This window comes from Rhinopithecus roxellana, chromosome 4 (assembly GCF_007565055.1).
Source record: "Rhinopithecus roxellana isolate Shanxi Qingling chromosome 4, ASM756505v1, whole genome shotgun sequence".
NCBI lineage: Eukaryota > Metazoa > Chordata > Mammalia > Primates > Cercopithecidae > Rhinopithecus > Rhinopithecus roxellana.
This window is the reverse complement of record NC_044552.1, coordinates 29,535,896-29,769,892: the sequence shown is the minus strand read 5'-3', so window position 1 is coordinate 29,769,892 and position 233,997 is coordinate 29,535,896. Positions and strand designations below refer to the sequence as shown.

The following is a 233,997-nucleotide window of genomic DNA, read 5'->3' as shown; positions in this document are numbered from 1 at the left end:
TAAAGATTAAACAAAGGCTTGCCAGACACTCCAGCAATTGCACTCTGTGTGTGTGTGTGTATTTATATGTGTGTGTGTATACATGTATGTGTATTTATATGTGTGTATTTGTGTGTGTGTGTATGTGTACAGTGATCCCTCGGTATCTACAGGGGATTGGTTCTGGAAAGCTCCATGGATACCAAAATCTGAGGATACTCAACTTTCTTACATAAAATGGTGTGAGATTTGCATATAATCTATGCACATCCTCCTGTATACTTTATTTTCTATTGTATTTACTTATTTTTTGAGACAGGTTCTCACAGTCTCCCAGGCTGGGATGCAGTGGTGTGATCACGGCTCACTGCAGCCTTAACCTCCGGGACTTCAGCAGTCCTCCCAGCTCAGCCTCCTAAGTAGCTGGGACCACAAGCATGCACCACTACACCTGGCTAATGTTATTTTTTGTAGAAATGGAAGTCTCACTATGTTGCCCAGGCTGGGCTTCTGTATACTTTAAGTCATTTCTAGATCACTTATAATACCTAATACAATGTAAATGTTATGTAAATAGATGTTATACTGTATTTTTAAATTTTGTATTTTTTTAATTGTTATATTGTTATTTTTTATTATTGTTGTTGCTGTTGTTTGGAATATTTTTTATCCCAGTTGGTTGAATCCATGGATGTGGAACCCATAGATATGGAGGACCAACTATATTTATTATTTAGATCAAGATATATTTCAATATATAAATTTAAAAATCTTTTCTGAAATAAAAGAAGATTGACTCTTCTTTTCAAGGAAAGGAACTTACCATGAGCCAGGGAAAATTGATTCAAATATATCCTAGTAAAACTAATGGACTAGGGATCTTTTCTTGCTACCGGAATAAATAGTGTGAAAAATATGGTTGTTGAAGAGACAAAGTATCTGTCAAAAGGAATTGTCCTTTTGATAAATTTCAGTTTTGTAAGAGATTATATATATTTTGTATATATATTTTGCATTATTTGTATATATGTATATTTTATATATATGTGTGTGTGTTTATATATATGTGTGTATATATATATTTGACTCTTTAGATCCATGGGTTCATCTAATTACCTCTGCTTCTATTTAACATTGTACTGGGCTGTTTTGAAGTGATGTTCAGAGAATACAATCAGGACAGTGCAGAAGTTCTGCTCTGTAGAGGAGTTGTAGGAGTGGACGTTGAAGAGCCTCAAGTCACCTTCTCAACCCTCCTACCAATATAGCTTCTCCCTGACTGGTTGAGATGAAGACTTAACCTGAAGATTGGTTTCTTGTTACTGATTTTCTAGTGCCCAGGTTATATGGTGTGGCTGTATCCCCACCCAAATCTCATCTTGGATTGTAGTTACCATAGTCCTTATATGTCGTGGGAAGGACCTGGTGGGAAGTAATTGAATCATGGGGGTGGTTTCTCCCATGCTATTCTTGTGATAGTATGTTCTCATGAGATCTTATGGTTTTATAAGGAGCTTCCCCCTTCACTCACCTCTCATTCTTCTCCTTCCTGCCACCATGTGAAGAAGGACATATTTGCTTCCCCTTCCACCATGATTGTAAGTTTCCTGAGGCCTCCCCAGTCATGCTGAACTGTGAGTCAATTAAACCTCTCCTTTATAAATTACCCAGTCTCAGGTATGTCTTTATTAGCAGCATGAGAACAGACTAATACACCAGAGCTCTCTTAGTGTTTGTTCTTCCCCATCACACCCTTCACATCTTTCTCTCTCTGTCCTGTCTTTCTCACACACACACATACACACATACATACACACACACATACACACACCCTTTACTGTGATACTGTGGCTTCTGTCCTTCCCCAGTATTCATTATTGGACAGAGGAGCTAGGGGATATGAGTTCACAGACCAAACTAAGGTATCTGAGTAAAGCAACCACTTCAAAAAAAAAAAATTATGGCCAGATGACAGATACCATCAGGAGATGCATTAGAACAGATGAACCAAGGGTTTAGAATAAGCATAATAAATATATTAAAGTATGTAAGTGAGGATATTAGTAACATGATAATAATGAAATCAATACATTGTATATGTACAATTCTGGGTTTCAGGGTTTTACTTTTAGCACGTTAGATATGACATTCCATTGTCTTTTGGCCTTCAATATTTCTGATGATAAGTTAGCTCATTTGTCTACTCATGGTTCCCTGTATGTAGTATATGCTGTTTTTCTTGGTCATTTTCCAGATTTTCTGTTTTTTAGTAGGTTGATTATGATGTGTTCAAGAGTAGCTTTCTTTCTATTTGTCAAGTTGTGTTGGGCTTCTTGGATCTGTAAGCTTATATTTATCATCAGACTTGTGAAATTTTTGGCCATTATTTCTCCAAATAATTTACTTCTCCAAATTTTTCTAGGCCGGGCGCGGTGGCTCAAGCCTGTAATCCCAGCACTTTGGGAGGCCGAGACGGGCGGATCACGAGGTCAGGAGATCGAGACCATCCTGGCTAACACGGTGAAACCCCGTCTCTACTAAAAATACAAAAAACTAGCCGGGCGAGGTGGCGGACGCCTGTAGTCCCAGCTACTCGGGAGTCTGAGGCAGGAGAATGGCGTAAACCCAGGAGGCGGAGCTTGCAGTGAGCTGAGATCCGGCCACTGCACTCCAGTCCGGGCGACAGAGCAAGACTCCGCCTCAAAAAAAAAAAAAAAAGGATAGGAACAGGTAGGGCTGGTGTGGACAAAGGCAAGCAGACTCCTAGGCAGGCAGAGATGGGTGCCAATTAATTAGGCAGAAACAATGGAAAGGTCTCAGAGAGAGAAGCAAAGAAACCCATATCCCATCCCACCTATTTTTAAAAATTGATGCCTAGGCTGAACACATCAGAAGTAGTCAGTGGGCAACACTGGTTTAAAAAAAGAAAGGAGGGAAGAAGGAAGGGAGAGGGGTGGGGGAGGAGAAAGAGAGGGAGAGAATTTCCATTTATAAAAATTACTCTTATTTAAAACAGCTTTTTGGAATGTTAGCAGGATTTCACAATGCAGACATCTCAGTTTGAGACAGCTTGATTGATTTCCTGATTTCCAGGAAAACGGAGCTATCATCTTGTTCCTGCTTCGTTGTTTACTGGCATAAATAATGCAGTTCTTACAAAATGTGAAATGGCTGCTGAAGAAGTGAAATTTAATTCTTTTTGACATATTGTTCCAAATCCCCTCAAAAATGAAGAAACCAGTGGAGAAACTTTCTTCCTCCCTTCACAAAAAAAGAATGTGAAGAATTCTGGAAGATTTTGTTCCTTTGGGAGTTTGTACGTGAACTAAAGGCTCTGAACCAGTCTGTTGGACCACAGAGTCAGATGGGAATAAGCACAGTTCACCTCCGTAGTTTCGTGTTATACCTGCACAACCCAACCAAAAACTGGAGGGCAGCAGCCATGTTTTGTAGGTCCCATATTCCCAAGAGCATTAACATCATCCACAAGTGTTTTTGAGTACCCACTGATACAACCACAACAATGGTAAAAATAGCTAATATTTACTGTGCACTCTGTGTATGCACTTTACCCTCACTAGTCCTATGAGCTAAGCTCTTCCAAGATTCCATCTTGGAGAAGGAAAATAAGGCTCAGAGGAGGAAAACAGCCTGCTCCAAAATGCATAGTGTGACAAGCAGGCTTACATGCCCAGTTATTTGATTAAACAGTCTAGATGTTGCTGCAAAGAAATTTTGTAAATGGAATTAGCATTTACAATCAGTTGATTGTAAGCAAAGCAGATTACCCTCCCTGCTGAGGGTGGGCCTCAACCTATCAGGAGAAGGCCTCAAGAGCAAAGAGAGAGGTTTCTAGGAAAAGGAATTCTGACTTAAGACTACAACGTAGAGATCTTGCCTGAGTTTCCAGTCTGCCTGGCCTGCGCTATGAATTTCAGATTCAAGATTGCAACATCAACTCTTACCTGAATTGCTAGCCAGCTGGTCTGTCCTACAAACTTCAGACTTGCTAATCCCTGGCAATCTTGTCAGCCAATTCCTAAAAATAAATAAGGATGGGTGGATGGATGGATGGATGGATAGATAGATAGATAGATAGATAGATAGATAGATAGATACAGATATAGATAGATGATAAATATAGATGATATAGATAGATGATATATATATAGGTGGATATAGATTGATGATAGAGATTTTTGCAGGTTCTGCATATGTCCTGTTGGTTCTGTTTCTCTGGAGAACCCTGACTATACACATGGCTAGTAAGTAGCAAAGCCAGGATGCAACCCCGGGTCTTTTTGAATGCAAAGCTGAGGCTCTTAACTCCACACTCTGCAGACCTTGCCCAAAAGGCTGCATATACCAGGGTTGTAGTATAAACAAGAGCTGCTGTAACCCAGCTGTGTTCCTACTGTGGGAACTAACACAGCCAGGCAGGGTATGGTACCTGGTGCTGTAAGCAAGAGGGGGCTATTTTTGGCTTTTGAGCAAGGGGATGTGTCTCAGCAGCATTAAGGAAGAAGAATCTGGCAGCAGAACAGATAAGGAAGAGCCTAGAGGGAGGAAATCATTGTGTATTATTAATCTTATAATAGAACAGGTGCGCAGGGCCCTAAAGTGGCCAACACAGAATAGCTGGGAGGAGCATTATCACGGAGGGGCCCCTAGATGTGGGATGAACAGGGAAACAAGGCAGAGGCAGGGAGGAGCCAGCAAGGTGGCCCTGCTAAATGGCCAAGAGACAGAGGGCATCGTGGGCCAGAGTGGGGGACTCTGATGGGAGAGCTGGTCTAGGGAGGTTAGTTTAGGAAGGTTAAGTGGGAAGAGATGGGGTGGCTCGGTGGGAGGATTCCACAGAAAGCCTCCGGAGTCAGATCCAGGCTCTAGAGAGAAGACCAGGCTGGAGGGCCAGTACGGCTGGGAAGAAAGGAAAGCCACAGGGTAAGGACTTTGCTCTGTGAGCTAGGTCAAAGGCAGCAGGAAGCTGGCCCGGTGACCAGACTGGGGAGATAGAGTTGGAAGGCACTGGGGGGTGGGAGACAGTCACACCGCTGAGGCAGATGGGCTCCCTGTAGAGGAGGGTGGCAGGCATGGTGGAGAGGCGTGGGACCCAGGACTGCAAGATTTGTTGATCAGAGGCTGCTATAGAACATGACAGAGTCCTTGTGGACAAAGGGTAGATGCCGAAGGCAGATGTCAGGGTGTTTGCTAGGGAGTCGTGGTGAGAAAACAGGTGACAAACACAGACTCCTCTTTGAAGACAGTTTGTCAAGAAGGTAAAGAACCCAGGTGGGAATAAGGTAGTAGACCCATTGAGGAGGGATTTAACATGGACACAAGGTGAGTGGGAAAAACTGCTACTGAGAAGGAGGAAGTGGAGATGTCAGGAAGATGGGGTAATTGAGGAGGGAAGAGGATGTGGTAGAGAAAATAATAAAAATAACAGTTAATGCTTGGCAAGCACTTCCTTTGTGCCAGGCACTGTTCTGAGTACATTCCTTATCTTTATTTCTTTAGTGTTACTGTCCCCATTTTACAGATGGAGAAACTGAGGCCCCAGATCACAGGGCTGGTGAGAATAATATGTCGTATGTCTCCAGAGCTAACAGTTAACTACTATAGTGTGCCACACAAGGAGAGAGCAGCATTAGAGAGGGGTGCCACTTCCTCTGATGGAGGATAAAAAAGAAAGATTGCCAGTCTGGGCAACATAGTAAGACCCTGTCTCTACAAAAAATAAAAATAAAAAAATTAGCGAGGTATGGTGGCACGTGCCTGTAGTCCTAGCTACTTGGGAGGCTGAGGTGGGAGGATTGCTTGAGCCCAAGAGTTTGAGGCTGCAGTGGGCTATGGTTGTGCCACTGCACTCCAGCCTGGGCAACAGAGTGAGACCCTGTGTCTGAAAAAGAAACAAATAAGATAAAAGCAAAGGCTGAACTAAACTCAAATTTCTAAAGGCATTGCCCTATCCTGCTGGGCTGGAGGAAATCCAACTGTAACCTTTACTGGGGTTCTTCCTTGGAACTTTAGAAAACTTCTGCATTTTATGGACCCCACAATCTGGAGAAAGCCCCCGTGCGTATGAGTCTGTATTGAAACCACTGAGATGCTGTGCCAGTTAAGAATGTATGGGCCATACATACAAGAAACCTGCCTGATAGCGGCTTAAGCTAAAAAAGTAATTTAGTTATTTCACATAGCAAGAGGTCTAGAGGCAGGCAGTCCTCAGAGTGGTTTCATAGTTCCCTGATGTATCCAAGCATTTAGGATCTTTCTATCCTTGCATTCCATTGTCCTCAGTTTGTGGGCCTTTGCCTTTTACCCTAGGCTTGCTATCTCATGGTCACACCATGGCTGCCAGAGCTGCAGAGCTCACAAAACCATCTTCAGGGCAGGTAGCAGGTACAGACCACCTGTATCTCCTTCCCAGACTTCTCCCAAGTTCTCTTGGGCAGGACTGAGTCCTAAATCAATCCCTAGCAAAGGGAAAATCAGCACACTTGGTTTAGGGTTTTCATGGGTCACCCTCTGGAGCTGGAGGAAAGGCCCACCTTCCCGAGCAAGCTGCATCTAGAATAAAATGTGGGTTCTTTAAGGAACATGGGAGAATGGCTGTTGGGTGGGTAACCAACACTTCTGTCTCAGAAGACCACTGACCCAGTCCACGGGACTCTTTGGGGTCCATGGTCTGCTGCCCCAGGCCACACTCTGGAGACAGAAATTTCAGCCAAAACCAGGAGCCCTGGGCTTAGGGTCCAGCCTCCCCAGGCACACCCAGCAGCTCCTTCCTGGGTTTTGTCAGGGTGTTGTGGGGAGCTGGCACCATCCCAAATGCATATGGGTACTCATGGGCTTCTTTCTACCTCCTTCTGGTCAGGAGAAACCTCCTATCTAAGCCACAGTGCTTCTCAACCACACTTCCCTTCCTCATCCCCTACCTCGTCCCATCCCGGGGTCCTGGCCAAATCTTCTCAATAGTGAGACCTTTGGGAACACAGAGAGGAATGTCTTATGGCAGCTCCTTCTCTTGGCCAGTTAACACAAACCTGTCCCAAGGCGTGGCTACCTTTGTGCCTGTGGTGGCCGGGGGCTCAGGGGCAGTAACACGGAGCAAAAAACACACATTCATCTCCACCGTGCCCATACCACACTGGCAGCAGGAAGAATGGTGCAGTGGTAAATTGGAGATCTGAGCCCTGGCCCTACTCTGGGCTTAAGTGTCTTCATCAGTAAAATTGTTTAGAGGGACCATGGTGGGGCAGGAATGGAAGAGTTCCACCCATTCTGCAAACTAGATATAGAGGCCTCCACCAATTCCCTAACACAGGGGTCCCCAATCCCCAGGCGGGGGCCGATACCTGTCTGTGGCCCGTTAGGGACGAGCTGCACAGCAGGAGATGAGCTGCAGGTGAGCATTACAGCCTGAGCTGTGCCTTCTGCCAGATCAGTGGCGGCACAAGATTCTCATAGGAGCACAAACCCTATTGTGAACTGCGCATGCGAGGGATCCAGGTTGCACGTTCCTTATGAGAATCTAATGCCTGATGATCTGAAGTGGAACAGTTTCACCCAAAACCATTCCCCACCACCTCCCATCCTTGGAAAAATTGTCTTCCATGAAACCAGTCCCTGGAGCCGAAAAGGTTGGGGACTGCTGCCCTAGCAAAATGCCCCAGTCACGTCCATTTCTACCTGGATGGTGAGGTTGGGCGGTCCAGAGGAGTGGGCCCTGATGAGTGTGTGGGCGTCCAGGTGCAGTGCTGGAAGTTTCCAACCTGGCTCCATGATCATAGAGAGTGGGGCTGGGGGGCTTGTTAGGAATTCACAGAGGATACCTAAAGCCTCATTTCAGTAGCTGGAACAGCCTCATTCCAATAGCTCATAACTGGGGTCCATGAACTATAGAATTCAGGGGTCTGTGCACTTGGATTGGAATAGAATACAACTTTATTTTCAGTCATTTCTATTTCCTGGGTTATGAACAAAGGGAGCAAAGTGCAGTTGTATCAGCAGCGCCAATAGAAACCACAGTTTTTCATATCCCTTTACAGTTTGCCACAGGTATCTTAAAATACTGTTTACACTCATCTCTACTTCAATTTACCATTGTTTAATAGGCCCACCCCTAGATCTTGTTATTCAATATGTTAATAAAGAAACCTATGCACATAGTACCATGTTACACATTTTAAAAATATTTTGACAACTGTATATAAATATAACTAGCTTACTTTGTAATCCTACATATTTTATGTGTACGAAAATATTATTCTGAAATTAGCCAGGCATAGTGGTGCATGCCTATAGTCCCAGCTACTTGGGAGGCTGAGGTGGGAGGATCACCTGAACCCAGGGAGGTCGAGGCTGCAGTGAGCCATGATTGCACCACTGCACTCCAGCCTGGGCAATGGAGTGAGACCCCCATCTCAAAAGAAAAGAAAAGAAAATATGATTTTGAGAAGCGATCAAAGGCACAAAAAATGGCCAAAGGCCCCTGACTGAGTGTCATCCACCCAGAGTGAGGGCCGCCGTCCAGCTAAGCCGGGACCCTGCAGGAGGAACCAAAGCAGAAGAATCCCTGGCACCACCCTTGCTCCGGGATATACCCCTGGGTGCTCAACGAATAAGTGAGAACAACTTGCTGCCATCTTCAGTTTGATGGAATGGCCTTAGGCCTCTGCTGCCCATTGTGAAATCACCGGCCTCTTACCTAAAAGCTCAGGAGGATTTAGGGAGAATGCAGATAGAGCACCTGAGTTCACTGTGTAATGAAGGAAGGGAAGCCTCCCAGCATTAGATCTTAGGGAATTGTTTCAACCAAATTTAAGGATGCAAAAGCCAAGAGTTGGGAGGAGAGGCAGGGAGAGATTCCTCCCTCCTCACCTGTGGCTGCAGCACTGCTTGGGGGCATGGAAAAACAGTTTTCCACACCCTAGCAGACAGCAAAAGCTATTTCAATGTGCCAAGTGAAAGTTGAGCCATGCCCTCATCCAAACTAGCCTCCAGCCTCACGCAGGCAGCTCGGGGCACCTGTGCGCACTGGGCTCACCCTTACGGAGCTGTTCCTCCATCAGGCAGCTCTGGGCACCGGTGTATACTGGGCTTGCCCTTACAGGGGCTGTTCCTCCATTTCTGTCTCCCCTTGTGCTGCCCCTCACTGGGAGCAGCACCACCCCAATCCACGCCAGGCAAGCCCGGCCCTGGGACACCGCTGCTCTCTGTTCTCATGGATGACTCAGGCCCCAGCAAAAATACTCTTTGTTCCTCAAAAGAGGGAATGGAGGGCACACTTGCTGTTAGGAAATGTCCCCCACCTTGCAGTCTGGCTTCCTGATCTCTCTGTTAAGATATTTTAAGCCACCCCATCAGCCACAGAACGAAGCCCATCCACCAAGAGTACTTGAGCCCAAATCTCCCCCACCCCCACCATGCCAGCTCCTCTGCCCGCAGATAGCAGGAGAATAGACTTGTTTCCTATCACACAGGCCATGTGCTCACTGGGCAAGACCCAAACCCATGCAGCCCCCACTCCCTTTACCCCCCACCCCCTCCACCCCCCACCTTGCGCTGCTGAGCACCTCCACCGCCTTTTGAAGAAACTTCACAGGTCTGAGAAAATTCTGTGGGAGGGGGCTGAGGTTTAATTCCGGAGTGGGGACAGCCTAGGGGCACACCAAGGGATGATGGGGATGGGTGCAGTCTGGAAGTCTGAGAGAATAGAGATTCTCAAAGGTACAGCCCAGGGCCGCCCACTTCTGCTTCCTGCTGTGCTCTCTGCCACCTTCCATATGACATTGGCCTGGTCGGGGCAAAGAAGTGACCGACAGGCCCCTGGGGACATCATTCAGTCATCATTCATTCATTCATGCACAGATATTTGCTCACAGTGGGCAACGGGAAGGGCAGGCCAAACCGCACACTGTAAATGCTGCCCACAGAGGGGGCCTGCAGCCCAGGGGGGATGATGGAGAACAGCTGCCTGGAGTGAGGCCTAAGGCAAAGCCTTGAAGGCCAAGGAGAATGGAGGGCCTTCTACCCACGGGCACTAAAAGAAGGCCAAGCCTACTTGGGGAGAGGCAGTATCGGGACCTGTGCACTGGGCTGCACTGGGCAAAAAAGGCTATGAGTGTCATGCTGTTGGGAGAAAATGGGTCCTGTGGTTAAGTAAATTTGGGAAGTTCTGGATTAAATGAGTTGAACAGTTCTCTGTACTGCAGCACTTGTCAGGACTTTTAACCTGTGAATGATGCAGAATGAACCTTATGGTGGATCCCAGGACTGGTGTCCCACACTGACATAAGGACCAGGGGAGGCAGTGGGAGCTGATGAGATTCAAAACACAAGGGGTTTTGAATGCCAGGCCAAGAAGGCTGGACTTTTTCCTTGGGGCAGTGAGGATTCTCAGAAGGAGACTTAGAGGGATCTAGACTCAGGGAACCTGGGGCAGTTTAGTAACCAGCGAGGCCAGGGCTATGGCAAGACTAGCCAGTCCCAGTCAAGGACTCCCCAACTCCTTGACAGCAGGGCCTTTCTGTGGGAGAGAAAACAGAGACCATGGACACAGTCAGCAGTAAGGGTCTCAGAGAGACCGGCGAGAAGACGGAAGGCTGGGCAATCCTGAATCCAAGCTGGGCGCAGTGGTCAAGCCTACTTGGATTCCAATCCTGACTCCACCACTTCCCAGCTGTGGGTATCTGACCCAATGTCTCTGTGGCCTCAGGGTATTTGTTTTTTGTGTTTTGAGATGGAGTCTCACTCTTGTCACCCAGGCTGGAGTGACAAGGTTGCAGAAAATACAGAGGTTCCCATGTACTTCCTCCCCTTCTCTCTCCCCAGTTTTCCTGATGAGTAACATCTTGCATTAGTGTGGCACAATTGTTAGGACAATTTATGAACCAATACTGGCACATTATTATTAACTGAAGTCCACAGTTTACTTGAGGGTTCACTCTGTGTTATCCAGTCCTACAGATTGTAACAAATGCACAACATGTATCCACCATTACAGTATCATACAGAAGAGTTTCAAGGCCTTAAAAATGCTGTGTGGGCCTGTAGGGTGGCTCATGCCTATAATCCCAGCACTCTGGGAGGCCAAAATGGGAGAATCACTTGAATCCAGAAGTTCAAGACCAGCCTGGGCAACATAGAGAAACCCTGCCTATACAAAAAAGAAAAAAATGTTTTAATTAGCCACCTGTAGTCCTGGTGCACCTGGATGGCATATACCTGTAGTCCCAGCTACTTAGGAGGCTGAGGTGGGAGGATGGCTTGAGCCCAAGAGGTTGAGGTTGCAGTAAGCTGTAAATGTGCCACTGCACTCCAGCCTGGGGGACAGAGCCAGACCCTGTCTCAAACAAGCAAACAAACAAAAAGCTGTCTGAGCCTCAGTTTTAACACCTGTAAGATGAGTGTGAAGCTCCATCTGAAGCCCCCCAGTCTTCTACTGTAGGTTGATTTAGGCCTTCCAACAAATCAAATATGACTGAAATCCACTAAATGTCTGATGTCCATCAGAATCACTAGGCTTGGGTCAGGGCGAGAGGTCCTCATTCAAATGCACATTCTAAGGTCTCAACTCCAGACCTGCTGTCACAAGCCCTGGGATGGGGCCCAGGAATCTGCATTTTAACAATTCCCCTGGTGCACAAGGAAATTTGAGACCCACTGTGCCCCTGATAGCTTGTGCACATGGAAATTCGTTTCTCAGATAAAAACAGAGAGGTTCTAGCCACTGTCAGGTCAAAGCTCTGGAGAGCTGTGCCATCTCCCAAAGAGAGCAGAACGGTTTGCCATCAAGCCAGGCAAGAGCCCATTTCTGCCTGTGCAGCTCGCAGTATCCAAGCCTGCTGTTGTTTCATATCTTGATTGCTTATCACTCACCCAAAATAACCTGAATGCAATAGCACCAGCTGCAGCTCTCTCCGCAACTCCCTTAATTTAGCAGCCAAACACATTTGGTTTCTTCACAGAGCACAAGGCCTCAGCACAGGGCCCAGGAAGGGGCCCCTCCCTCCCAGCTATCTGTAGTGAGTTGAATAATTTCCCCCCTGGAATTCATGTCCACTTGGAACCTAAGAATATGACTTTATTTGGAAATAGAGTATTTGCAGGTGTAATTAATAAGGATCAAGATAAGATCATACAGGATTAGGATGGGCCCTAAATCCAATGACTGTTGTTAAAAGAGGAGAGAACAGAAGAGACAGAGACTGGAGTGATGCAGCAATAAGCCGGGGAATGCCACGGACTGCCCACTGCCACCACAAGCAAAAAGAGCCAAGGAAGGATTCTTACCCAGAGCCTTCAAAGGGACCACAGCCCTGCCAACATCTCCATCCCAGATTTCCAGCCTCCAGAACTGTGAGGGAATCAAGTTCTGCTGTTTCAAGCTACCCAATGTGTGGTAATTCGTTAGAGCATCCCTAGGAAACCAATGCAGCATCACTGCCATAGGCCCCTGGCCTGGCTCAGCGCCCTCTCAGCCCCACTCCAGTGGGAGGGAAAGGTCCCCACCTGCAGGCAGTTCTCCAGATGGGCAGTTTAACATGGCCCGTTAGGATCAGAGCTAGTTTCTCCCAACCAACATCTTTGAATTCTGCATCTACTAGGCCCATTTCCCACATAAGGAGAAGGACCCTTCTGTCCTCTGCTTGAAAGGCTGTATTCCAAGAAGGGCTGAGTTTGGTAGTGACAAATAAATACTGGTCCTTGGGCAGTGTCTGGCCAGCGGTGCCATGTGAGATGAGTCCCTACAGCTTCATGCCACTCCGGCGCCGCGAGTCCTTCCGGGCAATGGGGCTGAAGTTCACGATCTCCTTGTAGATGTGCTCTGAGAAAGGCAGCATGGTTTAAGGTGGGTAAAGAGGTGCTGAGATGAGAAAGTCCACTCCCTTCAGAGACAGCGTGGAGAGCGAAGTCAGCTCAAGGAGAAAGAAGCACCTAGGAGACAATGCCAACCAAGAAGGAGGGGGCAGGAGCCTTAGGTGGCAGGTAGGGCTGGCAGAGGCCAGGCACAAAGATGGAGGAAGCAAGGAAGAGAGGCTGCAGGTGGAGGCAAGGAAGCCCGAGGCCCCAGCTCTTACGCTTCCATTCATCCACTGTGAGTTTCTCGTGTTCTAAGGAATCATCAAATGGCTGTTGGGCCTCCGTCTCTTCCTCAGGGTCCCGGAAGGGTTCAAAGAAGGGATGGGTGAGGGCCTGCGCGGCTGTCAGGCGCTTGTCCACATCTAGCTCCAGCATCTTCTCCAGCAGGTCCACGGCTGCAGGGGCAGAGCCATGAGCCTCACACCGGGGTGGAAGAGCCCGCCCTTGGGGATGCACTGAGAGGCCCCTGGGGAGTGGGCTATGAGACTCACCCTGGGGGCTGGCCCGTGGGAAGAGCTGAGTGAAATCCTTCTTGGGGGTCTGTGGCAGGGACTGGATGTAGGATTTGGCCTGGAAGACAGAAAAGCATCAAAGCCCTTAGGGCTCTGGTCTCAGCATGTAGAGCAGGGATTTCAGAAAAGCCTCAGAGCAGGGCTGAAGGCTCAGGTCAGGGTCCACGGTGAGATGAAGACAAGAGCGCTTGCCAGGGTAGGAGGATGCTGTGGGAAGGTGCAGGTGAGCCTTCTTCCACAAAGGCCTCCAGCCCACTGGGCCCACGTCAGTCAAGCACACTCCCAGGCCAGGCTAGGTCCCATTTACCACCCACCGCTTTGTCGTTCAGCTTCTGCACAAACTCTGTGCCTGGCACCCCGGTCACTTTCAGGATCTGGGTCAGCTGGTCCAGGTCTTGGTGGCAGGTTAAGGCTTAGCGTTGGTCTCCTGGTGGGTCTGAGACTGCCCTTCCCACAACCCCACCATCACTTCACCTGGGCACCATGGCAACTGACTGTCCAGGCGGCAGCCCTGCCTACCCACCTCCTGCTCTCAGGAGGAGGCCCATTCTTCAGGGCTCAGGGCTCTGGCGAGCTTTCCAACATGCCAGGCTGAGGGGGTTCCCTACCGGACAAATACATGGGGACTTCTCAGCCTTCATCCCAGTCACTCTTTTCTGTTTCCTCGTCTTCTCACCAAAGGCCTGTCCTGCACCCACAGTCCCTCAGTTAATGTGTGCAGTGCCAAAATGTATTTTCCACATGGTGGTAGAATTATAGGTGACCCATTTTTCATCATTTTGCTTATCTATCTATCTATTTTTTTTTGAGACAAGGTCTCACTCTGTCACCCAGGCTGGAGTGCAGTGGCATAATCTGGGCTCACTGCAACCTCCACCTCCTGGATTCAAGCAGTTCTCCTGCCTCAGCCTCCCGAGTAGCTGGGATTACAGGTGTGCACAACCACACCCAGCTAATTTTTGTATCTTTTGATAGTGATGGGGTTTGACCACGTCGGCCAGGCTGGTCTTGAACTCCTAACCTCAGGTGATCTGCCCGCCTTGGCCTCCCAAAGTGCTGAGATTATAGGCGTGAGCTGCCACACCCACCCGACATTTTGGGGGTTTTTTTGAGTTAAGGTCTCCCTCTGTCACCCAGGCTGGAGTGCAGTAACACAATCACAGTTCACTGCAGCCTCAACCTCCCAGGCTCAACCAACCCTCCCACCTCAGCCTCCCAAGTAGCTGGGACTACAGGTACATGCCACCATGTCTGGCTAATTTTTTTTATTTCTGTCACCCAGGCTGGAGTGTAGTGGCACGATCTCAGCTCACTGCAAGCTCCGCTTCCTGGATTCACGCCATTCTCCTGCCTCAGCCTCTGGAGTAGCTGGGACTACAGGCACCTGCCACCACATCTGGCTAATTTTTTGTATTTTTAGTAGAGATGGGATTTCACCGTGTTAGCCTGGATGGTCTCGATCTCCTGACCTGGTAATCTGCCCGCCTCAGCCTCCCAGAGTGCTGAGATTACAAGTGTGAGCCACCGCACCCAGCCCATGTCTGGCTAATTTAAAAAAATTTTTTAGAGATGGGGGTCTCACTATATTGCCACCTCCAGTCTCAAACTCCTGGGCTCAAACGATCCTCCCACCTCAGCCTCCCAAAGTGCTGGGATTACAGGCGTGAACCACCGCATCCAGCCTTATCTGCATTTACAAATTATTTTACTCTCACATTAAGAAAAAAAGACAGTTGTTTAAATAAAGTGTCTGTTGAAGGAAGGAATCCCTAGATGGAATTTGGCTTTTCCAGCAAAGGATACAATCTTTCCCCTTGAACAGAGTTTTCCCTGTCAGCATCTCTGCCATGATACAGCCCACAGACCAGATGTCCACTGCAGAGGGAGGGGAAGTGTCACCTGGACTGTCTGGGGCCTGGCAGTCAATCAGCACCAAGTGACCAGATGGCCCCAGGACTGCCCTCTCAGGCGCTGACCACTGACCTGTCTGGTTGTAGTGCATCCAGCTGAGGATCACCTCGGGGGCCCGGTACCAGCGGGTCACCACATAGCCAGTCATCTCGGCATTTGCGTGCCGCGCCAGCCCAAAATCCAGGATCTATGGCTCAGGGGATAAATGGAAAAGGAACTTGCTGAGAGGAGGAGGCTCTGGGAGCGGCTTCCAGGGGCTTCCCTGGGGAGGGCCCATCCCGCCTCTGGGCTGAGCTTGCAGCCCACTCACCTTCAGTTCACAGTCCTCATTCACAGCTAGGTTGCCTGGCTTCAGGTCCTGGGGAGAGGACAGGGAGTGCATGCTAGGCTGAGGCAGAAATGGAGCTTGTCCTAGCTCCACCACCACCCAGGGGTGTGACCTCAGCCAGGCCCCTTTCCCTTCTGGGCCTCAGTTTCCTCATGTGTAAAATGAGGGTTGGACTAGGTGTTCTCTCGGGGCCCATCCAGCTCTAAAATATTCCTGATTCTTGAAGCCTGAAACACTCAGCTCAGGGCTCACTTTGTCCGCAGCAATTCCCCATGAAGTCCCCTGGGACACAGCGACTCTTTGGAGCAGGCCTTCCTGGGCCGTGGCTGGGTCTGAAAACTCCATATTCTGGGCTCCTGGGAAGTGTCCTCTCCCTCCACCTTTCCCACTCCTTGATTACCAAAGAACCCCACACCCAGGGATGGGACAGGGGCCTCTGAGGACCATGGCAGAGAAAGCACTCACCCTGTGCACGACCCCAGCTGAGTGGATGTACTGTGTGGGAGAGAGAGAAGGGTGAGTCCATGGCCCAGTTTCCACACCAGGCACTTCAGGCTGGCTCAGAAACCTCCTCCGACCTGTAACAGTGTGCTCTCTCCAGCCTCCCCCAAACCTCAGGTCTCGACAGCAAGGCATCCCTTCTGCCAGCTTCCAACTCCCCACCCACCTTAAGACCTTTGAGCATCTGATACACCAGGTACTGGATCTTCTCCTCACTGAACTCCATCCCCATGATCTTCTGCAAATCTGTCTGCATGAAGGGCATCACCAGGTAGCTGGAAGGCATGAGGGCTTCTTGGAACAGTGCTGGGTCCCACCCAGCCCCAGGTCTGTGCTCAGAGGAGGGGCCTCAGGGCAGAACAGGGGTCATAGAGACACCCTCCAGTGTGCAAAAACCAACACCACCTCAGTCAGCCAGATCACCACACAGGCCTCTGGGCTCCTGGCTCCCAGCCTTCCTGTGGCAGGCTGCCCAACTGGCAGAGCTCAGAGTAAGCGCTGCAGTTGGAGCGTGCTCAGGAAAGCCACATGGAACTGTGTTCCCGCTCTTCAAAGGTACTCTCTCCTTGCCCTCCTCCACACCCCAGGGAAAGCCACAGCTAGGAGTTAGAAACATCTGCCAGTATTTCCTTTGGCTTCTGTCCAAATATTTTATCCCTCAGAGGGTCATGCCCAGCTGAGATGGCTCCACAAACAAATAATATGTCCACCTTTCCAAGAAGAAAACAATACAACAGTTTCCAGGAGGGTGGAAGGGGGAGATGGGGAGGCTACTGCAGCCTCTTAGGGAATTGCACAACAGGATAAGGCCAGCAAAATGTAACTGTTGTAGCAACAGCAAAGTCCGGGACAAAGACAAAAAATAATAAAAATTATAAAATAGGCCAGGGGGCATAGCTCATACCTCCAATCCCAGTGCTTTGGGAGACGGAGGCTGGACGATCGCTTGAGGCAAAGAGTTTGAGACCAGCCTGAGCAACATAGGGACCCCATCTTTTCTTTCTTTCCCTCCCTCCCTCCCTCCCTCCCTCCCTCCCTCCCTTCCTTCCTTCCTTCCTTCCTTCCTTCCTTCCGTCCTTCCTTCTTTCCCTCCCTCCCTCCCTCCCTCCCTCCTTCCTTCCTTCCTTCCTTCCTTCTTCCCTCCCTCCCTCCCTCCCTCTCTCTCTCTTTCTTTCTGATGGAGTCTCGCTCTGTCGCCCAGGCTAGAGTGCAGTGGTACAATCTCGGCTCACTGCAACCTCTGCCTCCCAGGTTCAAGCGATTCTCCTGCCTCAGCTTCCTTGAGTAGCTACAACTACAGGTGCGCGCCAGAATGCCCAGCTAACTTTTGTATTCTTAGTAGAGACGAGGTTTTGTCATGTTGGCCAGTCTAGTCTCGAACTCCTGACCTCAGGTGATCCGCCTGCCTTGGCTTCCCGAAGTGCTGGGATTCCAGGCGTGAGCCACCGCACCTGGCCTGGACTCCATCTTTCAGAAAAAAAAAAAAAAAAAAAAGCCAGGTGTGGTGGCATGCACCTTTAGTCTCAGCTACTCAAGAGGCTGAGGTGGGAGGATCACCTGAGGCCAGGATTTCGAGATCAGGATGAGTAACATAGTGAGACACCATCTCTATAAAAATTTAAAAACAAAACAAAACAAAAAGCTGAACATGGTGGCATGCATCTGTAGTCCCACCTACTTGGGGGTCTGAGGCGGGAGGATGGCTTGAGCCTACAGGTTGGAGGCTGCAGTGAACTGTGTTTGTGCTACTGCACTCCAGTCTGGGCAGCACAGCCCTATCTCTAGAATATAATTTAAAAATTTTTTAAAATAAATATTACCTTAAAAATTATAATATATATATATATATATTTGAAAGGACATGCTGGAGGCATCTCCAGGAGACTCTGGATTTTGGCAGCCCTCTCCTGCCTGACCACACATCTCCCTTGGGGCCCTTTCCATGCCCAGTCCCCTCCTGTCTTTCCCCTCCACTCGGGCACTGGTTTTTTTCATCTTGGCGACAAACTTCCTGGAGCCTCTCTGTGCTAGAACCACATTCCCTTGACTTTGCTCCTTCAACTGACCACCCCTTCTCCCTCTCTCAGCACCAAACTTCTAGAAAGGGCGGTCCACACTCCCGGATTCCACTGCCTTAATTCCCAGTCTTGAGATAACCTGGTTTCTGCTTCCCTCCTACTGCCAGACCGCTCAGCTCAAGATCACCAGTGAACACCCGACAAACACACCATGACTCCCTTTTCTTCTGACCTAACTTTTCACCAAGTCTGAAACTCCCGGCCAGGCGCGGTGCCTCACGCCTGTAATCCCAGCACTTTGGGAGGCCGAGGCGGGAGGATCACGAGGTCAGGAGATCGAGACCATCCTGGCTAACACGGTGAAACCCCATCTCTATTAAAAATACAAAAAATTAGCTGGGCGTGGTGGCGGGCGCCTGTAGTCCCAGCTACTCGTAGTCCCAGCTACTCGGGAGGCTGAGGCAGGAGAATGGCATGAACCTGGGAGGCAGAGCTTGCAGTGAGCCGAGATGGCGCCACTGCACTCCAGCCTGGGCGACAGAGCCCTAGACTCCGTCTCAAAAAAAAAAAAAGAGAGAAAGAAACTCCCTCTCAATTCTTTGCTGACTCTCCTCTGCCTCCGATCAGGCCCTCTCAGCTTCTTCCATCTGCTCATCCTCTCGGATCTTCTCTTTCATGTTGATATCTGAATCAATACTGTCTTACCGCATTCTATAACTACCTGTTCCCAGGTGTCAGCTATAATCCATTGGTGATTATTCCAGCACAAATCCACATCCCTAGCCCAGACTTTCTTCTGCTGAGGTTCATATTTATTTGCAACTGTGATTAAACATTGGAATGTTCACAGTCTCTTTAAAAGTAAAGTGTCCAAAATGGAGTTCATTATCTTTCCCCCAAGATCTGCTCTTCCTCCACCTTGTATTCCAAGCAGGAACCTGCATGTCCCCCCACCTCTGCCACCTCACTTAGCCACTGCACCCCAACAGACGGAACATTGTGTTGGCCCTGCCTCCCAAATGGGGCCTCAAGTCTGCTCTTGGCATCCCATCACCTCTACTTTAGATTGTTAACACTGGCCTTCAGGCTCTCCCCTCTGCCCCAGAGCTGCTTCCTACTCCTTTCTTGGTGCTGCCAGAGTGCATCCCCCAAATCCCATCTGAACATACCACCTCCCTGCTCAAATCCCCAGGTCTTGAGGCTGCCTGTAGGATCAATCCAGATTCAGCTTGACCAAGCCAGCTGCTGGCCTCCACGCACCACACTGACTTCTCCATCTTGTCCAAATAGTCCAGTCTCATTCAGACACTGCACAGGCAAAGCTATACATTTTGCAGCTATATGTTCTGGTTCTCTGCCATTCTGTGAAACACCCCCATCAGCCAGAGGCAGCCAAGGCTTCTTAATCCTTGCTTCATGCTAGAAAGAGTTCCAAGGTCCAGACTCACATCTGTGTCCCCAGGAAAGGTGAGTTGGTGCTAACCCTGTGAGGACTGGCAGATGTGTCTTCATGGTGTTAAAGCTGGGTAAAAAGCAAAGCAGCTGTGCAGACCTCCCCCTGCCAGGCAAGCACCCCACAAAGTCCTTCCTGCCTCTTTCTGCCTGCCTTTGGCTAAAAGCATCTTTCCAGAGAGAATCACACCTGACAGGCAAAGGCATAGGACTGCCAGGGAAGGAGTTTCTCCCCGCCACACCCAGAATAGAAACCCTGGACCCTCCCCCACCTTGCTCCCCAGCAGCATGTAAGGCCTGCAAATGCCCCAGAACCCAGTGCAGCCCAACTCACAAGTCATGGAAGTTGCGCAGGGAGGAGGCTGGGGTGAAGACATCCAGGAGCCCAATGACCTGGGGAAAAAGTCACCTGTGAGGGCTAGACAGATATTACCTTCTCCTCCCACCTCCTCCTGGGCCCTGGCCATGCACAGGGCCATCTACCCTTTCCTAATACACCACCTGCAGCAGGAGGCATGTCTCCAACCTTCTTGGAAGCAGTAAAAAGGGCAGAGGGCTAGAGGAATCCCCTGGATTTGGAGGGAGTTTGCAATAAATCATGACAGAGAGTCAGGCTGAGGAGAAGGGAAGGTGGGGAGAAGAATGAGGTGTGCTCATTACTTTCAAGTCTGGTGTTCAGGGCAAGCAATGCAAACCCACTCTCAACTCACCTAGGCAGCAGGAAAGCATAAAGGGAGGGTGGAAGGGAAAAAGGAGGGAACAGGGAAGGAGCTTTCCAGCCAGCAAATGCCCTGCCCTGACCTTGGGTCTCCAGCCACATCCATCCTTGCCTGCCACAGGGCTGGTTCAGAGCCAAGGACAAGATCACCCTGGCTGGAGGAAAAGGGGAGGGGTTTGCTGGAGAAGGATGGGCTTAAAATGTACATAACATTTTGAAATGTCTGCCCTCCAATCTAGGTATCCCGCAGCAAAGCCTGCCTGCCAGGTCCTGAGCTGGGCCCCTGGTTTTCCTGGCTGCTTCGATCAGACAAGCCAATCTGATGGTCAAGTGCTTAGACCCTGAGCCTCGCTGCCCAGATTGAAACCCCAGCTCTGCTACTGACTAACCATCTAACCTGTGAGACTTGATGTGCTTTAGTTTCCCTGTCTGTGACACGGGGCAATAGTACTCATATATCATGAGGACTAGACAAGTTAGTGTATGCAGAGCTCTTAGAACACAGGAAGTGATCGATATGTGTATATTGTTGTTATCAGGGTCACGTGGACACAACACTAACTGGGATTCTAGTCCCAGCTAGCCACAAGTTCTCAGACATGGAACCAATTACAAAGTTCCCCTGTGCCAATTTCCTCTGTAGGATGAGACACTCTGTACCTCACAAAGTGTGTTCTGCCAAAAATACCCTTTGACCTCTTCCTGGAAAGTGGGCAGGGCAGGTCCCAGCACCCCCTCCTTTCAACAGTGAGGTGAGAGGCACCATTAGGGGAGCAGGGAGGAGACTGTCCCGAGCTCTCCACACCGGGAGGCCCTGCGTCGCCTGCGTGCGACTCCCCAGGGCAGCCCCCGCCCCATTCCCCGGGGCAGCCACCGCCTACGTTCTCATGCTGCATGTGCTTCAGCAGCAGCAGCTCCCGGTAGGCGCGCTTGGCGAAGATCTCGGACTGAAAGGGCCGGCTCAGCTTCTTGATGGCCACCTTCTCCCCTGACCGCTGGTCGATGGCCGAGCTGTCGGGCACAGGCAGGTCAGCAGGCGAGGCTCTCCTCGTGGGCCCTATCTCCCAGATCGCCCTGACCCCTCCCACTGGGCAGCTGGCTGAGAGGGGACGATGCCCACCACCTAGAATATGGGGGAGCCGCGGGACGCAGGGCAGGGAATGGGAAGTCAGGCAGGAGCTGAGAGAGAGGCACAGCGCCAGGGGCAGCAATCGTCTCATTGCGACGGGATCCACGGCAGGGAAGGAGTCTCACTCTCTCTGCGACTTGGCGAGCCACCTCCCCCTCTTGGGGCCTCGGTGTACTCGTCTGTAACAGTGAGGATCTGCCCGATGGACTCCAGGATCTTGCAAGGGCACAGTCCTGGAGAACCAGGCCCAGTCCCAACTCGACCCACAGAGACCTCACTCAGCCACCCGGTGAGAAAAGGGAGATGGCGGCTGAGTGGCCCCGGGGAGGGCGCTGCGCCTTGAGGTCCGCCGTCAAGGTGGCGCTGGCGAGGGGCCAGCCCAGGGCGGGCTGGGAGGAAAGGGGAGCGCACGGCGCCCGCCCCACCACCCGCCGCTCCCCCCCTGCCTGCCAGCGGCCCGGGGGTCTCACCACACGGCGCCATAGGCCCCGCTGCCGACGTGCGTCGGAGACACGTAGGTCTTGGGCAGCTCCCAGGCGGTCTTGTTGACGTCCTGCTTGTAGAATCCCTTTTTCCGGATGAGGCTCATCCCGGGCACCCGATCTCGGCGGCCCCGGCGTGGCGGCTGCGTTCGCGGCCCAACGGGCTCCCAGCGCCCCGGCCCCCGCTGCGCCCGCCCCGCGCCGCCCGCTCCTCCCCCGCGCGAGGGCGGGGGCCCCGGGCCGCGACGCTCCCACCTGTCGGCTCGCCCAGGTGCGCCGGGGCCGCCACGCCCGGGCCTGCCCAGCCCTGCGCTCCCGCGCTTCCGCCCGGCCCGACGGAACCCCTGCTGCAGGTGCGGCCCAGGCACGGGGTCGGGGCTGCCCTGCGGGACCCCGGTGCCTCCCGACCGAGCGCGGGCCAGCGGTGGCGCTGGTGGGTCCAAGCAGGAGGCAGGAGCCGGGAGGCAGCGCTTCCCAGCTCCCTCCAGCCCTGGTCTCCGTAGGAAGAGCTCCTCGTGACTGTGAAGACACAGGAAAGCAAAACAAAACCCCACAACCTCTTAATTATGGAAAATGTCAAACATGCAGGAAAGAAGTGAACAGAGTAAGCCAGCGCTTCTCACACTCGAGTGTGCTCAGGAATCCCCTGGGCATTTTATTTGATTAAAATACAGATCCTGACTCAGTAGGTCTGCGGTGGAGCCGAGAGTCTGCATTTCTAGCCAGCTCCCAGATCTGAGGCTTCTGGACCATATCTGATAGGAGGTTCAATGAACCCCCGTGACCCCGATTCCTCAGCAACCGCAACTCATAATCAATTTTATTTCATCTACATTCCTCTCCCACCATCGTTTTGAAGCAAAACCCAGGCGTCATATCATTTTATTCATAAATATTTTTGTATCTCTAAAAGGTAAGGATTTTAAAAACTACATATACACAATACTTTTTTTTTTTGAGACGGAGTCTCGGTCTGTCGGAGTACAGTGGCCTGATCTTGGTTCACTGCAACCTCCGCCTCCTGGGTTCAAGGAATTATCTGCCTCCACCTCCCGAGTAGCTAGGATTACAGGTGCCTGCCACCACGCCCGGCTAATTTTTGTATTTTTAGTAGAGATGGGGAGTTTCACCATCTTGGCCAGGCTGGTCTTGAACTCCTGACCTCGTGATCCACTCGCCTCGGCCTCCGAAAGTGCTGGGATTACAGGTGTGAGGCACCGCGCCTGGCCCACAATACATTCTTTTTGTTTTGTTTTGTTTTGTTTTGTTTTTTGTTTGTTTGTTTGTTTTTGAGACGGAGTCTCGCTCTGTCGCCCAGGCTGGAGTGCAGTGGCCAGATCTCAGCTCACTGCAAGCTCCGCCTCCCGGGTTTATGCCATTCTCCTGCCTCAGCCTCCCGAGTAGCTGGGACTACAGGCGCCCGCCACCTCGCCCGGCTAGTTTTTTGTATTTTTTTTTTTTAGTAGAGACGGGGTTTCACCGTGTTAGCCAGGATGGTCTCGATCTCCTGACCTCGTGATCCGCCCGTCTCGGCCTCCCAAAGTGCTGGGATTACAGGCTTGAGCCACCGCGCCCGGCCCACAATACATTCTTAAACCTAAAATTAACAGCACTAATTCTTTTTTTTTTTTTTTTTTTTTTTTTTTTTTTTTTTTTTGTCACACTGCTCTACATCTTCCTATTTTTCTTTCATCTTTTCTTTCCCGGTTTTTCCTTTCTCCTCTTGGCCTCTTAAGATCAGCTCACTCTAGAACCAGTTGACTCCAACAATCCCCTTCAAATTGCGAGTTGCCCTTTCCCAATCTCAACAGCACTAATTCTATAATACCAAATATGCATGCAGGTTCAAATGTGCAGAATTTTTGTTTGTTTGTTTTTGAGATGGAATCTTATTCTATCACCCAGACTGGAGTGCAGTGGCGCCATCTCAGCTCACTGCAACCTCCGCCTCTCGGGTTCAAGCAATTCTCTTGCTTCAGCCTCCTGAGTAGCTGGGACTACAGGTGTGCACCACCACTCATGGCTAATTTGTGCATTTTTAGTAGAGATGGGGTTTCACCATGTTGGCCAGGCAGGTCTTCAATTCCCGACCTCAGGTGATCTGCCCACTTCAGCCTCCCAAAGTGTTTGGATCACAGGCGTGAGCCACTGCACCTGGCCCAATGTGCAGCTTTGAAGACAGTTTCTGTGGGCTTCCTAAGGCCCTATGAGGACAATGACAAATTGAGGCCCTTGCCACCTGTCTGGTGGCCTGTGCAGCCTGATGGAGATTCTATACTCAAACCACAAAGGCCTCTGAGGAGCAAGGTGGGGAGGTGGGGGGAGGAAATGGCTGCAAGGGCTCTGGATGCCCAGCCTGACTTGTCCACCCCTCTCTGGCCCAGGCATGGGGCTGTGGAAGGGGCGGGGACCACTTGCTTCACTTTGTGGAAAAGAGAAAAGGTGTACTGAACAAGGAAAGAAACTTGCTAGGGGCTTACAGCAAGCCGGGGGTCCACACTAGGGAGTCTGCAGCCCCCAAACTCTGTGCCCCAAACCCTCCCGGGCAGTCCTGCAGCCTCAGGCACCACTTGGAAGACCATTCTGAAGTGAGGGTGGGGTGCCGGCATCACACAATAACGCCCGCCATTATTTCAGTCAGGCAATCTGTCTTTTTCATTTCTGGCATATGGCAATATATCAGCAAATGTGTGGAGAATGAATGGAGGAGTCAGCCCATTAGATGTAAAAGAGTCATTTAATAAACACTTGTGTTTGCCATGTGCCAGTGATTAAGTGTTTTATATAACTCACTTAGTCCTGGTAAGAGGCCTATGAGTCAGTACTATGATTACCCTCATTTTAGAGATGAGAAACCCGAGGTACAGAGAGGCTAAGTAATTTGCCTAAGGTAACACAGCTGGTAAGGGCAGAGCCTGGTTCTAGAGTCCCTGCTCTTGGTCACGAGGCTATGCAGTGGCCTAGAATTAAGAGAAATGCTCCTCAAAGGAAATGGCCTTGCCTACATCATAAGGACATGTCTACTGATCCAACCGGGTCTCCCTAGCCCATCCTGCCCTGGGGTATCTGATATGTTCCCCAGCCTTTTCCCTCCTCCACCCCCTACTCTGACCCTGAGATCCCATGGGAGCCTAAGGAACGGGGTTGCTTGCCTGGGAGTGCTGCAGGAGTTTTGGACCTTTGGGATCGGTGGCACCAGTGCAAGGTACCTTGATTCTGAAGTTGGGGTAGGGTCCTGGAAGCCAGATTTTAGGCCGGACGCAAGCAAAAGAGAGTAAGTAAGCTCAGAGATTCAGGTTTTCTTCTCATTTGAGGATCCAGTAAGGAAAGGGGCTAGGATGTGGCACCAGGTCAGGATGGTGCCGCACGTCTTAAACACCTGAGCGGGGCAGAGTTGGGGAAGGTGGGGATACCAAAGACATGCTCATTGCCCAAGTGGGTGCGACCTTCTGAGGGCACGAGTGGCCACTCTGGCTGTGGCTCCGGATGCTCTTGAGCAAGGGTGAGGAAGTGACTCAGGCCTCCGACTGCTCACACTGACCCCCACTCTGGACCTGACTGGCCCTGTGTTACTCAGCAGCCGTGCAGCCTGGGAGGGAGCCCTTGGAGGATCCAGTTGGGGGAGTCATGAAAGGGACGGGAGGAGGAGAGGGTGACTCAGGTCATCCTCGATACCCTGCCTCTCCAGCCTGAGGCTCTCTTCTTTTGAGTTCCAAGGGCCCTTTGCTCTTCTCCTCCCCAGACACCAACCCAAGGTTGTCCTGTTGGCTTGTGCCCTATAAGCATGGAGGCAGGGGTTCAGGAAACCAGCTTTGGAATGAGACCTGAATGTACATCCCTTCTCTGTCATTACCTGCTGTGTGACCTTGGGCAAAGTTTGGTCCTCTCTCTGAGCTTCGGTGTCCTCCTTGTGAAATGGGGATAATACTAAAGTATGACAAGCATGTTGAAAGAGCCTTAGAATTGTATCATTTCAAGTATATTCCTCACAATAACCCAATGAGGTAGGAACTTTCAACGCCTCCAACCAGAGATCACCAGAAACACACGTGTAGGGGAACAAGCTGAGCTGATGACTCCTTGCAACAAGGGAGAGTGTGCACCATGGGGGTCATGGGCGCCCCAGGAAGGGGGCGTTACGAATGTTTGGAGTTGTGTTAGGTGATTGGGAAGGGGTTAAGGAAGTGAGGCTTTGTTCTGGGTTGATGCTGTCAGGAAATGGAGGTAACACTGTGATTGGGAGTCTTAACACATCTTGCCTAGAAGGAAAGCAGACTAGGGCCAGGCTGAAGCTACAGCTGGTAAACCAGCAGCCTCCACTCAGCTTAGCTCTACAGGGGGATTTGGGTCATTTCTGTGGTTTGACAATATTCATGTTTTGTCTGTGTTCAGATATGATTATGGAGTAGTTTCACTTTTGTGTTAGTCTGCCCTGTTCACGGATGGCCTTGTTCGATGCTGATGTCTGTGAAATTGTCTGTGCTCAGCATAGCAAGACCGAATTGCACCAAGCTTGACAGCTCTGAGTAACCAAGTCCTGGCTAATAGGACCAGGCAGCTTCCAGATATCAGGGCTGCTTTGGTCTGTTCCAATATAATTATTCCCCTGGTACAGATGGAGAGACTGAGGCCAGAGAGGTTAAGTAATTTGCCCAAGGTCACACATAACTAAGAAAGTGATGAATATGATCTTCATATCTGGCATCTGGCTCCTAACTGCACATTTAACTGCCAACTAGAATGCCTGGTGCCCAGCAAGTGCCTGAGAAGTGGCTGCTGTTGTTGCATTGTCTTCCTAGTTAGCCTGTGAGCTTCTGGAGGCAGAGACATGGTATGGGAATTGATGACTGGCTTCATAGAGATTGAGACAAAAGCCCCACATAACTATGAGGCTGTCATGTCCCCTGTCCTGGCCACCCAGACCCCATCTTGCCCCAGGAGCACAGCAGCCACCCTCTGTGCCCCAAATAGCAGGACCAGCATGAACCTCCTCACCATAATGAGGATGGGCCAGCACGGACATCCTCACCACGAGACCTCCACAGAAAAGAAAAAGCATGACACATCTGGGGTCCTATGGGGGTAGGACAGGCCAGGGAGCCCTGGAGCTCTGGCCCCCGCTCTAGAGATTCCCATGCTCTTTTGGGGCTGTCAAAACTCCATGAAACAAGCAAAATTGCAAGGAGGCAGGGAGCTGCAGAAGAAAGACTGCAGATGGGGGCTGCTCTGTGGGGTGGTAAGCTGTGTGATCTTAGACAAGTTACTTAGCTCCTCTAAGCCTCAGTTTTCTCATTTGTAAAACGAGAGTGGGTGATAAGACCCATGTCACAGGGCTGTTGTGAAGACTAAAAGAGATGACTAGAAAAGTGTCCAATTCAGTGCCTCGCACACAGTAGGTTTCTCGCCAGAGGCTCCTTCCCCAGTGGACTGTGTCAGCTCTGCCCGGGTACTCCAGCTGCCCAACCCCAGCTCCTGCCCTTTGGCTGTCCAGTCCCTGCCCCAGAAATGGTCCCCTCGGTGAGAGTCGGCTCCAACTCACATCCAACTCCTCTATTAAGTTTTTTGCCAGATACTCAGCCCAAGGATTCATTGACCCATTCGTTCAACATTTATTTGTTGGCTGGGCATGGTAGCGCATGGCTATAATCCCAGCACTTTGGGAGGCTGGGGTGGGAGGATCACTTGAGAACAGGAGTTTGAGACCAGCCTGGACAACATGGTGAAACCCCGTTTCTACTACTACTACTACTACTACTACTACTACTACTACTACTACTACTACTACTAAAAATTGGCCAAGCGTGGTGGCACATGCCTGTGGTCCCAGCTACTCGGGAGGCTGGGGTGGGAGGATTGCTTGAGCCTGGGAGGTTAAGGCTGCAGTGAGCTGCACTCCAGCCTGGGCAACAGAGGGAGACCTTGTCTCAATAAACAAATGATTTAAAATGCTGGTATTTAATACTTTCATATGGGTCAACTAAATGTAATGGCAGGTGGTATTAAGTGCAATGAAGAAAATCAGGCAGAGTAAGGATCTAAAAGACTAGTGAGTACTGTTTGATTAGGGGAAGGTCTGTCTGCGGAGGCAACATCTGAGCAACCATTGAATGGGTCTGGGAGTGAGCCCAGTGGATATCTGGGGAAAGAGCAGGTGTCTGCCTTCCAAACCCCTCAGGGGACACTTGACCCTGCAGACCAGGCACCCAGCCTCATTCCTCCTGCCCATTACTTCCTACTCCAGCAGCCCCTGGTAAGTCCCTCAGGGGAATAGCTTAGAGCGCCTGGGACACCTTACTGACCTCCGGAAACTTTTTTTTTTTTGAGACAGAGTCTTGCTCTGTTGCTCAGGCTGGAGTGCAGTGGCACGATCTCGGCTCCCTGCAACCTCCGCCTCCCAGGTTTAAGCGATTATCCTGCCTCATCCTCCTGAGCAGCTGGGATTACAGGCATGGCCAGCTAATTTTTGTATTTTTAGTAGAAATGGCGGTTTCACCGTGTTGGCCAGGCTGGTCTCGAACTCCTGACCTCAGGTGATCTGACCGCCTCGGCCTCCCAAAGTGCTGGGATTACAGGCATGAGCCACCAAGCCCAGCCAGCCTCTGGAAACTTGATGGGGTGCTGGGCTTCTCCTATGAGGCCATCTCCCCAACCTTGTGTCCCCATTACCTCTTCCTCTTCTCAAGGGCAAGGGCTGGTCAGCAGACTTAGGGCTCGAGCAGAACATCCATCCCAGCAGCAAAAGATAAAGTGCCATCAGCCAGGTGCGGTGGCTCACGCTTGTAATTCCAGCACTTTGGGAGGCCGAGGAGGGCAGATCAGCTGAGGTCAGGAGTTCAAGACCAGACTGGCCAACAAGTTGAAACCTTATCTCTACTAAAAATACAAAAATTAGCCGGCATGGTGGTTTTTGCTTGTAATCCCAGGTACTTGGGAGGCTGAAGCAGGAGAATCACTTGAACCCAGGACACAGAGGCTGCAGTGATCGTGCCACTGCACCCCAGCCTGGGCAACAAGAGTGAAACTCCATCTCAAAAAGAAAGAACGGAAGGAAGAAAGAGGCAGGCAGGCAGGCAGGCAGGCAGGAAGGAAGGAAGGAAGGAAGGAAGAAAAAGGAAGGAAGGAAGGAAAGGAGGGAGGGAGGGAGGGAGGGAGGGAAGACAAGAAAGAAAAGGCACACTCCCCCACACCTCCTGCACCTCCTCCTCTCTCCCCGCCCTCAGCTTTAGCACCCCCTGGTGGAAGACGGGGGTGGGGACAGCTCTGTGAATCGGGCATCTCAGCCAGTCTTCTGGGTTCCGGATGACAGGCTTCTCCTCTTCACACCTCCCTTCCCACACCGTCCGGTCCACACTCCCCTTTCCACTCCACCCCAAACGCCTGCCTCCCTGCACCCAGCCCACAGGTCAGCCCCCTCCACTCCACCCTACAAAGATGCGGCTGGGGGAAGGTCTGGTGCCCAGGCCTCCGCTCCGTTTGATCTCGACCTTGTCCTTGGTAGCATTCAGCATATTAATTAATCTGCATTGTCTCCAGTGACATGTCCCTCTCCACCACTGCACAGTGACTCTGTAAGGGCGAGGGCAGTATTCTGGCCACTGCTGAGCCCCCTGGCACTGTGCCTGGCCCATTGTAGCTGCTCAGTAAATACTTAGTGACTGAACGAACCAAGGAGTTTTGTGTCTCTTCTGGGTACTACTGACAGGAGGAAGATGCGACTTGAAGACCCAAATGGTGGGACCAAGTAAGCAGTAGTAGGGGAATACGCTTGGCTAGCCTACCATGGGGTGGGTATCCAGGATGTGTGGTCACTGTTCAGTCTGATACAATCTGTCCTAGGATGTTTCTGACTTTGCTGTGTTCTTCCCTTGCTCCCTGAGGCAAGCCCTAGAGGCCTCATCCTTGTGGGGCTCCCAAGGTCCTAGCATGAGGCTGGACCTTCGTATGGTGGTGAAAGAACCAGAGTGTACAACCTGAATCTGAAGTCTCTTCTCTTGCCATGAATTTGCACCAAACGTCCACTCCAAAGCAGGTTCCTCCCTGCGGACAGCCCTCCTCACCACTCCCGCTGAAGCTCTGCATGAGCCAGATCCTCTCCCTATGGAATTGTCCGCCCCTCCTTCCTTCCTCTTTCCCTCCCTCCCTCTCTCCCTCACTTCCTTCTTTCCAAGCTTAACTCTAAACTCAGGTCTACAAAGAGGTGTTCCCGAGTGAACTCTAGATCCGCTCACCCCACTAACCCTGTGCATATCCCCCTCTCCCCATGACCCCCATCGCACACCACCTGCTTCCCCCCCACAGGCTTCGCGACGTCCACATTCTGGAAGCGTGCTTGTACTCCTGTGAGCCGGTGGAGAGGCAGCCGAGTTCTGGGAGACAGGGCTGAGTCCAAATCTCATGCCTCCATTTGTGGCTACAGGTGAGCGCATGTCTCTGAGCTTCCTCATCAGTAAGATGGGAGAATGTCACTTGCATAGCCAGGGACACCAGGAGGGTTTACTGAAGCAACACATGCCAGGTTGCAGCACTGTGAGTGGTGCTCCCTCTGGTCCTTCAGGACTGCTCATGTGTCACCTCCTGAGGTCTCCCCGACCTCCTCATTACAAGCCATGCTCACCTGCCTTACCTGGCCTCATGTCCTTCAAGCCTGTGTACCTGTTCATTGTCTGCCCCCCTCTAATAGAATGTTATGAGGTTGGCGAGGGTAGGGGCTTTGTCTATTTTGTTCATCACTGAATTCCGAGTACCTGGAAGAGTGCCTGGCAGCCGCTGACTGGCTGAATGGCAGAGAGCAGCAGGGCCTTATCTCCAGCAGCCTTGTTATCGCTGCATCTCTGTCTGTGTGCAGCTGATATGCAGGCCCAACTCGCCTTCGTGCCTGGGGCAGTCTCTGCTCTACTGACCTGACAAACCGCAGTAATGGGGTCAGGTCCTGCCTGGACTTCTGTGTGCGGCCTGCCTCAGGCGGGGGAGGCTGTGCACCCTGGAGGCCACCTCCACAACCTGCCTGTCGCGGGCAGAGGCCACAGGGTCTCCCTGCTCCACCCCTTCTAAGTAAACTATCCAATGTCAGGACACATAGATCCTCCCCAGAAGCCCTATGGACCCTGGTCAGGGGCAGATGACCCCAAACAAGACTAGCAGGGCTACCTGCCATGGCAGAGGTTCGGGCTCTGATTCCAGCTCTGTCTCTAATTTGCTGTGTGACCTTAGGTAAGTCAGACTGCCTCTCTGGATACATTCATTTTCTTTTATATGCATGTAATAAACATGGAAAGAGCACTAATTACTTGCCAAAAGTTGTTATGAGTTTTACATACATGTACCTTAATCCTCCTAAGGACTCTATGAGATGGGTTAACAGTACCCCCCATTTTATGTATAACAATGAGGCACAGAGAGGTGGAGTGACTTGCCCAAGGGACACACAGCTAGTAAGTACTAGAGCTGGGAGTGAAGCCCAGGGAGTCTTGCCCAGGGTCAGTGCTGGTAGCCACTATGCTTAGCTGTGCTGGATGATGCTTGTGAAGAGCCAATCTTTCCTAAGAAATAAAATTAAGTAGAAAGAACATTGCGAGACCCTGTCTCTAAAAAAGTAAGAGTCGCAGTGAGAGAGCTCCAGCACACCACTGTCACTGTCAGCCCGAGCACAGCTGTGGTGACAGGGATGAGCAAGGGGCTGTGGAGGGGAAGCCACCAGCGTGCCCCTGATCCTGGTGACCACACTTCCCTGACAAATAGCTTCTCCCTGCTTCTCAGGCCTGGTCTTCACTCCCTCACACTTGCCCAGGGCTGCCCTTCCTAAGCCAGGGGGCATCCGGATCCAGCTTTGGTCACCTGGAAAGAGGGTGCTCCAGGTGGGCAGCTTGAGGGCAGCACAGCTCCTGTGTGACAGGCAGCCAGTGGCAGCCCAGCTGTGATTAAGCTTCCTGTTTCAGAGCAGCCTTGCCTCCCCGTAACGCCCCACCCCTGGTAGCTCTCAGTGGCCTCCAGGATAAAGTTTAAACTGCTTAGTCAGTTGGACAAGGCTTGCCCCCATCTGGACGGGCCCTGCCTTTCTTGCTCATCAGATCCTCCAAGATGTCTGTGCCCAGGCAACCTCCATTCTAGCCATCCGCAAGCGCACCTTCCTCATCCCCATCACGTCTTTGCTTGAGCTGTCTGTGACCTGTCTGGAATGCCATTCCTCTGCTTTGCCAAGGACTGGGGGGAATCCTTGTTCACAACCTGCTCAGCAGCTCTTCCTGGGCTGGCTTTGCCAGGCCACTCTCACCAGCGCCCATAGACTTGGAATTCTTAGTTAACTTTCAAACAAACCTAAATTGTAAGTTCTTGAGGACATGAGTGTCTTATTTTTCTCTATCCTCCTTACCTACTTGGTGATTAAGGTAAAGCCTTAATCCATTCAACCAAATTTTGCCAGGCACCTCTCAAGATATTGAGAATACACGGACAAATGTCACAGTTCCTGAGCTCAAGAAGCTCCTATCCTAGTGAGGGAGGCAACAGGAAACAGTAACAACACTTGTTGGCAGGTGGGAGTGTAAACTGGGGCAAGCTTTTAGGAGAACCATTTGGCAATGCTGCCACAGTGTCAAAATGTGCACCTTGTTAATCCTGGTAATCCCATAGCCATCAATTCAGTGAAAACAGGAAACAGCCGAGGGACACACACTTGTCACCGCACTGCTCATCTGTATCAATAAAGAGAAGTTTCCAGCATCACGGGGGCGGCGGGGTGGGGGGAGAGGAAAAGGAAACACTGCTTGGGTAAGTTGTCTCGGATTCGGAGAGTATGTTTTGGATGGCCTGCCTTAACAAATACAGAGTAAGTGCTGAGGCTGAAATTCACTTGGCCGGTGGTGGTGGCAGGAGGAGTGAAGGTCCTTGTCAAGGCAGAATGCTGAGCTGTTTCACACACATGCCATATTCACTTCTGATATTTTAGAAATAGAACATCATAGATACTCATCATCATGATGAAAATGGTGACAAAAACATATAGTTCTTACTATGAGCCACACACTGTTCCAAGTGCTCTATGTTGGTTAACGAATTTAACCCTCACCACAATCCTGTGAAGAAGGCACTATTACCAATATCATCCCATTTTACAGATGTGACAACTGAGGCCCGGAATGATTAAGCAACCTGCGGAGGTTATACATTGTCAGTGGTGGAACCGGCATTAGAACCTAAGCTGTCTGGCTCTTGACAGCTGAAGCCCTTTCATGCCCCTCTCTGATTCCATGCCCCCTCCCTCCCTAGAGGTGACCCTTCTACAAGTTGGTGTTTATTATTCTTACTGTCTGCTTTTAGTTTTACTGTGTATGTATGCATCTGTAAACCATGTCAGATAGATCGTTTTGCAGCCTCCTTTTTCACTTAAGGATGCTGGTGAGATCTGCCAAGATGTTGAGTCATCTCTCAGTTTCTCAACCTCGGCACTGCTGACACGTTTTTGCTGGATAATTCCTTGCTGTGGGGGCCGTCCTGTGCATTGCAAAATGTTTAGCAGCATCCCTGGCCTCTGCCCACTATTACTCACCATCCTCACCTCCAAGTGTGACAACTAAAAATGTTTCCACACATTGCCTATTGTTCCTGGGACAGAGACAAAATCAGGGGTCTGGGGTGGTGGGGGGTAATGATTCTAGTTCATTTGTCTTCACTGCTGTTTAATATTTCATTGTAGGAATACATGCTGCAGTGTATTTCCTATTCCCCGATTGATGGAGTTTGAGCTTTGTTCCCATTTCTTTCTGCTATTACAAATGATGTTGAGTGAAGTCTCTGTACTCTGTTCCTTGTGGACATAAGAGAAAGCTTCTAGAAAGTTCTAGAATAATCACCTAGAACTGCAGCTATGTACAGCTTCTGCCCTTACTGAATCCTGCCAAATGGACACCAATGTATGAAAGCTCTACAGTTTTTGTATGAGCAAATTCATTTGCCTTTTCCTGCACGATTTCTAGGTTTTGGGACATGCTTTGAAAGCCTTTCTCCATTTAAATCTTTGATCTGTCTGGAAATGATTGTGGCTGAAGGAGGAAAGTGGCTATCCAGCTGTTTCAACATCATTTGACACAGATCACTGAATAATAATGAGTTTTAAAAGCAATGTATTTTTCCAGAGTTAGGAAAATTTCTAGGAGTTACACCAATCTGTCAACACCTATTGTTTCCAGGTAGTGGGATAATAGATATTACCTACCTACATTTAAACATTTTCAACAATAAATATGTTTTGTGTCATGAAAGAATAATAGTTAGACAAAGTAATGTGGTAAGTGCTTTGACCCTAGTATGATCAGCACAAGTTACATAAACACTTGCGGGGGCACCTGACTCAACTGCAGGCTGGGGACAGGACTGGTTGAGTGGGGGCTGTTTCCTCACCGTGAAGCAGGGTGGGGCTTGTTGAGGGCACAGCAGCCACTTGGCTGTGCCTCCAGATAGGGACACTCCCCACCACAAGCACTACATCAGCAACCATGATCAGAGAGTCATTGCCTGTCTCACTGGGCAGAGCTGTGAGTGGCTGAGTTTCATCAGGACAATCAGCTCTGTCACACTTGAGTAATGGTCCAGGGGAAATGGGTCTTCGTGTAATGGCAGTGGATGGTGACCTCACACCTCACACTGGAAACACACAGTGGAGCCAGCTGATGAGGTCGAGGTAACCCAAGAGGACATGCAGCCCTGGACACCACGAGAAATTCTATTGTCTGTCAGTTGAGTGCCAGGGAGGTGGATCAAAGGTGCACCAGCCCAGAAATGGCCTCCACCAACAGGTGCTTAGAGGTTCTGTTCTAGGGTTGCCAGCGAGATGGTACGGTCATTGTTTACCACTGCCTTCTCCCATGAAAGCAACGAACAACTCCATGGGGACAGGAATTTGACTTTTATTCTTTCCCATATTCCCAGTGCCTGACAGATGTAAGGTACCTAATAGAAATTTGTAGAATGGCTGAATGAGGGTGCAAGAAACCATAATGCCTTCCAATTCTTTCTTTTTCCTTGCTATTTTCATTTTAAAGTGGCAGATGGATGGGAACACAGTAGGAATTATCTAGATTATGGCCATCAGCCACTTCCAATAAACTTTTGGTTCTTGTTCTAATTCATTAAATTGTTGTGCATCCAACTTAAATTACACAGCAAGACATAACAAGGAGAATCAGAAGCCAATTCTTCTAACACGTGTCTCTTTTTAAACAAGGAAATTCCACACAGCACCATTTCTTAGGCAAGGCAGATAACCCATACATATTTCGTTTCTTTCTTTAGATGATCTTTGCTTCTAAAGACTATTGATTGTAAAAACAGGAAGCAAAAGACAAGGTGATCTGCAAGGGATTAAAAGCTGATAGTCATTTACTGACTCGGTCAATAAGGACTGAATGCCTCCTGTGTGCCAGGTACCAAGCTAGGTGACAGGGACACCATAGTGAACAAGACATGATCTGTCCTCGATGACATGCAGCCTTAAGCCAGTATTTAGCATTTTCTGTTATGCTCAGGGCTTTTCATATCTTAACTCATTTAGTCCTCACAACCCTACAAGACAGACTCTGAGAGATTAAGTAATTTGCCCAAGATCATACCAATAGGAGACAGCAGGGCTGCGATTCGAACAGCCCCACTCTCTACTGTTGGTACAATCCTGGGCAAATTACTTAGTCCCATCAAAGGTTCCAGAGCCTGTATCCGTAACCTTTATATGTTTTTCCTTTTTGAGCAGATGGTACAAACAGCAAGCAATGATAAAGCAGTGTGATCAGTGCCACCACTGATCATTCCAGAAGATTAAGTGTGCACGCAGATGACACACCTAATCCAAGCTTGGGAATGGTCAGGGATTTACAGAGGGAGTGATGTCAAGGCTGAACAGAAGAACGAATACATTAGCTCAGAGGAATGAGGAGGAGGAGAGGGTTCTAGAGAGGGACTATCATGCACAAAGACCAGGAGAGAGCAAGAGCACACAATGACCTTGTCCCATTACAGCAGTGCTATAGAGGACAGCCAGAGGAAGCGTGTTAATCTTCTAGGACATACAAAGCGAGTGCTGGCTTAAGACCTTTTGGCTGAAAGAGGGAAAAGGTAGTTCCTCTTCAGAGGACTGGAGGTGCATTGCTATCCCAGCTGAGAAGCGAAGGCAAGGGGGCTGGGACTAGGGAGAGAGACCCAGTGTGTGCTGAACGAGATAAGGCACCAAGTGCCTGGCTGTGGCTGCCAGGGACTCCTCCCCAATTTGGCCAGCAGCAGCCAGAGAGTCCTTATGGAAATTATGCTGAATTAATTTTTTTTTTTATTTTTTTCAAAAAACCAAAAGAGGTGTGTCTAACACCAATGCTATAAAACTCTTTGGAACCAGGAGTCTTTCAATGTTGATACCAGGATAGTCTGTTGAATCTAGCCTCAGTTGTAACATGACTGAGAAAGAGACATTACTTGTATAGAATATGCAAGAATGTAAATTGCCTAACATATAGTAACAGTTCATTAAAATAACTACTTTTTAGTAGGGAGGTAAGGAAAGTAGGGGGAAGGAGGTGAAAGAAGGAAGGAAGACAATAGGGAGCCAGGTCTGTCCTGCATTGTGGAGGTTTCACTTCTTAGGACTCCAGGTGTCCCAGGGTCATTTGGTCTGTCAGCAGTTCTCAGCGGATGCACTGAAATCTCTTGGGCCATTTTGGCTATCATACTGATCAGGAGTATTACTGCTATTTGAGCGTGCAAGGGCCACTGTGCAGAGTGGGATTCTTAACAATAATTGCTTCACATGACAAACATCCTGCTGGACATTCATGAAGGTGGAAAAAACTATTTATGGTTATCTGAGCCTAGACTGTAACTTGGTTTTACATATAAAACAAATACTTTTCTGCATATTAATATACTTAAATTTCCCAGGATCACAACTGCATAAATCAAAAAGTTCTCCAGGCTGGGCAACAGACTGAGACTCTGTCCAAAAAAAAAAAAATCTAATTTTTTTTAAAAAAATTTCCCAAGAGTTGCTTACCAATTTCAGAAAAATCATGACTGACGGCAGTCAGCCATGGTATTTGAGTTGCCAAGACAACACAACTGTATCAGTATGCCTTTGGAGCTGTCATATTCAAGGTGATTCTATGTATAGGTACAAGCATCTAACTACTTTATTGTATCTTTTATGTAGTTATGCTTGAGTTTTTTTTTTTTTTTTTTTTTTTTTTTTTTTTTTTTTTTTTGAGACAGGGTCTCACTCTGTCACCCAGGCTGGAGTGCAGTGGAATGATCATGGCTCACTGCAGCCTCAACCTCCAAGGCTTAAGCAATCTTCCTGCCTCAGCCTCCTCAGTAGCTGGGACTACAGGTGTGTGCCACCATGCCCAGATAACTTTTTATTTTTTCATTATTTATTTATTTATTTTTGAGACAGAGTCTCACCCTATTGCCCAGGCTGGAGTGCAGTGGCATGATCTCGGCTTACTGCAACCTCTGCCTCCCAGGTTCAAGCAATTTTCCTGCCTCAGCCTCCTGAGTAGCTGGGACCCAGGCCTGCGCCACCACAGCTAACTAATTTTTCTATTTTGTACTAATTTTGTATTTTTAGTAGAGATAGGGTTTCACCATGTTAGCCAGGCTGGCGAGTGATTCACTTGCCTCAGCCTCCCAAAGTGCTGTGATTACAGGTGTGAGCCACTGTGCCCCGCCCCAGTTAACTTTTTAAAAATTTTCTGTAGAGCCGGGTTTCACCATGTTGGCCAGGCTCGTCCTGAACAACTGACCTCAAGTGATCTGCCCGCCTCAGCCTCCCAAAGTGCTGGGATTACAGGTGCGAGCCACCATGCCTAGCCAGCACTTATATATGGAAATGTATTAGTATTTTTCCTTTGTCATTTATATTAGATCATTATATTTTCCTTTTTTTTTTTTTTTTTTGAGACCAAGTCTCGCTCTGTCGCCCAGGCTGGTGTGCAGTGGCACAATCTCAGCTCACTGCAAGCTCTGCCTCCCGGGTTCACGCCATTCTCCTGCCTCAGCCTCCCAAGTAGCTGGGACTACAGGCACCCTCCACCGTGCTTGGCTAATTTTTTTTGTATTTTTTAGTAGATACGGGGTTTCACTGTGTTAGCCAGGATGGTCTCGACCTCCTGACTTTGTGATTCGCCCGCCTTGGCCTCCCAGAGTGCAGGGATTACAGGCATGAGCTACCGTGCCCAGCCGATCATTATATTTCCTTTGAAATTGTGTGAATTATCTATGAATCTCACCTCAGGATTATAAAAGAGGTATTATGAAATATTAGTTATGCAAAGGGTAATGGATCTGGTAAGAGTTCAGAACCACTGGTTTTTGTTAAGAATCCAGGCTGGGTCTGTGGTTTTACATCTTCTTAATTTTTGCTGCAACTGACAATCAAATGGTGGTGGCATAATTTTTATTTTTAGTTGCAAAACTGAAGGTTACTTCCTTAACTTATAATAACTTCTAAACAAAGCACTTAATTGAACTACTCAAATAGGTCTGCAATATAACATTATCCCACTGGCTATGAGTACTTAGACCACAGCCTATGGCTTCAATAATGGGTTTTCCAGAAACTGCCTCAGGACCGTTTGTCCTCAGGAGCTCTCTTCCCAGTTGGCTTCAGAGGCACGAACTGTTCCCAGATGCAGAAGGCTGCAAACTCCCCCTAACAAGACAGCCTCGATGTCCAATGTCAACTTGTGAGATGCAGACTAACCAGTATCTTAGGTGTCCACAACAGGCACATTGAGGTTTGTTATTTCATTACTGGTCTAAGAAAATCTTGTAGTCATACCCCCAGTTTAATTACCAGATTTTCTGTCTGTGGATAATGGCAAAGAGGTTCTGAACAAAGGATAACTTAATTTACTCAACATCTACATCTACTGTTTTTTTTTTTTTTTTTTTAAAGAAATGACCTTAATTCAGTACCAAACATATTTTCTTCTAAGCTACCATCTTCCTTTTCCCCTAAAAATATTTTGAGTCTAAAAAGGCCTTTCCAATTTGTACTTTCCCTCCAAGATGCCAAGCTACTTTTTTTTTTTAAACGGCATTCCACTCTTGTCGCCCAGGCTGGAGTGCCGTGGTGTGATCTCGGCTCACTGCAACCCCCACCTCGCAGGTTCAAGCAATTCTCCTGCCTCAGCCTCCTGAGTAGCTGGGATTACAGGCGCCTACCACCGAGCCTGGCTAATTTTTTGTATTTTTAGTAGAGACAGGGTTTCGTCATGTTGACCAGGCTGGTTTTGAATTCCTGATCTCAGGTGATTCACCCACCTCGGCCTCCCAAAGTGCGGGGATTACAGGCGTGAGCCACCGTGCCCGGTTACCAAACTACTTCTTTAAGTTACAACAGGCTACTGGGTGTTAACTTTTTTTTTTTTTTTTTTTTTTCAAGAAAAGAGGCTTTGGTGTTCTGCAAGACTAGGAGGGATGAAGTGTTAGATTCGTGGTTTTCAACCAGGGATGATTTTGTTACCCAGAGGCCATTTGGCAACAACATCTGGAGACATCTGGCTATCCCAACTGGGGGAAGGGAGCATGTGTGCTACCGGCATTAGTGAGTAGAGGCCAGGGGTGCTGCCTAACACCCTACACTGCACAGAACAGCTTCCACAACAAATACTTATCTGGTCTGAGATGTCAATAGTGCCAACATTGAAAAATCCTGCTTCAGGTTCTTAAAATACACCCTTCTACTGAAGAAGAAACCACCAAATCCTCCTAGCTGGGTGGAGAATCCCGCTACAAAGTACTGGTGCAGCTTTGCTTGCCAGAGGCCTAACAGCTGGGTACAATTTCTTTCCAGCAACTGTTCTCCTGCCTTGGAAGGCTCTACCCTGGCAAAACTGAAATTTGAGAATGGTTCTCCAGGTCACAGACTTTAAACCTTTCTCATTAAGAAACAATAGAAAAAGTTTCTTCTGATCACAAACAAAACCCTCAGTGTAAAAAAAGGCATACATTACAAAAATAGCATAAAAAGTAAAGGCCATTGGCCAGGCGCGGTGGCTTATGCCTATAATCCCAGCACTTTGGGAGGCCGAGACGGGCAGATCACGAAGTCAGGAGATCGAAGTCATCCTGGCTAACACAGTGAAACCCCGTCTCTACTAAAAATACAAAAAATTAGCTGGGCGAGGTGGCGGGCGCCTGTAGTCCCACCTACTCGGGAGGCTGAGACAGGAGAATAGCGTGAACCCGGGAGGCGGAGCTTGCAGTGAGCCAAGATCGCGCCACTGCACTCCAGCCTGGGCGATGAGCAAGACTCCATCTCAAAAAAAAAAAAAAAAAAATTAAAGGCCACAATCCCACCACCTAGAGATGGTTGCTAACAGTTCAATGTATATTCATTTCCTAGCCATGCATTATCTATCAACAAAAAAGGGGGCCAGGGTACTATAGTTTGCCACTGACTTTTTCTCCTTGCTGGATGGTATTCTACTGCACAGACGACCATCTTATTCAATCAAGTCCTTATTCATAGATATGTGGGTTACTTCCAGTATTTTGCTGTACAAAGAATGTGACACTGAAAACATTCTACTCTGTGCACTTAAGACCTTTTTTTGTTGAGACAGGGTCTCACTATGTCACCCAGGTTGGAGTGCAGTGGCACAACTATGGCTTACTGCAGGCTTGAACTCCTGGGCTCAAATCCTCCCACCTCAGCCTCCCAAGCAGCTGGGACTAACAATGCATGCGCCACCACACCCGGTAATCAAAACAAAATTTTTGTAGAGTCGAGTCCCCAGCTATGTTGCTCAGGCTAAAGGCTTCTGAGAAGTGTAAATGCTAAGTTCAAAGGGCATGTACATTATTAAAACATATCTGCATGATAAATAAAAGGGGGTCTTTATTATTTGCATATTCATTAACCAAGTCCTTGCAGCTACCAAATTGTATATAGAAGTGAAAGTCATCCCCATGTGAAAACATTCATTAACGAGCTATTTATAAAAAGTTAGTTTCTCTTTGCTTCCTAAGTACCTGAAGCCAAAGTATTTATCCTGCCCACTGTATTCTGGTCTTTTGTTAGTCTCTATGGTTATATTGTAAGCATATGACAAATGACACAAATAGAATGCAACTTAATTGCAATAATCACAAATCTTGCGAATGGTGGTGGATTTGATGAATAATGCTAGAAAACTGCTCAAACCTTAAGCAAAAGCCCTAAAAGTGTGGGTGACAGACTCAGACCAGTTAACAATAAAAGGAAAGTTGAGGAGGTGATCACTGATACTTATAAAAAAGAATGTGAATATCAAAATATCAAGAGACTCTGAAAACTGAAGCCATCAAATATTTTTGCAAAACTTCCTTCTATGATCATGTTGCAAAAACCAAGTAAGATTATTGTAAGATACAAAATCAGTTTCACTTCAAAAACAACTTAATTTCCTTCTTTATTTGTCAGAATTAATGTATCTTTAAACTTATGAACATGCTTTTATCATTATGTTCCATTTTCATGATTAAAGTTCCATTCAGGCTTCCCCTACCCCCAGTGTCCACCACATTCTATGACATTTTGGTCCCCATTTTAAGTGGTTTCACTTCAGGGGCGCTTTTTCTGGTGTCAACTCTCCTTGGGCTAAGCATGCCCTCTTCTCAAAAGCCTAGGAGGAAGGCTGCTCTCATGTCTGGTATGTGAATGCAAAATACTCCCTACAACTGTCTGATTCTTACAGGAGCTAAAGGACTCCATGTAATAACCGGGGCCCTTTTCTCTCACCTCCTTACAAAGTCACTGGGGATGGAAAGGAGACTATGCTTGGTCTGCCTTCTATCACTGCCTTCATTCCCCGCTGCCAGCCAGGGCCCAGACAAAAACCCAGCTCTCAATATCCTCACAGGCTGAGCCCCACTGTCCACCCTGGGACACCTGCTGGGTGTCATTCCAAGGACACCAAGAAAGGAAGCACATCAGTAAAGTCCCTGAGAAATCAGCTCTGAGACCCAGTGGCTCTTTCATCCCGTGATGCAATTCAGTCATTCTGAAGAGTATTTTCAAGGACCATAGCCAGCTAAGAAAAACAGTCATAAAATACATTTGCCTAAAAGCTTACAAACAATGTACATATATATACACAAACCCAACCTTCTCTCTGGCAGTTTTATAATAAAAATATATGGCTTATAGTCTCGAATGTCAAAGATGAAGAAAACTTGAGCTTCACTGTATAGATGAGAAAACTGTAGCCCTGGGCCAAGGGTCAGCAGCCTTCTCTAAAGGGGCAGATGGTAAATGGTTGACATTTTGGAGGTCCTATAGTTTCTGCTGCAACTATTTGCCTCTGTCACTGTAGCACAAAAGCAGCCACAGACAATACATAAACAGATGAACATGGTTCTATTCTCATAAAACTTTATTTATGGATACTGGAATTTAAGTTTTACATTACTTTTTACCTGCTAAAAAACTACTACTTCTTTTTGTTTTTCTTTCCCAACCATTTAAAAATGTAAAAGCCATTCTTAGCAGACTACACCAAACGGTTGGTGGGCCAGATTTGGCCTTCAGGCCACAGTCTGCTGAGCCCTGTCATTTTGGCCACTCTTACCCTCAAGTGTAGATAAGACAGGCCCCAGTGCTTAATACCTCGTCATTTGCTCCTTGCTTTACCCATCCACAGCAAAGACCCGGATACTCTTCACCAAAAAATGTACAACTAAGGAGCTTTATCAACATTTTCCAAATGTTAGGAGTAATATTAAGATCTGTCAGACAAGTATGCCAGGTCACAGTTTAAAGGATATTGATATAATGCCATATTGTGCATTAAATAAAAACAAGAGGAAAATATAATAAACTTGAGAAACTCACTGAATTTGAAAAATAGGCTTTATTTTAACCAGTGGTATTGTCTGACATCCTATATGGCATAACTGATTACAGCCAAGTTCATGGATACAAATAAAATAGCAATTTCCCTCATTCTCTCTTTTGTTTTCTGTTCAGAGAAATCAGGAGATGGGAGCATTATGCTCAGAAACCGAAGAGCTCTTTCGAGAGCTCCAGCTTAAGAGTCCAGGCTTCCGGAGCATGCAGCCTCCTAACACGTATGTGGTCACATGTGCAAAGACCTTTATTACAAAATATTCAGAGCAGTATTTCTGTAGGAAATCACACTAGCATTTACAACCAAAACATGGCTGATAAAATTCATCTTGCTGTGGATGGTGAGGATTTGAACTGCAATAAAGGAGATGAGGCCTTTACGTTCACTCTCCTTGAAAGGGGGAGAGTCCCGGCTGAGAGGGAATCAACATCAGTCTGTCTCCTTCCTTCTTGCTCCAGTTGACTCGGGGGTCCACCCAGTCCCTCTGGAGCATGTTTATCGCTGCGCTGATTGAGAAATGGAAACACCTTGGCCCAAATACAAGATTCTGTCACACAGCCAACACTGGAAGTGACTTTATACTTTCTTATTACACAAAAGGCTTAAATATATGAGTCCTCATGTAGAACAAAATGCCTGAAATTCAGCAAATTATGAAAACAACTCTTCTCCACCCCTGAGGATATTTTATCTTTATAAAGTTGAAAATACAAAATATTAAAATAATTTGCCCTTTCTCCCCATCAAAAGGAATCACATTCTCAAAGGATTCCTGCAATATACAAAATTCTGAAACAAAATTTATTTCTCCCCAAACCAAGAAGTCAATGATAAGCTGCCAAGAAGACCCTTTTCCATAGAGGAGTGGAAAAGACACCTTGTTACTGTTTTATTTTAAAGTAATCATATTTAGAGAAAGACAGCAGTTTTCTGGCCTTATGGGCTTTACTTTTTTACTTTGATTTTCAGCATTTCTTAGCATTAGTTATTGGGAGTGAAGAGAATAACTTGTTTCTGAAGTTTGGGATATTTCTGGGAAAAGCCCTGATCTTCTCCCATGATAACTCCTCAAAAATAGTTGGTTGAAAACAGATGGCATGAATGAAAATGCTATACATCCATCTGTTCCTCTTTTCATGATTTTCACATCAAAAGCACCTGAAGTATCAATTGTGTTCAACACAGAATAGCACTAGGGGCTGAAGAGAGGATGATGTCACTTGCCATAATATCAGCTGAGGTGACATGGGATCTAAACTACCCAAGAAGTCTTCACTGGCAAACCTGCCTGACACCAGGGCCTCCTGAAGAGAGCAGGACAAGCAGCTGTGCATGCTCAAATAGCAAGACATGCAAACACATCCTCACTCTGCTAGAAATAGAGTACACAGGAAGTACATGACATCAAGAACCTGCTTCTGACTACTGGGGCAGATATTCAAGAAACCTCTGCACCAAAGGTGAAGGGTAAGCAGAGAAATGGCAACACCTGGGGGTGAGGGAGAGAGAGAGACGCACATATACGCATGCACTCACATGCACACATGACCGCCTCTGAAGGCTACCTGGTTACTCCGGGCCCACAAGCAGCCGTCCAACAACCCTCTCGACTTGCCCGGCTCAGAACTTCAGCAGCTGCAGTCTTTTAACTATCTACACTTTCTTCTCTCCTTTTAAGGCACAAACATATTTACAGTTTCAAATACACCTGTCAAGATCTGAGAACCATACGAAGCAAGTTAATCACAGGCTAGTGCACAGAAGCCGGCTGGTCCTTTTTGGCTGTACGCATCACTAAGGGACAGCGTCGGGTCTGAAGCAACCAGAAGGTGTGGGCCTTCTCTTGTGCCACTGTGGGATGTTGTCAAGTCTATGCCCTACCGTCAAGGTGGGGGTCACAGGAGAAGCCAAAATGGCAAAAGTATGACCAGGATTGGGGACAATTCATATTTTTTTACTTTGCATTGAACATATTCCTAAAAAGACAGAAGCTTGCCTGCCTGAGCCGACTCTCAGAAAGAAGAGCAAGGTGGAGGCTGCCCCGGAGCATCCACAACCTCATGTAAAGTCACTGTGATCATAGTTTGTTCATATTGTCTTACCTTCCCACAAAGACAGACACACACATGCACACACACTAACACGCACACACACCCCCTTCCACCATGGAGGAAATCTCTGCAACAAGAGGCACTTGAATGATATTTGGAGAGTTCCCATGAAAAGGCCTTCCCCTCACAGTGAAGTGGGATCGACAGAACAGAAACCAGGTGCTCAGGACTCCATCTCTTCTTGGTCGAGGGGCGGTGGCACAAAGCTGACGACTTCATCATAGGTCAGGCCTAGACATCGGGAAGGAAAAGTAAGACGTGAGAGTTTAGGCTGTTCTCTTTGCTGGCGAGCACTCTGACTTCACTCAAGATCCTTCCTCCCTGTCCAGGTAGTGGTATGATGGGCTACCTCACAGCTTGTATGTAATATCCTAATGGAGCACGTTATCACACAGAAGTTCAAGGGACATAGAAAAGAACCTTTTTTTTCTTCATGTTTTTCATTGCTGAGTGCCTCTTAAGCTCTCTATGGAAGTGCTCAAGAATGAAAGAGCACTCTCACAAGCTACGGCAACAGATGGTCTTGGCTCTTTGGATTTCACTGGAGTTCTGAACTTGTGTTTTATGGAAAGAATATGGGACTGGACACAGGATACACGGGTTCCATTCCTGGCTATGTCCCTAACTAGTTCTAAGAACTGATAAGACATAGATTCTCTTTGCCCCAGTTCTACTAATTGTAAAACTGTAAAAATATCCTATTCTTTACTTAGCTCAGAGAGATGTTGTAAATGCAATGACTCTCAAAACCTCAAATCTCCATGCAAAGCTCCTGTATGTGAGGGGCTGTGCATAAAATCAGACCAGACGTAAGTATCTCTAAGGTCCAGAGCGTATCACTGTCTACAACACTTTCCACCAGAGAACATATTCATTCTGCATTACAGACCTCAACTACAAGCTTTAGCAAGTTGGTTATGACCATTCAGTTTTTATTTTTCCCACCGCTTTTGGTTAGTGGTACAAGATGTTAATCCTACCCTTAGGACTTACTTTTCCACTCATCTATAAGGAGGTCCCTGCTTTCAAAGGACTGATCATAAGGATCGGCCACTGGTTCATCATCAGGATCGTGGTACTGAGCAAAGTAGGCATGTGCAAGGGCTTGGGCTGCTGTAATTCTCTTATCTGAGTCCAATACAAGCATCTTCTCCAGCAAGTCGACAGCTATCAGTACCATAGACAGGAAGGAAAATAGTTTTTAACATGTTACAAAAAAGTATGCCTTATTAAGCAAACAGTTTTGACCCTTCATATCCAAACAAAGAATTCTCCTCCAAAAATACCTACTCTAGGATATATTGGCCCTTTTCTCCTTTACGCATGTGTATCTGTATTTTGTATGTTTAAAATTTTTTATTTTATTTTTGATTCGGGGGTACACATGCACATTTGTCACATGGGTCTCACTGATGGGGACTGGGCTTCCAGTGTGCCCAATAACCAAATAGTGAACATTGTACCCAACAGGTTATTTCTCAACCCTCACCCTCCTCCTGTATTTTGTATTTTTAAAGAACATGTTACTAAAGAAGAATTTTTTTAAATGACTAGGATTGTGTTTGAACAGGCTTTTGTGGAATGTCAATGTCAAACTGCTACCAGTGTAGTCAAACTGTATAAAAACAAAAGTCTACCGCTACAGTAATCTAGAATAGGTAGGCAGGACTGTATTTTGTGTGTTTGTTGTTGTTGTTGTTTTTTGTCCCCCTTCGCTGTTTATTTACTAACATAAGACAAATAAATATTCATCAAACAGATCTTCAAACAGTGAATAAACTGGGGGTTTTACATGGTGATGGGGGTGAGACATGGTATTAAAATCAAAGGGAATTTTATTTTAAAAAATTTCACTATGAAAAAGTTCAAATATACAGAAACAGAAAAGTAAAAACAAGGATAAAGTGAACACTCATATGCCCAGCATACAGATTCAACAATGAACATTTTTGTATGGATTTATATGTTTTTCTGAACTGTTTTAAAATAAAATTATAGACATGATACTTTACCCTCCCCAAATATTTCAACACAAAGACACCTTGCTATATAATCATAATACTGTTATCATCTCTGACAAATAATTTCTAAATATCATCTAAAATCCAGTTCATGTTAAAATTTCTCCAATTATTCCAACGTTATCTTTTAGAACTAGTTTGTTCAAACCAGGATTCAATTAGGGGCCATGCACTGCAACTGACTGGATTTCTTTAGTCTCCCTTAGTCTAGAATAATCTCCTTACTTCTAAGCCCTGTTCTTTCCCGATTTTGATCTGAAGAGACCCTCTGGTTGTCCTGAGAATGACCGTTTCTCGGGATGTGTCTGATTTTGCTTCTTTTGCTGTCATGTGTCTACACCCTGCTTTCCACTATCCCCTGTACTTCCCAAAAACCAGAAGTTAGGTCAAAAATTATGGTAAGAATCAGGTTAAACATTTTCAGCAAAAATACAGGTGATGCCATGCACGTGATAGTGCATTAAGGCCATCTGTCCCACTGCTAATGAGCTAAAATTGATCACTGGGTTAAGATGTTTTCCCTTTGACGAAAGCAAGTAATCTGTGGGATATTTCGGTACCAAATAAATATCTGTTCCTTTCACTTATGGCTTTTTGCATTCACTGGGTTTCCTTTCCAAAAGCAATTATTTCTTTCATAAGGGGTTACAAAATGGTGATTTGTCTAACTCTATATTTCAAATGAGTATTTTTGTCTTTCAGCATGGCAGCACTTGGGAGGATAAATACTGCCATATAACCAGTTACCACTGTGGTGAAATAGGCTTTTGAGACTTTGCAAATTACTTCTTAAATGTGGAGTGGGTGGGGGTGAATAGTGAAGAGGACAGCTTCCTATGGAGATCGACTGCTGTGTATACTAGAGGCTGTAAAACACCCCTGTCCTACAGCTTGAATTCCAGAGTAATCCACTGGAGAAATATGGGCTTCAGGGGGATACAGAAACAAAGTGAATATTCATGTGTCAATTCAAGTTCATTAGTTTACACTTTAAAGTACAGTACTAGGTGAATGCCTGGATTATATATACATATATTCTTCTGATGGTCTTCTCTTCTTAGAAAAAGAAACCTTATCAGCTGTTGATTTTACAATTGAACACAGATTATATGACAAGTCTCTATTACCCCTAGGGTAAAAACTACCATGTTCTTATAATCAATAAGGTCAAGGGTAAGAAAAAGATTCCTCAAAGATATTATTAGCTGGGCATGGTGTTATGCGCCTGTAGTCTCAGCTACTTGGGATAGGGAAGAGGAAAGATCACTTAAATGCAAGAGCTCGAGGTTTTAGTGAACCATGACTGTGCCACTATACTCCAACCTGGGTGACAGAGTGAGATGCTATCTCTTAAAAAAAAAAAAAAATCTTGACAGATAAATATACACACTAACATCAAGGGGTAATTTAAGTTTTAATTCATGTTTTGGGAATAGCAGTGAAACAAAGTCAGTGGCTGACGAAACAGAGCTGTTAATATTTATATTGCTGGCATGTTCCTGCTCAGTTAATATGCTGGGCATGAGCTTGTGACAGTAACACTGTACTCCATCTGCCCGGCAAGGGGAACCTCTATATGACATCACTGTTTGGCAATGGGCTGTAAGGCACGTTTAAATGCTGAGAAGTACAGTGCTGAGCACCAGATGGACCAAAGCCTCCTTTCAACTCATTAGCAAAGTAGTATCTAGTTCTTTTGGCGGTTTCAACGTCATGATTTCAAAGAATGGGAAGACCTATCAGGAGCTATGTGACATAAATAAGCTGCTGGAACACAAATATCTCCCCTCTCCCACTAAAAAATGAATTAACAAATCTTTCTGAGTCCATTAAGAGGGTGTCAGTGAGTACTGCCTGCCCTGTCTAAAACTTAGGGCTTAGGGCTGTTCTGGACAAATTCAGAACAGAATGACAGACAAGAAAGAACACAACGGGCCGGGCGCGGTGGCTCAAGCCTCTAATCCCAGCACTTTGGGAGGCCAAGGCGGGCAGATCACAAGGTCAGGAGATTGAGACCATCCTGACTAACACGGTGAAACCTAGTCTCTACTAAAGATAGAAAAAATTAGCCAGGCGTGGTGGCACACACTTGCTGTCGCAGCTACTCGGGAGGCTGGGGCAGAAGAATCACTTGAACCCAGGAGGCGGAGCTTGTAATGAGCCAAGATCGTGCCACTGCACTGCAGCCTGGGCGACAGAGCTAGACTCTGTCTCAAAAAAAAAAAAAAAAAAAGAAAGAACACAACATCTTTTCCCAACATCCTGTAGTACTTAAGGCTCAAAGAGAGCTTCTCACAGACCCTTGAACTAGATAATACAGCTCAAATAAATCATACAAAGTCAATTAGAGCATGCCAGGGCAGATGCAAACCTAAACCAATCTCAGTAGAATCGTACCTATCCCTGATGAGACTGTGGATTCATCCTTGGACAGGAGAGCAACCCAGCTGAGATATGACATACTCTCCATCTCCAAGGCTGACACAAACTCATCCACAACTGCCCAATACTTCAAAGAGCATGAGCATCTCTGCTATTGTAAGAATTATCACAGCAACACTAAAATTCCTCTCCATAACCACTATGGATGAAGTACTTAAAATGGTAAAATCACCAAGCCTTCACCCCAGCTTCTAAAGAGGTCAGCATGGCTGTCGGCCCTCAAAAAGATAAAACTAAACCTGAAGCATAGCTGCCAAGACCCTTAAGAAGACACATGACCCACACAGATGCAAAGAAATGCAGTGAGATTTTAAAACATACCACACAATACAATCTTAAGAAAAGTGAGAAGGCGGATTATACTCGTTATCATAGCATAGCTCCCTTCCCTATTGTAGGGAGGTCCTGGTCTGATCTTTCTGTGTCTACCATTAAACAGCACTGTCCACTGCCCTCTTCTAGAGTCAGGGAATGAGGCTCAGGCAAAGCAGCTTTTAGGGACCATCTGAATCACACATCAGTCCTCCCCTTCAAAGAACATAGTCAGCCAGGCATGGTGGCTCACATCTGAATCCCAGCACTTTTGGAAGTTGAGGTGGGCAGATTGCATGAGCCCAGGAGACAAAGATTAGTAGATGGTGAGACCCTGTCTCTACAAATAATTCTTTAAAAAATTAGCCAGGCATGGGGATGCATGCCTGTAGTCCTAGCTATGTGGGAGGCTGAGGCAGGAGGATCATTGGAGCCCAGGAGTTCAAGCTTGCAGTGAGCCATGATTGTGCCACTGTACTCTAGCCTGGGTAACAGACTGAGACCCTGACACTACCAAAAAAAATAACAACAATAATAATAATAAAGCAATTCCTTTTTTAGCCAAGGCAACACATATCTTCAGCTGCCACCATCACTTCCCTCTGCCAAGGATCTTGAAGGCATATGAAGTCATTTCTTTAAGTTTAGGTAGCAAATAAGCTCCACAAAGAGGAGAGGATGGTTACACCTCTGAGGGGCAGAGAAAGAATAAGGGAGGGGAAAAGTTCATGAGTGTGGAAGATGACAGGATCTGTAGCAACGGCAGCTACCAATAGAGCAGAGCACCCTGCAGGGAGTTCCTGGGTGGGTCCTCTAAACACCCACCTGCACTTCAGTGGTTTCTGTCCTCCACTCAGGGACACCATGAATCCACAGCAGTTGTGAACAAGCTACAGCTTTCTTCTGTATCTGCTTCTTCCTGCCTCTCCAATCTTTTCTCTCAACATTCCTGTTACTTTCTCTCCTTTCTCCACTGTACCTGCCCATTCTCCCAACCCCAAGGTCTGTGATCATTTAAACATATAAGCATCTTATATAATTAAAAAAAAAAATCTGACAACACAAATAGATAATAAAAGCCATATTTATCACCTTCCAAGATTCAACTAATGGTACTTTATTTGGTCAAAAGGAGAAATTCTTCAAATCTCCAATTTATATCATAACCAATTCAATATCCATGAGGTGAGGATATGGTCAACTTACCCAGGGGATTGGCACCAATAAATACATTCGCAAAGTTCATCTTCGGCATCTGAGTCAAAGACTGAATATAGTTTCTTGCCTGAAAAAACAAGGGTTTTCAGAATTACTTTGTTCAATAATGTTACTTCTCTCAAAGAAAGAATCTTGGTCCTGCTAAGGAACGAGTGTTAACTGACAAAGTCCACTAACTCCAATGTTTATAACTGTCTTTGATAAAACTTCTCCCTTACTGCCATCCTAACTTCCTAGTTACGATCATCACCTTCTTTATTCCTGCTGTCGCTCACAGTTGCATTTCAAGTGAACGAGAATACTCATCAAATTCTCTTTCATCAGCTTTCTGATCACAGGATGAGAAGTTTAAAAACTGAGGCCGAGATATGTAAGAAGTAGCCCTTTCTGAGACAGCCTTCTCAAACAGCTAAAATTGGTAGAAGGGTTGGTATTCCCAAAGTAAGTCTTGGACCAGCAGTCTTTTGATTGTGCTGACTTCAGTAGGTGCTCTTAGCACATCAAAGGACATCAATATTAAACCTTGCTAACAAAGTAACACTGGTAACAAAAAAGTTAATATAAACTTAATATAATAGTCCTACCTCACAGGTTTGGAGTGAAGATTAGAGATAACAAACCTAGTACTTTCTTAACACAGTACTTGGTTCCAAGTGAGAGTTCAAGAAACATTATCTGCTATCCCACTATCACCTTCAGAGAAAAGCAAAGTCTGCTGTCTATCTTAACCACCTTTTAAAAATTTGTTTTAATACAATCCAACAGTAAAGGTATGTATGTATATTTACGTTTACACACACACACACACACAAGGTTATAAAAAGTTCTGGTTGCCCAGGCATGGTGACTCACGCCTGTAATCCCAGCACTTTGGGAGGCCAAGAGGGCGGATCACTTGAGCCCAGGACTTTGAGACCAGCCTGGGTAACATGGTGAAAACTTGTCTCCAAAAATACAAAAAATTAGCCAGGCATGGTGATGCATGCCTGTGGTCCCAGCTACTTGGGAGGCTGAGGTAAGAGGATCACTTGAGCAGGGAGATGGAGCCCAGGAAGCTTGAGCCCAGGAGGTGGAGGTTCCAGTGAGCTAAGATTGTGCCACCGCACTCCAGCTGGGGTGACAGAGTGAGATCCTGTCTTAAAACAAAACAAAAACAAACAAAAAATCTGGTTGCTTGGGCAAGTTCACCTTATTTATTAAAAAATTTTTTTAGAGACACAGTCTCTGTTCTGTTGCCTAGGCTGGAGGTCACTGGCACAATCACAGCTCACGATAGCCTCAAACTTCTGACTCAAGCAACCCTCCTGCCTCAGCTTCCCAAGGAGCTGAGACTGCAGGCGTGTGCTATCATGCCCTAATTTTTAAATTTTTTTGTAGACCTGCAGTATTGCTGTGTTGCCCAGGATGGTCTCAAACTCCTGGGCTCAATTGATCCTACCATCTCAGCTTCCAAAGTGCTGAGAATTGCCAGGTACATGCCACCACACCCAGCCTTCACCTTCTTAATGATTGCATGTGGAGTCAGGAGGAAAGGTCTGCTCTGAAAAGCAATTGAGAATCTTTCTGATTTGAAAAGAAAGTTTTAGGAATTGAATATATAAATGGCTGTAATCCCTTTCTACTTGAACATGTAAATAAAAAGATGAAGGGAAAACAGGTAAGAGACAATTATCTCATTCAGAGAACAGTCATCCCTTTAATAAAAATAAATCAACAGACGACCTGAATATAGCCGAAGTAGAAACAAAGTTGCTGGGAGGGGCCCTCTGTGATGCCAACCCGGTTCCCCAAAATATTAAGGGTATCTTAGAAAGACAGAAGTGCCCCAATCACCTCTGATAATAAAACAAGAGTTAGACTAAGTAGTTAAGAATAAAGAAGGTACCTAACTGTACCAAAGTGTTTGTATTTACTCTATATTATTTGTGTATTTTCTTTTAAATATAGTATGTATTAGTACTGGATATTTGTTTTGTTTTGTTTTTAAATAAAGAATTCTCTTTTGGTCATTAAAAAAGGGGATGAATTGGAAAGCATGCTAATGGACTTCAGTTAACTACCCTTCTGATAAAGGTCACGATAGTAGCACACCCTAGCTACAGGCATAGCACCTAGAAAGAAACCACCTCACAGCACTAAATTCACAAAACCAAATATAAAAATAACAATTTTCCATTTACAAGCTTACTAATTATATCCCCAGTCTCACAAGACTGGATGACATTTTATCCCAAAAGTCAACATCTTGCAATAGCACATAGGCAGGCCTCAAGGCACATGCAAGCATCTAGTGATTGTTAAAAACTGTTGGTTATACAGTGGCAATAAAATGAGAACGTGGCTTCTCAGTGCGACATCCCTATACAGTCTCTTTGTTCTCACCTCATGGCTTGGCATCCTGTTAATGAGATAAGCGGGGGGTGTTCCCGTCAGACGCATAATCTGCTGAAGCTGGTTAATATCTTAGATGCCTAGTCAAGGGCATTGTTAAACATACAGTGCAAAAAATAATTTTCAACTCAAGTTTTTAAAAAGGTCAAAAAGCCACCCCTACACAAACAAAAAAACCTACCCCCCATTCACCCTACCCGAGGACCCAAGGCTACATGTTAAAGCTTCTGTGAATGACATGAGTCACTTCTGTGAATGACATAAGTCGCTTCTGTGAATGACATGAGTCGCTTCTGTGAATGACATGAGTAACTAGGCATGTAGTCAGTGACTGGCCATGCAGATAAGAAAAATTACTTTTCTTTGATTTTAGCATCATCTTTACTGTTAAATATTTTAGGTTCCCTGGAAACAGACTGCCCCTTGATCCAGGATGCCAGCCAGAGAACTGTTTTCAAGTACTGACGGCCAAAACCTGTTTGTGGGAGAAATATAGATGATTCTAAAATTTTTGACTCAAACTTTGAACAAAACAAAATATCCAACATATCCGTTCAAGGAAGAGACTAAACTTTCGCGGCACAGGTTCTCCAAGGCACCATCCCTCCGAATTAAGGCACACGTGGGCATCTGGGTTAATAAGCAACGCCACATTTCAAAGACATTAGTTAGTGGTACATTTAAAATACTTGCCACAAACACAAAATGGTAAATGAAGAAAGAGGAGACAGGGAGAAGGTTAGAGGCTAATGGCAAAGGCAAAACAGAAGTCACAGGCTGCTGACAGTGTTAAAGCATGCCACATGATTTCCTCCACAAGTCTCTTCAACAAGCGAACAGACTAACCTCACTTAACAAACAGGTGGAGGGAAGTCTGCAAAATACTCTGCAAGTATCTGACAAGGGCAGAACTATGAGATTTTCTATATGTATAGGCACGTATGTAAGCTGTACTACAACTTCTCTCTTTTAACTGTTCCATCAATGTTAATACAACTCGCATTGTACAACTTTACATTCTAAAGAATGTACAACTTTACATTCTAAAATGTAAGAACTCTTTATCATGTTCCTACTAAGAGAAGAAGTGAGATTTTAAAAATCTTCAGTGTAATTCAATAAACCCCTTTTCTAGTCCTGTTCTTGTTAACTACTAATTCCTTCATTCAGGTGAAGCGTCATCTTCAATAAGCACCATGGCCAAGCAATTTTACTTCTTTGTGGCTTTCCCAAATAATTTTTCTACTTTAGCCCATCCTCTGAACTGAACTCCCTAGTGGTCAGATGACTTAGCAGTAATCTGTTTAAGGCTGGCCACGGGGAGAGAGCTCGAGCCATGCGCTCCACATTGCCTTTCACGCTCCCTAAGCCCAAAGACAGGCCAGTAAATTCCAAAAGAGGTATTAATTACACTTTGATTTGTGGTCCTTTTAAGAAACGTACCAGATCCACACCAGATGATGGAATTCTTTATTTTGTTAGGAGTTTAGGAAACAGAATTTAGAGTTACCTTTAACAAATCACATAACAAATGACACTTTTCATGCCAAGGGAAGTAACAAAAAGGGGCCACAAAGTAAACCAGCAATAGCAATATACCAGTTGGGTCTTAAAATGTAAAAATCCTCCACTTCTCCTTCCTTTCTGTGAACAATACCTGGCCTGCGCATTTTCTGTCTTTGTCTCCTTTAGTCAAAGAGGTTATTGTTTTATATCCCCTTTCTGTCAAGAGGTTAGAAAGATTCTATTTCTGGAGGAAAATATGAATGGGTCAGGTCTTTGCTTTTTTTTAATCTAATTTAATTAATTAGTTTATTTATTTTTAAAGACAAGGTCTTGCTCTGTCACCCAGGCTGGAGTGCAGTGCACGATCACCACTTCCTGCAGCCTCAAACTCCTGGCCTCAAGTGACCCTCCTGCCTCAGTCTCCCAAAGTGTTTTCAGGACAAATGTGAGCCACTGTGCCCAGTCTGCTTTTGCTTTCTTAATATGATTTTCTTGTTCTTTCACTGATTATTACAAATACTGGGACATTAACCAAATGAATTCTCTTTCCTTGGCCTCCATCACAACCCATTTATACCTTTTCCTATGGCTCATCCTAATAGGTTCTCAATCCATTACTGCATTCTCTTACTCAGCGTTCAATTTCTTCATAATTATTGGCATTGCTACTTCACTACTTTTCAGGAGAATGAAAACAGCTGTTGGCTTTCTATTTTCTGCATTCCTTCACTAATGTCTTTTTTCTTTAATTTTTAAAATTTTTTAAATCTCTGAACAATTTTACTCACCTGGCCTTATTTTTCCATTATGTTACCATATGATAACCAGGTACTTGGTCCGTGTCGTGAACATGAAATTAATCTTGTCTACCCCTTAGGATGTTTAAACTACTTTTATCCACTTGCCCCAATTATGTAGGAAAAAACAAACAAAAAAAAACTTTCTTATTTTTACACTCAATATAATATTATTTGAGTTAAGTTCTGTATTCTGGTACTCAATTTCAGTAGAGCTGTTGAAATATATAATATGCCTCATTTCACAGAGGGACCTCCACTGTTAGGCTGTGCACCTAGTGTTTCTTTCTTAAAAATAAGTGATGGATTAATGAGAGATAAATACTATTGACTATTTTACCCAGACTTTGGTTTGAATTCCTTGTGACTAATAGCACATATCTATAGGGCAGATGGTTGGGATCGAACAGAAGACTAAGAAAGGGCTGCTAGGAATCACTCTCAGGAAGGAAATGAATTTGCATGGTCTCATTAGCACTATTTATTAATTGAGCTCCTTCCCAGCCCTCCCTCTGCCCTTAGGGCCTCTTACTGTAAGACAGTGTTTCTAAGAAAAAACATAAAAAAAAAAAAAAGTACTGTCCTTTCTAAGCATCGTCTGATATCTTTGATTCACTCTAATCCAGCTTCTATATACCATAAAGGGGGAAAAAATACCTCTTTAGGTTGACATTGTGGTAACACTGACAATGACTTCCAAAATAGTGTGTAATCACATGCGATTATAGTTTGGATCATGTTATCCAGCATCTGGGATCTGTACTCAGCTCTGCCACGTGACTCAGTGCATGACGTGGAAAAGTCACTGCCTTTCTGGGCCTTTGCTTCTTTATCTTAAGTAAGTAAATGAAACAAAATTCAGAGTGGAGGTTCAGAAATACATCTAAGATATTTGGCATCCTTTCAAGAAATGTACTGGATACATACCAGATGATGGTATTCTTTATTTTGTCAGGAAGGTGAATGAACGGTTCCAACTCACCTACTTATGCCTGCCTCAAGCTACCCAGCAGTCTTCTCAACTAGGCAAAGGTCCCCTTCAGTCATAAATGTTGGGAGGAGAATCCAGGAAGGCATAACTGGAGCTTGGCTCCATAGCTCATTTTTTCTTTTGTTCAACTGCCTGGCAGCAGATTGAGGGAAAAAGGAAAAAAAAACTGGGCTTTCATGTCTTCTCTCATGCCTCTGGCCCAAGAAAATGACCAAGAGCAGGAAATCATAGCAAAAGTAAGCCAGAGTCACATTCCCATGGCTTCTGTCTAAGTCCCTGCTTAGAAGCAAGAAAGCACTAGCTCCAAACTCTGTCTCGGGTTATTTAACTTATAATTACAAGGCAATAGGAGGAAATTTATAACCACATTCCTGTGGATCTGAGGTATCAACAGTGGAGTTGTTTCTTCTGAGTGGGGTCTAGGGACTGGGTAGAAAGGTCCCTCTGTTGGGAACGAACATTTTACATAGAATATATGAGTATCTATTCTAAAACAATAAAAAATAACTTATGGGAAGGGGCAACAGTGTGCAGACAATGTACATTTTATTCTTTTAGTGATTAAGTTGGACTAAATACATGGTGAAGCTCATGCGCTGAGAACAAACACCAGAAACAGTGAAAAGAGCTCTAGAGCATACGTGAAACTTCTGAGAAAGATGAAAGTCAGAGCTTGAGGACAGAGACACACATTTTGCATTAATCTCTTGGAATGAATTAGAATCTCAAATCTCATTGCTTTACTGGGATACTATTGCCTAATAGAGGCTCCCATGATCTTAGTGTGTACCCAGATAGAGAATAAAACACACTTGTGCATGCAAGCAGGCACACATGCGTGCACGCACACACACACTCACACTATCTAATACCTCACTCATCCTGGAAGTCAGCACACAAAGGGTATGTGTGCTTATAAACACACCCAGGTCAAAGTACAGATTGGTAGAAGGCAAGTGGCAGAGGCTCCCAACAGGGCAGATAATTACAAAGCATCAACTCACAGACTCTGAGGAGATTTTCTTCAAAAGCTCAGCCCCTGGGGTTCCAACGAGTCTTAAAATGAGCTTCAACTGATCAATATCTAATGGTGGACCATAAAGGAAAATGTTGGGACGAAATAAAAATGAAAAACAAACAATGACAAACAAACAAAACAAAAACAAACAAACAAAACACCCCGAGAACAAAAATGAAACACCCCAAACCTAGCCAACACGGTGAATCCCTCTAGGTCAAGGTTCCCGCAGGATGATCACTTCACGTAGGACACGCTCCTCCTGTACAAAGATTCAAAATGCTACCACACACGTATCCACTTTATATTCATTTCGTGCATCTGTCAACAGCATGTATCAGTAAAGTGAGGCAACGTTAGGTGGTTCTTAGCTGCCAAAGACAGCAGGTGAAAACACAAGAGCTTCACTCAGTTTACACTGCCCTCTTCATCTGCCATCAAAGTGTCAGTAATCAGTCCAGGAAAAGAGCACTGGTAATTAGAGGGCCACAGATAAGGAAAAAAGCAACAGAGCACAGGAGCTAGGGATGTACAAGTCTATTTATGAATATTCTCCTAAATGTGACCTAAAGAGTTTGTGATATGACAGTGGAAGGCCTGTGAGACCCCAAAGCCTGATCACTGGAGCACACCCTCTGGGAAGCCTCGCCTCTCACACTGGCTACAGTAGGCAGAGCACGATGAGGGAGAGTCGCCAGCAGAGGGCGCTCTCCCACCGCATGTTCCTTCAGGAGCGCCATGAGAACGCAAACACAGGCAGTTTCAACCTTATAAAATGCAAATGAACAATGCTTAACAAATTCCACACATCCCAAAGGCTCTAAATAATAGGCCACAGTGCTAAAACTTTTACCCTGGTAGGCCGGGCGCGGTGGCTCAAGCCTGTAATCCCAGCACTTTGGGAGGCCGAGACGGGCGGATCACAAGGTCAGGAGATCGAGACCATCCTGGCTAACACGGTGAAACCCCGTCTCTACTAAAAGATACAAAAAACTAGCCGGGCGAGGTGGCGGGCGCCTGTAGTCCTAGCTACTCTGGAGGCTGAGGCAGGAGAATGGCGTAAACCCGGGAGGCGGAACTTGCAGTGAGCTGAGATCCGGCCACTGCACTCCAGCCTGGGCGACAGAGCGAGACTCCGTCTCAAAAAAAAAAAAAAAAAAAAAAAAAAACTTTTATCCTGGTAGCCAACACTTCAATGTATACTCAGAATGTATGTGCATGTGTTAACCAGAAGACAAAAATTTCCATTTGTTCTCATTGCTTTTTGTCTTACCTAAAACGGAAGTTAAAAAGAGGGGGGGAAATACTATAAAATAGCTTTTAATATTTTCTCTGAAAATGTGAACAGTTTATCCACGTTTATACTGACTGACATTCCACGGAGGGAGAAGGGGAGGATGACTGTCTTCTGACCCATCAGGTTTTTCACATGACTAAATCCTCTTGGCCTCAGGTCTCCGCTTCAACTTCACCTCCTCAGGGAGGCCTCCCCTCAACACTCTATATACATAACACCCTCCCCCCCAATTCCTTCTCAGCATCATGCTTGATAACATCATAGTGCTTATCACAGTCTAGAATTACTTTGTTTGCTTACTGTCTACCCCCTGTACTGGTCTACAGCTCTGTGAGGACAGGGGCCACTCTGCCTCTTCACCATTTATCCTCAGCCTAACATCTGGTACATGACGGGTAGTCAAAATATTTGAGGAAAAGGTACAGCAGGATGAAAGAAATTTTTGCTTATGGTTATACATATAAAGGCAACATAGCAACACTTAAAAACAGCAGTCTCTATAAGCCACAGGTGCCTATGTTACAGGAATAACTTATGCAGTAATTTGACATCTTGTCTTTTACTTTCTTTTAGATATGAAATCAGCTTCAATGGAAGAAAATTCTAGGCTGGAGTCAGCAAACCCCAATCTCTTCCTGTTTTATATATAAAGTTTTATTAGAACACAGCCATGTCCATTCATTTATGTACAGTCTATAGGTGTTTCCAATTACAACAAGCACAGTTACCATATGGTTCCCAAGCCTAAAATATTAACGACCTGGCCCTTTCAGAAAAGGTGTGCCAAACCCCATCCTAAACCCAAACAACTTGTGTTCTTTAGCAAGCAAAACAAACTAGAAACAAGTCCACTCACGTAAGTTATTTCTAAATTAAGAATAACAGGGAATTCTGTCATCTGCAAATGGTAAAAATCAGTGTGTTATAAAGGTTAAGATTTAAATACTGGCTTCTCAGTTCAAGATGTTGAGAAGACAAAAATTTTGAAGCATATGTTCATAGGACAGAGCAGGAGTGGGGGTGGGATGGATACTGTCTTGCTCTAAAATAATCAGATTAATTATATTACAATAGAAATCTGTAAAAAAAAATTCTTGCTGCTCTAAAATGACTCAATTTACAAAAATTTAGTTCCCTCACATTAACACTCTTCAGGAATATATTTAACTGGGTAGCCACCACAAGATAAAGTAAATCATGGCCGGGGGCGGTGGCTCAAGCCTGTAATCCCAGCACTTTGGGAGGCCGAGACGGGCGGATCATGAGGTCAGGAGATCGAGACCATGCTGGCTAACATGATGAAACCCCGTCTCTACTAAAAAATACAAAAAATTAGCCGGGCAAGGTGGCGGGCACCTGTAGTCCCAGCTACTCGGGAGGCTGAGGCAGAAGAATGGCGTGAACCTGGGAGGCGGAACTTGCAATGAGCTGAGATCTGGCCACTGCACTCCAGCCTGGGCGACAGAGCGAGACTTCGTCTCAAAAAAAAAAAAAATAAAATAAAATAAAGTGAGTATATTTAAAAAAAAAAAAAAAAAGTAAATCATATATGGGAAAAATCTCAACGACTTCATATCTCAAACAGGTGGCTTTACAATATATGCATCAAAAGTAATCTCTAAAATGAAGCTTTTGATATTGGTATTCTTAAGAGACTTCTGACTACTTAGAGTGAGAGTCAATTTTTATACTCTCTCTAAGGAAGACAGGCTCTCTGAGCTATGAATTTCTCAACTACCTGAACTTCACCCCAACCTACCTGAAGAATATGTAATTTCCATTAGTCACAGTGGCTCATTACATCAATGAGCTGAGAAACCCTCTCTCTCCCACCTCTGCTGGCATGAAACAATATCAGGCCTGAAGAATCAAGCCCCAATTCCTCAGCCTCACATTCACAGCCGTCTGTGATTTGGCATCAAGCTTCTCTTCTGACTCTGGCTCAAACTACTATTCTTTAATGCACTCAATGCTTCAACTCACACCAGATATTCCAGGCACTTCTAAGCTTCCAAGTACTTATTTATGTAACTCATAAACCCGAACACCTCCCCTCCTCCCATCCTTCCAAGCCTTTCCTATTCCAAGAACTCTGCCATGAAGTCTTCTTGGATATATTGAGGTGGAATTAATTCTCTACTTTTTTTTCAATAGCTTATCTATTATTCTAGTGTATTTATCACTCCATCTTATTTTATAATCAGGGACAAACAGTTGTTCAAGTAACTCTTGTAACTCTCTTTCCACTGAGTCTGATCATTCTGGTTTTAAGGACAGGTACCATCCTGTCCCCAGCACCTTCCACAGAGCAGCTTGATAAATACTGGTTGACTTGAAAAGATGAGCCATGGCACATCCTTTCAGCACCTCGGTAGGCACCGGTGTCTCCAGCCGTGGCACTGGCACCTGCTGACACTGCTGCCTCCAGTAGTTCTTTCATTCTCTTCCCTGTGTCACCCCTACACCTTGGAGGTAAACTTCTCTCCTGAGGGCTGTAAAGACTAGTTTGAAAAGGGAGAGCCAAGAACCAACTGAATCTTCTCAGAATGGAAACACTGTATTATTTTGGAGCAGTTAATTTCAGAAGGAAAATGGGTCAAGCTTGAAAAAACAATGTAGGTGGCTCCTACTGGTAAAACTGGAACTTGGGACTCAGTGAAACGTACAACCAGGAAAGAACAGACTGGTGATGATGTAGCGATCATCCCTGTGCTGCAGAGAACGCTTCACTAAGAGTGTATCATTCTGGTGAAACAGTCCTGATGGCCAACGGGTGGCTACTGCATAGAGTTCCCTGCAGGTCTCATAGATTATGGTGAAATCCCAGGAGCAGCTGCTCTTCGGGAGCTTGAAGAAACTGGCTACTAGGGGGACACTGCCGAAAGTTCTCCAGTGGTCTGTATGGACCCAAGTTTGTCAAACTGTACCACACACATTGTGACAGTAATCATTAACAGAGATGATATAGAAAATCTAAGGCCCAAGCCAAAGCCAGGGGATGGAGAATTTGTGGAAGTCATTTCGTTACCCAAGAATGACCTGCTCCAGAGACTCGATGCTCTCGTAGCTGAAGAACATCTTACAGTGGATGCTAGAGTCTACTCCTAGGCTCTAGTGCTGAAACATGCAAATGTGAAGCCATTTGAAGTGCCCATCCTGAAATGTGAAGGCCAAAGACAGCACTGGCTATTTTTGTAAACGAGACTACCAGGCCTTCTTCACAAAGACTTGTATTCAACTTAGTTTAATGTAGATTTGAATTAGCTTTTTCGTAAAATAAAAGCAGCACAAAATGCAAAATGCAAAAAAAAAAAAAAAAAAAAGAAAAGAAAAGAAAAGATGAGCCATATATTATGCTTTTCAACTCAGTCCTACCCCACCGCCTTGCCCTCAAAACACAGAATGACTATACTCCATGGAAAAATACACAATGTAAAATAAAAACCTTAGTAGCTAAAAGCATTTGCATGAAGGAAGTTAAAACATGCAAACCTCAGAAGAAATCACCATGGGTTCTTCAAAAGTTGGCAAATCCACTGAAATACAGGCCAGTCTTCCAACAGTACCAGCTACTATAAGGCCACTATGATTTGTCCAGGCAGTTAAGACCAGGAGCTTCACGTAGCCATATTAGCGGAGTAAAGCAAAACTTACCACATCATGACAATCAGTATTTCCACAGTGAGTCATCCTTTGTAATAGGTTTAGCCCTTTTTCTCTTAGGTAGAAAATATTTTTACTATTAGTTTAAAATGTGTTTTAACTGTAATGATCACAACGTCAAAATTTAAATCATAAATCTCCTGAATCCTTCTAAAACAAATGAAGAAAAGAACAACTTAAGCCTAAGATTACTCTTTAGATCAAGTCATCTTTAACAGAAGCAACAGTCAGAATGAACAGGTAAAGAAAAAAAAAAAAAAACTAAGTATAACAGGATATTTCTAGGCAAAGTAAAAGAGGGATATTCTAGTCGGTTCTAAGTGCTCCAGGCAACTCCTAAAAAACCTCCACAGACCAGAAAGTTGAAGATGAATAAAAGGACCAGTTGCAGGACCTACCTGCCATGAGCAGCAATTTTCAACGAAATAAATCCACATGGGGCAAAATGGAGCACTAACCTTTGGAAAGGTAGGAAACTTTCCTAGTGACAGACAGGATAGACGTGAGTAAGACTTAGCCTAGCTCCTTATCTTCCAGGTTGTCAAAACAGTCGTTTTCACTGTAACACAAAGAAAATGTCTTAAGGTACCCTTGGTTTATGGACAAATCTGAGGATTCTACCTTTTTCTGAGAAAATGTATTCTCAAGTCAGAGAGGAAAGGGCAAATAATCTAATAAAATATTTTTCTTCTTCAGCGTTTATTAGGACACTTGCTTTTAGTGTTTAAAGTGAAACTGCTTTTTAAAAATGACAGAACATCCAGGCTGGCCAACATGGCAAAACCCTGTCTCTACTAAAAATACAAAAATTAACAGGGCATGATGACGTGCGCCTGTAATCCCAGATACTCGGGAGGCTGAGGCAGGGAGAATCACTTGAACCCAGGAAGTGGAGGTTGCAGGGAGCCAAGACTGCGCCATTGCACTCCAGCCTGGGCGACAGAGGGAGACTCTGTCTCCAAAAAAAAAAAAAAAGAGAGAGACAGACAGAATCTTTGGCAGGGTGCAGTGGCCACACCTGTAATCCCAACACTTTGGCAGGCCAAGGCAGGCAAATCACTTGAGGTCTGGAGTTCTAGACCAGCCTGGCCAACATGATGAAACCCAATCTCTACTAAAAACACAAAAAATTAGCTGGGCGTGGTGGTGTGCGCCTGTAGTCCCAGGTACTTGGGAGGTTGAGGCAGGAGAATTGTTTGAACCCAGGAGGTGGAGGTTGCAGTGAGCCGAGATTGTGCCACTGCACTCCAGCTTGGGCGACCGAGCGAGACTCCATCTCAGAAAAAAAAAAAAAAAAAAGAATATTTGAAATCAATGACTGAAAGTGATGGGCAGATGTGAGAGAAGGGTCTCCAGAAACTTTAGCTCTACTGCCAGTGTTTTAACTCACAAGCAGGACAGTATGAACAGAGGTGTTCATTATATTATTATTTGTCTACTAGTATGTCTGAAATATTTCAAAACATGTTTGCAAAAGAAATGAAAAAAAACAGAAGCAGCAAATTTAATACACTAAGAAAATTCCTATAGACCAGGGCAGCAACTGATGGCAAGTGGATTTTAACTCAGCTCCATTAACCCATAAGAGCACCATTTCTGTTAAAATTAAAGAAGGTTTTACACATAAAGGAAGTTCACTTGATTATGTAGAAAAGGAAAACAGCAGCAAGCCAAGGCTGTGATCTCTGGTAGAAAACCAGTATTTGATGAATAACAGGGCTATGAAGCTTTCTCTCTTCCTTAAGCTGCAGAGTGTTAAGTGTTGATAACAGAATTTTCTAAGTGGCTCATTCATTTCAAGATCTATGGTATTTGAAGTAAGTTAGTACTATACCTGAAGAGACATTCTGTATCCTCCCTCCTTTCTAGTACAAAGTTCTGTCAGCTGTGTCCACTTGAGATCCCTAGTCAACTAGGCTTTTAAGAAAGGGCTTCATTCTTTAAAAAATACTACTACTATTATTAGGCCAGATGGAAGGGGTTCTGCAATGTCACAAACAAGAATTTCTAATCCGATAACACATAACTGGCTTTAAGACAAAAATGAGTATTTCTTATATTTTTTAAAAAATTAAATTAAAATTCTGAGATACATATGCAGCATGTGCAGGTTACATAGGTAAATATGTGGCATGGTAGTTTGCTCCACCTGTCAATCCATCACCTAGGTGTTAAGCCCCGCACGCATTAGCTATTTATCCTGATGTGCTCCCTCCACCTGACCCCTACTCCACCCCACCCCACCAACAGGCCCCAGTGTGTGGTGTTCTCCTCCATGTGTCCATGTGTTCTCATTGTTCAGCTCCCACTTGTGAGAACATGCAGTGTTTGCCTTTTTGAGGAAAATGGCTTCAAGCTCCATCAGTGTCCCTGCAAAGGGCACAATCTCATTCCTTTTTATGGCTGTATAGTATTCCATGGTGTATATGTACCACATTTTTTTATCCAGTCCATCACTGATGGGCATTTGGGTTGATTCCATGTCTTTGCTATTGTGAATACTGTTGCAGTCAATGTACACATGCATGTATCTTTGTAACAGAATGATTTATATTCCTTTGGGTATACACCCAGTAATGGGATTGCTGGGTTAAATGTTATTTCTGATTCTAGGTCTTTGAGGATTTCACCACAGTGTCTTCCACAATGGTTGAAGTAATTTTCATTCCCACCAACAGTGTAAATGTTCCTATTTCTCCATAGTCTCACCAGCATCTGTTGTTTCTTGACTTTTTAATAATCACCATTCTGACTGGCATGAGATAGTATTTCATTGTGGTTTCCATTTGCATTTCTCTAATGGTCAGTGATGTTGAGCTTTTTTTCAGGGTTGTTGGCTGCATAAATGTCTTCTTTTGAGAAGTGTCTGTTCATGTCCTTTGCCAACTTTTTTTTTTTTTTTTTTTGAGACAGAGTCTTGCTCTGTCACCTAGGCTGGAACACAGTGGTGTGATCTCGGCTCACTGCAAGCTCCGCCTCCCGGGTTCATGCCATGTCCCAGCCTCCTGAGTAGCTGGGACTACAGGCGCGCACCACGCCTGGCAAATTTTTTGCATTTTTAGTAGAGATGGGATTTCACTGTTAGCCAGGATGGTCTTGATCTTCTGACCTCGTGATCCCTGCCTTGGCCTCCCAAAGTGCTGGGATTAAAGGCATGAGCCACCATGCCTGGCCCTTTGCCAACTTTTTAATGGGTTTTTTTTTTCTTGTAAGTTTGTTTAAGTTCCTTGTAGATTCTGGGTATCAGACTTTGGTCAGATGGATAGATCACAAAAATTGTCTCCCATTCTGTAGGTTGTCTGTCCACTCATGACAGTTTCTTTTGCTGTGCAGAAGACCATTTGTCAGTTTTTGCTTTTGTTGCCATTGCTTTTGATGTTTTCATCATGAAATTTTTGCCCATGACTATGTCCTTAATGATATTGCCTAGATTTTCTTCTAGGGTTTTTATAGTTTTGGGTTCTACATTTAAGTCTTTAATTCATCTTGAGTTAATTTTTGCATAAGGTGGATGGAAGGTGTCCAGTTTCAATTTTCTGCATATGGCTAGCCAGTTCTCCCAGCACCATTTATGAAATGGGGTATCCTTTCCCCATTGCTTGTTTTTGTCAGCTTTATTGAAGATCAGATGGTTGCAGATGTGCAGTTTTATTTCTGAGATCTCTATTCTGTTCCATTGGTCGGTCTGTTTTTGTACTAGTACCATGCTGTCTTGGTTACTGTAGCCTTGTAGTATAGTTTAAAGTCGGGTAGTGTGATGCCTCCACATTTGTTCTTTTTGCTTAGGACTGTTTGGGCTACATGGCCTCTTTTTTGGTTCCATATGAATTTTAAAGTGTTTTTCTAATTCTGTGAAGAATGTCAATGGTAGTTTAATGGGAACAGCATTGAATCTATAAATTACTTTGGGCAACATGGCCATTTTCATGACACTGATTCTTCCTATCCATGAGCACGGAATGTTGTTCCATTTGTTTGTGTCCTCTCTGATTTCCTTCAGCAGTGGTTTGTAGTTCTCCTTGAAGAGGTCCTTCACTTCCCTTGTTATTAATAGCTATAGTCCTGCGTATGTTATTCTCTTTTAGCAGTTGTGAATAAGAGTTCATTCATGATTTGGCTCTCTGCTTGTCTACTGTTGGTGTACAGGAATAGTTGTGATTTTTGCACTTTGATTTTGTATCCTGAGACTTTGCTGAAGTTCCTTATCAGCTTAAGAATCTTTTGGTCTGAGACAACAAGGTTTTTTAGATATAGGATCATGTCACCTGCAAACAGAGTTTGACTTCCTCTCTTCCCATTTGAACACCCACCCTTCCTTCCTTCCTTTCTTCCTTCCTTCCTTCCCTCCCTCCTTCCCTCCCCTCCCTCTCTCTCTCTCTCTCTCTCTCTCTCTCTCTCTCTCTCTCTCTCTCTCCTTTCTTTCTTTCTTTCACCTGATTGCCCTGGCCAGAATTTCCAACACTATGTTGAATAGGAGTGGGGAGAGAGGGCATCCTTGTGCCAGTTTTGAAGGGGAATGCTTCCAGCTTTTGCCTATTCAGTAAGATACTGGCTGTGGGTTTGTCTTAAATGACAATTGAGGTATGTTCCATTAATACGTAGTTTACTGAGAGTTTTTAACATGAAGAGATGTTGAATTTTATTAAAGGCCTTTTCTGCATCCATTGAGATAATCACATGGTTTTGTCTTTAGTTCTGTTTATGTGATGAATTATGGTTATCGATTTACCTATGTTAAAACAACCTTGCATCCCAGGGATGAAGCCGACTTGATTGTGGTGGATGGATAAGCTTTTGACGTGCTGCTGGATTCGGTTTGCCAGTATTTTACTGAGGATTTTTGCATCAATGTTCATCAGGGATATTGCCCTGAAGTTTTCTTTTTCTGCTGTATCTCTGGCAGGCTCTGGTATTGAGATAACACTGGCCTCATAAAATGAGTCACAGGCGAGTCCCTCCTTTTTGTATGTTTGGAATAGTTTCAGAAGAAATGTACCAGCTCTTCTTTGTACCTGTGGTAGAATTTGGCTGTAAATCTGTCTGGTCCTGGGCTTTTCTTGCTTGGTAGGTTATTTATTACTGCCTCAATTTGAGAATTTGTTATTGGTAGATTCAACGTTTTCTTGGTTCGGTCTTGGGAGATCACATGTGTCCAGGAATTTATCCATTTCTTCTAGATTTTCTAGTTTATTTGCATAGAGGTGTTTATAGTATTCTCTGATGGTTGTTCATATTTCTGTGGGGTCAGTGGCGATATCCCCTTTATCATCTTTATTGTGTCTATTTGATTCTTCCTTCTTTTCATTATTCTAGCTGGAAGTCTTATTTTATTTTCAAAAGAACAGCTCCTGGAGTCACTGATTTTTTTGGAAGGGTTTTTTGTGTCTCTGTCTCCTTCAGTTCCCCTCTGATCTTGGTTATTTCTTATCCTCTGCTAGCTTTGGGGTTTGTTTGCTCTTGGTTCTCTAGTTCTTTTAGCTGTGATGTTAGGGTATCAATTTGAGATCTTTTTACTTTCTGATGTGGGCATTTAGTGCTATAAACTTCCCTTTTTTAAATTATACTTTAAGTTCTAGGATACATGTGCACAACGTGCAGGTTTGTTACATATATATACATGTGCCATGTTGGTGTGCTGCACCCATTAACTCACCATTTACATTAGGTGTATCTCCTAATGCTATCCCTCTTTTTTTTTTGAGACAGAGTCTCACTCTGCCACCCAGGCTAGAGTACAGTGGCGCAATCTCAGCTTGCTGCAAGCTCCGCCTCCTGGGTTCAGGCCATTCTCCTGCCTCAGCCTCATGAGCAGCTGAGACTACAGGCGCCTGCCACCACGCCCGGCTAATTTTGTTTTTTGTATTTTTAGTAGAGATGGGGGTTTCACCGTGTTAGCCAGGATGGTCTCGATCTCCTGACCTTGTGATCCACCCGCCTCAGCCTCCCAAAGTGCTGGGATTACAGGCGTAAGCCATCGCACCCAGCCCTGCTATCCCTCTTAACACTGCTTTAGTTGTGTCCTAGAGATTCTGGTATGTTGTCTCTTTGTTCTCATTGGTTTCAAAGAACTTCTTGATTTCCGCCTTAATTTCATTATTTATCCAAGAGTCATTCAGGAGCAGATTGTCCAATTTCCATGTAATTGTGTGGTTTTGAGTGGGTTTCTTAATCTTGAGTTATAATTTGATTGTGCTGTGGTCTGAGAGGCTGTTTGTTGTATTTTCAGTTCTTTTGCAGTTACTGAGGAGTGTTTTACTTCCAATTATGTGATCAATTTCAGCCTAAGTTCAATGTGCTGCCGAGAAGAATGCATATTCTGTTGTTTCTGGATGGAGAGTTCTGTAGATATCTATCAGGTCCAGAGTTCAAGTGGAGTTCAAGTCCTGAATATCCCTGTTAATTTTCTGTCTCGATGATCTATCTAATATTGACAGTGGGGTATTAAAGTCTCATACTCTTATTGTATGAGAGTCTAAATCTCTTTGTAGATCTCTAAGAACTTGGTTTATAAATCTGGGTGCTCCTGTATTGGGTGCATATATATTTAGGATAGCTTTTCTTGTTGAATTGAACTCTTTACCACTATGTAATGCCCTTCTTTGTCTTTTTTGATGTTTGCTGGTTCAAAGTCTGTTTTGTCAGAAAATAGGATTGCAACTCCTGCTTTTATCTGCTTTCCATTTGCTTGGTGAATTTTCCTCCATCCCTTTATTTTGAGCCTTTTGTATGTCTCTGCGTTAGATGGGTCTCTTGAATACAACAGCATACTGATGGGTCATGACTCGTTATCCAGCTTGCCATTCTGTTTTTTTTTTAATTGGGGCATTTAGTCCATTTACATTTAAGGTTAAAATTTTTTATGTGTGAATTTGATCCCATCATCATGATGCTAGCTGGTTATTTTGCAGACTTGTTAAGGTAGTTGCTTCATAGTGTCATCGGTCAAAGAAACAGTGTGTTTTTGTAGTGGCCAGTAAAGTTTTCCTTTCCATATTTAGTGCTTCCTTCAGGAGCTCTTGCAAGGCAGGCCTGGTGGTGATGAATTCCCTCAGCATTTGCTCGTCTAAAAAGGATTTTATTTCTCCTTCGACCATGAAGCTTAGTTTGGCCAGATATGAAATTCTGGGTTGGAAATTCTTTTCTTTAAGAATGTTGAATACTGGTCCCCAATCTCTTCTGGCTTGTAGGGTTTTTGCTGAGGTCCACTGTTAGTCTGATGGGCTTCCCTTTGTAGGTGACCTAGCCTTTCTCTCTGGCTGCCCTTAGTATTTTTTCCTCCATTTCAACCTTGGAGAATCTGATGATTATATGTCTTGGGGTTGATCTTCTCATGGGGTAACTTACTGGGGTTCTCTAGGGATTTCCTGATTTGAATGTTGGCCTGTCTTGCTAGGTTGGGGAAGTTCTCCTGGATGATATCCTGAAGTGTGTTTTCCAATTTGGTTGCATTCTCCCCAACTCTTCCAGGTAACCCTATTATTCTCAGGTTCAGTCTTTTTACATAATCCCATAGTTCTCAGAGGTTTTGTTCATTCCCTTTCCTTTTTCTCTAATCTTGTCAGCAAGATAGTCTTCAAGCTCTGAAATTCTTTCCTCCACTTGGTCTATTTGGCTATTGATACCTGTGGTTGCATTATGAAGTTCTGATGTTGTGTTCTTCAGTTCCATCATTTATGTTCCTTTCTAAACTGGTTATTCTGGTTAACAGCTCCTGCAATGTTTTATTATGGTGCTTAGCTTCTTTGTATTGGGTTAGAACATGCTCTTTTAGCTCAGTGAAGTTCATTATTATCCACCTTCTGAAGAACTGAATTTTGTCAATTCATCCATCTCAGCCTCAGCCCATATCTGTGCCCTTGCCAGAGAGGGGCAATCATTTGGAGGAAAAGAAACACTCTGGCGTTTTGAGTTTCAGTGTTTTTTCACTGATTCTTTCTCATCTTCATGAGTTTATCTAGCTTTGATCATTGAGGCTGCTAATCTTTAGAGGGGTTCTGGTGGGGACCTTTTTGTTGATGTTGTTGCTTTCCATTTGTTTTGCTTTTAATAGTCAGGCCCCTCTTCCATAGGGCTGCTGCAATTTGCTGGGGGTCCACTCCAGACTCTATTTGCCTGGGTCCCTCCTGTACCTGGAGGTGTCACCAGTGGAGACTGCAGAACAGCAAAGATGGCTGCCCGTTCCCTCCTCTGGGAGCTCCGTCCCAGAGGGGCAACAACCTGACGCCAGTGGGCACGCTCTTGTATAAGGTGTTTGGCGACCCCTGTTGGAGGGGTCTCATCCATTCAAGAGGCACGGGCCCACTTAACCAAGCACTCTGGCTGCCCCTTGGTGGAGGGGGTGTGCTATGCTGGAGGGAATCCCAGTCATCCAGATTGCTTGGATTCCTCGGAGCCAGAAAGGGGAAAGACTAAGTCTGCTGATCTGTAGAGACCATGGCCACCCCTCCCACCAGGGGCTCCATCCCAGGGAGATTAGAATTCTGTCTGTAAACCCCTGGCTGGAGTTGCTGAAATTCTTGCAGAGAGGCCCCACCCCGTGAAGGAGTATGAGTCAGGGTTCAGCCTAAAGAGTCAGTCTGGCCATGACCTGCCACCGCCACTGTAGGGTCTGCACTGTGGGAAATTCCTTCTGGGTTCCAATCGCCCAGTCTCTCCAGCACCAGCAGGTGAAAATGGCAAACTGGAGCTACAGTGATGACAGCAACCCCTCCCCCAAGCAACTCAGTAGTCTTACGTAGTCTCCAGTCAAGAGGCCACCAAGAATTTACACGGCTCTGTGCTTGGGACCCAAGGCCCTGGTGGCATGTGCTCATGAGGGGGATCTCCTGATTCACAGGTTGCACAGATCCTTGGAAAAAGCATGATTTCCTGGGCAGGGTAGCACAATCACTCACCACCTCCCTTGGCTGGGGGTAGGAGTTCCCCTTGCCCTTTGCAGCTCCCAGGTGGGCTGTCGCTCCACCTGCTTTTCCTCACTCTCCATGGGTCATGCCAACCACCTAGTCACTCCCATTGAGAGAATCTAAAGACCTCAGCTGCTGGTGCAGGATTCACTCACCGTTTTCGTTCTTCTTGTTGGGAGCCTCTGATTGCAGTATTTCTTGTATCTTTAAAGGAAATCCGGAATTACTAACAACCAGTACCAAAATAATCTTTCAAGAAGGAGACTAATTATAAAATCCAAGAAAAAGTAGAACAGGAAGACAACTTGAAGAGATCTAAAAATGCATAAACCATTACCACTAGCCATGTGTAATTAAGTTTAAACGTAATCTAAATAAAATTTTAATGACATTTAAAATTCAGATAAAAATACTCAGAAGACTTTGAACAGAAGGTGATAGGATCTGGATGTTTTGTACCCTCCAAATATGTTGAAATGTGATCCCAAATGTTGGAGGTGGGCCTGATTGAAGGTGCTAGGGTCTTGGATCCCTCATGAATGGCGTGGTGCCCTCCTCACATTAATGAGTGAGTTATCATTCTATTAGTTCACGCAAATGCTGGTTGTTTAAAGGAGTCTGGTATCTTTCTTGCTCCTTCCTTTGACATGTGACATGCCTATTCCCCCACCACAACTGAAAGCTTCCTGAGGTCCTGACCAAAAGCAGATGATGGCACTATGCTTCTTTTACAGCTGTGCAACTGTGAGCCAAATAAACCTCTTTTCTTGATAAATTACCTAGTCTCAAGTATTCTTTTATAGCAATGTGAAATGGACTACCAAAGAAGAGAACTTCCCCAACATGATAAAGGGCATTTATGAGAAACCAATAGCTAATATCATACTCAACGGGAAGAGACTGACAGCTTTCCCCCTAAGACAGGAACAAGACAAGGATGCCTACTTTCACTGCTGCTATTCAGCATTGTAGTGGAAGTTCTAGACAGAGCCATTACATTAGATAAGAGAAAGAATTAAAAGCATCTAAATTAGAAAGGAAGAAATAAAACTATCTCTGTTTGCAGATGACATGACCCTATATATAAAAAATTCCAAAGAATCTAGAAGAAAGCTGCAGAGCTAATAAATAAATTGAGCAAATTTGCAGGGTGTACGATCAACAATCAAAAATTAATTTTGTTTCTATATACCAACAAGGAACACATCAAAGAAATTCCATTTATAATCACAGCAAAAAGAATAAAATACCTAGAAAAAAATTTAACCAAGGTGAAAGACTTTACAACTGAAAACTATAAAACACTACTGAAACAAAATTAAAGACTTAAATAAATGGAAAGAGATGTGTTCATGAACAGGATGACTTAATAGTGGTTAAGATGTCAATATCACTTAAAGTGATCTAAAAATTTCACACAATCCCTATCAAAATTCTAAAGCCTTTTTTTTTTTTGCAGAAATAGAAATGCCAATTGTTAAATTTATATGGAATTACAAGGGACCCATAATAGTCAAAGCAATCTTGAAAAAGAAGAACAAAGCTGGAAGACTCACACATCCTGATTTCAAAGCTTACTATAAAGCTACAGTGATCAAAATAGTGTGGTACTGCCATAAGGATAGACATACAAACCAACAGAATAGAATTGACAGTACAGACTTAAACCCACACATGTATTGCTAATTATATATACCAAATTTCTAAGAAACAGGTAAAAGGTGAATGAAACCAAAAACAAAGGAGAAATCCTAGGGTACCACGTTGACTCGATGGGGGAAGTAATAGTTGCTTTATGGTGCTAGAATAACTGGACTTCCAGATGCAAAAGAATGAAGTTGGGCCCCTACCTCACATCATCTATAAAAATTCAAAATGGATCAAAGACCCAAGTATAAGAGCTAAACCCTATTATATTCCTAGTAGTTATAAAACTCTTAGTAGAAAACATAGGGGCAAATTCTTCATGACCTTGAATTTGGCAATATAGTCTACAACATGACATCAAAAAAGCATAAGCAATGAAAGAAAAAAAAATTGGAACTTTATCAAAATTAAAAATGTTTCATGTACCAAACGACATTGTCAAGAAAGTGAAAAAACAACCCGCAAAATACATGAAAATACTTGCAGATCATGTATCTGATAAGGGTCCAAGATATATAAAGAACTACCACTCAACAACAAAAAGACAAACAACCCAATTAAGAATAGACAAAAGATTTGAATAGACATTTCTCCAAAGAAGATATACAAATGGCCAATAAGCAGATGTAAAGATGCTCAAAATCGTTAGTCATGAGAGAAACGCAAATCAAAACCACAACGAGATACTACTTTGTAACTACTAGGATGGCTATAAAAAAAAAAAAAAAAGGACAAGTATGGAGATACGGGAATCCTCATACATTGCTGGTGGGCATTTAAAATGGTGCAGCCACTATGGAAGAGTTTGGTGCTCTTCAGAAAGTTAAACATATGACGCAACAATTCTACTCCTAGGTGCATAACCAAAAGAATCAAAAGCAGGGACTCAAACAGATGCTTGTATGACAATGTTCACTGCAGCATTATTCACAATAGCCAAAGGTAAAAACAACCCAACTGTCTACCAACAGATGAACAGGTTAACAAAATGTGGGATATATTAAATACTTACAATGGAATAGTATTCTGATACATGATACATCATGGAAGCACCATGAAAACATTATACTAAGTGAAATAATCCAGACACAAAAGGACAAATATACTATAATATGATTCTACTTCTATGAAATATCTAGAATAAGCAAATTCACAGAGAGAACAGAGGTTACCAGCGAGGAGAATGGGAAGTTACTGTTTCATGGGCTGAGTGTTTCCATCTGTGGTGATGAAAAAATTCTGGAAATAGATAGTAGTCGTGATTGTAAATCATGAATGTAATTAATGCCACTAAATTGTATACTTAAAATGGTTAAAATGGGGCCAGGCGCAGTGGTTCACGCCTGTAATCCAGCAATTTGGGAGGCCAAGGTGGGCGGATCACTTGAGGCCAGGAGTTTGAGACCAGCCTGGCCAACACGGTGAAACCCCGTCTCTACTAAAGATACAAAAATTAGCCAGGCATAGTTGTACACACCTGTAATCCCAACTATTTGGTAGGCTGAGGCAGGAGAATCGCTTGAGCCTGGGAGGCAGAGGTTGTAGTGAGCCAAGATCATGCCACCACACTCCAGCCTGGGCAACAGAGCAAGACTGTCTCAAAAAAACAAAAAAGGTTAAAATGGTAAATTTTATGTTATATATATTTAACCACAAAAATATTTTCAATTCAATTTCCAAGTTAAACTAGCTACATTTCTTTTTTTCTTCTCCACAACAATGTTACTGCTCATCACTAGCTGCATTTCAATTACTTAATAACTAGCCATAGGCAGCTGGTGCCTACAACCACCACATTGGATAGTACAGATATAAAACATTTGCAATACCACAAAAGTTCTAGTACCTAGTTCTTACTTACAAGCCAAAATCACCAATTCCAAATGCAAAATGATCAATAAATAAGGAAAACAGGGAGAAAACTGGACACTCAAACAATGAGTACCTTCCAGAACAAGCTTTTCCAACCCAGGGCCTGCGGGCTGCGTGTGGCCCAGGATGGCTTTGGATGCAGCCCATCACAAATTTGTAAACTTTCTGAAAACATTATGAGTTTCTTTTTGCAATTTTTTTTAAGCTCATCGGCTATCATTAGTGCATTTTATGTGTGGCCCATGTGGCCCAGGGAAGCCAGAAGATTGGACACCCCTGCTCTAGAGGTGCATTTAAAAATCATAAATAAGTGGCAGTTGCATGTCTTTCAGGCTGAAGGAAGAGGGTATGAGGCCAATACATTCTCCAAAGGTTTTGAAAAGAGGAGTTCTACAAATTAGAAGAAGAGCAAAGAACAGAATATTAGAAAAGAAATTGTGGCCTACGTGACCAGTAGCTTTGGATTATATTCTCTGGGTCTTGGTTTCCTCATCTATTAAACAGGCGATTCAACTAGATGTTTTCTAATTAACTTTCTGATCTCATTGGTGCTTTTTTAAAAAAATGAATAAAGATTACTAACATCTTCAAGATCAGCCAAGATTAAATTAAAATTCAACTGGGTTAAACTCTAGTTGTACTCAACACTAGCTGCAAACTAGAAGACTGTGCTTTGACCCACGACAACAAAATGGAGTCTTTAGGGTGGTGCCAAGGCATCTAGAGTTGTTAAAAGCTCTGCAAAGTGATTTTGACACACTATGAGGGTTAAGAACCACTATGCTGGAACACAAGTGACTGTATAGTTCAGGCAGGAAAAGATAATGGGAAACATTTTCCTCTTGTCTTCTTGTCAGGCAATCGAAGCTGTATATACACAGATGGCAACTTACAAGAGAAAGGTTAAGTATATTACAAATAAAAATCCTTTGAATTCGACTTTTACAATCCAGGAGAGAACATCTGTCTGAAAAAGAGCCAAGTAGAATAGAAACAATAAATAACTAAAACCAAAATTTTGAAATGAATTCTCATGTATTAAAAAATGAATCCCCTATTAATAAGTTGAAACACTAGGTTGTTTATCTAAAGTTCACAGAAGAAAAAGACGTAAGCACAAAGAGAAGATTTCCTACGGGCAGAAAGTTAGCATTTAAAAGGGTCAGGGAATAGACAGGTGTCTGTGAGACCGGACCACAAAGGTGCAAGACCCACATTGCTTTGAAAACTTTTTAACATTAGTCTGCCAAGAAGAGCCATCCTTTTCTACCTATCACAGAATTAAAAACAAAACAAAACATTAATGATTCACAGGTAGATAATAAAGTGGGAGGGTGAAGGGGTAATCTGTTTTGCAAGGTCCTTACTGAAGATGATGGCTAACATTTACTGGCAGGCTCGTCTCAGTACTTTCCAGTTACTATCTGGCTGAATTCTTATGACAATCTTGTGAGTATGTATGATTATTATCATTTTACGGTTAAGGAAACTGAGAGACATAGAGGTTAGAAAACTTGCTCAAAGTTACACAGCAAGAAATAAAAGAGCTAAGATCTAAACCCAAGAAGTCTGGCTCCAGAGCATGTGCTTAACCTGTATGTTATACTGTTTTTCCCTCTCTGCCACCCTGTATGTCTACACTGGCATGGAGGTCTGTGACTGACTGAATGGTAGCTGGAGATTCAGACACAAGAAGAGGAAGGGGAGTGGCGAACAGAGAATAGCATCAGGACAGCAGCTACTCCAGAGGACAAACCAAGGATGGGACTCTGAGATATGTACCTGAGGAAAGGGGGAAGTATAAATTTTCCCTAATTCTCTTACCTTGGACTGTAATATATATATACCAAATTTCTGAGAAACAGATATAAGGTGAATGAAACAAAGGACAAAGGAGAAATACTAGGTATTCAACTAACTTAAAATCCAGAGGTAGGGAGTAATAAGGTAAGCTATGTACAGGGAGACTGCATTCTGTATCAATCCTAATATTCAGAGAAAGAAACAGCTTTACCTGAGAAATAGAGGATTTTTCAGTTCATAATGCAAGTACATTCTCTCTAGCAGAAGACAGTTAGAACGCATGGGCAGATATCACAAACATCACAGCCATTATAGAAGTACATCCCAAACTGTAAGCAAGTGAACTGACATTCTGGTTTATAAACTCAATGAGTTTATTTAGGTAAGGGACTAAAACGACTTTTAGATCTCTAGGCATAATAGATCAGAGGTAACTGTAGCATGTCTAATAGCCCAACCAAAACTAACTGAAGGCTAGTTAATTCTATAGAAAAAAAAAAAAAAATCCCTAAAACTAATTCTAGACATATATTTTAACATTCTTTCTCACCTAAACATCTTCCATAAGTAGAACTGATAAGAGTTCCAACAAATCACATTTCTCATGACATTATTACTAAACAATGAAACAAGCATACTACAGATAGGAAAGGAGCTAAAATAAAGGGGCTATAATAAACCATAAACTAGACAGTAAGTCTTGGAGTAAATTAGGGTTTGGCTGCAATCTGGGAAAAAGTTGTGCTGGAAAAACAAAAGTACATTACATGGTAACCTTTTCACTTCTTGCTTTTACTCTTTGTTGTCAAACAACAAACCTAACAAGTAAGCAGTATATCATTGCAGGTACCAAACATAGTCTTTTTAATACACAAAACAAACATACTAGCAAGATGTCCTTCATTTAGAAACAGGTATCTTGTGCTCATTAAGTGTTTATACAAGTAGACTAAACCTGTCACTGGGATCTGGAGTTTCTCATGAGTATGCTCAGGTCTCAGAACTGCTGTGGGATGATTAATAAGGGATTGCTGCAAAAAGAAGACAGATTTGATGGGTTTTTCAACTTATGAGGAATTTTTCCAACTCACAAAAGTAAACTGAAGCCTCTTTCTTGGCAAGGCAAGCTACTCAGTAAGAAGAAAAACTTCATAATGCATTATCTAGACTATAAAAGCAAAAAACTGAGAGCCTTCCCTAGAGATAAGTAAAAGGAGTATACATCCATGGACATTGGAATACAGATAAGAAACAAGAATCCAAAACTTTTTAAAGGATACGGTCTGTGCCAGGAAACAATGTTCTTCCAGTCAACAGCTCGGCCATTATGCATCCCACTGACCAAATATCAACTGGCAAAATTAAAGAGAAATAAAAGTACATGCAACGTCACTGTTACTATTCTTGGCAACAATGGCAACAAATGAAACCGTAACTAGGGGTGAAATATTCAAATTACTATTTAAGACATCTGAGGCTCAACAATCATAGTCATTTTTACAGAAATAAATAGCTTACTAAGATCACCTGACTAATGGGCTATTCCAAGGTACGGTAAGTCAAAACATACTTAAGAGAAATAAGCTGTTTAAAAAGGGGCAAGTTTCATATTAGCAGAATGGTAGATTCTTCCAAGTAACATTGAGGGGTTAAAATTATGGACTCATTGTCTTTAGGTATAAGTACTCAGAGAATATATTCAAAATCTAAATAAATAAAAACCCAATTGCTAAATCACAAGATTTAAAGGCTGTGTATAAAACCCCACTTCCCCATCTGAGGAAGCGAAATATTTTTACTTGTAGGCTTTAAAAGGATCATTGAGGGAAGAAAAGATATTTCTTCCCACTCCCACCATCTCTACTTCTGAGAATCCCAAATGCATTCAACATGGAATTAAATAAGGCCCTAAATAACCAAGGCAAGTAATACCTGTCTGGTTGTAATGCATCCAGTTCAGCATGATCTCAGGAGCCCTGTACCACCTAGTGGCCACGTAGCCTGTCATTTCATCATCTGTGTGCCGAGCCAGTCCAAAATCCAGAATCTAAAGGGCAGAAGGGGAACAGACAAACTGCTAAGATTGAGAAACAGGCAGGGGAAACAAACAAACAAACAAACTTCTGCCGCCTTATTAAAAAGGAGAACAAAATAGCACTTTCATAAAGAGATTTCCTGGTCCATGCTTAGAATGTATGGGAAATACACAGCAAGAACTTAAACTGACATTACAAAAAGCAAAACAAAATGTCACTCCTAGGTATTTAATCAAGTGCAATGAGAACTTACGTCCATACAGAGGTTTGGACATAAATATTCACAGTTGTTTTACATAGCCTCAAACTCAAGCAAATGTCCATCAGCAGGTGGACAGATTTAAAAATTCTGATATGTTCATAAAACAAAATACTATTACCAATAAAAAGGAAGAAACCACTGACACACACATAACCGAATCATTACACAAAGCAAAGGTCAGACACACAAAAATACACACTATATGATTCCATTTACATGAAACTCCAGAAAAGATAACCCTAATCTATAGTGTTAGAAGCAGATGCATAGTTGCCTGGAGCCAGAATTAGGGGTGGAGGGGTAGGGATTGACTAGACTAGGAAGGGACACAATAAACTTTTTCTTTTTCTTTTCTTTTTTTTTTTTTTGAGACAGGAGTCTCACTCTGTCACCCAGTCTGGGGTGCAGTGGCACAATTTCAGCTCACTGCAAGCTCTGCCTTCCTGGGTTCATGCCATTCTCCTGCCTCAGCCTCCTGAGTAGCTGGGACTCCATGCCACCACGCCAAGCTAAATTTTTATATTTTTAGCGGAGATGAGGTTTCACCGTGTTGGCCAAGATGGTCTCTATCTCCTGACCTCGTGATTGCCTCGGCCTCCCAAAGTGCTGGGATTACACGCATGAACCACTGTGCCTGGCCATAAACTTTTTAAAGTAATCCAAATGTTCTTGGCTGGGAGCAGTGGCTCACACCTGTAATCCCAGCACTCTCAGAGGCCGAAGCAAGTGGATCATGAGGTCAGGAGATCGACACCATCCTAGCCAACATAGTGAAATCCCATCTCCACTAAAAATACAAAAATTAGCCAGGTGTGATGGCATGCACCTGTAATCCCCACCATCCTAGCCAACATGGTGAAATCCCATCTCCACTAAAAATACAAAAATTAGCCAGGCGTGATGGCATGCACCTGTAATCCCAACTACTCAGGAGGCTGAGGCAGGAGAATTGTTTGAACCCAGGAGGCAGAGGGTGCAGTGTGCCAAGATCGCACCACTACACTCTAGACCGCAACAGAGCAAGACTGCATCTCAAAAAAAAAAAAGAAAAAAAAAGAAATGTTCTTTATCATAAATGTGATAGTTAAGTGGATACATAATTTTGCCAAAATGAAAATGGTGCGTTCTAATGTATGGAAATTATTTTTTTTTAAGTTAAAAAAAAAGAAATAGAACAAAACAAGTTCTAGAGCTGCTTGCTCTTTAGAAATAATTAATTCACTTATCTTTTATTTGAATTATTTCGAGTGAGTGGGTTTCTGTCATTTCTCCTCTTAGAAATGTATTTAATCTAGTTATCACTTCTTTGAGATCGCTTACTTGATATTTGACTATTATCTTCCTTTATTATGAATATATTAAATTTATAATTTAACTTTATGTTAAAATAAAAACAAGTGATGCCACTTTCAGTGTCACTTAGCTTACTCAGAAATGGTTTAAATTTCAAAGTCTGGTAATAAAAATAATATGAATTTCGGATAGTCATGGCTCATAAATCTACTCCCTATGAAAAGTTTGCCTGCTTAGTCAAACATACAATCTCAAAGTAAAGCAAACAATGAATACTGTCTCTTCATTTTACCTTCAGCTCACAGTCTTCATTCACAGCTAGATTACTAGGTTTTAGGTCCTAGGAAGCAAATACAAGGAAGACAGGATCAACTTCATGATGCATGATCAATTTTCCCCCTACACGTAATAATGAGGATCCAGACATAAAAGACTTCATCCAGCTATCAAAACACAATCTCCATCCTACAGTCAATATCTAGTCCAAGTTAGCTTTACATAGAACAAAACTACACAACTTCTTTCTTTAATCAGCCTAAACCTAGAGTAAAGTTGCAATCAATCAACATTTCAATGGCTAAAATAAGTTTAGATTAGGATCTTGGCTAAATGCCATTCTTCCACTCTCACCCCACTTCCCCAAAACAATGTAATCAGTCATAATACACACCCTGTGAATGATGTCAGCTGAATGTATATACTGCAAAAAAGAAAAAAAGTCAGTTACCTCCAACCTTCTATTGTCACATTATATAACACATTTGCTGCACATTTTCATGAATCAGTAAGAACTGCTAGTGTTAACAGTAAGATTAGAAATCAGCGTAAGTAACTCTCAGTATTGTATACATTTACCATAACTATAATTTCCACAGCCATTGACTCCACTCAGTTGAGCTTTTTATCTATTTTCTGGTTGGCACTCTGGAGCTCAATAAGGACTCAAAGCAGCTAAATATCAAAGACGGTTTGATTTTAAAACACTGTTTACCTGCCCCTCCAACAAATAAATTAGTCTTTCTTGAGGATTTTTTGAAAATCTCAACATTAGACTGACCAGATATTAGATCACATCAATAAATTATTGTTTAGATGTAAGAATGAAGAGTCCTCATCTTTCAGATGTGCATACTGAAGTATCTATGGGTGGTATCATATAATGTCTAGACTTGCTTTAAAATAATCCAGGGCTTGGGAAATACAAAAGAAGCATGATTGGCCATATGTCGGTAACTGTTGTCACTGAGTGAACATGGTAGTTTATTGTACTATGACCTTTACTTGTGATTGTATGTGTTTGAATTTTCCGTAAGAAAAGGTGTTTACTTGTTTAAGCCCTAAAAGGAGGGGAGAAAGGCAGAATTCATTTTTAAAAATTATTACTTATATTATCTGTACCTTTAGACCTCGGAGAATTTGGTAGATAAGGAACTGAACATGGTCATCTGTAAGCTTCTGACATTTCACAATGTTGTTCAGATCTGCCCCCATGAGATGGGTCACCAGATACCTAGAAATTAGTGAAAAGTTACATAACAATCTAGAACCCCTAAGAAAGCTCTTATCTTCACAAGACTTTTATAAGTTTTCTGTTTTTTTTGTTTTTGTTTTTGTTTTTTTTTTGAGACGGAGTCTCACTCTGTTGCTAGACTGGAGTGCAATGGTGCAATCTCGGCTCACTGCACTCCACCTCCATCCCAGGTTCAAGCAATTCTCCTGCCTCAGCCTCCCGAGTAGCTGGAACTCCAGGTGCCCGCCAACACGCCCAGCTAATTTTTGTATTTTTAGTGGAGACAAGGTTTCACTGTGTTGGCCAAGATGATCTCGATCTCCTGACCTCATGATCCACCCACCTCAGCCTCCCAAAGTGCTGGGATTACAGGCATGAGCTACTGCACCCGGCCCGACTTTTCTAAGTTTTTAAAGGAAGGCCACCCTTCCCTTAAAATGGTAGCTGTACCACGATGACAGCTAAAAGTTAAAAACTACTCGTTTTTTGGGGGAAGGGGCACCTCATTACCTCATTTTCAACATCGCTATTCTTTTATTTTTCTTTTTTTAGAGACAGGGTCATGCTCTGTCATGCAGTAGAGCAAATCATAGTAACTCACTGCAACCTCAAATTCCTGGGCTCAAGCAATCCTCCTACTTCAGCCTCCTGAGTAGCTAGGACTAAAGGTGTGCACCACCACGTACAGCTAATTTTTTGAAATTTTTCTGTAGAGATGGGGTCTCACTATGTTGCTCAGGCTGGGCTCTTAACTCTTGGTCTCAGGTGATCCTCCCAATTCAGCCTCCCAACATTACTATTCTAACTTTAACTACCTGCCATCTATTCTAAACATTTACATACTTATTCCTACTTGACATATCTTTTTTCAGGTTATTTCAAGAGAAAAGAAAACAGGCCAAGCTTTGTGGCTCACACCTATAATCTTAACACTCTGGGAGGCTGAGGCAGGAGTTTGAGATCAGCCTGGGCAACATAGGGAAACCCCATCTCTACAAAAAATAAAAAATAAATAAAAAAATAAAAAAGCAAAGGTAGGGATTAGAAAGATACATGTGTCAGTATCAGTTTTCTTAAAAATATTATTCTTGCATGACAAATATACAGTATAACTTAGTGCATGGCTATAATTAAGTATCTTGTAGTTTTAAATCCACCAGTACATTTTCACCTTATTATAAGCCTTCCATGTTATAGGTTCTAAAATAGGAGTATTTTTTGATTTTCAAACTATATTTTTTTTTCAGGAACGACTAGTGAAAGGATTTTGTTCATTGACAATATTCCTGCATTTACCTTAAAAGAAGGAGGAACATGTTTTATCTGGAGGCAAGATGAGGCATTCCAGAATTTCTCCTCACAGGTGTGGTGCTGATTATTAATCCCATCTTTATGTGATAAGATTAGGGAATGATTACATTCAAGTCTAACAGGTTCACCACACATTCTAGACACAATGTCTTAAGCCACTCATTACTGTATTACGCAGTTATGGAAACATAAAAAGTAGATCGGTACTAAAAAGGCTGAATTTTTTTTTTTTTCCTGAGACAGAGTCTTGCTCTGTCGCCCAGGCTGGAGTGCAGTGGCACAATCTCGGCTCACTGCAATCTCCACCTCCCAGGATCAAGCGATTCTCATGCCTCAGCCTCCCGAGCAGCTGGGATTACAGGTACGCACCACTGTGAGTGGCTAATTTTTTTGTATTTTTAGTAGAGGCAGGGTTTCACCATGTTGGCCAGGCTGGTCTCGAACTCCTGACCTCAAGTGATCCACCCACCACAGCCTCCCAAAGTGCTGGGATTAGAGGCGTGAGCTACTGTGCCCAGCTAAGAGACTGAATTTTTAAAAATATGTGTAAGTTTTATTTACTGTCTAAGATTCATTCCTATTCCTAAGGTTGGGTAATAATATATATCACCTGAGCTATAAAGAATGCTGATTTCATTTCATTTCTATTTTCATTTTTTATGAATTTTGGAGGGAATAAAGCAGGTCAGTAATTTAGATCTATTATTAATGTATTATAAGAATAAACGTGTGTGTGTGACCTCTCCATATACCTACACACACAACTCCAAGAGGAATGGAATTTTTTTTCTCTATCATAATTTCCCTGTAGGGCTGCCATGGTTAGTTCTCAATTTCATGGAGATCAACAGGACCTAATCTAGTTGTAAACTTAAGATTTTAGCATTTCATATTTTTAAAACTTACATGTTTATATTGCCTTGAGGAAAGAGTAGACTCTAAATGTAATTTAATAAGTAAATGAGATTGAAACGTTTTAAGAAATGTTCCAATCTCGCCGGGCGCGGTGGCTCAAGCCTGTAATCCCAGCACTTTGGGAGGCCGAGACGGGCGGATCATGAGGTCAGGAGATCGAGACCATCCTGGCTAACACCGTGAAACCCCGTCTCTACTAAAAATACAAAAACTAGCCGGGCGAGGTGGCGGCGCCTGTGGTCCCAGCTCCTCGGGAGGCTGAGGCAGGAGAATGGCGTGAACCCGGGAGGCGAAGCTTGCAGTGAGCTGAGATCCAGCCACTGCACTGTAGTCCGGGCCACATAGCGAGACTCCGCCTCAAAAAAAAAAAAAAAAAAAAAAAAAGAAATGTTCCAATCTCAACATAACATAACCAAAGATACTAACTAGCACTTATTCTGTGCCCAGCACTGCAGTAAGCAGTTTATTATGTCCATGTCTCATATACGCCTCCCAATAACTCTGTGAGATAATGTCTCACAGAGTTAGTGTTCCCATTTCACTGACAAGGAAACAGAGACAGAACAAGGATAAGCCATCTACTGAAGGTCAAAAAGAGTCGTAATGTCAGGAGTTGAATCTAAAACTAACTGACCCCACAGACCATGATCTTAATCACAGCACATATTCTACCAACAATTCTTTCAGCTGATACAAAATGTACATCAAGGGAATGACCTTTTTAAAAAGGTCATAATAACTAGTGAAGCAATATGTCTGAATAATTTCCTTAATAATTCTCAATACTGTATTTACTATCAAAGTTAATCTTAACTAATAAAGAAGGCTGGCAAGAACATAGCAATATTCTGTCCTAATCACAGTTACTTATTTTTTAACCCTAAATTGATGCATAAGCTGAGGAAGACAGAATCCAATTTCAGTCTTATAAGACTACTTTGCACATAATTATATTTTTTGACATTGGAAAATAAGAGGGTTATTCTTTCAACTTTTCTAAATAATTTTATGGAGAAGGGACAAACATAACTTATCTTTAAATAAAACCTAAAAGTCCTAGCTAATATGCCTGAGCTAGTTCACAAAGGTTAGGCACAATTACTCATGAAATCATAGCAACTTCAAGTACAACTATTGTGCTTAAATGGTTATCAGTGACTTAAGAAATCTTAGGCAGCCAGAGGACCACTGACTGCATGGCCTGAGAGAGAGACAGTGTGCTTTTACTTAGAACATTTTACCATGATGTAATTTCTCTCAAACCCTTTCCCCCTCAGGGACCACATCCATTTTATCACCAAAATTTAGAGCAAGGGTGAGACTGCCAAAACATTATGTAAGTTTGTAAGATTAAACACTCTATATAGTAATAACTACCAAGCATTACTACTAAGCTACAATGAAATAAACTGAAAGGCATTATTTATGGCAGAAGTGTCTTACAGGAACTTACATAATCACTATACTTGTTTCCAGGAGGCCCAAAGACCAATCCATGACCACCAACTGTTACATTCTAACTCCCATATAGAAAGATTTTCAAAATAAGTCTTGCAACAGAGGACAAAAGCGAGCATCATACAAAGTTGCTGACTGTTTATGGAAGACGCACCAACTTCTAAAAATAATGAACAGGATGGGGGGCAAGGAATATAGATGAGCACATTTTAAGTAAGTACATTCCAAAAGAGGCATTAATGGAGAGTCACATAATTTCTACAGTATTTGTTTCTGGAAAGCATAGTCAATTATGTTTTAAAGACATGCCTAGGCCGGGCGCGGTGGCTCAAGCCTGTAATCCCAGCACTTTGGGAGGCCGAGGCGGGCGGATCACGAGGTCAGGAGATCGAGACCATCCTGGCTAACATGGTGAAACCCCGTCTCTACTAAAAAAATACAAAAAACTAGCCGGGCGAGGTGGCGGGCGCCTATAGTCCCAGCTACTGGGGAGGCTGAGGCAGGAGAATGGCGTAAACCCGGGAGGCGGAGCTTGCAGTGAGCTGAGATCTGGCCACTGCACTCCAGCCTGGGCGACAGAGCGAGACTCCGTCTCAAAAAAAAAAAAAAAAAAAAAAAAAAAAGACATGCCTAATATTGTCAATGTATATAACACCTAAAGTAAATTAAGGAAGGTCAGACTTGAGTATGGTTGGAAAGCTATCTAGTTCTCACATCTTTACAAAGGAATTAAGTAAGTTGGACTTTATTAGGCTAAAAGCTGAAAACAGAACTTCATGGACTGATACAAATCTTGTTTTTCACTTTCCTTGTGAAGTCGGTCTTCTTTAAATTTAATCAAAGTATAGAGATCACAAATCACATTTCTCAAAGTGACTCCTGTGAGTAAAATGTACTGTGACAGCAAGAAGGAAGAACTCTGTCATAAATGCTTTTCAGTACTCTAGACAGCACCCCATTCTACAGCTTCATTTATACTTCTTGGATAATATCCAATTGTTAAGACCAGTACCACCATCCCTGCCCTCTTTCTCCCCACTCCCCACTTTTTAAAGCACAGAACAATCAGAAAGAACCTATGTAGAGGCCGGGCGTGGTGGCTCACGCCTGTAATCTCAGCACTTTGGGAGGCTAAGGCGGGCAGATCACAAGGTCAGGAGATTGAGACCATCCTGGCTAACAAGGTGAAACCCTGTCTCTACTAAAAATACAAAAAAATTAGACAGGCGTGGTGGCAGGCGCCTGTAGTCCTAGCTACTCGGGAGGCTGAGGCAGGAGAATGGTGTGAACCCGGGAGGTGGAGCTTGCAGTGAGCTGAGATCATGCCACTTCACTCCAGCCTGGGTGACAGAGTGAGACTCTGTCTCAAAAAAAAATAAAATAAAAACAACAAAAAAGAAAGAACCTTTGTAGGAAAAACTCTTCTATATCTGTATCTATAGACTGGCATCTCTTACCACTATCAGTCCTATTCAAAGAAATTATCAAAAGGAAAAAAAAAAAATTATTCCATATTTAAACAGAGTGCTTACAACAATCACAGGGATTGACAATTTGTAAGCACAACCTTCTGCAACTCACCTAGTGATCCCTGGGACTTACTGCAGTCTATTCTCAACACAGGGGAAGAGTGATTCTTTAGAAATAAAAATCAGATCAGGGCATTCCTTTCCTCAAAAGGCTCCCTATTTTACTGAGAGTAAAACACAAAATTCCTTTCAATGGCAGAGAAAGCCCTACCTAATCCAGTACACTGCCCCCAATTATGTCTCTCATTATTTCATAGTCTACATCTCTCTCCCTTGCTCTTAGCTCCACATTGGCCTCCTTGCTCCAGTTCCAATATATCATGCAGTCTGCCTCAGGACCTTAGCACTGACTGCCTCTTCTGCCTGGAATGCTCTTTCCCTAGATATCCCCAGGTCTAATTACTCTGCTTCTTCACATTTTTGCTCAAAATTCATCTCAATAAGGCCTATCCTTACTCCATTTAAAATTCCATCTTCCCCCCATCCTTGTACTCCTAATTCCCCTTTCCTGTTCTACCTTTTCTTTTTAGTTATAGCATTATTGTCTGCTAACAGACTATGTAATTTCCTTTATTATATGCTCACTGTTGTTTATTGTTATCTACTTGTACAATGCTCATGGAGGGCAGAGTTATTTTTTGTTCCCTGTAGTATCTAAAGTACCAAGAACAGTGTCGGATAGATAGTAGGCACTCAATTACCACTGAACGACTCAGGACAACTCATACAGCACTACTAGTAAGACAAGACAAGGGCTCATTTTATTGAAATATGTGTGCCAAAGGTCTTATCTGTTAAGCAGACCAGACTGTTCTAATTTAGGGGTAAAAGAACCATTCAGCAGCCAAGTAGGCAGCTTAGTGGGCTTATTTCACAACAAATTATTCTCACTTGAAGCAAAGATTACTAAAAGATGCCCTCTACATTACCTGCATCAATGAAACTAGACTCAATATTTTAACATACAGTCTACATTACAGGATGAAAACAAAAAAGCTAGTCAAAGGAGAGAGCACTGAGCATGCTTTCAGACAACCAAATCCTCAACCAGTTATAAACAGTGACAGCGCAGTCATTCATTCATTCTGTCACTCCATCCATCAACAAATATGTATTTCTGGGCCCTGGGGATGCAGCAGTGGGAAAGGCATTTAGATGAAAGGAAGGCATATATGAATACATAATCATAATAAAAGGACATATGGTGCTGGAGAACACACAGGAGAGGGTCCCAGCGCAGACTTAGGAAGGAGTGAATTAGAGAGAGATTGCTGAAGGACTCAAACTCTAAGCTAGGCCTTGAAGCTTCTTTACCTTTTAAAACTAGCTAATCTGAGAAAAAAGTGGCATCTTACTGATCATGTCAAGCAAAAACTGAATGATATTTTCTTAAGAGATATGTAACTTATTTAGATTTCCAACGTGAGTTTGTAAAAACATCTACAAGGAGTTTCACCACCCACCATCTCCATTTCAGCAGACATCTCTGATAAAAAAAATAAATTGTAAACACAAATGTTAATAGTTAACTCATTAATCTTTTTCCTAGACCACTTCTCTTCCTGTGTTCACTAACTTGAGCACTTAGCCTAGTTTCAAGCAACTAGGCTAGGTATTTCTTTCAGCATTATTTCCAAAAATACCACGTTTAGTAGCTAAATTAGGAAATAACCTATAAGTCCAAGCAACCGGGCTAGGTATTTCTTTTGGCATTATTTCCAAAAAGATCATGTTTATTAGCTAAATTAGGAATAACCCTAAACATACACATATGCGCACACACACACCCAGAATTCATTAATGCACAATTTTCATCCAAGTACAAAAGAAGAATCAATAGTTACTTTCATTTAATACTCTCCATTCCATACAAATCTCTTTTCTGTATACTTTACATATTTCCTTCATTCTCCGTCTGGAATAAATTTCAGCTTCCACATCCTATCCCTGTTTGCTTCTTCAGACAGTTATTACTTTCTTTAGAGGCTTTTCTCCACTAAGCTTCTCTAATATTCTGAGTTCATGCAGCACCCTGTAAGTTGTCTAGACATTACAGATTTGACTCACCCCTTCAGTTATTTTAGGTAAGCATTTCTTAATAAGAAATGCCTCATTTCTTTAATAAGATCATAGCAATTGGAAAATGAGACAGGCCCTTAGTTTCAGCATCTTACATAGAACTTAACACAGTATTTACTCAATAAGGGGGAGCAGACTTTCAAATAATAATCATAGCCTTAGATCAGAAAAATGTGATGAGAAATAGGTTTAGAGCCAAAAGACCAGGGAGAGATGCAATTTTGTATGTGATATTATACAATTAAGTTCATCTCTCTCAACCTCAGTTCCCTCATCTGAAAATTAAGAGATAATATCATCTATTTCACAGGGTTGTTGTGTCAAATGAGATTATGTGAAAGCCCTTTGTACCCTACAAGATGTTACTGAAAAAAAGAAAGCTGGTGTTACAGAATTGCTCACCCACGTTTTGTCAGTTTCACTCACAAGCATAAGACTCTGTTTTTAAAGAAAGGACATAGTTGTAATGTTGGCAAGAAGTCAAACCAAAAGAAATGCAAGTCACATATTCACAACGAGAAGCATCATTACAAAAATTTTAGTTCCCAGAAAAGTCTTAAATCCATTTCAGATTTTCAACTAGTATGCTCATCCAAAATATTTCCTAATGTGTTAAGGATCCAGAAGAAAACTGCCTCTGGTAAAATGATATCTTTTTATCACACACTATGGAATGTGTTTGTGTGGGGAGGCAGGGGGAGAGAGTTGTAACTATGTCATCCCACATAAAAATAAAACCTTTCATCCTTTTTCCAATCCCATTTCCAGTTCCCAGTACCCTTTGATCTCTTCTCTAAAGCAACCACCTCAATGAGGCTTAGCTTATAAAGCCCCAAAGATCTAGTCCCTCCCCATTCCAGCTTCATCTTTTGCCATATACACCTCTACTCCCACCAAACACAAACACACACACACACACACACACACACACACACACACACACACACACACCTCTTCTGCCCTCAGCTCCCTCTCTTAGCCCTTTAGCCCTGGATGAACTTGCACTTTCCCCACCTTTCCAACTCTCCTTCATCCCTTAAGCCCTCTATGTATACGTCTTTTTTGCAGAGGCTTTCCTGAAGACACTCCATGTCTGGCTTAGGTGGCCATACTATGCAGTCCTTTAGCACTCTATGCCTGCCCTATAATGGCAATTCTTGTGTTCACCTGTTTAACAAACAATAGAGTGCATGTTACTGTTCTAAGTGCTAATGATTCAGCAATGACGAAAACAAACTCCATGCTCCAACAGAACTTACAAACAGAGGGAGAAGACAGACAATAACAAAATTTGCTAAGAACAAAGCAGGGTAAGGGGTAAACAGTGACAGCAGGGGTACTATTTCAGTTAGAGTGGTAACAAAAGTAGAACTTCTAATGAGAAGACCCTTGGGTAGAGTCCTGAAGGAAAGGAGACAGTCATGTAGGTATGTGGGGAAACAGTTTCATGGCAATAACAGAAACTGGTGCAAAGGTCTTATTGCAAATGTGGTTGTCTGTACTCAACCAAAGAACAAGAGGCCAGAGTGACTGGGGTGGAGACAGAGTGGAAAGAGGACTAGGTAAGGTTAGATTAGAGAGTACACAGGAGACCAACTCATGTAGGACATTTTAGATCTTACCATATGGTATTTTGTTTGATCGTTTACACTGTTCTTCTCTCCCGTTAAGAGCCTCAACTCTTATTTATTGCTGTATTCCTCAGAGACTATTACTGTGCCTAGCATAAGGTATTCAAATATTTACTGAACATCATCAGGTTAAAATGTAAATCTAGAAATTTCCTTTACCAATTCAGTGTTTTCAGCAACTTTTACATTGAAATAAAAAGCTAAACGTATTAGTTGAGCAATCATTGTCAGTAGGTGGAAGAAGTGATCTCTCCTCATTGGTTTTCACTAAAACAAGGGCTGCTGATTAGCCTTGTTGTAGGTCTTCTGCTCTACCACGGTAGAATCCAAAACCCCACTTCCATTTCCCTCTTGAAGAATGAAGCAGAGATAAGGAATTCAGTGTAAGAAAACTGGGATGGGAACTTGTAAAATAAAGGAAAAAGTATCAGAAGACTAATTTCCACTTATGACAATTCAGTTTCCATGAAATTTGAGGAAATAGTTCCCAGGAGGAATTAAAAAATTCTTCACTGCCTACTATGCTTGTGCAAAGAACCACTACAGTTAAGAAAAGGCGGGGGCATGGTGGCTTATATCTGTAATCCCAGCATTTTGGAAGACCAAGGTGGGAGGACTGGTTGAGTCAAGGAGTTCAAGAACAACCAAGGCAACATGTTTACAAAAAAATAAAAATAGCTGAGTCTAGTGGTGTGAGCCTGTAGACCCACCTACAAAAGGAACACACACACACACACACACACACACACACACACACAGAAAAGGCAATACTGTAATAATACTAAATTACAGCTTGCTCTGGTGTTAGGTTCAAATATTGGCTATTTAAGATTTTTGCATTTCTACTGGTAACATTTGCTGCATACACAGGAATATATATGCATGTAGTCGCTTGCCAAACATTACTATCAAGAAGCCAACAGAGAGGCCCAAATGATTTCCAATCATTTAAGAGATCTAGATGTACTGTATCTTTACAAAATGTTGCCATCTGTACAACCACATCCTATGGCGGTCAAGAGCAACTCAGTATATCCATCTTTTAGCACTACACATTTTCCAAAAATAATCTCCATCTGTTAGATTCAGTAACTGTATATTGTCCCTAATGTTCAAAATGCACTACCTATTGTTCCTTTCTCAAAGGTATAGTCTTCATTTGTAAGAATTAAAATTTAAAACATAGCAAAAATCTGAAGTAGTCATGTACCACAAAACAATGTTTCAGTCAACAGTGGACCACGTATATTACTCTGTCACCCAGGATGGAATGCAGTGGTGCAATCATAGTTCAATAAAACCGCCGCCTCTGGGCTTAAGTGATCCTCCCACCTCAGACTACCCAGTAGCTGGACTACAGGCATGCACCACCATGCTCGGTTAATTTTTTAAATTTTTTTGTAGAGAAGGGGTTTCCCTATGTTGCTCAGGCTGGTCTCCAGCTCTTGAGCTCAAGTGATGTGCCCACCTTGGCTTCCCAAAGTGCTGGGATTACAGGAGTGAGCCACTAAGCCTGGCCTATAGTACTGTATTTTTACTGTATGTTTTCTATGCTTAGTTATGTTTAGATACATAAATACATAGCATCTTGTTACAGTTACCTATGGCATCCAGTACAGTAACATGCTGTGCAGGTTTGTAGCGTAGGAGCAACAAGATAAACCATATAGACTAGGTGTGCAGATTATACCATCTAGGTTTGTGGAAGTACACTCCATGATGTCTGCACAATGACAAAATCACCTAATGACATATTCCTCAGAACACATCCCAGTCATTAACTGATGCATGGCTGTATATAAATTAAAAGTGCTAACCGAAACATAAAGGCACAAACACATGTACCACATGATTAAAAGTCAACTGTAGGCCAGGCGCGGTGGCTCACACCTATAATCCCAGCATTTTGGGAGGCTGAGGTGGGCAGATCACTTGAGGTCAAGAGTTCATGACCAGTCTGGCCATTACGGTGAAATTTCATCTCTACTAAAAATACAAAAATTAGCTAGGCGTGGTGGTGTGTACCTGTAATCCCAGCTACTTGTGAGGCTGAGGTAGGAGAATCACTTGAACCTGGGAGGCAGAGGTTGCAGCGAGCTAAGATTGTGCCACTGCACTCCAGCCTGGGTGACAGAGAGAGACTGCCTCAAAAAAAAAAAAAGAAAAGGAAAGAAAAGAAAAAAATCAACTGTAAATCTGAAAGTAACTAGAGATTTTGCTCATTAGCATTTAAAAATTTGTGTTCAAATTATAGCCTGCTCTAAACAGGCAGCTTGTAGAACCACTCTAGCCTAAATTATGTCTGGTTTGGCCAGAAGTGTAGGTTTTTGTTTACTTGTTTTGTTTGAATGTGAATTTGAATACTTTTAGGAGGTGCAGATGTATTTTGCCACAGACCCCACCACTCCCAATTGTGTAACACTGAACCTCATTTATGTTATTTGTGTGACCCCAAATAACTTTAGAAAATACTGAAACCGCCAGGAGTGGTGGCTCATGTCTGGAATCCCAGCACTTTGAGTGGCCTAAGAGGGCAATCACCTGAGCTCAGGAGTTCGAGACCAGCCTAGGCAACATAGCGAAACCCCATCTCTACCAAAAATACAAAAATTAGCTGGACATGGTGGCCAACGCCTATAGTCCCAGCTACTTGGGGTACTGAGATGGGAGGATTGCATGAGTCTGGGAGGCAGAAGTGGCAGTGAGTCGAGATCTCGCCACTGCACTCCAACCCGGGTGACAACAGGGCAAGACCCTGTCTCAAAAAAAAAAGAAAACACTGAAATAACTATTGTCCTGAACTACAGTGATTTTTTCCGTGATATGAACGTCACAAAAAAAGTAAACAATGGAATATTTTTCTAAGGGGAAACAAATTCATTCTATTTTCAGAGAATTTCTGTAATTTGAAACACCTCAGAGGTCAACGACCTCAATTCTCATCATTTTACAGGGAAATGACCGGGCCTACAATGGTAAAGTGACTTGTCCAAGGTCACATAGCCAATTGGTAGCTTGGATACAAAACTGCTTTGAATTTGTTTCCCGCAACCAGACACTTTCATCAAAAGGAAGGGTGACTGTTTCTGATTATTCTGAGCCTGTGCCAACACTCTGCTCAGTGTTCTGCACTCAGTAGTAGGTATTCAACAAGTAGTAATGAGATTTGCTTCCAAGAGGTAAACTCAATTATTGTTTATAAAGAACAGAATCCAGCTAGAGTTAAGTAGAAAAAACAGATTCCTGCTCATCAGCCATAGTATTTGTTGAATGAATTAATAAATGAATGAATGGTTGAATGAATGAATGAATGAATGAATGAATGAATGAATGAAACTTTAGTTCAAAGGTAGACTTGTAGTTGCTGGGTCCTTATACGGATAAAGGATCCAAACAAAGGCAAAACTATCAGTAACACTTAACCTTTTAAAAAGATACTGGTTTTAATTAAGCTCTTTTCACATAGGAAAAATACATTCTCAATACAGTTCCAGACTGTCCAATTAGGCCAAAGTACAGCATTTTGCACTTTGCACAAGTCAGCAAATCATCATTTCCTTTGTTATATAAATCCATCCTTAGTGGACCTAAAATTTTGAGATCTAACAGCTCAGATCTAACTCAGATGTTTTCCAAAGTCATTCACTAACACATGACTTCAGTATTTCTTCCACATTTAGCGTAACTATTTTTTAAAAAACCATCATTCTGCAACATTCCCTTTTCCAACTACAGCATACAGTCGGGCTCAACAAACTGTAATATACATGCCCTTGGGCAACATCCAGTAATCTCTGGAAGCCTCCATATTCTTGTACCAAGCAAGGCTGCGAGAAGAACAATTTTTCTTAGTTATTGGTTATTTTTTTCCTTTGTTTCTTAAATTTTCATTAGCAGGATCAAGGTTAATGTGGCCAAGGAGATCTTGTAGGTAGACCAAATTCTCCTCTCTCAACTTCCACTCTCAGCCATACACTGTTCCAACTAAATTCAAATGGTGGAGAAATGTTTTTGTCACCTTTCCTCCTTCCCTTTCCATTTCATCTTCTTTATTTCTTTCTCCCTTTCCTTAGACAGAACATACAAGTTCAAACAAATCCCCTTTGTGTTCTGTGGGAAAGGAGTAAATGGTGTTTGCGATCAGTCCAGGATAAGAATGGGAGAAACTGAAACCAGGATAAGGGTGAAGAGAAACTGGTTAGGTTCAGCACCGGAATCAATGAGGGAATGGAGGTTAAGGGGGAGAAGTCATGATCTTCAATTCTATTTTGGCTTTCGTAACAGTAACCCTTTCCATTTAGGAATGCCAAAATTTCAATGGGACCAAAAGTATAACTGCGTTTAAGGTTTTTTTCTCTTTTATGGTATAGTGTATCTGTGAACTGGGGGCAGGGAGAGCTGTGTCAACTCAGATACTAGAAAAGCTATTATAGTAGAGAGCTCACACATACATGGGAACAGTTGCTGGAATCTGTCTTATGCTCACCACTGTGCAACCTGGACATGTGAAGGCACTAATGACACATGTGGCAACCCCTGCCAATGGGGTCAGGAGCCAGTGGATTAATGATCCCTATCTGAGGCGCATTATGTATAGCTTCATAGATCTTGGCAGTTTTCAGCCCAGTTGTCCACAGTGGTGACCATATCAACATATCCTCATAGAAGCTTTCTCTCCTTCCCTGTTTCGTTTTCCCTAGCCCCCACTACTGGTTCCTGAGAATCCCAGGCTCCGCTTTCTAGGGGGATCCCAGGTTAAAACAACAGAGGTGGTTACAAAGCTGGGAGAAGCCTTTCTCAACATATAGAGTCTGCCCCTTATCCCAGTGTAGCAATCTAATACTTCAAGGATCAGTATGTAGTTCTAGTATCACCTCCCACATGCATGGGCGATAAAACAGGAGGGAGTTTATATGACTGGGGCTCCATTACATTTCTTGAAGAGCATTTAAAAAGCTGGGACCAGCCAGGCATGGTAGCATGTGCCTGCAGTCCCAGCTCCTCAGGAGGCTGAGGTGGGAGGAACATTACAGACATTACAGCCCAGGAGCTTGAGTTCAGCCTGGGCAATATCACAAGACCCCGTGTCTTTTAAAACAACAACAACAACAAAAACTAAACCTGGGATAAACACTTTGAAAAGAAAAAATCCATAGTCAAAACTCTCTACTCCTTTCCCCATGGAACTTTTGTAAGAATTCAAGACTGACTCTTCAATGGGGTACAATGTGCCTGAAATGATGCAAATACTAACACACCCCACCCATAACATATATCTTCTGGTATCCACCCCTACACCCAAAAAGAGTTGCATGACAGGAATAATTTTTTGAAGTCTGTATGTTGCTAAATGGTTCAGGAATAGAAATGGGCTACTAGTCTTCATTCTGTAGACCAGGAAGGCAAATGCAAAAGATTTACTCACACATCATTGAATTCCTCCAGAGACCTTGCAGGTGTAAAAACGTCCAACAGACCAATAACCTGTAAGAAAATATAAAAATTAAACAGTAAATAAATATTAAACTCAGTATAGTACCCATCAGGTCTTAATCTTCTTTTCTTTTTTTTTTTTTTTTTTAAGAGTCAGGGTCTAGGCCGGGAGCAGTGGCTCACGCCTGTAATCCCAGCACTTTGGGAGGCTGAGGCGGGTGAATCACCTGAAGTCAGGAGTTCAAGACCAGTCCGGCCAACATGATGAAACCCTGTCTCTACTAAAAATACAAACATTAGCCAGGCATGGTGGTGGGCGCCTGTAATCCCAGCTACTCAGGAGGCTGAGGCAGGAGAACTGCTTAAACCTGGGAGGCAGAGGTTGCAGTGAGCTGAGATTGTGTCACTGCACTCCACCCCGGGTGACAAAGCGAGACTCCGTCTCAAAAAAAAAAAAAAAAAAAGACTCAAGATCTCACTCTTGACATGCAAGCTAAAGTACAGTGACACCACCACAGTTCATGGTAGCTCAAGTAATCCTCCTGTCTCAGCTTCCCAAGTAGCTGGGACTATAAGCACATGCCACCACCATGCCTAGCTAATTTTTCTTTTTTTGTACAGATGTGTCTCACTAGATTGCCCAGGCTGGTCTGGAACTTTTGGCCTCAAGTGATCCTCCCACTTCAGCATCCCAAAGTGCTGGGATTACAGCAGTGAGCCACCATGGCCAGCCAGGACTCAATCATTTTAATAGGAACTAATTCAAAACCAGCTACCTCAGTTCCATAACATCACGTCACACCCTTAGTAACTCCAACTAATTTTCTACCCAAATTATGCTTTTGTTTTCTATTTGTTAACATCAATTCTCGTATTAACCCACTTTACCATTAAAAATCTTCATCTCTTTAGAATTTAATCATATGTAGTCAGTAGTTTACCAGAAGGCAAAAAGATTTAGGGTACCTGCGTTACGTATGTACTAATGGTCTAATGAATTAATCCAACAGGAAAAAAAGGTCACATGTCCATGGTTGTTACCATAATATTGTTTTTAAAAAATGTATTCCACGAAAAATTTCCATCTTAACTGTATAGCCTTCAAAACTGACATATTTATAGCCTCAAAATATTCTCAGTATATTCTTGGTATTATTCTCACAAAGTCTTAATGTATCGGGTATTTAAACCAGACAATTTAAAAATGAAAAAAAAAAAGTCTATCTTTACACAGGAATAAAGCAAAGAGCTACTTAATACTCAATCACCCAAGGTCTTTGAAAAGTTTTTCTGATCATGAATTCATCCACATACAGCACCTCCATCCCCCACCTCCCATTTATTTTCCTTAAAACCTAGGCCATGGCCGGGCGCGGTGGCTCAAGCCTGTAATCCCAGCACTTTGGGAGGCCGAGACGGGCGGATCACGAGGTCAGGAGATCGAGACCATCCTGGCTAACACGGTGAAACCCCATCTCTACTAAAAAAGACAAAAAACTAGCCGGGCGAGGTGGCGGGCGCCTGTAGTCCCAGCTACTGGGAGGCTGAGGCAGGAGAATGGCATAAACCCGGGAGGCGGAGCTTGCAGTGAGCTGAGAACCGGCCACTGCACTCCAGCCCGGGCGACAGAGCGAGACTCCGTCTCAAAAAAAAAAAAAAAAAAAAAAAAAAACCAGGCCATTCGTTTCTACACAGTTAGGCATTGACAAGACAAATAAGAAATATTATAATTCATTCGTAATACGCCCAGCCATATTTGAGCGTATCTGGATATGAAGCAAGACTGTGGCCTCACTAGCACACTGTTCTAACCTGCCAACTTAAACACAGAGCTCTAGAAGTAAGATATGTTAACACTCAAAACATTATCATGAAAAAGATCTTCTAATTAGGATGTTACTCCACTCATCCAAACATCAGGCTTTTTTTTTTTTTTTTTTTTTTTTTTGAGACACAGTTTTGCTCCTGTTGCCCAGGCTGGAGTACATGGCACAATCTCAGCCCACTGCAACCTCTGCCTCCCAGGTATAAGGGATTCTTCTGCCTCAGCCTCCCGAGTGCACCAATATGCCTGACTCCAAATATCAGACTTTTTAAAAGCAACTTCAGTTTTACAGTCTGAACCTGAAAAGGAGGTGGTGGGACACATACTTGGAATTTAAGAATAGGTTTCAAGTCCTTGAAAATTGTTCCAAAGGAAATAGAGTCACTTTCAGATCTCTACCCAGACAATAGTATACAAGAAAATCAAAATTACCCATAATTGTACCACCCATTATAACTATCATTAACATTTTGAGATATATTTCCTTTGATTTTCTGATGTACATAAATTAAATTGGGGTTATACCATGCACAGTTTTATATCCTGCCTTTTTACTTAATATTTAAACATTTGTATACAGCATATCTATCATTTGTGTATACCATAACTTAACCAATTTCCTATCTTCAGACATTTAAGGAATACTGCAAGAAAAATATATGTATTTTGCACATCTCATATTTTCTTCCAGGAAATAAATTTCAAGAAACAGAATTACAGAATCAAAGGACACCAATATATTTAAGGATCTTAATATTGCCAAATTGTCCTCCATAGAGGTAAGGCCAACTTACATGCCCCCACCAATAGAGTACCTGTGACCTCATTCATAATAGTGCTTTAAATTTAAGTCAAATCCATTTTCTTTTACCTTTTCCACCTAAACCATAATTGTTTCCCTTGAGTTTGGTACACTCCTGGCTTAAGACCTCTGGTCTTTTAATCATTCTCCCTTACACCCACTTCTACTTAAGGTAACTGAGGTCCAGAAGCTAACTTTATTCACCTGTTCCAATATTTTCTAATCAAAGATTCTTGTTATTTGAGATGCCCATCTCCTCAATATAATAGAAAAGTTGACAACTATTTACATTGTTTTACATTGTTTCCATTGTGATTGTGAAAATCATCCTATGGAAATTAAATCATTAGAGATCTGATTTACACAGCAAGAGTTACCTCAAAGACAAAAAAAAGTCAAAACTATTTTCAAATAAAAACTCCAATTTCAAACTGAAAACATAACAGACGTTTTGGAACCAAACAGCTATAAGTTTGAACCCCAGTATCAGTCTGTGATTTCTTGGATCCAAGAGCTTATAATTTCTTCATTCCAAAAACCTTGGCACTTGGAACGGAGCCTGGCATTCAGCAGGAGCTAAAATGAATGGCTGTTATGTAAATAATAATTGGCAAATACATTTGGTATCTTCTTTTGAGTCCCATTTTCCTCATATGAAAAACACGAGGACATCATTGCTTATTTTCACAGTCCTGACAGCAAGACTGAGCAGATAATGTATCTGACGGTGGCTAGGACAAAGGACTGACCCACTGTGGATCATCAAAATAAGTGGTGACCACAGCCCACACAGCTGAATAGAGAATTACAAAATACAATATACCTAAGCAAACTATCTGAAGCAGTTACTTCCATTAACAGAATTTGAGACATAAAGCTCAACTATTCAAATGATTAAAAAGCATGACTGCAAGAAGAAAAACAAAGTAACCTGAAAAAAAAACAGAGAAAAGCCAACTAGTAAATACCTTAGCAAATTTTAATTTCTAAAAAGGGCAAGATTTATAATATTTAATGTATTTAACATAAGCACACCAAAAATAACAATTTTGAGATTAAAACTACTCATGTTAAATCAAAGTACTTAAATTTTTGATGGGTTTTCACAAAATACCCCTCCCTCCATTAATCATATTTATGAAATATTAATCATAAGAAAAATACTGTAAAACAAAAAATTCTCAGCATTAAAACAGATCTGGAAAATATTTTAGGAATCTATTCATTTCTCATTTTTTTTTTTTTTAAATATAATAATAGAGACTGGGTTTTGCCATGTTGCCCAGGCTGGTCTCAAACTTCTGGGTTCAAGCAATCCACCCACCTTCGCCTCCCAAAGTGCCAGGATTACAGGCATGAGCCACTGCACCCGGCCATTTCTCATTTCTTAAATGGAAATTTCCTTCTAAATCAAGTCATATTTTAGTCTATTTCCTTAACTCCTTCTGCTGTTACATGACTTCAGTCACCTCAAAGTAATCCAGGAATAAAATTTTTAGAAAAGACATTTATAATACAAATAAGCAGCAAATATCTTTAATGATTATCCCATCATGGTCCAAAGCGTGGCAAATATAAGTCATATTTTTTATCAAATTAGCACACATCCAAAAAAAATACTTTAAAACTCAGTATCCAAAGACCATATTTAGCATATTTAACAACAGCACATCAAAACAATCTCTTGGTCTACAATGGTAAGGTTAAATCTAAGGTTCCCAAATAAAATTTACAAAAGAATTTCTTTGATCATTTTTAAATTCTAAAATGTACAGATCTCTGGAACCGTATGTGGGCCATTTCTGCAGTGTCTGCCCAGACAGCAAAACGATGCAGCTGGCAGGCTGCCTCCCTTTAATCTTTCCTTAGAACAGGTGTTAATGAGATCAAGATCAGAAGTTCAATCAGGAATGGTCCAACTAACTTTGTTCAGAGAGAAACTCTCACAGTCACAGAGGACATCCCCTAGCTTCAGTCACTCACCCAATAAATGTTTATTTATTATTCATGATCACTAACAGAAGAGACAACTCAAGATGAACTACCGATTGTGGGTCAGAGGCATTTTTGTGTAAAAGATCACATGTGCCCTCTGGCACCTGAAAATTGTATTTGTTACCAACACTTAAAATGTTCACAAGTTTTAAGCTCCTGTTGCTGCTGCCTATGGGAGGTTTGGCCGCTATAAAAATTGGATGGTGACCCAAAACAGTAATTTTTTAAAAAAGAAGAGGAAGGCAAACGAGACAAATTTCTCTGAAAACCCTCAATTAAACTTACTGGAAGTTTTGGTTCTTTATTGGGTAAAATTACTTTTACATTGTAAGCACCTAACAAATGTTTTTAAAATAGGCTAAAATGTAGGAATTTTTCTACATTGAGTCTTTTGGCTCCAAACATTTGCCAATGGAATACAGAACTATGAGACATTCAGCCATGTGTCTTATTTTGTTTAAATAACAAATCACTGATATCTAGGTGACCATCTACCGCTAGTAAGCAAGACACTTATAAAACAATGTATGGAAATTAAAATCCTATTTTTCTAATACCATGATCCCTAAACACTGGCTTAACATATTTAGGAAGAAAAGCAAAACAATCAAGTGTAGCACTGATAATCTCTTAAACTAGATGTTCTTAAATTAGCATAGCCACATCAATAGGATCCTAGGGGCTCCCAAAGGTGCTCTGGGGTTCCATAAATGTTTGGTTTGCATTTAATTTTCAAAATATCCTTTATACTTGCAAAGCTGTGACACTATTTCTGTCACATATAATAATGTGTAATGAAAAACAGCATACACACTCAAGTGTGTTAAAAATCAAATGCAAACACATCCCTTAAAGCTGCCAGGCCACCTTGATTTTATGCAGACCTAGGAATAAAGTTTCTGCTGCCAGCTTTTTCCGCATATCTCAACTTCCTGTAAACATGTCACTGATTAGGAAGGCTGCAGCTCCACACTGAACATTCTTAAAACTCAGGTTTGCACACAGCTACTTATGTAAAATTATATTCAGGAATAGAAGTTGTCTGTAGAAATAGGATTTCCTCAATACTATACAATCAAAATAAAATGTGAAAATAAAAAGCAGCTGTGATTATAATGGGCATCCATAATCCAATTACAAATTTAAGTCTTAATGTTCTCAATTTAGAAGAAATTTGCACTAATGAAACAAGCGTATGCTAATGAAGAATCACTTATTTGTGACTTTTTTCTCGCTATGAAGAAGTTAAATTACTAAAACAGTCTAAATAGTCAAATAATAAATTCACAGATTTTGAATTTTCTTCTACACAGTAACAAGCAGTACAGCCAAAGGACTTTGAAATCTCTATGGCCATTGCTTCCACGATGCTAGAAACTTCACAGTACCCTTTATACAGCAGTCACAGAAATTCATAACTTGATTTTGAAGTTCAGTAAAATGTCTTCAGTCAACTGTCTTTTTACTTTCAGTTAATATTCCGATTATATCCACTTATTTACCGTATTGGAATTTGTAAGCATCTTGGCAGAATAGCAATGTCCTCGAATTACCAAATTGGTAAAAAATAAAAAGTTATATTTAACTTAAACAATGCCTCTGACATATTTATTAAAATAACTGAATCTGGAAAAAAAGAAAAATTATTAACATATAAAATAATAGCCCACTTTGATAGGACTTTCAGTGAGCCTAAGGCACTCTTCCTCAGATTTTTCCACTTAAAAATATTAAGGCTATATTATGAGAATACGGGAGTCTGTGGCTATTTTGTGTTTTGATAGCCACAGACTCCCACATTCTCATAATATAGCCTTAGGAAAACCAGACAAAGAATACACAACCTTTTAATATTTTCTCCTAAAAGTTCTCGTGAATTTTGTGTTATATTTCATAATATATCCTTTTATTTAAAAAAAATTTTTTTTTTTTTTTTTTTTTGAGACGGAGTCTCGCTCTGTCGCCCAAGCTGGAGTGCAGTGGCCAGATCTCAGCTCACTGCAAGCTCCGCCTCCCGGGTTCACGCCATTCTCCTGCCTCAGCCTCCCGAGTAGCTGGGACTACAGGCGCCCGCCACCTCGCCTGGCTAGTTTTTTTTTGTCTTTTTTAGTAGAGACGGGGTTTCACCGTGTTAGCCAGGATGGTCTCGATCTCCTGACCTTGTGATCCGCCCGCCTCGGCCTCCCAAAGTGCTGGGATTACAGGCATGAGCCACCGCGCCCGGCCTATTTTAAAATTTTAAAGAGTTCCTTCCCCCTCTAAAAACCTTTGAGTAAAACTAGAACTCCAGGAAGATGCATCACTTTCATTCCAAGTCTTTGACCTGACATAACCAAGTGGCCACTAACACCCCAGGACAAGAAGCAGGGACCAACATTGGATGCACTCCAATGCATTTCCATCTGCAGTAATTAAAACATTTTCCCCAGCCTATTCAAGATCAAAATTTATTCTTCCTTGAATGAATTAACTTACATTTTCATGTTTCATATGTTTAAGTAACCGCAGTTCTCTGTAGGTTCTTTTGGCATGAATGATGGACTGAAATGGTCTGGAGAGCTTCTTCACTGCCACACGTAACCCTGTTTTTGTGTCAAAAGCAGCACTAAGGAGAAAAAAGGGAAAGAAACCCACCATTAAAAAAGCGTTCTAAACACCATTTTGGGGTATTTATACGGCTATTTCCAAATTAAAGGGTCTATAACAAAATACAAAAAAAAGCATAAAGATAAAAAGCAAAATGACCTATTATCCCACCATCCAAATAAAGCTTGTTATTATTTTTGGTGTTTTCTCCTTGTCTTTTCTATGTATCTAGATCAGGAGCCAGCAAATTTTTTTCTTTGAAGGGCCAGATAGTAATATTTTCAACTTTGCAAACCCTAAGACCTCTGTCACAACTACTCAACTCTGCTTGTAGGAGGAAAGCAGCCAGAAAATAAGTTTAAAAATGGGTGTGGCTGTGTTCTAATAAAATTTACAAAAACTGGCAGCTGCCCTGATCTAGATGAGCCAACAGATTAATAAACAGAGTTGAATTCTGTCTTCCCTGCCTAGGCCTCACTGTCGTCACCTTGCCACATATGCTGCCTGATTAGAGTCAAGGCCCAGGAAACCGTGTTTTCAGGACAATAAATTGCCACAAATATTTCTGGAGCACCTACAAAGTACTTGGCACCTTCAAGGAATGGAGGAAGAGCAAAAGAGAATAATAAAATAATTTCAAATAGTGATGAAAATACTATGACTAAATAAAAGGGTAATGGGATAAAGAGTGACAGAGAGCCAGGGAGTTATGCCACTTTAGCTAGGATGGCTGAGGAATCACATCTGACCTGAGAAGGAAACAATGTAATGATTAAATACCCTATATAAATATATAAGAAAAAGAGCTTCAAGCAGAAGAAATAATAATATTAATGTTTATTGAGTCTTTACCCACACATGCAAGAAATTATTCTAAGCCCTTTACATTAATTTGTCTCAATTCAGCTTTTGTAATTCCCCGAATCCCCTATGAAAAAATACTATTATCATTCCCCGACTTACAAATAAGCAACTGAAGCACAGAGAGGTTAAGTACCTTGATTATGCTCACAAAGCTTAAAAGTGGCAGAGCAGGGAGTCTGGATCCAGAGCTTATGCTACTGACCACTTGACTCTGCTATCTCTCAGAAGAGCAAGTGCAAACAAATGAAAAAAGAAACAGAGGTAGGAAAACTATGGCATGCTGGAGTGAGTGACAGAAAGACAGAAGGGCTGTGTGGGTGGAGCACAGGGTGCAAGGGGAGAGTGGGAAGGGATGATATAAGAGATGCAGGCAGTGGCTAGATCATGGAGGACATCTACAGCAAAAATGAGATGTGTATTTTAATTATTTTTAGAAATCATCGCCGGGCACGGTGGCTCACGCCTGTAATCCCAGCACCTTGGGAGGCCGAGGCGGGTGGATCACAAGGTCAGGAGTTCGAGACCAGTCTGACCAACATGGTAAAATCCCGTTTCTACTAAAAATACAAAATTAACCGGGCGCAGTGGTGGGTGCCTGTAATCCCAGCTACTCGGGAGGCTGAGGCAAGAAAATCGCTTGATCCCAAGAGGCAGAGGTTGCAGTGAGCTGAGATTGCGCCATTGCACTAGCCTGGCAACAAGAGTGAAACTCTGTCTCAAAAAAATATATAATAGTAATAACAGAAATTATCTGGGCCAGTTCCATTATGCCTCATCCTCCAGTTTCTCTCGGTCTCTAATATGTATTTAAGACTTTCTGGTCATCTACTATCACCAAACTCTCTGCCTGCCAAACTTGCTTTTACAACTCTGTACCTACTCCAGTTCTCTTCCTTTCACTCCCAAACTTTTATGCCATGCCCTCAATCTTCAAATCCCAAGTTGTGATAAACTCCTATAAATCTGCAACCTCTTTTCTGAACCTTCCCTCCATCTCTGTGAAACTAGGCCATTTCTAGAAGACACTGCCTCTCTTATAGCCCTGCCATTAGAAAGCATTCTCTAATAGCCCAGATACCTCCTGGCTAGCAGGTGGGTAGGAGTCTTCCTTGGCAGCCATTACCACTTCAGGACCATTACTTTCCATTTGTTCTATAAAATACCTCCTGCTCACAACCCTGATAAACCTATCCCTCTCTGCTGCTGGTATCCACTGACCTGAAATTTTCCATCATTCATTGAAAAGTTAGTGTCTATCCAGAAGATCTCTCTACACTCCCAACTTCTGTCATCACTCTTGGCAACTTCAACATCCAGGTGAATGGCACACCCAACATCCTGTTTCCTGATCTCTCTAGGAAACTCCACCACACCCAGTCATCTTCACAGTCACACTCTAGACCTTTATTCCTACCAAAAACTGCCCCACCTACAAAATTTTGAATGCCAGCAGCATTTGCTTTTCATCACAAACCTAGTTACTTCTAGTTTACTTGTACCCTGAATACAACAATTTGTTAACCTCGTCATTGCTTGTTTCTATCCTTCAGCCCTCTTCTGTCTTCATTTCCCTTCCTGTTCCATATTATAATCACTTCTCTCTCTCTCTCTCTCTCTCTCTCTCTCTCTCTCTCTCTCTCTCCCCCCTCTCCCCTCTCCCCTCTCCCCTCTCCCCCCTCTCTCTCTCTATCATGTACTCACCTGGATAAAGTCTAACCACTTAATTCTCCATGACTGAATCCAAGGAACTAACTGAGGTTGAACAAAAAAGACTGTAGAATCAGATTTTCATTCTTAGTTTCTGACCTTAATCTCAAAGAGGCTCTCAGTAAAGCCATTTTCTTCTAGTAAGTTCATTTTCCTACTCGAAAATGATCATTTGACATGTTCTCTCTCAAATCTCCAACTCACCTTCTTCCCTCAAGAGTTGCCCTTATCTTCACTGAGAAAACAGAAACCATCAAGAGGGGAGCTCCATTTGCTTATCCTCAAATCTATAAACCCATCGTCTCCAGCTTCCCTCTTGCTATAACTAAGAATATGCCCTTTCTTATCAAAATTCAAGACCACAATATATGCTTTGGAGCCACCCCCCTCATCTTCTCAAGGATTTCCCTTCTTCATTCCTCTTCTCCCTTGCATCATCAGTGTCTCCCTATCTACTGGACCATTCTCATCAGCAGAAAGGCACTCTACTTGTTTGCCACCTTCAACCAACAAACAAAAGACTTCCCTTGACAGTTCTCCATCACAGTTAAAATTCTCCAAAAAAATCACCTACACCAGAGGTTCCCAGATCAGCAGCATCAGTTTCACCTGGGAGTTTATAGGAAATGAAAATTCTCAGGTACCACTCCAGAGTTACGGAATGAGAAACTTTGAACTAGGTCTAATAATCTGTATTTTATCAAGCCCTCCACATTAGTCTGATACATATTACAGTTTGAGAACCACTAATCTATACTTTGCTACTCAAAGTGTGCTCCATTGCTCCATGGACCAGTAGCATTGGCATTATCTGGGAGCTCATTAGAAAATGCAGGATCTCTGCAGACAACAGGAAAGGAGAAAGGAAAAGGAAAATGAAAAGGAAAAGGAAAGGACAGGACATCTTGGGCCCTAAAATAGAATTTACATTTTGACAAGATTTCCAGGTGATTGATATACCTCTTAAGATGTGAGAAGCACACATCTACACAACTGACTCATTTCCATTCCATTCTTTCCTCAATCCATTCAACTTAAACTGCTCTTCTCAAGGTCACTAATGACCTCTGCTACCAAATCCACTTTTCTAAGATTAGTAATTGACATAGTCACCACTTTCTCTAAATACTGTCCATCCTGGAGTCTTTATCAACACTTCTATTGGTTTTCTATGACCCCTCTGGCAGCTCCATCTCTGTCTCCACTGCATGAGCTTCTTCTACTCAAACTCTCTATGTTGGAGTTCTTCAGGACATGGTACTGGCCCCTCTTCTCTCTCCCACATTCTCTTTCTAGATAATCTCATCTATGTCCATGACTTTAAATTAAATGCCATCCATATATTGAAAACTCCCAAATTTATGTCTCTCACTGAAATCTCTTCTCTGTGTCCTGACGTCTCCACGAGAAAGACACATAAGCACCTGAAACGCAGCAAGTACAAAACACCCAGAACTATTCTTCTCCATGTCTCTGTTATCTAGTAAATGGACTGTTCATCCAGTTGCTTGAGCTAGATATTTGATTGTCATCCTTGATTTCTCCCTTTCCTCAGTCCCCATTCAAATCTATTGCCAAGTCTCATGGTTTTCACCTCCAAAATACATCTCAAAGTCAACTGCTCTTCATTTCACCACTATCATATTAGTCCATGTCACCAGCCTGCCGGTCCTTCTAATATGCTCTCCAAATGCATCCAATACAGTCTTTTAAAAATACAAATTATGCCAGGCACAATGGCTCAAGCCTATAAACCTAGCACTTTGGGAGGCCAGGGTAGGAGGACTGTTTGAGCCCAGAAGTTTGAGATCAGCCTGAGCAACACAGCAAGACCCTGTATCTACAAAAAATAAAAAATTGGTTGAGTGCGGTGGCTCACGCCTGTAATCCCAGCACTTTGGGAGGCCAAGGCGGGTGGATCACTTGAGGTCAGGAGTTTGAGACCAGCTTGGCCAATATGGTGAAACCCATTTCTACTAAAAAAAATACAAAATTCAGTGGGGCGTGGGGGCACACACTTGTAACCCCAGCTACTTGGGAGGCTGAGGCGGGAGGATCGCTTGAACCCAGGAGGTGGAGGTTGCACTGAGCTGAGATTGCATCACTGCACTCAAGCCTGAGCAACAAAGTGAGACTCTGTCTCAAAAAAAAAATTATAAATAAATTAAAAATCACTCAGGCAGCCAGACGCAGTGGCTCACGCCTGTAATCCCAGCACTTTGGGAGGCCGTGGTTATGAGTTTGAGACCAGCCTGGCCAACATGTTTGTGAAACCCCGTCTCCACTGAAAATATACATTAAAAAAAATTAGCTGGGTGTGGTGGCAGGAGCCTGCAATCCCAGCTACTCAGGAGGCTGAGGCAGAAGAATTGCTTGAACCAGGGAGGCGGAGGTTGCAGTGAGCTGAGATCACGCCATTGCACTCCAGCCTGGGCAACAAGAGCGAAACTCCGTCTCAAAAAAAAAAAAAAAATTAGGCATGGGCCACCATGCCCAGCTACTTGGGAGGCTGAGGCAGGAGGACTGCTTGAGCCCAGGAGGGTTGAGGCTGCTATGTGCCATGATGGCACCACTGCACTCTAGCCTGGAAGATACAGTGCGACTGTCTCAAAACGAAAAATAAAAAATATCAATAAAAGTATAAATTAGATCACACCGCTCCCCTCCTTCAAACCATTCAAGAAATCTCCTTGGCATACAGAGTAAAACACAAATTTCTCATGATGGCCTACAAAGCCCAGGTGATCTGGCCACCACTGATTATTCTACCTGCTCCTGTGCTACTCTTTCCCTCTTTCTCAGCCACTGTGTTCTCCTAGCTCCTTTCAGTTCTTTTAACTATTCAGACAGGCTGCTCCTGGTTCCTAGGACTTTCTTCTCCTCCGCCCCCATCCCACTCCATAGCTAAATCCTTATCCTTCAAGTATTGGTTTAAATAGTCACCTGCTCAGGAACCTGTCAGGGACCTCTAAGAAGCAATTACTCTGTTACAACGCCCTCACTGACTCCTTCCTTATCCCATATAAAGGAGGGTGGTGGTTCTCTTCTTTCCCACTCCCACTGCTCCTACAGACCCATAAATTAGTACCTTCTTCTCTCTCAAAAGTAGCAAGTAAATGCATACTCATCTCTAAACCCAGTTCTCTAAACTAGCTCTGGTGAGACTGGAAAAATGGCCATTGCCCCTGTGGGACCCAACTTCTTCAACTTCCCACCTCAGAGTTTGCCTGCCACCTGCAAGTTGAGCACTTTCTTCTCTCCTCCACTGGTAAGTCTGCTGGGGAGCAAGGAACAGCAGCAGTTTTCTAGCTGATCTGACTGATTAAGTGTGCAAGTTCAATTAACTGGGGAAGAAAGAAGCCCACTTAAGTTGCCTGTCCAAGCCACTCTGCATGCCAGCTTTACTAATAAAGTAAATATTTTTATCTCTATTTGACTCCTGAATCTATTCAGCAAAAGGCAGGCTAGAATTAATCAGTACCCTACAGACCCTAACAATCACAATTTATTATTACATGTTTATAATACTCCAACAGAGTGATTAAATAAGAGCCAAGACTTTGGAATTAGACTATCTGGATTTTAATTCCAGTTCTGTCACTTAATAGCTATATAATCTTGAGGATGTTAATTAAATTTTTTCATGAAATGAGAATTATGTTTATATTTCATCTGTAGGATATTTGTTAGAATTAAATGTGATAACTTTTATAGTGGGTTTGGCAAGGAGCTTGGTCCATGGCAAAGCTGGAATACTCCTCTCAATCACATTTGTAAAAGTAGAGCTACAAGTAAAACCTTGTTTTCATGAACAGTATTATAAAATGAAATTATCTTTATGATAAATAGGTTCTCCAAACTAAAATTCAGGACATACTGTTTAACAAGTTTTTTCCCCAATTGTGAATTTACATGAAGCCTTCCAAAGTTATCAAATTAATTCACATCTTATAAAACCATTGGTATAGTAAAAAATAGCTGAAAGAAACATAAACATTGGAAGCAGTTATTACAATATTAGGATGTCATTGTCACTCATCTACTGCTGTGAATCCAGTACATAACACACAAGGATAATCATTAAATAAACTTCAATGTTTTGTTACACATTCATACTTGCCTCCCCTTGTGTCACACACACATAGAAAATCTGGGTTACTAGATTCTTCATATATCCTAATAAAATTGTTTAACTTCTAAACTTATTGATGTATACCTTCCTTTATTCACAATGGATTTAAAGCAGACTGGAATTATATATATAAAACCTGACAAAATGCTAAGAGATTAAGGGAAAATAAGAAAGTCTGGACAGGTGAGGTTAGCATATATCATGAGGTCCTTTCTTTCTTTTGAGATGGAGTCTTGCTCTGTCACCCAGGCTGGAGTGCAGTGGCATGATCTCGGCTCATTGCAAATTCCGACTCCCCGGTTCACGCCATTCTCCTGCCTCAGCCTCCCCAGCAGCTGGGACTACAGGCGCCCGCTACCACACCCGGTTAATTTTTTTGTATTTTTAGTGGAGATGGGGTTTCACCATGTTAGCCAGGATGGTCTCAATCTCCTGACCTCATGATTCGCCTGCCTCAGCCTCCCAAAGTGCTGGGATTACAGGCATGAGCCCGCAAGTTCCAAATGAAAATAGAATGATAAGATATTTCTTGCTAGGTGCGGTGGCTCACACCTGTAATCCTAGCACTTTGGAAGTCTGAGGCAGGAAGACAGCTTGAGCTCAGGAGTTCAAGACCAGCCTGGGCAACTTCATGAGGTAGTGAGACCTCGTGTTTAAAAAAAAAAGAAAAAAACATTAGGCAGGCATGGCGGCACACACCTGTAGTCTCAGCTACTTTGGGTGGCTGAAGTAGGAAGATCGCTTGAACTCAGGAGTTCAAGGCTTCAGTGAGCCATTGATTGTGTAACTGCACTTCTGCCTGGGTGACAGAGCAAAACCCTGTCCCCCAACCCAGAAAAAAAAAAAAAAAAAAAAAGATATTTCTTCATTGTACCTTTAAAAGCTGATTGGTTATGATCTCAAGGAACTAAGAAATCTAGCTGAGGAGTCAAAATGAACAGAGGGACACATAAATACACTTACCAGACTTTTACAAAGCAATACAATTATTTCCTCTAATCCATTCTTTACACTCCAGCAAGACCAATTTAAAACAATTTTACTCAACAGTTCACAACTCAAGAAACTCCAACAGCTCTCTACTACCTAAAGAACCATTTGTAGACTTTTTAGAAAAGTAACTGCCTAAATCCCACTCCAGATCTCATTCTTAATTTCTGGAGGTATGTTTAAAAGTTCCACAAGTGAGTCTGAAGCACAACAAGAATGAGAACCACAACTGGGTTCACCCTACCTGAGATGTTCCTCCTGTCAGGACAGTCCTTTTCATATCCATTCTCTTGGTTTATGTTTTCTCTTGTCTGAAAATGTTTCCTTTTCTTCTCTCCAAATATCCATCTTTTTAAATAATCTTCAAATCCTTCCTCCTCCATGAAACCATACTGACCACTATAACTCACAATGTCTCCACTTCTCTGTACACATCAATACCTTCATACATATATACACAATTTATTAATATTTTAGGTCTATTTCTTTTACACATTGGTGGGCATTTAACACTGTCTGATGGACGACTGGCAAATTTCCTTCACTACAGTAAATCTAACACGTAAGCATCAATATTTATACCCACATATTTCAAACTTTCAAAATACGTTGCATTAATACCTAGAGTTATTGAAAACTTCAGGTAAACTGGTTCATTCCTGATTGGAATTTTTATAACTACTGTCAATCATCAGTGCTAATGATGATATCCACTTCACCTATCTAAACTGAATGAACCATTCAAGTTTGTAACATCAATCCCATTCCAAGAGAAGTTAGTGCTACATCTCTGGTATCTTCAACAAGTGTGTAGGAAAGTAATCCAGGGAAAGCATGAAACATTACATCTCAATAGATTGAGAATCCAAAGGGTCAGACATTCTTGAGAATAGGTTTGAAAGTACAAATTTGGAAGTATAGTATATGAACAAGACCATTGTTGAGACTATGAGATAATGAATTCAAAAAGCATATGCACAGAAAGAGAAAAGAAAATTTAAGAATGGATCATGGAGCAGAAAGAAAAGAGGCAGGAAAAACTGACCAATGGATGAAATAGGAGAATTAGAGAAACACATGGAAAAATCTGAATACCAGAGTACTTTAAGGGGGTGTTAAAAAAAAAAAAAAAAGAGCACATTAAATGTTAAGATGTATACATTATGACACTAAAGTTAGTTACCGCCTCACAGCCTTAAAGTAATTAAAGCAGTAGCAATGATAATTCAGGAAAATGCATTGTATCTTCTAAGGTACCAGAATATATAATGTGCCCAAATAACATTCTAAATCACGGAAGGCTGATCTTCCTGAGTTCCTGCTACCTCAGAGCCGTAAGATCTTCAAAATTTCAATCTGTTATTACCTAATATTTTTAAAACTAAGCAATCCTTCCCAGATGCAAGAGCCTTCAAAAACGTACAGAAAATTAATTCACAATGGGTCACAATGGACTAGCTCTCTTTGTGGACTTCTAAACAGCATTTCATTTCTAGGAGTTTGAAAATGCTAAATACTGAAAGACAAGAGAGGAAGGACACAGAATACCAGAAGAGACACTACGGCAAATGCTGCCTACCTACCAACTGGGACTTCATGCTAACTTCCTTTCCAGAAAAAATTCAAAACACCCGAAGCTGGGGCCATGACAATGACAAAACACAACTGTTCATGAAAATTGGGTCTCCCTCACTAATAGTTGTTTCTCAAACGTGCCAGTGATACACCTGGCCTCTTGCAAACATGCTTGTGCAAGTTCTCCCATCCATTAAGCTTATCGGGTTATAACTAGGACCTGGACCATTAGAAATGCTGCTACTCTCCTAGAAATAATAAAAATCATGTTTAGAGAGGCCCAATTTATAATGCAAAAAGCATAGCATTTCTATCTTTTTGCAGGTGGAAGGTTCATATTATCCCATCTAGTTTTTATTCAGAACCAACCAATCCAAATATATAGGGTTATACAAGTGATTCTCAACTAAAGGTGATTTTGCCCTCCCTACCCCTCAAGAGATATGTGGCAATGTCTAGATGTTTTTGGTTGTCACAACTGGGAACTGCTATTAGTATATAGTGAGTAGGAGACAGGGACACTGCTAAACATATTACAATGCACAAGTCCGTACCCCACAACAAAACATTATCCCACCTAAAATGTCAATAGGTTGAATTACTCTGGGTTATACAGGTTGAGTATCCCTAACTTGAAATCCAAAACCTAAAATGCTTCAAAATCCAAAACTTTTTGGGCATCAACATGATGCTCAAGAGAAATATGCATTGGAGCATTTCAGATTTTGGATATTTTGAAAAAAGATGCTCAACTGGGAAGTATAATACAAATATTCCAAAATCCAAAATCCAAAACATTTGTGATCCCAAGCATTTTGGATAAGGAACACTGAACCTGTACTATATTTGGGAATGCAAAAACAGCTTAACAGGTGTTCATAGTACTTACTGTCTGTTCTCTTAATTTGCTAACTTTTTTCTGTTTGCTCTAGCATCAGTATCATTTAATATTGAGATTGCTCATTTCACAACAGATCATTCAAAGCATAAGGCACTCAGAACACTAAACTAGGAATCAGAAAATGAGGCAAGCCAAACTTAATGTCAAATGAGGGAATGACATAAGAAGTATATCAGTATAAGAAGCCAGTATCAACATTTCACTTCAACTTAATACTATGCTCATTAGGGCATAATAGTTTATTACACTGAATGAGGAAGACAACTAATATTTTCACCAACATTTGGTAGCCTGGAGAAGAAAACATAAATAGAAACTATTTATTTAAAAGCCTAAGTTCCAGAAGGTTCATGCCAGCTAAAGCCCTAAATAAAAGATTTGACAGGAGAGAAAAAAAGAAATAGCTATTGGAGATATTAAAAATAAAGCAATTATTTCTGAGAATCAAGTTATACCTACTACAGGGATGAGGAAATACAAGAAAGATGAGTTAAATATACACTTGCATAAGCCAGACATCTCAACCGTGTGTCAGACAAAAGTAAGGGTATGATTAGGGCCACATGTTGTAGGTGAGAAGACTGTCACAGCCAGAGACATTACCCCAAGTGCAAGTATAGGGATGGGTTAAGGAACTAAAGGACTCTTACCCTCACAGTCCCTTTTTCCTCCTAAAACATCCTCCCTGAGCCCTTGGCAGATGAAAAGATGTTGTTTTGACTTCTTGTGAACACATGCTGATGTCATCATTTCTACATCTGAATCATCAGATGGAAAGGCTTATCTGACACAGATTTCCAATATATACCTTTGCATAAAATTACCTTAGATGTAAAAAGTGACCAGTATGTCAGTCTTAATCCATTTTGTGTTGCTATAATAGAGTATCACAGATTGGGTAATTTATAAAGAAAATAAACTTATTTCTCACAGTCCATGAGGTGGGGAAGTCCAGTATCAAGGTGCTGGCATCTAGTTAGGGCCTTCTTGCTGTGTAATCCAGTAGTGGAAGGCAAGAGGGTGACAGAAGACAAGAGACGGTGAGAGAGAGCAAGAGGGGACTGAACCTGCTTTAATAACAAAGCCACTCTAGTGATAACTAACTCACTTCCTTGATCATGACATTAATCCAGTCAGGAGGGTAGAGCCCTCATGACCCGATCACTTCTTAGGCCCCACTCCCCAACACTGTTGCATTGGGGATTAACTTTCTAACATATGAACTTTGGGGAATACATTCAAACCACAGCAGTCACTCAATTTGAGACATAGAAAAATCTAAAAAGATCTTAAGAGAAGAATTAGCAATACAAAGGTAGATTTCAAATGTCAACTTAAGCAGGAAGAATGCAGAAAATAAAAGCTACAAAGGACTCCTAAAGCCATCTCTGAGGAAACATAAATATGTCTCCTCTGGACTGATACTTTTTTTTTTTTTTTGAGACTAAGTCTTGCTCTGTCACCCAGGCAGGAGCGCGGGGGTGCAATCTGGACTCACTGCAACCTCCGCCTCCCGGGTTCAAGCGATTCTCATGCCTCAGTCTCCCAAATAGCTGGGATTACAGGCACACACCACCACGCCCAGCTAATTTTTGCAGAGACGGGTTTCACCATGTTGGCCAGGCTGGTCTCCAACTCCTGACCTCAAGTGATCCGCCTACCTCGGCCTCCCAGAGTGCTGGGATTACAGGCGTGAACCACTACACCCAGCCTGGACTGATATTTTCGAAAGCAGGTACCCTTCTTCTGTTTTAAATATCTGTAAACAAAACACCTAGTATAGTGCACTGGAAATACTAAATTAACGAACTTATGAAAACAAAGGACAAGGCTGGTGTGCTTTTTTTTTCTTCACATGCTCACATGTTGTGTGGTGTCTACATTTTAAGCCATAAGCTTGAAAATGCAATCAATACATACTTTTGAGTAGAATGACAGTAAGGCACACATACTCACACACACACCTTCCTTCATATCACGGGCACAGTGACAATCATGAAGGTCTAAGAGAAGTAAGTTTTGAGGAAAATAAGGAATTTGTAAGCACACATTCAAGTAACAGGAGCCAACATGTTCAGGGTCTAATGTTACTCAGACAGCAGGTCTAGACAAAATAAACATTTGTTCTATTACCTTTCTGTTATGTTGCCATGGGAATCTATGTTTGCAGGAAAACTTATTTTCTGCAACTTGATGATAGAGCAGTAAAAGAGGGAGAGCTCTGATGAAAAGAGGAGGGGGGCTTACATCTGTAAAGGCAGGGAGGACAATAAACAATATGTGTTTTTATAGGGTCACATGTCTGTAGAATCTTTCAATCTATATGATGTATTCAAGTTTAACAGAGAAGTCCTTGGGACCTCAAAGCCAAGATATTAATGACAGATAACAATGGTCCAATCTCTACTAAAAGTATTATAATGGGGAAAAGGCAGAGGAATGTAAGTCAGAAAAAGGGTCAAATAAAATCAAATAAATAAGATCTTAAATGTTTAACTGCTGAAAGAAGGTAAAATGACTTTTAAAACATGATCCAAAAGTAAGAAAAACCCTAAAAGGTAAAGAAGTTAAAAAACAATCTGCCAGCAGACTCATCTTCCTTTTCCAGCTAAACTCAAGAGCTAATCTCTGCTCCCTTCCTTTTGGCAACAAAAACCTGAAAAAAGTAAAGGAAGCCCATGTTATTTAAAGAGCTGGACTGGAATACCCTAAATTTCTAGGGCCCAACAAAAATACTGGCTCTGGCACTCTGGGACTGCTGGAATGAGAGTTGTGAGCATGGCTCAGGGCTCTGCACCAATTCATCCAACTCCACCATTCTATCCTATTCACAGTAGTCATTTAGGGTAGAATGGGTAAGGAACCGAAATGAAACACCTGGGACCCTAGAGCACAGTGATCTGTCAAAACATGACTTAGGTCATGTCCTTCCTCGGGTCATAACCCTCCAAGGCTTCCCCTCTCACTCAAAGGAAAAGTCACAGTCTTTATAAAGGCAAATAAGACCCTACATGATCCCTAAACATCTGCCACCCATCCCTCACTCCACTTTTCTCCCTATATTTGGCCCCTCGTTCATTTAGCTCCAGCTGTACTGGTCTCTTAGCTATTTCCTGGAACACAGGGCCCTTAACTCAGGGGTTTTGCACACTTGCTAATCCTCAGCCTAGAATGTTCTTACATCCTCACCCATGTCCAACCAGTGTCCTATATCACCTTCTTCAGGATTTTGCTCAATTGTTACTTTATCAATGATGCTTACCCTGTTCACCTTGCTTAAAAGTGCAACAGGCATCCTAGCACTCACTCTCCTTCCCTTGTTGCATTTTCTCCACAGCACTTACCTGACACACTATAAATTTTACTTGTTTATTATCTACTTCCACTGCCATCTCCATTAGAATATAGCTTCCCTTTTTTTTTTTTTTTCTTTCTGGAGACAGGGGCTCACTCTGTCACCCAGGCTGGAGTACACTGGCAGGATCACAGCTCACTAGTCTCAACTTCTCAGGCTCAAGCAGTCCTTCCACCTCAGCCTCCCAAGTAGCTGGAACTACAGGAGTGTGCCACCAAGCTTGCCTAATTTTTTATTTTTATTTTTTAGTAGAGGAGTCTCCCCATTTTGCCCAGGCTGCTGGTTTCTAACTACTGGGCTCAAGGAAACCTCCTACCTTGGCCTCCCAAAGTGCAGGGATTACAGGCGTGAGCCACTCACTGTACCTGGCCAAAATATAGCTTCTTAAGGCAGAAATTTTTGTCTCTGTTATTCATATTTCATCTCCAGCACTTACAGCAAACCATACATGGTAGACACTCAAGGTGTAATGAGTCCTGTCCTCAAGGAGATTACCATGAACCTATGTCCCTTCCCCTTTCTCTCTACAATCTTGTAACCTGTAACACTCTTTGTAACTTTGTAACACAGAGTTCAGAAAATGGCACTAAAATATATCCATTTGCCCAAGGCCAAAACTTGGAAATCCTAGACTCTTCACTCTGGTATACTTCTTTCCCCACTACATTCAGCCTTGGAGCCAAGCATGCCCAAAACCCAGTATCTTGTTAAGTGCAGAATTTACAAACCACCACTTCTTCTTCCCTAGAATAAATTATTAATAGACTTGAACACTGCACAAGAAAACTGGTTAATTTTGTAAATCCTTAACACATACATACAAGTGTACCTCAGAGATATCATGAGTTCAGTTCCAGAAAACCACAACAAAGTATCACAAAAAAATGAGTAACACGAATTTTTTGGTTTCCCAATGCATATACAAGTTATATTTACATGATACTGTACTCAATATATTAAGTATGCACTAGCAGTATGTCAAAAAATATATATATATATACACACACACACACACATATACACATACCTTAATTTAAAAATATTTTATTGCCTAGGCACGATGGCTCATACGTATTAATTCCAGCGCTTCGGGAGGCTGAGGCAGGAGGATCGCTTGAGGTCAAGGGTTTGAGACCAGCCTAACCAATACGGTGAAACCCCATCTCCATTAAAAATACAAAGATTAGCTGGGCGTGGTGGCACACACCTGTAACCCCAGCTACTCAGGAGGCTAAGGTGGGAGAATTGCTTGAACCTGGGAGGTGGAGGGTGCAGTGAGCCAAGATTATGCCACTGCCCTCCAGCCTGGGCGACAGAGCGAGACTCTGTCTCGAAAAAATATATGAATGAATGAATAAATAAATAAATAAAACACTTTTTTGCTAAAAAATGCTAAGGGTCACCTGGGCCTTCAGCAAGTCATTATCTTCTTGCTGGTGGAGGGTCTTGTCTCGGTGTTGATGGCTGCTGACTGATCAAGGTGATAATTGCTGAAGGTTGGAATGACTATGGCAATTTCTAAAAATAAGACAACAGTGAAGCTTGCTGCATTGATTTACTCTTCCTTTGGTGACAGATTTCTCTGTAGCCTGCAATGGTGTTTGATAGCAATTTACCCACAGTAGAACTATTTTCAAAATGGGAGTCGATCCTCTCAAACCTCGCTGCTGCTTTATCAACTAAGTTTATGTAATATTCTAAACCCTTTGTTGTCATTTCAACAATGTTCATAAGCATCTTCACCCACGGGAGATTCCACCTCAAGAAACTACTTGCTTTATTCATTCCTGAGAAGCAATGTCTCATCTATGGAAGTTTTTATTTTTTATTTTTTATTTTTTTTTTGAGATGTATCTTGCTCTATCACCCAGCCTGGAGTGCAGCGACACAATCCTGGTTGCCACTTGGTTGCAGTGGCTCACTGCAACCTCCACTTTCTGAGTTCAAGCAATTCTCCTGCCTCAGCCTCCCAAGCAGCTGGGACTACAGGTACACGCCACAACATCAAAAAATACAAAAAACAAATTTTTGTATTTTTTGTAGAGGCAGAGTTTCGCCATGTTGGCCAGGCTGGTCTCAAACTCCTGAGGCTCAGATGATCTGCCTGCCTCAGCCTCCCAAAGTGCTGGAATTACAGATGTTAGCCACCGCCCCCAGCCACCTTGCACTATAAAGTTATGCTATGGAGACAGGTTCTTTCCTTAAACCTATGAACCACCCTCCGCTAGCTTCAAACTTATCTTTTGCAGCTTTCTCACCTGTCTCAAACTTCATACAATTAAAGAGAGTTAGGGCTTTGCTCTAGATTAGGCTTTGGCTTAAGGGCATGTTGTGGTTGGTCTGATCTTTTATCCAGACCACTAAAACTTTCTCCATCTCAGCAACAAGGCTGTTTTGCTTTCTAATCATTCATTTGTTTACGGGAATATAACTTTTAATTTCCTTCAAAAACTTCATTTGCATTCACAAATTGTCTGTTTGGTACAAGAAGCCTAGCTTTCAGCTTATCTCAGTTTTCGACATGCCTTCCTCACTGTTTAATCATTTCTAGCTTTTGATTTAAAGTAAGAGACATGCAACCATTCCTTTCACTTGAACACTTAGAAACCACTGTAGTGTTATTAATTGGCCTAATTCCAATATTATTGTGTCTCAGGGAATAAGGAGGCCTTAAGAGATGGAGAGAGGGAACAGCTGGTTGGCAGAGCAGTCAGAACACACACAATGTTTATCAATTAAGTCTGCCTATGGGCATGGCTCCAGATACCTCAAAACAATTAGTAACATCAAAGATCAGTGATCTCAGATCCCCGTAACATTTAATAAGAAGAAGAAAGTTTGAAATATTGCGAGAATTGCCGGGCACGGTGGCTCACACCTGTAATCCCAGCATTTGGGGAGGCCGAGGCAGGCAGATCACAAAGTCAGGAGTTCGAAACCCACCTGACCAACATGGTGAAACCCCATCTCTACTAAAAATACAAAAATTAGCTGGGCATGGTGGCACATGCCTATAGTCCCAGCTACTCGGGACACTAAGGCAGGAAAATCACTTGAAACTGGAAGGCGGAGGTTGCAGTGAGCCGAGATCACGCCACGGCACGCCAGCCTGGGCGACAGAGCAAAACTCCGTCTCAAAAAAAAAAAGAAAGAAAGAAAAGAAATATTGCGAGAATTACCGAAGTGTGACATGGAGACGAAGTGAGCACATGCTGTTGGTAAAATGATGCCAACAGACTTGCTTACCACAGGGTTGTCACAAACTTTCAATTTGTAAAAAAAAGCCATTATCTGTGACGCATAAGACGAATTGTGCCTGTACTTAATTTATGGGAGCACTGTGAAAGACAAACAACTCCAAATACTGATGTTTCTTTTACAAAAAACATTTCCAAGTTTAAAGAAGTTTTTGGTTATTTTTCTGATGAAATAGGTGCATGACTTCCATAGCAGCCATGAGAAGAAATTCTTAAGCTCTAAGTCAGGGGTGCCCCCTTTATAATGAGATTTTTCTGAGCACTGCAGTAATTATACCTCTTAGATAAGAACAAATCAGTTTTACAACAAATTTTACTGCAAAAAGCAAAAAGCTAATGTATTTTCAAAGGGCTGGAGAGGCAGTTATTTCTATTTATATCCTATACGTACATAACACAAACATGTACGGACAGTCCCAACTTTACATAAATGTACACTAAAGAATTTCAAACCAATAGGATTCATAAATTCAGGAATTAACTATTTGCACTGCCTAATAATTCCTTCAGAAAAAAATTTAATCTGGGCAATGAGTGCATTTTTGGTTTATCAGTTCTGAGAAAGAGACATGACTTTAATGGGTTAAATTAAGTCATTTCCCCTCACATAAACTGGGCAATGACACTGGTGGGACTGCTTTCCTACACTCAAGTTCTATTTCGAGTGACTCAGCAATCCCTTTTTCATAATAGGAGGCGAACTGCTTAAGAGAAGGTGCCACCACACAACCTCAGCAGCCCACGTCTACAGTAAAGGAGACTACTAAAAGTAGCACTGACAAGTATGCCATTCTTTTAATGAATGAGTCCATCTATAAAATGGGGTTAATAAATATCAGCCTCCATGGAGCTAGTGAGAACTGATTGATAACGCTTTGAATGAAAACACTTTATAAACTGCAAAAATCCCTAAAAATGTCATTTAAGGCCGTGCGCGGTGGCTCAAGCCTGTAATCCCAGCACTTTGGGAGGCCGAGACGGGCGGATCACAAGGTCAGGAGGTCGAGACCATCCTGGCTAACACAGTGAAACCCCGTCTCCACTTAAAAAATACAAAAAATTAGCCGGGCGAGATGGCGGGCGCCTGTAGTCCCAGCTACTCGGGAGGCTGAGGCAGGAGAATGGCGTGGACCCGGGAGGCGGAGCTTGCAGTGAGCTGAGATCCGGCCACTGCACTCCAGCCTGGGCGACAGAACGAGACTCCGTCTCCAAAAAAAAAAAAAAAAAAAAAAAAAAATGTCATTTAATTCTAAAGTGAGGGTGATCTACTCCAGTGAATTCTTCCATCTTTGAATCCTAGGCCCTAGGGGCTCAGCAATATCTGTACTCTTGCCCATGAAAGGCAAAGTCAACACAGATCATCTCTGAGACTGGGCTAGAAAGAAATCAAAAGCAGAGTACTCCTTAGTATCAAGAAATCAAACTGCCAGAATTGAAAACCTGGAGATCCCAGATAAGCTTATTTTAAAGAAGAACCGGCCGGGCGCGGTGGCTCAAGCCTGTAATCCCAGCACTTTGGGAGGCCGAGACGGGCGGATCACGAGGTCAGGAGATCGAGACCATCCTGGCTAACACGGTGAAACCCCGTCTCTACTAAAAAATACAAAAAACCAGCCGGGCGACGAGGCGGGCGCCTGTAGTCCCAGCTACTCGGGAGGCTGAGACAGGAGAATGGCGTCAACCCGGGAGGCGGAGCTTGCAGTGAGCTGAGATCCGGCCACTGCACTCCAGCCTGGGCGGCAGAGCAAGACTCCGGCTCAAAAAAAAAAAATAAAATAAAAAATAAAGAAGAACCAGTGGAGGCCAGATGCAGTGGCTTACTCCTGTAATCCCAGGACTTTGAGAGGCCAAGGTGGGCGGAGCACGTGGTCAGGAGTTCGAGACTAGACTGACGGTAAAATCCGTCTCTACTGAAAATACAAAAATCAGCCAGGCGTGGTGGCGCGCACTTGTAATCCCAGCTGCTCAGGAGGCTGAGGCAGGAGAATTGCTTGAACCCAGGAGGCAGAGGTTGCCGTGAGCCGAGATCATGCCACTGCACTCCAGCCTGGGCGGAAAAAAAAAAACAAACAGTAGAAAAATGGGATTTGATAAATAAAATGACTTTACAGTCAGCTTCAAATGAACTCTTTCTTAAAATAATCTTTATACATCAATAATACAAATGTTTGCCATTAATTATGTTTAAAGATTTCTTATTGACTAGCACTGGTAACATACAGGCAACTACCTTACTTTTGGTTACAAAGAAAAGAATGGAAAGCTACTATCACTACTAGAAAAGTAAAAGACACACCCTTCTCACTGGTCAGGAGTCAAGAAAGTCACCCTTGTATACTTAATGATGCATTTTTATTTCTTTGCACCCTGGCTCATTCTAAAAAAAGTAAAAATAAAAAATAATAAAAAAAGATTTAAAATGGTGAATGGCCACTAATAGTTTTTAAAAAGTTAGCTTCATTTATTTTTATTATACTAGAATAATCTTGTTCCACAAAGCACTTAGGAAGTTGTATTTTATTTCTTAGCAAGTTTTGCTATCCTTTTACCAAAGGTTTTGTTATATACTTTCTATGCTGAAGATACAGTGCACAGCACAATGCTAGAACATAGCAAGCAATCCACAAAATGTAGTTATTAAACCCACTAGACTATAAGCTCCAGTTGAGAATGGATTGTCTTGTTTCTGTCTTGTTTAGCACTCTACTTCCAGAACCTAGCTATCTGGCCCATAGTAGGTATTCAATAAACACTGTTGAATAAACAGTTGAATATGATCTAAGAGTAATTCTCAACCGTCACCTCCTATTTTATGGTTACCAGTGCCCCACCTCCTCTAATCAACAGCAAAGGCCTGGAAAAAACGGTACCCCAGAGGAAAGGCACTTAAGTTCCTGTTTGTATTTCCTTAAACTCACCACAAAGATTCTACCCTTCTGTCCCAAAACCCCAAAATCAATGCTTTGCAACAATGTATTCTTAAACAATTTTGCTTCATTTCCCCTCACAGACAATGCATAAAGTTCCTTAAAACTGCAAGACCTAGTCTAGTTCCCTTTACCCTTTAAAGGAAAGGCATATACGTAAAACCTTATTTTGATTCATAGTTGGTTATCACACAGGCTGCTACTTGTTTTTTTACCAAGTATAAATTAAAATAATATAGGCTTAAAATAATTTGTAAATGTTACACATCAAAGTATACCACACTTCAGAGCAATAAAATTAGGAAACTGACAAATATTTCAATGAATGAATTTTATTCATTGAAATATTCTATTCATTTATTTTCATTCTTGAAAATAAAATTCAGGGACTGGGTGTAGTGGCTCATCCCTATAATCCCAGCACTTTGGGAGGCCAACATGGGAGAAATGCTTGAGGCCAGGAGTTTGAGACCAGCCCGGGCAACACAGTAAAACCCTATCTCTACAAAATAAATAAATAAATATTAATAAAATAAAAATCGGAGATTTTTTTGGAAGTAGACTTCAGGTCCAGTTCAAGAAGTCACACAAAAAATGCTGTGTCGTTACTTTATAGTTGTAACCCCTATCTGACCTAAAACAGTAGTATCACCAACCTGATTGCCTAATCTTTCTTATCAGACTTGAGTCCAAATTCCCTAAATTATTTGGATTCAAATGGACTGTTATTCCCTAAAATCAAATCTGCTCTCAAAAAAATGAAGATGGATGGCCAGACACAGTGGCTCACCCCTGTAATCTCAGCACTTTGGGAGGCCAAGGTAAGCAGATCACCTGAAGTAAGGAGTTAGAGACCAGCCCAGTCAACGTGGTGAAACCCTGTCTGTATTAAAAAATACAAAAATTAAACGGGCATGGTGTTGCGCACTTGTAATTCCACCTACTTGGGAGCCTGAGGCAGGAGAATCGCTTGAATCCAAGAGATGGAGGTTACAGTGAACAGAGATGGTGCCATTGCACTCCAACCTGGGCAACAGAGTAAGACTCTGTCTCAAAATAAAAAAAGAAGAAGAAGAAGAGTATCATAGGCTCCAAAGTGGATTCTAAAAGAAGTTCCAAAAAATATTTTCTGCCACACATAAAAAGGTACTCATTGAAAGAACAACTTCAGGCCGGGCACAGCGGCTCAGGCCTGTAATCCCAGCACTTTAGGAGGCCAAGGAGGGCAGATCACACGAGGTCAGGAGTCTAAGACCAGCCTGCCCAACATGGAGAACCCCGTCTCTACTAAAAATACAAAAATTAGCTGGGTATGGTAGAGGGCACCTGTAGTCCCAGCTACTTGGGAGGCTGAGGCAGGAGAATCGCTTGAACCCAGGAGGTGGAAGTTGCAGTGAGCCAAGATGGCACCACTGCACTCAAGCCCCGGCAACAGAGTGAGACTTCGTCTCAAAGAAAAGAACAACTTCAAATAACTACACTGAATCTCTGATTAAGATAACACTTAATTGTAAATCTAAATTCTGGTATTTTCATTCCAATATTAGTTATAATTGTTTATTGTCAACTGTCAAATAATTTCAGTTTCAGTTGTATTTTCCTTCACCAATATGCTGTAGGTTACATCTTAAATCCCTTTAGTAGAAAGACTACTAAATAAACAAGCAAATAAAAAAACTCTGCCCCCCTGGAAAGACACAAGACACTTAACAGTGCTTGTCTTTGAGAAAGACAGTAGAGTGGCTGGAGAACAAAGAAGAAAGGAGACTTTTCACTGAATACCTTTTTTTTTTTTTTTTTTTTTTTTTTGAGACGGAGTCTCACTGTCACCCAGGCTGGAGTGCAGTGCCGCGATCTCGGCTCACTGCAACCTCCGCCTTCCAGGTTCACACCATTCTCCTGCCTCAGCCTCCCGAGTAGCTGGGACTACAGGCGCCCGCCACCACACCAGGCTAATTTTTTTGTATTTTTAGTAGAGACGGGGTTTCACTGTGTTAGCCAGGATGGTCTCGATCTCCTGACCTCCTGATCCACCCGCCTCGGCCTCCCAAAGTGCTGGGATTACAGGCTTGAGCCACAGCACCCGGCCCACTGAATACCTTTTTAAAACTTTCAAATTTTATACAATGTCAATGTATTACCTATTTTTAAAAATCTGTTCAATAAAAGTACTTTTAAGTGTCAGATACTGCTGGCTTTTTTTTTTTTTTTTTTTTTTTTTGATACGGAGTCTCGCTCTGTCGCCCAGGCTGGAGTGCAGTGGCGCGATCTCGGCTCACTGCAAGCTCCGCCTCCCGGGTTCAAGTCATTCTCCTGCCTCAGCCTCCTGAGTAGCTGCGACTACAGGCGCCCGCCACCTCGCCCGGCTAGTTTTTCGTATTTTTTAGTAGAGACAGGGTTTCACCGTGTTAACCAGGATGGTCTCGATCTCCTGACCTCGTGATCTGCCCGTCTCAGCCTCCCAAAGTGCTGGGATTACAGGCTTGAGCCACCGCGCCCGGCCTCTGCTGGCTTTTATACCACAGAAAAATATACCACTAAAGAAATGTGGAGTTAATTTTAATGGTACTTCACTGTAAATCTGGATCTCCTGTTCCAGTGCAGAGCTAGTCACCAACAGTACCGAACCTTTGCAAGCAATTCAATTGGAGTTCACCCAAACCCTCTATAGTTGAGTTATTCTGCTGTATCACTCCATTAAAATTTAAATAGCATTGAAAACAAAAACGTGATACTACAGAAATGAATGTGTCAATTCAAGAATGAAAAAATGGAAGTATATTAATGAGCTATAAAATATTAAAACAATGATCCAAATACATCTTTGAAAATTAGCAAATCAACTAGATATACACAATATGTATATACTGAATGTATATACATATATTAACATGTATATATCGAATGTAAAATGCTGCAAATCAACTACACACACACACACACACTCTGAATGTAAAATCCTGCAAATTCCTTTAAAATGTAAACTGCCATGCTGTAAAAATGGGAGAAAGATGTCACTCACGGTGCCATCTGCAACATAAGCAGCTTGAACTAGAAAATGCAATATGATCTGTTGCTGGACACAATTGCACAATCTCAATTACCCAGAAGATTCTACCAAACAGGAAATTCATGATGTGACTTTGGGAAACACAGAAATCATATTTAAAGATTAACACATCCAAAAGCCTGGAATTTGTTCCAAAACAAAAAACGATTTTACAGGCCCTTTTCAAATGACGCATACAATACGAATTACTAAAACACAGAAAAAGCTAACAGTTAAATCTGATATTTAGTTTCAGATCCGTAGCTTTTAAATTATAGAAAATCTAAAATACAGGGTATAAAACCTTCCAGGTTAGAGAGCAGTTAGTGAAATATTTCAGGTCTGGAAATTACATGGTATCGACTTAATTTAAAACACACTCACAGTGTAAATTAAAGCTAAAAAGTATCTCTTCCCTTCCTTTTCTATGTGGTTCCATATCCTTACGAAAACCATCGTGTACCTCAGGCCATAAATGCAGATAACTAGATAAATCCCTGCAAACTCTCAAAGGGACTTTTAAAACACAGTATTCGCAGGAATTATCTCAAAAAATATTTACAATACCTCCTAGCACTGTTAATAATTTTTTGATCTTGAGGGCGCCTTACAGATCCAAATGAAAAAACTGTTTTGTCGAACAATACTTAAATGAGCAGTGGTATGTGACTAATCAGTGAGACTGCCAGTTTCTCAAGCTGCAGTGTTCTTGCAGGCACTACCACCGCCGCCCCTCCACAGAAAGGAAATACGCTTTCAACCGAATCGGAAACACACCACTCAAGCTGGCACAGTGCTCACCGAGATAAAGTCGGTATTTTAAGCTCTATGGATCGCTGCTAATTCAACTGCGAATTCAAAAAGAACACTTCTCAAGATGGGATTTCGACAGAGGTTTGGGGGAAAAAAAAAAAAAAAGGCCCGGAGAGAGCTCCCTTCCTGGTCAGTTTTGTTCAGATGACCGCAGTCTTCGGGTTGGGCTCTGCCCTTCTGCTTCTCCCGGCAGCTCCCCGAGCTTGTCTGCTCAGAGGACAGGGTCCGGCGCCACAGCGTGGGCACATCGCGGGAGAGGGTCCTTCTGCTCCAGGTCGGGAGGGAGACCCCCAAGGAAGCAGCCCCTCCCCCGGTGCCTGCCGCCGAGCAGCAACCTTCCGAGAGGCGAAGGCGCAGGGTGCTAGCCAGAACCGAGCTCCAGCACCACCACCTACCTCTCGCAGCGGACTTGAGCGCTGCACACGGTGGACCACAATACCCGCGTGAGTGCAGGGCGAGGGGTGCAGGAGGTGCAGAACAGGCAGAGCTCGAAGGGGCAGCAATGCCCTCCCCCGAGGAAAATTCCTGCCACTTGACGCAACGCAGAGCAGTGGTGCAGGCCTGGCTCTCGGGCGCGAGGGGCCACCCTGCCCACAGCGGCCCCAGGCCCGGCGACACTCACCACACAGAGCCATAGGCGCCGGAGCCCACTGGAGACAGGTTCTGGTAACGCTCGGGCACCTCCCAGATTGTCTTGTTCAGCTCCTGCCGGTAGAACGTGGGCCTCTCCTGAGACATTTTCCAGCGGCAGTCGCCGGGCAAGAAGGTGGCCCTATGGGGCCCCCGCCTGCCCCCGCACCCTCTCCCCGGCCCTTTGCTGCCCGCCCAGCCGGGCGGGGACCTTGCGCTGGTCGCCCGCGCAGGTGCGGCTGTCGCGACCCCGCAGACTCCCGCGCGCGCGGCTGCTGTCAGCCGCCGCGGCTGGATGCGCCCCTGCGACTGAGGCAAGCCCCGCTAAGGGCAGGGACGCGCTCCGGCGCTCAAGGCTGCGCCCGCCGCGATCTCCCTGCACCTTCGTCCCTACAAGGCCGACTCCGAGCTGCGTCGCAGTACTCCCGCTCCAGCTGCTGCGCCCGCTGAGGCTCCAGTGGTCGCGGTTCCACAGCCAGCAAACAGGAGCCTCCCGCAGTACTCTCGCGAGAACAGCTCCCGGGACTCTCCGAGAGCCGAGATTTTACCCAATATGGAACCTCTTCGTGGGCGGGGCTTCGTGAGAGGAGAGGATGGGAGGAGCAGTTCTCGCGAGAAGAGAGCAACAACTGGAGACCAAAGGCAGAAACTCCCAGGGACTGTCTCCTTAAGGGCGCGAAGGCGGACCAGGGAGGGAAGAGATAAGCGGGCAGCATACGCCGCGCGCGCCCCACCGTGGCCGGCGGCTCAAATACCTGGCTCTGTGGTAGAAAACGACAGTGACAAATAGCGTGTCGGGGAGAGTCAAAAGATCTTTAACCGCGAGTAGTTACCAGCAGCGGAGCACCTGCTCAGCTGAACCCCCAAATTCCAAAAATCACTTGCATGAAAAAGAGACAGGTGGCCGGGCGCGGTGGCTCACGCCTGTAATCCCAGCCCTGGGAGGCTGAGGCGGGCGGATCACCTGAGGTCGGGAGTTCGAGACCAGTCTGACCAAAATGGAGAAACCCCGTCTCTGCTAAAAATGCAAAATTAGCCGGGCGTGGTGGCGCGCACCTGGAGTCCCAGCTACTCGGGAGGCAGAGGCAGGAGAATCGCTTGAACCAGGGAGGCGGAGGTTGTGGTAAGCCGAGATCGCGCCATTGCACTCCAGCCTGGGCAACAGGAGCGAAAGTCCGTCTCAAAATTTAAAAAAAAAAAAAAAGCGAGACACAGGTTCTGGCCAGAAGGCTGTTGCATTCCCATCTGCTCAAGGACATATGGGTTACTCTACATGTGGGTTACTCTTCGAGACGCTGACGAAATATGTCCCAAAGGCAAATGTTAACCCTACATCAAAGCTGAGGCTTTCCAGGGGCTGGACGCGGTGGCTCACGCCTGTTATCCCAGCACTTTGGGAGGCCGAGGGGGTCGGATCACGAGGTCAAGAGATAGAGAACATCCCGGCCAACATGGTGAAACCCCGTCTCTACTAAAAAATACAAACATTAGCTGGGCATGGTGGCTTGAGCCTGTAGTTCCAGCTTCTTGGGAGACTGAGGCAGGAGAATTGCTTGAATCCGGGAGGCGGAGGTTGCAGTGAGCTAAAATCGCGCCACTGCACTCCAGCCTGGCGTCAGAGGGAGACTCCGTCTCAAAAAAAAAAGCTGAGGCTTTCCATTCAAACTCTCCTAATAGTTCTTAAACTTACATGCAGAAAAATCACCCTGGGAGTTTAAGATGCAAGTTCACAGGACTCACAGGGAGTCTAATTGGGTAGGTCAGAGGAAGGCATCAAGAGCATGTTTTTTTTTTGTTTTGTTTTGTTTTTTTGTTTTTTTTTTTGTTTTGTTTTGTTTTTTTTTTTTGAGACGGAGTCTCCCTCTGTCGCCCAGGCTGGGGTGCAGTGGCCGGATCTCAGCTCACTACAAGCACCGCCTCCCGGGTTCACGCCATTCTCTGCTTCAGCCTCCCAAGTAGCTGGGACTACAGGCGCCCGCCACCTCGCCTGGCTAGTTTTTTGAATTTTTTAGTAGAGACGGGGTTTCACCGCGTTAGCCAGGATGGTCTCGATCTCCTGACCTCGTGATCCGCCCGTCTCGGCCTCCCAAAGTGCTGGGATTACAGGCTTGAGCCACCGCGCCCGGCCAAGAGCATGTATTTTCATAATACATCTTAGGTAATTCTGATTCAGGAAAGTCTCTGATCAATCTCCCTTTGAGAAGCATTTAAAAAACCATTACACTGAAGATTTGAAACTGACTCCTATCCTGAAGAGCCATCAGTGAAGAGGATTTTAAGCATTCAACTCACACCTCTTCGAGGAGGGAGAATAGGGCAGAAGTCTCATCCAATTTAGGCAAGTCAACTGACCTTTCCCGAACCTTAGTTCCAGCTTCTAGGAGAGAATTCCTGCCCTGCATTCCCGACTAACAGAGTCATTTGTAAAAACTAAACAAGATAAATGTGAATGGGCAAGGCATTATAACCCCATGCCTACATCCATTATCAACCTACGCCTATGCTAAAGCTTGTTACAATGAGCAGAAGAATCAGATCCTGCATCATTGTCTTAGTTTCTTGTATTAGAAATAACTAGGTCCAAGCCAGGACGTTTCTCAACATTTCCCGGGATTATTCTATTTTGTGTCATACACCCTTGGAGGGCTCAGACTTTGCCTATCTTGTCCCAACATCTAGCACAATATCTAGAACATAAAACATGTCCCATAAGTATTTGTTGAAAAAATTGTGAACAATGACCATGATTTCAATTTAAGAAGTGGTACAGGATTCTCAGTCCTCCTCAAGGAAAGCAATATAAAACCAAAAAACAGAGTCATGGGTGATTCATGGAAAGCTGTTTTGCATTCAATGTAGCTTAGCTGGAATTCTCTTATCTACAAAAACATGATGCTTGAGAATGTTCCAAACTAGGGAGGCTAGGAAGCTTTCTAAGAAGTAATGGAGGGTGAAGGGGAAGTAAGAGCAAAAACATGATTGTGAAGAAATGAGGGATGGGGTTGAGGGGATCGAGGGAATGAGGGAATGGTTACAAGGGGTGAGGAGGAAGCTTGGAAGTAGGAATCCTCAGAAATGCACATTTTTATCCTACAAATTGGGATGATGAGGTGAGGGTGAATGGAAGGGTAAAGATAAAGTAAGCAGTATATTCATACACGCATTCAACCAATGTGTATTAAATGCCTACTAGGTGCCAAGCACTTGTAGTTAAAAAGTGTTTAAAAACTACAGTTGCTGCCTGCGTGGAGCTTACAGTCAATGGGAGGGCAATCATTCAACACAAATTCATTGAACACATCCTATGTCCACCACACTGTTTTAGGCACTGATAATAAAACAGTTAATGAAAGGGATAAAAATCGCTGCCCTCATAGGGCTAAGATGATTTACAAAAAGGAATACACAAAGTGCATAATAAGGTAGACATCAACACAGTCATCAAACAAACAAGTGTAAAACTGTAACTGGGCCAAGCAGGAATACAAGGTGGAGTGAGAGACAGCGATAGGGACAGGGATAGGGTGGGAGGAGGGTAAAGGGAGTGAGTGCAGACGGCATGTCTGCATCCAGAGCCGGCGATCTGGGCAGGAAGGTGTCATCCAATGGGGAGAACTAGGCCTGTGGGGCAGCGAGCCTATGGTTGGAGACCTGGGTAACCCTCCTAACCTCCATTTCCTTTTACCGCTTCTGACCTGAGGAAGGCTAAGTCTTCCGGAGACGATAGTGAATTACCGTCTGTGCAGTACACATGTGCATTGCTGTATGTTCAGGGCACGAGGCCTGGCACCAAATAGGCCCTCGATCAAGAACAGTAAAACCTCGGAGAGAGTAGGAGCTTCGGTACCCAGGTTTACCAAGTACCAAGGGGCTCCCACGACTCAGGTATGAGGAGGACGACCTAGGTACCCCTTTCCCGGCTCCCTAGCCCAGCTGCTCATGCTCCCCTTCCTCGTCCCCTCCCCCACTCTCATCTTCTGCCCGCCCGGAACGTCCGCGGGCTAGGCCACAACGGCTAGGGAACCGCCGGTATCCGCGTCCGCAGCGCCGCCAGCCAGGCGGGAGCCGTGTGGGATCCCAGCGCCCGCACTCCCGCCCCCGCCAAGGAGCCAGGTGAGCCGCTGCCGGGAGACGCCCGGGCGCCGGGGGCTGCAGGCGGTGAGCGGCGAGGCCACAGCGGGTCCCATCGCGCGGGCTGCGTCTGTCACCGGCAGGTACCCAGGTATGCCGCAGAGCTAGGCACGCCGCAGGCGCTCAGTCAGTATCTGTGGAATGAATTAATGACGGTCGTCCCTGGGAGCTTATCTCTCAGGTATTGTCTCTACTTTCAAAGGCCGTGTGGATGGCAATGACAAGAGACAGTGTGCGCGTTTTGCAAGCTGCATCCTTTCAAATTCTCCTGTCTATATTGTCAAAAGCCCCAGAACTGATGTGCTACCTGCACCCCACCGCCTATCCCATCCATTTCCTCCCGAGGCCTGACTTCCCGGCCGTTTCTCCTCCTTTCAGACCTCACTGCTTTTGTTCATTTTATTCCCTGTGACTGAATCCCCACCCCCACCTCCTTGCCCCTTTCTTTTCATGTCAAATGCCATTGATGTGTCAGGGGCCCCCGTGAAGCCTTCTCCAGCAACCCCACCCCAATAATGAGCATCTCTCCAACACACCGTGTTACAGTCTCCACATTGCACGGAAAGTGGTTGTCCCTTGTGTCCAATGGTCATCCACTTAAGGAACTGTCATCTTATTAGTCATCCCCAGCCGCTATTCAAAGTGACTAAAGGATCTAAAGGCCAGGCTCTTTGCTTATACTTTTTCTGTATTCCCAATACATTCTCCATAAAAACCTAAGTAGTAAAGGGTTGTTTCTGATGGAATTACAAATGCTTATTTTGAAATTTTGGAAGTGAATTTCGCCTTTCCATGATTATAGAAAACATAAGAAAGTTCAGGGGGAAGATATTCCTGCAACTAAACTAGCTTTCAAGGTTTCATATCATTTGGGTCAATAGCCATAAAATTTGATTGTATTTAAACTTTTTATTCCTGACTTTTTTTTTTTTTTTTTTTTTTTTTTTGAGACAGAGTCTCGCTCTGTCTCCCAGGCTGGAATGCAGTGGTTCCATCTTGACTCACTGCAACCTCTGCCTCCCAGGTTCAAGCAATTCTCTGCCTCAGCCTCCTGAGCGGCCAGGACTACAGGCATGCCACCACACCCAGTTAATTTTTGTATTTTTAGTAGAGAGTGGGTTTCGCCATGTTGGCAAGGCTGGTCTCGAACTCCTGACCTCAGTTGATCCAACCGCCTCAGCCTTCCAAAGTACTGGGATTACAGGCATGAGCCAGTAAGCCATGCCTGGCCTATTTTTTACTCTTAAAACACTCTGAACACAGATAATGTAAATAATGATAAATGGAATGGATGGACAGATGGATGGATGGATGGATGGATGGATGGATGGATGGATGGATGGATGGATGGATAAGGGTACTATGGAGGGTGAAAGAGCTAGGCCAAAAGTGCTTGTATTTTAACAGGGCCCCCAAACTTAGCACTGAAAGGCTCATGAAAGATAATCCACTATATTTATAGTGGTACTCATACTTTAATTTTTATCAGAATCACCTGGACAGCTTCTTTGCTTTTTTTTTTTCTACCTAGCAAGACCTACTGAATCAGAAACTCTGGGGGCCCAGCAGTCTGGACAGCTTCTTAAAACAGACTGACCCCCCGAGTTTCTGATTCAGTAGGTCTTGCTAAGTGGGGCCTACTCGACAGTAGGAGTTTCTGGTCATTGCATCTTCTTGGGAAGGGTCCTGCTAGTACATGAAATCAATCAAGAAAGACATAATGGAGCTGGAGAAATTCCAAAGAAAATTACTTAAAAAACAATAATAAGGAAACCATGTGTTTACCCTTGCTGCTGTTAGCCAGACATTTGTTGGAGTTCCTTAAAGACAACTTTCCACCTGCTCCTCCTGGCCATCCTCACTGTGGTTGTAGGAGTTTATGACTTGATAACCTCTCCTAGATTATCGTAATATTAATGATCTCCAACTGGCTGTTTTGCCTCGGTCTCTCCTATCTCCACCGTCCAACAACTTTTTGTGATGATGGAAATGTTTTATATCTGCACTGTTTAGTAAGGTAACCACTAGCCATATGTGGCTGTTGAGCACTTGAAATCTAGCTAGTATAATTGAGGATCTGAATTTTTTATTTAAAGTTTAAATAGGCACATGTCGCCAGTGGCTACCATACTGGACAACTCAGCTCTAGAACATAACACTGGCACATTTCATCTTCCCAAAGTGCATCTCTGTGCATATTACTACTTCTGAAAGACTTTAAATAAGCCTGACGCAGTGGCTCACGCCTGCAAACCCAGCACTTTGGGAGGCCGAGGCGGGAGGATCACCTAAGATAGGGAGTTCAGGACCAGCCTGGCCAACATGGCGAAGCCCCGTCTCTACCAAATATACAAAAATTAGCCGGGTGTGGTGACACGTGCCTATAATCCCAGCTACTTGGGAGGCTGAGGCAGGAGAATTGCTTGAACCTGGGAGGCAGAGGTTGCAGTGAGCTAAGATCGCACCACTGCACTCCAGCCTTGGTGACAAAGCTGGACTCCATCTCCAAAAAAATAAAAAATAAAAAAAACATATACATACATATGTAGATGTATATGTAAACATATGTAAAGTAATTGACAACATTTAAAAGTCAGAAGATTCCACATAAAAATCTGGCATTATGGCTTCTCCTGGAAAAGATCAGATCTAAGCTATTCCGGGCCCCACATTGACCAATGGCAAGAATGGCTGGAGCAAAGCAGCTTCTGCTGGCTTTGCCAGCCCCACTGTTCCCACTACTCCTTGATGGTCATATTTTGCCTATTTTACACCAATCCTGCTTTAATTTCACTTTCAGAACAAAATGCTGGGTTCTAGACTCTCAATGTGACCCAGGATATCAGGTTTGTCATTAGCAGACTAATTAGGCTTGTTTAGGTTACTGGGAACAAAGAGACTACTCATGGAAGTACATTGGACAATTATATGGGGAAAGTAAGGAAGATTGGGTCTGTATTCCTATGCGTGGGGAAAGAAAGGCGGGGTGGGGGGCGGAATTCCTTACATTTTAATACACAGTTCTACCTTTTTTTCTTTTTGTGAGAGACATGAAGCACTAATTATCTTAAGTGATATATTGTAAAATACCTCTCCCATCCTCTTACGTATTCCCCAGTCACCTCAATGGTTTAGTGAATTTGTGATCTTTAGTTCATGGTTGTTATACAGCATACTACTTCCACCCAATGCTTTGAGGGTAAAAATACAATATATAACTATGGCCCAATTACTTACGTTTTCTAAAATCTTAGTTTTACACCTGTAAAATGAAAGAAATAGTAGTACTGGTATTGTTGTGGAAATTTAATGACATAACTCGTGAAAAAATTTAGTGCAATGCATGGCATAGGATAAATGCCCAATAAATGTTGGTGATGATGATGATGATGATTGTTCTGAAGGAAAACAAAGTTGCTGACACATTAAACTTATTTGCGGCATCACCCATCATCTATATAATTGTGTAATCTATATAATTTGAGGGTTTACCAATATATTTTATAGGTATATGGTTTATACATACGCTTTTCTACATTTATGTGGAAGAATTTTAGAGTTTATGCTTTTCTTATTGTTCAAAAACATAGATTATTAAGAATGGTTATACTTTCTCCCAGAGATGGATCCCTATCCATCCTCATTTACTCTATCTTTTCAATCTTTTTAAAAAGCAGGATAGGCTGGGCGCGGTGGCTCAAGCCTGTAATCCCAGCACTTTGGGAGGCCGAGGCGGGCGGATCACGAGGTCAGGAGATCGAGACCATCTTGGCTAACATGGTGAAACCCCGTCTCTACTAAAAATACAAAAAATTAGCCGGGCGTGGTGGCGGGCGCCTGTAGTCCCAGCTACTCGGAGGCTGAGGCGGGAGAATGGCATGAACCCGGGAGGTGGAGCTTGCAGTGAGCCGAGATCGCGCCACTGCACTCCAGCCTGGGCGACATAGCCAGACTCCGTCTCAAAAAAAAAAAAAAAAAAAAAAAAAAAAAAAAAAAAAGCAGGATAATATAGACTTTTTTTTTCTTTTTCTTTTTCTTTTTCTTGTTTGAGATGGAGTCTTGCTCTGTCGCCCAGGCTGGAGTGCAGTGGTGTGATCTTGGCTCACTGCAAGCTCCGCCTCCTGGGTTCATGTCATTCTCCTGCCTCAGCCTCCCAAGTAGCAGGGACTACAGGTGCCCGCCACCATGCCTGATTAATTTTTTTGTATTTTTTGTCTTTTTAGGGGTTTTGCCATGTTAGACAGGATGGTCTCAATCTCCTGACCTCATGATCCACCCGCCTTGGCCTCCGAAAGTGCTGGTATCACAGGTGTGAGCCACTGCGCCCAGCCGATTTTTTTTTTTTTTTCTTTTTGAGACAGGGTCTTGCTCTGACACCCAGGCTGGAGTACAGTGGTGCGATTCCGGCTCACTGCAACCTCCACCTGCTGGGCTCAGGTGATCGTCCCACCTCAGCCTCCTGAGCAGCTAGTACTACATGCCCATACCATCACACCCAGCTAATTTTGTTTCTATTCTTAGTAGAGACAGGGTTTCACCATGTTGCCCAGTCTAGTCTCAAACTTCTGTAGCTTTTTCTGCTACACCGTGAGGCCACTAACTGTATACGTGGCAGTCATTCAAGAAATATTTGTTAAGGGCCTGCTAAGTTGCTAAGTGAAAACCATTAGTTTGGGTCCTGGGGCTGCTGCTGTGAATAGTCACAGTCCTGCCTCCTGGTCTTACTTTTTTTTTTCTTTTTTTTGTTTTTTGAGACAGAATCTGGCTCTGTTGCCCAGGCTGGAGTGCAGTGGCGCGATCTCAGCTCACTGCAAGCTCCGCCTCCCTGGTTCACGCCATTCTCCTGCCTCATCCTCCCGAGTAGCTGGGACTACAGGCGCCCACCACCATGCCTGGATAATTTTTTGTATTTTTAGTAGAGATGGGGTTTCACCGTGTTAGCCAGGATGGTCTCAATCTCCTGACCTTGTGATCCGCCCGCCTCGGCCTCCCAAAGTGCTGGGATTACAGGCGTGAACCACTGCGCCCAGCCCCTGGCCTTACATTTTGTGGGGGAAACAGACAATGGATAAACAGACAAATAATGAATCAGGTGCTGGCAAGTGCTGTGAAGAAAAGTAAAAGGTAAAGGGGTAATGATGGCTGCTATTTTAGAGAAGGAGTTAGAAGACTTGTATTGAGCACTTAACCCTTCATATGGACTTCTTCATATATGCTGGATAGTGAGCATTTTCAGTGAAGATTGTTGATTAATACTGTCTACCTCTTGATCATTTTCCTACAACATATCAACACAATTGAATATAAAGAAAACTAGGCCTCCCACCAGGACACCTGGGTTCTAGTCCTGGTTCTAATAAGTATCAAACAGCAAAGACTGTTTAAACTTCTGGGTTTTGTTGTCTCCATGTGAAAAATGAAAAGAATACACATAAAATTATACAACATTGAGAAAGAGTTTTGTACAACCGAAAGATGCTATGCAAGTGTAAAACATTATTATATAGGAATTTTATTTCCTTAAAAATACGCTGAGGATCTAGACTACTGAAAATGCTTTTTTATTTGATCTCTTCCCACTCATCCAGGAATGGCACAACTAGAAAGGAGCGCCATCTCTGGCTTCAGCTCTAAGTCCAGGCAAAGCTCATTCCCCTATGATGTTAAACGTGAAGTATACAATGAGGAGACCTTTCAACAGGAACACAAAAGGAAGGCCTCCTCATCTGGGAACATGAACATCAACGTCAACACTTTCACACACCACGTCCAGTGCCGGTGCGTGTGTCCGATCATTCAGCCGCCACCCAGCGGGGCAGGACTGAAACCTAACCTGACTCCTTTGGTGTCCACTTCTCTTTCTTGTCTGAGTTCCTGTAATCAGAATCCTGTAGTTGATTGTGTAATTTTTCTTCAGTCATTTTTGTGGTTTGTCTTGCAGTACCTTTTTGATTGTAAACTTCCTGGGCATAAAGATCTTGGGTGTCCCTACAGTATCTAAGGAGGATATTTCATAATTCCATTGTTCAATCAACCACGACTACCAGACTCCTGACCAAAAATAAGATAGCCAGCAAGCCACAGTGGCTCACACCTGTAATCCCAGCATTTCAGGAGGCCAAGGCAGGCAGATCACTTGAATCCAGGAGTTTAGACCAACCTGGGCAACATGGTGAAACCCCGTCTCTACTAAAAAAACAAAAATTAGCTGGGTGTGGTGGCACGTGCCTGTAATTCCAGCTGCTCAAGAGGCTGAGGCATGAGAATTGCTTGAACCTGGGAGGTGGAGGTTGCAGTGAGCCGAGATTGCGCCACTGCATTCCAGCCTGGGCAACAGAGCAAGCCTCCGTCTCAAAATAAATAAATAAGATAGCCATGGTGGACTGATGAATGGTAGGGGAATGAGATTCTTCTAGTCTCATATCCAGCAGGGCCCACATGGTGGTACTCATGGTCACCAAGGTAGAATCTACCACCACCACCTCTGAGACCCACTGTGACTAGCTAGGTCCTGCAGTTCAGGGGCTCTTAGCCTGTTTGTGTGCTTTGAACCTCCTAGCAGTCTGATAAAGTTAATCAACCTCTTTCAGAATAATTTTTAAAATGTTTTTTATTGCAGTGAAATACGTCTCACATAAAATTGGCTATTTTGACCATTTTTAAATATACAATTCAGTGGCATGATTGACATTCGCAGTGTTGTGCAACCACCACCGCTATTTCCAAAATTTTTTCATCACCTTAAACAGAAATTCTGTTAAGCAATAATTCCCCATTTCCCCTCCCCTCAATCCAAGTAACCTCTCTTCTGCTTTCTGTCTCTACAAATTTGCCTATTCTAGCTATTTCATTTAAGTAGAATCATACAATATGTTTGTCTTTTTGTGTCTGACTTCTTTCACTTAGCGTAATGTTTTCAAGGTTCATCCCTATTGTAGCATGTATTAGAAGTTCATTTCATTTTATGGCTGAATAATATTCTCTTGTATTTATATACCACATTTTGTTTATCCATTCATTAATGGACATCTGAGTTGTTTCTACCACCGTTAGGCTGCTGTAAATAATGCTGCCATGAACATTGGCACAGGAGATCTGTTTGAATCTGTTTAGGGATATAACTGGGACTAGCATTGTTGAATCACATCATAAATCTGTGGTAAATTTAACTTTTTAAGGAACTGCCAAACTGTTTTCCACAGTAGCTGCACCCCTTTACATTTTCATTGGCAATGTACAATTTCTCCATGTCCTCTCCAACATTTGTTATTTTCCATTTTTTTAATTATAGCCAACCTATTAGGTATGAAATGATATCTCATCATGGTTTTCTGTTTTTGCTTTTGTTTTGCATTTTCCTGATGACTAAAGATGATGAGTATCTTTTGGTGTGTTTATTGGTTAATTATATATCTTCTTTGGAGAAATGTCTATTCATTTCCTTTGTCCTTTGTAAAATTAGGTTGTCTTTTTGTTGTTGAATTATAGAAGTTCTTCATATATTCTGGATATTAAACTTCTATCAGATATATGTTTGTAAATCTTACATAATTTGTAAATATTTTCTCCCATTCTGTAGGTTTCACTCTGTTGATAGTGTCCTTTGATGCAGAAAAGTTTTTTGGTGTTTTGTTTTGTTTTGTTTTGTTGAGATGGAGTTTCACTCTTGTTGCCCAGGCTGGAGTGCAATGGCACAATCTCCGCTCACTGAAACCTCTGCCTCCTGGGTTTGAGCGATTCTCCTGCCTCAGCCTCCCAAGTAGTGGGGACTACAGGCACATGCCACCACGCCCAGGTAATTTTTGTATTTTTAATAGAGATAGGGTTTCCCCAAGTTGGCCAGGCTGGTTTTAAACTCCTGACCTCAGGTGATCTGCCCGTTTTAGCCTCCCAATGTGCTGGGATTACAGGTGTGAACCACTGCACCTGGCTGATGTAGAAAAGTTTTTAATTTTGATGAAATTCAATTTATCTGTATTTTCTTTTGTTGCCTGGACTTCTGGTGCCATATTTAAGAAACTATTATCAAATTCAAGATCATTCAAGATCATGCATATTTTCTTTTCTTTGTTTCTTTTCTTTTTTTTTTTTTGCAGGGGCACAATCTCCACTCACTGCAACCTCCACCTCCCAAGTTCAAGCAATTCTCCTGCCTCACCTCCCGAGTATCTGGGACTACAGGTACACGCCACCATGCCCGGCTAATTTTTGTATTTTTAGTAGAGATGGGATTTCATCAAATTGGCCAGGCTGGTCTCGAACTCCTGACCTCACATGATCTGCCTGCCTCGGCCTCCCAAAGTGCTGGGATTACAGGCATGAGCCACTGCTCTGGGCCAAGATGGTGCATATTTTCATCTATGTTTCCTTCTATGAATTTTATAGTTTTAGCTTTTAAATTTAGGTCTTTGATCCTTTTTGAAGTAATGTTTGTATATAGTGTAAGGTAAAGGTCCAGCTTTATTCTTTTACATGTAGATATTCCATTTTCCCAGGACAATTTGTTAAAGAGATTGTCTTCACCTAGTAAATGGTCTTGGTCAAATAATTTTTTAATGCATAAAATAAGCAGGATTATAAGGAAAACCAGTTACATTGAAATACAGTTATCTAAATATCAAAAATACCAAAATTCTGTTATTTAATAATATAGGTCTAATAACTACCATAATTTCAAAGTAGTGATGAATGTAACTAATATTTCAAGATCTCCTTAGCAATTGTAATGTATATAGAAATGTTTGTGATTTCTACTGGTGACAAAGTCAAGTTCTGCTGATACTACTGTGGTTTGTTGCCAACATTCATAATTGAAGGAAATGCTAAAGAGGTTAGTGAAGTAAAGATATAAGTTTTCCGACATAACTTCACATATATCCCCAAATACTATCTACAGACCCCTTGGGGGTCCACAAACCTCAGGTTAAGAATCCAGGCCGGGTGCAGTGGCTCACACCTGTAATCCCAGCACTTTGGGAGGCTGAGGCGGGTGGATCACTGAGGTCAGGAGTTTGAGACCATCCTGGCCAACATGGTGAAACCCCGTCTCTACTAAAAATACAAAAATTAGCTGGGCTCGGTGGCATGCGCCTGTAGTCCCAGCTACTCAAGAGGCTGATGCAGGAGAATTGCTTGAACCTGGGAGGCAGAGGTTGCAGTGAGCTGAGATCATGCCACTGTACTCCAGCCTGGCAACAGAGTGAGACTGTGTCTCAAAAAGAAAAAAAAAAAAGAATCCTTCATGACCTACATCATTATAGCAATCATAATTACTCAAGTTGTCATCACTCACACTCTGAATTTATTAGTCCTTCTTGTCCCCTGGTTTATCACCCACAATTGGCACATGTTGGTATGTTGGCATGTTGGTGACAATTGTGGAAGGTCCCTACACAGCCCTGATGCGGACTGTCCCTTCCTTGAGACATTTTCCTTTGTCCACATCTTGCCTTTTGTAAGTTGTGCTCTTGGATGTCCCTCTCTAGTCCTCTCACTTCCTCTGCTCCATGATGGATCTGGGGACATGTGCCAAAGAGGGTATTTGGGGGCAACATTGACTTTGTCTCTATAAAATGATGGTCTTTTCCCCTAACTTTACCCTCATTATAAAAAATTATTCCCAGTGAAATTTCAACCTAACTCCTTTCTACCTTTCTTAGACTTGCCATCCAGACACTTAAATCTGACCCATTCTGCCTCCCATAAGCTTTCTAGCAACTGTTACTCCCTACTTCTAAAACATACGGTTCTCTCCACTTCTGAATTTTGACCAGAAAGGTAGCACAGCACAGTAGTTAAGAGCACAATTCTGGCTGGGCACAGTGGCTCATGCCTGTAATCCCAGCACTTTGGGAGGCTGAGGCGGGCAGATCACAAGGTCAGGAGTTCAAGACCAGCCTGGCCAATATGGTGAAACCCCATCTCTATTAAAAATACAAAAATTAGCTGGCCATGGTGGCGTGTGCCTGTAATCCTAGCTACTCGGAAGGCTGAGGCAGGAGAATTGAGACCAGAATGCAGAGGTTGCAGTGAGCTGAGATTGTGCCACTGCACTCCAGCCTGGCTACAGAGTGAGACTCCATCTCAAAAAAAAAAAAAAAAGCACAATTCCGAAGCCAGGCTGCCTGATTTTGAATACTAGTCCTGCTGCTTCTCAGCTGTGTGACCTTAGGTAAGCTATTCAACCCTGCTCTGCCTCAGTTTCCTTATCTGTAAGATCAACATGATAATAGTACCTGCCTCATAAAGTGATTATGAGGTTTTAAAGAGTATTTGTAAAGCAACTAGGAAATAGCACTAGATAAATGAGGTTTTTTTTCTTTTTTTTTTTTTGAGACGGAGTATTACCGTGTCATCCATGCTGGAGTACAGTGGCACTATCTCAGCTCACTGCAACTTCTGCCTCCCAGGTTCAAGCGATTCTTCTGCCTCAGGCTCCCAAGCAGCTGGGACTACAAACCTGGCTAATTTTTGTATTTTTAGTAGAGATGGGGTTTCACCATATTGGCCAGGCTGGTCTCAAACTCCTGACCTTGTGATCCGCCCGCCTCAGCCTCCCAAAGTGCTGGGATTACAGGCGTGAGCCACCGCGCCTGACCATAAGTGAGTTTTTTAATGTAAATAAAATAATATTTTAACCCCATCTCTTTCTTTCTACAGAAAACCTCTTAATATCTTTCCTCATTTTCTTCCTCTTTAACAATTGTAAATCCCCCCTCTTATCAAAATCTCCTCTGTGCTTTCATTTTGATTCTTCTATTTCTCACTTTTAAGATGTCTTAACTGAAATCCAGATTCATGTCTAAATGCTAATACTATTTCCCCATCAGCTTCAACCTCCATTCCTCTAATTCCCTCCTTAGTTCCTGTCACTCTTAAAGCCTCATCACTCCATGTCCATTGTATTTTTCACCATGGGGAAGAGCTTTGATGACTTTGCCTTGGGTGGCTGGCTGGTCTTTCCCTAAGTGATACACAGAGAGGAAGGGAGACTGAACCAGGTGAAGGAACAAACTGTTCCAGTGTCATGCTCTACTCTCCTCCACAGAGGCTCATAATTAGAAAGAGCATACTTTGTACACCTGCCACACACCCAGGGACTCTACCTAAGAACAGCAATGTGATGTTCCTTCCAAACCAATGGTCTTGCTCATGGCTGTCAAGCAGCATTTCACAGCTTCCAATAGGAAATTTGGAGGCAGGAGAGTGGCTAGAACACTGAGCTAAAATCAAGGACCTTGTTTCTAGCCCCATCTCTGCTCACACTTATTCCTGTGACCTTGGTAAAGTCATATTTATTTGGCATTAATTACCTTAGCAATAGTAATGCCCATAGTTGTGAGAGTAAAACATATGTAAAATTACTTCTTGTCTGAGCACACACTTCAGCCTTGACTACGTTAAAGTTGTATTTGTTATTGTAGTCAAATCCCAATTATCTAGCTCAGTTTACACACGAAAAATCTTCATACTTTTTGCTTTCAACCCATGCTAAGATCTAAATAACAAAAAGCAATTTAAAATCAAATTGGTTTTCCTGGTTGATTAATGATGATTCTGTCATTTTAGATGATCTGAAAGTTAAAGCAGGTTTTCTCAATCTCAGGATCATTGACATTTTGGACCAGAAAATTCTTTCTTGTGGAGAATTGGTCTGTGCATTCTGTGCTGTTTAGCCTCTACCCACTTGCCAATTGCAAGAGTCAAAAATGTCTCTGGGCCAGGCACGGTGGCTTATGCCTGTAATCTTAGCACTTTGGGAGGCTGAGGCGAGCAGATCACCTGAGGTCCAGAGTTTAAGACCAGCCTGGCCAACATGGTGAAACCCCACTTCTACTGAAAATACAAAAATTAGCCAGGCATGGTAGCACATGCCTGTAATCCCAGCTACTCAGGAGGCTGAGGTAGGAGAATTGCTTGAACCCGGGAGGCAGAGGCTGCAGTGAGCCAAGATTGTGCCACTGCACTCCAGCCTGGGCGACAGAGCAAGACTCCATCTCAAAAAAAAAAAAAAAAAAAAGTATCTGGAGATTGCCACATGTACACAGGGGAACAAAACTGCATCTAGTTGAGATCTACTGGGCTAAAGGATAATAAAGTCTTATTTTATAAAGTTGTTTCTTTACATAACTAAGTCCTTAAGCACAGGACTTCATATTCTGTATTTTCTACTAATTTCTACATGTCACAGGTCAAGGCCAGACAGAGTAAATGTTTGGTAAAAATTTTAGTGCCATGCTCTCCTCTCCTCCACAGAGGGTCATAATTAGAAAGAACACACTTTGTGTACCTGCCTCGCACTTGGGGACTCTCCTAATTGAGAATGACATGAATGTGTTAACTGCCCTTCCACCTATCAATGTCACACCTCAAAACACTGTCCTTGTCAAGAGAAAACAACAGCAATCCATTTTTCTCCCGGAAAATTGGTAGGTTTAATTCTTCCCAAACATCCTATGAAAACACAGAACTGATTACATGCTGGACGTGTATGGCTTAGTTCTTGACATATACATAGCACTTGGTTCTGAAGCTAAGGTGATTTAGTCCCCCAGGGATCATGTGGTGATGTCTGGAGACATTGTTGTTGTTAGCTGTCACAGCTGAAGGAGGGAGTTCTACTGATATCAAATGTGTAGAGATGAGGGATGCTGCTAAACATCCTGCAATGCACAGGACAGCCCAACAACAAAGAATTTTCTGGTCCAATATGTCAAACTGTCAGTAGTGCTGACAAGACTCTGCTTTTTCTTGGCTACGTGGGCCAAATGCCTTTTATTGGCTATGCGGGCATTTTCTTTGGAGAAACTAACCAAGTCTCTGCTCTTCTTTCACACAGCTGCTCATGGCACAGGTTCCTACGATGCATACTTACAATCTTTCCCTTCCTAGAATGGATGTGTATGTATCGATTAAAAGATTGGCTTCTTGGAGACTTACTTGCTGGTATAAGTGTTGGCCTTGTGCAAGTTCCCCAAGGTAAGCAAGATATGAAGCCTGTTCATCCAAAGACAATGTATCAGACCTTGTCCACATGCCCAGGGTAAACAATTACTTATGCTAGATGAATAGAAAAAAAATTGAATTTTATTCACAGCATTACCATTTGTTCCCTTATCTGCCAGATTTCTAACGTCTCCAGGGTGGTTCCAAAAGACTTGGTTTAGTTTAGACCCCTGAATGCTTTCCAGAGTACTTGTAACATCCACTCTTTGTTATTTTTTTCCTTAACTAGTTATTTCATACTCATGACTATAATACATCTCACTTGGCATTGGTTTTACCTAGAAAGGGGAAGGATAGGCTGGGCACAGTGGCTCATGCCTGTAATCCCAGCACTTTGGGAGGCCAAGGCAGGCAGATTGCTTGAGCTCAGGAGTTCCAGACCAGCCTGGCTAACATGGTGAAACTCTGTCTCTACAAAAAAATACAAAAATTAGCGGGGCCTGGTGACTTGTGCTTGCAGTCTTAGTTATTTTGGAGGCTGAGGTGGGAGGATCACCAGAGCCCAGGAGGTTGAGGCTGTAGTGAGCAGTGATCACACCACTGCACTCCAGCCTGGGCAACAAAGCAAGACCTTGTCTCAAAAAAGAAGAAAAAGGTAAAGGATAGGAAACATAGCATGCCAGCATCTCTCCAGCAAGTGACAAGCAATCCAGTGCCCACTCTTTGGTCTTCCAAGTAGCAGTTCAGATGTAAGACAACAAGATCACACAGATAGGTGTGGGAGCTTATCTGGGCTTTACAAACTCGTTTCCCGAATAGGAATCAACAACTCTTGTAACAGTTCCATAAATATTGCTTCCAGAGTCCCACAAGGGACAAGTCCAGTTGTAAGAGTCACTATGCTCAGAGAATCCCAAAGGTAGGGCTTCCAACTGCATATATCTTTCATTCACAGTCCTCTTGGTCCAGATGGAGTATACTATTTGGGCTCGTTTTTACCATAAGCAATTCTGCCTGGTAACACAGTTTCCATTGTACCATTATAAAGTTTCCAGGGAAACAGAGCTAGAAAGTTAACCCAAGATCAAATTCATCCTCAAAAAATAGAATGGGTTTTATAAATCCTTTACTCACAGTAGTTTATAGTTCCCCAGATAGTCTTTAAACACCTCCTTTTCTCTATTTTTCTGAGGCCCAGCAGGCAGGGTTGAAGCCTGTGATAAGGCAGGCTGTGGATAGCACAAAAGAGGTCAAGAACATAAACAAGTTGTGGCTGAAATCCAACTCTAGTACAGCACTGTTAACTGGGGAAAACAGATGACTTTTTAAATCTTTATTTACTTATTTGTTTCTAAATTATCAAATAATAAAATTGGCTTTTTTTCCCTTTTGGTGTATACTCAGATTGATTTTAACACACATGGCCAGGACTGGTGGCTTATGCCTGTAATCCCAGCACTTTGGGAGGCCTGGGCAGGCAGATTGATTGAGATCAGGAGTTTGAGACCAAACTGGGCAACATAGCAAAACCCCATCTCTACTAAAAATACAAAAATTAGCTGGGCATGGTGGTATGCACCTGTAATCCCAGCTACTTGGGAGGCTGAGGCAGGATAATTGCTTGAATCCAGGAGGTGGAGGTTGCAGTGAGCCAAGATTGTGCCACTGCACTCCAGCCTGGGTGACAGAGTGAGACTCCGTCTCAAAAAAAAAAAAAAAAAAAAAAAAAAAAAAAAAAAAGCCACACAGATATAGATTTGTGTAATCACCACCACAATCGATGCAGAGCAGTTCCATCACCTCCAGAACTCTCATGCCATGCTTTTAAAGTCACATCCCCCTGCCGATCTATAACCCTTAGCAACCATTGATCTGTTCTCTAGCACCATAATTCTGTCTTTTTGAGCACATCATATAAATGGAATCATACAGTATGTAAATTTCAAAGGCTGGCTTCTTTCATTATGCCTTATGCCTTTGAGATTCACGCAAATTGTTGTGTGTATCAATAGTTCATTTTTATTGCTTAGTAATATTCTACTATACGGATATATCAGAGCTTTTTATTAATCCATTCACTTGTGGATAGAGATTGTGTTTCCAGTTTTGGTCTCTCACAAATGAAGTTGCTATGAACATTCATGTACAGGTTTTGTGTGAACACAGTTTTTATTTTACTAAGCTGGAGCTGGATTGCTGGTCACATGGTACGTGTATGTTTAACTTTATAAGAAACCACCAAACTGTTTTCCAGAGTGGTTTTCGCTACCATTTTACATCCCCACCAGCAAAGCATAAGAATTTCATTTCCTCCACATCATCATGAGCACTTGATATTGTCAATATTTTTAAAATTAAACTTTCTATTTTGAGATAATTATAGATTCACATGCGTTTGTAAGCAACAACAGGTAGAACCCATGTACCCTTTACTCAGTTTCCCCAAATGGTAATATCTTGCAAAACTATGATTCAGTCTCACAACCAGGATATCAGCATTGTTTCAGTCAAGATAGAGAACACTTTCACCACCACAAAGATCCCTCAAGTTGTCTTTTGTTTTTGTTTTTATTTTGTTTTAGTTTTTTGAGACAGTCTCCCTCTGTCGCCCAGGCTAGAGTGCAGTGGTGCGATCTTGGCTCACTGCAAGCTCCACCTCCCTGGTTCACACCATTCTCTGGCCTCAGCCTCCCAAGCAGCTGGGACTACAGGTGCCCATCACCACACCCAGCTAATTTTTTTTTTTTTTTTTTAGTAGAGATGGGGTTTCACCGTGTTGGCCACAATAGTCTCGATCTCCTGACCTTGTGATCTGCCTGCCTCAGCCTCCCAAAGTGCTGGGATTACAGACGTGAGCCACTGTGCCCAGCCAAGTTGTTTTTTTATAGCCACCACTACCTGCCTCCTGTCCTTATCTCCTCTTAATCCCTAGCAATCATTAATATGTTCTTCACTTCTACAATTTTAACATTTCAAGAAAGTTATCTAAAGGGAATCATACAGCATATAACCCTTTGGTATTGGGTTTTTTTCACTCATAATTCTGTGGAGATTCATCCAGATTATTGTATATATCAATTGTTTATAACTTTTTAAAATTAATTAATTTATTTATTTATTTTTGAGATGGAGTCTCACTCTGTCACCCAGGCTGTAGTGCAGTGGTGCTATCTTGGCTCACTGTAAGCTCCACCTCCCAGGTTCACACCATTCTTCTGGCTCAGCCTCCCGAGTAGCTGGGACTACAGGCGCCCGCCACCATGCCCGGCTAATTTTTGTAATCCACCCACCTTGGCCTTCCAAAGTGCTGGGATTACAGGCATGAGCCACTGCACCTGGCCATAACTTTTTATTTTTGAGTAATAGTCCATGGTATAGTTAAACATTTACCCACTGAAGGATATCTGGATTGCTTCCAGGTTTTAGTATTACACATATAGATGATATGAACATTCATGTGCAGGTGTTTTTGTTTGGTGGTGGTGGTTGTTGTTGCTGTTGTTGTTGTTGTTGTTTTTGAGAGGCAGTCTCGCTCTGTCACCCAGGCTGGAGTGCAGTGGCACAATCTCGGCTCACTACAAACTCTGCCTCCTGGGTTCAAGCAATTCTCCTGCCTCAGCCTCCTGAGTAGCTGGGATTACAGGTGCACACCACCGCGCCCAGTTAATTTTTGTATTTTAGTAGAGACAGGGTTTCACCATGTTGGCCAGGCTGGTCATAAACTCCTGACCTTAAGTGACCACCTGCCTTGGCCTCCCAAAGTGCTGGGATTACAGGCGTGAGCCACAGCGCCTGGCCTCATGTACAGGTTTTTAAAATAAATGTTAAGTCTTCATTTATCTGGGATAAATGCTTAGGAGTGTAGTTGCTGGAGTATATAGGAGTTGCCTGTTGCCTTTTTTCACCAACCTGTTTTCCAGAGTGGCTTAACATATTACATTCCCACTAGCAATCTATGAGTGATCCAGTTGCTCTGTATCCTCAACAACATTTGATGTTGTCACTATTTTTTATTTTAGCTATTCTGATAGTCATGTAGTGATATCTCATTGTGGTTTTAGTTTGCATTCTCTTAATGGCTAGTGATATTTAACATCTTTTCATATGCTAATTTCCATCTGTTATTTTCATAAAATGGCTCTTCACATCTTTTGCCCATGTTCTAGTTAAATTCTGTTTTTACTATTGAGATCTGAGCATTTTTGGTAGATTCTGGATACTAGTTATTTTGTCTTTCAGGTTTTGCAAATATTTTCTCCCAGTCTGGAGCCTGCCTTTTCATACTCTTAACAGTCTTCCAGAGCAAAAGGTTTTGATTTTGATAGTCTCATTTTTAGTATCTTTTATTTTAGCCATTCTAAGAAGTATGTAGTGGTATCACATCATTGTTTTAATTTGCATTTCCCTAATGCTTAATGAGGTTGAAGATCTTTTCATGTGCCTAACTTGCTATCCTCATATCTTCTTTGAAGGGTCTGTTCAAGTACTTGGCCTATTTTTCCATTGAGGTTTTATTTTTTTCTTGTTAATTTTTGAGCTTTTGTTTTTAGAGATAGGATCTTGCTCTGTCACCCAGGCAGGAGTGCAGTGGTGTGAACATAGCTCACTGCAGTCTGGAACTCCTGGCCTCAAGCATCCTCCTGCCTTGGCCTACTAAAATGCTGGGATTACAGGCATGAGCCACCATGCCCGGCCTCAACACCATTTTTAAAGAATATCCTCCAGTGAATTGTTTTCACACCTTTGTTAGAGATCAAATAGGCATCTTTTGTGCGAGTCTCCTTCTAAATTCTCTTCATTCTGTTCCACTGATCTATGGGTCTATCCGTTTACCAATACCATGTCTTGACAGTGAGTTTTAAGGTTGGGTGATATGCTTCCTCCAGCTATTTTTTTTCCAAAATTGTTTTAGCTATTCTTCCATATTCATTTTATAATCGGCTTATCTAAATTTACCAAAAAAGGTTTCTGTTTAGATTTTGATAGGTATTCCATTAAATCTACAGATTATTTCAGGAAGAACTGGCATCTTTATTATGTTGTCTTCCAATCCACGATTATGGTGTCTCTCCATTTATTTAGGTCCCTTGATTTCTTTCATCAGCCTTTTGTAGCTTTCAGCATACAGATCCTACATGTTTTGTTAGATTTGTGCCAAAGTATTTCATTTTGGGGGTTTAAATGATGGTTCAGTCTCTAATTATTCATTGTTTGCATATAAAAATACAATTGATATTTGTGTGTTTTTCCATCCTGAAACTCCTTTATTAGTTCTAAGAATTTTTGGTAGATTCCCTGGAATTAAGTACATTGACAATCATGTCATCTGTTAGTAGGGACAGTTATGTTTATTTCTTTTTTTTTTTTTTTTTTTTTTTGAGACGGAGTCTCGCTCTGTCGCCCAGGCTGGAGTGCAGTGGCCGGAACTCAGCTCACTGCAAGCTCCGCCTCCCGGGTTTACGCTATTCTCCTGCCTCAGCCTCCCGAGTAGCTGGGACTACAGGCACCCGCCACCTCACCCTGCTAGTTTTTTGTATTTTTTTAGTAGAGACGGGGTTTCACCATGTTGGCAGGGATGCTCTTGATCTCCTGACCTCGTGATCCGCTCGTCTCGGCCTCCCAAAGTGCTGGGATTACAGGCTTGAGCCACCATGCCCGGCCCCTTTATAACTTTTTATTGCTTGTTGTACTGGCTAAGACTTCCCATAGTATAAGGATGGTGAGAATAGACATTCTTGCCTTGTTCCTGAACACAGGGAGAAAGCATTCAGTCTTTTTCTTTTTTTCTTTTTTTTTTTTTTTTTTTTGAGACAGAGTCTCGCTCTGTAGCCCAGGCTGGAGTGCAGTGGCCGGATCTCAGCTCACTGCAAGCTCCGCCTCCCGGGCTCACGTCATTCTCCTGCCTCAGCCTCCCGAGTAGCTGGGACTACAGGCGCCCACCACCTCGCCTGGCTAGTTTTTTGTATTTTTTAGTAGAGACAGGGTTTCACCGTGTTAGCTAGGATGGTCTCGATCTCCTGACCTCGTAATCCGCCCGACTCTGCCTCCCAAAGTGCTGGGATTACAGGCTTGAGCCACCGCGCCCGGCCAGCACTCAGTCTTTTACCACTAAGTATGATGTTAGCTGTAGGATTTTTGTTGATGCCCTTTATTAGGTTAGGGAAGTTTTCATCTACTCCAGTTTGCTGAGAAATTTATCATAAATGAATGTTGTATTTTGTGAAATGCTTTTTTTTTTTAATCTATTGATATGACCATGTGGTTTTTCTCTTTATTTGTTTAATATGGCAGGTTACATTAACTAATTTTTTTGAATATTGAACCAGCCTTGCATTCTCAGAATAAGAGAGTATTCGCACTATGTTACCATATGTCTAGTTGCATTCCTGCAAAAAGAAATTTTCCTGTGACAGCTACAACCAAAATGGCCCATTTGTATTAATATAGTCACTTTACTTCTATGAAAAAAATTTCTAGTGTATTCCTATGGTGCTGCAATGAGACAGCTAACTCTTGGAACTGATGCGTTAACTACGAGCCCCCTATCAGTTTCTACTTATATTTAAATAAAGACCAAAGTTGGAGGATATCCCATTGCTAAATTAGCAAGCCATCAGTATAATCTTGTATCAAAACAAGAGTGACATAAGAGTAATATCTAGCATCCACCACAACACCTAGCACATAGTAGGTATTCAAAAGATATTTGTTGAATAAAAATGATTACATAGCTGGTTATGGTAGCTCACACCTGTAATCCCAGCACTTTGGGAGGCTGAGGAAGGTGAATCACTTGAGGTCAGGAGTTCGAGACCAGCCTGGCCAATATGGCAAAACCCCGTCTCTACTAAAAATACAAAAAGTAGCCAGGTGTAGTGGTATGTGCCTGTAATCCCAGCTATTCGGGAGGCTAAGCCAGGAGAATTGCTTAAACCTGGGAGGCAGATGCTGCAGTAAACTGAGATCACACCACTGCATTCCAGCCTGGGCAACAGAATGAGACTCCATCAGAAAAAAAAAAAAAAAATGATTACATAGCTATGTGAATGAATGAATCCAACCAGCTCTTTTTTTTTTTTTTTTTTTTTTGAGACGGAGTCTCACTCTGTCGCCCAGGCTGGAGTGCAGTGGCGCGATCTCCGCTCACTGCAAGCTCTGCTGCCTCCCGGGTTCACGCCATTCTCCTGCCTCAGCCTCCCTAGAAGCTAGGACTACAGGCACCCGCCACCATGCCTGGCTAATTTTTTTGTATTTTTAGTAGAGACAGGGTTTCACCATGTGCCAGGATGGTCTCGATCTCCTGACCTCGTGATCCGCCCTCCTCGGCCTCCCAAAGTACTGGGATTACAGGCGTGAGCCACCGCGCCCAGCTACCAACCAGCTCTTAATACTTGATTAACTAATAATTAATACGTAATTATTAGTTTAATTGATGTGAATAAGATAATTTGTAGTGTGAATAATTCAAAAATTGTACTTACATTTGAATACCTAATGACAATAATTTTATTCAAATGAAACAAAAATACTATATGATGAAGACCTTATTAAAAAGGTGCTGGATCTTCCTTACAGTAGAATTCCAATTTACAAACGTAGAATTAAAGAAGAAAATACAAAATCACCTTTATGAAAATACTACAGTAATGAAATGTATGTACAGTACAGTAATGTATGTACAGTACAGTAACGAAAGGCTGATAAAATGCTACAGTAGTAAGATCTACCCAGTGGATGCTAAAACTAGTGGGTGAAAGTTTGCAAAACTAAGAAACAGTATTTGCATATTTTCAAAGTATCTCCCTCGAGATATTTGTTAACTACCCCACTACTTTACAATAGAAGACCTAGGAGAAAATAGCTTAACTAAGTGATCAATGTGAGCATCACCAGTAGTAAAATATATGGATATTATGAATCCTGTGATATAATATAATAAGAAAAATACAACATCATTTCTGTAATATTCTTGCCAAAAGTGTATAACCTTAGTACAATCATGAGGAAATATAAGACAAACCAAAATTGAGGAGTATTTGACAAAATAACTGATCTATTAATACTCTTTTAAAGTGTCAAAGTCATGAAAGACAGGTAAAAATTAAGGAACTTTTATCGATTGCAGGAATAAGGGGAAATAACAACTAAATGAAATGTGAGACTCTGGATAGAATCCTAGAACAAAATGAAAGACATTAGTAAAAATACTGATGAGATTCAAATAAAGTTTTTAATTTCTAATGTTAATTTCCTAGTTCTGATCAATATATTATGACTGTATGAAATGTTAACTTAGGAGAAACTGTGAGGGGGATATATGGAAACTGTATTATTTTTGTAACTTTTCTGTAATTCTAAAATTAGTTTAAAATTTTTGAAAATTTTAAGGTGTCGGGAAGTTTGGAAATTTTAAGTCCCTCTGTTTCACTATGGCCTAAGTTTAAATGAGGCTAGATAACTTAATTCTCAGATTGCTAACCTAGTAATTCTCTTACCTTCCCAGCATTGGTTAGTTATTTAAAACCATAAATTTCAAAAGATTTTCTCTTCATGCTACACGTTGCTTTTCAAGAGTAAATGGGGGCCAGGCATGGTGGCTCATGCCTGTAATCCCAGCACTTTGGGAGGCCAAGGCAGGCAGATCTCTTGAGCTCAGGAGTTCAAGACCAGCCTGGGCAACACGGTGAAACCCCATCTCTACTAAAATAAATAAATACATTAAAAAAAAAATTAACTAGGTGTGGTGGTGCAAGCGCATGTAGTCCCAGCTACTTTGGGAGGCTGAGGTGGAAGGATCACTTGAGTCTGGGAGGTCGAGGCTGCAGTGAGCCAAGGTCATAGCACTGCACTCCAGCCTGGGTGACAGAGCAAGACACTGTCCACAAAAAAAAAAAAAGTAAATGGGGCTATTCAAAATTATGATGGAGTGCTACACAGTATATTAAAGAAAAAGAAATACAAAATATAAGAATTATAAAGGAATAAAGCTTCATTATTCACAGATGACTTTTTATGCAAAGAATTCAAAACAGTATAAAGAAAATTAATATGATTTGTTAAAAGCAAAAAAAGATTTTAAGAAGGCATAAAAAATAAAAGAAAAACAAAGAAAATAATAAGATTTTATGAATGTTGTTGGATACTAAATCAGCATATAAAAATCAATTATGCTTAGGTGCAGTGGCTCATGCCTATAATCCTAGCACTTTGGCAGACTGAGGCAGGTGGACTGCTTGAGCCCAGGAGTTCAAGACCAGCCTGGCAACATAGTGACACTCTGTCTCTATGAAAAATACAAAAAATTGGCCGGGCGCGGTGGCTCAAGTCTGTAATCCCAGCACTTTGGGAGGCCGAGACGGGCGGATCACGAGGTCAGGAGATCAAGACCATCCTGGCTAACATGGTGAAACCCCGTCTCCACTAAAAATACAAAAAAAAAAAACTAGCCGGGTGACCTGGCGGGTGCCTGTAGTCCCAGCTACCCGGGAGGCTGAGGCAGGAGAATGGCGTGAACCCGGGAGGCGGAGCTTCCAGTGAGCTGAGATCCGGCCACTGCACTCCAGCCTGGGCGACAGAGTAAGACTCCGTCTCAAAAAAAAAAAAAAAAAAAGAAAAAAGAAAAATACAAAAAATTTGGTTGGGCATGATAGTGCATACCTATAGTCCCAGCTACTTGAGAGACTGAGGTGGGAAGATTCCCTGAGCCTGGGAGGTTGAAGCTGTAGAGAGCTGTGATTACACCACTGCACTCTAGCCTGGGCAAAAGAGCAAGACTCTGTCTCAAAAAAAAAAAAAAAAAAAAAAAGCAGAAATAAAATTGTGTTCAGTATAACTCTTAATATAAAGTTCAAAATGGGAGCAAATTAAACTATATTATATAGGGATATGTACGCTACTGGTAAAGAAAAGCAAAGAAATTATTATCATAAATGCCAAAATAATCAATCCTTCTGTGGGGAGAGGTCGTGTTGTAATCAGACCTAGGTGGTAGTTATGTGGGTGTTTGTTTTATAAATATTAAGTAAGCTTGACATCTATTAATCTATTTTAATGCATTTTCTACATGCATGTTATATTTCACAATAAAAATGGAGATTACTAAATTAATTACCAAAACTATTACTAAAGTAATTAGAGCAATTAAGACAGTACAATATTGCAAAGATAAACAATTAAGCCAATGAAACAGGAAAAAGAGTCACACATATATGAATCACATGATGTGTATCAGATATGTCATTACAGAGACAGGCTTTTAATGACAAATGATGTAAAACACTTGGGTCTCTATACAGAAAAAAACATTTCAGGCCTTTACCTTACACCGTACACAAAAATCTATTCCTGGTTGATTAAAGACCTAAATGTAAAAGTTAAAACATAAAGGACATTTTGGAATAACATAAGAGAATATCTTTATGATCCTGAGGTAGAAAAAGGTTTCTTGGCCGGGCGCGGTGGCTCAAGCCTGTAATCCCAGCACTTTGGGAGGCCGAGACGGGCGGATCACAAGGTCAGGAGATCGAGACCATCCTGGCTAATAACGGTGAAACCCCGTCTCTACTAAAGAATACAAAAAAAAAAAAAAAAAAAAACTAGCCGGGCGACGAGGCGGGCGCCTGTAGTCCCAGCTACTTGGGAGGCGGAGGCAGGAGAATGGCGTAAACCTGGCAGGCGGAGCTTGCAGTGAGCTGAGATCCGGCCACCGCACTCCAGCCTGTGCGACAGAGCCAGACTCCGTCTCAAAAAAAAAAAAAAGAAAAAGAAAAAGGTTTCTTAAATAAGACACCGAAAGCAAAAGGGGAAAGACTGATCAATGTGAAGTAAGTACAGTTTAAGAATTCTATCTATTCAAAGCCACTGTGAAGTTTGAAAAGCGGCTAGGCACGGTGGTTCATGCCTGTAATTCCAGCACTTTGGGAGGCTGAGATGGGTGAATCATTTGAGGTCAGGAGTTTGAGACCAGCCTGGCCAACATGGCGAAACCCCGTCTCTACTAAAAATACAAAAATTAGCCAGGCATGGTGGCGTGCGCCTATAGTCCCAGCTACTCAGGAGGCTGAGGTGGGAGAATCACTCAAACAAGGAGGTGGAGGTTGCAGCAAGCCAAGATCAATCACCACTGTACTCCAGCCTGGGAGACAGAGCAAGATGCCATCTCAAGAAAAAAAAAAAGATTGAAAAGCAAATCACAGAATGGGAGATACTTGCAAAACAATATACAACAAAGGATTTATTTGTAATATACATACTCCTATAAATCCATAAAAATAACTAGACAAGGGTGTTCAACATTATTAGTAATAAATAAAGCAGAAAATGAAATTGAAATGAATTATCACCATGCACACTAAAATTAAAAATCTGGCATATCATGTGCTAGCATAGATGTGGATAATGGGAACTGTCATACATTACTAGTGGTAGTATTAATTGCACAACCATTTGGAAAACAGTTTGGCATTATTTAATAAATGCCCCAGAAGCTGAAATTCAAGCTATATATTCTTGAGAAACTTGTAAATCTGTGTACCAGGAGACATGCACAAGAATATTCATAGCAATATTGTTCATAATAGTCCCAAACTGGAAACAAAGACAGGATACCGTGAACCCTGGAGACAAAGAATGGGAAGGTAGCAGCCTTGGATTCTGATGGCTTTTTAGTTTGGTTCCAGTCTCTGATGAGGTCTAACTGCCCTTTGCACCCTTTTAATAAATGTCCTATTTTGCTTCAGCTAATTTGAGTAGATTTTCTGTTTCTTGCAATCAATAGAGCCTTGCCTAGGGGACAAAAATGTGGTGAAGAAATCCTATAGATTACAAGAGACTTAAGAGACATATCAACCAATGTAAGGACCATATTTGGGTCCTGATTTAGACACACAGATTGTGAAACAAAGCACAACACGTAACAGCAAATAATTTTTTAAAGATCACCCCAAAACTCACCATACCTCTGGTTCAAGGTCTCTTGTGAGACTGTAGTTATCTCAAGGTTCTACTGAGGCTGGAGGATCTGCTTCCAGGCTCACTCATATGGCTGTTGGCAGGCCTGAGTTCCTCCCCATTCTGGCTTCTCCATATTCACAGCATGGTAGCTGGCAGGACCAACTATATGTGTTGGGCCCAATACAAAATAAAAACACAGGGACCTTAGTTCAAAAATTATTCAGAATTTCAAGACAGTGACAGCAAAGCCATTAAACCAAGTGCAAAGTCCTTCTAAGCCTAGGACTCTGTCTTGACTGCATAGATTACAAACCTTTGAAGCCACCTCTGGTAGGTAGTGAATGAGAGAGCAACCAAGATGGAAACCAAAAGTCTTTTTGCCACCTAACCTCAGAAGTGACATCCTGTCATTTTTGTTATAGTCTACTCCTTAGAAACAAATTAGTAAGTCTATTCCACACCTAATGGGGAGGAAATTATGCAAGGGCAAGAATACCCATCTTAGAGACCCTCTACCACAACAATTATTCGTAAGATAATCAGGGAAATTTGAACACTGAGTGGATAACGATGATATTGTACTAAAATTACAAGAGTATTATCATTTAGAGACACATACCAAAATATCTACAGATTAAATAATCAAATGCCTTGGATTTGCCTCAAAGTAACATAGGGTGAGAGAGGAGTAGGAGCATAGATTGGTTATGGGTTGACCATTGAAGTGGATGATGGGTGTATGGAATTCATTAAACTCTATTTTTGTATATGTTTGAAATGTCTTATAAAAAGAAGCCTTGCTTATCTAAGACAATAAACCACCTCACTAAATTCATCATTGAATTTAGATGAGTATATTGGTATGATGTAAATTGAGGACAGACTCTTAGGGAAGGAAATAGGGGCTTGAAACATCAAAAGGATGACACTATGCCTGTTAGTCCATTTGCTTCAAAATTTCCAAATTCTCATGGTGCTTCTTAGAAAAGAAAGTATTAGAGAAGGAGCTGAAGGAAGAGGCTGGAGTGACTGGCCTATGGAAGAGAACCAACACATACCAACTTCAAGTCAGTGAAGTGTGATTCTTGCCTTGCTCTCCAGTTTTATCTTCAGCCCTGGAGAATTCCCAGGGCCTGCTTGTGCTTGGCTAGGAATAAGGATGGGGCTGCTTTTGAGCTGTTGGAATTAGGGGTCTTATTGCTGTGGTATTTGCTTCACAGGTTTAGTATTAAGACCTCACAGTGAACGATGTTTCAGCCTATGATATTGGATTGAAGTGTAAAAAGCATATGGCAAAATAGGAAGAGAAGCTAGGAATCAAAGCAGATAATAAAAAGTACTAATGAGGGACTATATGTCCAGAAATACTGTTACCACACTCAGTCAGCTATACACATGGATGATTTTTATTTTAAATATTCTTTACGGCCTTTATTTAAGGTGACTTTTAAAGCCAAGCTGCTTTTTCTTAAATTATCTTGTTTTTCAGGCCTGACACTTAGTTTGCTGGCAAGGCAACTGATTCCTCCTCTCAACATCGCTTATGCAGCTTTCTGTTCTTCAGTAATTTATGTAATTTTTGGATCATGTCATCAAATGTCCATTGGTGAGTTCAGCACTGAAATACACATGCGGTGGATGAAGTTTCCATCCTGATCATATATTTATTGCTAAGGAACCCAACATAAAACTATCTTTAAGATAGAAAGAAAGGAAGCAGGACGTGGACATTCTATCCATACAGTTAGTGTTCAGATTGTAGAAATAAATACTTCTAGGGTATCATTATTGTCACCACCAGAAAACAGGCCAGCAAGTTGTTTCCCAAATAAATTAAAGGGTAGATGTACTTTCCTTGAGAAATCACCACACATTGGCATCTGACTTCCCTCAACCCAGAAGATTCAGAATTGATTACGTCAATACTCCTAGAGCAGATATTTCTTTCATCTGACCCATATTAACCAAACTCCATGGGCTGACTTGTAATACAGCAAGCCAGCTTATTAATTTACAATGAGAAAATGTTATCACAGTAACAAAACACTGACATCCCTAGGATAAGTACTTCCCTTCCCTGAGTCAAAAGTCCATCTACTAATTTATAATTAGAAATAACTTATTACAGAGGCCAGACTAATTAAAGGTCATAGAATCAGCACATTTACTTCACCTAGGTGAGCCTGCATAGAAATCAAATCACAAAACTCCCCCATAAGTTTAGAAGGTTATTGACAATATTTACTCAGTGATGTGCCTTTTCCTAGATTTCTCCACTGAACTGACCAATCCACCAACATTTACCATTCTGAATGACACATTCTGTTTTTTTTGAGATGGAGTCTCGCTCTGTCACCCAGGCTGGAGTACAGTGGTGCTATCTCGGCTCACTGCAAGCTCCACCTCCCAGGTTCACACCATTTTCCTGCCTCAGTCTCCTGAGTAGCTGGGACTACAGGCGCCCGCCACCACGTCCGACTAATTTTTTGTATTTTTAGTAGAGATGGGGTTTCACCGTGTTAGCCAGGATGGTCTCGATCTCCTGACCTTGTGATCCACCCGCCTCAGCCTCCCAAAGTGCTGGGATTACAGGCATGAGCCACCGCTCCCGGCCGACACATTCTTTATATATGTTTTTATGTTCAGTCTGATTAACATCCCATCCTTCCAGATGTGAAGTGCTACTTTTCCTTTTTTAAGAATAGCTTGGCTGGGCACGGTGGCTCACGCCTGTAATCCCAGCACTTTAGGAGGCCAAGGCAAGCGGGTCATGAGGTCAGGAGTTTGAGACCAGCCTAGCTAACATAGTGAAACCCTGTCTCTACTAAAAATACAAAAATTAGCTGGGCATGGTGGCAGGTGCCTGTAGTCCCAGCTAGTCAGGAGGCTGAGACAGGAGAATAGCTTGAACCCAGGAGGCAGAGGTTGCAGCGAGCCAAGATTGTACCACTGCACTCCAGCCTGGGCGACAGAGCAAGACTCCATCTCAAAAAAACAAAAAAAGAATACCTCATGGCCAGGCATTGTGGCTCATGCCTGTAATCCCATCACTTTGGGAGGCTGAGGCAGGTGGATTACCTGAGGTCAGGAGTTTGAGACCAGCCTGGCCAACATGGTGAAACCCCATCTCTACTAAAAATACAAAACATTAGCTAGGTATGGTGGCTGGTGCCTGTAATCCCAGCTACCTGGGAGGCTGAGGCAGGAGAATTGCCTGAACCCGGGAGGCGGAGGTTGCAGTGAGCCAAGATCACGCCATTGCACTCCAGCCTGGGCAGCAAGAGCAAAACTCCATCTCAAAATAAAATAATAAAAATAAAGAATAGCTCATGTCTTTATTCAATCCATTATGTGTTGATTTTACATTTGAACACCAAGAAAACAACTTTATTCCTATATTTCCAAGTTTCTGAGGAACCTCACAATCATTTCCAAATACTTATAATAAGGGTTGTAAGAAATTTATTTATGTTAGGTAAATTTAAAGTTAAGGTGTACCTTTGCTCTCGTATGTGGTATGACAATATGAGGACTAAACGTAATGTTTGAAATAAGTTTAATTTACCTCAGTGTCAGTATTATTTTTCTTCCTATTGTTATTGATTGCTTCGTTTTCTTTTTTCTTTTCTTTTTTTTTTTTTTTTGAGATGGAGTTTTGCTCTTGTTGCCCAGGCTGGAGTGCAATCATGCCATCTCGGCTCACTGCAATCTCTACCTCCCAGGTTCAAGTAATTCTCCTGCCTCAGCCTCCTGAGTAGCTGGGATTACAGGCATGTGCCACTACGCCCAGCTCGTTTTGTATTTTTAGTAGAGATGGGGTTTCTCCATGTTGGTCAGGCTGGTCTCAAACTCCTGACCTCAGGTGATCCACCTGCCTCAGCCTCCCAAAGTGCTGGGATTACAGGTGTGAGCCACCACGCCCGGCGATTGCTTTGTTTTCTAATATTTTCACTGCCATCTCACTTTTAACCTTCTCTAAGAGCAGACACAGTAGCTGAGCCTGACACCCATTTCAGTCAACTTCTCTATTCCACTCAACATGCCCATAATACAAAGAGACTGAATACCTAGACCACCACCATCTAAATTCCATGAGTTGGTCACAATATGTGGAGCCACAGTTCTCTTTCTCAATCTTTCTTACTTCTCAATGGCCACTTTCAAATGAGAAAAGCTATTCAGATGAAGGACAAGCCAGAATTCAACCATACCTTGCTTTTGTCAGTATCAGTTTACCTGGACTTGAAACTTCACCTTCTGCCTAACATCTTCTTCCATAGGTTCCTTCTTTCTGGTGAGTGCTCTGCTGATCAATGTTCTGAAAGTCAGCCCATTCAACAGTGGTCACCTGGTCATGGGATCTTTCGTCAAGGATGAGTTTTCTGCCCCCTCCTACCTTATGGGCTATAATAAATCCTTGAGTGTGGTGGCAACCACAACTTTTCTGACTGGGATTATTCAGGTAGGATCTGAGTCTTCAAATCCCTGAAAAGGAACTGAATAAAGGGGCTATAAACAGACCCCTTCCTTATACTGCTCCTGTGATCCATTGTGATATACCTGGAACTGCAGTGATTGATTTTTTGAAAAATCGGAGGCTGTGTGAATAGGGTGTCTCCTTAGTGATAAACTTCTCTCTCTTCAGAAATCATCTACCACTGATTTAGGAGGAGATATTGAACATTCTCTTCAGTCCTTTCTCCTCTAAGACAAAGGGTCTAAGGGACGATGGTCCAGAGCAGTGGTCCCCAACCTTTTTGTAACCAGGGACCAGTTTCCTGGAAGACAATTTTTCCACAAATGGCAGGTCAGGGCCAGGGAGGGTGGTGGTTTTGGGATAAAACTGCTTCACCTCAGATGACCAGGCATTTGGTTCTCAAAAGGAGCACGCAACCTAGATCCCTTGCATGTGCAGTTCACAATAGGGTTCGTGCTTCCCTGAGAATCTAATGCTGTGGCTGATCTGACAGAAGGCAGAGAGCTCAGGCAGTGATGTTTGCTTGCCCACTGCTCACCTCCTGCTGTGCAGCACCTGGTTCCTAACAGGCCACAAACCAGTACCAGTACCCGTCCGTGGCCCTGGGGGGTTGGGGACTGTTAGTCCAGAATTCCACTCCTGATTTTACCTTTTAAAAAATTGCTTCATATTCTTTTTTTTTTTTTAGATGGAGTTTTGCTCTTGTCGCCCAGGCTGGAGTGCAATGGGACAATTGTGGCTCACTGCAACCTCCACCTCCCAGGTTCAAGTGATTCTCCTGCCTCCCGAGTAGCTGAGATTATAGGTGCATGCCACCACACCCAGCAAATTTTTGTATTTTTAGTAGAGAAGGGGTTTCACCATGTTAGCCAGGCTGGTCTTGAACTCCTGACCTCAGGTGATCCACCCACCTCGGCCTCCCAAACTGTTGGGATTACAGGCATGAGCCACTGTACCCGGCCAAAAATTGCTTTATATTCCATCAACAAGAATAGCCTCATTTAGCTGGGCATGGTAGCATGTGTCTGTAGTCCCAGTTACTCAGGAGGCTGAGGTGGGAGGATCACTTGAGCCCAGGAGGTTGAGGCTGCAGTAAGCTGTGATCATGCCACTGCACTCCAGCCTGGGTGACACAGCGAGACCCTGTCTCCAAAATAATAATAATAATAATAATAATGGCCTCACAGGCTCACACACTATCTTTGGGTTAGTAAGCTTTAGAGTCAGATCTGGAATCCTTTTTCTGCATTGACAAGGACCACAGCTAAAGGACAATAATATGAATGACTCATTAAAATCTCAAAACTTATTTTGGCACTGTCTTTAATTTCCTCTGAGAGTCTATCACCGAAAGTTCACCCACTGAACTAAAGTCACATCTTCCAGGCTTATTTCTCTTTTTTCTCAACTAACCCACTCTCTAGTTGATTTTCACTGATCTCCCCTGGGACTGTCTTTCATTAGGTAAAGATTTATTGGATACCTACAAAGGCAGGCTATCAACATGGGCAGACTCCAGCCCTGACACTATGAGCTGTGTGAACTTTGGTAAATTATTTTACCTTGGTGGGCCTCAGTTTCCTCATGTGTAAAGCAGGAATAATATTTGTTTTGCAGGGTTCTTAGGGGGATTAAGTGAAAAAAATGCATGCAAAGTATTTAGCCTAGAGCCTGTCACATAGTAAGCATCAATAAGTTATACTTAGTTGGCACAGAGAAATGAATTTGGTACTTTAACAGACCAAAAATTTAAAAAACAATATATAGTTTCCTGTGGTTAAAAATCTTTTTTTTAATCTTGTGGGATAAGACAAAATACACAAGCAGCCTTTTAATTATCAAGAGGGCTCATACATGCTTTCTCTCCTCCTTCAAGCCTCAGCTTTTTTCATCTAAAAAAGGAAGAGGGCTGGGCATGGTGGCTTACATCTGCCTCAGCCTCCCCAACAGTTGGGACTACAGGCACACGCCACCACGCCCAGCTAATTTTTGTATTTTTAGTAGAGACGGTGTTTCACCATGTTGGCCAGGATGGTCTCGATCTTCTGACCTCGTGATCCACCCGCCTCGGCCTCCCAAAGTGCTGGGATTACAGGCATGAGCCACCACGCCTGGCTATAACATATATTTTATATATGTATATTGACATGTAAAATATCTTTTTTATTTTTCTTCAGGATATGCATAATCCTGAAAACATAAATAAATTCAATTTAATCATTCTCAGTAAAGATAAGAGTCAAAGGCCAAGAAGTTTGAACTCGATCCCACTGTTTTGGAATTATCTTCTCCTTTGTGAAAAGCTGCATTCCTCAGAGGAATGTTAACATCTCCTGAAAAGGGCTATCAAAGCTTCTAATGAAAGAGGTTTAAAAAGGCAAAGGCAGGCCAGGCACAGTGCTTTCATGCCTGTAATTCCAGGGTTTTGGGAGGCCAAAACAGGAGAATCACTTGAGGTCAGGAGTTCGACACCAGCCTAGGTAACATAGCAAGGTTCCCCATCTCTACGAAAAAAAAAAAAAAAAAAAAAAAAAACTTAGCTCAGTGCTGTGTGCGTCTGTAGTCCCAGCTACTTGGGAAGCTGAAGCAGAGGATCCCTTGTGCCCAGGAGTTTGAGGTTACAGTGAGCTATGATTGCACTCCAGCCTGAGCAATAGAGTGAGATCCTATCTCATGAATGAATAAATAGGCAAAGGTTTGTTCTGATCACCTTGTCCCTGTTTTCCCCAAGCCAACCAAGAGAGCAGTAGATTCCAGGGCAAGAACTTAAGTGAGCTGACTGCTCACAAAGAAGGAAAGGAGTAGTGTGGGCTAGCACTTGTCAGGAGCCTCTGATCAACATACAAGGACCCATGTTATCAACTTCTGTTCATTAGGGAAAGAGAGTTATAAGAGTTACCAAAGGGGCCTATCTTAACTTTTCTGTTGGAAACCCTTCTTTTCCTGGAGAGTGCCATTGGTGCCATTGCTGGATTGAAGACATTCTGCCCCACTCTGGTTTTCTCTTCTCTGCAGCTAATAATGGGCGTATTGGGTTTGGGCTTCATTGCCACTTACCTTCCGGAGTCTGCAATGAGTGCTTACCTGGCTGCTGTGGCACTGCATGTCATGCTGTCCCAGCTGACTTGCATCTTCGGGATTATGATTAGTTTCCATGCCGGTCCCATCTCCTTCTTCTATGTGAGTAATTTCAACTCTTACCCAGAGTTACAAATGCCACTCCTCTTGCCTCCAAAGAGAGGTGGACCTCAGTGGGGAGACTCCTGCCCATTCTGAAAGGAGACACAGCCAATAGCAGCTTAGTCAAGAGGGTACTAGAAATATTTTCCTTTATTGGAGAATTAGGGTCTTGATTAATTGCAGATGCCAGACCATGCTTTCAGTTGACTAACCATTTCAGTCAGCCTTTTAAACTATCATGATATATATTAAAATTTGACCTTTAAGATATTGTATATATCACAGTTCTTTTCATTACCTACCTTATAACAGACATGTATCCTAAAACATCTAAAGGATATACAATACTAAGTAGTTCCTGAATGTAAGAATAGGGTAGGAGCTAAGCTACAGTATATTATTTGGGAAAACTAATAACTATTGGCTTATAAACAGAACTTCTAGGGCCTGTTCATTATACTAAAACATACAGTGTGTTCTCTCCTTGTCCTTATTGAACATTACTGTCCCTCTTTTTACAAAAATGGCCACCTCCACCATGCTTGCCCTCACTATTCTAGTAATGCCCATAAAGACCTTTGTACCCAGAAACTCTACTTGGGGACTTCTTTTTGAGTTAATCAACAGCGTCCATTTCTAGACTTAGGCAATTACTATATCCCTTTCTAAGCCTCCGTAATTTTATTTTCTTTCAGGACATAATTAATTACTGTGTAGCTCTCCCAAAAGCTAATTCCACCAGCATTCTACTATTTCTAACTGTTGTTGTTGCTCTGCGAATCAACAAATGTATCAGAATTTCTTTCAATCAGTATCCCATTGAGTTTCCCATGGAATTATTTCTGGTAGGTGTTTTTGATGTCCCAAATTCATAGTTTACATAATTTTAATATTTAAAAAAAATGTTGAGCTGAATTGTGTAAAAGCTGAATACATTTAGTTTTCGATATATGCTTATATTTGTGAAAACATGCTTATTTTCTTTTTCTAAAATATTTTGATAATATAGTTGACAAATAAAAATTGAATCTATAGTTTATGATGTCATATTTTGATATAGATACACATTATGAAATGTTTAAATCAAGTTTGTTTGTTTTTTTGACAGAGTCTTGCTCTGTTGCCCAGAATGGAGTGCAGTGGTGCAATCTTGGCTCACTGCAACCTCTGCCTCCCAGGTTCAAGCAATTCTCTTGCCTCAGCCTCCCGAGTAGCTGCAATTACAGGCGTGTGCCACAATGGCGAGCTAATTTTTGTATTTTTTTAGTAGAGATAGGGTTTCACCATGTTGACCAGGCTGGTCTCAAACTCCTGACCTAAGGTGATCCGCCCGCCTCGGCCTCCCAAAGTGCTGGGATTACAGGCGTGAGCCACCACGCCTGGCCTAATTATCATTTTTAATTTTTTTCACCTTGCATCCCTAGCAGCAGTTATTATTTTTGTTGTGAGAACATTTAAGATCTACTCTCAAGCAATTCCATTATTAACTATAGTCACAATAGCACAATCGATCTGCCTCACAAAATGCTTATTTCCAAGTACTTTTATCTATTGACTCGTTCTCATAATATTTCAAAGATAAGGTTTTTTTCCCCTTGTGAAAGAAATACGGGCTCATTCTAAGTTTGAAAAACATAAAGAAGTTTTAAAAAGTGGTAGAGGAAAAGAAATTCCTATAGTTGCACCATCCAAAGTCAACTACTAGTGATACTTTAGTATTTTCAGTTATTTACTCCTTTCTTCTCTCAGACACACATATGACAGGCCTAGCCTCAATGTTGGTGAATTTCCATCTTTTTCTACATAAATATTTTATTTTTATTTTAATGTCATTGAAATCATACTGTTATTCAACTTCCATTCCTTCTCACTATGCTACAATAAGGAAATTGAGGCAGCTCATCCCTGGACTTGAACATAGGAGCACATCTAGATTAGAAGATGTCAGACTCAGAGGACCTTCCTAAAAAAATTAAAATAAAATGAAATCCAAGAATTGAGGCACAAGCAATCTCATATTTAAACGATAACAGACAAAGGGCCAAAGAACCAAGGAGGAAATGAACAGCCCTTTCCTATGGCTAAAACCAGATGCATTCACAAAGGAAACATACGATGTTCACGGAGAAACAACTGGAAGATTTGAACATCTTGTTGAATAAGAACCCATACCCGAACCCCAGCCTTCAGAAAGAAATGGCCTCAAAAATGGACATGTATCCAACAGTACAGGTTTGGCTCAAGAACCACAGAGCAGAGGCTGGGTGCAGTGGCTCATGCCTGTAATCCCAGCACTTTAGGAGGCCAAGGCAGGCGAATCACCTGAGGTCGGGAGTTCAAGACCAGCCTGACCAACATGGAGAAACCCTGTCTCTACTAAAAATACAAAATTAGCCCGTTGTGGTGGCACGTGCCTGTAGTCCCAGTTACTCAGGAGGCTGAGGCAGGAGAATGGCATGAACCCAGGAGGCGGAGCTTGCAGTGAGCTGAGATCCGGCCACTGCACTCCAGCCTGGGTGAAAGAGCAAGACTCCATCTCCAAAAAAATAAAATAAAATAAAATAAAATAAAATAAAATAAATAAAATAAAAGAACAAAACTCAAGCAAGCAAAATGCAAGCTTATTCAGCAAACACAATCTCAACAACAGCAATTAGCTGAAGACAGAGTCAAGACCAGTCCTTCCCAAGAAATACAGACATACCAGTCAAATCTCCTAATGATGCCTATCTTGTAGCCCTAGTTTATACAGATCACTGGGCACCCTGGTTGTGACTCACCTTATGCCCCAATGTTAAGGTCCCTACAGATGACTTTGTTGTCCACAAAATAGTTCATTTTGGCTACTGCCAAGATCCTAGAATATACTGCCTCTGCTTCTATCTCATTTTTGGAATCCTGATTTTATTCTCCGTGCTTCAATTCTAATTGTTTTTTTTTTTGTTTTGTTTTGTTTTGTTTTTTTGAGACGGAGTCTCACTCTGTCACCCTGGCTGGAGTGCAGTGGCCGGATCTCAGCTCACTGCAAGCTCCGCCTCCTGGGTTCACGCCATTCTCCTGCCTCAGCCTCCCGAGTAGCTGGGACTACAGGCGCCCGCCACCTCGCCCGGCTAGTTTTTTTTTGTATTTTTTAGTAGAGACGGGGTTTCACAGTGTTAGCCAGGATTCTCCTGACCTCGTGATCCGCCCATCTCGGCCTCCCAAAGTGCTGGGATTACAGGCTTGAGCCACCGCGCCCGGCCTAATTCTAATTGTTTTGACTGTTCACCTCTACAAAGTAGAGAGAGATTCTAGACACAAAATGTAACATATTGTAATGTGTGTAATGATTTCCTACAAGAGAGTACTTTTCAGCAATAAGGAACAAACTGGAGATAAACACACACATGTTGTGTGTACAACATGGATGGATTTCAAAAACATTATGTAGCATGAAAGAAAAAAGACACAAAAGGCTACATACTGTATAATTCCATTACATGAATTCCTAGAGCAGGAAAAACTAATCTATCATGACAAAAAGATTAATGCCTGCCCATGTGGAAAAATTAAATAGTAAGTGGTAGAAAACTAATTTATCAGGGTGATGGAAATGTTTCATGTGTTAATTAGGTGTTAATTAGGGTGGCAGTTACCTGGCATATAAATTCCTCAAACACATAGAACTGGCCAGGCGCGGTGGCTCAAGCCTGTAATCCCAGCACTTTGGGAGGCTGAGGCGGGCGTGTCGCGAGGTCAGGAGATCGAGACCATCCTGGCTAACATGGTGAAACCCCATCTCTACTAAAAATACAAAAACTTAGCCGGGCGAGGTGGCGGACGCCTGTAGTCCCAGCTACCCGGGAGGCTGAGGCAGGAGAATGGCGTGAACCTGGGAGGCGGAGGTTGCAGTGAGCTGAGATCACGCCACTGCACTCCAGCCTGTGCGACAGAGCAAGACTCCATATCAAAAAAAAAAAAAAAAATAGAACTTTATATCTAAAAGCTTTGCACTTTATTGTATCTAAAGTATACCTTCATAAAAATAAATATATATAACAAAGAAATCGAGGCAAACGAGATGTTAAATGTTTTTTCTAATCTATGTCATTAGTAAGTAGCAGAGCTAGGGCTCACTGTCTAATAACAATGTTTCTTGTTTCTTTTCTTTTTTTTTTTTTTGAGACAGAATCTCACTCTGTCACCCAGGCTGGCGTGCAGTGGCATGATCTCGGCCCACTGCAACCTCCACCTCCCAGATTCAAGCGATTCTCCTTCCTCAGCCTCCTGAGTAGCTGGGATTACAGGTGCCCACCACCATGCCCAGCTGATTTTTATATTTTTAGAAGAGATGGGGGTTTCACCATGTTGGCCAGGCTGGTCTCGAACTCCTGACCTCAAGTGAGCTGCCCGCCTCAGCGTCCCAAAGTGCCAGGATTACAGGCATGAGCCAACACACCTGGCCTCTTGTTTCTTTTCTAAAATCTTCTGGTAAAATTTATATTTTACAGTTATAATTAACATTTTACCATGATAAAGATATTTTCATCAATAAAACTCAGATTTTCTAAGTCAGCATTTTTCATTTTAAGATTACTGAATTCAGGGCCTGGCACAGTGGCTCACGCCTATAATCCCAGCACTTTGGGAGGCCAAGGTGGGCTGACCCGCTGAGGTCAGGAGTTTAAGACCAGCCTGGCCAACATGATGAAACCTTGTCTCTACTAAAAATACAAAAAGTAGCCGGACATGGTGGTGTGTGCCTGTAATTCCAGCTACTCCAGAGGCTGAGGTAGGAGAATCACTTAACTCGGGAGGCGGAGGTCGCAGTGAGCCCAGATCACGCCACTGCACTTGAGCCTGGGCGACAGAACGAGACTCCATCTTAAAAAAAAAAAAAAAAAAAAAAGTTGCTGAACTTTTGGGTGTCAATGAGAATTATTTCTTTTTTAAGAGGTGGTCTGTGGCAAAGATGCTTCAAGTTAACCAAGTAATCGTATGCCCCCTGCACCTCCGAGTCTCTCTTGCAATTAGGAGGACCCAGTGACTTTTGAGCCAAAGAAGAGGTGAATAGGTGCAAGTTCCCTCTTCTTTCCTCCCCTGCTGTGATGATGACAGGAGCAGTATGTTAAGAAAATGGAGACCGGGAGCGGTGGCTCACGCCTGTAATCCCAGCACTCTGGGAGGCCAAGACAGGCAGATCACAAGGTCAGGAGATCGAGACCATCCTGGCTAACACGGTGAAACCCGGTCTCTACTAAAAATACAAAAAACTTAGCTGGGCGTGGTGGTGGACACCTGTAGTCCCAGCTACTTGGGAGGCTGACACAGGAGACTGGCATGAACTCGAGAGGCAGAGCTTGCAGTGAGCCAAGATCGCGCTACCGCACTCCAGCCTAAGCGACAGAGCAAGACTCTGTCTCAAAAAAAAAAAAAAAAAAAAAAAAAAAAGAAAAGAAAAGAAAATGGAATCCCCAGGTGAAATTAGCTCAAATCCCTGGGGGATTGTTTGCAAAGAACCTGCCTGAGAGACACCAACCCACTATGGACTTTGAGTAGGCAAAAAAATAACTTCGATGTGTTAAAATGCTACAATCTCATGACTTGTATGTTGCCACAGCATAACCCATCTTACACTAACTAATCCACGTCTATCCTCTTCAAGGTTGAAAAACACTGTCTTGGGACTTTAGACTAAACTTTCCTATGACTTGCCTACTTCTTGTAGAGGTGCATATTATTTTCCCTTTGAATGTGTGAAAAGCTATTAATTCATAAAGGCCAGAAGCTGAAAGGCTTGTTTTTCAAAAGATTTTTCGGCCAGGCGCGGTGGCTCAAGCCTGTAATCCCAGCACTTTGGGAGGCTGAGACAGGCAGATCACGAGGTCAGGAGATCGAGACCATCGTGGCTAACACAGTGAAACCCCGTCTCTACTAAAAAATACAAAAATCTAGCCAGGCGAGGTGGCAGGCGCCTGTAGTCCCAGCTACTCGGGAGGCTGAGGCAGGAGAATGGTGTAAATCTGGGAGGCGGAGCTTGAGCTGAGATCCGGCCACTGCACTCCAGACCGGGCGACAGAGCGAGACTCCGTCTCAAAAAAAAAAAAAGGAAAAAAAAAAAAAAGATTTTTCAAAACCCTGAAGGCAGATCCAGCAATCCCACTATTGGGTATGTATCTAAAGGAAATGAAATCAGTATGTTGAGTAGATACCTGCACTCTCATGTTCGCTGCAGCACTATTTAAAACACCTAAGATATGGAATCAGCCCAAGTGTTCATCAACAGATAAATGGATACATGTGGTATATACAGGTATTAGTTGACAGACATGTAACAAAAAATGATTTTTAAAAAATTGTGGTATACATATACAATGGAATACTATTCAGCCTTTAGAAAAAAGGAAATCTTTCTCCTTAAAGACTGGGTATTTGGTTTTAAAAAATTAAAATAAAAAATAAAAAGAAGGAAATCTTGTCATTTGGGACAACGTGGATGAACCCAGAGGACATGTTAAGTGAAATAAGCCAGGCACAGAAAGACAAATACTGCATGATCTCATTTATATGTGGAATCTAAAAAGGTTGAACTCATTGAAGTGAAGAGTAGAATGGTGGTTACCAGGGGCTAGAGTTGCAGGAGAGTGGTTTGGGGAGATGTTGGCCAAAGGATACAAAATTTCAGTTTGATAAGAGGAATAATTTCAAGAGATCTGTTGTACAACATAGTAACTACAGTTAGTAACAATGTATCATATTCTTGAAAATTGCCAAGAGAGTAGATTTTAAGTGTTTTCACCACACCAAAAAAGATATGTAGGCCGGGCGCGGTGGCTCAAGCCTGTAATCCCAGCACTTTGGGAGGCCGAGACGGGCGGATCACGAGGTCAGGAGATCGAGACCATCCTGGCTAATACGGCGAAACCCCGTCTCTACTAAAAAAATACAAAAAACTAGCCGGGCGACGAGGCGGGCGCCTGTAGTCCCAGCTACTCGGGAGGCTGAGGCAGGAGAATGGCGTGAACCCGGGAGGCGGAGCTTGCAGTGAGCTGAGAGCTGGCCACTGCACTCCAGCCTGGGCGGCAGAGCAAGACTCCGTCTCAAAAAAAAAAAAAAAAGAAAGAAAAAGAAAAAAAAAAGATGTATATGTGAAGTAATGCATATGTTAATAGCTCGATTCAGCCATGCCACAATGTGTATATACATATTTCAAAATAACATGTTATATATGACAAATATGTATGATTTTTATTTGTCAATTCTTAAAAACAAAACCTTGGATAGAAATGGTGCTCTAGAGCTCAGGGAACAATGTGTATATGGAGTTTGTAGGGTGCAGTCAGAGGCAGCCTCTCCTTTTCATAGAACCCAGCCCAGCTCTGGCACCTTAGAAGGCTAAGTTTTGTAGTCACCAGCAGACAGCACCCATGAACAGACAGCAGCCCTCTTTTTTTTTTGAGACAGAGTCTTGCTCTGTCTCCCAAGCTGGAGTGCAGTAGCGCAATCTCAGCTCACTGCAGCCTCTGCCTCCGAGGTTCAAGCAATTCTCCTGCCTCAGCCTCCTGATGAGAAGCTGGGATTACAGGCACACACCACCATGCCCAGCTAATTTTTGTATTTTTATTAGAGACGGGGTTTCACCATGTTGGCCAGGATGGTCTCAATCTCTTGACCTCGTGATCCACCCACCTTGGCCTCCCAAAGTGCTGGGATTACAGGCGTAAACCACCACGCCCAGCCCTCTCTTAAGCGACATCAGCACCAAGGATCATAGTGATGTTCCTTCAAGCAGCCTGTAAACCCAGATGTATCTGACACAGGTCTCAATCAATTTAGAAAGTTGATTTTGCCAAGGTTAAGGAAGCCCCCATGACACAGCCTCTGGAGGGAGGTCCTGACATGTGCCCAAGGTGGTCAGCGTACAGCTGACGCAGGAGAATGGCGTGAACTCGAGAGGCAGAGCTTGCAGTGAGCCAAGCTCACATTAGGGAGACACAATATATCCATCAATACCTGTAAGATGTACACTGGTTTGATCTGGAAGGGTGGGACAACTTGAAGGAGTGGGGGCTTCCATATCACAGGCAGATTTAAAATTTTTCTGATTGGTAATTGATAGAAAGAGTTATTATCAATAGAGATGAATGTCTGGGTTACAGTAAGGGGTTGTGGAGACCAAAGTTATGTCATGCAGATGCAGCCTACAAGTAGCAGGCTTCAAAGAGGATGGGTTGTAAATGTTTCTTATCAGACTTAAGGGTCTGTTTTGAGGTTACTGCTGGCTGACTTTTCCTGAATTCCAAAAGGGAGGAGGGATGTAATGAGGTATGTCTGACCCCTGCTTCAATCATGGCCTGAACTAGTTTTTTCAGGTTAACTTTGGAATTCCCTTGGCTAAGAGGTGGGGTCCATTCAGATGATTGGGGGCCTTAGAATTTTGTTTTTGGTTTACACAGCCTTGAAAGCAATCAACATGAACCAGAGTTATAAGGAAAGGAGAGAAGTGAGAGTGCAAAGAATGCTGTGGTTTGACTATGGCTGACAGATTGGTTTGTGAGCCACAGTCAAGATATTGCTCTGGGGGCCAGGCTTAGTGGCTCACGCCTATAATCCCAGCACTTTGGGAGGTGGAGGTGGGTGGACTGCTCAAGGTCAGGAGTTTAAGACCAGCCTAGCCAACATGGTGAAACCCCATCTCTACTAAAAAACAAAAAATTAGCTGGGCATAGTGGCACATGCCTGTAGTCCTAGCTACTCAGGAGGCTGAGGCAGGAGAATTGCTTGAACCCAGGAGGCAGAGGTTGCAGTGAGCTGAGATTGCACCACTGCACTCCAGCCTGGTCAGCAGAGCAAGACTCTGTCTAAAAAATGAAAGAAGAAGAAAGAAGAAAGAAGAAGGAGGAGGAGAATAAAAAGAAGAGAAAAGAAAAGAAGAAAAAGAAAAGAAAAGAAGAAACGGAAGGAAGGAAGGAAGAGACGGAGGGAGGGAAGGAGGGAGGGTATATTCCTTTGGAGAATGCGATAAGTAATTACAATGCCCCACGAGGTGAGGTAGGGGAGGAAACAGAGGTCCAGCAATGAAATAGGTGAAGGCTTAGAATAATTGCAATTTAGGCATTAACCTGTTTTGTGACCTACTTGGTGCTCACAGGCTATTGAAGCCTGCAATACACTACCTATACACATGTCAAGTCAAGTGATGGGGACACAGTTTCTGCTACATAGCAGGGATTAGAGATGCAGGTTAGAACTAGAAGAAGACCTCCCTCTTACCCCTAGGGGTGAGGAAAATGAGAGAGGGAGGATGGAGGCACCCATGGTCTAGGGTCTAAAATGCCTCTCACAGCACCCACGAAGAAACTAATGTTTAGATGTGCTGGAGGAAACTGCACACATCTATCAATCTGTCCTTAAGAGAGCAGATTCAGCCAGGTGCGATGGCTCACACTTGTAATCCCAGCACTTTGGGAGTCCAAGGTAGGAGGATCACCTGAGGTCAGGAATTCAAGACCAGCCTGGCCAACCTGGTGAAACCCCATCTCTACTGAAAAATTAGCCAGGTGTCATGGCACATGCCTGTAATCCCAGCTACTTAAGAAGCTGAGGCATGAGAATCGCTTGAACCCAGGAGGCAGAGGTTGCAGTGAGCTGAGATTGCACCACTGCACTCCAGCCTGGGCAACAAGAGCAAAACTCCGTCTCAAAAAAAAAAAAATAAAAGAGCAGACTCAATATTTAGGAAAATTTTCAAGGCAACAACTGAGATCCAGGTAGACTATACCGGTAATTCAAGAGACCCTTGGCTATAAGAAATTATACACACTATCTGTTCATAATTTATGTGTATTTAAGCTGTATAGCAAACAAAAAAAGTAACAATAGTTGTCTTTGGATGAGTTATTTCTGTTTTTCAATGTTTCATATTTACTTCATTTTTCCCTGTGAGCAAATACTACCTTTATACTGGAAATAAGAGTTCCTTGCCATACTTGTCATACTTCTTGCCTCTTAACTATATGGAAACCAAGACTCTTCTTCTCTGATCCAAGCTGTAATCCAGATTCTTCCTTCCATTCTAATCTGTAGACTTCCTAGGGGTATTCGTCTGATAACAGTATCCCAGGTTAGCCAACTACTGTCCTGTTCAGCGTCTGCTTGAACTCCTGCAGTAGATGCTGGGGAAAGATGTATGTGTTAGTAGGAAGAATGGGATAAAGCAACTGTATAACTGCTATTTTAAAACCTAGGAATTGAGGTGTCTTGTCTCCGGTTTAATCTGCATCAATGCAGAGTCTTTATAAGCTGTAACAGCTGCTAGGTTGTCTCTTTTCCCTCTAATTAAAAGTCAGGGACTAAAGGGAGAATTGCCATTTTTAGAAGTAAATGAAAGCGGGGGGAAAGCAGGTACTTGCTTTGCTACAGAACTTTTTCTTTGTGCAATTAAATGTTGCTCCATATTATTAAGGGTTAATCATGTTTCTCTCTTCATATACCTCAACAAGCCCCTGAAAGGCATATCTGTATTACTACAATGTACCTGGAACTAAAAGCTTTTGAAACTGAAAACTTGATACAGCCATTATCCGAAAACATGTTTATATTAATCTAGATGTTTAAAGTTGGTGGGGAGAGTCCCCACTTCCTGATAAACTCTGAAATACACATCTCTTTATTTAAAGAGGAGCAAAGAGACAGTTATTTTCCAAGTCATTCTGTATTTAAATGGATCAATCTCACTGAAAGCCATTGAGATTCAAAGATATTAAATATTAAAACAAGAAAAAATAGAGTTGGTGGGGATACAGAAGTTCATGGCATCCATTTGTTCCCATCACGTGTCACAGACCAAGTTGTTTTGCACTCTGGCTACAATGCCAAAAAGAGCTTAGAGAACCAAAAGCTTCAGGAAAGATCTCTAATGCCTGCCTTGCTCCGCTGAACTAGCCACGCCTCTCTCTCCAACTTGCACGCGTAGGGACTGCTGCCTGTTTCATTTTCTGTCCTGCCAGAGGCTATGGGCAACTCTGCTACTGGAAGCGATGCACTATATTTAGGTAATCATATGCCACCCTCCCCCCCCCCCTTTTTTTTTTACCCCCTACAGATTATTGGCTTCACTGTGATTGCAAACAAGATAAACATGGCCACAGAAACCAGCCAGACGCTTATTGACATGATTCCTTATAGGTCAGTAATTCCACTCTTCAAGATTGCATTTCTCTTTCTGATACCCTCTCTTAGCCTCTGACCACACAGCCTGATTGATATTTTCTACTAGCAGTCTCTGGCCAAAGCAAAATTCATTTTAGAACACAGAGGTTCATGAAAGGAGAAGGGCTAGGGACAACTCCTTGGGTCTTCTCTGGTCAGCCTCTGTCTCTCTTATAGTTGAGCCAGTCCCCTTATCCAGGAGAACTGTTATATGCACTGAATACCAGAGAATCTCATGTGTTTTTTAAATAGCACATGATAGGCCTTCTGAACTACCATACCTCTCTGATTAATTCTCAAGGAGTGGACAAGAGATGCCTCAGTTTTTCTAGCCTCTCTCCTGTGGCTCTGTGTTCAGAAGATGAACGTTCCTTCTGCCTTCACAAACTTAGACTAAATTGATGCCCTACTTTTATTTATGTATTTATTTTTGACACCGGGTCTCATTCTGTTGCCTAGGCTGGAGTGCAGTGGCGCAATCATGGCTCACTGCAGCCTTGAATTCGCAGGCTCCAGTGATCCTCCCACCTCAGCTCTCTGAGTAGCTGGGACCACAGGCGTGCACTGCCACGTCCCGCTAAGTTTTTGCATTTTTAGTAGAGACAGCATTTTGAATGTTGCTTAGGTTGGTCTCAAAATCCTGGGCTCAAACAATCCTCCTGCCTCGGCCTCCTATAGTGCTGGGATTTCAGGCGTGAGCCACGGTGCCCGACCAGAATTGGTGCCCTTGAGCAACATTATTTTCTTACTCTGGGTAGAAAGTGATCTTCAAATAGCCTGGCATATGGAGTTCTTAAGGACTCACAATCAATTTACATTATAATTCTTACCAGTGACTATGAGGCACGGCTCTTGCTTCTTTTAGGAAATTATTTTTTTTACCCTTAATCAGATGAATCACATTAGCTAAGAAAGGCAATATACTGCAGTTTCTTGACTCACAGGGAGGCTTTTGAAGAGCATTGCCCATTTCCTCACATTGTATAATAAGGAATCCTGTAAAGAGTGAAGCCTACTTGCTAAACTCCAGGATCACAAAATGTAGGCTTTTATTATTATTTCTTTTTTCTTTTTGAGACCAGTCTTGCTCTGTCACCCAGGCTGCAGTGCAATGGCACCATCTCAGCTCACTGCAACCTCCGCCTCCCAGATTCAAGTGATTCTCCTGCTCAGCCTCCTGAGTAGCTGGAATTACAGGTGCCTGCCACCATGCCTGGCTAATGTTTGTATTTTTTGTAGAGACAGGGTTTTACCATGTTAGCCAGGCTAATCTTGAACTCCTGGATCAGGTGATCCTCCTACCTCCACCTCCCAAAGTGCTGGGATTACAGGCGTGAGTCACCACACCTGGGCAAATGTAGGCTATTTTGACACAACCAGTTTGAACTAGTCTCATATCCTACCCAGTTCTCAATGAAATCTGATGATGGCTGAATCAACTTGAAATTCCAGTCAATTAAAAAATGTGGGCAGACACCACCTAGGTACTAGGGAATACAAAGATAAGCAAGACACGGTCTCTGTCCTCAGGAAAAAGAAAATAATAACAAGAACAACAGTGGGATTGACACTTTACATATTTGTATTATTTCATTTGCTCCCCACAGTAATGCTTTGAGGTAGATATTGTCTTCTTTTTTAAGCTAAGGAAACTAAGGCTTCCCATGTTTAAATTACTTAGCACATTGCTCCTCTGTGGCAGAGCTACCATTTGAACATATTTCTCCTTAATTCCAAAGTCTATAATTATAACCACTGTTATACTTACACAATATGCTTCTGTTATCAATGACTTCAAAACCACACAGCCAGGCTGGGCACAGAGACTCATGACTGTAATCTCAGCACTTTGGGAGGCTGAGGCAGGTGGATCACTTGAGGTCAGGAGTTCGAGACCAGCCTGGCCAACATGGTGAAACCCCGTCTCTACTAAAAATACAAAAACTAGCTGGGCATAGCAGTGTGTGCCTGTAATCACAGCTACTTGGGAGGCTAAGGCAAGAGAATCACTTGAACCAGGGATTTGGAGGTTGCAGTAAGCCAGGATCAAGCCAGGATCCAGCCTGAGCAATAGATGGAGACTATCTCAAAAAGTAAAAAAGAAAAAAGAAAAAACCCACACAGCCAAGTTTCACTTATCTCTTATCATAAAATTCAAAAGTACAGATGGACAAGTGAGCATTTCAAAAGTCTAATTTTAAGTGTTGCTTTGAACTTTCTCTTTTATTATGTATTTACCCAGGGTTGCTAGAGAATAGTAAGATTGGACAATTTAAGTTAGCTCCTGCTGTGTCCGTGTTCCCTTTTAACCTCATTTGCTAACAAGAATTGAATGTTACAGAGAACAGAAAGGAAAAACAGTATTTTATGTTGTTATCATAATAAATATTCAAGCTTTACTAATATAGATTGGGGTAGTAAATTACATTTACTGTGTACCTCTTTGGGACAGCCACATTCTTACCTAGCTTCTTAAAAAGACAAAAAGGTGGAATTTGATAACTTAAATAACTACCTCTAAGCATTCAGTTACGCTTCTACTTAGCTAATTACTGGGAAAATGCAAAGGAACTTGTAAGTTATAAACAAGGAATTAAAATAGACGGTAGGGCCAGACGCAGTGGCTCATGCTTGTAATCCCAGCACTGTGGGAGGCTGAGGCAGGCGAATCACTTGAGCTCAGGATTTCAAGACCAACCTGGGCAACATGGTGGGATTCTGTTTCTCAAAAAAAAAAAAAAAAAAAGATTAGCCAGGTGTGGTGGCATGCATCTGAAATCCTAGCCACTTGGAAGGCTGAGGTGGGAGGATTTATTGAGGAAGGTTGAGGCTGCAGTGAGCCATGATCACGCCACTGCACTCCAGCCTGGGTGATACAGCAAGACCTGGTCTCAATACAAAAAAAAAAAAAGAAGTTGAAGAAGAAAAGAAGAAGACATAGCTGGATGGTGAAGAAAATGATATTTAGCACTTCGAGGTGCTAAAAGTTAATTCTTTCTACTCAAAAATAAAATTTAAAATGTAAGAACTAATAAGAAATTTTAATTAGATAAGGGATTATTTGCTTTGTGGAAATATATATCACAAAATTTCTTTTAAAATAATTTTCCCAAGAGTATTTACATGATTCATTTTATTGAATTTGGATTTTTATATAATTTATCAAAAGGAAATCAACTGTTGAGGCATACATATTTGTCTTTGATGAAATGATTAAAGATAATCAAAAGAACGAATAAGCATTTCAAATAGCAAACCTTATCTAAAACACTTAGATATTTTTTCTGACTTAGAAAGTAATCTAGAGAAATAAAAAAGGAAGCATATTGGTGCTTCCAGATTTGACTTAAAGAATTACGCCAGTATGGATCTATGGAAAAACACTACTCCCCCCAAATCATCAAGATTTCTTTTTCCTTCTATAGTCTGTTAATATTGTGCTTGATTTCTGACTGTTAAACTAATGCTTCATTCTGGAATAAACCCCACTTGATCACAGTGTATTATCCTTTTATATATTGACTTGCTAAAATGATAAGAATTTTTGCATTTATGTTTATGAAGGATATTGGCCTGAGTTTTGTTTTTTGGGTTATTTGTTTGTTTTGTTTTGTTTTTCTTGTGCTATCTGTGTCTGGTTTTAGTGTCAGAGTATATCGATTTTTTTTTTTTTTTTTTTGAGACTGAGTCTCACTCTATCACCCAGGCTGGAGTGCAATGGTGCGATCTCTGCTCACTGCAACCTCCGCCTCCTGGGTGTAAGAGATTCTTGTGCCTCAGCCTCCAGAGTAGCTGGTATTACAGGTGCACACCACCACACTCGGCTAATTTTTTGTATTTTCAGTAGAGACAGGGTTTCACCATGTTGGTCAGGCTGGTCTCGAACTCCTGACCTCAAGTCATCCACCCACCTCGGTCTCCCAAAGTGCTGGGATTGCAGGCGTGAGTCACCATACCCAGCCATATGTTGACATTATAGAAAGACTTGGAAAGTATTGCCTCATATTCAACTTCTGGAAGAGATTCTATAAAATAGGCATCATGTCTTCCTTAAATATCCACCTATTGTTCACCTATTGGTATGGTCTCAAACAGTATCAAGAAACCATTTTTCATGAATCGTTAAGGTTTTGCCTGTTCTGCTTATTGTCATTGCTACCTGGCAAACACACTGAACTACAAGACATAACAGCATGTTCTCTCAATGGCTTTCATAACGTGGCTTGGTTTGCTGGCAGTTTTGGCAGGCTGCTGCCTCAATCACTCCACTTGTCCCTATTGTCATTAAAAAAAAAAAAAAAAGAATCAGGACGGCCCAATATTAGAATAGAGTGGTGGAGATACCAAGAAAGGATTCCTCCTATCCAGAAATAATTCCACTATTCTATTCCAGCTTCCTGTTTCCTGTAACACCAGATTTCAGCCTTCTTCCCAAGATAATTTTACAAGCCATCTCCTTATCTTTGGTGAGCTCCTTTCTGCTCATATTTCTGGGCAAGAAGATTGCCAGTCTTCACAACTACAGTGTCAATTCCAACCAGGTGAGAGGACTATTACTTTCTCTGATCCTTAACTCTTTGTTCTTTAATCAAAGCCTCCTGCCAACATGAAGGCTGGAGTCTTTTTTAACTGAAGAGCCACTTGGACCATGATTTGGACAGTAATCACAAAGGATTTTTGAGAGGTGAGGGATACTTAACTTTGAGACCACTTGAATTAACCTGAGTGTTATTGCCCTAGAACAGATATGGTACAGAGAGTCCAGAAAATTATGGCATCATGTTGTTAAGTTAGGAGAGTTTCACCTTTCTTAATTTTAGCTTGCTTTCTACCAAGTCCTCCAACCACATACTGAGGTGCAATAAGAAATGCTGCAGAACATCCTATAAAAAGCCAGGGTTGGGCCAGGCACAGTGGCTCACGCCTGTAATCCCAGCACTTTGGGAGGCCAAGGCGGGCAGATTACGAGGTCAGGAGATCGAGACCATCCTGGCTAACACGGTGAAACCTAGTCTCTACTACAAAATAAAAATAAAATTAAAAATTAAAAAGTTAACCAGGCGGGGTGGCAGGTGCCTGTAGTCCCAGCTACTTGGGAGGCTGAGGCAGGAGAATGGCGTGAACCCAGGAGGTGGAGCTTGCAGTGAGCCGAGATCACACCACTGCACTCCAGCCTGGGCGACAGAGTGATACTCCATCTCAACAACAACAACAACAACAGCAACAACAACAAAGCGAGGGCTGCTAATATCATACAGTTGGCCTCCCAGAAATAGTTTTTGTCTTTTAGGGAAAGTCTTCAACTACTCTGAATTTGGCCTTTTCCCTAGAACTCAAGAGGGAAATATGGAAGCAATGGGTATTCCAATATGACCTTTTTTGTTTTGTTTTGAGACGGAGTTTTGCTCTTGTTGCCCAGGCTGGAGTGCAATGGCATGATCTTGGTTCACTGCAACCTCCACCTCCCGGGTTCAAGCGATTCTCCTGCCTCAGCCACCCAAGTAGCGGGGATTACAGGCACTCACCACCATGCCCAGCTAATTTGTGTATTTTTAGTAGAGATGAGGGTTCACCATGTTGACCAGGCTGGTCTTGAACTCCTGACCTCATGGTCTGCCTGCCTCGGCCTCCCAAAGTGCTGGGATTACAGGTGTGATCCACTGCACCCAGCCAAATTTGACCTTTAGGTTAGTACATAAGGCAGGGAGAATAGCATTATGCTTCTCCCTGTCATCCTAAGTCCTGGTCATCACTTGAAAGAGAATAAAAATGCCAGGGTCTCATTTTCTCACCTTGAAAAAGCACTTCCCTTGTGATGACTAGCTAAAATGACGATTCAGTTTAATCAAGAAAATCAGATGTGCCATCCTTTCGTTCTTTCTAATTTATTTTTATTTTTATTTTTATTTTTATTTTTATTTTTATTTTTATTTTTTGAGACAGAGTTTCACTCTTGTTGCCCAGGCTGGAGTGCAGTAGTGCAATCTTGGCTCACCACAACCTCCACCTCTCAGGTTCAAGCAATTCTCCTGCCTCAGCCTCCTGAGTAGCTGGGATTACAGGCATGCGCTACTACGCCTGGCAAATTTCCTATTTTTAGTAGAGATGGGGTTTCTCCATGTTGGTCAGGCTGGTCTCGAACTCCCAACCTCAGGTGATTCACCAGCCTCAGCCTCCCAAAGTGCTGAGCTTATAGGCGTGAGCCACCTCGCCTAGCCTTCTAATAATATTTCAATCTGTTATTTCAAGTGATGCAAACAACCCTATCTTCATATAAAAAAATAAACCATATGCCTTCAACTCAAAATAAAATCAGCATTCTTCAACAAAGAGGGGGGCCTAAAGCATCTGCCATTTCTTTACAGGATTTAATAGCCATAGGCCTTTGCAATGTCGTCAGTTCATTTTTCAGATCTTGTGTGTTTACTGGTGCTGTTGCTAGGACTATTATCCAGGATAAATCTGGAGGAAGACAACAGGTATGTTGAAATACAATTTGATCTCTACTACATAAACATATTCATATCAATTCATATGTATATTCAGAGTAGGGAATTAAATGGGTTTAATCTTGTTGCTGTTTTAATGTTATACTTAATGGGAAAGACCTCTGGGAAGAATTTGGATTCCATGCTTGCCTTAATTTTTGCTCAGATTTTGTCTTAAAAGTTACTTGTCAATGTGGAACTTGAAAGCTGTTTTCTGTTTCTTCTTCTTTTTTTTTTTTTTTGAGATGGAGTCTCGCTCTGTCACCCAGGCTGGAGTGCAGTGGCGCTATCTCAGCTCACTGCAAGCTCCGCCTCCTGGGTTCACGCCATTCTCCTGCCTCAGCCTCCAAAGTAGCTGGGACTATAGGCACCCGCTACTGTGCCCGGCTAAATTTTTTGTATTTTTAGTAGAGACGGGGTTTCACCGTGTTAGCCAGGATGGTCTCAATCTCCTGACCTTGTGATCCACCTGCCTTAGCCTCCCAAAGTGCTGGGATTACAGGTGTGAGCCACTGTGCCCAGCCGAAAGCCATTTTCTATAGAAATATTATATGTGAGAGGTTTCCATATATTAGCCCACAAAACCCCACTTTCCATGTAACATACCTAAAGGATAAGAATATTTTTGGTAAACTGGCCAGGTGTGGTGGCTCACGCCTGTAATACCAACACTTTGGAAGGCCAAAGAGGGTGGATCACTTGAGGTCAGGAGTTTGACACCAGCCTGGTTAACATGGTGAAACCCCGTCTCTACTAGAAATAAAAAAAAAAATTAGCTGGGTGTTGTGGTGCACACATACAATTTCAGCTACCCAGGAGGCTGGCACAGGAGAATCGCTGAACCTAGGAGGCAGAGGTTGCAATGAGCTGAGATGGTGCCACTGCACTCCAGCCTGGGTGGCAGAATGAGACTCCGTCTCAAAGAAGAAAAACACGAATATTTCTGGTAAACTTACCATCATCTGCTAATGTTTTCCCCCACTATGGGAAGATGCATTCTCACACCTAGTCTGGAAAAGCCATAATACAGCTCTACACACCCTGACAGCAAACCAAAAATTTTCCTGGCTTCCTCAAAAGGGCATGGCAAGGGGCTTTCATGACAAGAAGTCGGGTCTTTGTCTAGCAGAGCCCAGAGAATGTGTAATTGTTCTACTTTTGTATAAGAGAAAATTATCTAGGTCAGATTTTCTGCAGGTATTCTGAGTCAGTAAACTAAATGTTGTAGGTATGTGTTAAGCGTAACATAGAGAAAATGGTGGTCGAAAAGACTGTAGAGGCAAAGTGTCTAACTGCAGGCATGAAATTTTATAAGTCTAATGTTCATGAGTTTTGTTTTTTGTTTTTGGTTTTGTTTTTGTTTTGAGACACAGTCTTGCTCTGTCGCCCAGGCTGCAGTGCAGTGACGCGATCTCGGCTCACTGCAACCTCCGCTTCCCAGGCTCAAGTGATTTTCCTGCCTCAGCCTCCCAAGTAGCTGGGATTACAGGCATCTGCCATGATGTCCAGCTAATTTTTGCATTTTTAGCAGAGTTGGAGTTTTACTATGTTGGCCAGGCTGGTCTTGAACTCTTGAACTCAAGTGATCTGCCCGCCTTGGCCTCCCAAAGTGCAGGGATTACAGGCGTGAACTACTGCGCCCAGCCCAGTGTTCATGAGTTTTGAACTGACTAGATAAAATTACAACATGCTAACCTGAGAGGTGTCCCATCTCAACTTCGTAGCGTGACAAAATGTCAGAAAGCTATCAGAATTGAAACTGAGGTTGCCCAGGGAATGAGTCAGCATTCAGAGGCCAGAGAAACAGTGGCAGAGGTCAAAGACAAGCTTCTGCAGAAATATAGTAAAAGGTGTAGCCATGGTCAGAAACGAATGTGTCAGCAGAATGAATAGTCAACTTTCACATGGAAAGACAGTGTCATAGTTCATGGGCAAATATGTGGTGAAGCATAAGGTAAAAGCTAATACAAGTCAGAAAGATTAGGCAGGGGTGAGAGCATGGGTATAGAGCAGGGGTGTCCAATCTTTTGGCTTCCCTGGCCCCATTGGAAGAAGGAAAATTGTCTTGGGCCACACATAAAATGCACTAACTCTAATGATAGCTGATAAGCTAAAAAAAAAAAAAAAAAAAAACCATAGCAAAAACACTTTATAATATTTTAAGAAAGTTTCCGAATTTGTGTTGGGCTGCATCCAAAGCTGTCCTGGGCCACATGTGGCCCTCAGGCCTCAGGTTGGACAAGTTTGGTCTAGAATAAGATTACATCATACCACTTTATGTGGACTAAGTTTTGTTTGTCACAGAGCTTCTTCTGGATACATTGGCCTTTTCCACTACTGATTAACAGACAGAGAAATTTGGGCTATGTTCAAAAGAAGAGTGTTTGTACAAGCATGCAAAAACTCTGGAGTCAAAGAGACTCCAAAAAGACTGGAGAGCTTTATAAGAAGAAATGGAAATGGCTATCCCCAGAGATTAGTTCCACTAACTTTTTTTTTTTTTTTTTTTTTTTTTTTATTTTTGAGACGGAGTCTCGCTCTGTCGCCCAGGCTGGAATGTAGTGGCAGGATCTCAGCTCACTGCAAGCTCCACCTCCCGGGTTCACGCCATTCTCCTGCCTCAGCCTCCCGGAGTAGCTGGGACTACAGGCGCCTGCCACCTCGCCCAGCTAGTTTTTTGTATTTTTTAGTAGAGACAGGGTTTCACCATGTTAGCCAGGATGGTCTCAATCTCCTGACCTCGTGATCCACCCGTCTCGGCCTCCCAAAGTGCTGGGATTACAGGCTTGAGCCACCGCGCCCGGCCCAGTTCCACTAACTTTTTCTGACATACTTTGTTTATTCAGTATATAAGCATAATGTAAATTTGAGAGACAAGATGTGCATGACTAGAAAAAAACTAAATCACAGTGCAAGGAAAATTGAGTGCAAAATGAGGACGATTTGTTAAAAGAGGCATAAATATTGCAAGGAGAATGATGGCAGAAGTGGGACTTTCATGGAGCACTGAAAGGGTTTAGGGTATGTGTAGATGGAAGGAGGAAGAAGGGCTTCAGTTCAGCCTCAGAGTTGTCTTAATGGCAGGATTCTACTTGTGCGTGTAATGCGGACTGGAGGAAGAATGGCTTTGCCAACTGCACTCATTGATTCTGGGAATAGAAAGGCCAAGTTTTGGGAGGGTTTTGGTGGACAATTGAATTTCCAACCCCTGAGCAAGCCCACTTTTAGCATTTTAGCCTGTTGGAAAGAAGGTCTGCCTCAAAGGTAGCCTATGGCACTCATTTTGTTTTCCACTGCCACCTTGTTCACCTGTGCAGCACAGTTCTGCCAGTGACACCTCTCAAGGCAGTGCAGTGGCCCTCCACAGGGAGGCATGTCCCTAGGAATGCTGAAAAGCCCTCCCTGAGGCCTTGACATGCCATTGCAAATCGCTGGCTCAAGCAGAGAATGCTGCTGACCCCTGGCCCTACACATGGCAGCTGCCCAGACTATACTCTTGAGTTCCAAATCTGGACCAGAAAAGGCCTCTGAGACTCATTCATCTTCTTCATTCCATGGGAGTGGAGTTTTTTCTCCACCTGTTATCTCTAGAGGCCTTAAGATTTTTTTTTTTTTTTTTTTTGGTAGAGACAGGGTCTCACTATGTTGTCCAAACTCCGGGCCTCAAGTGATCTTCTCACTTCGGCCCCCCAAAGTGCTAGGATTACAGGCATGAGCCACTGTGCCCCAAACTCTTGGGGGCTTTTGATTCACTCTGCCTGAGAATGCCCCTATTTCTTCAAAGTTCCTTAGGACTGCAGAAAAGAGAAACAGGGGGCTGGCTCTGAACCTCTCAAAAATAACCTGCCATCAAGGGTCACTTTGTTTTTATTTTTTATCTGGCATAGATGCAAACTGTGTATATCTGTCTAGATTTCATTTAATTTATTGCTGTCTAGAACAGATTTCCCTCCAGTGGTTGCAGCAAAACCTACTGGTCCTTCTGGCCACAGCCTCAGCTTGAGGCATTGGCAGGGCTGACCCATGGCAAAGGGGATGTGATGAGCCCTAGTGGGCCTGTGGCCACCTGGGCTGTCCCGCAGTCCATCTTTCTGCTCATCCTGTTCTTAGTACTGTGCTCCCCTGTTCTGTAAGATTAGGTTTCTTTCATTGCTCCCTGTTTGCTAAGGACCTGCCTTGCCCAGGCTCCCAGAAGAGCTTTAAAAATGGGTTATTGTAAAAGAGAGAAATGAATGTGTTGTGTTCTTTTTAGAGGAAGCCAGTGGGGCTGTGGAGAGAGCCTGGATTTTGGAGTCAGATGGTCAGGGGAGGTTGAACTTGACTCCATGCTTCCTAGATGTATGTGACCTTGGGCAAATTAATTTTGCTCTCTGAGGCTCTAGTCTTCATCTGCAAATGGGGATAAGACAAACTTGCCCATTGTGAGAATTAAATTAGATGCTAATGGGTACCTGTCACTTAAGAGTTCAAAAATCATCACTTCTACCCCAAGACCCAAGTGCCTGGGCAGGTGTCCATCATCTGCTATTCTGCTTCATGGAACCCCCTGTACATGGACCAATTGATGGCTGAGAGTCTGCATGTTGCTTGTGGTTGTGGCTGTGGCTATGGAGACTCACATGGCTTTGACTCTCTGGAGAGAAGGCAGAGTCAGTCTTTGTTCAAGAAAGTCTGGAAAAGTGATGGAAAATCTGGTCAGAAAAACAAAGCATGCACGAGATGTAAAGCAGACAGACAGTGCTTGCTCTCATCAGAGCCTGTTCAGGCACTGAGGCTGAGCTTCTGAGAGCCATCGAGCACCTTACTGAGGCACAATGCCACTGAGGATGGTCCTCTGATCCCAAAGCCCATTCCGATGACTGTGCAGCCAAGAGAGACACAATTATTGGCAGGCTTCCAACCCTCTCTGAGCAGTTAATTTTATGGGATTTGGTGTCTAGTTTGTGCTCATTTTGACCTAGGTTTTTGTTGTTGTTGTTGTTGTTGTTGTTGTTTTGAGATGGAGTTTTGCTCTTGTTGCCCTGACTAGAGTGCATTGGTGCAGTCTTGGCTCACTGCAACCTCTGCCTACAGGGTACAAGCAATTCTCCTGCCTTAGCCTCCGAAGTAGCTGGGATTACAGGCACCTGCCACTATGCCCAGCTAATATTTTTTATTTTTAGTAGAGATGGTGTTTCACCATGTTGGCCAGGCTGGTCTCAAACTCCTGACCTCAGGTAATCTGCCTGGCTTGGCCTTCCAAAGTGCTGGGATTACAGGTGTGAGCTACCACACCTGGCCTAACCTCGTTTTATACAACTTATTGTGCTGTGTGCCTGCCTTTGTTTCCTTAAAAATAATCAAAAGAATCTTGGAGAAAAAAAGTGGCAGAAAAGAAAAGGCCTGATATAGATTTCCTGTGCTAATGAAAATAGTTTTCTTCTATAGCATCAGCAAAGGCCAACTGAAGCTAGAGGCAGAAGTTAGATCCAGCAACAGGCTGACATGTCACCTGGCTGGAGAGGCTTTGGGGTTACCTGTCTCAGTTCCACAGTGTCTGAAATGTTTGCCATCAGAGCTTTCTGAGTTTCAGTTATGGTGATCCATTTTCCTGAGTCCTTCCTACACTACTCTCATGTGATTCAGCCTTTCCATATCAGGCCACTCACTTTAGCTGTGAATCAGCTGGGACGGGGAAAGAAAGAAGAAGGAAGTTGATTGCATTGCTATTATTTTCAGCAATACATTTATATGGCAAATAGCAATGAGTAGTGAGAGGGAACCCAGTGGGAAGATGTGTTTTCTCCCCCCATGTAAAAAATACAGAGAAAAATCAGAGAATCATTGCTGAGTGGTCCTTTGGTAGATTAGAATTGAGAGACTCCCTCTGTTCTTGCTTTTCTGTGCCCTTGTTTTGATTTGTGGCTATAGTTTTGCCCCATCCCCTATTCCCATCACAGTGGAAAATGACACTGGTTTCTATTACTTGTCTTACTAGGGGCTTACAAAATGGAAATTTACCAATAGAGGATATAATGAGTTCAGGACTATGCAGACAGCACTGGGCTTATCAAGGAAACTATGCTTCTTAGTTTTCCACCTTTATTTTGCCAAGTGAGAATCACTGCTTACCAAGAGACACTGAGCCCAGAGTAGTCAACCCAACTGGGATAGGATCCAGAGCTGCTATATACAGCCTTGACTCATGTTTGTAGCTTTTTCTTTCTTTCTTTCCTTTTGATGGCCCTGAAGCAGAGAGAAACTAAAGCAGGAAAATGGGAAGTGATTATCTTTGTGTGAAGATGAAGCTCCAGGGCCGGGCGCGGTGGCTCAAGCCTGTAATCCCAGCACTTTGGGAGGCCGAGACGGGCGGATCACGAGGTCAGGAGATCGAGACCATCCTGGCTAACACGGTGAAACCCCGTCTCTACTAAAAAAAAAATACAAAAAACTAGCCGGGCAAGGTGGCGGGCGCCTGTAGTCCCAGCTACTCGGGAGGCTGAGCCAGGAGAATGGCGTAAACCCGGGAGGCGGAGCTTGCAGTGAGCTGAGATCCGGCCACTACACTCCAGCCTGGGCGACAGAGCGACACTCCGTCTCAAAAAAAAAAAAAAAAAAAGATGAAGCTCCACTGAAGCTGCTAGATGGGCAGTTACCCAAGCAGCAAACAGGAGAGTGAGGGGTGGGAAATTTGTTTACATAGGAAGTAGGATGGTTGGGATTTTAGGGCTGACACTGAGGAGCTACTAGGGCTTTTCTTTCCTTTTCTTGAGATGGAGTCTCGCTCTGTCACCAGGCTGGAGTGCAGTGGTGCGATCGTGGCTCACTGCAATCTCTGTCTTCAAGTGATACTCCTCCCTCAGCCTCCCAAGTAGCTGGAATTACAGGCGTGCGCCACCACGCCCAGCTAATTTTTGTATTTTTAGGAGAGACGGAGTTTCACCATGTTGGCCAGGATGGTCTCCATCTTTTGACCTCGTGATCTGCCCGCCTCAGCCTCCCAAAGTGCTAGGATTACAGGTGTGAGCCACCGCGCCTGGCCAACTAGGGCTTTTCTAAATTGTGCAAGGAGAGGTTAAACTTAGGAGGAGATGCAAATCAGATTTTAGGAGAATTCATCTTCATAGCACAGAGCAGTGGCAGTAAAGATTCAAATGCCCAGTACAATGTGGAACTTTTCAGGGAGCATCTTTCCATTCATTCAGGGAGTATTTATTGAGTACCTAGTATGTGTTTAGCACTTTGATAAGACTTGAAAATGTCAGTTCAACAAAAATACACTTGGGCTGAACTCAACTCCTTTTAAGAAAAACTGACATGCTTCTCACCAAGCAGAAGGCCTCAGTTGCAGACAGGGACCAATACATTCCTGATGGTTTCTCTCCAACTGGCTCTGTCTCCTCAGTTTGCATCTCTGGTAGGCGCAGGTGTGATGCTGCTCCTGATGGTGAAGATGGGACACTTTTTCTACGCACTGCCAAATGTAAGTAGAACTGATCAAATAACTAAGTCAACAATGACCAGGGCTCTGGATTGCTCCTTGGTGTGTGTGTGCGTGTGCAGGGGGCATCTCCGAGGAGAACTGCATTCGGATTATCCCCAATGGCTGCTCCAGCCTATCTCTAGTCCCTTTCATTCAAAATAATAGTATCTGCATCACAGGGTTAAGGTTAAATGATGTGATATATATACACACACACACACATATATTTATGTATAAGTATAAGATCTATATGGTGTGTCGATAGATAGATGTAATAGTATTGGGCCTATAGTAAACACTCAAGAAACATTAGTTATAGGGCCGGGCACCATGGCTGGCACTTGTAATCCCAGCACTTTGGGAGGCCAAGGTGGGCAGATTGCCTGAAGTCAGGAGTACAAGACCCGCCTTGCCAACATGGAGAAACCCCGTCTCTACTAAAAATACAAAAATTAGCTGGTCATGGTGGTGCGTGCCTGTAATCCCAGCTACTTGAGGGGCTGAGGCAGGAGAATCTCTTGAACCTGGGAGGCAGAGATTGCAGTGAGCCAAGATCCCACCACTGCACTCAAACCTGGGCTACAGAGCGAGACTCCATCTGAAAAAAAAAGCATTAGTTATAGGCCAAGAGTGGTGTAATCCTAGCACTCTGAGAGGCCAAGTTGGGCAGATGACTTGAGATCAGGAGTTCAAGATCAGCCAGGCCAACATGGCAAAACACTGTCTCTACTAAAAATACAAAAATTAGCTGGGTATGGTGGCAGATGCCTGTAATCCCAGCCACTCCAGAGGCTGAGGCAGAGAATCACTTGAACTTGGGAGGCTGCAGTGAGCTGAGGTCATGCCATTGCACTCCAGCCTGGGTGACCGAGTGAGACTGTCTCAGTAAATAAATAAATAAGTTATTATTATTATAATTAAATCATCTTTTTATTGCTTAAGCTATAAAGTAAGTTTCATAAGTAAGGATTCAGTGAAAAATGACCAAAATAGACTTCAGATGCCACACCAACATGGGCTTGGAAACTCACTGTGCATTCATGCCATCTGTTTTCCTGCACTGCTTCCAGAAGGCCTTGTTCTGCATTTGTGTGAACTCAGTCTTCCCATTGCTGCCACACTGCCTCTTGATTAGTTCACAACACTAGAAGGCAAGTCTGAAAGTTGTGTCTTAACTCAGTATTCAGCTAGGATGCCTCTATATACAAATGTGTCATTTCTTCCCTTTGTGTGAAACTGAGCACCTTGTAGTTAGAGATGCCAGGTTTGTTAATTACTAGCTATAATCCTTCTGTTCTTAAGTTACAGTAGGTCTATACTCAGTGACCATCATCTCCTTTTAAGTTTTCTTCATGTTCCTGTTAGCCATTTTTATATAGTACTTAGGGAGGTGAGAGAAGGTTTATTTGTGGATGTAGCAGCTTGGTTACACACCGAAGTGGCTGTCCCTGAACTGGGGTGGTTGTAAATGTGATCTCCATCCTTCTGAATGCTTCCTTTCCACCTGGTGAATAGCAGGTTTCAGTAGAGCACCCACAAGGCTGCTGCTGCCTTCTGTTCATATGATTCACAGACCTTGGAGCCAAGGCATGGAATCTATGCAAGGAGGGTGGAACTAGTAAGCTCAAATTGACACGCAAGCGGTCCTCTGATTCCCAGTAGAGGTCATCTCCAGTTTCCACAGCACCTTTGTTGTTATCACTGTTGGAATCTATTTTAGGAGGGCCACTCACTAATTTACTTTAGACATGGATATTTTTTCTTTACAACTAAATGAAGCAGAATTTTAAAATTCCAAACAAAAATGATCAGAGTTCACTGAAGGGTAGTGATAAAAGTTGGGACTCCTTTATTATAAACATGTTGGGGACAGAACAGCCCTTGCTTTTGGCTGCCATGTTACATCACATTACTTTTATAGCACCTAGTTAGCATGTTTCTGAGTGAGCAGTTGTGATACAAGAAGATCAATGGAATAGTTGAATTACTGTAACAATAAGGTTCTGTGAGTACTAAGCTATAAATGACTTCTTCCTTTCTTGAAAAACTGTGACTAGTTGCAAAACCCTTGTTAAGAGTCATTAGTAGAGCATTCAGGCTAGGATCTCAACTAGTTACAAGAGGACCAACACAAATTTTGAAAAACATGATACAAAATAATATATTCAATATTATTCCAATTTTGTGTGGAAGAAAAACACAGAACATACCAGTGGTTATCTCTGGGATAATGGAAATTATGTATGAGTTTAACTCATCTTTATACCATGAGCATGTTTCACCTTAATATTTAGAAGGATAAAAACGTTGTTGCATATTATTTTATGAAAAGATTTGTTTCCTCTCCATACACCCTGCCTCATGTCAAAAACCTTTCAAAAACCCTACGAGGTTGAGTTTCTTTTCCTTCCCACCATATTTCTTCAAACTGAAGGAAGTTTGGAGATTCTGGACTGGAAAGAAGATAGCATAGTGGCAAAGATGGTATGGTGGGAAAGAAGTAATTTCTGCCAACTTCATCTTTGCTTTTCCCTCCTCTACTGACCTGTTGTGTCTAACGGGTCACTGGGTACCCTCAGAAAGCCAGAGTAAGCGTGGACTCAGCCATTCCTCATGGTAGGATTAGTTCTAATTCCCAGGCAGAGAATATAGAGGAGAGGACAGCTAGGAAAGGGCTAAGAAATTAAACCAATACAGGAATTTCATGACCACAAGAAAATCTTTTTTTTTTTTTTTTTTTTTTTTGAGATGGGAGTCTCCCTCTGTTGCCCAGGCTGGAGTGCAGTGGCATGATCTCAGCTCAGCTCACTTCAACCTCCGCCTCCCAGGTTCAAGCGATTTTCCTACCTCAGCCTCCGGAGTAGCTGGGATTACAGGCACCTGCCACCACACCTGGCTAATTTTTGCATTTTTAGTAGAGACGGGGTTTCGCCATGTTGGCCAGGCTGGTCTTGAACTCCTGACCTCAGGTGATCCACCCACCTCAGCCTCCCAAAGTGCTGGGATTACAGGTGTGAGCAAAAATGTTTCTTTTCTTTTCTTTTTGAGTTGAAGTTTCACTCTCGTTGCCCAGGCCAGAGTGCAATGGCGCAATCTTGGCTCATGGCAACCTCCGCCTCCCAGATTCAAGCCATTCTTCTGCCTCAGCCTCCTGAGTAGCTGGGATTACAGGCATGTGCCATCATACCCATTTAACTTTTTTGTATTTTTAGTAGAGATGGGGTTTCTCCATATTGGTCGGGCTGGTCTCAAACGCCCGACCTCAGGTGATTCCACCCGCCTCGGCCTCCCAAAGTGCTGGGATTACAGGCGTGAGCCACCGCGCCCAGCCAGGTGTGAGCAAAAAATGTTTCTTAAAAGTAGGTTAAATTCTACTTTGAAGCCCTGACAATTTTTATATCCTTATGCGCATAAATCTTCATTTTCTCATATTTAGGAAACTTTCTTTCCATTATAAAAGTAAACATGCTCATTTTCAAAACTTTAGAAAATGCAAAATAGATTAAAATGTCATTCACAATCACAAATAAAACCACCATTAACATTTTGGCATCTATCCAACCAATATTATTTTCTATAAATGGATATCACTTTGCATAGTTGTAACCTGACTGTACAATTTTATATTTGTTTTTATTTAATAGATAGCATGATACTTCATTCTATAACATTTGACATTATTGGAAAATTAGGTTGTCTACATTTTTGTTATAAATAACAATGAGTAATTTTGTATGTCTACCTTTTTTTTTGAGACAGGGTCTCATTCTCTTGCCCAGACTGTAGAGCAGTGGCCCAATCTCGGCTCACTGCAACCTTTGCCTCCCAGGCTTGAGGAATTCTCCTACCTTGGCCTCCCCAGTAGCTGGGATTACAGGCGCATGCCACTACTGCCCGGCTAATTTTTGTCTTTTTAGTAGAGACGAGGTTTCACTGTGTTGGCCAGGCTGGTCTCGAACTCCTGACCTCAAATTATCCACCCACCTTGGCTTCCCAAAGTGCTGGAATTACAGGCATGAGCCACCATACCTGGCACATCTACAGTTTTCTAGATTTAAGATTTTTTTTTTGAGACAGAGTCTCTGTCACCCAGGCTGGAGTACAGTGGTATGATCTTGGCTCACTGCAACCTCCGCCTCCCAGGTTCAAGTGATTCTCATGCCTCAGCCTCCTGAGTAGCTGAGATTACAAGCATGTATCACCATGCCCAGCTAATTTTTGTATTTGTAGTAGAGACAGGTTTTTGCCACATTGGCTAAATTGATCTGGAACTCCTGGCTTCAAGACATCCGCCTGCCTCAGACTCCCAAAGTGCTGGGATTACAGACATGAGCCACTGTGTCTGGCCAAGATTTAGGATAAATTTCTAAAAGTAAAACAAAGATTTTGGGTGAAAACATATCAGCATTTCTGGATATATTGTCAAGTGATTTTCCCAAAGGGCACTGCCCTATTATACTCAACAACCATGTATAAAGGGTATTATCAATGCTTTTATTTTTTCGAGACAGGGTCTTGCTCCTTCACTGGGCTGGAGTGCAGCGGCACGATCACAGCTCACTGCAACCTCCATCTCCCAGGCTTAAGTGATCCTCCCACCTCAGTCTCCCAAGTAGCTGGGGCTATAGTTGCATGCCACCACACCTGGTTAATTTTTTTTTTTTTTTTTTTTTTTTTTGTAGAGATGGCATCTCACTATGTCACCCAGGCTGGTCTCAAACTCCTGGGCTCAAGTGATCCTCCTGCCTCAGCCTCACAAAGTGCTAGGATTACAGGCATGAGCCATCACACTTGGCTATCAGTATTTTAAATCTGCTCATTTAATTTGATAAAATGGTATTTCATTAGTGAAATCATTATAGTATATTATGATTCAACATGAAGAAAAGCCCAGTTGGAATTGTTTTAGAGTTTCTGTGAGTGTAAGTTCTCTTAATTTATCATCCCATCTGAGAATGGTTTCTAGATAATGTAGATAACAGATATGTCAAGCAAACCAGACAAGGCAAGGCCAAGTAGCCAAAGGCACCAGCTCCCATGGGTCTTGTTCCACACACCAAAAGTAACACAGAAACAGGGGATAGATGACTATAACCTTTAGCTATGCCTGGTGAGATGTCAGAGCCCTGGCCCCTGCGAGTGGTTGACTTGTGGGTTGGGAAAAAGAATTGACTGACAATAGTATAGGTTTGAAAAAGGAAAGTTTAAGGCCGGGCGCGGTGGCTCAAGCCTGTAATCCCAGCACTTTGGGAGGCCGAGACGGGCGGATCACGAGGTCAGGAGATCAAGACCATCCTGGCTAACACGGTGAAACCCCGTCTCTACTAAAAATACAAAAACTAGCCGGGCGAGGTGGCGGGCGCCTGTAGTCCCAGCTACTTGGGAGGCTGAGGCAGGAGAATGGCGTGAACCCGGGAGGCAGAGCTTGCAGTGAGCTGAGATCTGGCCACTGCACTCCAGTCCGGGCGATAGAGCGAGACTCCACCTCAAAAAAAAAAAAAAGAAAAAAAAAAGAAAAAGGAAAGTTTATTAGAAGGGAAGAACACTGCAAAAGGATGCAGTGAGGCACCTCAGCAAGAGGACTGAGTGCGCTGTGGTGGAAGTTTTCCTTAGGAGCATTTGTGGACCTTAAGGCGGGAGCTTAGGGTTGTAAAACGAGTTTTAGCACAGTGTTCCAGAGATGTATAGAAATTTTTGTTACTTACAAAAGTTGAAAGAGGCCTGGAATCACATGCCGATTTTAGATATTAGGGAAGTTTGATTACTTCTAAATTCCTAGATAAGGAGTTTTGCCTCCGGATGGCCTGTTGGATGGTCATTAGGTGGTCTTTGCTCCCTTCTGTATTGCTCAGATAAGAAGTTTTCGTCTGCAGGGCCTGTTCAATGCTAAGGAGGTGATTTTCGCTTTCCTCAAGTTACTCTTTCTCTCACTGTCTATGAGAGTAATGAACTATCTGAATCTACAAGGGGCCATTGTCAGCTTTCCTGGCTGAATCAGTCAGGCCTTGACCTTGGCCTGAACTTGCCTTGTGTTTTTGGCAAATTAAGGAGGAGCGCAAAGAAAAATGTAGAGACAAAATTAGCCGTGAGTGATGGCATGCACCTGTAGTCCCAGCTACTTGGGAGGTTGAGTGGGGAGGACGTCTTGAGCCCAGGAGTTTGAGGCTGCAGTGAGCTATGATGGCACGCCACTGTACTCCAGCCTGGGCAAGAGCGAGACCCTGTCTCAAAAAGGAAGAGAAAAGAGAAACGAAGAGAAAATTTATTTGATTGGACAATGAGTTGGAACATAGACATGGTATTCATATAAAATATCAATGCAAAATATCTCAGAGTGGCAAGGCTAACATTTTGTGATTCTGTGGTGGGGATTTATGAGTTTTACACCCCAAAGGGAATATGAACCAGGATTTATCTTTTCCCCTCAGGCTGTGCTGGCTGGTATTATTCTGAGCAACGTTGTTCCCTACCTTGAAACCATTTCTAACCTACCCAGTCTGTGGAGGCAGGACCAATATGACTGTGTGAGTGTAGATGCCCTGGTTGAGCAAGGGGAGGGCAGAAGGGAGGTTGGAGAGAGGGAGCAAGAACAAACAAAAGAGATCTGCCATGGACCTAAAGAACACAAACAGCTCTTTGATGCCTAGTACTCCAGTTTTGCTTTACAAAGGAGAGTCAAGGTTGTTGGTGCAAGAAAACACGAAGACCTCATTCCAACTATGCAAAATTAAATGAAAGGGATTAAGTGGCTACAGTTACATCCAAATCTAGCAAAAAGGATTTGTCATTCATTGCATATTTGAATGACTTTTTTTGTTTTGTTTTGTTTTGTTTTGAGACGGAGTCTCGCTCTGTCGCCCAGGCTGGAGTGCAGTGGCGCAATCTCAGCTCACTGCAAGCTCCACCTCCCGGGTTTGCACCATTCTCCTGCCTCAGCCTCCTGAGTAGCTGGGACTACAGGCGCCTGCCACCACGCCTGGTTAATTTTTGTATTTTTAGTAGAGACAGGGTTTCACCATATTGACCAGGCTGGTCTCAAACTCTGGACCTTGTGATCTGCCCGCCTCGGCCTCCCAAAGTTCTGGGATTACAGGCGTGAGCCACCGCACCCAGCCTTGAATGACTTTTAATCCAGTTAATGTAAATACATTTTAGGATATGAGTCTCCAATCCCAACAAGAGAAGGAGGTATCTTGTCAGGCAGAATAACTGCTGGAGCACACTGCTTCTCTCTGGAGCACAAAACAAGAGGTCAGAAAGGGGAAACAGCAAGAAATAAAAGGTGGAGGATAGAATGTGATGAGAGGAGGACCCAGGAGAGGCAGAGAAATATAAAAGGGGGTAACTTTTGGAGCCAGATCCCTGAGGAGCTAACAGGGGATGTGTACACTGCACAGATAGAGTTGCTATTCCAGAAGGAAGCATAACACTTCAAACAGGATGGAAGAGAATAAGGAAACGTTGAGTACAGATACTGACAAGTGGCAGGTGGTGAGGAAAGTAGATATTTAAGGGAATTTCAGCCTATTTTTCTTCTGTGTAGATGAAGTAATGGAGAAGGTGCTGGGGTAGGGACTTGAAAAGGATGGTAAAGATTTGCAACAACCCTTATAGGTCTTAAAATAGCAACTACCATTTGGTGAGTATGCTAGTTGGTTTTGCAAATGGTATTCCTAATCTCAACAAAGCCTATAAGGTAGACATTATTACTATTTTGCACATGAGGAAATTGAAGTTTTGAGAGAGATTTGAAGACAGAGGCGACCAGGGATGCATAAAAGAATTGCTAGGCATCCTTGAGGGCCCCAGTTCATGTGGCTGTGGAATATTTCTCTAAAGCCCAGGTGTAGTAAGGGAGAGGGTAAAGGTGAGTTGAGAAACAGGACTGATCATTTTCTCAGTTGTACTTGTTTCCATGATCTTCCTTTTTCCCTCATTCCCTTTTCCATAAGGCTCTTTGGATGATGACATTCTCATCTTCAATTTTCCTGGGACTGGACATTGGACTAATTATCTCAGTAGTTTCTGCTTTCTTCATCACCACTGTTCGTTCACACAGGTACTTTGCCTCAGGTAATAGGAGGTTAACAAGGCAAGGTAAGGCAACTCTGACCTAAAGGCAAGTGCATTTCCTTTCAGAGCTAAGATTCTTCTCCTGGGTCAAATACCTAACACCAACATTTATAGAAGCGTCAATGATTATCGGGAGGTAAGAATCCAGATTGGTCCCATTTCTCTGCCCAAGGGATAGGGTGGGCCCCACCTCATGCTCAGTTTTTCTACAAAATCCCTTGCCATTGTTTCCTGCACTGCAGATACACATTTACAAAGGAGGGGGATGTGATGTACACTGGTAGAGATGGGTCCTTTGGTTTTGTTTTTTTTGGAGACAGAGTCTTGCTCTGTCACCCAAGCTGGACAGTGCAGTGGCTCGATCTCGGTTCACTGCAACCTCCACCTCCCAGGTTCAAGAAATTCTCCTGCCTCAGCATCCCCAGTAGCTGGGATTACAGGCATGTCCCATCATACCCCGCTAATTTTTTGTATTTTAGTAGAGATGGGGTTTCACCATGTTGCCCAAGCTGGTCTTGGACTCCTGAGCTCAGGCAATCTGCTTGCTTCAGCCTTCCAGAGTGCTAGGATTACAGGCATGACTCACCACGCCTGGCCAAGACGGGTTCTTAAGTAGCTAAATTCTTATAGTATTGCAGCCAGTTAAAGATTATTTGTAAATGTACTTTAAGGAGAGTTTGGCCAAGAAAAAGAGAGGAGTAAGGAAATGGAGGGTGAAAGAAGACAGCAGGAAAAGCAGAGGGTGAAAATGAGAGGAAATAATTTTCTAGGTTTTGTCTCTAATAAAGAAGAATACAGACCAGGTGCGTTGGCTCATACCTGTAATTCCAGCACTTTGGGAGGCCAGGCGTTTGAGACCAGTGTGGCTAACATGGTGAAACCCCGTCTCTACTAAAAATGAAAAATTAGCAGGGCATGACGGCAGGCGCCTGTAATCCCAGCTACTCAGGAGGCTGAGGCAGGAGAATTGCTTGAACCCGAGAAGTGGAAGTTGCAGTGAGCCAAGATCACGCCATTGCACTCCAGCCTGGGTGACAGAGTGAGCCCCTGTCTCAAAGAAGCAAAATAAAAAATAAAAAAGAAGAATACAGACTCTAGGAGCTTCTAAGGATATATTATTCTTGCTCCATAAAAGAACTGAGAAATTTCCCTCAACTTCACATTTTGTCTTGCAGATCATCACCATTCCTGGGGTGAAAATCTTCCAGTGCTGCAGCTCAATTACATTTGTAAATGTTTACTACCTAAAGCATAAGCTGTTAAAAGAGGTAACTGCCCTCCTGCCCGCCTTTCTTTCTTGACCTGCCCATCTGCCCCCCCGCACTGGCATCCCTCTCCCACTCTTTCACCTTCTGTTCCACCATTCTCCCTCTGAATGAAACCTCTCATGTCTTTCAGGTTGACATGGTAAGGGTGCCTCTTAAAGAAGAAGAAATTTTCAGCTTGTTTAATTCAAGTGACACCAGCCTACAGGGAGAAAAGATTTGCAGGTGCTTCTGCAACTGTGATGATCTGCAGCCACTGCCCAGGGTTAGAAATGCCTTTTCTTTCCTGTATTTTTCTCCATACTTTATAAAGAAGTACACTAGTCATTTCTTTAAAAAAAAAAAAAAAAAGTCAAAACCACTAAGGGATTTTGACTTTTAGATGGACCATGGAGAATTCAGAAATTAAGATACAAGGTTCCTCTCACCTTGGCGGCTTGACTGGAAAAAAATAAAGGCACAAAGATCCCCCTTGAAGTTCAGGTTTTCCCATGAAAGTAGGTGGGAAGTGTTCCGACTTCTACTGGATGACCAGTGACCAGAATACAGTTTGCCTGTTGAGACTGAAATAGCTGTATCTATTTCCCTGGCTTTCAGCTGCCTAGCTTTAGATTTCTGAAAATAAGTGACTTAAAGATTGTTTTCTGATTCCAACTAGGGCAGGGTCAAGGTTGCTGTACTTCTCAAGGATCTGCCAGGGTCTCCTGATGTCTTCCTGTGGCCAAGAAAATGATGATGGGAGATAGGGGGAAAGGAGCAGGGAGGATGAGCACAGGCTGCTATTTCAGAAGGGAATTTTATAGCATTTGAAAGTTATTTTCACTGATGAGAATTACAGAGTGTTCATTATTTCCAACCTGGACTTGGTATAAGTAGTCCCTTCCCCCAGAGCAGGATTGCTCATTTCTAGCTTTTGGGTATTTCGGCAATCACCTAGTGTATAGCACGCGTTCCGGAGGGGCAGCTCTCTCTATACACAAAGATTTATATTCTCCCCCACAACACACACACACACAAACACCTCCACCTGCCACGCAGGTGCTTGCAAAACCCTGAGCATCCACTCTTGTTCCCACACATTCTAATGGAGCATAGGTTCTACTGAGCTACTAAGACGGGGTTTCACCATGTTGGCCAGGCTAGTCTCCAACTCCTGACCTCAGACGATCCACCCGCCTCAGCCTCCCAAAGTGCTGGGATTACAGAGGTGAGCCACCACACCTGGCTTGTTTATTTTCTTCCATAATAGTGGTATATCTTAAAATTGACAAAATAGCATAGTGAATCATGCAATATAGCATATAGCTGTCTTTTAAATTGTATGTTTAGATTCTAACAGTCTTGAGTAGCTGGGATTACAGGTATGTGCCACCACGCCTGGCTAATTTTGTATTTTTAGTAGAGATGGGGTTTCACCATATTGGTCAGGCTGGTCTTGAACTCCAGACCTCAGGAGATCCACCCACCTTGGCCTCCCAAAGTGCTGGGATTACAGGTGTGAGCCACCGCACCCGGCTAGATTCTAACAGCTCTTAAAACTTCAAGTAAGGGGAGACTGGCATAAGCTCAAAAGCCAGAAAAACTTTATAGTAGCAACGGACTATGCTGGGAAATTTATGAGAGAATTTTGGATTGATGTGGGATAGGAAAAAAAAAAGAGGATTCCCACTCCATGGACAGGCTTGGACAGACACCAAGGTAGAAATAAATGTGGGGCTCTTAGGATAAGAGGCTTAGCCTGGGAAGTAAGGTCAGGAAGGTAAGACATGAGGGGATTGTAAGAAAGATAAGAATGTAGAGTAGGCCGGGCACGGTGGCTCACGCCTGTAATCCCAGCACTTTGGGAGGCCGAGGCGGGCAGATTACAAGGTCAGGAGATCGAGACCATCCTGGCTAACACAGTGAAACCCCGTCTCTACTAAAGAATACAAAAAATTAGCCGGGTGTAATGGCGAGCACCTATAGTCCCAGCTACTCAGGAGGCTGAGGCAGGAGAATGGCGTGAACCCAGGAGGCAGAGGTTGCAGTGAGCCGAGACTGCGCCACGCCACTGTACTCCAGCCTGGGCGACAGAGCAAGACTCCGTCTCAAAAAAAAAAAAAAAAAAAAAAAAAAATGTAGAGTAGATAAAGGAGAGAAAAGAAGGATCTCAGACGGCCGGGCATGGTGGCTCACGCCCATAATCCCAGAACTTTGGGAGGCCAAGGCAGGCGGATCACCTGAGGTCAGGAGTTCGAAACTAGCCTGGCCAACATGGTGAAACCCTGTCTCTACTAAAAATACAAAATTAGCCGGGCGTGGTGGCCCATGCCTGTAATCCCAGCTACTCCAGAGTCTGAGGCAGGAGAATTGCTTGAACCCAGGAGGCGGAAGTTCAGTGAGCCAGAATCTGTGCCATTGCACTCCAGCCTGGGCGACAAGAGCAAAACTCTGTCTCAAAAACAAAACAAACAAACAAAAAAATGGTGGCTCTCAGAGAATTCCCTCTGCCTAGAGGAGCTCGCATCTCCCGCCACTGAACCAACCCTGGCCTGTTCCCCAAATGCCTGGCCCCAGTGACCTTGGGAACAGCTCTCTCCTTTGAACTGCAAACTGCAGCATTAGCATCTATCCACACCACTTTTCTTTTCTTTTCTGCTATACAATATATACTACCTCCTATTGTTTTTAGCTTTAAATTTTAAAAATTTATTTAACAAGAAACATTGTTAGAATAACATAAAAAAAAAAAAAATAGAAACATCGCCCAGAATTACAACACTCTAGCAAAGGAATTCTTCTCATTATTCCATGTGCCTTATAGTTCTCGTCCATATATATTCTTACTTACCATTTTTTTGTGAGACGGAGTTTTGCTCTTGTTACCCAGGCTGGAGTGTGATGGCGCGACCTTGGCTCACCACAAACTCCACTTCCTGGGTTCAAGCAATTTTCCTGCCTCAGCCTCCCAAGTAGCTGGGATTACAGCCATTCACCACCCCACCCAGCTAATTTTGTATTTTTAATAGAGATGTGGTTTCTCCATGTTGGTCAGGCTGATCTTGAACCCCCAGCCTCAGGTGATCTGCCTGCCTTGGCCTCCCACAGTGCTTGGCTTACAGACATGAGCCACCCAACCACCCCCCAGCATTTTTTTTTTTTTTTTTTTTTTGAGATGGAGTGTCACTCTTGTTGCCCAGCTGGAGTGTAATGACACAATTTCAGCTCACTGCAACCTCTGCCTTCTGGGTTCAAGCGATTCTCCTGCCTCAGCCTCCTAAGTAGCTGGGATTACAGGCATGCATCACCACGCCCGGCTAATTTTGTATTTTTAGTAGAGATAGGGTTTCGCTATGTTGGTCAGGCTGGTCTCGAACTCCTGACCTTAGATGATCCACCCACCTCGGCCTCCCAAAGTTCTGGGATTACAGGCGTGAGCCACCACGCCTGGCCTTACTTATCCCTTTAATGAACATGTGCACACTGCCAGGTAGAGTCTGGTTCCTGTAAATGCAGAGTCCACATTTTCATCCTGCATATCATTGTGTTCCTGGTCCTTGGTACTGTCCTTAAGCTATAGCAGGCAGTCTGGGCCTTTAGGAGATTGATGCAGTGGTAAAGACAGCCTTGCTCATGTAATTTTTTTTTTTTTTTTGGAAATAAGGTCTTGCTCTGTTGCTCAGTCTGGAGTGTAGTGGTGTGGTCACAGCTCACTGCAGCCTTGACCTCCGAGGCTCAAGCAATCCTCTCACCTCAGCCTCCCGAGTACCTGGGACAACAGGCGTGTGCCAGCTTTCTTTTTTTTTTTTTTTTTGGCGGGTGTGGGGGGCAGGGCACAACAGGGTCTCACTCCGTCACCCAGGCTGGAGTGTGCATTGGTGCAATCTTGGCTCACTGCAACCTTCACCTCCCAGGCTCAAGCAATCCTCCCACCTCAGCCTCCCCAGCAGGTGGGACTACAGGCTCACCAACACACCCAGCATTTTTTTTTTTTTTTTTTTTTTTTTTTGTATTTTTTGTAGAGATAGGTTTTTGCCATGTTGCCCAGGGTGGTTTCGAACTGCTGAGCTCAAGGGATCCACCTGCTTCGACCTTCCAAAGTGCTAGAATTATAGGCTTGAGCCATCGCACCCAGGCTTCAAGTGCTTTTTGTCTTCTTAAGGAAGTCTGAAAGGAGACTGTTGCACTGATAAAGGAAGGGGATGCTGAGATGAGGGACTGATGGGGAAAAAATACTTCACACAAAGTATTAGTAGGCACTGGAGACTAACTAGGACTAAAACTAGACTAACTAGGATGAGGTAAAGCAGTAAAACAAAGATGTTTTAAGTCTGACTCACTGGGACAGTGATGAACATCAGAAGTTGGGAGGGGGGTGTCGTGGGTGGTGAAGATGAGGAAAGATGACTGCGGTGGCTTCAGTTGTGAGCTTGAAGTGACAGATATCCAAGTAAAAAATGTACAGTACCTACTCTCAGGAGAAGTTTCATGAGAGAGGGACATGAGCTGGCAGAGACAAGAAATAGCATCGTTGCAAGTCCTTCCGGCCCTTGTTGGTGTCTTACCACAGCCCTCCCTTAACTCTGTCATCCCAGATTCTTTACACAGAGCGATTTGAAAATAAACTGGATCCCGATGCATCCTCTGTTAACCTGATTCACTGCTCACATTTTGAGAGCATGAACACAAGCCAAACTGCATCTGAAGACCAAGTGCCATACACGGTATCATCCATGTCTCAGAAGAATCAAGGGCAACAATATGAGGCGGTGGAGAAAGTTTGGCTTCCTAACTCATCAAGAAACAGCTCACCAGGACTGCCTGATGTGGCAGAAAGCCAGGGAAGGAGATCACTCATCCCTTACTCAGATGCGTCTCTACTGCCCAGTGTCCACACCATCATCCTGGATTTCTCCATGGTACACTATGTGGATTCACGGGGGTTAGTCGTATTAAGACAGGTAAGTACTGGGGAGGCCTTGGCAGGAGCTCTGATCCCCCTCCTACCATCCCAACCCCACCCTGATCCTGATTGAATTCTGTTAGTCATTGATCAGCTGTTATGTGACTGCTAGGCCACCAGAATCTTGGACACTGAAGGCAGTATAAGGTCAATCAAAATAAAAATAGAATGAACCAATTCCTTTTTTTTTTTTTTTGAGACAGAGCCTTCCTGTGTTGCCCAGGCTGGATTGTAGTGGCGCAAGCTCAGCTCACTACAACCTCTGCCTCCCAGGTTCAAGAGTTTCTCCTGCGTCAGCCTCCTGAGTAGCTGGAACTACAGGCATGTGTCACCACGTCCTGCTAATTTTTGTATTTTTGGTAGAGACGGGGTTTCACCACATTGGCCAGGCTGGTCTGAAACTCCTAACCTCAAGTGATCCGCCCGCCTTGGCCTACCAAAGTTCTGGGATTACAGGCGTGAGCCACCACGCCCAGCCTAAAATGAACCAGTTCTGATGTACTGAGCTGCAATTGGTTTGGTAAGCACAGAACATTATTATTTCTCAAGAAATGAAAAACAGGACGCTCTGAACTTCATTGAAACAGCAGTCTGTGCCACACCTAGTAACTCCCAGAACATCCTGGGAGTCAGCTGCAAATCTCTTCAAGGTGTAGGTCTGAATGCTTCATAAAAAAAGCAGCTCACCAGGAATTCTCCACGGTTCAGCTGCTCTGAGCCAGCACTGTAAAAGGCACTGGGCTGTGTTGTACTCGAGTTTGAAGAGGGTGGGATGAAATGACACCTCAAACTTGGGGCTGCCTGTCCAGTACCTGCAGGGTCTTCCCCACTTCCTTCCACACCCACACATCTTCAGGTGAAAAGGACAGGGATGATTTTGCCTTCAAAAGCTGTGACCCTGGTCCTGACTTCTTTTCTACTCTTGGGTTTCTCTGGCAGTTCTCTTTTCTCTCCCTCCTATATGGTACAGACAGTTTAGGTGCACAGCTAACCATATTGATGTCATTGTTTAATGCCTCATAAGTATAATAGTCCTTTTTTAGCCAGCTTATCTCAGTTTGCAGCACTCTCTTTCCCTCTTGGTGATGGCGCAGGTTTGAACATCCTGAACACTAATGGTGTTTGAGTGCTTCTTTTGAGATTTGTGCCTTTGGATGGTTTTCCTTCTTTTATCCTCAGATCCTATTTTGTCATATTTTCTTACTCCTAAGGGAATATGACTGCCTCTTAAGTGAGTCCAGCTTCTCTTTGGTCTGGGGCAAAAGGAAGCTTTTCATAGCAGAAAGAACTCTGGTTTGCAGTCTGGGATGTATGCTCTGTCTTGACTCACTGTCCATCTGACCCGAGGCAAGTTACTAGATTGAACTGGGTCTCGGTTTCCTTATCTACAAAATGAGAGGTTTGGAAGAGATTAAGAGCTTTTCCATGCATGAGATCCTTTTATTTTTCAACTCTGTTTTCTGACTCAATTATACTTCGATAATCTCTTGTTATTTGGGCTTTTCCATCTTAGATTATTCTACTGGGCTATGTTCTCCCCTTCTGGTCTTGGGCTGTAGTTGTTACTTTAGATTTTATTCAACCCACGTTGCTGTCTACTATGTGCCAGACCGAGTTGGGCACATGTATATACACTATCTCATGTAATTTTCACACCTGCCTTGAGAGACAGGCCATACTTTCCCCTAAGAGCCTGAGGCTCACAGCTCATAAGTGGCCTGTCCAACATTGAAACTTTCAGCATCTGACTTTATATCATACCTTTTTTCTGTTCCATGGTATAGTTGTGCCATTGTCTCCCTTGCTCCTCCTCCTTTTGTAGAGGCACCATATGTTCTGGTCCTTGGCAGCACCCTCCCACACCTGACCCATGTTGATGACTTTCTGTTCATCCCCAACATGGAGACAATGTTAGACACCTTTAGCTTTCAGCCTTCAGAGATTCATGGTGTACTTTTGCACTCTAAAATGCAGGTTTCTTCATTTCCTTTGTAATTGTGTATACTACCTTACTGGAAGAAATCATTCTATTTACTTTATAATTGAAAACCAGAACCTAAGAAAAATCCATCAGTCCATTCCTTTTTTTTTTTTTTCTTTTTTTTGAGATGGCGTCTCACTCTGTCGCCTAGGCTGGAGTGCAGTGGCATGATCTCGGCTCACTGCAATTTCCGCTTCCTGGGTTCAAGTGATTCTTCTGCCTCAGTCTCCCGAGTAGCTGGGACTACAGGCACGCACCACCACACCCGGATAATTCTTGTAGTTTTAGTAGAGATGGGGTTTCACCATATTGGCCAGGCTGGTCTCGAACTCCTGACCTCATGATCCACTTGTCTTGGCCTCCCAAAGTGTTGGGATTACAGGCATGAGCCACCGTGCCTGGCTTACCCGTCAATCCATTCTTATTGGAGACAACCACTCAGATTAAACTTCTTCCTAATTCATGGGACTTTCCTTTTCCAGCGTTTGTCATTTAGAGTCTGTTGTTGCCCTTTGGCAAATGACTTTGTGATTTGCCATATGATCAAGAATGACTTCGTTTCCTCTTGGTAGTGAAAGAAGCAGAGTTTGTTTCTTTTGACACTTTAACTTAGTGCTCAGGGTTAGTGTCTACTCAGTGTTAAGTACTAAGGTCAATATTGATTTGCTTTGAAGTGAACTTCAAAAATGGAGTGCAGTGGCACGATCTCAGCTCAGACAAAGCTTTCTTATACTGATTTTCTCTCTCCCTGCAGATATGCAATGCCTTTCAAAATGCCAACATTTTGATACTCATTGCAGGGTGTCACTGTGAGTATCCTTCTTCACCCTATGAGAGGGCTGTTTTGTATCCTGGGCCCTCTGCTCCCCACCTATCTGACATTGTGTGTGTTCTGGGTTTGGTTTGTAGCTTCCATAGTCAGGGCATTTGAGAGGAATGATTTCTTTGACGTTGGCATCACCAAGACCCAGCTGTTCCTCAGCGTTCACGACGCCGTGCTGTTTGCCTTGTCAAGGAAGGTTATAGACTCCTCCGAATTAAGCATCGATGAATCTGAGACAGTGATACGGGAAACCTACTCAGAAACAGAGAAGGTCGGACAAACAGACAAAGCATGGGGTTGGGGGAAGGGATTGAGGTTGGCAGGGGGGATGGGTGAGGGGTGGGTGGGGGCTGGGAGTCAGGATACTTGATCAGATAGATTAATAATGTCCAGGAAAGGTATTTAGTATGGCTGTACCAGAATCTGAGATGTTGAAATGCTCCCTTACCACTTGGTAAATAGCAGTGGATCTGAGCAGCCAAGTGTCCCCACCGTCATGGCATCGGGGTTCCATTCAAGAAATTTCCCTAACTGAAGAGAAGGTTTGCCCAACCCAGCATAGACCTCAAGGATCCTTCTACAGCATTCTTGGTTAGTGTCTATTACCAGTTGCTAAATATTTTAAATATCTCCCTTAGCTACACCTTTAGAATTCCTCCCCACCCCACCCACTCTTGAGATTAATAATTACACTAATGAACTAGCAGAGATTCAGATCTCTAATTTTGTCTAATACCTCAGCTTTATTACCTTCACACTGTAATATGAGATTTACTCAACCTGATCAAATGCAAAGGAGAATAATATATAAGTCTGAATTTTCAGCCTTTTATTAATACAGAGACCTGGCTGGGTGCAGTGGCTCACGCCTGTAATCCTAGCACTATGGGAGGCCAAGGTGGGTGGATCACAAGGTCAGGAGTTCAAGACCATCTTAGCCAACAATGTGAAACCCTATCTCTGCTAGAACTACAAAAATTAGCCAGGCATGGTGGCAGGCGCCTATAATCCCAGCTGTTTGGGAGGTTGAGGCAGGAGAATTGCTTGAACCCGGGAGGCGGAGGTTGCAGTGAGCCGAGATCATGCCATTGCACTCCAGCCTGGGCAACAGAGTGAGACTCTGTCTAAAAAAATAAAAAAATACTGAGATCTGGGCCCACTTCAGCATTTTCAAATCAGTACCTGTGTAGGTTAAAGGTTTCCAAAAAAAAAAAAAAAAGGAAATTAAAACAGACGGGCACTAAAATATTATCTAATATTATCTAATGACTAGAAATTATTAAACAAAGCCTAGTTGATGAAATGACATACCACATCTGAAACAAGGACCAGGCATGGTGGCTCACACCTGTGATCCCAGCACTTTGGTAGGCCAACATGGGCGAATCACTAGGTCAGGAGATCAAGACCATCCTGGCTAACATGGTGAACCCCATCTCTACTAAAAACACAAAAAAATTAGCCAGGCGTGGTGGCATGCACCTGTTATCCCAGCACTTTGGGAGGCCGAGACAGGCGGATCACTTGAGGTCAGGAGTTCAAAACCAGCCTGGCCAACATGGTGAAACCCTGTCTCTACTAAAAATGCAAAACAATTAGCCGGGTGAGGTGGCACGCACCTGTAGTCCCAGCTACTTCGGAGACTGAGTCAGGAGAATCGCTTGAACCCAGGAGGCAGAGGTTGCAGTGAGCCGAGATCATGCCACTGCACTCCAGCCTGGGTGACAGAGCAAGACTCTGTCTAAAAACAGAACAAAACAGAACAAAACAACAACAACAAACACACACACAACTAGTTAACTGGTAGTTAATAAAAAACAACTAGTTAATAGTTAATTAGTAATAACTAATTAGTATAACTAATAATTAGTAATAATTATTAACTAATTAATTGGTTTGAATTATGCCATCTGCTTTTATTATAAATGGAAGTTTCTCTATTTTTTATTTATAATTATGATACTCAACATATTTGTTTTTACATATTTAGTCATATCGATTAATATTTCCTTTTCTTATTTACATTTACTTTTTATTTAGAAAGTCGTTCCCACTTAGAAAGTAAATAAGACATATTTTCTAGATTTTTATGTTTTTATTTTTTATATGTTATACTCTTTAATGTAAATAGAATGTATTTCAGTGTACAGGTATTAGAGGGTAATCTTCATTTTTTTATTTTTGAGACAGAGCCTCACTCCGTCACCCAGGCTGGAGTGCAATGGCGTGGTCTCGGCTCACTGCAACCTCTGCCTCCCGGGTTCAAGCGATTCTCCCTCCTCAGGCTCCCAGGTAGCTGGGACTACAGGTGCCTGCCACCACACCCCGCTAATTTTTGTATTTTTAGTAGAGACGGGGTTTCACTATGTTGGCCAGGCTGGTCTCAAACTCCTGACCTTGTGATCCACCTGCCTCAGCCTCCCAAAGTGCTGGGATTACAGGTGTAAGCCACTGCACCTGGCCTTAATCTTCATTTTTTTTTTTTTTTTTTTTTTTGAGACGGAGTCTCGCTCTGTCGCCCGGGCTGGAGTGCAGTGGCCGGATCTCAGCTCACTGCAAGCTCCGCCTCCCGGGTTTACGCCATTCTCCTGCCTCAGCCTCCGGAGTAGCTGGGACTACAGGCGCCAGCCACCTCGCCCGGCTAGATTTTTGTATTTTTTTTTTTAGTAGAGACGGGGTTTCACCGTGTTAGCCAGGATGGTCTCGATCTCCTGACCTCGTGATCCGCCCGTCTCGGCCTCCCAAAGTGCTGGGATTACAGGCTTGAGCCACTGCGCCCGGCCTAATCTTCATTTTTTATCTATATATCTAACTATTTTGGGCTATGTACCATCTATCTTAGTTCATTAGTGCTACTATAACAAAATATCTGAGACTGGGTAATTTGTACCTAGTAGATATTTATTTCTCACAGTTCTGAATGTGAGAAGTCCAAGATCAAGGTCCTGGCAGTTTCAGTGTCTGCTGAAGGCTTGTTCCATCTTCTCTCAGCAGCATCCTCACGTATCAGAAGGTGGAAGGACAAAAGTGCCTATGCTAGCTCCCTCCAACCCTTTTATAAGGCACTAATCCATTCACAAGGGCAGAGCCCTTATGACTTAAAATCACTCCCAAAAGGCCTCACCTCTTAATACCATCACAATGTGGATTAAGTTTCAACATGGATTTTGGAAGTCACACATGCAAATCATAGCACCATCCAACTATCTATTGAATAAGCCTTCTTTCCCCTACTGATACGTTATTTTCATAAAATATTATATTCTTATGAAAACTAAACTGTATTTCTAGCTTAGTTGTGGATTTCATTGTTCTGTATAGGTTCAGTATCACAGTGTTTTTTGTTTTTGTTGTTGTTTTTTTTTTGAGACAGTCTCACTCTGTCGCCCAATCTGGAATGCAGTGTGGATCTCGGCTCACTGCAACCTCCACCTTCCAGGTTCAAGTGATTCTCCTGCCTCAGCCTCCTGAGTAGCTGGGATTACAGGCGTGCACCACCACACCTGGCTAATTTTTGTATTTTTAGTAGAGACAAGGTTTCACCATGCTGCCCAGGCTGGTCTCAAACTCCTGACCTCAGGTGATCTGCCCACCTCAGCCTCCCAAAATCCTGGGATTACAGATGTGAGCCACCACACCTGGCTATCACACTGTTTTTATTGCTATTACTGTATAATACACTTTAACATTTGGTTAAGAAGTCCTATGTCATCAGTGTTCTATTTCAAAATTTGCTAAGTCATTCTCACCAATTTATTCTTCCAAACCAATGTTTGAATCTTTTGTCAGGTCTCCACCCCACAAAAACAAATCTTATTGAAATAATCATTAGAGTTGTATTAAAAATATAAAATCACTTGAGAATTTATATCTTTATAGTATTCATTCTTCTTATCCAGAAACATAAACTGTCTCTACATTTGCTGTCTTCTTAAATGTTTCATTCATGGTAAGGTTTTGTGACTTTCTTCACATAGGAAAATCCTAGATACTTTATACGTTTTACTTTTTTGTTTTTTTGAGACAGGGTGTCACTCTGTCACCCAGGCTGAAGTGCAGTGGCATGATCACAGTGCACCGCAGCCTCGGCCTCTCAGACTCAAGCAATCCTCCAACCTCAACCTCCTGAGTATTTGGGAGTACAGACGCACACCACTATGCCCAGCTAATATTTATATTTTTCACAGAGATGGGGTTTTGCCATGTTGCCCAGGCTGGTCTTCAACTCCTCGGCTCAAGCAATCCACCCACCTCCACCTCCCAAAGTGCTGGGATTACAGGCATGAGCCACCACACCTGGCCATTTCCATTATATTTTCTAACTGGTAATTGCTAACATATAGAAAACTCATTGGTTTTTATTAAATTATTTGGCTACCTTTGTGAATCATTTTACTATTCCTAAGAGGTTTCACTATTAATTCCTTTGGGTTTTCCAAATAGGAAAATATTTTCTAAAAATAATACTAATCTCTTATGTTCCAATGATTAGAATTCTTATTTCAATATCATGTATTATTGCACTAACTAAACCTCTCAGAACAATTTAAGTCATAATGATGAATCTTGTCTTACTCCTGAATTTAATGAGGATTCTTGCGTGTCTCTATTAAGATTAGTGGTGGCCAGGTGTGGATGGCTCACGCCTGCAATCCTAGCACTTTGAGATGCCAAAGCAGGCGGGATCACTTGAGGCCAGGAGTTTGAGACCAGCCTGGCCAACATGGCAAAACCCCGTCTCTATTAAAAATACAAAAAAATTAACTGGGCGTGGTGGTACGCGCCTATAACCCCAGCTACTCAGGAGGCCAAGGCACGAGAATCACTTTAACCCAGGAAGCGGAGGTTGCAGTGGGCTGAGATCGTGCCACTGCACTCCAGCCTGGACGACAGAGTGAGACCCTGTCTCAAAAAAAGTTAAAAAATAAAAGACTAGTGGTGACAGCTGGTTTAAGATGGACATATCAGCTAGGCATAGTGACTCATGCCTGTAATGCCAGCACTTTGGGAGACTGAGGCAGAAGAATCACTTGAGGCCAGGAATTTCAGAGCAACCTGGACAACACAGTGAGACGCTATCTTGAAAAAAAAAATTAATTAATTAAAAATCAGCCAGGTATGATGGTACATACCTGTAATCCTAGCTACTTGGGAGCTTGAGGCAGGAGGATTGCTTGAGCCCAGTAGTTTAAGGTCACAGTGAGCTTTGATTTTGCCACTGCACTCCAGTCTGGATGACAGAGTAAGACCCGGCCAAAAAAAATAAAAAAGATGGACATTATCTACTATGTTTTAAAAAAGTATTTTCCTAATGTACTAACATTCTTATATTAAGACTTGGTATTGAATATGTCAATTGTTTTCTGCTATTTAAGATAGGGAAGATTAGGAGAGTAGCAAGTTCTATTTCATGTGTATTGAATTCAAAATGCCTGGGCCGGGTGTGGCCTCACGCCTGTAATCCCAGCACTTTGGGAGGCGAGGCAGGTGGATCCCTTGAGGCCAGGAGTTCGAGATTAGCCTGGCCAATGTGGTGAATCCTCTTCTCGACTAAAAATACAAAAATTAGTTAGGTGTGGTGGTGCACGCCTGTCATTCCAGCTACTTGAGAGCCTGAGGCAGGAGAATCACTTGAACCTGGGAGGCAGAGGTTGCAGCGAGCCAAGATCATGCCACTGTATTCCAGCCTAGGCAACAGAACAATACTCAAAAAAAAAAAAAAAAAAAAAAAAAAAAAGGTTGCCTATTAAACATTCAAATGGAGATGTCAAGAATGGAAGTGAATATATGAACCTGCAGATCAGGGAAGGGTTATAATTAAAGAATCATCAGCATCAGCATACAGATGGTAACGAAAATTATAGGCCCAAAATAAAAGTCCCTACGGAGAGAGCATAGATAGAGAAGAGAAAGGTCCCAGGATCAAGCGCTGGGGCATACCAACATCTAGAAGTCCAGTAGAAGTAGAGGAGACAGCAGAGAGACGAAGAAGCAGCAACCAGGAAGGAACGAGGAAAAGCCGAAGAGTGTCATATGGTGGTTGAGAAGAAAATGTTTCAGGAAAGGTGAAGTGATTAATTTGGAGGAATGGTGCTATACAGGCTGATTCAAGGCTTATGCAAGGCCTATGGGTGCCTGCTATGTGACAAGCTTAGTGTCTGCTACTGGGGATATCAAGAACCAGGCCCTGTCATATATCACAAGCTTAGAGTCTAGTAAAGAGTAGGTTTGTAAATAAATAAAGCAATACATTACTAGTACTATGATGAAAGTGTGAATGAGGTGTAGCTGGAACACAAAAGAAGCTATGGTCCTGCCTGGTCATCTTAGCTCTGAATCTGGGGTGATGATTAAGTGCATGTGGACAAGTTGGAGGAGGACAAGTCAGGCAAAAGGAGCGGCATGCACAAAGCTGAGCAGTAGTCAGGCAACTCTGGGTAACTTTATGGTGAGAGCAAAGGGCGGGGACCACAGCTGGAATAAAGCTAAAGAAGAATGGCAAGAGGCCAGGTCACACACAGCCTTATATGCCCTGTCAAGGATTGCACTGGGGGTTGGCAAGACAAGTAAGATCAAGAAGACAAGATGTTTCAGAATGTTGTTAAGTCCATTGCTGTTTTAAATGGTTGCTCTGAAATCCTGTCTAGCTAGAAAAGCCAGAGAAATTCTAAGTTGGAAATTGATTGAGTCTGAAGAATAGTGAGTAACTGAGAAACCAGAGGTTAGAAGGAAGATGAAAAGCAGATTTATGGATGATATCATTGGCATTTTGAAGAAAAATTTTTAAAAATTTTTAATAAAAAATAAATAAAGGCTGGGTGCAGTGGCTCATGCCCGTAATCCCAGCACTTTGGGAGGCTGAGACGGGCAGATCACTTGAGTTCAGGAGTTCAAGACCAGCCTGGCCAACATGGTGAAACCCTGTCTCTACTAAAAATATAAAAATTAGCCAGTCATGGTGGTGCATATCTGTAGTCCCAACTACCTGGGAGGCTGAGGCAAGAGAATCACTTGAATTCAGGAAGTAGAGGTTGCAGTGAGTCAAGATCATGCCACTGCACTCCAGTCTGGGCAACAGAGCAAGATTCTGTGTCAAAATTAATAACAATAATAGAAAGAAAAGTAGACTTAGGCAAGAAATATTTTCTACTCTGCAAGGAACCCATGGTTCTGGTACCTTAAGTCCTATTGTATTCTAAATTCCTTGACTGCTCAAAGATGAAAAGTCTGGGTTTTGTTTGTTTGTTTTTTGCGACAAAGTCTCACTCTGTTGCTCAGGCTGGAATGCAGTGATGCAAACACAGCTCACTGCAGTCTTGGCCTCAAGCGATCCTCCTGCCTCAGCCTCCTGGGTAGCCAGAACTACAGGCATGTGCCATCATGCCCAGCTAGTTTTTAAAATTATTATTATTATTATTTGTAAAGATAGAAGTTTCACTATGTTGCCCAGGCTGACCTTGAACTCCTGGGCTAAAGTGATTCTCCTGCCCCAGCCTCCCAAAGTGCTGGGATTAAAGGTATGAGCCACTGCGTTCAGCAGAAAGTTAAATTTAATTAGAAATTTTAACCTACCTACTTGTATTTCAGAATGACAACTCAACATATAAAATGAGCAGCAGTTTTCTAAGAAGTCAAAAAAATGTAAGTCCAGGCTTCACCAAGATCCAACAGCCTATAGAAGAGGAGTCGGAGTTGGATTTGGAACTGGAGTCAGAACAAGAGGGTGGGCTGGGTCTAGACCTAGACCTGGATCGGGAACTGGAGCCTGAGTCAGAGCTGGAGCCTGAAATGGAGCCCAGGGCTGAGACTGAGACCGAGACCGAGAACGAGATGGAGCCTCAGCCTGAGACTGAGCCCGAGATGGAGCCTGACCCCAAATCTAGGCCAAGAGCTCACACTTTCCCTCAGCAGCATTACTGGCCTATGTATCATCCACGTATGGCTTCCACCCAGTCTCAGACTCAGCCTCAGACATGGTCAGTGGAGAGAAGACGCCATCCTATGGACTCATACTCACCGGAGGGCAACAGCAATGAAGATGTCTAGGAGATGAACTGGAAATAAGGGGTCGGATAATCCTGGCAAATCCTCCTACCCAAAAGGGGTCAATTGTCCAGAGACCTAGATTGGATATGAACTAGCAGTACTTCCTTCCTGACTGTGACTCCTACCACCTGCCGGCCTTCTTCTTTGTTCTGCACTGGGATCACACTCCCAGATCACATTACTAAATGCCAACAATTATCTCTTAATTCCCTATCCAGGCTCCCCTCATTTCACCTTCAGCATATATTCTAGTCATGAATTTCCTTCTTCACACACCCCACATCTCCGGGCTTTGTGCCAGACCATCTCTAACTTAATCCTCTCATCCCTGTTCCCCTTTCTCCAAAGAGATGAAGCTCAAATAAAATGTATAGCTCTAGTAACATTTGGATCCTTCCTGCACCTTCTCCCTTCTCTGTATTCTGTATCCTGAAGGAAATGTCAAATGGGAGGGATCCCAGAAGGGAGTGGACATGGTGGAGAAGAGATGAACAAGAGAAAAAAAAATGAAGTAGCATTTGTATTTTACATGCAAGGTATCTTCCCTTTACTGATAGGGGAAATGGGGAAAACAGGTAGGTTAATCCAGGTCAAAAGCAAGCCAGCCTGTGAGACTCGTAGTACACGGTCCTGCTAAGCTGAGAGCACTTTTGCTGTCATTCTCAGAGGTCAAGATCTTATCCTGCCACTGGTTTCATAAGGCCAATTAGCTGTACCAACTGATGGGAATTCCCTTTATGAGTTCCCTTTCTGGAACTCTCCCTGGGGTTCAGATTCACATTCACCATTGCTTCTTTCTTACAAGTTTTTAAGATATAGGCAATTTGGAATCTGTACTCTTGGTGCACTGAGGAGTTAAAATCTGTGACAGCCACAACCAGCCTAGAAGTTGGAAAAGTCAGTCATTACTAGTTTTGTCCAAATCCATTCAAAAAATTTCCCCCTTCCCCATTTAAAATATGTCTAGTATTAAAGTATGACTAGAAGAAAAATATAGACCCCTGGACAAAGGTATATGAAATCCTGAATTTTATTTCCAGCTCAAAAAACATGACTCCTCCTGCTTGGGTACTCCATTTATCTTGTTAAGTGAAATAAATCTTAGTTAAAATATAGATTTCTTTTATCATAAAGATAGCATATGCATTCACCCATTGTAGAAGCATTTTGTTAAGCATCTGCTACATGCGTAGCATCTTGAACTGTGAGGTAGGTAAAATAATATTATCCTAATTTATACATGCATAAAACTGAGATATAATGTGCAACATGACCTTGTAAATACAAAAAGAGGTACGGGCCAAAGTCACAAGCTTCATTGTTTCATGTTTACTGAACACATTTATTGAAGGCCTACTCTGTGCTAAGCACTGTCCCAGGTGCTGAAGATACAGGATGGGTATAGAACAGATGACAAAAATAATTACAAGTTGTGAAAAGTAATAAATTACAAATTGTGAAGGTGAAACACAAGAAACTCTTGGGGCATGTATCAAGAGGACCTGATCTAGTCTTGAGTCTCAAGGAAGTTCTTCCTAAGGCAATGACATATGACTTGAGATCTGAAGGATGAGTAGGAGTTAGGCTTAAAGTAAATTCCAATGATTGCTAGAAGAGCAGGACCAAATGGGAACCCAAGAGCAGTGGCCATGGATAAGAACATCTGGGGCACAACTAGATGGAGCCTATGATACCAAGGGCTCAACTAGAAATGTCAAACCGGGAATAAGTTGTCAGGATGGCAGGGACAGGCACAGAAATCTGCCAAAGCCAAGGAAACATTTCATATTTATAACAGGAGACTAAGAAGTGCACAGAGAGCCCATTTTCTGCGGGTTGCTGCCTTCTCACTCCAGTTCCCTTCTAGTCCCATGTATCCATTAGAGTAAAGTCTGTAAACAGAGAATCAATGGCTTCTGATACTTGTGCCATTAAGTCGCAGAGTCTAGACTTGGGTCCCTTCTGCTACAACTGTAACGAGGCTGTATTAGTCTGTTTTCACACTGCTATAAAGATACTACCTGAGACTAGGTAATTTATAAAAAAAAGGAGGTGTATTGGACCATTTTCATGCTACCGATAAAGACATATCTGAGACTGGGAAGAAAAAGGTTTAATTGAACTTACAGTTCCACATGGCTTGGGAGGCCTCAGAATCATGGCAGGAGGTGAAAGGCACTTCTTACATGGTGGCGGCAAGAGAAAATAGGAAGAAGCAAAAGTGGAAACCGCTGATAAAACCATCAGATCTCGTGAGACTATTCACTGTCATGAGAATAGCATGGGAAAGACCGTCCCCCATGATTCAATTACCTCCCCCTGGGTCCCTCCCATAGCACGTGGGCATTCTGGGAGATATAATTAAAGTTGAGATTTGATGGGGACACAGCCTCCAACAAACCATTCCACCCCTGACCCCTCTAAATCTCATGTCCTCAAGTTTCAAAACAAATCATGGCTTACCAACAGTCCCCCAAAGTCTTAACTCATTGCAGCATTAACACAAAAGTCCACAGTCCAAAGTCTCATCTGAGACAAGGCAAGTCCCTTCCCCCTATGAGCCTGTAAAATCGAAAGCAAGCTAGTTACTTCCTAGATATAATGGGAGTACAGGTATTAGGTAAATACAGCCATTCCAAATGGGAGAAATTGGCCAAAATGAAGGGTGTACAGGGCCTATGCAAGCCCAAAATCCAGCGGGGCAGTCAAATTTCAAAGCTCCAAAATTATCTCCTTTGACTCCAGGTCTCACATCCAGGTTATGCAAGAGGTGGGTTCCCATGGTCTTGGGCAACCCCACCCCTGTGGCTATGGAGGGTACAGCCTCCCTCCTGGCTGCATTCATGGACTAGTGTTGAGTGTCTGCAGCTTTTCCAGGTGCACAGTGCAAGCTGTCAGTGGATCTACCAATCCGGGATCTGGGGGATGGTGGCCCTCTTCTCACAGCTCCACTAGACAGTGCCCCAGTAGAGACTGTGTGTGAGGGCTCCAATCCCACATTTCCCTTCTGCACTGCCCTAGCAGAGATTTTCCATGAGGGCCCTACCCCTATAGCAATCTTTTGCCTGGGCATCCAGGCATTTCCATACATCTTCTGAAATCCAGGCAGAGGTTCCCAAACCTCAATTCTTGACTTCTGTGCACCCACAGGCTCAACACCATGTGGAAGCTGCCAAGGCTTGGGACTTCCACCCTCTGAAGCCATAGCCCAAGCTCTTTGTTGGCCCCTTTCAGCCATGACCAGGGCAGCTGGGACACAGGGCACCAAGTCTCTAGGCTGCGCATAGCACAGGGACCTAGGCCTGACCCATGAAACCACATTTTCTTCCTGGGCCTCCAGGCCTGTGATTGGAGGGGCTGCTGTGAAGGTCTCTGACATGGCCTGGAGACATTTTCCCCATGGTCTTGGGGATTAACATTAGGCTCCTTGCTACTTATGCAAATTTCTGCTGCCAGCTTGGATTTCTCTCCAGAAAATTGGTTTTTCTTTTCTATCACACTGTCAGACTGCAAATTTTCTGAACTTTTATGCTCTGCTTCTTTTATAAAACTGAATGCCTTTAACAGTACCCAAGTCACCTCTTGAATGCTTTGCTGCTCAGAAATTTCTTCTGCCAGATACCCTAAATCATCTCTGTCAAGTTCAAAGTTCCACAAATCTCTAGGGCAGGGGCAAAATGCCACCAGTCTCTTTGTTAAAACATAACAAGAGTCACCTTTGTTCTAGTTCCCAACAAGTTCCTCATCTCCATCTGAGACCACCTCAGCCTGGACCTTATTGTTCATGTCACTATCAGCATTTGTTGGGCAGCATTCAACAAATCTCTAGGGAGTTCCAAATTTTCCCACATTTTCTTGTCTTTTTCTGAGCCCTCCAAACTGTTCCAACCTCTGCCTGTTACCCAGTTCCAAAGTCGCTTCAACATTTTCAGGTATCTTTTCAGCAGCACCCCACTCTACTAGTACTAATTTACTGTATTAGTCTGTTTTCATGCTGCTGGTAAAGACATATCTGAGACTGGGAAGAAAAAGAGGTTTAACTGAACTTATAGTTCCACATGGCTTGGGAGACTTCAGAATCATGGGAGGAGGCAAAAGGCACTTCTTACATGGTGGTGGCAAGAGAAAATGAGGAGAATGCAAAAGTGGTAACCCCTGATAAAACCACCAGATCTTGTAAGACTTATTCACTATCACAAGAATAACACAGGAAAGACCGGCCCCCATGATTCAATTACCTCCCCCTGGGTCCCTCCCACAACACGTGGGAATTCTGGGATATACAATTAAAGTTGAGATTTGGTGGGAACACAGCCAAACTATACCAGGACGTTTAATTGACTTACAGTTCCACATGGCTGGGGAGGCCTCAGGAAACTTACAATTATGGTGGAAGGCAAAGGGGAAGCAGTCACCTCCTTCACAAGGTGGCAGGAGAGAGCAAAAGGGGAGCTGCCAAACACTTTTAAAACCATCAGCTCTCGTGAAAACTCACTATCACGAGAACAGCATGGGGGAAACTGCCCCCACGGTCCAATCACCTCCCACCAGGTCCCTCCCATGTGGCGACTGCAATTCGGATTACAGTTCAAGATGAGATTTGGATGGGGACACAGAGCCAAACCATATTAATGGTTAAATATTGGCTTTGATGCATGACCTCAGAAAGACCAACCAGATGCTTGGACTATACTCTGTCTTTTAAAAATACTCTGGTATAAACCCATAGCATCGAGCCCCTCCCAAAGTAATCAAATAAGGAACATTGATTAACCCATTATAAATAGTATAGCACTAAAGAAAGGGTAAAGTGATTAACAATTCAAAGGCTAAGTCTTCCAACACGGAGATCACCTGAAATTCTAAGCCATTTCAAACTGTACCAAATGGTATAGTTTGGATTAGTTAGCTCACTTCTCACAGCATGGTCATCATGGTTTTCCCTCTCTAATAAGAAACTGGAGAAAAATTCTAAAGGCTGCAAAATGGGTAAAGAATAAGTTGGAAAGTATGAATGTCTTGGAAGCACAAATACTTTCATTACTTTCCTTCAAAACAGCTTGTGTTCTACAGTAAATGGCAGTTGAGGTATGATTTTCATATGTGAGTATCTAAGTGGATTCCATAGTACTGCAAAAAAGTAGGTTTGAAAGAGACTGTCAAAAAATAAAGTGACCCCAGGTAACTGTCTCTGTATGTGTTAAATGTCACAAAGTCCAAGGACTCAACTATATTGCATCTAGATGTGACTCATTAGCAGAGTAGAGAAAGTAATGACATAATTCAAGGTTATTAATGATCACAGGGCCACAGAATCTCAGTGCTTGGAAGGACCACAAGGGTTTAGTCAAATTACCCATCTAATCTCTTACAATTTAATTAAACATTTATTGGAATGCTCACCATATCCTAGATACTATGGGTTTTAGTAATCTATTGCTTACATAATAAACCACCCCAAAATTCAGTAGCTTAAAACAATAATCATGCCTTTGCTAATAATTCTGCAATTTAGGTTGGGTTCAGCTGGGCCCATTTTTTAAATAATGTTTTAGTTTTGCAGCTGGGCCTGTTCTTTTATTTTTGTAAAGACAGGGTCTTGCTATGTTGCCCAGGCCAGTCTCAAACTCCTGGCCTCAAGTGATCTTCCCACATCAGCCTCCCAAACTGCTGGGATTACAGGCATGAGCTACCACACTCTGCCCCCAGATATTTTTTATACCTGCTTGGTTGAGTCTGCAGATGTAGAACTCATGAATATAGAGGGCTGACTCCACATAGTACCACCTATAAAGTAATTACGCCAAAAAAATGAACCTGAATATTATCAATCCTCTAGATCTTATAGATTGAAGCAAATACAAGGAGCAGAGGAACATGTCAAATAACACTAGGAGAATCTAATTAGTATAATCCAAAAAATTCAACAGAACAAATGAACCAGTTTCTTTAACAACTAAGATGAAAAACAGCTGGGCATGGTGGTATGTGCCTATAGTCCCAGCAACTTGGGAGGCTGACACAGGAGGATCGCTTGAGCCCAGGAGTTAGAGACCAGCCTGGGCAACATAGAAAGACCACATATTTAAAAAAAAGAAAAAAAGAAAGAAAGAAAAACAAACATAACAACAACAAAAACAAAGAGGGAGGAGGAACCTATAAACCAGGAGACTTAAGAGTTACATCAACTACATGCAATGCATGGACCTTGTTTGAATCCTATGTGAACTAATTAACTGGAAAAGAACATAAGAAAACTTCTACTTTTGAGTAAAATGTAGTAGGAAGTGACAGTTTATCACTTTATATCAAGAAGAAAAACATGGGCTGGGCATCGTGACTCATGCATATAATCCCAACACTTTGGTAGGTTTAGGCAGGAGGATCACTTGAGCTCAGGAACTTGAGACCAGCCTGGGCAACATGGTGAGACCCTGTCTCTTAAAAAAAAAAAAAAAGTGAAAAAAAGAATGAATTATAACAATCATATTTTGAAAGATATTGGAGAACTGTGGAAGCAAAGAAGATTAAAAGAACTAAAAGTTAAGAGAGAAAAGATTCCTTTCCAGGGAAGTTGAGATTATTGGCCATTTTCTTTCTTAGGGGTTTGTATTAGTCTGCTTTTAAGCTGCTGATAAAGACATACCTGAGACTGGGCAATTTACAAAGGAAAGAGGTTTAATGGAGAACTCACAGTTCCACATGGCTAGAGAAGCCTCAAGATTATGACAGAAGGCAAAGAGGAGCAAGCCACATCTTACATGGATGGCAGCAGGTAAAGAGAGAGCTTGTGCAGGGCAACTCCCATTTCCTGAAACCATCAGATCTCGTGAGACCCATTCACTGTCACAAGAACAGTACGGGAAAGACCCACCCCCCTAATTCAATCATCTTCCACCAGGTCCCTCCCACAACACGTGGGAATTATGGGAGCTACAAGATAAGATTTGGGTGGGGACACAGAGCCAAACCATATCAGGGTTATTTGCTGAGTTTGGGTAAGTGCTAAAGATCAGGCTTTCCTTCGGCACAGTGAACCTTCTGATAGCCACATGGCTGTCACTGACTGCTGTTCTACTCAAGACATCTGCTGAGTGCCAGGGCCACTCAGGAGACTAGAGATTGGCCTGCAAAGGCAAAATGAAGTTTCCTACAGTCTGAAAATGCTTAGGAGACAAAGTACCACCATGGAAAGGGGCCATAAGCACACACAGAGTCTTCCCCTTGAAACATTTAAAACCAGAAGCAGGCTGAGTCTAACTAATGCCAGAGCATAGCTCAATTCCTGATTGAATTGAGATTATAACTGCCTCACCTTATTTGCCTTATTAGGCAAATAAAAAGAAGTGTATATCCTATCTTGGGGGTAGTAACATTGACTTCAGTTTATGGTTTTGTTTTGTTTTGTTTTTTTGTTTGAGACGGAGTCTTGTTCTGTTGCCCAGGCTGGAGCGCAGTGGCGCTATCTCGGCTCATTGCAAGCTCTGCCTCCCAGGTTCACGCCATTCTCCTGCCTCAGTCTCCCAATTAGCTGGGACTACAGGCACCCGCCACCAGGCCTGGCTAATTTTTTGTATTTTTTAGTAGAGATGGGGTTTCACCGTGTTAGCCAGGACAGTCTCGATCTCCTGACCTCATGATCTGCCCACCTCGGCCTCCCAGAGTGCTGGGATTACAGGCGTGAGCCACCGTGCCCGGCCCAGTTTTGTTTTTAAACAACATCCAGCATATAGTTAGAAACAATCACAAGACACATGAAGAGGCAGGAAAAGTATCTGATAATCAAGAAAAATTATATAATAGAAGTAGTCCCACAGATGATCCAGGTGTTAGAATTAGCAGTCAAGGACTTCAGAATAATGATCATAAGTATGTTAAAGTAGAGTAAAAGATGGGCAAAATGAAAAGATAGATAATTTCAAAAGAGAATTGTAACCTATAGAAAAAGAATCAAATGGGCATTCTAGAACTGAAATATGAAGTATTAGAAAAGAAAAACTTATCAGATGAATTTAACAGACTGGACACAGCAAAAGATAGGATTAGATAACTCAGACAGGAAACAGAAAATATTCTAAATGAAGCACATAGAGAAAAATATTAAAAAAAATAAAAAAACAGAAAAGAGCATTCAAGACATGTAGGACAAAGTCAAATGACCTAATATGTATCTTTTTTTTTTTTTTTTTTTTTTGAGACAAAGTCTCAGCCTGTCACCCAGGCTGGAGTGTAGTGGCGCCATCTCAGCTCACTACAACCTCTGCCTCCCGGGTTCAAGCGATTCTCTTGCTTCAGCCTCCTAAGCAGCTGGGACTACAGGTGCACACCATCACGCCTGGCTAATTTTTGTATTTTTAGTAGAGACAGAGTTTTGCCATGTTGGCCAGGCTGGTCTCAAACTCCTGACCTTGTGATCCACCCACCTCAGCCTCCCAAAATGCTGGGATTACAGGTGTGAGCCACCACACCTGGCACCCTAATATATATCTTATAGGAGTTCCAGAAACAGAGAAGAGAATAGGGAAAGCAATATCTGAAACTATAGTGACTGGCAATTTGCCAAAACAGGAAAGATCGCTCAAAGATTCAAGAAGACTGACAAACATGATAAATAGAAACCAAGTGTAGGCATATAATAGCCAAGTTGCTGAAAATCAAAGATAAACAGTAAATCTTACACAAAGCCAGAGAAAGAAGACCCATACTTACGGGAGAACAGCAAGAACGCTGATTGTTAAACTTTCCCATGATAGCCAGAAGACTCTTTTAGGACGACATCTTTTAAGTTCCGAAAGAAAAAATATATGGGCTGGGTGTGGTGGCTCATGCCTATAATCCCAGCACTTTGGAAGGCCGAGGTCAGGGGATGGATCACTTAAAGCCGGGAGTTTGATATCAGCCTGGCCATCATGGTGAAACTCCATCTCTACTAAAAATTTTTAAAAATTACTCAGGCGTGGTGGTACGCACCTGTAGTCCCAGCTACTCGGGAGGCTAAAGTAGGAGAATCGCTTGAATCCCAGAGGCAGAAGTTACAGTGAGCCGAGTTCATACTACTGCACTCCAGCCTGGGTGATAGAGCGAGACTTCGTCAAGAAAAGAAAAAAGAAAACAGAAGAGAAGAGAAAAGAAAAGAGAAAAGATGGCACCTAAAATTGCTGAGAGATGAATGAGCTTGAGGATGAAACGCATGTTGCTGAGTTCTGAGGTCTCTCAGCTTTAGATTGATAGCTCCAAACAGTGGTTTGTGTGTATCATCAAAGAAAAAAAAAAAAGCCTTAACAAATTAATTTTGGCTTACCACTCACTCCTAGCTGAATATGGCCTAGGCCGGGCGCGGTGGCTCAAGCCTGTAATCCCAGCACTTTGGGAGGCCGAGGCGGGCGGATCACAAGGTCAGGAGATCGAGACCATCCTGGCTAACACGGTGAAACCCTGTCTCTACTAAAAAGTACAAAAAACTAGCCAGGCGAGGTGGCGGGCGCCTGTAGTCCCAGCTACTCGGGAGGCTGAGGCAGGAGAACGGCGTGAACCCGGGAGGCGGAGCTTGCAGTGAGCTGAGATCCGGCCACTGCACTCCAGCTTGGGCGACAGAGCAAGACTCCGTCTCAAAAAAAAAAAAAAAAAAAAAAAAAAATAGAATATGGCGTAAAAAGCAAACAGCTTTTTATATATCTGAATTTTTTCATTCATTCATTCATGTACCTACCCATGCATTTATTTTCTTATTCATCCATGCATGTTTGGATCAAATATTCAAGATAGTCCTTGCCCTCAAGATCTCCATAATTTGAACAAGCTAGAGGGACAGAATATATTACAATACTATGTGATATGTACAACTCAAAAATTAATTAAGAAAAACTACAGTGGCCAGGCACGGTGGCTCTCACCTATAACTTCCTTGAAGAGCAAGTATTATTCCCCTACTTTTCTGTATCTTATAGATTTCTCTTAAAAGCAAATATTTTTCTGCGATACAGAAAAGTAGGGGAAAAGCGAATCTCCTGTACTTCTGCTGCCTACAGATAAACTCTGTGGGGTTTTTGCTTTACTGTAAAGCATAGACTGTCATAATAGTGGAGGAATTCCCCTTTCCCCCTTCCCAGTGTTATAGAACTTTAGAAAAAATCCAGCAAATCATGGGGTGCCTTGGTTAAATCTGAAAGAAAAATAACCTATCCTAACATGCATTTCTTGTTCTCAAGGAAATTAAGATAAACAACTTAGGAAGTGGGGCCAGCTCCCCATACCTGGACACAGCCCTCTAGGCAGCTCCAGAACTACGTTTGTTTCCAGCATCCTTTCCTTAGGTTTAATAAACTTGAGAAACTGCCAGGGGAGTCGACCGAAACTATGGCCATTCCCTTACCCTCTCCAATTGTTTTAGGAAGCTGCCTCTCCAATCCCAGGGGAGGCTGTCCTTGGTCAACCTGTGACATCAGCAATTTACCTCCAGATTTCTTCACTGAAGGAATATTTGAGCGCTTGCTTTGTACTGAGCCTTATGCCTGTCTGTGGTTTTACAGGATGAGTTCCTTCTCTGGAAGAAGTCATAGGCTGAGGGGGAGAGTGCATGTAACTCAGAGACTATAATGCTGGGTGCACTGACCAAGTTGTTTCAGAGAAGAGGGCTGTGAGGATGTGGAGGAGGCAGGACAGGACTTTACCTCACCCTCTGCTGGGGGCATTGGGAAAGTCCTGTGGATAGGGGGCTAGAGGAAAGCATGTGGCTCTTCTGGTCACAGATACCTATGGTGCCCTTAACCTGCTACATCCCCTGAAACCTGACCACTGGTTTTCATTCCACCTGTAGTATCTGACTCTGTGAGATCTCAATGCATGTTATAAAGGATGCATAGGAGACAGAGCATCTGAGAAAATTCCTACTCTCTCACTCCACAATTATGCTGGGCTGCCCCTTCTCTTCCAGATAACAGGTGTGTTTTTATCAGTGGCCTACAGGCAGGCCAAAATAGAATAACAACACCCATTTATCAACCCTTCGCTGTGTGTTAAGCTCTGTTCAAAGCACTTCATGAAAGTCAACACATTAACCTGCACGAAAATCCTGAGGTAGGGCTATTACCCCCCCCCCTTTTTTTTTTTTTGAGATGGAGTCTTGCTGTGTCACCCAGGCAGGAGTGCAATGATGCGATCTTGGCTCACTGCCACCTCCGCCTCCCGGGTTCAAGCGATTCTTCTACCTCAGCCTCCCGGGTAGCTGGGATTATAGGCGTGCTCCACCATGCCCGGCTAATTTTTGTATTTTTAGTGGAGACGGGGTTTCACTATGTTGGCCAGGCTAGTCTCGAACTCCTGACCTCAGGTGATCCACCCACCTCAACCTCCCAAAGTGCTAGGATTATAGGAGTGAGCCACAGCACCAGGCCTAAGTTTTGTATTTTTAGCAGAAATGGGGTTTCACCATGTTGGCCAGGCTGGTCTCGAACTCCTAACCTTAGGTGATCCACCTGCCTCTGCCTCCCAAGGTGCTTGGATTACAGACATGAGCCACCGCACCCAGCCTATTACCCCCATTTTCTAAATGACGAGATGAGGGTACATTTTCCCACTGCCCTAGATTCCACCAAAGCCCCTAAGTCTAACATTTTGTCTGCTGCTTAGTATCTACAGCAGCAAGGGTTCAGGATGAGCCCAGTAGTATAAATTTCCAGGCTGGTTAGAGGCAAGGGTGGTGCCACCAAGGAGGAAAGAGGCAGAGTTGGAAGGAAGGACAATTCACATTAATGAGTGCAAGAGATGGTGCAGATTCCTGACAGGCATTATCATATTTCATGGTCACTTCCTCCTCTGCCTCTCCTGGAAGGAGGGCCAATTATTCTTTTTACACAGGGGAAGAATCTAAGACCAGGAGTTTGCCCCAAAATTACAGTTATTCAATATCACTGTCAGAATTCAAACCCAGGTTGGATTCCAATGATTAGGCCTTTTCTCTGCTCCACGCTGCATCTTCGATTTGGAGAAAGGTGACCTTTTGGTGCCTTTGGACTGAGAAACCCAAATCAGTGCAGCACCAGGTGCTTCTGTCTCTTTGCCTCTTTTCCTCGCCCCCTGAAACCATACAGCCAGAAACAGGTTTTACATTCTTTCATAACATCCCACATACATTCATCAAGCACCAAGCATCACATGGTTAGGGTATCCAACAGCTTTCTATGTCCTAGAGATACAGTAGTGAACAAAGGTCAAACATCTCAGCCTTTATGGAGCTTTCATTCCAAGGAGTGGTGGAGCAGACAAAAGTAGCAAGCAAGCAAGCAAACAAAAACGCCTCTCTCCCTCCCCAGTGAATCTCAGGTGCATTGCCAGCAGGTGTGTAAATCTCCCAGTGGTCCACTCTAAGGAATATACTGAAATACTGGTGTCTGGATTAAAAAAGTAAGTAACTTTAATGACCAAGTAACACATCTTTTTGTAAGTTAGGTAGCTTCCAATTATTTGTTTTCAACAAAATTGAATAAAGACCTCCTGGAATTGTCAGCTGATGGGTCATTAAAATGAGTTTGGACTATGATTGTTGTGTGAGTTTTGGCACATTATTTGGAAAGAGTTCCAAAAGAACTGAATGCTATTGCTATAGCAAACCCCTTTTCATTCCCATCTACTTGTTTTATGTAAGTTTTCTTAATTTAAAAAAAAAAAAAGGAATGATGTAGGACTCATTGAGAAAAATCACATACCATCACACTGAGATGCATTTGCAATAAAATTTCATTTATTGAAAAATGATGCTATGTGTTACTTTGATTAATCATGCAATAATAATACTTGTAATAATAGGTAAGAAACTTTTTAATGGATTATGGTCCGAGGAAATGTTTTTACAAATTAAATTTCTATGTAAATGCACACTTGTGTGGCAGAGAAGTATGAAAGGATGATCGATAAAAGACTTTCAAGCATAAAATTACCAGAGGATAAACTTCTGTGAGAACCAAATGGAATAGAAAGGCAAGTTCAAGGAGAAAAAGGAGTAATGTACAATTTCTTATAGTTCCAAGAGTGCTTTTGCTTTATATATCTCTCTATATAAATGGATGATGGTACATAACAAATTGCTATATATATTTAAATTCCATTGGATGGCATTCAAAACTATGATATAACAGCTTTATTTTAAAATTTCAAATTCCTTTCCAATCTGTATGCCTTTTATTTAATTTTCTTGCCTATTGTTTCTGGCTAGAACCTCCAGCACAGTACTGAACAGGAGTGGTGAGAGTGGACATCTCCTCTGGTTCCTGATCTTAGCGGGAGGGCATTCAGCCTTTCATCATTAAATATGATGTTAGCTGTGGGTGTTTCATAGATGACCTTGATCAGGTTGAGAAAGTTCCTTTCTATTCCTAGTTTGTTGAGTGTTTTGCCTAGGGCTAGTTTTTAAGATTATTTTAGTGGGTAAGGGAGCATAATGCTTGAAAGTTCAAGTTCCTGAGATGTGCTGTCCCTGCTATTTGTTACCCCAGCACCAAACACAGTGCCTGCCCAAAAAAAGAGGGGCCCTCTTTTTTTTTCTTAAATATTTGTGGGCAAGCTATCTCTCACCACTCCCCACTTGCATTATATATATATTTTTGTTTGTTTGTTTTGTTTTTTTGAGAGAGGGTCTCACTATCACCCAAGCTGAAGTACAGTGGCACAATTACGGCTTACTGCAACAACCTCCTGGGCTCAAGCAATCCTCCTACCTCAGCCTCCTGAGTAGTTGGGACCACAGGTGCATGCCAGTATGCCCAGCTATTTAAATTTTTTATTTTTGTAGAGACAAGGTCTCAGTTTGTTGCACAGTCTGGTCCTGAACTCCTGACCTCAAGCAATCCTCCTGCCTCAGCCTCCCAAAGTGCCGGGATTACAGGCGTGAGCCACTGTGCCTTGGCCCCCTTACATTTTATACCTGTGATACCATGCTGTTTTCTCTGGAGTTTTCTTTCCTCCCTTTTGTGTGCAGCTGATACCTACTCTTGCTTTCCAACTTTGTCCAGGTGTCACTCATCCAAGAAATGCCTCTTTCCTTGCCTCTCCACAAATCCTGAGCTGAGTGAGTTTTTCTTGTGCTTCCAGGGTAGTTTCTGCATGTACCATTGTACATTGTATTTAATTACTTACTTATCTATCCATCCCCACTACACTGGGTAGGTAATATAGTGCGTGGCTGAGAGTATGAATTCCAGAGTCCGACTTCCCAGATTCAAAACCTTGCTTCTTATTACCTTGCATGATCTTGGTTGTACCTCAGTTTTCTCCTGTCAGAGATTAAAATAATAGTACCTATCTTGTAGGGTTTCAGGGTTGTGGGACAACAGTGTCTAGTAAACAGTAATTGTTTTGTTGTTGTTTGAGACAGAGTCTCGCTCTGTCACCCAGGCTGGAGTGCAGTGGCACGACCTCAGCTCACTGCAACCTCCACCTCCCGGGTTCTAGCGATTCTCCTGCCTCAGCCTCCTGTATAGCTGGGATTACAGGTGGGCGCCACCATGCCTGGCTAATTTTTTAGTAGAGACAGGGTTTCACCATGTTGGTCAGGCTGGTCTCCAACTCCTGACCTCGTGATTCGCTCACCTCGGCCTCCCAAAGTGTTGGGATTACAGGCATGAGCCATCGCACCTGGCCAGTAATTGTTATATAAGAGTTAGCTTAGCAAGGCCTATTTTTTTCCTTCTTTGCTTCTCACAGCCTAAGGGCTGAAGTATAAGTATCTGTCATGAGGGTAAGTATGGTGGAAAGTATTTGAAAGAAGGAAACAAAAAAAATGGATTTAACATTGCACAGCCAGTAGAAATCAGATCTCAAATGTGTAAGCCATGTTGTCCATTTCTATGTATTTCCTAAATTGACTTCAGTGTGACCCTGAGCCTGCCACGATGGAGACATTAAATCACAGTCCTTATAGAGCTTGTCTCTCAAGGGTCACATAAGAGTCTGGGAGGTTTACACACTGCTCAGAAAACAGTAAAGACTTTTGATCTTGACGGAGTCTCACTCTGTCACCCAGGCTAGAGTGCAGTGGCGTGATCTCCACTCCCTGAAACCTCCGCCTCCCAGGTTCAAGCGATTCTCCTGCCTTAGCCTCCCAAGTAGCTGGGATTACAGACATGAGCCACCATGCCTGGCTAATTTTTGTATTTTTAGTAGAGACAGGGTTTTGCCATGTTGGCCAGGCTGTTCTCAAACTCCTGACCTCAGGTGATCTGCCCGCCTCAGCCTTCCAAAGTGCTGGGATTACAGACATGAGCCACCATGCCTAGTCAGACTTTTGATCTTAAGTTCATTATTTTTATTGTCCAAGTCTGCATGACCCCTGGAACATGCTAAGTATAGCAGAGCATCTTTGTCTGGCTTGGAAGCCTCCTAGGGGCCCCCAATCTTATCATAGTTATAATTTACTTTAAAATACTTTGGCATCATCCTTGGAATCAAGGCAAGGAAAGCATATTCTAGGTAGGGATATTTAAGAAAGCTCTTCCGAGACTTCCAGAACCTTAGATAGGATCCAGCATGTTTCTGTTTTGGCGACTCACATAGAGGGGTTGTACGGTAAGACTTTCTTACATTCCCCTCGTCTTGGACTCTCAGATTGCTTTTTTTTTAAATTGGCATTTTAAAGAAATAAATCTACTTCTTAAAAAAAATACTTGCGCATATTAAACCTTTTGGGAAAGACAGGATGACATTTGTAGGCACCAGTTACTTACATACCTAGGTGCATCTTGTGTTTTAATCAGCAATTTCCATTCCAAGAGTGGTTAGTAAATATTCTAGTCAGAAAGTGACTGTAACAAAGTAATTCAGAGTCATTGACTGCCATAAATTTTTACAGTAACAGCCCTTTTCTAAAACCCATTATACAAATTAACAAGCAACTCTTTTCACCAGTGAAAACCCACTTCTGATAACACCTGTGATGTGAATCGGGTTTGGAACAGCATAACAAACATAAGGGAGACTCCATCTCTAGTTGCCTGATCCCGACTGTGAGGGTGAGAGTCCTGACTCTGGGATATTGTTGTCCCTGCCATGAGTAAATCTTTCATTCATGCTGTGGTCAGAGCACCTAAAAGGACAGAGAGCTGGGACCTCAAAGAACTTACAGGACAGGTTACAGGACCTGTTTTGTGCCTGCCTGCTAATGAGTGTGCAACAAACATGTATGCGGCAGATTCTAGTCTGAAATTTTTCTTTATGTCCTGGGAATTGGCCTGTCAGGGAGGCAAACCCTCACCATGTCAAGCTTCTCTGGCAAGCATCACTCCCAACCAAAAAAAGCTAAGAGTTGTGCATGATCAACTAAGGTCAGTTTGCAACACATTGGTCCCACCCAGAACACTTCCAGGGAGCAGAGCAAGGGCCCTATCTGCTCAGGAATCACCAATCTCTAACCTCCTCATTCTTAGAGAATCCCCTTCCCCTCCTCACTACTGCCTTTATTCCCACCCCACCAAGCTAAGGTCTTTATTCTTTCATCTTCTCCACCTACGCCCCCGAATCTTTCACCCCAGCACAATTTCTTTGTGAAACTTTAGCTTTTATAGAATGAAGCCAGAAATGGGGTCATCTCCAGGTGGCATTGGTTCTCCAGGGATCAGGGTGCCTGAGAGGCAAACTTACCTGCTTGGAAAATGCCAGCTGCTTTGGGTGTCTGACTGCCCAGACAGGCCGTGCTGGATATTCTCTGTTTGGCCCTCCGGATCCACTCTCCACCTTTCTCCACCCTGCTTTATGCCCTGGGAGGGTGGCTTGTATGGACTGCATCACCCAGGCTTCCTTGCCATTTAACTTCCAGCTGGGTTTTGTCAGTGGTGAGGCACTTGTTTGAGAAGATGTGGGTCTTTATTTCCCTGCCCTCTCCCTGCAGGGTTCATTAAAGGGCACAGCTGCTGCCAGGCGGGCCTCTCTTACTACAGCTCTTTTACGGGTTGAATTTTGCCCCCACCCAACAAAAGATATGTTGGAGTCCTAATCTCCAGCACCTCAGAATGTGTCCTTATTTGGAGACAGCGTCTTTCCAGAGGTAATCAAGTTAAAATGAGGTTTTAGAATGGGGCCCAATGCAGTATGACTGGTGTCCTTATAAAAAGGGGAAATCCCAACACAATGAGAGACAGGTGCACAGGGAAGAGCATGTGGTGAGGGAGATGAGGGTTATCTAGAAGGCTCGCAGAAGGGCCTGAAACACATTCTCCCTCACAGCCCTCAGAACGAACCAACCCTGCCAACACCTTGATTTCAGACTTCTAAGCCTGTGAAACAAGAAATTTCTGTTGTTTAAGCTAACCAGTTTGTGGTACTTTGTTATGGCAGCCTTGGAAAACTTTTTTTTTTTTTTAGATGGAGTTTTGCTTTTGTCGCCCAGGCTGGAGTACAGTGGCGCAATCTCGGCTCACTGCAACCTCTGCCTCCCAGATCCAAGCGATTCTCCTGCCTCAGCCTCCCAAGTAGCTGGGATTACAGGCGTCCGCCACCATGCCTGGTTAATTTTTTTTTTTTTTTTTTTTTTTGTATTTTTAGTAGAGACGGGGTTTCATCATGTTGCACAGGCTGGTCTTGAACTCCTGACCTCAGGCGATTCACCTGCATTGGCCTTCCAAAGTGCTGGGATTACAGGTGTGAGCCACCGCACCCGGACCCTAGCAAACTATTAATAATAAACCTCTCCCTGGGTTATGATAACATCTCCCTCCTTTTCTCCCTTCAGGCCTAGAGATGGTAAAAACTCCAGCTGCTGCTAGTCCCTGGATGTCTGACTATCCCTTGTTTGTCTTCCTTAACACCTTTATTCCTTCATTACATTCTTTTCAATTAGCCTTTAAATGTGCCATTTGTTTCCTGATACCCAGGCCTATAACATAATTATAGATTTTCTCAATACAATTAACAAAACTACGTATTCAAAAGATGAGAGAAAGTTTTGTTGGGGTTCTCCAATTATGCAGACAGCTATTGGAAATCTTAACTCATTCAAAATAAATCATCTCATGTATTTTCACTTTCTCCTGTTGTCCATTTTATCTCACAGGACGTCGTGAATGCCACAACGGGATGTGCTGCTTTGGATTTAAGTCATATTAAAACTTTAGAGAAAGCATAATAATTTGTGATAATCAAGGCAGAGAATGTTGGGTATGAGGAAACACGTGAACTCAACTTTAGACGTTCAGACTTCAAAAATGTCAAAGAAGCATTAGAGAAGATTCCGGGCAGTCTTAACAAGTAAGTCAGCTCAAAAGAGATAGGATCTTTTCAGAAATTAAATTCTGAGACAACCCATGAGCAGCCAAAAATATAATGGGTTATGGTTTCTGAATACCTCTACTTTTAAAGGGACTTGCAGGAAAAAAACACCAATGGAGAAGGGTATGCATGTAAGAATGAATAGCTACCACTTTTTTTGTTTGTCTTTTTTTTCCCCCCTTTTTGTGCAGAAAGGGGTCTTGCTGGATTGCCCAGACAGGTCTCTAACTCCTGGATTCAAGGTATCCTCCCGCCTCTGCCTCCCTAAGTGTTGGGATTACAGGTGTGAGCCACCGTGCCTGGCCTATACTTTTTTTTTTTTTTAATTATTTTTGCTACCACTTTTAGGAACAGTTTCTGGGGAGCCTAAGGCAAGCAGATTGTTTTAGACCAGGAGTTCCAAGCCAGCCTGGGTAACGTGACAAAACCCCATCTCTACAAAAAATACAAAAATCAAGCGGATATGGTGGCATGTGCCTCTAGTAGTTCCAGCTACTGGGAAGGCTGAGGTGAAAAAATTGCTTGAGCTCAGGTTGCAGTGAGCCGAGATTTCGCCACTGCACTCCTGCCTGGGTGACAGAGTGAGACCCTGTCAAAGAAAAATAAATAAATAAATTCTGGAAGGGTAAAAGTCCAGAATAGGCCAAGTTCTGCAAACTTGGGAGAAAAAACTGATTTTAAAGTTAGATTTAAAGCAAAATGCACAAAAAGGGGATGGTTGTAGAATAGGGGAAATGAACAAACTTACTTATATGAACAATTATAGAGATCTTAGAAAAAGTGGAGAGCCAAAACATGATGGAGGAATAGAGAAAAACAGATGGACAAAAAAGAGAAATGGTCAATTCTGGGAACTCAGTCCAGTGAACTTCACACTGACTCTGGAAAAATTCTGAAAATGTGTTATCAAAGTTAGTAAGCTCTTAGAGAAGCAACAGTCACTCAGTCAGAATGGGTACGACTGTCTCATGCTAAGCTGAACGTATTTCCTTTTTGATGGGTCTGCAATAACCAATTTAGATTTAATACAGCTCTAATATTGTCCCTCTCAGCGTTTTCTCTTTCATCCTGATATTTCTCATAAACTGCAGATCATTTATTCTTTTTTTTCTTCTTTTGAGACAGAGTTTTGCTCTTGTTGCCCAGGCTGGAGTGCAATGGTGCAA

At 43.1% G+C, this 233,997-nt stretch overlaps 3 protein-coding genes, 1 long non-coding RNA gene and 1 pseudogene across 14 annotated transcripts; 2 read left to right on the top strand and 3 right to left on the bottom strand.

The window, feature by feature from the left end:
• Nucleotides 1–7,911: 7,911 nt before the first annotated feature.
• On the bottom strand, nt 7,912–28,762 carry MAPK13 (mitogen-activated protein kinase 13). 4 transcript variants are annotated; one of them, XR_004056841.1, is made up of 13 exons: nt 21,889–22,861; nt 21,171–21,300; nt 19,906–19,964; nt 16,268–16,376; nt 16,066–16,095; nt 15,583–15,630; nt 15,345–15,459; nt 15,165–15,236; nt 13,676–13,755; nt 13,341–13,419; nt 13,068–13,244; nt 12,499–12,814; nt 7,912–12,407 (listed from the first exon to the last, which is right to left on the bottom strand). XR_004056841.1 is itself a non-coding variant. In XM_030928885.1 (13 exons), exons 2-13 carry the CDS (start codon nt 22,005–22,007, stop codon nt 12,735–12,737), a joined length of 1,098 nt encoding a protein of 365 aa, XP_030784745.1. In that variant the 5' UTR covers nt 22,008–22,419; nt 28,567–28,762; the 3' UTR covers nt 7,912–12,734. The 4 variants fall into 4 exon arrangements, 3 of the variants coding, with proteins under 3 accessions (XP_030784745.1, XP_010387980.1, XP_030784746.1); XM_030928885.1 differs by adding an exon at nt 28,567–28,762 and having other exon boundaries at nt 7,912–12,814; nt 21,889–22,419; XM_010389678.2 differs by having other exon boundaries at nt 7,912–12,814.
• A 13,516-nt stretch (nt 28,763–42,278) lies between these two features.
• Nucleotides 42,279–128,249, bottom strand: MAPK14 (mitogen-activated protein kinase 14). 5 transcript variants are annotated; one of them, XM_010389675.2, is made up of 13 exons: nt 128,007–128,167; nt 127,617–127,699; nt 103,314–103,443; nt 96,209–96,267; nt 81,749–81,860; nt 81,021–81,050; nt 80,643–80,690; nt 78,692–78,806; nt 78,040–78,111; nt 57,561–57,640; nt 50,860–50,938; nt 45,872–46,045; nt 42,279–45,109 (listed from the first exon to the last, which is right to left on the bottom strand). In XM_010389675.2, the coding sequence occupies exons 3-13, from the start codon at nt 103,326–103,328 to the stop codon at nt 45,042–45,044; spliced, it is 852 nt and encodes a 283-aa protein (XP_010387977.1). In that variant the 5' UTR covers nt 103,329–103,443; nt 127,617–127,699; nt 128,007–128,167; the 3' UTR covers nt 42,279–45,041. The 5 variants fall into 5 exon arrangements, with proteins under 5 accessions (XP_010387977.1, XP_010387975.1, XP_010387976.1 ...); XM_010389673.2 differs by having other exon boundaries at nt 127,617–128,249; XM_010389674.2 differs by lacking the exon at nt 57,561–57,640 and adding an exon at nt 53,254–53,333 and having other exon boundaries at nt 127,617–128,249.
• Nucleotides 61,219–62,151, top strand: LOC104682934 (annotated as a pseudogene).
• Nucleotides 128,250–131,389: 3,140 nt separating the features above from the next.
• On the top strand, nt 131,390–214,962 carry SLC26A8 (solute carrier family 26 member 8). 4 transcript variants are annotated; one of them, XM_010389671.2, is made up of 20 exons: nt 131,390–131,737; nt 137,344–137,533; nt 144,594–144,733; nt 158,142–158,258; nt 160,933–161,114; nt 164,145–164,309; nt 165,005–165,154; nt 175,393–175,475; nt 179,893–180,040; nt 181,865–181,978; nt 189,372–189,449; nt 195,878–195,973; nt 197,402–197,508; nt 197,589–197,658; nt 198,698–198,790; nt 198,921–199,052; nt 203,362–203,727; nt 206,465–206,519; nt 206,620–206,804; nt 214,121–214,958. In XM_010389671.2, exons 2-20 carry the CDS (start codon nt 137,346–137,348, stop codon nt 214,577–214,579), a joined length of 2,928 nt encoding a protein of 975 aa, XP_010387973.1. In that variant the 5' UTR covers nt 131,390–131,737; nt 137,344–137,345; the 3' UTR covers nt 214,580–214,958. The 4 variants fall into 4 exon arrangements, with proteins under 4 accessions (XP_010387973.1, XP_010387972.1, XP_010387974.1 ...); XM_010389670.2 differs by having other exon boundaries at nt 131,604–131,846; nt 214,121–214,962; XM_030928421.1 differs by lacking the exon at nt 131,390–131,737 and having other exon boundaries at nt 137,341–137,533.
• LOC115896851 lies at nt 156,399–164,397 on the bottom strand. Its single transcript, XR_004056744.1, has 3 exons — nt 164,214–164,397; nt 156,658–156,814; nt 156,399–156,484 (listed from the first exon to the last, which is right to left on the bottom strand). It is a non-coding gene; the product is annotated as an uncharacterized LOC115896851 (long non-coding RNA).
• Nucleotides 214,963–233,997: the final 19,035 nt, after the last annotated feature.

Coding starts and splice junctions, on each gene's coding strand:
- MAPK13 (XM_030928885.1), bottom strand. CDS start 22,007: ATGAGCCTCATCCGGAAAAAGGGATTCTACAAGCAGGACGTCAACAAG. Junction 21,301..21,888: donor GGGGCCTATGGCGCCGTGTG/GTGAGACCCCCG, acceptor TGTGCCCGACAG/CTCGGCCATCGACCAGCGGT. Junction 19,965..21,170: donor AGCACATGCAGCATGAGAAC/GTAGGCGGTGGC, acceptor CTTTTTCCCCAG/GTCATTGGGCTCCTGGATGT.
- MAPK14 (XM_010389673.2), bottom strand. CDS start 127,732: ATGTCTCAGGAGAGGCCCACGTTCTACCGGCAGGAGCTGAACAAGACA. Junction 80,691..81,020: donor CAGCTGACATCATTCACAGG/GTGTGTATTATG, acceptor TTTGCTTCCTAG/GACCTAAAACCTAGTAATCT. Junction 78,807..80,642: donor ATGAAGACTGTGAGCTGAAG/GTAAAATGAAGA, acceptor TCTGCCCTTTAG/ATTCTGGATTTTGGACTGGC.
- SLC26A8 (XM_010389670.2), top strand. CDS start 137,346: ATGGCACAACTAGAAAGGAGCGCCATCTCTGGCTTCAGCTCTAAGTCC. Junction 199,053..203,361: donor ATCTGCAGCCACTGCCCAGG/GTTAGAAATGCC, acceptor CTGTCATCCCAG/ATTCTTTACACAGAGCGATT. Junction 203,728..206,464: donor GGTTAGTCGTATTAAGACAG/GTAAGTACTGGG, acceptor CTCTCCCTGCAG/ATATGCAATGCCTTTCAAAA.